At 52.0% G+C, this 277,934-nt stretch overlaps 11 protein-coding genes and 1 long non-coding RNA gene across 19 annotated transcripts in view; 6 read left to right on the top strand and 6 right to left on the bottom strand.

Annotated features, from left to right (window-relative positions):
* LOC306800060 (NAD(P)(+)--arginine ADP-ribosyltransferase 2-like) overlaps positions 1 to 7,604 on the bottom strand; it is a 14,432-nt gene extending 6,828 nt beyond the window's left edge. Inside the window, exon 1 of the mRNA XM_079301858.1 lies at positions 7,547 to 7,604. The gene's annotated coding sequence lies outside the window, so the exon portion shown is untranslated. The remainder of the gene's footprint in view (positions 1 to 7,546) is intronic.
* On the bottom strand, positions 5,125 to 20,110 carry LOC306800055 (erythroblast NAD(P)(+)--arginine ADP-ribosyltransferase-like). Of its 3 annotated transcripts, none has more exons than XM_079301850.1 (4): positions 11,673 to 11,824; positions 6,083 to 6,869; positions 5,425 to 5,535; positions 5,125 to 5,389 (listed from the first exon to the last, which is right to left on the bottom strand). In XM_079301850.1, the coding sequence occupies exons 2-3, from the start codon at positions 6,834 to 6,836 to the stop codon at positions 5,426 to 5,428; spliced, it is 864 nt and encodes a 287-aa protein (XP_079157976.1). In that variant the 5' UTR covers positions 6,837 to 6,869; positions 11,673 to 11,824; the 3' UTR covers positions 5,125 to 5,389; position 5,425. The 3 variants fall into 3 exon arrangements, with proteins under 3 accessions (XP_079157976.1, XP_079157975.1, XP_079157974.1); XM_079301849.1 differs by lacking the exon at positions 11,673 to 11,824 and adding an exon at positions 20,003 to 20,110 and having other exon boundaries at positions 5,138 to 5,389; XM_079301848.1 differs by lacking the exon at positions 11,673 to 11,824 and adding an exon at positions 7,515 to 7,636 and having other exon boundaries at positions 5,148 to 5,389.
* On the bottom strand, positions 9,456 to 20,086 carry LOC306800056 (erythroblast NAD(P)(+)--arginine ADP-ribosyltransferase-like). Its single transcript, XM_079301851.1, has 4 exons — positions 20,035 to 20,086; positions 10,268 to 11,051; positions 9,617 to 9,736; positions 9,456 to 9,581 (listed from the first exon to the last, which is right to left on the bottom strand). The coding sequence occupies exons 2-3, from the start codon at positions 11,016 to 11,018 to the stop codon at positions 9,627 to 9,629; spliced, it is 861 nt and encodes a 286-aa protein (XP_079157977.1). The 5' UTR covers positions 11,019 to 11,051; positions 20,035 to 20,086; the 3' UTR covers positions 9,456 to 9,581; positions 9,617 to 9,626.
* A 10,914-nt stretch (positions 20,111 to 31,024) lies between the features above and the next one.
* LOC306800062 (NAD(P)(+)--arginine ADP-ribosyltransferase 2-like) lies at positions 31,025 to 32,472 on the top strand. The gene is given in 3 exon segments (XM_079301860.1): positions 31,025 to 31,518; positions 31,521 to 31,802; positions 32,213 to 32,472. Coding segments are annotated over 3 exon segments (822 nt in total). The 5' UTR covers positions 31,025 to 31,064; the 3' UTR covers positions 32,299 to 32,472.
* Positions 32,473 to 49,920: 17,448 nt separating this feature from the next.
* On the top strand, positions 49,921 to 51,815 carry LOC306800061 (NAD(P)(+)--arginine ADP-ribosyltransferase 2-like). Its single transcript, XM_079301859.1, has 2 exons — positions 49,921 to 50,689; positions 51,394 to 51,815. Exons 1-2 carry the CDS (start codon positions 49,948 to 49,950, stop codon positions 51,477 to 51,479), a joined length of 828 nt encoding a protein of 275 aa, XP_079157985.1. The 5' UTR covers positions 49,921 to 49,947; the 3' UTR covers positions 51,480 to 51,815.
* A 10,706-nt stretch (positions 51,816 to 62,521) lies between these two features.
* Positions 62,522 to 64,376, bottom strand: CCDC166 (coiled-coil domain containing 166). Of its 2 annotated transcripts, none has more exons than XM_079301846.1 (2): positions 64,301 to 64,376; positions 62,522 to 63,532 (listed from the first exon to the last, which is right to left on the bottom strand). In XM_079301846.1, the coding sequence occupies exon 2, from the start codon at positions 63,508 to 63,510 to the stop codon at positions 62,614 to 62,616; it is 897 nt and encodes a 298-aa protein (XP_079157972.1). In that variant the 5' UTR covers positions 63,511 to 63,532; positions 64,301 to 64,376; the 3' UTR covers positions 62,522 to 62,613. The 2 variants fall into 2 exon arrangements, with proteins under 2 accessions (XP_079157972.1, XP_079157973.1); XM_079301847.1 differs by lacking the exon at positions 64,301 to 64,376 and adding an exon at positions 63,946 to 64,192.
* A 9,074-nt stretch (positions 64,377 to 73,450) lies between these two features.
* SCRIB (scribble planar cell polarity protein) lies at positions 73,451 to 194,271 on the top strand. Its single transcript, XM_079301834.1, has 43 exons — positions 73,451 to 73,851; positions 112,764 to 112,881; positions 112,976 to 113,054; positions 113,595 to 113,684; positions 114,201 to 114,257; positions 116,166 to 116,229; positions 119,026 to 119,100; positions 120,653 to 120,797; positions 121,810 to 121,928; positions 122,894 to 123,093; positions 124,036 to 124,202; positions 125,559 to 125,683; positions 127,520 to 127,645; positions 128,131 to 128,346; positions 128,831 to 129,157; positions 135,344 to 135,406; positions 146,496 to 146,585; positions 147,773 to 147,850; positions 148,149 to 148,454; positions 149,950 to 150,030; positions 153,799 to 154,062; positions 154,644 to 154,754; positions 155,911 to 156,087; positions 156,494 to 156,610; positions 160,730 to 160,918; positions 162,350 to 162,469; positions 164,013 to 164,069; positions 166,675 to 166,758; positions 171,482 to 171,550; positions 174,705 to 174,746; positions 175,489 to 175,761; positions 176,440 to 176,553; positions 177,839 to 177,886; positions 178,554 to 178,716; positions 179,652 to 179,823; positions 181,115 to 181,204; positions 181,957 to 182,142; positions 186,300 to 186,452; positions 187,701 to 187,840; positions 188,325 to 188,362; positions 189,262 to 189,336; positions 191,146 to 191,197; positions 192,209 to 194,271. Exons 1-43 carry the CDS (start codon positions 73,690 to 73,692, stop codon positions 192,385 to 192,387), a joined length of 5,601 nt encoding a protein of 1,866 aa, XP_079157960.1. The 5' UTR covers positions 73,451 to 73,689; the 3' UTR covers positions 192,388 to 194,271.
* Positions 194,272 to 196,115: 1,844 nt separating this feature from the next.
* Positions 196,116 to 221,663, top strand: FAM83H (family with sequence similarity 83 member H). Of its 2 annotated transcripts, none has more exons than XM_079301836.1 (5): positions 196,116 to 197,652; positions 214,379 to 214,835; positions 216,117 to 216,281; positions 216,596 to 216,720; positions 218,792 to 221,663. In XM_079301836.1, exons 2-5 carry the CDS (start codon positions 214,392 to 214,394, stop codon positions 221,439 to 221,441), a joined length of 3,384 nt encoding a protein of 1,127 aa, XP_079157962.1. In that variant the 5' UTR covers positions 196,116 to 197,652; positions 214,379 to 214,391; the 3' UTR covers positions 221,442 to 221,663. The 2 variants fall into 2 exon arrangements, with proteins under 2 accessions (XP_079157962.1, XP_079157961.1); XM_079301835.1 differs by lacking the exon at positions 196,116 to 197,652 and adding an exon at positions 202,459 to 202,870.
* A 177-nt stretch (positions 221,664 to 221,840) lies between these two features.
* MAPK15 (mitogen-activated protein kinase 15) lies at positions 221,841 to 237,107 on the bottom strand. 4 transcript variants are annotated; one of them, XM_079301838.1, is made up of 14 exons: positions 236,968 to 237,075; positions 233,968 to 234,066; positions 233,688 to 233,717; positions 231,240 to 231,330; positions 230,962 to 231,092; positions 230,257 to 230,420; positions 228,015 to 228,154; positions 227,543 to 227,600; positions 226,643 to 226,780; positions 226,318 to 226,423; positions 225,599 to 225,902; positions 225,215 to 225,357; positions 223,581 to 223,808; positions 221,841 to 222,452 (listed from the first exon to the last, which is right to left on the bottom strand). In XM_079301838.1, the coding sequence occupies exons 1-13, from the start codon at positions 237,034 to 237,036 to the stop codon at positions 223,602 to 223,604; spliced, it is 1,680 nt and encodes a 559-aa protein (XP_079157964.1). In that variant the 5' UTR covers positions 237,037 to 237,075; the 3' UTR covers positions 221,841 to 222,452; positions 223,581 to 223,601. The 4 variants fall into 4 exon arrangements, with proteins under 4 accessions (XP_079157964.1, XP_079157965.1, XP_079157963.1 ...); XM_079301839.1 differs by lacking the exon at positions 221,841 to 222,452 and adding an exon at positions 222,473 to 222,704; XM_079301837.1 differs by lacking the exon at positions 221,841 to 222,452 and having other exon boundaries at positions 222,977 to 223,808; positions 236,968 to 237,107.
* Positions 237,108 to 240,233: 3,126 nt separating this feature from the next.
* On the top strand, positions 240,234 to 248,268 carry LOC306800221 (THUMP domain-containing protein 2-like; the record flags this gene model as incomplete). The annotated part of the gene is given in 11 exon segments (XM_079302157.1): positions 240,234 to 240,329; positions 240,514 to 240,646; positions 241,793 to 242,202; positions 242,206 to 242,208; positions 243,107 to 243,134; positions 243,137 to 243,168; positions 244,576 to 244,628; positions 244,938 to 245,025; positions 245,606 to 245,677; positions 246,248 to 246,362; positions 248,072 to 248,268. Coding segments are annotated over 11 exon segments (1,212 nt in total). The 3' UTR covers positions 248,254 to 248,268.
* Positions 248,269 to 249,885: 1,617 nt separating this feature from the next.
* LOC306800641 lies at positions 249,886 to 258,401 on the bottom strand. The gene is made up of 3 exons (XR_013773891.1): positions 257,450 to 258,401; positions 253,661 to 253,760; positions 249,886 to 250,146 (listed from the first exon to the last, which is right to left on the bottom strand). It is a non-coding gene; the product is annotated as an uncharacterized lncRNA (long non-coding RNA).
* Positions 258,402 to 258,739: 338 nt separating this feature from the next.
* On the top strand, positions 258,740 to 263,488 carry LOC306800431 (protein Mis18-alpha-like). Its single transcript, XM_079302534.1, has 6 exons — positions 258,740 to 259,115; positions 259,217 to 259,283; positions 259,931 to 260,053; positions 261,066 to 261,159; positions 261,875 to 261,992; positions 263,369 to 263,488. Exons 1-5 carry the CDS (start codon positions 258,857 to 258,859, stop codon positions 261,953 to 261,955), a joined length of 624 nt encoding a protein of 207 aa, XP_079158660.1. The 5' UTR covers positions 258,740 to 258,856; the 3' UTR covers positions 261,956 to 261,992; positions 263,369 to 263,488.
* Positions 263,489 to 277,934: the final 14,446 nt, after the last annotated feature.

Here is a 277,934-nt window from a genome sequence, read left to right as displayed (position 1 = left end):
TTTTCTGTCATTTCATGTTTGCTCAGCTTGGCTCACAGTGGGACCCTGTACAAAAGGACCCACTTTGAATCATTGAATGAGTATTTACAAACAAACAACCCACAGACACGATCATTATGGCACAAGAAATAATTGCACACCTTGTAAATAAAGCCAGAGCTCACCTCAGCTCTCTTGAGAGGTTTGATTTCACAGGGATCTATCTCCCCTTAGTGACTACTGGAGATCTGGAGAACTTAGTCCAAACTAATGAGAGCCTCCAGTTCTCTTTCCATAGTTACACTGGCCAAAACTCAATTCATCCACCCAGCCATAAACACTTTAAATTAGAATTTAATCTGATTCCTAAATTTCTACAAAGCAAAATGCATCTCAAATACTTGACCATTTTTCTTGATAGCTCAGGATATTCCCACAAGTCAGGAATGACTTGGAGGGAGCCCAGGACAGTGGGAGTCTGATGTGCAGGTGGTGGAAGGATCCCACAGATTGCTGAGCCAGCAGCCATCATCAGGGCCTTTGAGAGATGCCAAGAGCCATTCAGTTTGATAACTGATTCAGCTTACATAGCAGCTCTAACTATGAGAGCTGGACATTCTTTTCTCAAGGAGGTCTCAAATCCAAATTTGTATAAGTTGCTTTCAAGGTCTGTGTGCCTCATCTCCCACAGGAATCAATGTGATGTGTGTGAAATCACACACTGACCTTCCAGGAGCCACCATGGAAGGTAACAGGAGGGTGGAAGCCCTGGCAATGCCAGTGGGAAATGCCAACATCCCTGACATTTTTGCACAGGCCAAACTTTCACATTCCTTCTGCCATCAGAATGTGCCTGCCATAATGTGTGTCTTAAATTTATCTAAAGACCAAGCCAAGGCAAGGGTGGCAACATGCCCAAATTGCCAGGCTTATCAAGATCCATCAGTGGGTCCTGGGGTTAACCCCAGGGGTCTCAATAGCTGCCAGCTCTGGCAATCAGATGTTACTCACATGCCATGGTTCAGAAAGCCCAAATATGTGCATGTGGCAGGGGACACTTTCTCTGGAGCAGTGTTTGTGTCAGCCCATGCAGGAGAAAATACCCCCCATACCATACAGCATTTTCTCCTTGCCTTTGCCACCCTGGGAGTCCCTGAGCAAGTGAAAACTGACAGTGGCCCTGCTCACACCTCACATAAACTCAAGGACATTTCAGTCTGTGGTGGTAAAGCACAGGAGGGGCAAACCTATCAATCCCAGGCCAATTGATAGTTCAAAGGAGCCATCAGAGCATCCAGAGGGTCCTTGATCAGCAGCGGGGAGGAACAGAGATCTTATCTCCCATGGAGAGACTCTGTAAAGCGTTCTGTGTCATTACCTTCCTAAAATATTCTGCCTCAGAGCCTCACCCCCTCTACTCCAGCACTTCTCAAATTTGGATAGAGCTAAGCTTGAGGAGAAGCTGCCCGTGTTCCTGAAGGACCCTGAAACACATCAAATATCTCGGCCTTTCCCTCTAATCACCTGGGGGAGGGGTGTGCCTGTGTCTTGTTACCATCTGGCCCCAAATGGCTCTCAGGGAAAAACATTAAGCCCTACCTGAGCCCAACAAACACTGCTCCCAAAAATAACAATCACAGCATCTCCAGGTCTTAAACAACCAAAAGATCAAACCAGCTCTGCCTGGAGATGAAGATGCTGCTGCATTGGAGTGCAGCACACCATCCACTGGCCCCTTACAGAATCCTGACCTGTTACCACGCTCCTGACAGATAGACACAACCTGAAACAGAAACAAAACTTACAGCCAGACTCAATCCCAACAATTGCTATTCAGTCTCCCCCCATTCTGATGAAATCCTTAAATTCTATTTACCCCTTTTACACTTACCTTCACACCCCCCTCCTCCCCAACCCTTACTTACCTTTTATCAAACCTGCTGTCTTTTACCTTCTTCAAGACACCCACCTCTTGCCACATTTTTTTCATTTTCATTTAATAAGAAGGGGGTGTTGTGGAGCGAGGTGGCCCCTCAGACCCAGAGATGTCTGTGCTGCCATGGAGAGATGAGACCAGAAGGCCAAAAGGGGTAAGGTGCAACTCTAGGGAAATGTGGCCATTACAGGCCCAGTGAGAATCTTAAAGGATTTTTCCTGTCTAACTAACTTTCTCAGAATCAGCTAGGGTTTTTCTCAAGCTAGAGGTCTTTCTCTACTGTAAACATAACAGAAGGAATTATAACCAAAGATAAACACCAGCTGGATCTGTGAGAAAGCCTGGAGCAAGAAGTGTCTCCTGTGACCAATGAACCATCTGTACTTTGTTTTGCACAAAGTGTCTTATTTAAGCCATGGCTCCTTGCAATAAGGTGTTCTTTCCTGCACCATGCAGGAGAGTGCCAATCTCACTGTGTCCTCTGGCCACTCCCTAACCCTTGTACAGTAACCAAGAAAGGCCCTTAGATAACCAAAACCCTCAATGTGATGGAGACACAAAAACCACCCCAGCATGCATTGTAACTTATGCAGATTCTTTGTATCCTATTTGCCCTCTCCTCTTGCTCCACCCCTGCACCCTCAGAGGATTTGCTGGTTCTGTACCCCACCCCCTGCCTTTCCCATATAACCCCAGCTCCCTCTGAATTCCCAGCTTCTTTCATCCTTGGCACCTTCATGGCAAGACCCAATAAAGGCTCTTTGGGGAACCCACACAAAAACAACCGGCTCAGTTCTGTGTCACCCCAAAGTGCCTCTCACAAAGGAGCTGATAATCACAGAGGGGAGGTGACTCTGCCTGTGCACTCCAGAGCACGTCTTTATAAAAACATTTCTGTCTTTATAAAAATATTTATGTCTTTATAGAAACATTTCTGTCTTTACAAAAACATTTCTGTCTTTATAAAAACACTTCTCGAGGGAGTTGAGACACCTTAGTCACCTGAACAGGGATCTCTGCTCAGGGATCCCTGGAGAAGTGTCTCCTGACACATCAGCTGCAGGACACAAATCACTTTTGGGTTGCTGCTTCCTCAAAAACCCCTCACATTTAGTGAGAATTATCCAAAAGGTGACCAGGACCCTCCCCTCAATACCTTGGGGAAGAATCCCAAGGACCAGTCAACAGGTTGAGCACCTGCCCAGAAGTTTTGAGTTGACCAATGGGCCTCTCCTGCCCGAATGAAAATTGTGAGTTGGAATCAATACTGGGGATTGCGCTCTGACTTAATTATATATTTGTGTCATTTCCTTTTGTTTTCCCATTTACTTCTGGTCACTGCAACAAAGCTCCAGGAAGGGTAACAGGCTTAGTCACCCTAAGTCACCCCTCCTGAGAGAGGCATCTCTTAACAAGTTTTGGGTACTGTTGAATTGGGGGAATTTAAGTTTTCTGAGAGGAATCTTAAAAATTTTGTTCATTGGATTTTTATATACTTTCCTAACGCTACACAGGAGTCTAGTTTTTTCAATTCTTTTTGGGACAGTGTTGGGAAGAAGTTGTTTCATGTTCAGGCTGAGGGAGACTTACCAGTTACTTTATTTATTCCTCTCTTTCACGTTATTGTTAAAGCTAATTTAAAAATTGCAGAAAGTTTTGGGTTCAGGTCCCCAGTTAAAACACCTTCCCCTCCTTCCTCTGCCCATGCTCCCAGCCTTCAATCCCGCGTGAGGGGGCATGAGCAGGTGGGCAGTTCCAGAGCGCACAGGGTTGCCACTGATCCCCTGACACCTCCTGAAAGAAGTTCAGACTGTCTGGGTTATGGAATTGACTTTGTGGGGACCCACTTCTCCTATTACCCCAAAGTTTGGGAGTTCAAACACTCTGGTGCAGCAACCTAGGTGCTGTGACAAACTTCTGTCTTCTCATGTGGAGATATCAAGGCCTATTTTGACAAGAATTTTCCCTAAAGACCCCGACCCCCTGAGTGGTTTTTCAAGGACATCACTGCCCATCTTCCTATAAACTCCTGCCCTGTGAGGGTGGTGATGGCCTGGCACAGGCTGCCCATGGAAGCTGCGGCTGCCCCGCCCTGGAAGGGTTCAAGGCCAGGGCTGGACGGGCTCTGGAGCAGCCTGGCCCGGGGGAAGATGTCCCTGGCCGGGCAGGGCTGGCCCCGGGCACGCTTTAAGGTCGCTCCATCCCGAGCCATTCCCGAGCCTGGGGCGGGCGCTCGGCAGCGCCAGCAGCTCGTGCTGCCGCCTGCTGGTGGCACCCGGAACTGCCGCTGATTTCTCACACTTGCTGCTGCCCTCTAGTGGGCAATTCCGGAACTGCAACTCTCAGAATCCCAAAATCCCAGAATGGGTCGGGATGGAAGGACTCAGAGTGGGCACCTGTTCCGACTTCCCAGCTGAGAAAGAGTCATCCTGAGACCAGGACTGGGTCTAGAACAGCACAGAATTGGAAACAGCACAGGGCAGAACTGAACGTGGCACTGGAGAGAACTGGAAACAGCACTGGGCAGAACTGGACCCTGCACTGGGAAGAACTGGGAACCTTGCCCATGGTGCCCCCTGCAGCCATGGGGGAATCACTGTACCCACCCTGTCCACAGCGCCCCCTGCAGCCATGGGGGAATCATTGCACCCACCCTGCCCACAGCGCCCCCTGCAGCCGTGGGGGAATCATTGCACCCACCCTGCTCACAGCGCCCCCTTCAGCCATGGGGGAATTATTGCACCCCCTCTGTCCACAGCTTCCCCTGCACTCATGGGGGAATCATCACACCAGCCTGGGCCACCTGGAGCCACCAGCGCTCCCTGCTGGCTGTGATGGGAACTGAACCAAGGAGAAAGTGCCCACGGCCGAGAGGACTGGAACTGGATTCCTGTTCTGTTTGTTGTTAATTCCACAGCTGTTGGTGTTTTGTTTGCCTTGTTGTACATACAAATAAAGAACAGTTATTCTTATCCCCATGTCTTTGCCTGAGAGCCCCTTAATTTCACCATTATAGTAATTAAAAGGGTGGGGGGTTTACTTTCTCCATTCTAAAGGAGGACCCTGCTTTGATTGAATGATTTAATAAAATTGCTATGATACATTTATTTGATACATTTATTTAACAGAATTCTTTTTATAGGACAATTTAATAGAATTTTTTTATACAACTGATTTGATAGAATTAATCTATATAATTGTTATGCATAATGGTCTTGTGGCACTGTGGCCACAGTGGCTGTGGTAACCTTGTGGCTCAGAGAGTCTCAGAGACTTTGGTGCTTATAGTGACCATGGTGACAGAGTGGTGGCTGCAGTGACCACAGTGCCAGTGATGGCCACAGTGACCTCACCGAAGCCATGGAGCCAAGGTGGCCACAGTGGCTGTGGTGGCCTTGGTAGCCTTGGTGGCCACATTGCTCTGGGGGTTCTGGTTGTCTTGGTGATCATGGTGACCATAGTGACATCGGTGGTCTCAGTGACATGGTTGCCATAGAAACCTTGCTGACCTCAGTGACCTTGGTGGCGTCGTGGCTCAGAGGATCCCAGTGGCCATTGCCAGGGCTGTTGTGGCCAGGAGGAATCCTCTGAGGTGGCAGGGGCCCTGGGGACGCTCCCACCTGGGGAACAAAAAGGAGAGTCAGGGGGACCATGGGGGAGTGAGAGGGTCAGGGACAGCCAAAATGGGGGCTGGGGGTGGCAGGAGAGATGGGGGCCACAAGGTGACAGTGACACAGTGTGGAGGGACATGGAAGGGTGCAGGGGCCACAGAGGTCAGGGGGGTCATGGTGGGCTTAGGGGTGACAGGGGTCAGGGTGACAGGGAGTGACAGGGGCTTAGGAGTTGCCATGTGGTGTCCTGGCCCACCCACATCCAGCACACAGGGTCTGTCCCCACAGCACTGTCTGTGGAGAGGGGGTCCCTGTCCCTGTCCCAGATGTGCAGGTCCTTATCCCTGTGCCCTGTCATGGACATTCCTGTCTCCAGACTTGGTGCTGGCAGCACAGGCTGTCCTTGTCCCCACACACACCGTGGGTGCTCCTGTCCCTCTCCCCCATCCCCAGAGAGTGCCATTGTCCCCTGTGCCTCATCAGGGGTGTTTCCATGGCCCCAGTGAGTGTCCCCATGTCCCCAGTGGGTGTCCCCACAGCCCCAGGCTGTCCTCACCTTTCAGCCACTCGCAGTTGTATGTGCTGTAGGTCTGGGAGGAGTTGAGGTGGATTTCCACCTTCTCGTTTCCCTCAATGACATCAGTGACATTGAACTCCTCGAAGGGCGGGATCAGCACTTCCTTCTCAGTGGGGGTGCTGGAGAAGTTCATGATGTCAGCACCGTGACACGTCCTCACCTTGAATACCGTGGTTTCCCCAAAACTGTCGGCGACATTTTTGCAGAGCGATGATGACGTGAATTGACCAAACCGGACGATATCGCCAACCTTTGCCTTGAACAGTTTATCCTTCACCCCCCGATACACACAGTGACATTTCTGCTCTTGCTGAGCAGCCCTCAGCGTGGCCAGGGCGTCGGTCAGCAGGAAATGCAGCGTTTTGAAGTGGAACATGTTCCGGTATGTCTGGCCGGAGCGCCCGGACACTCTCACTTCATCGTTGAACTTCTTGTAGAGACCGTTCATGGTGTAGGCCATGATGGCGATGGCCTGGTCTGGGGATGACAGAGGGGACACAGGGGACCCCCGAAATTTCCACATTGCCACACCATCACGCCAGATCTGGTGGAACAGATGATTCTTCTGGAGCTCAGAGCAGTTCAGTGCTGGCAGTTCCTCCATCATGGCAAGGCGACAGCCCTGGTACCGGTCATCGAAGGAGTCCAGGGCCAGGTCAAGGGGTATTTCCTTAATGACTGTGGTGGCCATGGTCATGGCAGGCAGAGCCAGGGTGAGAGCCAGGAGGGCCATGGAGGGGAGAGGCCACAGGAACCAGTGTGGACACTGGGGGACAAAAAAGGGACACAGAAGTGGCGCTGAGGGACACTGAGGGGACAAAGAGGTGACATGAGGAGGGTTCCTCATGGAAGAACTGAGGAGGGCAGTGGGGTCAGCCCAGGGGGAAGGGAGCCACTCCTGGCCAGGAGACCCCTGCACATGTCTGGCGTCCCTGATCCAAAATCCTGGAGTTACTTTTGCCTACCTAATGTCCTCCAGCTCCCAGGGATCCCAGATCCCAATCCCACAGTACCATGGCCACTCAGAAGCCCAATCCTACTCCCATGATTACAATTCACCTCAGCTCCTCCTTAAGACCCCAGACCAAATCCTAGGGTCACTCCCTCAGCCCCTGACTGTTCCCCTCGGTCTGTCTCCAGACCCCAATCCCACTCCCAGTTCCCAATTTATTTGGTGTCATCCCAGAACCTCAAACCAAATCTGGGCATCACCCCCTACCCCCACAGTGTGTCCCAGCCCCCCATGACCCCAATCCCACTCCCACCATCCTGTGTTGCCTCTCACTTTCCTCCAGAGCACCCCATGACTGCAATATCAGTCCTGTGACTCCCCCAGTGCCACCTCCAGACCCCAGTCCCACAGTTCCCTGTCCCCCCCAAGTGTCCCCAGTGTCCCCCCAGCCCCTGATACCCAAATCAGCCACAGTGAACTCCCTGACACACCTGGAGGTACCAGAGAGCCGGAATTCTTTATCAGCTCGGACTCACAGCAGATCTCTCCTGCTCCTGCAGCTCAAGGGGACTCTGCACAGGGTATTTATCCACCCTAATTATAAATATTCATTAAAGTGGGCTGCTTAGCTGACACAGAACCAGCATCTTCCAGTAAATAATTTGCTTAGCTCTGCCTCATTTGGTATAGAATGTAACACCTACAAGGGAGGCACAAAAGGGGCTTCAGGATGTGGTTTTCACTGAGTGGTGCAATATCCTGCATCACCTTGCCTTGACTGCCGCTTCTGTGTTAGAGAACGTGCAAAAATCCCCCCATGGGCTGAAGCCACCTTCGCCCTGCGGTGTCCCCACTATTACATCCTTTAATATTTTTCTGCATGTTCATCTTTCAGCCTTATCCAGCATCTTCAGGGGAACATTGTCTTTTCTCTGTTCTGTTTCTTATTTCTGATCCCCCAGGACCCCTGTCCCACAGTCCCACATCTCCCCCAGTGTCCCCAGTCCCACTCCCCACTGCTCACTGGGTTGCTGCCACACCCCAGACACCAAATGGGGTCCCCTGCCTGATGACATCCCTGTAGGCACCCCAAGCCTGGGGATGATCTCTTGGGGCACTGCCTGGCTGGCTTCCCTGGCTGTGTTGGTGAGACAGGAGGAGTTCTGGGCCCCCAAAAAAGGACTCCACCAACACCAGGAGATCCCATAACCATTCTTGGCATGGTAGCTCAGAAAAACCATTTGCCTGCAGTCTCCAGGAGTGTTTCCTTTTTCAGCAATCACTGGGGGAGATGGGTTGGAGCTCAAAGGGTTAATTTAAAACAGACCTGGCATTGTTCTGGAACTGACCTGACAGTTCTGTCCTGGGGACACTGAGTGTCTGAGGTTGCACAGCATTCCCCATCCCATGGACTCCCCCGAGGTTTGCTGCTGCTTCTCTCCTTCACCAACTGCAGCATCACTCGAGCCTGGACTGGCTATTGGGGCAGAACTGGACACAAAACTGGAAAAAACTGGACACAGCACTGGACAGAATTGGACACAGCACTGGACAATCTGGACAAAGCAATGGACACAGCACTGGGCAGAACTGGACACAGACCTGTACTGAATTGGACACAGCACTGGACAATCTGGACACAGCACTGGACACAACACTGGGCAGAGCTGGACACAGCACTCTCGATGTTCCTCACAGGATTTCTGCCTGGAATGTGGCCAAGGAACAAAGTCCCATGAGTGGCCATCAGGGCTGGATTGAGAGGAATCTTGTGAATATTTTGGTGCTGAATTGGGCTGAAACCATCCCAAATCAGCAATCTCAAATTGACAACCAAGGGTGAAGTACCAGAGTGGGGTCTGGCCCTTTGCCACCTAACCCTGGGAACATCCAGACCCTTCTCAGAGATTCCTGTCTGTGCTCCAGCTTGGAATGAAATGGGTGTGAGGTTCCTCCCCCAGGAAGGGTGTGCTCTCCAAGGATCTTTCACGAGCCTGAGAGGAAGAGACATTCCCAGATGTGTAGGTGTGGGGAATGACATCCAGCCCTTCTTGAGAATTGTCTCTTTTTGTTGCTTTGACAAAATTATTTAATGGATCTGATTTGATTGAATGATTTAATACAATTGCTATGATACAATTTATTTGATACAATTATTTAACAGAATTGTTTTGATAGAACAATTTCAAATAATTTTTATACAATTGGTTTGGTAGAATTATTTAGCAGAATTGTTTTGATAGAATTATTCTATATAATTGTTATGCATAATGGTCTTGTGGCACTGTGGCCACAGTGGCTGTGGTAACCTTGTGGCTCAGAGAGTCTCAGAGACTTCGGTGCTTATAGTGACCATGGTGACAGAGTGGTGGCTGCAGTGGCCACAGTGCCAGTGGTGGCCACAGTGACCTCACCGAAGCCATGGAGCCAAGGTGGCCACAGTGGCCGTGGTGGCCTTGGTAGCCTTGGTGGCCACATTGCTCTGGGGGTTCTGGTTGTCTTGGTGATCATGGTGACCATAGTGACCTCGGTGGTCTCGGTGACATGGTTGCCATAGCAACCTTGCTGACCTCAGTGACCTTGGTGGCATCGTGACTCAGAGGATCCCAGTGGCCATTGCCAGGGCTGTTGTGGCCAGGAGGAGTCCTCTGAGGTGGCAGGGGCCCTGGGGACGCTCCCACCTGGGGAACAAAAAGGAGAGTCAGGGGGACCATGGGGGAGTGAGAGGGTCAGGGACAGCCAAAATGGGGGCTGGGGGTGGCAGGAGAGATGGGGGCCACAAGGTGACAGTGACACGGTGTGGAGGGGCATGGAGGGGTGCAGGGGCCACAGAGGTCAGGGGGGTCATGGTGGGCTTAGGAGTAACAGGGGTCAGGGTGACAGGGAGTGACAGGGGCTTAGGAGTTGCCATGTGGTGTCCTGGCCCACCCACATCCAGCACACAGGGTCTGTCCCCACAGCACTGTCTGTGGAGAGGGGGTCCCTGTCCCTGTCCCCTCCCAGATGTGCAGGTCCTTATCCCTGTGCCCTGTCATGGGCATTCCTGTCTCCAGACTTGGTGTCTGCAGCACAGGCTGTCCTTGTCCCCACACACACCGTGGGTGCCCCTGTCCCTCTCCCCCATCCCCAGAGAGTGTCATTGTCCCCTGTGCCTCATCAGGGCTGTCCCCACGGCCCCAGGGAGTGTCCCCATGGCCCCAGGCTGTCCCCACCTTTCACCCACAAGCAGTTGTATTTGCTGTAGATCCCGATGGAGTCCAGGTGGATTTGCACGTTCTCCTTTCCCTCGATGACTTTGGTGACCTTGAACTCCTCGAAGGGTGGGATCAGCACCTCTTCCTCTTTGGGAAATTCGGAGAACGCTTTGATGTCAGCGCCGTGACACGTCTGCACCTTGAACACCGTGGTATTCCCGAATCTTCTGGCGACGTCTTCGCTAAGAGATGTTGACGCAAATTGACCAAACCGGACGGTTTTGCCTTGTTTTGCGTCGAACAGGTATTTGTTTGTTCCCCGGAACACAGAGTGACATTTCTGTCCCTGCTTGACCCTCAGTGTGGCCAAGGCGTCGGTCAGAAGGAAATGCAGCGTTTTGAAGTGGAACCTCCTCCGATATACCCAGCGATAGCGCCCGGCCACTCTCACTTTCTCGTTGAACTGCTTGTACAGGCCATTCATGGTGTAGGCCATGATGGCAATGGCCTGGTCTGAGGATAACAGACGGGGCACATGGGACCGCCGACTCTGCCACTTTTTCTCAGCTTCACGCCAGACCTTGGCGAACAGAGGATTCTTCAGGAAGTCAGAGCATTTCAGGACCGGCAGCTCCTCCTTCATGGCAGGGACACAGCCCCGGTACTGGTCATCGAAGGAGTTCTGGGCCATATCCAGGGTCTTCTTCTTGTAGGCCGTGGTGGCCGCAGTCATTGCCAGCAGAGCCAGGGTGAGAGTCAGGAAGGCCATGGAGGGGAGAAACTGCAGGTTCCAGTGTGGACACTGGGGGACACGGCGGTGACATGGGGGACACAGAGGGGACACAGGGAGGGTTCCTCCCTGAAGGACTGGGGATGGCAGTGGGGTCAGCCCAGGGGGAAGGGAGGAACTCCTGGCCAGGAGACCCCTTGATAAATCTGGGGTCCCTGACTCCAAATCCTGTGGTTACTTTTGCCTACTTAACATCCCCCAACCCCCAGGGACCCCAATTCCACAGTACGATGCCATACCCACCCCCCTTCCCCACAGCCCAATTCTACTATCATGTTCACAAATCACCTCAGCCCCACCAGAACCCTGGACCAAATCCTGGGGTCACTCCCTGAGGCCCTCAGTGTTCCCCTCAGCCTGTCCCGAGACCTAATCCCACTCCCAGTACCCAATTTCTTAGGTGTCATTCCAGAAGTTCAATGCAAATCCAGACATCATCCCCTACCCCATAGTGAGTCTCAGCCAACCCGTGACACCAATCCCACTCCCACCATCCCGTGTCGCCTCTCACTGTCCCCCAGAGCGCCCCATGACTGCAATATCAGTCCTGTGACTCCCCCAATGGCCCCCAGACCCCAGTCCCACAGTCCCCTATCCCCCAAGTGTCCCCAGTGTCCCCCCAGCCCCTGATACCAAAATCAGCTGCAGTGAACTCCCTGGCACACCTGGAGGTACAAAAGAGCCGGAATTCTTTATCAGCTCGGGCTCACAGGGGATCTCTCCTGCTCCTGCAGCTCAGGGGGGCTTTGCACAGGGTATTTATCCACCCTACTTATAAATATTCATAAAAAGTGGGCTGCTTAGCTAATGCAGAACCAGCATTTTCTCATAAATAATTTGCATAGCTCTGCCTCTTTTGGTATAGAGTTTAACACAACAAGAGAGGCACAAAAGGGGCTTCAGGATGTGGTTTTCACTGAGTGGCCCAATATCCTGCATCACCTTGCCTTGACCTTTTGCTTTTGGTCTGTGATGCCGCTTCTGTTTTAGAGAACGTGCCAGAATCCCCCCATGGGCTGAAGCCACCTTCACTCTGCGGTGTCCCCACTATTACATCCTTTAGTATTTTTCTGATATTTCATGTTTCAGTCCTATCCACCATCTTCAGGGGAACAGAAATTTTCTATTTTCTCTCTTATTTCTGCCTCCCCAGGAGGACTCTCCCACAGCCCCACATCCCCCAGTGCCCCCAGTACCACTCTCCACTGCTCACTGGGTTGCAATCTGTCTTGGTTTGAAGGACAAGTGTCTGCTGATAAAGGCAGAAGTTGTCATTTGAAATAGAGACTTTAATTCCACTCCCCCCAAGTATTATAATTGTTTGAATCAAGGACTCTGAGGCAGAGATAAGGGGGTAGGAATAACAGCTCTTTTACTATTATATCTAACCGTACAATCAGAAACAACAGCAGTTGTCAGAATCACCAACAAAACAGAACAGATAACTCGGTTCCAGTCCCTTCTTTAGCCGCAGGCACACTCTCTGCACTCGGTCCCAGTTCTGCAGCTGGAACAAAGCCTGGCAGCTGCCGAGGGCAGGCAGGAACGGAGGCAGAAGGTGGGGCAGCAGCCACGCCGGTCCCGGGTGGGAACGGGCTGGAGCGGCGGCTCCTCGCTCACCGTGTGTGTCCGGGGGATCAGCTGTGTCCGCAGAGGCAGGAGGCTGGAACGGGGCAGATGCAGGGCAGGTGATGGCAAAGGGTCTGGCTCTGCTGTGCTCCACAGCGGGGTCTGCAAACGGGCGTCCTGCTCTGAACTCCCTGGAAACACGAGTCCCCTCCGGAAGCCCAAGAGGCCCCTCCAGGAGCCGCTGCCACCGACCCCTTTTGTCTGGAGTCATCAGAGACCCTGGGTGTAGCCCGGCCAGCTCCATTGGCATGATAATGGGAAAAATTCTTACAATTGACACAGTAATAGAAAAACACTCAACCCCCAACACTGTCACACCCCAGACACCAAATGAGGCCCCTGCCTGATGACATCCCTGTAGGCACCCCAAGCCTGGGGATGATCTCTTGGGGCACTGCCTGGCTGGCTTCCCTGGCTGTGTTGGTGGGGCAGGAGGAGTTCTGGGCCCCCAAAAAAGGACTCCACCAACACCAGGAGATACCTGAACCGTTCTTGGCATCGTGACTCAGAGAAACCATTTGCCTGCAATCCCCAGGAGTGTTTCCTCTTTCAGCAATCCCTGGGTATGATGGGTTGGAGCTCAAAGGGTTAATTTAAAACAGACCTGGCATTGTTCTGGAACACACCTGACAGTTCTGTCCTAGGTACACTGAGTGTCTGAGTTGCACAGCATTCCCCATCCCATGGACTCCCCTGAGGTTTGCTGCTGCTTCTCTCCTTCACCAACTGCAGCATCACTCGGGGTGGGCCTGGACTGGCTATTGGGGCAGGTTCCTCCCTCAAGAAGGGGATGCTCCCCAAACAAGATACTTATTCAGGGATCCCCAAGCAGAGGTCTCTGTTCAGGTGCCTCTTGCTGCCGAGGGTGGTGCCAAGATGCAGTGACCTCCCTAGAGAATTGTTTTTATAAAGACAGAATTGTTTTTATAAAGGCATATTCTAGGGTGCACACTTTCCTCACCACTGTCATTATCAACTCATTTGTGAGAGGCGCTTTGGGGTGACACAGAACAGACTGGTCTTTTGTGTGGAGTTCTGCTAAGAGCCTTTATGGATCTTGCCACAAAAGGGTGCCAGGGATGAAAGAAGCCTGGGAATTCAGAGGGAGCTGGGGTTATATGGGAAAGGCAGGGGGTGGGGTACAGAACCAGCAAATCCTCTGAGGGTGCAGGGGTGGAGCAAAAGGAGAGGGCAAATAGGATAAAGAGAATCTGCAGAAGTTGCAAGGCAAACTGGGGTGGTTTTTATGTCTCCATTACATTGAGGGTTTTGCCCACCATAGGTAGCCAAATCTCTTGGTGATACTTTAAACCTTTAGGCCTCCAGGTCTCATCCCTCCACGGGTCTCCACCAGCCTTCATTACTCCCCCTTCTTATTTAATGAAAATGAAAAAACTGTAGAAGAGGTGAGTGTCTTGTTGAGGAAGGTAAAAGACGCATCAGTTTGATAAAAGGTAAATAAGGGTTTGGGAGGAGGGGCTGTGAAGGTAGGAGGGGTTGTGAAGGTAAGTGTAGGGGTAAATGGAATGTAAGGAGTTACTCAGAAGGGGCTCGACTGAATAGCAGCAGTTGGGCTGGCAAGTTTTGTTTCTGTTTCAGGTTGTGTCTATCTGTCAGGAGCGTGGTAACAGGTCAGGATTCTGTAAGGGGCCAGTGGATGGTGTGCTGCACTCCAATGCAGCAGCATCTTCATCTCCAGGCAGAGCTGGTTTGATCTTTTGGTTGTTTAAGACCTGGAGATGCTGTGATTGTTATTTTTGGGAGCAGTGTTTGTTGGGCTCAGGTAGGGCTTAATGTTTTTTCCCTGAGAGCCATTTGGGGCCAGATGGTAACAAGACACAGGCACACCCCTCCCCCAGGTGATTAGAGGGAAAGGCTGAGATATTTGATGTGTTTCAGGGTCCTTCAGGAACACGGGCAGCTTCTCCTCAAGCTTAGCTCTGGCTGAGTTTGAGAAGTGCTGGAGGATTGGGGGGTGAGGCTCTGAGGCAGAATATTTTAGGAAGTTAAAGCACAGAACGCTTTACAGAGTCTCTCCATGGGAGATAAGATCTCTGTTCCTCCCCGCTGCTGATCAAGGACCCTCTGGATGCTCTGATGGCTCCTTTGAACTATCAATTGGCCTGGGATTGATGGGTTTGCCCCTCCTGTGCTTTACCACCACAGACTGAAATGTCCTTGAGTTTATGTGAGGTGTGAGCAGGGCCACTGTCAGTTTTCACTTGCTCAGGGACTCCCAGGGTGGCAAAGGCAAGGGAGAAAATGCTGTATGGTATGGGGGGTATTTTCTCCTGCATGGGCTGACACAAACACTGCTCCAGAGAAAGTGTCCCTGCCACATGCACATATTTGGGCTTTCTGAACCATGGCATGTGAGTAACATCTGATTGCCAGAGCTGGCAGCTATTGAGGCCCCTGGGGTTAACCCCAGGACCCACTGATGGATCTTGATAAGCCTGGCAATTTGGGCATGTTGCCACCCTTGCCTTGGCTTGGTCTTTAGATAAATTTAAGACACACATTATGGCAGGCACATTCTGATGGCAGAAGGAATGTGAAAGTTTGGCCTGTGCAAAAATGTCAGGGATGTTGGCATTTCCCACTGGCATTGCCAGGGCTTCCACCCTCCTGTTACCTTCCATGGTGGCTCCTGGAAGGTCAGTGTGTGATTTCACACACATCACATTGATTCCTGTGGGAGATGAGGCACACAGACCTTGAAAGCAACGTATACAAATTTGGATTTGAGACCTCCTTGAGAAAAGAATGTCCAGCTCTCATAGTTAGAGCTGCTATGTAAGCTGAATCAGTTATCAAACTGAATGGCTCTTGGCATCTCTCAAAGGCCCTGATGATGGCTGCTGGCTCAGCAATCTGTGGGATCCTTCCACCACCTGCACATCAGACTCCCACTGTCCTGGGCTCCCTCCAAGTCATTCCTGACTTGTGGGAATATCCTGAGCTATCAAGAAAAATGGTCAAGTATTTGAGATGCATTTGCTTTGTAGAAATTTAGGAATCAGATTAAATTCTAATTTAAAGTGTTTATGGCTGGGTGGATGAATTGAGTTTTGGCCAGTGTAACTATGGAAAGAGAACTGGAGGCTCTCATTAGTTTGGACTAAGTTCTCCAGATCTCCAATAGTCACTAAGGGGAGATAGATCCCTGTGAAATCAAACCTCTCAAGAGAGCTGAGGTGAGCTCTGGCTTTATTTACAAGGTGTGCAATTATTTCTTGTGCCATAATGATCGTCTTTGTGGGTTGTTTGTTTTAAATACTCATTCAATGATACAAAGTGGGTCCTTTTGTACGGGGTCCCACTGGTGGATGAGGCCATGAAAGAGCTGCCTTAGCTGAGATGATGAGGTGGAGAGGCAGGCTGGGCTCCATACTGTGGGTTCAGTATGAAGACAAGGCCTTTTGCACTTTGATGATGGAATTTTGGGGTTCCAGTGTGAGGGTTCGTGGCGAATCCAGGTTCTCACTCTGAGAAATGAGGTTGAACATGGGGCTGAGGTCCTGTGTCATGATCCCCAGCAGAGGCTGCACCAAATTGATGGATCCACATGATTGTTGCAAGTCTCTTGGGGTGCTTGAGGTCGTCCCTCATGGTGCTGGGGCATGATGCTCTGCTCTTGGATTCAGAGTCTGAGGTAAGCCCAAGGGCAGGTGTATTGAATTTTATCTTCCTAAAATCTCAAACCCAGCCTCGTTGATGGTCTTTGCTGTTTTATTAACAGTCCTGCCCAGGTAAGTCTTTTCTGATGCACAGACCAAGTATCATCCATGCAGTGATGAATGATTGCCCCCAGGAATGGGTTCCAGAGGGGTGACAGGCTGTGGGACCGGTGGGTTTCTGGACGGTTGCGGGACAGACTCAGGAGTTTATTATTTGCTTTTCTTCAGGGTTGTATTTTATTATAGGGTGTGGGTAGAAGAGAGATTAGAGGAAAGTTAGAGATTAGAGGTAGTAAGAGTGGAGAGGAGGAGCGGGGAGGGAAGAGAGGAGAAGCAGAAGCAGGAGAGGAGAGAAGAGAGAGAGAGATTTTCCATTTGCAGTACAATAAGTATTATTCCATAATGAATGTTCTAAATTCCAATAACCAATCTAATACAATATACTAATTTCCTAATATTTCCATGCAACCTATAGGAACAACTAAATTACCATGTTTTATGGCTTTACCCTTATCTTGAATCTTTCCTGCCAGGCTTGGGACAGGATGCCTGCAGCTTCTTTGGCATGTATTGTATTTGGTTTTATCTAAACAAGGAAGAGGCCTCAAACCTTAACATAACTATTTTCAGCATCTATGTCAATACTGCTAACATCTCTATTTCATCTATTGTTTCAGAACTGCTTGCTAGGCATTCATAAGTCTTTGGTATTCCTTCACCAACAACAGGATGTGGGTAATTTATCATTGGCAAATGGAGGGGGAATTTTGAATTTCCTGGGGAAGGAGAAGCCAATGGTGACCTCTGAGAGGACCCTGTCTGTTGGGGGAGGGAACAGAGAGGACAAACCTGGGCACATTGTTTGGATGGTGGGGGATTGAAAGAAACAATCCTTTATATCTATTGTGGCAAGCTTCCAGTACTGGGGCAGCATTGATGGTGAGGGCAAGCCAGGCTGGAGGTGACCCATGTCTTCAATGGCCTTGTTGATCTTTCTGAAATCGTGGAGGAGCCTCCAGGTCATTTCCCAGTTTTTTGAGGACAAAGACAGGGGAGTTCCAAGGGCTGCTAGGCTCGGTGATGTGGGCCTTGGCAAGCTGCTCCTCCAACGAGGGATTCCAGTGTGCACAGTTTCACCTTGGAGAGGGGCCACTGAACAACCCACACTGGATGTTGCCAGGTGAGCCGAGGGATGGAAAGTGGCTTTGACAGAATTATACAATGAAACTATTTTGATAGAACAATTTAGTAGAATTGTCTTGATAGAATAATTTAATTGAATTGTTCTGATACAATTGTTTGATCCAATTATTTAGTAGAATTGCTTTGCACAATGGCCTTGATGGCCACAGTGGCCACCATGGCTGTGGTAGCCTTGTGGATCAGAGAGTCTTGGTGACCATGGTGGTCACAGTGACCTTGGTGCTTATAGGTAGCCATAGTGGCTGTGGTGGTGGCAGTGACTGCAGTGCCAGTGGTGGCAACAGTGACCTCATGGAGGCTATGGAGCCACCTTGGCCATTGTGGCCGTGGTGGCCTTGGTAGCTTTGGCACCATGTTTCTTTGGATGTTCTGGTTGTCTTGGTGATGATGGTGACCACAGTGGCCACAGTGACCTTGGTGGTCCTGGTGCCATGGTTTCCACAGCAACCTTGCTGACCTCAGTGACCTTTGTGACTTCATAGTTCAGAGGATCTCAGTGGCCATTGCCAGGGCTCTGGTGGCCAGGAGGAGCCCTCCAAGGTGCCAGGGAGCTGTGGGGACGCTCCCACCTGGGGAACAAAGAGGACAGTCAGGGGGACCATGGGGGAGTGAGGGGACTGGGGACAGCCTTAATGGGGGCTGGGGGTGGCAGGAGAGATAGGGGCCACAAGGTGACAGTGACAGGATGTGGATGGGGCATGGGCGGGTGACAGGGTCCAGGGAGGTCAAAGGGGTCATGGTGGGCTTAGGGGTGACAGGGGGTAACAGGAGAGGGACATGGGGGGTGACAGGGAGTGACAGGAGGTGACAAGGTGTGACAGGGAGTGACAGGGCTTGAGGGGGTGCCATGGGGGTCCCAGCCCATCCACATCCAGCACACAGGGCCTGTCCCCACAGTACTGTTTGTGGAGAGGAGGGACAGGGTTGGAATGGGGGGTTCCCTGTTCCCCCCCCAAGATGTGGGGGTCCCCATGCTTGTGCCCTCATCCTCAGAGGGTGTCATTGTCCCCTGTGCCTCATCAGGGGTGTCCCCATGGCCCCAGGCTGTCCTCACCTGTCAGCCACTCGCAGTTGTATTTGCTGTAGGTCCCGATGGAGTCCAGGTGGATTTACACGTTCTCCTTTCCCTCGATGACTTTGGTGACCTTGAACTTCTCAAACGGTGGGATCAGCACCTCCTTCTCTTTGGGAGCTCTGGAGAAGTTCTCGATGTACGCACCATGACACGTCCAAACCTTGAACACTGTGGTTTCCCCAAAATTGGTCGGAGACATTTGGAAAAGTGACGACGACGCAAATTGACCAAATCGGACAATGTCACCAACATTTGCCTTGAACTTGTACTTGTGCATGCCCCTGTACACACAGAGACATTTCTGCTCCTTCTGAGCATCCTTCAGCGTGGCCAGGGCATCGGTCAGCAGGAAAATGCAGCGTGTTGAAGTGGAAATTCAAAAGCGCCGAGTGGGAGCGCGCCCGGCCACTCTCACTTTCTTGTTGAACTCCCTGTACAGACCATCCATGGTGTAGGCCATGATGGCGATGGCCTGTCTGAGGATGACAGAGGGGACACAGGGGACCCCAACTTCTGCCACTGAGCCACAGCCTTTTGCCAGACCTTGGCAAACAGAGGATTCTTCTGGAACTCAGAATGGTTCAGGGGCAGGCAGTGCCACCTTCATGGCAGGGACACAGCCCTGGTACTGGTCATCAAAGGAGTCCAGGGCCATGTCCAGTTGCTTCACCTCATAGGTTGTAGTGGCCACGGTCATTGCCAGCAGGGCCAGGGTGAGAGTCAGGAAGGCCATGGAGGGGAGAGGCCACAAGGACCAATGTGGACACTGGGGGACACAAAAAGGGACACAGAGGTGACACAGGGAGGGTTCCTCAGTGAAGAACCGCGGAGGGCAAAGGGGTCAACCCAGGGGGAAGAGAGGCACCTTCTTGGCCAGGAGACACCTGGACTTGTCCAGGGTCCCTGATCCCAAATGCTGGGGTTATTTTCCCTCTCCAATATCCCCCATCCTCCCAGGGACTTCAATCCAAATCCCACAGTACCATGGCCCCCTAGAAGCCCAATCCTACTCCCATGATTATAATTCGCCTCAGCTCCTCCAGAACCCTGGCCCAAATCCTGGGGTCACTCCCTGAGCCCCTCAGGTGTTCCCCTCAGCCCGTCCCCAGACCCCAATCCCACTCCCAGTCCCCCATTTCTTTGGTGTCACCCCAGAACCTCAACCAAATCCGGGCATCACCCCACCACCCCACGGTGTGTCCCAGCCCCCCCATGACCCCAATCCCACTCCCACCATCCCGTGTCACCTCTCACTTTCCCCCAGAGCCTCCATGACCCCAATCCAGTCCCATGATTCCCCAGTGCTCTCCCAGACCCCAATCCCACAGTTCCCTGTCGTCCCCAAGTGTCCCCAGTGTCCCCTCAGCCCCTGAAACCGAAATCAGCTGCAGTGAACTCCCTGACACACCTGGAGGTACCAGAGAGCCGGAATTCTTTATCAGCTCAGACTCACAGCAGATGTTTCCTGCTCCTGCAGCTCAGGGGGACTTTGCACAGGGTATTTATCCACCCTAATTATAATTATTCATTAAAATGGGGTGCTTAGCTAAGGCAGAACCAGGTCTCTTCCCATAAACAATTTGGCTCTTCCTCTTACAAGAAATAATGCTATTGTCCTGGAAAGTCATAAAAATGGGGTTTCAGGGCATGGTTTTCATTGAGTGCCCCAATTGCCCAGATCACCTCTCTTTCAACTTTCCACCTTTGGCCGGCACTGCCCCTTATGTGTTACAGAACTTGCCAAAAGTCCTCACTGGAGTTCCCTTTATCTGTTTCTCTACATGCTCCAGGCACTTTTGCCTTGCTGTGTACACACCTTTACATACTTTTATGTTTCCTGCCAGTCCATCTTTCAGCCTTATCCAGCACCATTCAGGGGAACCGAAACTTTCTATTCTCTCTGTTATTTCTGACCCCTCAGGATCCCAATCCCCCCACATCCCCCAGTGCCCCCAGTCCCACTCCCCCACTGCTCACTGGGTTGCTGTCACACCCCAGACACAAATGGGGTCCCCTACCAGATGACATCCCTGTAGGCAACCTGAGCCTTGGGTGACCTGTTCCTATCCCCTCGACTCACCTGTTTGCTGCTGCTATCCCTCCTTTGCCAACTGCAGCATCAATTGGGGTGGGCCTGGCCTGGTTATGAGAGCTACCACCCACCCACCCTCTTTATTGGGGCCTTTTCCATAAGCAGCCAATTTTCAATCTGCCCAACTCTATCCAGGCCTCCCCTCTGGTTTTGAAATTCCTTTATCAGGAATTAACATCAGGTGCTTTATTGCAGGGTAATTTCCCCCACAGATTTGGCAATCTCCATGCTGCTGAGCCCTGCACTGTGGCAGAGCCCCTTCTTTGGGCAGCTGGCTGCTATCAAGGAAGGACAATATTTCCTGTTCATATTTAATCAGAGATCCCTGTGCTGAGAATAGATTTCTTTATCTCCATGAGTCTCCACGGGCATGAGCAATGCCCAAAGCAGATCTCATGTGAGTTCCTCTGTTTGCTCTTTTTCCTGCTGCCACCTCCAGAGCTCTTTGTGACACTGCGAGCTCCACCCGTGGTTCCACATCTTCGAGTTACAGTGACCAGAGTATAAAATGCATAACAAAACCATAATCTTCTGTCCCAAATTGGATTTCCTGGCCCCTGGGATGAGCAGAACAGTCTGTGCTATGGCTCACAGTTGTTCTGTGGTTGAGTTGTTCTGAACAGCACCCCACAGGTCTCCTGAGTCTCCCCCACAAAGGAGACCCCAGAATGAGCTTTGATTTGGACTCCTAAGGAAGGACACGTGTTCTGTAACTCAAAGATGACCCCAATTTCAGCATCTCCCATGGGATCTCCAGGCTTCAACAAACCCCTTTGATCTTTTGTGTACCAGTGACAGCACTGGGCTCTGGGAGTCCTGAGGTTTTATTTTCTTGCCCAGTTTTGAGATTCAGTTTGGTGAGCCAGGTAGGAGAGAATTCTCTGCCCGGCTGCAAGGTCAGCTGGAGATGGGCAGGCCCTTGATGTGCCCTGAGAATTTCCCAGAGGGACTCCATGCTTCACCAGCTCTCTGTGGGGGGAGACAAGGATGGACTGCAGGAAATTCAAGGTATTTGTTGATTGCTTTGGATTTTCTTTCTGGTCCTGGTTCAGTAACTCCTGTAAGACGCGTGTGACAACTCACGCTGGGCGCTGGATCACGGGTGAAATTTCCAATGTTGATACCAAACAGGCTGGAGTCCTACAGGGGTTAGAATGCCCTAAAAGAAATCTGATGATTTTAGGTACTGGCCCAGGTCTTGGAATTTGGGGTTTGATTGTTGTGCATGTCATTTTGTGCCTCCTGTACATGATTGGTGTTTCTTGTCCATCTATTAATAAGATTTTATTTCTTGCCTGTGTGTCTGTCAAAATGATTTTGGCTTGAGCCACCTCGTCCTATGTTCCCCTAGAGGATCAGGACGGGGTGGATTGTGCAGGGCTGGACTGTGTGATCCTTTCCTGTTAATTGCTCATCAGAGCTGCAAATGCCAGCACTGGTGCAGGACAAAGCTCCAATTCCCAACCCCAGTGTCAATGCAATGAGAGTCAAGAGAGGAACACAATAATGATAATTATAGTGATAATTTTGGCTGTAAAGTGAGGGTGTGTGGATAGAGTCAGGAGTGGGCAGCCCCAGCAGGTAGGAGAATGTAAAAGAGATTCCCTGGGGTGAGATCTGGCTGATTAAAAGATTTGGGAGGGGTCTCTGGGGGAAATTTAAAGAAAAGTGATTTAATGAAATCTTGTAATCAATGGTGTCCACTATATAAATTACAAAATGAGGAAAGGTGGCCTGTAATGGGACCTTACAATATAATACTCTATTGTAGTTAAGGTTGTTCTTAGGAAGAAAAAGCAAATGGAACAAAGTCATTTACCTGGACTTGTTTTTCACTCTGAGAAACAAGCCTGAATGGCGGAGAGGGTGTGGTATTAGTTTACCTCAAAAAGATCCCTTAGTTTTGGCCCTAGAGAAAAGATGGAGGTAAAAGAAAAATGAGAAGGTGTTGTTGTGCAGGTAGCACAGGTCAGAAATGTGTTGAGATACAGAGGAGAAGACAGCGCGGTTGATCTTTTAGAATTACAATCTAATCTCCTCAGGAGAGTTCTCTTCTACTTAGCCAAAGTATTGGGCCTGAGCAATTCTTTTGCAAGGGTAATAAAGCCTTTATTTTATAGGGCTTTACCTATATGCCAAATCTCTCCTGGTCCTGCAGCTCAGGGGGGCTTTGCCACACAGAATCTCTCCACCCTAATTTTACATATTCATTAAAATGGGCTCTTTAGCTGTTGGGGGTTGAGTGTTTTTCTATTACTGTGTCAATTGAAAGAATTTTTCCCTTATCATGCCAATAGAGCTGGCCGGGTTACACCCAGGGTCCCTGATGGGTCCAGACAAAGGGGGTGGGGATGGCCCCGGAGGGGCCTCTGAGGTTTCCGGGAGGGCACTCGCGTTTCCGAGCTGCGAGGAGGACGCCTGGGATCGTTCAGCCACGCAGCCGAGCACAGCAGAGCCAGACCCTCTGCGACCACCTGCCCTGCATCTGCCCTGTTCCAGCCTCCTGCCTCTGCGGACACAGCTGATCCCCCGGACACACACGGTGAGCGAGGAGCCGCCGCCCTCGGTGAGGGTGAGCCCGTTCCCGCCTGAGACCGGCGTGGCCGCTGCTGCCCCTCCCCCCTCCCTCCTGCCTCTGTTCCCGTCTGCCCTCAGCAGCTCCGGGCTGTGGACTAAGCACAGAAACAGCGTGCTTGCATCTAAAGGGACTGACACCGAGTTATCTATTCTGTTCTGTTAGCAATTTTAACAACTGCTATTGTTTTCTGCTTGTACAGTTAGATATATTAGTAAAAGAGCTGTTATTCCCCCCCTTATCTCTGCCTCAGAGTCCTTGATTCAAACAATTATAATACTTGGGGGAAGTGGAACCAAAGTCTCTGTTTCAAAGGGAAACTTCTGCCCTTACTGGCAGACACCTGTCCTTTCAAACCAAGACAGATTTGGCACCCAGACATGGGCAGAGGGCACTGAGTTGAGAGTTAAGACAGGAATAACAGCTCTCTTAACTGGCAATATGTTGTCTGGTTTAATCTGATTTGTGTTCCATGTGGTCACAGCCATCTCCCTCCCATTTGCAAGCCCTTATTTGAATTTGGGCCCCCTCACCAAAGTTACTGTAGCTATTATCCGATTTGTTTGGTGGATTGATTATGTCAGGAATTCATGGGGTTTTAATTTTTTCAGAGAAGCGGTTGCATGGATCCGGAGCTATCGTACTCTAACTGCGTGTTTCTGGGGCTATTTCAGTAATGGTACTTACTGTGAGGTAACGAGTGCAAGGGAAATTTTCTCCCAACCCATCACTCAGTTTTTTGAGGCTACCCCACTGGTTCTCAAGGATTTCAGATCTCTTTTAATTGCCAGTGCTATTATACAGTGGCTGGTGTTGCTGATAGGCCTGTTTTACTTAGCATTCAGAAACAAGGGAATATTGGCTTGGACAACAACTCTGATACCTGCCCCAGGGACTAGGGATGTTGCCCCAGAACCTGCCTCTGCCGCAGGGACTAGGGATGTTGCCCCAGAACCTGCCTCTGCCCCAGGAACTAGAGATGCTGCCCCAGAGCCTAACCCTGCCCCACAGCCCACCGCAGAAATGAGCCACCCAGAGTGGGTGGGGGTTCTAGTGAAGGACATAAGTCAGATGTTGAAGGAGCATAGCCAGATGATGAAGGAGTATTTTCCTCCAGCTGGTGAGAAACCCTCCCCCTGCCCTAAAGAGGGAGAGTCAGATGGTGCTGCAGTGGAACCCGTATGTTGTATCTGTCCAGGTTCCAGCTGGATCACAGGAACAGCCACAGCCAGCAGCAGTTGCTCCTGTGGAAACTAGGAAATCTAAGATTAAAACGAGGCACTTAGATAATGGGGATCAGCAAGGAAGGTCCTCACAACCAGCAAGGGAGCCAGAGGTTGAGATTGTCACAGAGTCTCTCTCATACGATAGTCTCCGTAACCTGTGTAAAGACTGCTCGGTGGGGCCATGAGCCCTTTACAACTTGGTTACTCCGGGCTGTGGACTAAGCACAGAAACAGCATGCTTGCATCTAAAGGGACTGACACCGAGTTATCTATCTGTTCTGTTAGCAATTTTAACAACTGCTGTGTTTTCTGCTTGTACAGTTAGATATATTAGTAAAAGAGCTGTTATTCCCACCCCCTTATCTCTGCCTCAGAGTCCTTGATTCAAACAATTATAATACTTGGGGGGGAGTGGAACCAAAGTCTCTGTTTCAAAGGGAAACTTCTGCCCTTACTGGCAGACACCTGTCCTTTCAAACCAGGACATTAGCTAATACAGAACCAGCACTTCTCCTGTAAACAATTTGCGTGGCTGTGCCTCTTTCAGGAAATAATTTTTAATATCTTGGGAAGTCATAAAAGTGGGGTCCCTGGGGGTCATTTTCACTGAGTGCCCCAATAGCCCAGTTGACCTCACCTCAAATTTTGGCTGTGGGCGGGCGTTGCCCCTTTTGTGTTGCAGAACATATCAAACTTTATCTTATTTTCCACTGTTTCCAGCCATGTTTATTGTGCTGTGTAAATACTTTTACATCCTTGTCCTGGGTTGATGTGATCCCCAAATCGTGTAGAAAGTTTGTTTTGGCTAGTGGCTCGCCGGCACTCTCCCCCATTGGCCGCTGCTGCTGGTTGGGGCTGCTGCGTTCCTCCCTACTGGTTTCCCCCCTACCACTGGCTTTCGCTGCTTTTGCTGTTGCTGTTCGCTGGGCTGCTCTCCCCTTTCCCCTCCCCTTTCCTCCCCAATTTTGCTTGGCTTATTTTGCTGGCTTTTTGCATTTTTCTTTCCTTAGTAGCCAGGAAACATCCATCACCCGAGCCGAAAACATCAAGAAGATCGCAGACTCGGTCGTGAAAAGACACACGCATTCCTGCCCTCCCCGACATCGGAGCCGCTCTGAAAGTTACACCTACTCAGATGGGTGACAAATTCCTCTGCCATCCATGGCTGTTTTTTTTCCCTTGTTGTTGGGGAGTGTTTCTTTTTGTGTGTTTTATAAAATAAACAAGTTTTTTCCACTTTTCCCTCTGAGGAAGTTCTTTCCCGAACCCGGTAGGGGGAGGGGGAGGAGTTCTGGGGGTTTGTTTCTGGGGGCTCTCCTTTGTGAGAGTTTTTCCCCAAATTTTGTCCCAAACCAGGACAATCCTTTTATTGTTTCCACTTTTGTCAGTCTTTAAGCTCTGCCCAACATCTTCACCTGGGGAAAGGCCACACTGTGAAAGGCCAAGTGTCCACAGAGAAGTCTTGAAACTGTATCCAGCAATTTTTTTGTGTCCTCACTCTTGTCCTGTTCCCTAGTGGACTGTGCTAGGGAACCCTCAGCTCCCTTTTTTCTTTGTACCCTGGTTCTTATTTGAACCCTTGATACCTGAGTCTCCAGGTTTCTTACAAACCTGACCAATTCCTGACTGGTCTCTCAGCGCCTCCAGCCCCTGACCTTTTAAATAAAATTCTTTCAACAAACGTCCCCTGCTTTATTGTAAGCCCTTATGACAAAACCCTGCCAGCTCCCAATTTTATTTAAAATCCCCTCTTCACTCGCTTTGTTCCTTCTCGTGAGAAGGCAGAACTTAGGCTAGAAGAACCCCACACTCACTCTGTAATAATGTTACATCTCAATTATACACCAGTCACGCACCGCCCCACCAAGCTGTTCCTACAGTTCGCTGTTCTCATCTGGATCTTCGCGCAAAAGAAATTACGGGTAATTTACTGCAGTTTTCCTCTGGGAGCTCAAATTCCTTGCCTGTGCCTTATCTGTTTTATGAATTTCATATCCCAACAGTCACCCAAGGCCACCAAAGGTGGGGACGCTCTGTCAGGATCAGTTTTCCCCTGAAAAATGGAAATTCATCTCATTGCAGTCGCCAAATTTGTTATAAATTACTCATCACAACTGGGTAGGTCAATCAGTAAGGGAATTTATTAGTTCATTGATAATGAACAGGCAACACAGCACTGAGGACGTGGGGAGTCTGTGCTCTGACAACACATTCATCCTTCCCCTGGTCACTGCCCCTTTTATAGGCAGATTCTTGGTGGGCTGTGACATGCCCACTGTGCTGGGTTACAAGTCCAAGGAAGCCTGAACATGTTGGCTAGGACTCCAGCAGCAGTAGCTACAAGCCCCCACCAGGTCTGGACAAGGCTCAAACATGTTTTCAGGATACACTCTTAGCAAACAGGTAATAGCAGGGACAAGCCTGCTCATGTTCAAACAAGCCAACATTTTTCTTATACATAAGAGTGGATCTAATTCATGATTATAGTGACGAAATAATAAAAATACATAAAAACTAAGAAAATCAACAATTTAGAACAAAGTGATTTAAACAAATATAATGAAATTAGATTTTCTTGTGTCTCATGTCTATGCTTTACTTTGGATTCAGTGTTCTTGTTTATATTGATTATAATGACACAAATCACTATGTAACGTTTCACAGCCCAGATGATCTCACCTCAAGATTTGGCTTTGGGCAGGTGCTGTCCCTTCTGTGTTAGAGAACTTATCAAACTTTATCACTTTCTTTACTGGCTCCAGTCAAGTTTATTGCACTGTGAAAATACTTTCACATCCTTCTATCATTTTCACTTTTGTAGTCTTTGAGCTCTGCCCAGCATCTTCACCTGGGGAAAAGTCACTCTATGAAAGGCCAAGTGTCCACATAGAAGTCTTGAAACTTAAATAACTTAAAATTTAAATAAAGGGACAGAGTTCCCACAGCCATGCCCCCATGGGGTTTCTCTCTCGGGGTTCTTTGGGCACAGTCTCTGTTTATCCCCAGCTCCCAGCTGCACTGTCCCTCTTCCTTTCCCCAATGCTGAGGCACATTCGAGGTGCAGCCTTCCCAAACCACCTGCCCCACATCCCCCTCGGACCTGGCATTTCCCCCCAGCGTTCAGAAGTTCAGGCTGCCTGGGTTATGCAATAGACTTTGTGGGGGTCCCACTTCTCCTATTACCACAAAGTTTGGAAGCTCAAACTCTCTGCTGAAACCACCTGCTGTGACAAACTTCTTGTTTCTCATGTGGACACATCAAGACCCGTTTTGAAGACACTGACAACCATTTCTCCTTGTCACAATCCGCTCAACCTGAACGGGAGTCGTGATGGTTCATTCGACCCCAGGGTGCAAAAGCAAGAGACTCAGGTTTGTTTCGCAGAAAGCAATAATGCAGTTTATTCAGTGCCAGAGAGAGAGAGAGAGAGAATGAGAGAGAGAAGGATGGGATATGGCTACCAACAGACGGGACGCATCCTCGTTGCCGTCCGACGAGACGAAATGCATCTTCAATCCATTGGGGAGAAAGAGATCTCAAAGTCAGTTTGGGGAAAATCACTTTTTATAGTCCTTTTCCAATAAGAGTGTCCTCTGGCCAAAAGGTGGGAAGATTTATGGACTGTTGTGTGTTGAGATTGTACCCCATGACGCAGGCACAGGGACAGGGTGCAATAACCATCACCCTGCAGCACCATGACAAGCACCAGGCACAGCTACAAACAGCCCTTGGCCCACAAGCATCCACCTCGGCCAGGCTGAGCTCTGGTTCAGAGCAAGTGGTGCAATCTCAGGTCCCAGACTCTGATGATGGTCGTGAGGCAGATCAGAGAAACTTCAGACCGACTCTTACATAGGGAAATAGTGGCACTATGGCCACTGCCCTCTGCAGCAAGTGGCACTGGACAGGGACCTCTGCTCAGGGCTCTCTGGAGAAGCATCTTCTTTGGGGAGCATCCCCTTCCCAAGGCAGGAACCTCACACTTATTTCATTCCAAGCAGGAATACGGGAAAGGAATCCCTGTCTGAGAGGGGACTGAATGTTCCCAGGGTTAGGTGGTGAAGGACCAGGCCCCACTCTGCTTCTTCACCACTGGTTGTCAATACAGGGTTAGTGATTTGGGCTTGTTTCAGCCCAATTCAGGACCAAAATCTGCACAAGATCCTCTCAATCCAGCCCTGATGGCCATGAACGGGGATTTGTCCTTGGCCACATTCCAGGCAGAACATCCTGCTCTCCCATGCACTCCAGGAAGACCTTAACACCTGGAAATTGAGACGCTGGAGAGAGCAAGGACAAGTCCCTCTCCTAGGGAGGGACAGTCCCCATTGCCACCGTTGGATGGGGGCAGCTGCTGGAGCAGCTCTGGAGAAGGACATGGGGGTGTTGCTGGGTGACCAGTGGAGCTGGCCCTGTGGCCAGGGGCCAGGAGGGACCTGGGAGGCATCAAGAGGAGCAGGGCCAGGAGGCCAGGGAGTGACTGTGCCCCTCTGCCCTGCCCAGTCAGGCACATTGAGAGTGTTGTGTCCAGTTCTGTGTCCAGTGCTGTGTCCAGTTCTGTGTGCAGTGCTGTATCCAGTTCTGTCCAGTGCTGTGTCCAGTTCTGTCCAGTACTGTGTCCAGTTCTGTCCAGTACTGTGTCCAGTTCTGTGTCCAGTGCTGTGTCCAGTTTTGTCCAGTGCTGTGTCCAGTTCTGCCCAGTGTTGTATCCAGTTCTGGCCCAATAACCGGGCCAGGCCCACCCCGACTGATGCTGCAGTTGGTGAAACCTCGGGGGAGTCCATGAGATGGAGACTGGTGTGCAACCTCAGACACTCAGTGTACCTAGGACAGAACTGTCAGGTCAGTTCCAGAACTGAATGCCAGGTCTGTTTTAAATTAACTCTTTGAGCTCAAACCCATCACCTCCAGGGATCTCTGGAAGAGGAAACACTTCTAGGGATTGCAGGCAAATGGATTTTCTGAGCTACCATGCAAAGAAGGGTTCAGGTATCTCCTGGTGTTGGTGGAGTCCTTTTTTGGGGGCCCAGAGCTTCTCCTGCAACACCAACACAGCCAGGGAAGCCAGCCAGGCAGTGCCCCAAGAGATCATCCCCAGGCTTGGGGTGCCTACAGGGATGTCATCTGGCAGGGGGCCCCATTTGGTGTCTGGGGTGTGGCAGCAACCCAGTGAGCAGTGGGGAGTGGGACTGGGGACACTGGGGGAGATGTGGGACTGTGGGACGGGGGTCCTGGTGGATCAGAAATAAGAAAGAGAATAGAAAGTTTCTGTTCTCCTGAAGATGGTGGATAGGACTGAAAGATGAAATACCAGAAAATTATTAAAGGATGTAGTAGTGGGGACACCGCAGGGTGAGGGTGGCTGGAGCCCATGAGGGGCTTTGCCACGTTCTCTAACACAGAAGCAGCAGCGCCGAACAAAAGCAAAAGGTCAAGGCCAGGTGATGCAGGATATTGCACCACTGAGTGATAACCACATCCTGAAGCCCCCTTTATGGCTCCCTTGTTGTGTAAAATTCTATACCAAAAGAGGCAGAGCCATGCAAATTATTTACAGGAAAAGTCCTGGTTTTCTGTTAGCTACCAGCCCATTTTAATGAATATTTAAAATTAGGGTGGATAAATACCCTGTGCAAAGCTCCCCTGAGCTGCAGGAGCAGGAGAGATCTGCTGTGAGTCTGAGCTGATAAAGAATTCCGGCTCTCTGGTACCCCCAGGTGTGTCAGGGAGTTCACTGCGGCTGATTTCGGTATCAGGGGCTGGGGGGACACTGGGGACACTTGGGGGGATAGGGGACAGGGGATTGTGGGACTGGGGTCTGGGGGGAACTGGGGGGGCACTGGTAGGCACATGGGACTGGATTGATTTCCTGAGGGCCCACTGGGGGACTCTTGGGAATGGGACTGGGATTGGGGAATGGGGGAGAACAAGAGGGACACTGGGGGACCCCAGGCCTTGGGTCAGGCTCCTGGGGGGCAGGGTGTGTAAGCAGGGGAGATACAAGAGACTGGGTACAGGGATTGGGTCACAAGAGGCACTGGGAAACACTGGGAGGGGGGACACATAAAAATGGGAGAGGGATAGGGGTGGTGAGTGGAAATGGGGCTGCTGGAGGGGAGTCAGGAAGTGACCCCAGGATTTGGGATCAGGGTCCTGCAGGCGAGATGAGAAGACACCGTGAAGGGGGATATAGGACTGTGGGAGTGGGATTGGGGTTCTGGAGGACACTGGGGACACTGGGGAGGCTCCCAAAATGACCCCAGGATTTGGAATTGGGTTCCCAGTACATGTCCAGAGTTCTCCTGTCTGGGGGTGCCGCTCCTCCCCAGGCTGACCCCACTGTCCCTCCTCGGCCCCTCACCAAGGAATCCTCCCCATGTCCCCTCATGTCCCTCAGCGTCTCCTGCATCCCATCAGTGTCCCCTGGGCCCCTCAGTGCCCCCTCAGCATCCCCTATTTCCCCTCAGTTCCACTCTGTGTCTCCTCTGTGTCCACTCTGTGCCCACTTTGTGTCTCCTAGTGGCCACCGTGGACTCTCCTCTCCATGGCCCCCCTGACTCAGACCCTGGCACTGCTGGCAATGGCCGTGGCCACTGTGGCCATTGAAGTGGTGCCCCTGGACATGGCCCAGAAGTCCTTTGATGACCAGTACCTGACCTGTGCCGATGACATGGTCACGAAGCTGCCAGAACTCAAGAGCACTGAATTTCTCCAGAATCCTGAGTTTGCCAAGGTCTGGAATGAATTCAAGACCACCTTGCAGGCGCAGACTAGCTTCATGACCAGCCTGAGCCAGGACGAGCTCATTGCCCTCAGGGTCTACACCGGATCGAGTCTGTACAGCGATTTCAACAAAGCTGTGCGCGAGGCCGGCAGCTCCCGCCAGCAATACCACAAGAAATTCCACTTCAAAACGTTGCATTTCCTGCTGACCCAGGCTGTGCAGCGCCTGAGGGTGCCCAACAACTGCCAGAGCACGTACAGGGGGCTGTATGATGTGCATTCAAGGTGAAAGTCGGTGACAAGGTTCGCTTTGGGCAGTTCGCGTCAACGTCGCAGAGCCGCGAGGTGGCGGCGGGGTACGGCACGGACACGCTGTTCCACCTGCACACCTGCCACGGCGCCGACATCCAGAAATTCTCCTCCAAGCCCATGATAAGGAGTGTGGTGCCGCCCTTCGAGACCTTCGATGTCACCGATGTCCGTTCAGAAGGGGGCACGATGACCATTGAGCTGCGCTCCAGCGGGAATGTCAGCAACTACAACTGCGAGTGGCTGAGAGGTGATGTCACAGGGGGTTATTCCCTGGGGGGCCGGGACGGGGATGCTCCATGAGGGTTGGGGACAAGGACACCCAATGCTGGGGACACCATGGCCCAGAGGGGACCCCACTGACCTCCTTACCCATTTCTTCCCACCCCATGGCCTCCTGAACCCCTGACGCCATGACCTCCTCAGTCCATGGTCACCCCACATGGGGCCCTGACCCACCTGACCCTCAATCCATGATCACCCCGTCGCCATTGTCCCTCCCCCACATGGCCTTCTGACTCCCTTGATCCCCCTGATCCCCACACCCCATGGTCCCCATTCTTACCCCCATGGTCCTCCTGACCCCCATGACCCCCACACCCCATTGTCCCCCTGTCCTTCTCCCCCATGGCACTCTGACCCCTCTCTTTGTCCTCCCAGGTGGGACTCTCCCCAGGACCTCCCCCCACCTCTGGGGGCTTCTCCTGGCCACTGTGGCCACGACAGTGTTCACTGCAAGCCTCTGAGCCACAAGGCCACCAAGACCACAGTGACCTTGGAGACACTTCCCCATGCAGGGGTTTGGGAGCAGCAATGGCACTGCCACCTCCTAAAACTCCTTGCCTACATCGCCTGATGGATCCAAAAAAATGCTGTTTGCTCACCTGGTGTATCAAAAGTTGATCAAAAATTTGATCCTTGCTCACCTGGCCTGTAAAGGTTTATCAAGACTTTGATTTTTACTCACCTGATGAATCCACTACAGCTCCTTTAGCACCTTTTCTTCAGGGTGCCTCTTCTGCAAAAATAAAGCGGTTTTTCCAAAAGGCAACTGAAAGTTTTGTTTTCCAATCCTTGACCCTCAATGAGGAGATGGAGAAATGTTCCTCCCTTTTGTTCATTTACTGCAGCCCCTCAGGAAGGACCCAGAGGGGCTGGAATGTGTCCAGGACAGGGACAGAGCTGGGGAGGCATCTGGAGCAGCAGGAGCTGCAAGGGGCTGCTTGGGGTAATTAAAACAGGATGAACAATCAGTTCAAAAAGTTCCAAAATTCCTGATTCGAGGCAACAAAATAAAAGAACATTAGGAGGAAAAAACAAAACCAAACAAAAAGGATGAAAAAGAAAACAGAGATAAGGGGAGAGAGGCAGAACCAGCCATTTATTTCTAAAAGACATGGTGTTAAACGCAGGAAAACTCTTTTGCCACCCAGACGGGGATTTTCCCTCATTAGCCCGCCCGGCTCCCGAGCTCGCCCTGCAGCTGCAGTTCCGGAATTGGCCACCGGAGGCAGCAGCGAGCGCGGGCAGCAGCGGCAGTTCCGGGTGCCACCAGCAGGCGGCAGCACGAGCTGCTGGCGCTGCCGAGCGCCCGCCCCGGGCTCGGGAATGGCTCGGGATGGAGCGACCTTAAAGCGCGCCCGGGGCCAGCCCTGCCCGGCCAGGGACATCTTCCCCCGGGCCAGGCTGCTCCAAACCCCGTCCAGCCCTGGCCTTGAACCCTTCCAGGGCGGGGCAGCCGCAGCTTCCATGGGCAGCCTGTGCCAGGCCATCACCACCCTCACAGGGCGGGAGTTTATAGGAAGATGGGCAGTGATGTCCTTGAAAAATGACTCGGTCGGTCGGGGTCTTTAGGAGAAATGGTTGTCAGTGGCTTCAAAATGGGTCTTGATGTGTCCACATGAGAAGACACGAAGTTTGTCACAGGTGGTTTCATCAGAGTGTTTGAACTCCCACACTTTAGTGTAATAGAAGAACAGACACAAAGGCTATTGCATAACCCAGGTAGCCTGAATTTCTGAACAATGGGGGGAAATGCCAGGTCCGAGGGGGATGTGGGGCAGGTGGGTTTGGAAGGCTGCACCTCGAATGTGCCTCAGCATTGGGGAAAGGAAGAGAGCACCCTGAAGTTGGGAGCTGGGGATAAACAGAGACTGTGCCCAAAGAACCCCAAGAGAGAAACCCCACGGGGGCATGGCTGTGGGAACTCTGTCCCTTTATTCAAATACAGTTTCAAGACTTCTCTGTGGACACTTGGCCTTTCATAGAGTGACTTTTCCCCAGGTGAAGATGCTGGGCAGAACTTAAAGACTGGCAAATGCAAAAGCTTTAGAAGGATGTAGAAGGATTTACAGAGGACAATAAATGTGGCTGGAACCAGTGGAGAAAGAGATAAAGGGAGCTCCAGTGGGGTTTTTGATAAGTTCTGTAACACAGAAGCAGCAACGCTTGCCCAAACAGAAAGTTTGAGGTGAGTGATCCATGATATTGGGACGTTCAGTGAAAAAGACTGCCAGGGACCCCATTTTGATGCCTCCCCAAGATAATAAAAATTATTTCCTGAAAGAGGCAAAGCCATGCAAATCATTTTCATGAAAAATGCTGTTTCTGTATTAGCTAAGAAGCCCATTTTAATGAACATTTAAGAACTGGATGGAGAGGTTCCATGTGGCAAATTCCCCCCGACCTGCAGAACCGGGAGAAATGTAGCATATAAGTAAAGCCCTGTAAAAATGAGGGCCTTATTACTCTTGTAAAATCATAGCTCAGGCCTGCTACTTTGGCTAAGTAGAAAACTCTCCTGAGGAGATATCCTAGGTTACATTGTAAGATGTGACCAAAAGTTTATATTCTGTCACCATCTGCTGAAACCAATTGGGGCAGTGATTCTTATCTGTGTGGGAGATGTCTTCTGTTAATGGGCCAGCTGTTGAAAACCAGGTAGGGCAATGTTGTTTATCTTTGCTGATGCCTTTAGGAGCTGCAACAGAGATCACACAGAGTTAGGGCAAATACAACCAGTGTTTATGGAAAGGCCCAGAAAGGCCACACCCTGGCAGTACCTGTGCCACAGTGTGGCCCCTGCCCTGCCTGAGGTGGCTCCAAGGTGAAAGTAAAAGAGGGCTTGTTCACATCATTTCACATTTTTATAAATTTCAATCCATTTGCATACAGGAGTCAACCATCCAATTAATAGTCTCAAGCTGAAAGGTGTCATCCTCCTTGCCTCCTGGCTGGCCTGCCCTCCTCTTCTCACATTCTTTGTACTTAGGGCCTGGATTCTGAGGAGACTGTCCTTGAATCCATAGATGGTATCGGACTATTTTGTCGTTACCACCCTAAAGCACAACAGAAAAGCATACCCAAGCAGAACAGAAAACTTGGAATTTAAGGCATCATTACCATAATCCATCCTTCCTCCAGGGAGATATCTCCTGTTAATGGGCCAGTGAGTCTCACTGTATGACTGATAAAATTACATCATGCCACGGAGAGACGCACCACTCAGGAGGAGGAGCCAAGCATTTCATACCTGGATTAAAAACTGAGATTTGCAACACCAAGGCAGCCTTTACCCGCTGGTTTCCAGAGAACAAGAGCTACCAGACCTTTCTACAGGATCACTACTTCAACAAGACCACTTCATCTGGACTGCTGCCACCACCCAAACTAGCGGGGTGTCAGGTTGTATCCAAGCTCTGGCAGTAGATTTTCTTCGGTACTATTGTGTGTATTTTGTTTGTCTCTTTTTTTTTTTTTCCTATTAAATTGTATTTCTGACTTGAAGTCTCTCACTGGTTTTGCTTTCAGACCATTACAGGAGATTAGATTGTAATTCTAAAAGATTAATCTCACTGTCTTCTTCTCCTCTCTCATCTTAAGACAACTCTGACCTTTACTACCTGCACAACAACACCTTCTCATTTTTCTTTTACCTCCATCCTTCTCTTGGGCCAAAACTAAGGGATCTTTTTGGGGTAAACTAATACCACACTCTCTCTGCCATTCAGGCTTGTTTCTGTGAGAAACGTGTCCAGGAAAATGACTTTGTTCCATTTGCTTTTTCTTCTTAAGAATAACCTTAACTGCAATAGGGTATTATATTGTAAGGTCCCATTTACAGGCCACCTTTCCTCAATTTCTAATTCATATAGGGGCCACCACTGATTATAATGTTGAATTAATTCGCTTTAACTTGCTCCCAGGGACCCCTCCCAAATCTTTCCAATGAGCCAAAACTCACCCCAGGGGAGTCTTTTTGATATTCTCCATCCTGCTGGGGCTGCCCACTCCTGACTCTATCCAGACACCCTCACTTTGCGGTGAAAATTATCACTATAATTATCATTATTGTGTTCCTGTCTTGACTCTCATTGCATTGACACTGGGATTGGGAATTGGAGTTTTGTCCTGCACCAGTGCTGGCATTTGCAAAGCTGACAAGCAATTAACACAAAAGGATCATGTAACAGCAGTGGGAGTTTTGCACTACTTAATCAGTAGCTTGTCTTAGTCTTTTCTGTTTTCACTCAGAACCAGGATTAACAAATACATGAAGGAAACAGGTTTTCTTGTGATCGGGCTTGGTTGTTTATTAAATCTTATCCAAAAGTATAGAGTGTTCAGCAGCAATTCCAGCTACCTGCTAGAAGCAAGGAAAATGGAGACAGATCCAGCTGCTTTAAGTTCTCTGAAAGCCAAATAGTCCAATAGAGAACTACCATCTCTATTGTTTATACTTTTAATTCAATAACCAAATTCCCATGACCCTCGGTGTGACTCTAACCGTTCAACCAGAAACTGCTACTTGAAATTTTTAAGAAAAAGGAAGCAGAAGGAAGACGAACATTGAAAAAGGTAACACTCAAAATGTTCCATCTTGTCTCATATTTATTACTATTCTTTAGAAACCTGAAATTTAAAACCCTTTACCATGTGAAATAACACACTTTTAATTATTTATACCCCTGATTTTAACTCCATCACTCAAATATAGGAGCGTTCTCCAAGTCTTCAGGTCAAAAGCAGTGTTCTCCAAGGTGTCAGTGCCTGACAGCACAAAAACCTCAAAACCCCCAGGTTTGTGGGATCCAACAGAATCACACGGTAGAGCCCCACACAATCCTGATCCACCAAGAGAAGGCAGAATGAGGTAGCACAAGCCAAAATCCTTTTGACAGACACACAGGCAACAAATGAATTCTTACTAATAGACACACAGACAGGAAACACCAGTCATGCACAGAAGGCACAAAATGACACGCACAACAATCAACCCCCAAATTCCAAGACCTAGGCCAATACTTAAAATCATCAGAATCATCAGATTTCTTTTAGGGGACTCTAACCCCTGTAGGACTCCAGCCTGTTTGGTATCAACATTGGGAATTTCACCCGTGATCCAGTGCCCTGTGTGAGTCGTCACACTCGTCTTACAGGAGTTACTGAACCAGGACCAGAAAGAAAATCCAAAGCAATCAAAAAATACCTTGAATTTCCTGTAGTCTGTCCTTGTCTCCCCCCACAGAGAGCTGGTGAAGCGTGGAGTCCCTCTGGGAAATTCTCAGGGCATGTCAAGGGCCTGCCCATCTCCAGCTGACCTTGCAGCCAGGCAGAGAATTCTCTCCTACCTGGCTCGCCAAACTGAGTCTCAAAACTGGGCGAGAAAATAAAACCTCAGAGCCAGGACTCCCAGAGCCCAGTGCTGTTGTTGGTACAATGTCAAGGGTTTTGTTAAAGTCTGGAGATCCCATGGGAGATGCAGAAATCAGGGCCATCGTTGAGTTACAGAATGCGTATCCTTCCTTAGGAGTCCAAATCAAAGCTCATTCTGGGGTCTCCTTTGTTGGGGAGACTCAGGAGACCTGTGGGGTGCTGTTCAGAATAACGTGATCACAGAACAACTGTGAGCTGCAGCAGCGACTCTTCTACTCATCCAAGGGGTCAGAAAATCCAGTTTGGGACAGAAGTTTATGGTTTTGCTGTACAGTTTATACTCTGCTAGCTGTAGCCATAAGGAGATGTGGAACAAAGAGTGGAACTCACAGTGTCACGAAGAGCTCTGGAAGTGGCATGTAGATCACCTGTAGGCACCCCTTGTAGTGGCTTTATTTGCACCACTTAATTAGTGGCTTTTCTTCATTTTCTTCTGCCTTCACTCTGAGTTAGGATTAGAAATACAAAGGAGCCAATTTTCTCATTTAGACTTGGTTGTTTATTAAATCTTTTCTAAAGTACAGAGAGTTCTGCAACACTTCTTGCTACCAGCTAAAATGGAGGCAAATCTAGCTAGTTACAAAGTCTCTTAAAGCTGAACAGTTTAACAAAGAGCTAACACCTATATTATTTATACTTTCAACCCTGTAACCAAACACCTGTGACCCATAGTGCAGCACTAACTGTCCAACCAGAAACTACTACCGGAAATAATGAAGAAGAAGAAAGAAAGAGAAAGACCTAAGAACCTCCCCCTTGTCCCATTGTGCTGGTTTCACATGGAGGAGGTGGTGGGAGCAGCTGGAGGGAAGAGTACAGGGCCTGAAAAAAGGAGAGCCCGGTTTCTCCACATTCTGGATGCAATTTTAACTCTTTTAATGCCTGGATAAGATTCTTGATCTCCCGAGCTCCCCTGAATGAGAAGAATAAAGCTAGAAGTCTACTGAAGTCAGTGAAATGAAGATTAAGTTTCGAGATGGGAAGAGATTGAAAAGATGCCATGGATAAGTAGCTGAAAACCGTTTTTTGTGGGCTATGAGGGCACTGTAACTCTACTGAAATTTCTTTAAACTGTGAAATACATTTGGGGAGGTTAAAGTGCTTGAGAAGAGGAATTTTTCCTCAAGGGAATGGGGTTTTTTTCTGTTTTGGGACTGGAAATATGGACAGAGACATTTAATAGAAAAAGAAATGAAGAGAATTTTGTTTTTCCGCAGCTTGCCTTTAAAAGGAATACCCCAAGTGTGCAGCATAACCCATAACACAGCTCTGGAGGGACTGTGGGGATGGGAGGGAATCATGGTTTGCAGATCCAGGCGAATGCAGATTGTGAAAGTGAAGACATCCCCTAAGCCTAAATCAAAAAAAGGAACTTTTCTCTCTAGACTGAAATGAAATGTTTATTGAAGTAGATAACTGACTGAAGTGTTCTGCTGTATGTTGCTGGAAGATGACGGAAGGGGGTGTGTCCCAATCTGGGGTTTCTCCTTTGCCCCGAGACCATCCCAGAGGGACACGAAGGTGGTTCAAACCCTGGTTTTCTCTGAAGCAGCCGAAGAGAGATTGCTGGAGACGGTTTTCTCTTATTCCAAGGATTGTTTATTGTTTCTTATCTCAGGCACCTTTAGCCTGGCCAACAGGGTCTGCTCAGCCTGGCATCCATGGTGGGATCTGCCTGGTGAAGGCAGGGCTTATCTTAGATAGTTTGTACTACATATTACATGTTTACAAAATGTTTCCAATACAATACAATTTTATTAAATGGTCCAGCCCTGACCTCATCCAATCCAAGAGTGCCAATGTGTCACTCAACATGGATGACATGGAGAAGAAGGAGGAAAAGGTGTCCACCCCTCAAATTCTCCATCTTGGCCAGGTGTCCCTTATCATAAACATTCAAAAAGACATATTTATCTACGTTCTGAAGGTCTAATTTACACTTTACTAATTTTGGTAGCTTGTTTCCATTTCCTCTGGGTTTGTAATTTTCCCCAGGGGTTAGAATTCAGTGTCTGAGACACCAGGGTCTCACTCAGGAGTCTTTGAGACCCTCGCCAGGGGGTTTTGAGACCCCCCAAGGAGGCCAGGGTTATGCCCTGGGCTTCCACATTGTTATGGGTTATGTTTTGACTAGCTCCTCTCCCTACCCCCCACCATGGAGCTGCCGGCCCCTCCCCCGGGCTGTTTATCTAGCCGGGTGTTTTTTGGCTTTTGGGGGCTTTTTGCCGCTGCTTTCGCTGCTGCTGCTGCTTTGGCTGCTGCTTGCCGCTGCTTCTGCTGCCCCCCTGCCCCCCTCCCCTCAGCTGCTCAGCTGCTTTTCCCCCCCCGGCTGCCTAAACTGCCCCTCTCCCTTCCCCCCCCCCCATCCCTAAGATTTGCACCGGCTCCAGAGGACACGGATCTGAACTTCGGAGACCACCTCTGGAAGTCTGCCAAAGAAGCTCTGCTGCCCTTCCCGGCGAAGATCTGCCGAGTTCATCTCAATTTGGGTCTGTGCTGGGAAGTGTTTCTTTTGTATTTTGTTAATAAAAAGTTTTTTCCACTTTCCCCTGAAGAAAATTCTTTCCGAGCTTAGTGAAGGAAGGAATTGTAAGGGGGGAGGGGACCCTTTGGAGGTCTTTTTTTTCCTAAAATTTGTCCCAAACTTGGACACACATCTTCCCCCACTGTTTGCACCAAAAAAACCCTTTTCACAACTTTGTTCAAGGCGCACTGAGTGCATGGGATGATGCACGGCAAAGCAGTGGGAATAGCAATAAGATCCACTAATATATATAAACCTACTTTCAAAATTTCTTTTTACAGAGGCAAAAGATGAAAAAAGTCAAACAGACCACCCAGCCACGATAACTGTGCTAGAACTCAGAAGGATGGTTTGTTTGAGATTACAGTATAATTGTTATTTACATTCTGATTTGGAGTAACATCCATTGTTTGGTTCTTTGTCGCTCCTAAAACCTTAATTGCAATTCAAAAGTCCATTGTCAAACCAAAAATTTCTAATTCTTTTGCTTTGAAAAAGGCCACAGGGAGAAATTGAACCCACACATGCCATCCGTCCACAGGAGTTGTCACAACTCACATCACCCATGAAGGGATGCCCTCCGGAATGGACCATTCTTTCACTGATAATCCCACCAGACGTTGAAAATGGCTTTTTTGCCTGGAATGCCTCAAACAAATTGTGTCCAACCCCACTGTCCATGCTAAATTTTCCCAAACATTCTCTCTTGGCTGTATCACTGGTAAATCCTCTTTGTTACCTAACATAGTTGACAAAAGATAAAATACAACAGCATATAAACAATATGTTTCACTGTCAGTCCTTAAGTCTTTTATATCTTGTTTAAAGATAAGTTCACATCCTTTTTCCTTGATGTCTGCCAACACTCCCCTTGGAATCCTGGTGGCTTGTTGTTCTGGCTCATTGAGAGGAGGGTCTCTTGCTAATTCTGCCATGGTGAGGTTAGCATGAGCACCACCTTGGTATTTCTTTCGCAGCTCATCCAAAGCTCTTCTCCATCTGCTCTCCCATAAGTCCTTGTGTGTCAGTAAGTATCAATGACACAAGAGATATCATGTCATATGGAGTCAAGTCATATTCATTGAGAATACCTTTTAAAAGCTGTTTAAAATGAAGATCCTAGTCCATAATCTCTAATTGCCATAATTAAATCGTTAACTAAATCATGATTTAATTTTTGCCATCTTGGGTTTTGTCCTTGTGGGTCATAATTCACTGACATGGCTATTTCACCAGTCCCAATTGCAGGACATCCTCTGCTTCTTGTCAAGTCCATTCTAATATTTGCCCAATCAACTAAAGTATCTTGAGCTGCTGTTGCAGGTCTGTGTGTCTCTATAGGAATTTGTCTGCTCAAAGGTGTTACTTGTTGAGATTGAGGCCAAGCTGCTGCCTCATTCATTTTTTGATTCATTGGTATTGTAGAAATCTGTGGTCCTTGCTGCATTGTTCATTGAAAAGACCCTGCCCGTCATTGTCATCAACCTTGTTCTTCCCTTTATTATCACTTGTGCTGTCATTTCTAAGTCTGTAAGAATTGTCCTTGGAGATCTGTAAGATAGGAAAACCCATTCTATAATTAAAAGAGGGTCTTTTTTGTGTTCGTCCCATCGAAAAATTAAACCATATAGCTGGGTTTCTTCTCCCAACACTGCTAAATGGAATGGTAAAGAGTCCACATGTCGGTGTGCTTGTCTGTCTTGTATAATTTCTGCAACTTTTTGCAAGCTTGCTTGTGCTTCTGGTGTAAGAGTCCTGGGGGATTTGATGTTGTCGTCTCCTTTCAGAAGATCGAACAAAGATGAAAGATTTTCATTTGTGATTCCCAAAATCGATTTCATCCAGTTGATCTCTCCAAGGAGTTGCTGCAGGTCTTGGAGATTGTTGACTTTTGAGCTGATCTCTAATTTTTGAGGTTTGATTGTTTGTTCAGTGATTTTCCATCCAAGGTATTTCCAGGGTGCGATTTCTTGAATCTTTAAAGTGCTGACTTCAAGTCCTGCTTTTTGTATTGCTTCGATCACACAAGCACAGACTTCTTGCAGTTCTCGGTTTGTTGGCGCAGCAATGAGCAAATCATCTATTTAGTGCATAATTCTTGCTTTGGGATATTTGTGTCTTGCTGGAGCCAAAGTTTGCGCCACATACCATTGACAAGTCGTTGGCGAGTTCTTGAGGCCTTGGGGTAAAACAACCCAATGGTACCTCTTCATTGGCTCTTCTCTGTTCAAACTTGGAACAGAAAATACCATCCGGTAGGCATCGTCTTCATGAAGTGGAATGCTGAAAAAGCAGTCTTTGAGGTCAATAATAACAAGAGGCCAGTCTCTGGGAATCATTGTGAGTGATGGAAGTCCTTGCTGAAGAGGTCCCATCTCCTCCACTATTTCATTCAATTTTCTGAGGTCGTGAAGCAATGTCCACGATTCAGAAGACTTTTTTTGGATGACAAGCACTGGAAAATTCCAAGGGCTGTTTGTTGGTTTTATGTGTCCTTTTTCTAATTGTTCTTTCACCAAAGTTTTCAATGCACTCAACTTCTTCTTCTCCAAGGCCCACTGATCCACCCAATGAGGCATATCATTTTTCCATGTCAATTTTGGAGTGGCGAGTGCCACAGTGAGCCCTACTAAAAATCCATTGTCAGATACAATGTGAAAGGAGAACTCTTCCCCATACAGTGAATGGCTTTTGCACTGTAAATGGATGAGTGATAGCTGTCTTCTGTCCGGGTCCTGTGTATGTCATTGAATTTTCACTTTGGAGGCATACAGAACTTCCTCCAATGCCTGTGATTTAGCCCAAAGGTACAATCAAGTTCCATTCTCGAGGCTAGAAAATATATGAAATCAGTGTCACGTCCAGTGTTCACCATCCCTGTGATGGTTGTTTTCTTGTTATGGTATATCAAGTCCCAAGTAATAGTTGGCTGTTCACGGGTTATGTACTTTAATCATAACGCGTGTACTTCGACATGGTCATTGTAGTGTGGATGCCCTTCGCCCATCGCCGGCGTTACTTAACGCTCCAAGGAATGCAATAGCAGAGCTATTGCTTTGCCAGTTGAGTACTTTGTGGAATTGTCAATGGGGGTCGAAGAGCCCTTGCTAAAATTGTCAGCTCTTCGAAGCAGTCTGCTGAAACAACAGTAGGATATATTATCAGTCCAAAAATGCTGCACCAGTCTCTGCCTATTATCAAAAAATCTTGTCTCTTTCAGCACAGTGCTTGGAATCCTGTAGGTATAGATGCAGATTCTTCATTCAAAAAACAAGTCACTTTTGAAGCTGACAGGATGTACTGCGTTCCTGGTGGCAGCAAATCCCTGTCACAGGGGATGTCCCCTAACGCCCTGCTGAGGGAGTCAGATTGATGTTCCCCAACTGTATTGTCTGTGCCGGTGTTGTTGCTGTTCCTTGTTGCACTGCCATCATTTCTGTCGTAGCACAAAATGGTCCTGCACTTTTCTTCGTGTTTTTTGGCAGTGGCAATGGTTTTCTGTCCACATCCGTCAGAGAATAACATTCACTTGCCAGATGTCTTCCTCTGCGACATCTAGGGCAAAGTTCTGGTAGCTTGGAGGTCTTTGTGGATTGAGGACAATTTTTCCTAAAATGTCCAAAACCCCCACAGTTGTAGCATTGTATTTCAGAAAGATTCCTTTTCTTCTTGAAATTTGCAAAAATCTTTTCATGTTGTTCTTGAAGAACTGTCATTTGCTCCTTGACAATTGAAGCTGTATGTTGTGGTGTTCCAATCTTGCTGCAGGCTTCAACCATCTCCGTCAAGGGTGGCTCACCTGGCAAAGCGCTGATGACTCTTTTGCATTCTGGATTTGCATTGGAAAATGCAAGGATCTTCAGCAGATATGGTCTGGCTGTTTCTTCTGTAATTTGTCTGTCGATAGCTTGTGTAAGTTTGTCAACAAATGAGGAAAAAGATTCTGTTGGTCCTTGTTTGATTTCTGTGTAAATAATATCATGTATCCCTGCTGGAAACAAAGAATTGCCTTGCGAGCTGCTTCCTTCTCTTCCAGGACTGGCTTCTGCTTGCATTTTGTCCAGACATTGTCTCATGTATCTCACTGCCTTCCATTTCCGTCCTCTCTCTGTGGAGACACAAACAGAACCCTTCCCCCAAATGCTTACTTTGAAAGCTTTCCAACTTTCTCTGTCTATAAATTTTTGATCAAAACTGGAGAATTTTCCCTTCTACTATTATTTCAACTATTATCTAATAAAAAAAACAAACCCAAAGTCTTCTGCAAGTAAACACGATACAATAATTAACAATAATTTAAACAACAGACATACATTTACAAGATTAGATAATCATCAATTTTAAAAAAACTGTGTCATCACCTCAGGGTCTGCAGACAGCTGACAAACCTTGATTCAATGAGGAATTAGATGGTCATCTCTGGAAAATGAACACCAAATTCACTTCAAAGTCAGATTCAGCTGTTATATTGATATGTCAAATTGCCAATCCAAATGACTGGAATATTATTTGATGCAGAAAACACCTGGGTTTACACAATTTCTCTTTCAGTTAGAATCAAGGCTTGGCCAGAGCCTAAACTCTAATTGGAAGATAACTCCTGACATCTTCTTATTAAAAAAAAACCACAACTCTTAATAACAAAGCTACAATGAAACATTTCAAAAAGAAATCAAACTCCTCTAGCAACTCATTTTCTCTAAAATTCATCTTTAGGGTAAGATCCTTTGAACATGGCAAGACACTGCAGTGCTTCTGGGATAGCAACTCAGGAAAACCGTAACACTAGGAATTTGTTCTGAGAATGAAGCTCAAATAATTTTCTGGAATTCTGCAAATATTCAAAACCATAAATAGCACAGTGCCAGGTCACAAAAGACCTGCCAAAATAAAAGAGAATTAACAAAAAGAAAACAAAGAAACATTAAGTTCACAACTTAGCTGATTATCTTCATACATTTGATTCAAGGACATGTCTGGAGGCTTTCCAAAATTTACTTAAAATGTTGAAAGATTTCAGATTAAACAATGAAACAGAAAACAAAATTGTTCTGTGATATAGAATCCATACAATCTTATTACAGTGTTTTTAAAATTAAATACAGAAATTAAATTTAAATTTTAAAATCCAACTCAAAATCTATTGATTTATATGACAGTATTGCAAATACTTATAAACTGGCTTCTCTAAAACAATTTACTATAGAAAAATTAAAACTCGATGTTGACATTTAGATAAATGTCCACTCATATTTGAGCAATAACAAATCACTAAATATAGATGATATATATTCAAATAAAATACAAAATACCTTATTATACCTTCAATTATTAAAATAACTAATACTATTAAAATACCTTCACCATTCTTAAAGTTTTCTGCATCTTTTTTTTTTAATTTTTTTAACAACAATGCAAAACAAACACCTTTCGTTTAACATTCAAGAACTGAAAATGAAACTGAGTCTCTTATCCTGTTCCCTTGTTCTGTTTGTTCTCCACAGTATAGATAAAAAGCAGCTCTTGGCCTCTCTCCACCCCCCATTCCCCCTCCCGTCTGCAGCACTGCGCCCGTGCAGGCACAGGGGGAGCAGTGGGGGTGCTGCCAGAGCCTCTGGGAGCAGGATGGCTGTTGCCTCCCCTCTCGGTGAGCCTGGGCTGGTGACCTCACGCTGCTGTGCCTGGGTTTGTTCTGTCCGACTCTGTCCGGGCAGCTCCCTGCAATTGCTTAAAAGTTGTTAATTTTTTCTGCTTTGACTTTACAAAGCATAAATTTCTCTCCCCATTAGAATATGCCAGTTCTAATGTGGATATCTCAGGATTCCCTGAAACAGGGCATTCATCTCCTCCCCCAGCATTTCTGACAGCTGGAGACAGGTCTGTCTGTGTCTTTTCACAATTCTCACTTTTCTGCGTCCCGGCCATTGCCGCAGGTTGCCCCTCCCTGGACATCCCTTGCAGCTAAATGCACCGAATCCCCGCTTTTTTCCTGTTTTTGTCCCGGTCAGTGTGAAGGCTGCCGCTCCCTCCCCCTTTGGGCTGAGAGCCCCCACATGGTCCTGTCCTTCTGCGTCCCAGTCCCCGCAGGTTGCCTCTCCCTGGACATCCCTGCGGCACCGAGCCCGCATTTTTTCGCGGTCCCGTCCCCCTCCCCTCTGTCCCCCACGGCCCGGGTCGCCTGCAGTGCCCTCCCACCCTCTGGGGTCAGGGTTTCTGAAGGGGTGAAATAGCAAAAATGTATGTCCTGCAACTCACTTGGAAATATTTCTAACTTAATTTTTCCCTGACCTTGCTGCTGGCAAGGCCCTTGCTGAACCACCTGCTGCTGGCAAGGCAGTCATAAACTTCCCTCCCCAGCTCATGGCTAGGTGAGAATCCTTCCCCAGTCTCTGAGGGACTTTAATTGCTTTCTCCGCCTGCTGATAGCAAGGCAGCCGTAAACTTCCCTCCCCCAGCTCAAGGCTAGGTGGGAATCCTATGATATCTGATTCTGAACCATCTTACCCAAAAGCAATTAATCCAAAATCGATTCGGAGGTTCCTGATACCGACCAGCAGTGCACAGGAGTGAGGCTTCCCAGGACATCTTCTCTCCTACTCGCGTCTGGAACTCGGCTTTTCTTGGCAGAGGGCCATAAATCTTCTCTGCAATCATCCTCAACAGCATGCCTCTTCTGAAGCTCGGTCTTCTGGGGGTCTGTACCTGCCTTTGCAGGCTACAAGGATCCACCAGGGTCCGTGCCAAATGTCTCTGCCTGGGGGGGTCTCCTCCATCTCTGTGCATCTTCTTGAGCTTGCCCTTCTGGGGGTCTGCACCCACCTTTGTGGGCTGCAGTGCATCCAGAGACGTCAGATGTCACTGCCCACCCAGGGAGATGCCAGATGCCACTGCCCACCCAGGGACGCCAGGTGTCCCAGTCTGGGGTTTCTCCTTTCCCCTGTGATCATCCCAGAGGGACACGAAGGTGGTTCAAACCCTGGTTTTCTCTGAAGCAGCCGAAGAGAGATTGCTGGAGACGGTTTTCTCTTGTTCCAAGGATTGTTTATTGTTTCTTATCTCAGGCACCTTTAGCCTGGCCAACAGGGTCTGCTCAGCCTGGCATCCATGGTGGAATCTGGTGAAGGCAGGGCTTATCTTATATAGTTTGTACTACATATTACGTGTTTACGAGATTTTCCCCAATACAACACAATTTTATTAAATGGTCCAGCCCTGACCCATCCAATCCAAGAGTGCCAATGTGTCACCCAACCTGGATGACATGGAGAAGAAGGAGGAAAAGGTGTCCCACCCCCCAAATTCTCCATCTTGACCACGTGTCCCTTATCATAACATTCAAAAAAAAACTATTTATCTATGTTCTGAAGGTCTAATTTACACTTTGCTAATTTTGATAGCTTGTTTCCATTTCCTCTGGGTTTGGTAATTTCCCCAGGGGTTAGAATTCAGTGTCTGAGACACCAGGGTCTCACTCAGGAGTCTTTGAGACGCTCGCCAGGGGGTTTGAGACCCCCAAGGAGGCCAGGGGTATGCCTTGGGCTTCCACAGGGGTGGAGGAAATATATAGAAATCTTATTCTGAATTTCTTTTTCTTTTGTGTTAATAAATTTATTCTTATACCCTTTTAAGTTTTAAGCCTGCCTTGCCTCTGCTCCTGAATCCTATCTCTAAAAGAAATTGAATATATTAAAATTTGCAAACCCAAGGCAAGCCCTGACACCCATACCTATTACTATATTCTGAAAATCCTAAATCCAAAACCTTTCACCGTGTGAAATCACACACTTCTTTTCCAACTATACAACGACGACTTTATAACTCAAATTTGGAAGCCTTTTCCAAGGCCTCAAGTCAAAAGCAGTGCTCTCCTGGGGATCAGTGTCAGAAAGCACAGAAAGTTCAAAACTGCCAGGTTTCTGGGTTCCAACATGGCAGCTCCAACATGGCAGCAGAAAAAAGAGCAAACATAGGAACTTGCTTGAGAGCTGCTTTGGGCATTGCTCATGCCCATAGGAGCCACATTGAAAGAAAGAAATCCATTACAGCACAGGGATCTCTGATTAATATGAACAGGAAATGGTGTCCCCACCTTAACAGCACCCATCTGCCCAAAGAAAGGGCTCTGCCACATTCCAGGGCACAGCACCTTGGGGATTGCCAATCCATGGGAAATTGCCTTGCAAAAAAAGCACCCCAGTGTTAATTCCTGATAAAGGGAATTTCAACACCAGAGGGGAGGCCTGGATAGAGTTGGGCAGATTGAAAATTAGCTGTTTATCAAAAGGCACCAGTAAAGAGGGTGGGTGGACGATAACTCCCAATAATGAGGCCAGGCCCACCCTGACAGATGCTGCAGTTTGGTGAAGGACAAAAGCAGCAGCAAACCTCAGGGGAGTCGATGGGATGGGGATTGGTGTGCAACCTCAGACACTCAGTGTACCTAGGACAGAACTGTCAGTCTGTTCCAGAACAGTGTTTTAAATTAACCCTTTGAGCTCCACCCATCACCTCCAGGGATCGCTGAAAGAGGGAAATGCTCCCAGGAATTGCAGAAAATTGATTTTGGAGCTACCACACCAAGAAGTGTTCAGGTGTCTCCTGGTGTTGATGGAGCCCTTTCTTGGGGGTCCAGAACTTCTTCAGCAACACCAACACAGCCAGGAAAGCCAGACAGGCAGTGCCCCAAGAGATCATCCCCAGGCTTGGGGTGCCTACAGGGATGTCATCACACTTTGGTGTATGGGATATGACAGCAACCCAGTGAGCAGTGGGGATTGGGACTAGGAACACTGGGGGGATGTGGGAGCTTGGGATTGGGGGTCCTGGGGATCAGAAATAAGAGAGAGAATAGAAAGTTTCTGTTCCCCTGAAGATGGTGGATAGGACTGAAAGATGAAATATCAGAAAAATACTAAAGGATGTAATAGTGGAGACACTGCAGAGTGAAGGTGCTGGAGCCCATGAGGGGCTTTGCCACGTTCTCTACACAGAAGCAGCAGCGCCGAACAAAAGCAAAAGGTCAAGGCCAGGTGATGCAGATATTGCACCACTGAGTGATAACCACATCCTGAAGCCCCTTTTATGGCTCCCTTGTTGTGTAAAATTCTATACCAAAAGAGGCAGAGCTATGCAAATTATTTACGGGAAAATGCTGGTGCTGTGTCAGCTAAGCGCCCCATTTCAATGAATAGTTATAAGTAGGGTGGATAAATACCCTGTGCAAAGCTCCCCTGAGCTGCAGGAGCAGGAGAGATCTGCTGTGAGTCTGAGCTGATAAAGAATTCCAGCTCTCTGGTACCTCCAGGTGTGTCAGGGAGTTCACTGCGGCTGATTTCGGTATCAGGGGCTGGGGGGACACTGGGGACAGTTGAGGCAGACAGGGGACTGTGAGATTGGGGTCTGGGGGGGCACTGGGGGGCACAGGGGGGTACATGGGACTGGATTGATTTCCTGAGGGGCCACTGGGGACTCTTGGGACTGTGATTGGGGAATGGGGGAGAACAAGGGGCACACTGGGGGACCCCAGGCCTTGGGTCATGCTCCTGGGGGGCAGGGTGTGTAAGCAGGGGGAATACAAGAGACTGCGACAGGGATTGGGTCACAAGAGGCACTGGGAAACACTGGGAGGGGGGACACATAAAATGGGAGAGGGATAGGGGTGCTGTGAGCCACTGGGCTACCTGGAGAGGGGTCAGGAAGTGATCCCAGGATTTGGAATCAGGGTCCTGCAGGCGAGATGAGAAGACACCGTGAGGGGGATATAGGACTGTGGGAGTGGGATTTGGTTTCTGGAGGACACTGGGGACACTGGGGAGGCTCCCAAAATGACCCCAGGATTTGAATTGGGTTCCCAGGACATGTCCAGAGTTCTCCTGGCCAGGGCTGCTTCCCCTTCCTGGGCTGACCCCACTGTCCCTCCTCGGCCCCTTACCAAGGAAGCCTCCCCTTGTCCCCCCATGTCCCTCAGCATCCCCTGTGTCCCATCAGTGTCCCCTGGGACCCTCAGTGTTCCCTCAGCATCCTCTGTGTCTCATCAGTGTCCACTCCGTATCTCCTCTGTGTCCACTCTGTGCCCACTCTCTGACCACTCTGCGTCTCCTCTGTGACCCCAGTGTCCTCCAGTGTCCCCCAGTGGCCACCATGGACTCTCCTCTCCATGTCCCCCCTGACTCAGACCCTGGCCCTGCAGGCAATGGCCATGGCCACTGTGGCCATTGAAGTGGTGCCCCTGGACATGGCCCAGAAGTCCTTTGATGACCAGTACCTGACCTGTGCCCATGACATGGCCAAGAAGCTGCCAGAACTCAGGAGCACCGAGTTTCTCCAGAATCCCGAGTTTGCCCAGGTCTGGCCTAAGGCCAGAGCTGAGTGGCAGGAACGGGGGAGTCCCTTGACCTCTCTGAGCCAGGACCAGGCCATCGCCCTCATGATCTACACCATGAAGGACGTGCACAGGCAGTTTAATGCGGCCGTGCGCGAGGCCGGCAGCTCCCGCCAGCAATACCGCAACAAATTCCACTTCAAAACGCTGCATTTCCTGCTGACCCAGGCCCTGCAGCGCCTGAGGGTGCCCAACAAGTGCCAGGACGTGTTCAGGGGGGTGAGCGGGGTGCAGTTCCAGGTGAAGCCTGGTGACAAGGTTCGCTTTGGGCAGTTCGCGTCGACATCGCTGAACCTGAAGGTCGCGGAGAAGTATGGCACGGACACGCTGTTCCACGTGCACACCTGCCACGGCGCCGACATCCAGAAATTCGCCTTCAAACCCAGCGAGAAGGAAGTGCTGGTGCCACCCTTCGAGACCTTCGAGGTCACCAACGTCACTCGGAAAGAGGGCAAAATGAAAATCCACTTGCACTCTACTGGGACCTTCAGCAAATACAACTGCGAGTGGCTGCGAGGTGACACGGGGGGACATTCTCTGGGAGGACGGGATCACTGCAATGTCATGTCACAGGGGGACATTCCCTGGGGACACTTTGAGGTGACATCACAGGAGATATTCCCTGGGGGGACAGGGATGCTCAGTGAGGGTTGGAGACTAGGACACACAGTGCTGGGGACACCATGGCCCAGCAGGAACAGGGACACTCACTGTGGGTGCCCAGTGCTGGGGACAACGACAGGGACTGCCATTGGTGGGCACAGGGTATGGAGACACCAGTGCCAGGTGAGGGGACAGGGACATCCTGTGCTGGAGACACCCCCTGGGGTTGTGGGGGAAAAGGCTGGGCACAAGGATCCTTTAATGGCCCCTCTGGCTCTCACAGCCTCAGGGCCCCCTGTGCCCCCATCCCACCCCCTATGATTTCCCCCATCATTCCTGTTCCTTGCCCAAATCTTCCCTGACCCCTCTGACTGCCTCACCCCATTGTCCCCCCATCCCCCATGGCCCTCTGCCCCACCTGATCCCCTCACACATGGTCACTCGTGTCATCCCTATCCCTCCCCTCACGGTCCCCTGAACCCCTCACCCACCTGACCCTCTTACTCCATGGTTACCTCTGCCCTTCACCCATTGCCACTTTCACCCCTGATCTTCTCACCCCATTGTCCCCCTGTCCTTCTCCCCATGGCCCCCTGACCCCTCTCTTTGTCCTCCCAGGTGGGACTCTCCCCAGGACCTCCCCCCACCTCTGGGGGCTTCTCCTGGCCACTATGGCCACAAGAGTGGTCACTGGAAGCCCCTGAGCCACAAGGCCACCAAGACCACAGTGACCTTGGAGACACTTCCCCATGCAGGGGTTTGGGAGCGGCAATGGCACTGCCCACCTCCTGAAGCTCCTTGCCTACATCGCCTGATGGATCCAAAAATCTGCTGCTTGCTCACCTGGTATATCAAATGTTTATTAAAAATTTGATCCTTGTTCGCCTGGCATATCAAAAGTTGATAAAAAATTTGATCTTTGCTCACCTTTTAGCTCAACTTTGATATTTACTGGCCTGATGAATCCACTGCAGCTCCTTTAGCGCCTTTCCTGCAGGGTGCCTCTTTTGCCAAAATAAAGCAGTTTTTCCTAAAGGCAACTGAAAACTTTGTTTTCCATTTTTGGGGGGTTAGGTTTTCTGTTCCAGTTTAAAAAATTTTTCCCATTATCATGCTAACGGAGCTTGCTGGGTTACACCCAGGATCTTTTTGATGACTCTGGACAAAGGGGTAAGTGGGAGCTGGCTTCCAGGAGGGACTACTGGTGTTTCCAGCAAGCTCAGAGGAAGAGGACCCCAGTCTACAGCACATGTGGCAAGAACGCAGGGGAGCCAGACCCTCTGCAATCAACTGCCCTGCATCTGCCCCGCTGCAGCCTCCTGCCTCTGAGGACACAGCTGATCACCTGGATGCAAATGGTAAGCGAGGCCCCTACTCCCAGCCTGCTCTCACCTGAGACACAGCACAGCTGCCTCCCGCCTCCACTCCCGCCTGCTCTTCGCAGCTGTGCGGGCTCTGTCCCGTCTTCACCACCAGGACCAAGTGCAGAGAGAGTGTGCCTGCAGCTGAAGAAAAGACTGGAACTGAGTTATCTGTTCTGTTTTGTTGGTAATTTTAATAACTGCTGTTGTCTCTGCTTGTACGGTTAGATGTATTAGTAAAAGAACTGTTACTCCTACCCCCTTATCTCTGCCTCAGAGTCCTTGATTCATACAATTATAATACTTGGAGGGAGTGGAATTGAATTCTCTATTTTCAAACAGAAGCTTCTGCCTTTACTGGCAGACACCTGTCCTTCAAACCAGGATAGATTTTGGTGCCCATCACCGGGCTCAAGGGCATTGAGTGAAGAGTTAAGACAGGAGTAACAGCTCTCTTAAATGGCAACATGTTGTCTGGTTTAATCTGGTTTGGGCTCCATGTGATCACAGATACCTCTCTCCCATTTGCAATCCCTTATTTGAATATGGGCGCCCTCACCAAAGTTACTGTAACTATTATCCGATTTTTTGGATGGATTGATTATGTCAGGAATTCATGGGTTTTAAATTTTTTCTGGCAAGTGGCCACATGGATCTGGAGCTATCGTACTCTAACTGCGTGTTTCTGGGGTTATTTCACTAATAGTACTTACTGTGAGGTAATGAATGTGCGGGGGTGCGGAGCCGCTTGCGGAGGAATAGCGAGGGGATCAGCCAGACAAGCAATGTGATTGATAAAGCATAATCCAACTTTATTGAGAGCATCAGACAGTTTTATAGCCCAAAATAGCATAAATCAGCATTATTCATGTTAGTACAATCTTATTGGTTTTTACTATGTATGCCTTCTCTTACTATTGGTTATTGCAAGTGTGAGATAATCACACCTACTGAATTTCTAGCCAAAAAGCATACGTGCTATCCTGCTGCTCCTACTTCCCTTTTTCTTATACTTATTGCTATATAGTATCCGTCCCAGGGTTATACCTCGCTTGCTACGTGCTTCCCTGGAAGTTAAGGCCTTGATTGAACAATTGACGTATGTATTACTTATCGACTAACTCTGCAAATTATGCTAGCTCTATTGCTTTTGCCAAAGTCTCTTTAAAGCAAACACTGTTGCTCAGCAAAATCTGCTTAAGAGCAAGGCCTAGCTACTACTTAGCAGGAGCTGCTTTCCTGCAACAAGGCCCCAGCCGAGCCATATCCACAGTTGTGTCCATGGCTTTCTAACCAATTCTCTACATGAATGCAAGGGAAATTTTCTCCCAACCCATCACCCGGTTTTTTTGAGGCTACCCCATCAGTTTTCAAGGATTTCAGATCTGCTTTAGTTGCTAATGTTATTATACAGTGGCTGGTGCTGCTGATAGGCCTGTTCTACTTAGCCTTCAGAAACAAGGGGATATTGGCTTGGATAACAACCCTGATACCTACCCTAGGAAATAGAGGTGCTGCTCCAGAGCCTAACACTGCCCCAGGGACTAGGGATGTTGCCCCAAAGCCTGATGCTGCCCTACAGCACACCATATAAATGAACCACCCAGAGTGGATGAGGGCTCTAGTGAAGGAGACAGGTCAGATGTTGAAGGAGCATAGCCAGATGATGAAGGAGCATTTTTCTCCAGCTGGTGAGAAATCCTCCCCCTGCCCTAAAGAGGGAGAGTCAGATGGTGCTGCAGTGGAACCCGTAGATGTTGTATCTGTCCAGGTTCCAGCTGGATCACAGGAGCAGCCACAGCCAGCAGCAGTTGCTCCTGTGGAAACTAGGAAATCTAAGATTAAAATGAGGCACTTAGATAATGGGGATCAGCAAGGAAGGTCCTCATAACCAGCAAGGGAGCCAGAGGTTGAGATCGTCACCGAGTCCCTCTCATACGATAGTCTCCGTAACCTGCATAAAGACATTGCTCAGCGGGGCCGTGAGCCTTTTACAACTTGGTTACTCTGGGTCTGGGACCTTACGGGAACAGGTGTACAACTGGATGGGATCCTTGGCCCAGGATTCAGGTGTGGACCAGATATTCGTAAGGGAGCAAGGCCTCCTTTCTCTCTGGGACCGGCTTTTAATGAGTGTGAGAGAGAAGTTTGTACACAGAGAGAGAATGCAGGAGCACCACCGTAGGATGCGCTGGAAGACCCTTGAGGAAGGGATCCAGCAGCTGAGAGAAGTGGCAGTATTAGAGGTACTCTTTGGGAGGGATGGACAGCATGACAATGACCCTGACAAGGTCAAGTGCACAGGGCAGATGTTATGGAATCTGGCAACCTTGGGTCCATCTCAATATACCACCTACATAGCAATGATTAATGCCGGTAACAGTCCAGAGACAGTGTGTTCTGTTGCCAACAAACTCAGAAATTTCGAGAGGATGATGAATGGCCCAATGCAGGTTAATGTCTCTGCTGTGGTCAAGAGCCTCCAAGAGGAGATGAGGGAGGTGAGGGAGGAGATGAGGAAGTTCAATGCAGCACCAGTACGAGCCACAGGCCCCCAAGTCAGAGCTTCACGTCCCCCAGCTAGGGAGAGAGGGTACACCTCACGAGCTGACCTGTGGTTTTTCCTGCGAGACCATGGGGAACACATGGGAAAATGGGATGGGAAACCCACTTCTGTCCTGGCAGCATGGGTGCATCAGCTCAGGGAAGGAAGCACTAACCAAAGAAGTTCTACTAAAGTGAAGGTAGTCTCGACTTCCCATAACTAAGGTGCAGGATATTACAGAAGGGAAGATAATCTGTCAGATCCCCTGGAAGGACCTCCACTATGTATGCCCAGGAAAGAAATAATAACCAGGGCTAGAGGGGCCCTGCCTCTAGCCAGGGAGAGGCATGGGATGACAGGATCTATTGGATAGTGTGGGTGCAATGGCCTGGCACTCAAAGCCACAGAAACAAAAAGTGTTAGTTGATACTGGTTCACAATGCACCCTGATACCATCAGAACATGTGGGGAAGGTACCTGTTTCCATTGTTGGGGGTGACGGGGGGATCACAGGAATTCACTTTACTGGAAGCTGAGATTAGCCTGACAGGGAAGGGGTGGCAGAAACATCCAATTGTAACTGGCCCAGGGGCACCGTGCATTCTAGGCATAGACTTCCTCAGGAACGGCTACTACAAAGACCCAAAGGGGTTCAGGTGGGCTTTGGAATAGCTACTGTAGAGACAGAGAGCATTAAGCAGTTGAACACCTTGCCTGGACTGTCAGAAAACCCCTCTGCAGTAAGACTCCTGAAAGTGACTGAGCAACAGGTGCCAATTGCCACCATGACCGTGCACCGCCGGCAGTACCGGACAAATCGAGATGCTGTGATCCCCATCCACAAGATGATCCGTGATCTAGAGAGCCAAGGGGTGGTCAGCAAGAGCCACTCACCCTTTAACAGCCCCATTTGGCCTGTGCAGAAATCTGATGGAGAATGGAGACTGACTGTGGACTATCGGGCATTGAATGAAGTGACTCCACCGCTGAGCGCTGCCGTGCCGGACATGCTGGAACTCCAGTACGAGCTGGAGTCCAAGGCAGCAAGGTGGTATGCCACCATTGACATTGCAAATGCATTCTTCTCCATTCCTTTGGCATCAGAGTGCAGGCCTCAGTTTGCTTTCACCTGGAGGGGCGTGCAATACACCTGGAACCGACTGCCCCAGGGGTGGAAGCACAGCCCCACCATCTGCCACGGGCTGATCCAGGCTGCACTGGAGAAGGGTGAGGCTCCAGAACATTTGCAGTACATCGATGACATCATTGTGTGGGGGAACACAGCAATGGAGGTGTTTGAGAAAGGAGAGAAGATCATCCAGATTTTACTGGGAGCCGGTTTCGCCATTAAAAAGAGCAAAGTCAAAGGACCTGCCCGAGAGATCCAGTTCCTGGGAGTGAAGTGGCAGGATGGACGGCCCCAGATCCCCACTGAGGTCATCAATAAGATCACTGCAATGTCCCCACCAACAAGCAAGAAGGAGACACAAGCTTTTCTAGGTGCTATCGGCTTTTGGAGAATGCACGTCCCTGAGTACAGCCAGATTGTGAGCCCTCTCTACCAGGTCACTCGCAAGAAGAACGATTTCCATTGGGGCCCTGAACAACAACAAGCTTTTGCCCAGATCAAACAGGAAATCGCTCATGCAGTGGCCCTCGGCCCAGTCAGGACAGGACCAGAGGTAAAGAATGTGCTCTACTCTGCAGCTGGGAACCATGGTCTGTCCTGGAGCCTTTGGCAGAAGGTGCCTGGTGAGACCCGAGGCCGACCCCTGGGATTCTGGAGCAGAAGCTACAAAGGATCTGAAGCCAACTACACTCCCACAGAGAAGGAAATCTTGGCTGCCTATGAGGGAGTTCAACCTGCCTCAGAGGTGATTGGCACAGAAGCACAACTTCTGGCACCCCGACTGCCAGTGCTGGGGTGGATGTTCAAAGGAAAGGTTCCCTCTACTCACCATGCCACCGACGCCACATGGAGCAAGTGGATTGCCCTCATCACACAGCGCGCCCGTATTGGTAACCCAAATCGCCCTGGGATTTTGGAGATAATTACAAACTGGCCGGAATGTGAAGATTTTGGTCTCACTGATGAAGAGGAGCAGAAGCAAGTGACCCGGGCTGAAGAAGCTCCACCGTACAACCAGCTGCCAGGAGATGAAACACGCTACGCCCTTTTCACCGACGGTTCCTGCCGCATTGTGGGGATGAACCGGAAGTGGAAAGCTGCTGTATGGAGCCCCACACGACAGGTTGCACAAGCTACCGAAGGAGAAGGTGGATCGAGTCAACTTGCTGAACTCAAAGCTGTTCAGCTGGCCTTGGACATTGCTGAGAGAGAGAAATGGCCAAAGCTCTACCTTTACACTGATTCGTGGATGGTAGCCAATGCTCTGTGGGGTTGGCTGGAAAGGTGGAAAAAGGCTGACTGGCAACGTAGAGGAAAACCAATCTGGGCTGCTGATGAGTGGAAAGACATTGCCACTCGGGTAGAGAAGCTCCCCATGAAAGTCCGTCATGTGGATGCCCATGTTCCCAAGAGTCGGGCTAATGAAGAACACAGGCACAACAAGCAGGTAGATCAGGCTGCACAGATAGAGGTCTCAAAGATAGACTTAGATTGGGAACACAAGGGAGAACTGTTCCTGGCTCGATGGGCCCACGATGCCTCAGGCCATCAGGGCAGAGACGCCACCTATAAGTGGGCACGAGACCGAGGGGTGGATCTAACCATGGACAGCATCTCTCAGGTTATTCATGACTGTAACACGTGCGCTGCCATCAAACAGGCCAAGCGGGTGAAGCCCCTCTGGTATGGGGGCGATGGTCCAAATATAAGTATAGAGTGGCCTGGCAGATTGACTACATCACACTGCCTCAGACCCGCCAGGGAAAACGTTATGTGCTGACCATGGTAGAAGCCACCACCGGATGGTTGGAGACCTACGCTGTGCCCCACGCCACTGCTCGGAGCACCATCCTGGGCCTGGAAAAACAAGTCCTCTGGAGGCATGGTACCCCAGAGAGAATTGAGTCAGACAACAGGACTCATTTCAAAAATAACCCTATAAGCACCTCGGCCAGAAAACATGGATATATCATATCTCTTACCATGCACCAGCTGCCGAGAAAGTTGAATGGTGCAATGGCCTACTCAAGATTACCCTGAAGGCACTTGGTGGGGGGACCTTCAAGAACTGGAAAACAAACTTAGCAAAGGCCACCTGGGTGGTCAACACCTGAGAGTCCATCAATCAAGCTGGTCCTGCCCAATCTGAACCCTTGCACACAGTGGATGAAGATAAAGTCCCTGTAGTACACATGAAAGGCATTTTAGGGAAGACTGTTTGGATTAGTCCCACCTTGGGCAAGGACAAACCCATCCATGGGATTTTCTTTGCTCGAGGGCCTGGTTACACTTGGTGGGTAATGCAGAAATACGGGGAAAGCCATTGTGTACTGCAAGAAAACCTAATTTTAAGTGAGAACTGTGTGTAAGGTTTCATTATGCAGATGGTAATAGAATAAGGGGTGGATAATGTGTTGGGTTGATGTGGCCAGAAATGTGTATTCTATCACCATCTGTAGAAAGCCGGGTGGGGCAGTGATTCCTTATCTTCGTGGCACTATTGTCTGCTAATGGGCCATCTTTAAAATAAGATGGGACAATCATATTTATAATTTCCACCACCCATCTTCCCTCCAGGAAGACATCATCTGCTAATGGCCCATTGAGTTCCACTGTATGACTGATAAAATTACATCATCCCATTGGGAGATGCTCCAGCCAGAGGGAGGAATCAAGCCTTTCCTACCTAGATAAAAGCTGAGCTTTTGGACAGAAAATTATCCATTTTTCCACAGGATTCCAGAGAAGAAGCTGGACCTGTCCACATCATCCCTGGACTTCTGGAGGAAGGCTACACCCTTCTACAGAAGCACTGCTTCAGCTGAACCACACCTGCCATGCAGGAGGACTGTAGCCACTATTTGATCGGACTGCTACCCACACCCTGACTGACAGGGTGTCAGGTTGTATTCTGACTTTTTAATACTGTACTTCTATTTTCTCAATAAAGAACTGTTATTCCTAATTCCCATATTTTTGCCTGAGAGCCCCTTAATTTCAAATTTATAATAATTTGGAGGGAAGGGATTTATATTCACCATTTCAAAGAGAAGCTTCTGCCTTTATTGGCAGATACCTCTCCTTAAAACTAGGACAACAGCCAAGCCCGAACACAAGAAAAACTGTTTCCTTCATGTATTTGTTAATCCTGGTTCTGAGTGAAAACAGAAAAGACTAAGACAAGCTACTGATTAAGTAGTGCAAAACTCCCACTGCTGTTACATGATCCTTTCGTGTTAATTGCTTGTCAGCTTTGCAAATGCCAGCACTGGTGCAGGACAAAACTCCAATTCCCAATCCCAGTGTCAATGCAATGAGAGTCAACACAGGAACACAATAATGATAATTATAGTGATAATTTTCACCGCAAAGTGAGGGTGTCTGGATAGAGTCAGGAGTGGGCAGCCCCAGCAGGATGGAGAATATCAAAAAGACTCCCCTGGGGTGAGTTTTGGCTCATTGGAAAGATTTGGGAGGGGTCCCTGGGAGCAAGTTAAAGCGAATTAATTCAACATTGTAATCAGTGGTGGCCCCTATATGAATTAGAAATTGAGGAAAGGTGGCCTGTAAATGGGACCTTACAATATAATACCCTATTGCAGTTAAGGTTATTCTTAAGAAGAAAAAGCAAATGGAACAAAGTCATTTTCCTGGACACGTTTCTCACAGAAACAAGCCTGAATGGCAGAGAGAGTGTGGTATTAGTTTACCCCAAAAAGATCCCTTAGTTTTGGCCCAAGAGAAGGATGGAGGTAAAAGAAAAATGAGAAGGTGTTGTTGTGCAGGTAGTAAAGGTCAGAGTTGTCTTAAGATGAGAGAGGAGAAGAAGACAGTGAGATTAATCTTTTAGAATTACAATCTAATCTCCTGTAATGGTCTGAAAGCAAAACCAGTGAGAGACTTCAAGTCAGAAATACAATTTAATAGGAAAAAAAAAAAAAAAGAGACAAACAAAATACACACAAAAGTACCGAAGAAAAACTACTGCCAGAGCTTGGATACAACCTGACACCCTGCTAGTTTGGGTGGTGGCAGCAGTCCAGATGAAGTGGTCTTGTTGAAGTAGTGATCCTGTAGAAAGTTCTGGTAGCTGTTGTTCTCTGGAAACCAGCGGGTAAAGGCTGCCTTGGTGTTGCAAATCTCAGTTTTTAATCTAGGTATGAAATGCTTGGCTCCTCCTCCTGAGTGGTGTGTCTCTCCGTGGCATGATGTAATTTTATCAGTCATACAGTGAGACTCACTGGCCCATTAACAGGAGATATCTCCCTGGAGGAAGGATGGATTATGGTAATGATGCCTTAAATTCCAAGTTTTCTGATCTGCTTGGGTATGCTTTTCTGTTGTGCTTTAGGGTGGTAACGACAAAATAGTCCGATACCATCTATGGATTCAAGGACAGTCTCCTCAGAATCCAGGCCCTAAGTACAAAGAATGTGAGAAGAGGAGGGCAGGCCAGCCAGGAGGCAAGGAGGATGACACCTTTCAGCTTGAGACTATTAATTGGATGGTTGACTCCTGTATGCAAATGGATTGAAATTTATAAAAATGTGAAATGATGTGAACAAGCCCTCTTTTACTTTCACCTTGGAGCCACCTCAGGCAGGGCAGGGGCCACACTGTGGCACAGGTACTGCCAGGGTGTGGCCTTTCTGGGCCTTTCCATAAACACTGGTTGTATTTGCCCTAACTCTGTGTGATCTCTGTTGCAGCTCCTAAAGGCATCAGCAAAGATAAACAACATTGCCCTACCTGGTTTTCAACAGCTGGCCCATTAACAGAAGACATCTCCCACACAGATAAGAATCACTGCCCCAATTGGTTTCAGCAGATGGTGACAGAATATAAACTTTTGGTCACATCTTTACAATGTAACCTAGGATATCTCCTCAGGAGAGTTTTCTACTTAGCCAAAGTAGCAGGCCTGAGCTATGATTTTACAAGAGTAATAAGGCCCTCATTTTTACAGGGCTTTACTTATATGCTACATTTCTCCTGGTTCTGCAGGTCGGGGGGAATTTGCCACATGGAACCTCTCCACCCAGTTCTTAAATGTTCATTAAAATGGGCTTCTTAGCTAATACAGAAACAGCATTTTTCATGAAAATGATTTGCATGGCTTTGCCTCTTTCAGGAAATAATTTTTATTATCTTGGGGAGGCATCAAAATGGGGTCCCTGGCAGTCTTTTTCACTGAACGTCCCAATATCATGGATCACTCACCTCAAACTTTCTGTTTGGGCAAGCGCTGCTGCTTCTGTGTTACAGAACTTATCAAAAACCCCACTGGAGCTCCCTTTATCTCTTTCTCCACTGGTTCCAGCCATATTTATTGTCCTGTGTAAATCCTTCTACATTCTTCTATAGCTTTTGCATTTGTCAGTCTTTAAGCTCTGCCCAGCACCTGCAGTGTGTGGTAAAAAGCCACTCTATGAAAGGCCAAGTGTCCACAGAGAAGTCTTGAAACTGTATTTGAATAAAGGGACAGAATTCCCACAGCCATGCCCCCGTGGGGTTTCTCTCTTGGGGTTCTTTGGGCACAGTCTCTGTTTATCCCCAGCTCCCAACTTCAGGGTGCTCTCTTCCTTTCCCCAATGCTGAGGCACATTCGAGGTGCAGCCTTCCAAACCCACCTGCCCCACATCCCTCGGACCTGGCATTTCCCCCCAGCGTTCAGAAGTTCAGGCTGCCTGGGTTATGCAGTTGACTTTATGGGTACCCACTTTCCCTGTTACACTAAAGTTTGAGAGTTCAAACACTCTGGTGAAATCACCTGTGACAAACTTCATGTCTTCTCATGTGGACACATCAAGACCCATTTTGAAGACACTGACAACCATTTCTCCTAAATACCCCTGCTCACCAAGTCATTTTCAAGGACATCACTGCCCATCTTCCTATAAACTCCTGCCCTGTGAGGGTGGTGATGGCCTGGCACAGGCTGCCCATGGAAGCTGCGGCTGCCCCGCCCTGGAAGGGTTCAAGGCCAGGGCTGGACGGGGTTTGGAGCAGCCTGGCCCGGGGGAAGATGTCCCTGGCCGGGCAGGGCTGGCCCCGGGCACGCTTTAAGGTCGCTCCATCCCGAGCCATTCCCGAGCCCGGGGCGGGCGCTCGGCAGCGCCAGCAGCTCGTGCTGCCGCCTGCTGGTGGCACCCGGAACTGCCGCTGCTGCCCGCGCTCGCTGCTGCCTCCGGTGGCCAATTCCGGAACTGCAGCTGCAGGGCGAGCTCGGGAGCCGGGCGGGCTAACGAGGGAAAATCCCCGTCTGGGAGGAAAAAGAGTTTCCTGAGGGAAACAGCAGTGTTTTAGAAATAAATGGGTAGCTCTGCCTCTGTCCCCAAGCCTCAGGCTGCTCTTTGAACTCAGAAATTCCATCAGACCCCAAAGAGCAGCACCTGTGCCGAGCTCCTCTCGAGCTTATCAGGAACAATCTGCCCCCAGGAATTCCTGCTGGATAACGAGCTCCTCCTGTAACAAACAGCCTTGAGAACTCATTCTTCTGCCCCGAAGAACATCCCAAGTGGAACATTTCCTCTATCGAACTTTCAGAGAGTTCCTGACCCGGACTGCAGCTGGGATGGCAAATGAGGATGGCACTTAAAAGCCCACGCCACTGCCAGGGCAGGGACACCTTCCACTAGACCAGGCTGCTCCAAACGCCGTCCAGCCCTGGCCGTGCACCCTCCCAGGGACAGAAGGAGAACACTGACATGGTCTAGTCCATAAATGCATTTCAGGGATCCTTGTGAGCAGAGCCGCAAGCCCTCAGCGCTTCCCCGGCCCCGAGGGCTGGGTCGCTGCCGTGTTTAGTTCCTCCAGGGCACGGCCAGGCGGTCGGGGGCCAGCGGGCGCCCCTGGCGGGCGAGCAGGGCCGGGGGTCCGTGGGGCCGCGGGCCCCGAGCCGCGGCCGGCAGCGCTGCCCGCTGCGCGCACCGGGTCTCCCGCAGCAGCTGCTCCTGCTGGTCCTGCAGCTGCGTCCTGCTGTCCCGCAGCAGCTGGCAGTGCTGCAGCAGCCCCTGCAGCTCCCGGCGCAGCAGCCTGTTCTCCGCTTTCACCTGCTCCACGTGCCGGATCAGCGCCTGCAGCGCCACCTCCTCGGCGCCCCAGGTGAGCTCCTGCATCCTCTGCTGGAACTGCTGCTCGCACTGCGCCTTGTCCTGCAGGAACCTGCTCCTGACGCCGTGCGTTTCCTCGGCGCAGTGGATCCTGGTGACCCGCAGCTCCCTCTCCAGCGCCTTCACCTTCTGCTCCGCCTGCACCTTCTGCTGCTTGTAGGGCTGCAGCTCGCCCAGCTCCGTGCCCAGCAGCGAGGCCTCGTTCTCCGTGTCCTGCAGGGCGCCGCGCACCTCCCGCTCCTTGCCGGCGTACTGCGGGACCAGCTCCTCCCGCTGCGCCTGGACCCGGGACAGCTCCTGGCGGTTCTGGTGGTTCAGGGTGATCACCATCCCCGGCGGGTCCTGGCTGAGCTTTGCTCGGCACCGCAGGTAGGACTGGCTCTGCTCCCGGGTGTCCTGGGCTTCCTTTTCCAGGCGCTTGTTGGCCTGCAGGAGCTGCTGGGCTCTGCCCAGGTACGTGTCCAGGTGCTGTGTCAGGGTCCTGCATTCCTCCTGCAGCTGCAATTTCCTCTCCCTGACAGGATCTTCCGTCTCACTTGTCTCTTCGGGTGGCTCTGCATCTTTGCTCGTCTTTGTTTTGGATGCCATGTCCCAATCAAACTGTTAAAAACTGAAACAGAAGGAAAAAAAAAAACAACTCAGGGAACATTTTTTCTTCAGTGTTTCCAGCTGGTTCTTCCAGCTGCTCAAATGTTTGACCCAAAACTGTTTGGGGTGAGAGCACAAGTGCCATGCCTGGATTTGCATTTCCCGTCCTGAATTGCCTCAGGAGAAAACCAAAAATGCATATTTTAAAATATTCCTCTTTTTTGCCGTATAATGTTTGGATATTCCTGCAGTTTGGAGGAAAAAGTGGAAGTCTGTCCCATTCCTCCCTCACTGATTCCAGTGTTGGAAGAGGCAGCTGCATCCCAAAACGGTTTCTGCTGTCCAAACCAGTATCTGACATCCCAATTTCAGGAGATTCTCTTTTAAAATAAAATTTATCAGCATTAATTTAATGAGATTCAGGTTTTTAAGCACCTTTGAAGCATTAATTTCAGGACTGGCTGAATTTCTGAGCTGTTTATTCCACTGTAGAATGCTGGAATTCAGGATTTAGAGCTGACCAGTCCGATGCTTTTAGTGAATATTTGTAATTAAAAATTCTCATTTCCTAATAAAACTCCTGTCAATTCTTAAGGAAAAAAATTATGCAAAACTCCAGGGGGTGGTTGAAAAACAGAATAAATCCACAAAAATCCCAGCACAGGCTGCACTGATGCTGGAATTCTGGGGGGTTGTTGCGGGGGATGTGTGAGGGTCAGAGAATTCCCACGTCCCCTGGGAAAAAGACAAAGCTGGGATTGTATAAAATGGGGTATTTGAAGGCACTGACCTCCCCTGCTGTCGGGTTCTGCCTGCTCCCAGCGCCTCCGGCTCGCCGCTGGTCAGTCCTGGAGTGTTTGGAGCTGTGTCCATGGAGATGGGGAGGTGAGGCCACAAAGGGAGGCTGCGGGAGGCACCCGCGGGGAGGGGATCCCGGACCTGGGGGGATCCCAGAACCTGCGGGGGATCCTGGACCTGGGGGGGATCCCAGAACCTGCGGGGGATCCCAGAACCTGCGGGGGATCCCGGACCTGGGGGGATCCCGGACCTGGGGGGGATCCCAGAACCTGCGGGGGATCCCAGAACCTGCGGGGGATCCCGGACCTGGGGGGATCCCAGACCTGGGGGGATCTCAGAACCTGCGGGGGATCCTGGACCTGGGGGGGATCCCAGAACCTGCGGGGGATCCCAGAACCTGCGGGGGATCCCGGACCTGGGGGGATCCCGGACCTGGGGGGGGGGATCCCAGACCTGGGGGGGATCCCAGACCTGGGGGGGATCCTGGACCTGGGGGGGATCCCAGACCTGCAGGGCATCCCAGACCTGGGGGAGAAACCGTGCAGGGAATCCCAGACCTGGGGGGGATCCCAGACCTGCAGGGGATCCCAGACCTGGGGGAGAAACCTTGCGGGGGATCCCAGCCCGGGCTGCTCCCCCACGGGTCTGATCTGACCCTCACACCACTGCCCCTCACACCACTGCCCCTCACACCACTGACCCTCACCACCACTGCCCCTCACACCACTGACCCTCACCACCACTGCCCCATGGACCCAGCCCAGTGTCCAGCCTGTCCAGAGCCCTCTGCAGTGGGATCAGTGTCCAGTCTGGAATGGACACGTGGCTGATGGAAGGAGCAGGAGCTGTGCAGCTCCTCAAGGTCACTCAGCTGTGACCTCGAGCTCTTCCTGGGATGCCAGGGCAGAGTGCTGGACTGAATTAACAGGCTTTATAGAATTTATGTATCTGGAACTGTGAATGATTATTTTAGTGCTTCTTGAAAACCTTGGGAACTGGATATGTGAAAAAAAAAAGTGATTTGCACTTTCATAAAGATGGTGGCAAAAATCTGCAGGAATCGAGAGTTTTGTTGTAACATGAGGTGGATAACTGGGAAATAGAGCTAAGAGAAGTAGGGGGGGGAAAGGATGGAAGAAACAGGTAAAATATGGCAAAAAGCTGAAATGGATTTCTTATTCCCATTCAATATTTTCATGGGATCCTGGGATGGTGGTGGCCTGGAGGGGCTTTAAAGTTCTTCTCATTTTACTCCGTGCCATGGCAGGGACACCTTCCTCTAGCCCAGGGTGCTCCAAGCCCTGTCCAGCCTGGCCTGGGACAGTTCCAGGGATCCTGGGCATCTGTGCTAGGGCCTGCCCATCCTCCCAGGGAATGATTCCTGCCCAAAATCCCCTCTGACCCTGCTCTGTGGCACTGGGAGCCATTCCCTGTGTCCTGGCCCTCCAGGCCTGATCCTCCAGAGCAGGATCAGGTGGAGAAAAATTGAAAGGAAATTCGTGTATTGACTAAGAACCAGTTTAATAATTTGAAAGAAAATTATGGGAAAGGAGAAAAAAATCCAAAAGGAGAAGAAAATCCCCGCTGTGCCACTTGCCCCAATACCACAGAGCTGCACCCTAGCCATGGCTCAGGGAGGGTGGCCACAGGGCTGCTCCAGTGTCCACCCTGCAGGGGCCTCTCTGCGTCCACAGCCAGTTCTGCCTTCCTGGTGACACCAGAGGTTCCATCCCTGGCTCCTTGTCTTCACCAGGCATGGCAGCCTCAGGGCTCAGGGGGGGCCAGTGACAACTGCCAGTGCTGCCAGGAGGAGCCCAGTGAGGCCTGGGGGAGCTCTGGGGGAGCTTCTGCCTGGGGAGGCCAGAGAAGGGGTCAGGGGAAGCTCCCTACTTTGTGCAGAGGAGAAGAATAAATAGAAATCCTTCACCTTGGGTTGCGAAATAGAGGCATCTCCAGGAAACAAACCCACCATTGGGACAAAACCATCCCATCCCACTGATCCCACCCCATTGATCCCATCCCGTCCCATGGATCCCATCAATCCCATCCCATGGATCCCATTCATACCATCCCATTGATCCCATCCCATCCCATCCCATTGATCCCATCCCACTGATCCCATCCCATCAATCCCATCCCATCCCATCAAACCCATCGATCCCATCCCATTCATACCATCCCATTGATCCCATCCCACTTATCCCATCTCATCCCATCCCATCCCATCCCATCCCATCCCATCCCATCCCATCCCATCCCATCCCATCCCACCCCATCCCATCCATCCAGTGAGTCCATCCATCCATCCCATAATGATCCCATCCCATCCCATAATCCCATCCATATAGATCCCATCCATCCCATCCATCCCATCCCATACCATCCCATCCCATCCCATCCCATCCCATCCCATCCCATCCCATCCCATCCCATCCCATCCCATCCCATTGATCCCATATAATCCCATCCCATCCCATCCCATCCCATCCCATCCCATCCCATCCCATCCCATCCCATCCCATCCCATCCCATCATCCCATCCCATCCGTCCCATCCCATCAATCCCATCCCATTAGTCCCATCCCATCCCATCCCATCCTATCCCATTGATCCCATCCCATCCCCTCCCATCCCATCCCATTAGTCCCATCCTATCCCATTGATCCCATCCCATGGATCCCATCCCATCCCATCCCCTCCCATTCCATCCCATTAGTCCCATCCTATCCCATTGATCCCATCCCATGGATCCCATTCATACCATCCCACTTATCCCATCCCATCCCATCCCATCCCATCTCAGCCATCCCATCCCATCCCATCCATCCCATCCCTCCCATCCCATCCCATCCCATCCCATCCCATCCCATCCCATCCCATCCCATCCCATCCCATCCCATCCCATCCCATCCCATCCCATCCCATCCCATCGATCCCATCCCACTAATCCCATCCCGTCACCTCGGAACCATGCGCAGTTGTATCTGCTGTGCACGCCGTGGGAGCGCAGCTGGATGAGGACCTCATCCCCGTGCCGGGTGACTCCGGTGACCTTGAAGGTCTCGTAGGGCGGGATGAGCACCTCCTCCTCCTCGGGGTAGGTGGAGTAGCGGCTGATGTGGGCGCCGTGGCAGGTGTGCACCTCGAAGGTGGTGGTGGTGCCGTAGAAGTCGCTGACGTTCCTCAGCATGGAGGTGGAGGCGAACTGGCCAAAGCGCACGGTCTGCCCGGGCCGGGCGCTGAAGCGGATCCTGTTGACACCGCGGAACACGCGCAGGCACCGCGGGTGGCTCTGGGCGCCCCGCAGGGCCCTCAGCGCCTCAGTCAGCAGGAAATGCAGCACCTTGAAGTGGAAATTGTGCAGGTAGTCCCGGCGGGAGCGCCCCACCGTGCGCACGGCCCTGTTGAACTCCAGGTACAGGGTCTCCTCCATGGTGTAGGCCACCAGGGCAATGGCCTGCTCTGGTGGCAGCAAGCCTGGCTTGGCTGGGCTAGAACCCGGGCTGGAACCCGGGCTGGAACCCAGGCTGGAACCCAGGCTGGAACCCGGGCTGGAACCCGGGCTGGAACCCAGGCTGGAACCCGGGCTGGAACCCGGCCCAGAACCCAGCCCAGAAGCCAGCCCAATTTGGCTGGAACCTGTGCTGGAACCCAGGCTAGAACCCGGCCCAGAACCCAGCCCAGTTTGGCTGGAACCCCTGCTGGAACCCAGGCTAGAACCCGGCCCAGAACCCAGCCCAGTTCGGCTGGAATCCCTGCTGGAACCCAGCCAGGCCTGGCTGGAGCTCAGCCCAGCCTGGCTGGAGTCTGGCTTGTCCCAGCTGGAGTCTGGCTTAGCCCGGCTGGAACTTAACCAGGCCCAGCTGGAACCCGGCCTAATCTGGCTGAAATCCAGCCCAGTTTGGCTGGAGCCCACCCAGGCCTGGCTGGAACCCGGTTTGGCCCGTCTGGAGCCCAGTTCATCCCGTTTGGAGCCCGATTCATCCTGTCTGGAGCCCGGCCCATCCCGTTTGGAGCCCGGCCCATCCCGGTTGGAACCCAGCCCATCCCGTTTGGAACCCAGCCCATCCCATTTGGATCCCAGCCCATCCCGTCTGGTGCCCAGCCCATCCCGTTTGGAATCCAGCCCATCCCAGTTGGAACCCAGCCCATCCCGGTTGGAACCCAGCCCATCCCGTTTGGATCCCAGCCCATCCCGTTTGGAACCCAGCCCATCCCGTTTGGAACCCAGCCCATCCCGTTTGGAGCCCGGCCCATCCAGTTTGGATCCTAGCCCATCCCGTTTGGAGCCCAGCCCATCCCGTTTGGAACCCAGCCCATCCCGTTTGGAACCCAGCCCATCCCGTTTGGAGCCCGGCCCATCCAGTTTGGATCCCAGCCCATCCAGTTTGGATCCCAGCCCATCCCGTTTGGATCCCAGCCCATCCCGTTTGGATCCCAGCCCATCCCGTCTGTCCCACAGGGCCGCGGCCTTGGCCCAGGCCTCGGCGTAGGAACGGGACAGGAGGAACTCGGAGCGGTTGAGCGCCGGCAGCGCCCGCAGCATTGGGAGGCGGCAGCGCTGGTACTGGTCGTCGAAGGAGTTGGGGGCCATGCCCAGAGCAATCTCCCTGATGTCGCTGCCGCGCTCCCGGCGGGCGCTGGGGGCCGGGGGCACGGACAGCAGCAGCAGCAGGGACAGGAGATCCATGGCGGGCAGAGACAGGCCAGGGACAGCACAGGGACAGCACAGGGACAGCACAGGGAGAGGGGACAGGCCAGGGACAGGCCAGGGACAGGCCAGGGACAGCACAGGGACAGCACAGGGAGAGGGGACAGGCCAGGGACAGGCCAGGGACAGGCCAGGGACAGGCCAGGGACAGCACAGGGACAGCACAGGGACAGCACAGGGAGAGGGGACAGGCCAGGGACAGGCCAGGGACAGGCCAGGGACAGCACAGGGACAGCACAGGGAGAGGGGACAGGCCAGGGACAGGCCAGGGACAGGCCAGGGACAGCACAGGGACAGGCCAAGGACAGGCCAGGGACAGCACAGGGACAGGCCAGGGACAGGCCAGGGACAGGCCAAGGACAGGGGACAGGCCAGGGACAGCACAGGGACAGGCCAAGGACAGCACAGGGACAGGCCAGGGACAGCACAGGGACAGCACAGGGACAGCACAGGGACAGGCCAGGGACAGGCCAGGGACAGGGGACAGGCCAGGGACAGCACAGGGAGAGGGGACAGCACAGAGTCAAGCCAGGGACAGCACAGGGACAGGTGACAGGGAGAGGGAACAGGCCAGGGACAGGCCAGGGACAGCCAGCACCGCAGAGACTCGGGGGGGATGTGGATGGGCCTGCTCGGAGGAGGGGGCAACGGGGACAAGGGACAGGCCAGAGACAGGCCAGGGACAGGGGACAGGTCAAGGACAGAGGACAGGCCAGGGACAGGGGACAGGACAGAGAGAGGGGACAACTCAGGGAGCAGGGACAGGCCTGGGACAGGCCAGGGAGAGAGGGGACAGACAGGAAGAGGGGACAGGCCAGGGACACCCAGGAAGAGGGGACAGCTCAGGGAGAGGGGACAGGACAGGGAGAGGGGACAGGCCAGGGACAGGCAGGGAGAGGGGACAGGCCAGAGACACCCAGGAAGAGGGGACAGGCCAGCCAGCAGCCCCCTGGCCGTGTCCCAGCCATGTCCCCTGCCCTGAGCCCAGCCCTGTCCCATGGACCACTGTCCCCCCACATCCAGCAGCCCAGCCTGGTCCCTGCAGCCGCAGGGCATCACTCCCAGGACCCCAGCCCAAAACCCCATTCTGGCTGTGGGCTCTGGTGCTGCTCTCTGTCCCTCCCCCCTCCTGGGCAGGGGCATGTGGCTCCTCCAGCTTCTTCTAGCTGGGATGGCTGGGCTTGAATTTGGACACTCTTCCTGCTCCTGGGCAATTTCACTGTCCCCCCACAGGACTCAGAGAAGCCTCCAGTCCCAGGGATGGGCAGGAACCCTCTGATAAATCCTCTCAGCACCCACCCAGGTGTGGGGGGTTTGAAATAATTCAGCAAAAACACATGGAAAACCAAAAGGTTGCATAAGAAAAGAGGAAAACAAAAAGATTTTATTCTCTACTTCCCATGAGCAGGCGAAGTCTGGCCAGTTCAGGGCTCCAGCACTTGGAACCATTTCTTCAGAAGGAAAACATTGTAAATGAAACTTTTTTCTCCCTCTTCCTCCTCCATTTCTGAGCTTTTATATCTGAGCCAAGGTTATGAGGTCTGGGATATGCCTGTGGTCAGCTGGGGTCAGCTGTCCTGGCTGTGTCCCCTCCACCAGCCAGTGCTGGTGCAGTGCCAGCCCTGCCCAGCAGCACCAAAGCTCCGGGGTGTCACCAGCACCTGCCCAGGTCCCACTGTGACCCCGGTGCTGGGAGGGTGTGTGGGGTTGATGTGGCCAGAAATGTGGATTCTGTGTATTCCAGCAATGTGTGTTCTGTCCATCCCAGCAATGTGTATTCTGTCCCATCTGCTGACCCAGCTGGGGCAGTGCCCCTGATCTCCTGGCACATATTCCCTGCTAATGGGCCATCTTTATAAACCAGCTGGGCAATCATCTTTATCTTCCCACAGCCCATCCTCCCCCCAGCAGATATCTCCTGTTCATGGCCACTGAGTCCCAGGGCATGGCTGATAAAATTCCATCATCCCACTGGGAGATGCTCCAGCCAGGGCAGGAGCCAAGCCTTTCCTACCCAGAGAAAAACTGACATTTGGAACACCAGAGCAGCCTTTCCACTGGATCCCAGAGGAAAACCAGACCCTTCCACATCATCCCTGGAGCTTCAGAGGAAACTGCCTCTTCTCCAGGAGCACTGCTCCAGCTGAGCCACATCTGCCCCTGCAGGAGGATGCAGCACCATGGAATGGGACTGTGCCACCACCCTGACTGACTGACTGTGCCAGCTTGGATTCTGACTCTGGCAGGGCTGGGATTGTTCTGTGTAATGCTGCATTTCTATTTTAATTGTCCTAGTAAAGAACTGTTATTCCTATTCCCATCTCTTTGCCTGAGAGCCCCTTCATTTCAAAATTATAATAATTTGGAGGAAGGGGGTTTACATTCTCCATTTCAAAGAGAAGCTCCTGCCTTTATTGGCAGACACCTGTCCTGCAAACCAGGACAGAGGGCTCCAGGGGAACAGGGGATGCAGCTCAGTCACACCCAACACACCAGGGAGAGCAAAGGTCCCACTTTGAGCAGGGTCCAGGAGGGAGAGATGGAGGGGACAGAGCCCAGGAGGGGCTGGGGCAGCACCTGGGGATCCCCTGGGATCCACCTTGTCCCCAGGCTCAGCTTCAGAACCCCTTGAGGCTCTCAACAGTTATTAACTCGAGTTTAGACTCTGCACAGCCAAGGGCAGAGGGCAGGGATGGGATATTGAGAAGAAATCCTCCTGTGTGAGGGTGCCCAGAGAAGCTGTGGCTGCCCCTGGATCCCTGGAAGTGTTCAAGGGTAGGACAGGGCTTGGAGCAACCTGGGCTAGAGGAAGGTGTCCCTGCCCACGACAAGGACATGAAACTGGATGTGCTTTAAGGTCCCTTCCCACCCAAACCCTTCTGTGATTCAATGACTTCATTAATTCCTTCTTTGCTTCCTTCCCAGCTTCACAGCCTCTGCCTGCTGTGGATGCTGAAGCTGAAAAGGTGAACATTCACCTCCTCCTGCTGGCACAAGGACAAGACCAATCTTACCAGTGCCTCACCAGTGCCTCACCAGTGCCCTGAGCTCTGGTGTCACTCAGTTGTTGGTCACTTTCTGTTCATTGCAGGATTATTTCTGACTGCCCAGTCTGAGGAATGCAGAATTCCTGGCCTGGGTTGGTGTCCCAGGTGTCCCAGGCTGCTCCTGGGGCACTGGGCTCAGCTCAGTGTCACACAAGTGTGGGTGTGAAGAATTGTCACAGTCAGACTGTGAGGAAGGAGAATCTGATCTCTGCAAGAAAAATGAGAGAAATGGGATAAACAACCAGGGCAGGAGCTGGTGGAGAGTTGTGTGCAAGGTGAAAGGAGCTGGAACAGAGAATTCGAGAGAAGATGCGTCTAAGGGCTATGTGACAAACATGTGAACTGCTGGCAGAGCCAGGCTTGAGAAACCCCACAGAGAACTGTCACCAACACCCACTGCAGCTCAGAGCCCCCTCCTGCCCCCAGGTCACCAACACCCACTGCTGCTCAGAGCCCCCTGCTCCCCCCAGGTCACTCCCTATGGAGGGCAGAAGGTGCCACAGCTGTTTGCTCCAGCAGATCTGCAGTGACTGGATCTGGAACAATGCAAGCCTGCAATTCCCCTACAGTTCCTTTTCCCAACCTTAACTCACACTCACTGCACAGCTTCTTTCAATTTTGCTTCCCATGTATTGCCTTTCTAACCCTGAGGAGATAGAGCAGGGATAAAGTTCAGTGAGGAGAAACCAGCCAGGAAAGAAAGAGAGTGCCAAAGCAACCAGGAAACTGTGAAAGCAGGAGGGGATAGAACAGGGAGGGCTACAGCGTCCTGGGACAGCTCAGAGGCGATGATCCCCTTTGCGTTTTGGCTTTTGTCACGAAGACAGAGCGGGCACATGTGGGCTTTACCCCAGCGCACGGAGAAGGGATGGAGGCGGCTGGGGTCCCGCAGAGCCGATTCCTGCAGCCGGGGATGGAGGCGGCTGGGGTCCCGCAGAGCCGATTCCTGCAGCCGGGGATGGAGGCGGCCGCTCGCTGTGTGTGCCCAGGGCAGAGCCGATTCCTCCAGCCGGGGATGGAGGCGGCTGCTCGCTGTGTGTGCCCCGGGCAGAGCCGATTCCTGCAGCCGGGGATGGAGGCGGCTGCTCGCTGTGTGCGCTCCTCAGAGCCGATTCCTGCAGCCGGGGATGGAGGCGGCTGCTCGCTGTGTGTGCTCCTCAGAGCCGATTCCTGCAGCCGGGGATGGAGGCGGCTGCTCGCTGTGTGCGCTCGGCAGGGCGGATCGCTCCAGCCGCGGGTCCCGCCCAGGCGCTGCCGCCGCGGGCGGAGCTGGTGCCGCGCCGGGCGGAGCCGTGCAGGTCCCGGGCGGAGTCGAGCCTGCCGGGCGGAGCTGGTGCCGTGCCGGGCGGAGCCGTACCGTGCCGGGCGGGGCGGACTCCATTTCCCAGCGGCTCCGTTTCCCAGGCGCACCCGCGGAGGGCGGCGCGGCCCCGGGCGCAGGCCGGGAGCGGCCCCGGGCGCGGCGGCAGGCCCGGGCGGAGGCAGCGGAGCGGGGGCGCTGCCGCAGCGGGAGCGCGGCCGCCGCTCGGCTCGGCTCGGCTCGGCCCGGCCCGGCCCGATCCCGGCGCTGCCGAGGCGCGGCCCGAGCGCTGCCGGCGCGGCCCGGCCCGGCCCGGCCCAGCGATGCTGCGCTGCATGCCGCCGCTCTGGCGCTGCAACCGGCACGTGGAGGCGCTGGACCGGCGGCACTGCTCGCTGCAGGCCGTGCCCGAGGAGATCTACCGCTACAGCCGCTCGCTGGAGGAGCTGCTGCTGGACGCCAACCAGCTCCGCGAGCTGCCCAAGGTGAGTCCCGGTACCGGCACCGGAACCGGCACCGCCGCCCCGCGGCTCGGCCCGCGGAGACCGACACCGGGAGCGAGCGCTGCCCGGCCCGCTCCGAGCACCGGTACCGGCACCGAGCACTGCCCGGCCCTTCCGGGACACCGGCACCGGGCACTGCCCGGCCCTTCCCGGGGCACCGGCACCGGGCACTGCCCGGCCCTTCCCGGGGCACCGGCACCGGTACCGAGCCGTGCCCGGCCTGCTCCGAGCAACCGGCACCGGCACTGCCCGGCCCTTCCCGGGGCACCGGCATCGGGACCAGCACCGAACGCTGCCCCGGGCACCGGGACCGGGACCCAGCCTGTGTCATCAGTCCCGTGACGGTCGCAGTCACTGCCAAGCCAAGCACGGCATAAATTAAAAAACTCGTGTTTATTCAGTAAACTGCAAAAAGCGTTGAGTAAGTTAATTAAAGCGATGGAGCTGGTTGATTCTTAGGATCGCAGGGCTGCAGAGGTGCTCCCAGAGCTGGAGCATCTCTGCCGTGGAGATGGGCTGGGGGTGTCTGGCCTCAAGAAAAGAAGCTCTTCCAGTGCTTAGAGGGACTCCTGGAGAGATGGAGAGGGATTGGGACAAGGGGGAATGGCTTCCTGCTGCCAGCGGGCAGGCTTAGATGGGATATTGGGGAAAAATGCTTTCCTGAAGGGTGGAGAGGCCCTGGCACAGGTTGCCCAGAGCAGCTGCCCCATCCCAGGCAGTGGCAAAGGCCAGGTTGGATGGGGCTTGGAGCAGCTTGAGATAGTGGAAGGTGCCCCTGCCTATTGCAGGGGGGGGGATGTCTTTTAGATCCTTTCCATCCCAAATAATCCCATGGTCTGGGGCTGCAGCCTGCTCTTGCAGCCTCTGTTGCTGTTCTGTGCAGCTGCACGCAGAGAACACCAGGATAAACCCTCCATGTGCTGCTCCATGCCATGTTCTCTGCAGACTGGGGATCTGCTCCAGCCTGGCCCAGCATCTCAGAGCTCCCAGGGGATTGCTCGTGCAGGGCAGGGCGTTGGGACAGGGTCAGCTCTCGTGTTTGGGACCTCATGCAGTACCCAGACAGGAACCCAAGCTGGGATGTTCCCATTCTGCATGGTGATCTGGTACACAGCATGCTGCAGGTGGGAATTTCAACCTGCCTCTAGACGGGACTGGGCTGTGGGATACTCCAGAGGAAGTTTTATTGTGTATCCCCGTTGGAAACAGGATAGTTTTTTAAAAGTTATTGAACTTCTCCCTGTGCCAGAGAGAGAAGGTGTTTGTCTGCTGTGTGTTTGGAGAGATGGTCTTCAGGGAATATTGACTAAGTGCGTGTTTATTGAGAAAATTGAGAAGTAGGTCATTAGCTTTCAAGGTTTTTATTGAATACTGACACGTTACGGAATTTCTCATCAAATCTAGATTTTAAAAATCCCTTGCAAACCAGAAACTCTGTTGTGGTTCAGGCCAGAGTAGTTTGGTTCAGTTTGGTTAAAACATCTGCACCTGAACAGATTCCCTTGTCTGGAAGCAGCAGTTGCTGCTCTGGTGTTTTTGGGTTCTGTTTGTCCCTTCCTGAGCCCGTGGGCTCAGCTTTCAGGCTGTTCAGGGATGGAGACACCAGTGTGATACTCTCAGCTCTTGTCTCAGGTAGCTCAGCATCTTGCTGTACTTTAGGCATGGAGATTCCCCAAACTGCTGGAGAATGTGTGTTGTGGGCAGGCTGGGGCGTGGGAACGGGTGTAAGTCCTCAGAGGAGGGTGATTGTGACACACCTGCAGAGAACCTGCAGGTCCCTGAGCTCCCAGCTGCTGCTGAGCACTCACAGCACCAGGACACACCGGGGTGCTGGGCTTGGAGGAGAAAGTTTGGGGCTGAAAGTGCAAATTTTATACTGACTTGACTTAGCATGGAATGGTGTGGATGGGATCCCGTGATGGTCCTGCCTGCACTGGTGTTGTTGCAGTCCTGCCTGCAGTGGTGCAGATGCAATCCTGCCCCTGATTGCAGGTGCTGTGTGCATTCCCTCAGTGCCCTCCTGCCTCCCCCAGAGAGCTCCAGTTTCCCAGATCTGTGGCATTGCTCAGCTCAGGGTGTCAGAGTTCTTGCCATTCCCTGTCTCCTCTAGTGTGAATTTCCCTTTTGGAGTCCTGTGGGAAAGAGTTTTTGGAAGAGCAGGTTGGACAGAGGAGGGTGAAATGCTGGTCTCAGGAGATGGCCAGAGCCAGGGCAGCAGCAGAGGGTGTGACAGGGCTGTGTCAGTCTTGCACAAGGTGTTCAGGGTGTCCCCATCACTCTGGGAGAAGCACTGAGCCATTCCCCATCCCCTGCAGAGGCTGGAGTGTGAATGGTGGCCTGGGAGACTGGACAGGGAGCAATGACCACTGCTTCAGGAGGGCATGCAGTGAGGCAAAAAAGGGCTCACTTCAGAGCAAATGAAATCATTCTTTATGTAAAATGTGGTTTAACTGAGCTGCACATGACATAGCAGTGCTGTGAGTTAAGATGAGCTCAGAGAGAAGTGGAGAAAACAACCAAAAACGAGATCTGCAGAGACATTTGTGTGTTTGTTTGCACTGTGTGCAGAGACATTTGTGTGAGAGCCTTGGAGGGAGTTTGCCTTTGGACTGGCTGTCCTCACATTTTTCCCTCTCAGCTCCTGTCTGGGGGTGCCATGTCCAGCAGGAGGAGGAGGAGGAAATCTGCAGTTGGTGGAACAAGGAAGAGGTTTGACCCAGCTCAGGTTTGTGCTCACAGCTTCCCTGGGCTGTGCCAGGGTGTGTTTGGTCCCAGGCACAAAGGTCACTGCAGGAAGGGCATTTTTTGAGGATATTCCTGTTTGGTAGGGACACATACCTAAGGCAGAAGTAGGAATCTGTGTGTAGTGTGAGGTGAATATGGGGATGAAAACTGAGAATAAACTGCCCTTCCACCAGGAAAGGGAAGGTGGGAACATTGGTTTAGGCAGACACTGTCCCTGAAGGATGATGGTGGGTTCAGGGGGATGTTTTCCAGGTGCCCCTCATGGGAACAGGGCTTTTTTTGGGAAGGAGACCCTGGGAGGAGGTGGAGAAAGAGCAAATGGGGCTGTGCCTGTTCCCTGGGAGAAGGTCTGAGGACACAGATGTGCCTGTGAAGATGTGTCAGACAAGTGGGAATGAGAGAATGTGCACAGCACAGTTCGTGTTTGAGGGCTCAAGCAGGGATTTGAGTGGAGGTGATTTTGGGAGGGGTGGCTTTTGGAAAGTCACCTTTCCAAACAGGAAAGACCTTTGTGGAAAGGTGTGTTTTGGAAAGCAGCTCTCTTGAAAATGCCTGATTTTATATGGCTCCTCCTCTGAGAGATTTCTTACCAGCAGCAGCTGGGTGTTCCAGACAGGCTTTTCTGTGTCCTTACCTCACCTGTTCCAGAAACATGGCATCTCTTGCTCTTCCCGTGGCACCATTTTGCTCTGAAGGGTTTCCAGTGCCCTTTGTGCTCCAGATCCTGGGATTGCTGAGTGACTCTCTATGCTTTCCTGGCTTCTCCCTTCCCAGCTGCTGAGGTCAGGCTGTGTTTCTCTCCATCCTGCAGTGCCAGCTCCTCTGCTATCTGCTCTTGCTTCTTTGTCACCTGTCCCTTTTGTTGAAACTTGCCTGTTTTGTGCCTGAATTTCCCCTCAGGATGGCCCTGCTGGGGCAGTTTGGAGGGATAGATTAAATCTGTGGGAGCATCTGCTGCCCCTTTGCAGGGATTTGCAATTAAATGTGATTTAATAGAAAAGGATGAATTCCCTTTGATAAGTTGCCTGTGTCTGAATTCCAGAGGTGGAAATGGCTTGCTCCATGCTGATTCTGCTGTGCCTGTTTACAGAGTGTTAGGAGCAGGTGGAGAGCAGGTCCTGCCCTGGCAGTGTGGGTTTTGGAAGCACAGCTGGCTAAATCACTGTGTCACACCTAAGTCATGTATTCCACTCCAGGAGCACTTGAGAAGCACAGGTGTCACCAGGAAGGAATGCACACAGCCTGGAATTTGGAGCTGGTCACAGCCCAGAAGGCTCCAGAGGCTCTGGGTGTGCTTTTGGGAGTGCTCCAGTTTGGATTTGGGCAGGCTGGAGGAAACCTGGGTGGAGCAGAGCTGGTGGGACCTGGTGTAGGAGGATGAGAGGGTGGAGCTGAAATCCTGAGCAAGTCTGTGCAGAGGGAGGAGAGCTGAGAGCTGTGTAGTGTCAGCAGGACACAGCTGGACAGGCTGCTGGGGGCTGGAGAGGAGCCCAGGGCTGCATGTGGTCCCAGGGGATTAGTGCAGGTGCTGAGGAGGGAACCCCCAGGCATTTCCAGTGCAGGGGCTGCAGTTCTCTGCTTTGCTGTTCCTCTCTGCAGCTCCCATGGTGGACTGAGCCCAGTGCAGAAACCACTCCTCTCACTGCCCAGGGAGCTGATTTCCATTGCACTGGAGATGGTGGCACACACACACAGGGAGAGGAGCCTGTTTCTGTCCAGGGCAGGCCCTTCCCTGTCTGGGCTTGCTGCCTTTTGCATCATGGCAAAGCCCTTTGGAGCTGGCTGGGTTTCAGCAGCTCCTCCTGTGGCTCCATGGGCTGGGGCAGGAGTGTCCCAGTGACCCCACTGGATCCCTGTGCATCCCCAGGACCCCACTGGATCCCTGTGCATCCCCAGGACCCCACTGGATCCCTGTGCAGCTCCATGGGCAGCTCCAGGACCCCACTGCACCCCACTGCAGCTCCAGGATGGAGCCAGGACCCCACTGCAGCTCCAGAATGGAGCCAGGACCCCACTGCAGCCCCCATGCAGCCCCCCTGCAGCCCCAGGCTGTAGCTGTCACTTTCCCAAAGCAAAATGGGGCCTCCCAAAGCTAATTAAGAGCAGCTTTTAATTTCCTGGCATCCCAGTGCTGTAAGGAGGATCGTGGGGGTTTATTTACTTCCATGAGGACTAAAGCTTCTCCTGGTAATCTGTGTGCATTACCAGTCCTGCCTGAGAAAGTCAGGGAGCTGGGAATCCTGCTTGGCTCTGTGTGCAGCCTGCCAAGGTTTGGTGTGCTCTGGATGGGGCTCTTTCCCTCCCAGCAGCTGCATTTGTTTAACAAAACCAGGCAGCAAACTGGTTTCACTTGCTGCTGGTGAGGCTGGCGTGGCTCAGCAGCCCTGTGGGTTCATGGATGTGTCTGTCTCCCCAAAATCCAAATATTCTGGGTGGCTGCTGCCCAGCCATCTCCCCTGGTGGCAGTGGGATCTGTGCTGGGGGGCAGCAGCCAAACACAAGATCAGTCATGGAGAAAAGAGCTGATAAAATTCTTGGGTGTACAATTCTTGGGAATACAGAGAGTAGGGAAGAGGTGCACAGGTGGATTTTGCACTTGAGGTCCATGGAAGGAAATATATGTGTAATAAATATATAATAATTACATAATATTATATATGTACCCAGTGTCTCTCTGTGTTCCCAAGTGTCCCAGTGTGTGTTCCCAGCTCAGTCTCAGTGTCCCTGTGTGTGTTCCCAGTGTCCCAGTGTCCCTGTGTGTGTTCCCAGCTCAGTCCCAGTGTCCCTGTGTGTGTTCCCAGTGTCCCTGTGTGTGTTCCCAGTGTCCCTGTGTGTGTTCCCAGCTCTGTCCCAGTGTATGTTCCCAATTCAGTCCCAGTGTCCCTGTGTGTGTTCCCAGTGTCCCTGTGTGTATTCCCAGTGTCCCTGTGTGTGTTCCCAGCTCAGTCCCAGTATCCCAGTGTGTGTTCCCAGCTCAGTCCCAGTGTGTGTTCCCAGTGTCCCAGTGTGTGTTCCCAGCTCAGTCCCAGTGTCCCAGTGTTTGTTCCCAGTGTCCCAGTGTGTGTTCCCAGTGTCCCAGTGTGTGTTCCCAGCTCAATCCCAGTGTCCCTGTGTGTGTTCCCAGTTCAGTCCCAGTGTCCCAGTGTGTTCCCAGCTCAGTCCCAGTGTCCCTGTGTGTGTTCCCAGCTCAGTCCCAGTGTCCCAGTGTGTGTTCCCAGTGTCCCTGTGTGTGTTCCCAGCTCAGTCCCAGTGTCCCTGTGTGTGTTCCCAGCTCAATCCCAGTGTCCCTGTGTGTGTTCCCAGTGTCCCAGTGTGTGTTCCCAGCTCAGTCCCAGTGTCCCTGTGTGTGTTCCCAGCTCAGTCCCAGTGTACCTGTGTGTGTTCCCAGCTCAATCCCAGTGTCCCTGTGTGTGTTCCCAGTGTCCCTGTGTGTGTTCCCAGTGTCCCTGTGTGTGTTCCCAGTGTCCCAGTGTGTGTTCCCAGTTCAGTCCCAGTGTCCCTGTGTGTGTTCCCAGTTCAGTCCCAGTGTCCCTGTGTGTGTTCCCAGTGTCCCTGTGTGTGTTCCCAGCTCAGTCCCAGTGTTCCTGTGTGGGTTCCCAGCTCAATTCCCAGTGTCCCTGTGTGTGTTCCCAGCTCAGTCCCAGTGTTCCTGTGTGTGTTCCCAGCTCAGTCCCAGTGTTTTTGTGTGGGTTCCCAGCTCAATTCTCAGTCCCTGTGTGGGTTCCCAGCTCAATTCTCAGTCCCTGTGTGTGTTCCCAGCTCAGTCCCAGTGTCCCTGTGTGTGTTCCCAGCTCAGTCCCAGTGTTCCTGTGTGGGTTCCCAGCTCAATTCCCAGTGTCCCTGTGTGAGTTCCCCACCCTCCCTGCTGTTCCCAGTGCTCTCTGGAGCCCTGCTGCAGCACTGCCTGCTCCTCTCACTAGTCTCCAGTTCCCTTTGGCTGAGCATCTGCCAGCAGGGACTGCTTCACTGGTGGCTGGAGGTAGAGGCAGGGCTGGGTTATCCTCTCCAGGTCTCCTCTCACCTGCTCTGTGTGTTTCCTGCATTTTGGAGCCCTGTTTTGCCATCTCCCTGGTGGTTGTGGTGTGGGAGGGATGCTGTGTGCTGAGCAGGGGGATGATGTGGCATCCCAGCATCTCTGATCTTTGTTCCATTCCTGCCTCAGGCCATTTGCTGGTGTGTCTGAGCTGTTCCCTGGCAGCTCCAGCACCTTTCTCATCCTCTTCCTGCTCAGAGGGGATGTTTGGGTCTGTGTCCTTCCACACAGGAACACTTAACTCTTCTCCAAGACTTCTCCAGATGTGTTTTCCTGCCCCCCAAGGGTGCAGGCTGCCATTGAGCCCCCACTTTACACCAATTATTTGGCTTGGTCTCATTACCTTGTTTTGGATTCTCAGGGTTAGATCTGGTTTGTTGGGTTTTTTTGGTTGTTTTATGGTGCTTCACTGTTCTGGAGATGTGTCTGTTTGATAAACCTATTAATGATTTCTACATCAGGAAGACACAATCTGATTGGAAACAATTGCAACAGGTTATTGTGGAACACAACTTCTGGCAATTTTCCCTTTGCTAATAGCTGTGACATTACAGATCAGTCAATTACTTTCTGTAATTGCAAATTGACCCTTCTGTAGTGAGAGGATGGTTCAGAAGAAGATGTTGTCCCTTGTTTGAATGGGAGGAGGTGATTCCTGAGGTGCTGGTGTGCAGGGAGGGCTCTGGATGGGATTCCTGACTGTGGGGCAGATCAGAGAGATTAATGCCTTTGCTGCAGGGTCACAGAATCATTGGGGTTGGAAAACACCTGCCTGTGACTGAACACCATTTTCTCAACTAAACCACAGCACTAATTCCAGTGATTATTTCATATACTCCAGTGATTATTTCATATACTCCAGTGATTATTTAATATACTCCAGTGATTATTCCATACATCCCAGTATTTCAGTGGGAATTGCCCTGTGCCTGTCACAGGGAGTTCTGTTCCTTCCAGCCTGCCCCATCCCAGTGCTCAGAGTGGGGTGGGGGCTCTGAGTGCTGGGCTGGGGTCAGAGCCCCTCTGTTCACACAGAGCCATTGCTGCTGTCCAGGAGCAGCATCCATCACTTCCCAGGCCTCCCCAGCAGTGGAATGCTCATTGTGGTGTCTTGGTTTAATTCTGGCTCAGGATTGCCTTTCTGGGGCTGGGCTTGGTTTGTTGTTGCCCCTGGGTGTGGAGGTTCTTTCTGACCTCCAGGTGCTCTGAGGCACCAAACTCCAGAGCTCTTGGCTCCTGCTTCGTCAGGTTATCTTAAATAAGCAAAGCAGCTGATAGTTAAACAGGTTATTTATTGCAAAGCGCATCAGTCTCAACAGGCAATAGGAAAAGCAATGGCAAGAGCAGTAGCAATAAGCCAAAGCCTGAAAGCAGCAACTCTTCCCCAATACAAACTCTTATACAGGATTTTCCAACAATCTCAGACACAAACTCAGACCAGCACTCCTTAACCTGTTACAATTCCAGTTTCTTAGCACACCAGGTTACCTATAGAACTACTCATATAATCTATCTTGTTCTTCTGAAAAATGTCAGCAATATTCTTACAAAGCTCTATTATGTCTCAGTCCTGTCTACAACTGTGGGCCTGGAGCCTCCACTGAAGATATCAGTGTGTTTCAACCTTCACTAGAACTCACTCTGCTGCTCTGGCATTTCAAACCTTTCACTCACTAAAACCATTAGAGCTCACCCTAAAACTACTGACTGACTTCTACTTAAACATAACTTTATATGTGAGTGGCTCAATATCCTTCAATCCATGCAAAGGCTTTGATTCCATCCCTGCTCTCTGATTTCTCTCTGTAGAACTCAGAGACCCCTGACTCACTGGCTGCATCACCTGGGCAGGGGTCCCTCTGTGCTGGTGGCTCTGTGGGCTGTGCCAGCTGTCCCCCCTCTGCAGGGGACACATTCCCTGCCCTGCCCCGGCAGCTGGGAGCCCTTGGCTCTCTTTGTCTGGGCTGGAATGCATTCCCAGCACTTGAGTGTTCTGTGTGCTGGCAGTGCATTCCTCAGGGCTCCATCGGGGTTAAATAGTCGGAAATCCGCCGGGCTGCGGGAGGGCACTGCTGCAGTGCAATGCAATGCTCTGAAATGCAATGCTCTGCAATGCAATGCAATGCTCTGCAATGCAATGCAATGCTCTGCAATGCAATGCAATGCTCTGCAATGCAATGCTCTGCAATGCAATGCAATGCTCTGCAATGCAATGCTCTGCAGTGCAATGCAATGCTCTGCAATGCAATGCTCTGCAATGCAATGCTCTGCAGTGCAATGCAATGCTCTGCAATGCAATGCTCTGCAGTGCAATGCAATGCTCTGAAATGCTCTGCTCTGCAATGCAGTGCTCTGAAATGCAGTGCAATGCTCTGCAATGCAATGCTCTGCAATGCAATGCTCTGCAGTGCAATGCTCTGAAATGCAGTGCAATGCAATGCTCTGAAATGCAGTGCAATGCAATGCTCTGAAATGCAGTGCAATGCAATGCTCTGAAATGCAGTGCAATGCAATGCTCTGAAATGCAGTGCAATGCAGTGCAATGCTCTGAAATGCAGTGCAATGCTCTGAAATGCAATGCAATGCTCTGAAATGCAATGCAGTGCTCTGAAATGCAATGCAATGCTCTGAAATGCAGTGCAATGCTCTGAAATGCTCTGCAATGCTCTGAAATGCTCTGAAATGCTCTGCAATGCAATGCTCTGAAATGCTCTGCAATGCAATGCTCTGAAATGCAATGCAATGCTCTGAAATGCTCTGCAGTGCAATGCTCTGAAATGCTCTGCAATGCTCTGAAATGCAATGCAATGCTCTGAAATGCTCTGCTATGCTCTGAAATGCAGTGCTCTGCAATGCTCTACAATGCAATGCAATGCTCTCCTCTGCAATGCTCTGCTCTGCTCCGGGTTGTGTGGGGTGTGGGGCACTGCTCCTGCCCTCTGTGCCCCTGGCTCACCTGCCTGGGCCCCTCTGTCCCCCTTGTGGGGCCATATGTCCTGTGTGTCCCTTCTCATGGCCTGTGTCCCCCTCTCATGGCATGTGGCCCATGTGTCCCCCCGTGCCATGTGTCCCCTATTGTGCCATGTCCCCTGTGTCCCCTTGTTGCCTGTGTCCCCTCATCCCCTGTGTCCCTTGGTGCCATGTGTTCTGTGTGTCTCCTTGTGCCATGTGTCCTGTGTATCCCCCTCTCATGCCATGTGTGTCCTGTGTGTGTCCTGGTTCCATGTGTCCCCATGCTGTGTGTCCACTCTTGTGCCATGTGTCCCCCATTGTGGTGTCCTGTGTGTCCCCTGGTGCCGTGTGTCCCCCCACCATAGTGTCCTGTGTCCCTCACTCTGGTGCTGTGTGTCCCCTGGTGCCATGTGTCCTCAATCATGACTGTCCCCTGTGTCCCCTCATGCTGTATGTCCTGTGTGTCCCCTGGATCTGGCAGAAGGAAACCCCTGTGGGGTGGGACACAGCTGGCAGGATCTGCTCTTGGGGGCAGGTGTTCTGAACCCATTCCTGGGGTGTTGTCCCACCCCTGCCCAGGTGTGTCCCACCCAGGTAGCTGCACCTGGGTGGTGGCTGTGGTGGCACCAGGGTGGCCCCTGGGGCTGGGCAGTTCCCAGTGAGATTTTCCCACCTCTCAGAGTGTCAGAGCTTTCACCTCTCTGAGTGTTGACTCAGTTATCCTCAGCAGGTATCAGTGTTTCCTCTTGAATTGGGAATAACCACTGCCCTCTGGCTTCTCCCTGTAGGGATGGTGTCTGTTGGTTTTGCTGCACTGGTGCTGCCTGCAGTGGCTGCAGTGCTGTCTGGTTTTGCTGCACTGGTGCTGCCTGCAGTGGCTGCAGTGCTGTCTGTTGGTTTTGCTGCACTGGTGCTTCCTGCAGTGGCTGCAGTGCTGTCCCTGGGGTTTGCTGCACTGGTGCTGCCTGCAGTGGCTGCAGTGCTGTCTGTTGGTTTTGCTGCACTGGTGCTTCCTGCAGTGGCTGCAGTGCTGTCCCTGGGGTTTGCTGCACTGGTGCTGCCTGCACTGGCTGCAGTGCTGTCTGTTGGTTTTGCTGCACTGGTGCTGCCTGCAGTGGCTGCAGTGCTGTCTGTTGGTTTGCTGCACTGGTGCTGCCTGCACTGGCTGCAGTGCTGTTGGTTTTGCTGCACTGGTGCTGCCTGCACTGGCTGCAGTGCTGTCTGTTGGTTTTGCTGCACTGGTGCTTCCTGCAGTGACTGCAGTGCTGTCCCTGGGGTTTGCTGCACTGGTGCTGCCTGCAGTGGCTGCAGTGCTGTCTGTTGGTTTTGCTGCACTGGTGCTGCCTGCACTGGCTGCAGTGCTGTCTGTTGGTTTTGCTGCACTGGTGCTGCCTGCAGTGGCTGCAGTGCTGTCTGTTGGTTTGCTGCACTGGTGCTGCCTGCACTGGCTGCAGTGCTGTTGGTTTTGCTGCACTGGTGCTGCCTGCAGTGGCTGCAGTGCTGTCTGTTGGTTTGCTGCACTGGTGCTGCCTGCAGTGGCTGCAGTGCTGTTGGCACTGCTGCACTGGTGCTGCCTGCAGTGGCTGCAGTGCTCTCTCTCAGCTTTGCTGCACAAACACAGCTCCTCCAGGAGCCCAGCCCACGCTGGCATGGCAAGCAGCCCCTCTTGCTCATGAGTTACAAGCAGAATTGTGATTTTTTTCCTGCTGCAGTCGGGTCCTGCCTCTCATTAAACATGTGCTGTCCTGCTGGGGGCAGGGGCTGTTCCTGCAGGGCTGGGCAGGTGGACCTGAAATTCTGTGGAGGGAAATGAGAGGTGGGGAGGAATTTAGCATGGACACTTCCAGGGTTGGGAGAGCTAAACCTCTGCCTTGGAGCCCTTCAGCTGGTGTTGCAGGAGTCATCACACAGTCCCTGGAAAATCACCTGCTGGCTCAGGCTGGTGTCTCAGGGCTGCCTGGGTTGTCACAGGTGGTTTTTGAGGAAGAGGAGGTGCCTGAGCCCTGTTTGGGTGGTTTTGGCTGCAGCAGCAGAGTGTCTGTCCCATTCCAGAGCCAAGACCGTGTTTGTTCCTGATCTCAGAGGATTTTCACTGCCTGGTTTCAGAGCCACTGGCCTGAGTGTCAGATTGTTGTGGCTCTGTATTTATGCTGATGCCTGGCTCCTCCTGGCACATCCTGCTCCCCTCCAGAAGTGCTGCTGTTTGTCACCTGCAGAGATTCTGAGGTGTTGCACTGGAACCTGCTTGGCAATGTCCCTGCAGCTGTGGGGGCACTGGGCAGGGGGTGGCACTGGGCAGCCACCCCTTGTGTCTGTGTTGGCAGGAGTGGTCCTGGGGCCAGGGCAGCCCCATGAGGGCAGTGTGGCTCCTTCTCCAGGAAAATTGGAGCCCAGGGGTCTGTCCTCTTCTCTCCTCCAGGTGCAAGTGCCTGGGGTTGGTACCTGCAAGGACAGCACGAGGTGGTGCTGGGGGACAAAGACCCCCATGTCCCAGTTCCCTTCCCATGGACAATGAGATCAGGCGCCAGGTGAAGGGGAGAGATGGAGCTGAGCCTTGGGCAGGCCACAAAAACTTTTTTAATGCTTCAGGAAAACAAAGGTTTGGAAAAGTGCAGTGATTCTGACCTGGGAGGGGTTCGGTGCACATGCAGACACAGTTGGTGTTTTCCAGACCCCCAAACACTTTCCCTCCCTCCTTGGCAGTTGTCCTGGTTTGCAGGACAGGTGTTTGCCAATAAAGGCAGGAGCTTCTCTTTGGAATGGAGAATGTAAATCCCCTCCCTCCAAATTATTATAATTTTGAAGTTAAGGGGCTCTCAGGCAAAGAGATGGGAATTAGGAATAACAGTTCTTTACTAGGACTATTAAAATAGCAATGCAGTATTACACAGAACAATCCCAGCCCTGCCAGAGTCAGAATCCAAGCTGGCACAGTCAGTCAGTCAGGGTGGTGGCACAGTCCCATTCCATGGTGCTGCATCCTCCTGCAGGGGCAGATGTGGCTCAGCTGGAGCAGTGCTCCTGGAGAAGGTGCAGTTTCCTCTGAAGCTCCAGGGATGATGTGGAAGGGTCTGGTTTTCCTCTGGGATCCAGTGGAAAGGCTGCTCTGGTGTTCCAAATGTCAGTTTTTCTCTGGGTAGGAAAGGCTTGGCTCCTGCCCTGGTTGGAGCATCTCCCAGTGGGATGATGGAATTTTATCAGCCATGCCCTGGGACTCAGTGGCCATGAACAGGAGATATCTCCTGGAGGGAGGATGGGCTGTGGGAAGATAAAGATGATTGCCCAGCTGGTTTAAAGATGGCCCATTAGCAGGAGATATCTCCCATGGGGATAAGGAATCACTGCCCCACCTGGTTTAACAGGTGGGGACAGAGTACACATGTCTGGGATACACATAATACACATTTGTGGAGTACACAGAATGCACATTTTTTGGCCACAGCAACCCCACACAGTGACCCAGACTGTCAGACAGGAGCCTGGCTGCTTCCCTGTCCCTAATCCTGCCTTTGCTTTCCAGGCCTGCCCTTGGGATTTTGCTGTTTCTGGGAAATGGCATAGCTGAGGATTTTTCCTGAGCCTTTTATCCATTGTCCTTTCTCCTTATTTTCATTTTCCACCTCTTGGTCTGGCTGAATAAGTGAGCAGGGGGTGGATCAGGGCTCTGCCAAGCAGCAGGGAGACACGGGGGTGGTGTCTGAATTCCAGCATCACTGGACACTGGAGTTCTCTCAGATCACCTGACAGCTCCAGCAACCCTTTGCTGTGTCCTGGGGCTCTGCTTCAGCCTCAGCACCACTGCTGGGAGTTTGACAGAAACAGCTTGCAGGCTTGGTCAGGGCACACAGGGGATGCAATCTGCTCCAGATGGTTCCAGATGGACAGAGGATGGGCTTAGAAGGCCCTTTGAGGTTCTGCTGTGTGTGTCCATGTGCCCGTGCTGTGTGTGTCCATGTCACAGTGCCTGTGCTGTGTGTGTCCATGTGCCTGTGCTGTGTGTCCATGTGCCTGTGCTGTGTGTGTCCATGTCACACTGCCTGTGCTGTGTGCCCATGTGCCTGTGCTGTGTGTGCCCATGTCACACTGCCTGTGCTGTGTGTCCATGTCACACTGCCTGTGCTGTGTGTGTCCATGTCACACTGCCTGTGCTGTGTGTGTCCATGTGCCTGTGCTGTGTGTGTCCATGTCACTGTGCCTGTGCTGTGTGTGTCCATGTCACAGTGCCTGTGCTGTGTGTGTCCATGTGCCTGTGCTGTGTGTGTCCATGTCACAGTGCCTGTGCTGTGTGTGTCCCTGTGCCTGTGCTGTGTGTGTCCATGTCACACTGCCTGTGCTGTGTGTGTCCATGTGCCTGTGCTGTGTGTGTCCATGTGCCTGTGCTGTGTGTGTCCATGTCACAGTGCCTGTGCTGTGTGTGTCCATGTGCCTGTGCTGTGTGTCCATGTCACACTGCCTGTGCTGTGTGTGTCCATGTCACAGTGCCTGTGCTGTGTGTGTCCATGTGTCACTGCTGTGTGTGTCCATGTCACAGTGCCTGTGCTGTGTGTGTCCCTGTGCCTGTGCTGTGTGTGTCCATGTCACACTGCCTGTGCTGTGTGTGTCCATGTCCCTGTGCTGTGTGTGTCCATGTCACACTGCCTGTGCTGTGTGTGTCCATGTGCCTGTGCTGTGTGTGTCCATGTCACACTGCCTGTGCTGTGTGTGTCCATGTGCCTGTGCTGTGTGTGTCCATGTGCCTGTGCTGTGTGTCCATGTCACAGTGCCTGTGCTGTGTGTGTCCATGTGTCACTGCTGTGTGTGTCCATGTCACACTGCCTGTGCTGTGTGTGTCCATGTGCCTGTGCTGTGTGTGTCCATGTCACACTGCCTGTGCTGTGTGTGTCCATGTGTCACTGCCTGTGCTGTGTGTGTCCATGTGTCACTGCTGTGTGTGTCCATGTCACAGTGCCTGTGCTGTGTGTGTCCCTGTGCCTGTGCTGTGTGTGTCCATGTCACACTGCCTGTGCTGTGTGTGTCCATGTGCCTGTGCTGTGTGTGTCCATGTCACACTGCCTGTGCTGTGTGTCCATGTCACACTGCCTGTGCTGTGTGTGTCCATGTGTCACTGCTGTGTGTGTCCATGTCACAGTGCCTGTGCTGTGTGTGTCCATGTGCCTGTGCTGTGTGTGTCCATGTCACACTGCCTGTGCTGTGTGTGTCCATGTGTCACTGCTGTGTGTGTCCATGTCACACTGCCTGTGCTGTGTGTCCATGTCACAGTGCCTGTGCTGTGTGTGTCCATGTGCCTGTGCTGTGTGTGTCCATGTGTCACGGCTGTGTGTGTCCATGTCACAGTGCCTGTGCTGTGTGTGTCCATGTGCCTGTGCTGTGTGTGTCCATGTCACACTGTCTGTGCTGTGTGTGTCCATGTCACACTGCCTGTGCTGTGTGTGTACATCACAAGATATTTTTGTCCATGCACACATTGCCCTGTAGCTCACCTTTGAGCACAGCTTGCTTTACCTGGTCTTAACAGGTCCTTTTAGCCTCAGCCCCTCCCAAAATCTGCTGGACCTGTCCCTGTGTCCCTCCCTGGATCTGCAGGATCTGCTCCTGTGTCCCTCCCTGGATCTGCAGGATCTCTGTGCTGCACATTTCCCTCTGGAGCTGCTGTAGCTGACCCTGTGCCCTGCTCCTGGTGCAGCTCTGCAGTTTTGGGGCTCTCGCTCTCCAGACCCTGCCCTGCTTAGTGGACTTGGCTGCCAGCTCAGCTCCGGATCCCCAAACCTGCTGAGACACTTCCTGTTTCTCTGGGTACCCTGGGCACCCAGCACGGTGTGGGAATGCTCTAGGATCAGGGAATGGCTGCTGTTCCATTTGGGAATGCTCCTGGATCAGGGAATGGCTGCTGTTCAATTTGGGAAGGTTCCTGGATCAGGAAAGGGCTGCTGTTTAGTGTAGGAATGTTCCTGTATCAGGGAATGGCTGCTGTTCAATTTGGGAATTTTTCCTGGATCAGGGAATGGCTGGTGTTCAGTGTGGGAATGTTCCTGGATCAGGGAATGGCTGCTGTTCCATTTGGGAATGTTCCTGGATCTGAGAATTGTTGGTGTTCCTCTCGGGAATATTCTTGGATCCGGGAATGGCTGCTGTTCCATTTGGGAATGTTCCTGGATCAGGGAATGGCTGGTTTTCAGTGTGAGAATGTTCCTGGATCAGGAAATGGCTGCTGTTCCATTTGGGAATGTTCCTGGATCAGGGAATGGCTGTTGTTCCATTTGGGAATGTTTCTAGATCAGGGAATGGCTGCTGTTCCATTTGGGAATGTTCCTGGATCAGGGAAGGGCTGCTGTTCCATTTGGGAATGTTCCTGGATCAGGGAATGGCTGCTGTTCCATTTGGGAATGTTCCTGGATAAGGGAATATCTGCTGTTCATTTTGGGAATGTTCCTGGATCAGGGAATGGCTGCTGTTTCATTTGGGAATGTTCCTGGATCAGGGAAGGGCTTCTGTTCCATTTGGGAATGTTCCTGGATCAGGGAATGGCTGCTGTTCCATTTGGGAATGTTCCTGGATCAGGGAATGGCTGGTGTTCCATTTGGGAATGTTCCTGGGTCAGGGAATGGCTGGTATTCCATTTGGGAATGTTCCTGGATCAGGGAATGGCTGGTGTTCAATGTGGGAATGTTCCTGGATCAGGGAATGGCTGCTGTTCCATTTGGGAATGTTCCTGGATCAGGGAATGGCTGCTGTTCAGTGTGGGAATGTTCCTGGATCAGGGAATGGCTGCTGTTCCATTTGGGAATGTTCCTGGATCAGGGAATGGCTGCTGTTCCATTTGGGAATGTTCCTGGATCAGGGAATGGCTGCTGTTTCATTTGGGAATGTTCCTGGATCAGGGAATGGCTGGTGTTCAGTTTGGGAATGTTCCTGGATCAGGGAATGGCTGCTGTTCCATTTGGTAATGTTCCTGGATCAGGGAATGGCTGGTGTTCCATTGGGGAATGTTCCTGGATCAGGGAATGGCTGCTGTTCAGTGTGGGAATGTTCCTGGATCAGGGTATGGCTGCTGTTCCATTTGGGAATGTTCCTGGAGCAGAGAATGGCTGGTGTTCATTCTGGGAATGTTCTTGGATCAGGGAATGGCTGGTGTTCAGTCTGGGGATGTTATTGGATCAGGGAATGGCTTGTGTTCCATTTGGGAATGTTCCTGGATCACGGAATGGTTGGTGTTCCATTTGGGAATGTTCCTGGATCAGGGAATGGCTGCTGTTCAGTGTGGGAATATTCCTGGATCAAGGTATGGCTGCTGTTCCATTTGGGAATGTTTCTGCATCAAGGAATGGCTGGCGTTCCATTTGGGAATGTTCCTGGATCAGGGAACGGCTGCTGTTCAGTGTGGGAATGTTCCTGGATCAGGGAACGGATGCTGTTCCATTTGGGAATGTTTCTGCATCAGGGAATGGCTGGTGTTCCATTTGAGAATGTTCCTGGATCGGGGAATGTCTGGTGTTCCATTTGGGACTGCTGCTGGATCTGGGAGTGGTTGGTTTTTAGTGTGGGAATGTTCCTGGATCAGGGAATGGCTGGTGTTCCATTTGGGAATGTTCCTGGATCAGGGAATGGCTGGTGTTCCATTTGGGAATGTTTCCTGGATCAGGGAATGGCTGCTGTTCCATTTGGGAATGTTCCTGGATCAGGGCATGTCTGCTGGTCCATTTGGGAATGTTGCTGGATCTGGGAATGGCTAGTGTTCAGTGTGGGAATGTTCCTGGTCAGGGAATGGCTGGTGTTCCATTTGGGAATGTTCCTGGATCAGGGAATGGCTGCTGTTCCATTTGGGAATGTTCCTGGATCAGGGAATGGCTGCTGTTCAGTGTGGGAATGTTCCTGGATCAGGGTATGGCTGCTGTTCCATTTGGGAATGTTCCTGGATCAGAGAATGGCTGGTGTTCAGTGTGGGAATGTTCCTGGATCAGGGAATGGCTGCTGTTCAGTGTGGGAATGTTCTTGGATCCGGGAATGGCTGCTGTTCCATTTGGGAATGTTCCTCGATCAGGGAATGGCTGCTGTTCCATTTGGGAATGATCCTGGATCAGGGAATGGCTGGTGTTCCATTTGGGAATGTTCCTGGGTCATGGAATGGCTGGTGTTTCATTTGGGAATGCTCCTGGATCCGGGGATGCCTGGTGATCCATTTAAGAATGTTCTTGGATCAGGGAATGGCTGCTGTTCCATTTGGGAATGTTCCTGGATCAGGGAATGGCTGCTGTTCAGTGTGGGAATATTCCTGGATCAAGGTATGGCTGCTGTTCCATTTGGGAATGTTCCTGGATCAGGGAATGGCTGCTGTTCCCTCTTGGAATGTTCCTGGATCAGGGAACGGCTGCTGTTCCATTTGGGAATGTTTCTGCATCAGGGAATGGCTGGCGTTCCATTTGGGAATGTTCCTGGATCAGGGAACGGCTGCTGTTCAGTGTGGGAATGTTCCTGGATCAGGGAATGGCTGCTGTTCCATTTGGGAATGTTCCTGGATCTGGGAATGGCTGCTGTTCCATTTGGGAATGTTCCTGGATCAGGGAATGACTGCTGTTCCATTTGGGAATGTTCCTGGATCAGGGAATGGCTGGTGTTCTATTTGGGAATGTTCCTGGATCAGGGACTGGCTGGTGTTCAGTTTGGGAATTTTCCTGGATAAGGGCATGTCTGCTGTTGCATTTGGGAATGTTCCTGGATCAGGGAATGGCTGGTGTTCCATTTGGGAATGTTGCTGGATCAGGGAATGGCTGGTGTTCCATTTGGGAATGTTCCTGGATCAGGGAATGGCTGGTGTTCCATTTGGCAATGTTCCTGGATCAGGGTATGGCTGCTGTTCCATTTGGGAATGTTCCTGGATCAGGGAATGGCTGCTGTTCCATTTGGGAATGTTCCTGGATCAGGGAATGGCTGCTGTTCAGTGTGGGGATGTTCCTGGATCAGGGAATGGCTGCTGTTCCATTTGGCAATGTTGCTGGATCTGGGAATGGCTGCTGTTCCATTTGGGAATGTTCCTGGATCAGGGAATGGCTGCTGTTCCATTTGGGAATGTTCCTGGATCAGGGAATGTCTGGTGTTCTCTTTGGGAATGTTCCTGGATCAGGGACTGGCTGGTGTTCAGTTTGGGAATTTTCCTGGAAAAGGGCATGTCTGCTGTTCCATTTGGGAATGTTCCTGGATCAGGGAATGGCTCGTGTTCCATTTGGGAATGTTGCTGGATCAGGGAATGGCTGCCATTCCATTTGGGAATGTTCCTGGATCAGGGAATGGCTGCTGTTCAGTGTGGGAATGTTCCTGTATCAGGGAATGGCTGTTGTTCCATTTGGGAATGTTGCTGGATCAGGGAATGGCTTCTGTTCAGTGTGGGAATGTTCCTGGATCAGGGAATGGCTGCTGTTCCATTTGGGAATGTTCCTGGATCAGGGAATATCTGCTGTTCAGTTTGGGAATGTTCCTGGATCAGGGAATGGCTGCTGTTCAGTGTGGGAATGTTCCTGGATCAGGGACTGGCTGCTGTTCCATTTGGGAATGTTCCTGGATCTGGGAATGGCTGGTGTTCCATTTGGGAATGTTCCTGGATCAGGGAATGGCTGCTGTTCCATTTGGGATTGTTCCTGGAGCAGGGAATGGCTGGTGTTCCATTTGGGAATGTTTCTGGATCAGGGACTGGCTGCTGTTTAGTGTGGGAATGTTCCTGGATCAGGGAATGGCTGGTGTTCAGTGTGGGAATGTTCCTGGATCAGGGAATGGCTGCTGTTCCATTTGGGAATGTTCCTGGAGCAGGGAATTGTTGGTGTTTCACTTGGGAATGTTCTTGGATCAGGGAATGGCTGGTGTTCCATTTGGGAATGTTCCTGGATCAGGGAATGGCTGCTGTTCCATTTGGGAATGTTCCTGGATCAGGGAATGGCTGCTGTTCCATTTGGGAATGTTCCTGGATCAGGGAATGGCTGGTGTTCAGAGTGGGAATGTTCCTGGATCAGGGAATGGCTGGTGTTCCATTTGGGATTGTTCCTGGATCAGGGAATGGCTGCTGTTTAGTGTGGGAATGTTGCTGGATCAGGGAATGGCTGGTGTTCCATTTGGGAATGTCCTGATCAGGAAGGATGCTGTTACCATTTTGGGAAGTTCCTGGTCAGGGAAAGTTGGCTGCTGTGTTCGCATTGAGGAATGTTCAATGGATAAGGTGAATATCTCCTGTTTCAATTTGGGAAAGTTCCTGGATTGGAATGGCTGCTGTTTCATTTGGGAATGTTCCTGGATCAGGGAATGGCTGCTGTTCCATTTGGGAATGTTCCTGGATCAGGGAATGGCTGGTGTTCAGAGTGGGAATGTTCCTGGATCAGGGAATGGCTGCTGTTCCATTTGGGAATTTTCCTGGATCTGAGGATTGTTGGTGTTCCATTTGGCAATGTTCCTGGATCATGGAATGACTGGTGTTCCATTTGGGAATGTTCCTGGGTCAGGGAATGGCTGCTGTTCCATTTGGGAATGTTCCTGGATCAGGGAATGGCTGGTGTTCAGTGTGGGAATGTTCCTGGATCAGGGAATGGCTGCTGTTCCATTTGGGAATGTTCCTGGATCAGGGAATGGCTGCTGTTCCATTTGGGAATGTTCCTGGAACAGGGAATGACTGGTGTTCCATTTGGGAAAGTTCCTGGATCAGGGACTGGCTGCTGTTCCATTTGGGAATGTTTCTGGATCTGGGAATGGCTGGTGTTCCATTTGGGACTGTTCCTGGATCAGGGAATGGCTGCTGTTCCATTTGGGATTGTTCCTGGAGCAGGGAATGGCTGCTGTTCCATTTTGGAATGTTCCTGGATCAGGGAAAGGCTGCTGTTCCATTTGGGAATGTTCCTGGATCAGGGAATGGCTGCTGCTCTGTGTGGGAATGTTCCTGTATCAGGGAATGGCTGCTGTTCCATTTGAGAATGTTCCTGGATCACGGAATGGCTGTTGTTCCATTTGGGAATGTTCCTGGATCAGGGAATATCTGCTGTTCAGTGTGGGAATGTTCCTGGATCAGGGAATGGCTGCTGTTCCATTTGGGAATGTTCCTGGATCTGAGAATTGTTGGTGTTCCATTTGGCAATGTTCTTGGATCAGGGAATGGCTGCTGTTCCATTTGGGAATGTTCCTGGATCAGGGAATGGCTGCTGTTCCATTTGGGAATGTTCCTGCGTCAGGGAATGGCTGCTGTTCCATTTGGGAATGTTCCTGGATCAGGGAATGGCTGTTGTTCCATTTGGGAATGTTCCTGGATCAGGGACTTTCTGCTGTTCAGTGTGGGAATGTTCCTGGATCAGGGAATGGCTGGTGTTCCATTTGGGAATGTTCCTGGATCAGGGAATGGCTGCTGTTCCATTTGGGAATGTTCCTGGATCAGGGAATGGCTGCTGTTCCATTTGGGAATGTTCCTGGATCAGGGAATGGCTGCTGTTCCATTTGGGAATGTTGCTGGATCAGGGAATGGCTGGTGTTGACTTTGGGAATGTTCCTGGATCAGGGAATGGCTGCTGTTTAGTGTGGGAATGTTCCTGGATCAGGGAATGGCTGCTGTTCCATCTGGGAATGTTCCTGGATCAGGGAATGGCTGGTGTTCCATTTGGGAATGTTGTTGGATCTGGGAATGGCTGGTGTTCAGTGTGGGAATGTTCCTGGATCAGGGAATGGCTTCTGTTCCATTTGGGAATGTTCCTGGGTCAGGGAATGGCTGGTGTTCAGTGTGGGAATGTTCTTGGATCAGGGAATGGCTGGTGTTCAGTGTGGGAATGTTCCTGGGTCAGGGAATGGCTGCTGTTCCATTTGGGAATGTTCCTGGATCAGGGAAGGGCTGCTGATCAGTGTGGGAATGTCCCTGTATCAGGGAATGGCTGCTGTTCAGTTTGGGAATTTTCCTGGATCAGGGAATGGCTGGTGTTCCATTTGGGAATGTTCCTGCGTCAGGGTTTGGCTGCTGTTCCATTTGGGAATGTTCCTGGATCAGGGAATGGCTGTTGTTCCATTTGGGAATGTTCCTGGATCAGGGACTTTCTGCTGTTCAGTGTGGGAATGTTCCTGGATCAGGGAATGGCTGCTGTTCCATTTGGGAATTTTCCTGGATCTGAGAATTGTTGGTGTTCCATTTGGCAATGTTCTTGGATCAGGGAATGGCTGCTGTTCCATTTGGCAATGTTCCTGGATCAGGGAATGGCTGTTGTTCCATTTGGGAATGTTCCTGGATCAGGGACTTTCTGCTGTTCAGTGTGGGAATGTTCCTGGATAAGGGAATGGCTGGTGTTCCATTTGGGAATGTTCCTGGATCAGGGAAGGGCTACTGTTCCATTTGGGAATGTTCCTGGAGCAGGGAATGGCTACTGTTCCATTTGGGAATGTTCCTGGATCAGGGAATGGCTGCTGTTCCATTTGGGAATGTTGCTGGATCAGGGAATGGCTGGTGTTGACTTTGGGAATGTTCCTGGATCAGGGAATGGCTGCTGTTTAGTGTGGGGAATGTTCCTGGATCAGGGAATGGCTGCTGTTCCATCTGGGAATGTTCCTGGATCAGGGAATGGCTGGTGTTCCATTTGGGAATGTTGTTGGATCTGGGAGTGGCTGGTGTTCAGTGTGGGAATGTTCCTGGATCAGGGAATGGCTTCTGTTCCATTTGGGAATGTTCCTGGATCAGGGAAGGGCTGCTGTTCCATTTGGGAATGTTCTAGGATCAGGGAATGGCTGCTGTTCGATTTGGGAATGTTCCTGGATAAGGGAATATCTCCTGTTCAATTTGGGAAAGTTCCTGGATCAGGGAATGGCTGCTGTTTCATTTGGGAATGTTCCTGGATCAGGGAAGGGCTGCTGTTCCATTTGGGAATGTTCCTGGATCAGGGAATGGCTGGTGTTCAGAGTGGGAATGTTCCTGGATCAGGGAATGGCTGCTGTTCCATTTGGGAATTTTCCTGGATCTGAGGATTGTTGGTGTTCCATTTGGCAATGTTCCTGGATCAGGGAATGGCTGGTGTTCAGAGTGGGAATGTTCCTGGATCATGGAATGACTGGTGTTCCATTTGGGAATGTTCCTGGGTCAGGGAATGGCTGCTGTTCCATTTGGGAATGTTCCTGAATCAGGGAATGGCTGGTGTTCAGTGTGGGAATGTTCCTGGATCAGGGAATGGCTGCTGTTCCATTTGGGAATGTTCCTGGATCAGGGATTGGCTGCTGTTCAATTTGGGAATGTTCCTGGAACAGGGAATGACTGGTGTTCCATTTGGGAAAGTTCCTGGATCAGGGACTGGCTGCTGTTCCATTTGGGAATGTTTCTGGATCTGGGAATGGCTGGTGTTCCATTTGGGACTGTTCCTGGATCAGGGAATGGCTGCTGTTCCATTTGGGATTGTTCCTGGAGCAGGGAATGGCTGCTCTTCCATTTGGGAATGTTCCTGGATCAGGGAATGGCTGCTGTTCCATTTGGGAATGTTCCTGGATCAGGGAATGGCTGCTGCTCTGTGTGGGAATGTTCCTGTATCAGGGAATGGCTGCTGTTCCATTTGAGAATGTTCCTGGATCACGGAATGGCTGTTGTTCCATTTGGGAATGTTCCTGGATCAGGGAATATCTGCTGTTCAGTGTGGGAATGTTCCTGGATCAGGGAATGGCTGCTGTTCCATTTGGGAATTTTCCTGCATCTGAGAATTGTTGGTGTTCCATTTGGGAATGTTCTTGGATCAGGGAATGGCTGCTGTTCCATTTGGGAATGTTCCTGGATCAGGGAATTGCTGCTGTTCCATTTGGGAATGTTCCTGGATCAGGGAATGGCTGCTGTTCCATTTGGGAATGTTCCTGGATCAGGGAATGGCTGTTGTTCCATTTGGGAATGTTCCTGGATCAGGGACTTTCTGCTGTTCAGTGTGGGAATGTTCCTGGATCAGGGAATGGCTGGTGTTCCATTTGGGAATGTTCCTGGATCAGGGAATGGCTGCTGTTCCATTTGGGAATGTTCCTGGATCAGGGAATGGCTGCTGTTCCATTTGGGAATGTTCCTGGATCAGGGAATGGCTGCTGTTCCATTTGGGAATGTTGCTGGATCTGGGAATGGCTGGTGTTGACTTTGGGAATGTTCCTGGATCAGGGAATGGCTGCTGTTTAGTGTGGGAATGTTCCTGGATCAGGGAATGGCTGCTGTTCCATTTGGGAATGTTCCTGGATCAGGGAATGGCTGGTGTTCCATTTGGGAATGTTGTTGGATCTGGGAATGGCTGGTGTTCAGTGTGGGAATGTTCCTGGATCAGGGAATGGCTTCTGTTCCATTTGGGAATGTTCCTGGGTCAGGGAATGGCTGGTGTTCAGTCTGGCAGTGTTCTTGGATCAGGGAATGGCTGGTGTTCAGTGTGGGAATGTTCCTGGGTCAGGGAATGGCTGCTGTTCCATTTGGGAATATTCCTGGATCAGGGAAGGGCTGCTGATCAGTGTGGGAATTTCCCTGTATCAGGGAATGGCTGCTGTTCAGTTTGGGAATTTTCCTGGATCAGGGAATGGCTGGTGTTCCATTTGGGAATGTTCCTGCGTCAGGGTTTGGCTGCTGTTCCATTTGGGAATGTTCCTGGATCAGGGAATGGCTGTTGTTCCATTTGGGAATGTTCCTGGATCAGGGACTTTCTGCTGTTCAGTGTGGGAATGTTCCTGGATCAGGGAATGGCTGCTGTTCCATTTGGGAATTTTCCTGGATCTGAGAATTGTTGGTGTTCCATTTGGCAATGTTCTTGGATCAGGGAATGGCTGCTGTTCCATTTGGCAATGTTCCTGGATCAGGGAATGGCTGTTGTTCCATTTGGGAATGTTCCTGGATCAGGGACTTTCTGCTGTTCAGTGTGGGAATGTTCCTGGATCAGGGAATGGCTGGTGTTCCATTTGGGAATGTTCCTGGATCAGGGAAGGGCTGGTGTTCCATTTGGGAATGTTCCTGGATCAGGGAATGGCTGCTGTTCCATTTGGGAATGTTCCTGGATCAGGGAATGGCTGCTGTTCCATTTGGGAATGTTGCTGGATCAGGGAATGGCTGGTGTTGACTTTGGGAATGTTCCTGGATCAGGGAATGGCTGCTGTTTAGTGTGGGGAATGTTCCTGGATCAGGGAATGGCTGCTGTTCCATCTGGGAATGTTCCTGGATCAGGGAATGGCTGGTGTTCCATTTGGGAATGTTGTTGGATCTGGGAATGGCTGGTGTTCAGTGTGGGAATGTTCCTGGATCAGGGAATGGCTTCTGTTCCATTTGGGAATGTTCCTGGGTCAGGGAATGGCTGGTGTTCAGTCTGGCGGTGTTCTTGGATCAGGGAATGGCTGGTGTTCAGTGTGGGAATGTTCCTGGGTCAGGGAATGGCTGCTGTTCCATTTGGGAATATTCCTGGATCAGGGAAGGGCTGCTGATCAGTGTGGGAATTTCCCTGTATCAGGGAATGGCTGCTGTTCAGTTTGGGAATTTTCCTGGATCAGGGAATGGCTGGTGTTCCATTTGGGAATGTTCCTGCGTCAGGGTTTGGCTGCTGTTCCATTTGGGAATGTTCCTGGATCAGGGAATGGCTGTTGTTCCATTTGGGAATGTTCCTGGATCAGGGACTTTCTGCTGTTCAGTGTGGGAATGTTCCTGGATCAGGGAATGGCTGCTGTTCCATTTGGGAATTTTCCTGCATCTGAGAATTGTTGGTGTTCCATTTGGCAATGTTCTTGGATCAGGGAATGGCTGCTGTTCATTTTGGCAATGTTCCTGGATCAGGGAATGGCTGGTGTTCAGAGTGGGAATGTTCCTGGATCATTGAATGACTGATGTTCCATTTGGGAATGTTCCTGGGTCAGGGAATGGCTGGTATTCCATTTGGGAATGTTCCTGGATCAGGGAATGGCTGGTGTTCAGTGTGGGAATGTTCCTGGATCAGGGAATGGCTGCTGTTTCATTTGGGAATGTTCCTGGATCAGGGCATGGCTGGTGTTCAGTGTGAGAATGTTTCTGGATCAGGGAATGGCTGCTGTTTCCTTTGAGAATGTTCCTGGATCAGGGAATGGCTGCTGTTCCATTTGGGAATGTTCCTGGATCAGGGATTGGCTGCTGTTCCATTTGGGAATGTTCCTGGAACAGAGAATGACTGGTGTTCATTGTGGGAATGTTCCTGGATCAGGGAAGGGCTGCTGTTCCATTTGGGAATGTTCCTGGATCAGGGAATGGCTGCTGTTCCTTTTGGGAATTTTCCTGGATCAGGGAATGGCTGCTGTTCCATTTGGGAATGTTCCTGGATCAGGGAATATCTGCTGTTCGATTTGGGAATGTTCCAGGGGCAGGGAATGGCTGCTGTTCAGTGTGGGAATGTTCCTGGATCAGGGCATGGCTGGTGTTCCATTTGGGAATGTTCCTGGATCAGGGAAGATCTGCTGTTCAATTTGGGAATGTTCCTGGATCAGGGAATGGGTGTTGTTCCATTTGGGAATGTTCCTGGATCAGGGAATGGCTGCTGTTCAGTTTGGTAGTTTTCCTGGATCAGGGAATGGCTGGTGTTTCATTTGGGAATGTTCCTGGATCAGGGACTCGCTGCTGTTCCATTTGGGAATGTTTCTAGATCAGGGAATGGCTGCTGTTCCATTTGGGAATGTTCCTGGATCAGGGAAGGGCTGCTGTTCCATTTGGGAATGTTCCTGGATCAGGGAATGGCTGCTGTTCCATTTGGGAATGTTCCTGGATAAGGGAATATCTGCTGTTCAATTTGGGAAAGTTCCTGGATCAGGGAATGGCTGCTGTTTCATTTGGGAATGTTCCTGGATCAGGGAAGGGCTGCTGTTCCATTTGGGAATGTTCCTGGATCAGGGAATGGCTGGTGTTCAGAGTGGGAATGTTCCTGGATCAGGGAATGGCTGCTGTTCCATTTGGGAATTTTCCTGGATCTGAGGATTGTTGGTGTTCCATTTGGCAATGTTCCTGGATCAGGGAATGGCTGGTGTTCAGAGTGGGAATATTCCTGGATCATGGAATGACTGGTGTTCCATTTGGGAATGTTCCTGGGTCAGGGAATGGCTGCTGTTCCATTTGGGAATGTTCCTGAATCAGGGAATGGCTGGTGTTCAGTGTGGGAATGTTCCTGGATCAGGGAATGGCTGCTGTTCCATTTGGGAATGTTCCTGGATCAGGGAATGGCTGCTGTTCAATTTGGGAATGTTCCTGGAACAGGGAATGACTGGTGTTCCATTTGGGAAAGTTCCTGGATCAGGGACTGGCTGCTGTTCCATTTGGGAATGTTTCTGGATCTGCGAATGGCTGGTGTTCCATTTGGGACTGTTCCTGGATCAGGGAATGGCTGCTGTTCCATTTGGGATTGTTCCTGGAGCAGGGAATGGCTGCTGTTCCATTTGGGAATGTTCCTGGATCAGGGAATGGCTGCTGTTCCATTTGGGAATGTTCCTGGATCAGGGAATGGCTGCTGCTCTGTGTGGGAATGTTCCTGTATCAGGGAATGGCTGCTGTTCCATTTGAGAATGTTCCTGGATCACGGAATGGCTGTTGTTCCATTTGGGAATGTTCCTGGATCAGGGAATGTGTGCTGTTCAGTGTGGGAATGTTCCTGGATCAGGGAATGGCTGCTGTTCCATTTGGGAATTTTCCTGGATCTGAGAATTGTTGGTGTTCCATTTGGGAATGTTCTTGGATCAGGGAATGGCTGCTGTTCCATTTGGGAATGTTCCTGGATCAGGGAATGTCTGCTGTTCCATTTGGGAATGTTCCTGGATCAGGGAATGGCTGCTGTTCCATTTGGGAATGTTCCTGGATCAGGGAATGGCTGTTGTTCCATTTGGGAATGTTCCTGGATCAGGGACTTTCTGCTGTTCAGTGTGGGAATGTTCCTGGATCAGGGAATGGCTGCTGTTCCATTTGGGAATGTTCCTGGATCAGGGAATGGCTGCTGTTCCATTTGGGAATGTTCCTGGATCAGGGAATGGCTGCTGTTCCATTTGGGAATGTTCCTGGATCAGGGAATGGCTGCTGTTCCATTTGGGAATGTTGCTGGATCTGGGAATGGCTGGTGTTGACTTTGGGAATGTTCCTGGATCAGGGAATGGCTGCTGTTTAGTGTGGGAATGTTCCTGGATCAGGGAATGGCTGCTGTTCCATTTGGGAATGTTCCTGGATCAGGGAATGGCTGGTGTTCCATTTGGGAATGTTCCTGGATCTGGGAATGGCTGGTGTTCAGTGTGGGAATGTTCCTGGATCAGGGAATGGCTTCTGTTCCATTTGGGAATGTTCCTGGGTCAGGGAATGGCTGGTGTTCAGTGTGGGAATGTTCCTGGGTCAGGGAATGGCTGGTGTTCAGTGTGGGAATGTTCCTGGGTCAGGGAATGGCTGCTGTTCCATTTGGGAATATTCCTGGATCAGGGAAGGGCTGCTGATCAGTGTGGGAATTTCCCTGTATCAGGGAATGGCTGCTGTTCAGTTTGGGAATTTTCCTGGATCAGGGAATGGCTGGTGTTCCATTTGGGAATGTTCCTGCGTCAGGGTTTGGCTGCTGTTCCATTTGGGAATGTTCCTGGATCAGGGAATGGCTGTTGTTCCATTTGGGAATGTTCCTGGATCAGGGACTTTCTGCTGTTCAGTGTGGGAATGTTCCTGGATCAGGGAATGGCTGCTGTTCCATTTGGGAATTTTCCTGGATCTGAGAATTGTTGGTGTTCCATTTGGCAATGTTCTTGGATCAGGGAATGGCTGCTGTTCCATTTGGGAATGTTCCTGGATCAGGGAATGGCTGTTGTTCCATTTGGGAATGTTCCTGGATCAGGGACTTTCTGCTGTTCAGTGTGGGAATGTTCCTGGATAAGGGAATGGCTGGTGTTCCATTTGGGAATGTTCCTGAATCTGGGAAGGGCTGCTATTCCATTTGGGAATGTTCCTGGAGCAGGGAATGGCTACTGTTCCATTTGGGAATGTTCCTGGATCAGGGAATGGCTGCTGTTCCATTTGGGAATTTTCCTGGATCTGGGAATGGCTGGTGTTGACTTTGGGAATGTTCCTGGATCAGGGAATGGCTGCTGTTTAGTGTGGGGAATGTTCCTGGATCAGGGAATGGCTGCTGTTCCATCTGGGAATGTTCCTGGATCAGGGAATGGCTGGTGTTCCATTTGGGAATGTTGTTGGATCTGGGAGTGGCTGGTGTTCAGTGTGGGAATGTTCCTGGATCAGGGAATGGCTTCTGTTCCATTTGGGAATGTTCCTGGTTCAGGGAATGGCTGGTGTTCAGTCTGGCAGTGTTCTTGGATCAGGGAATGGCTGGTGTTCAGTGTGGGAATGTTCCTGGGTCAGGGAATGGCTGCTGTTCCATTTGGGAATATTCCTGGATCAATGAAGGGCTGCTGATCAGTGTGGGAATTTCCCTGTATCAGGGAATGGCTGCTGTTCAGTTTGGGAATTTTCCTGGATCAGGGAATGGCTGGTGTTCCATTTGGGAATGTTCCTGCGTCAGGGTTTGGCTGCTGTTCCATTTGGGAATGTTCCTGGATCAGGGAATGGCTGTTGTTCCATTTGGGAATGTTCCTGGATCAGGGACTTTCTGCTGTTCAGTGTGGGAATGTTCCTGGATCAGGGAATGGCTGCTGTTCCATTTGGGAATGTTCCTGGATCTGAGAATTGTTGGTGTTCCATTTGGCAATGTTCTTGGATCAGGGAATGGCTGCTATTCCATTTGGCAATGTTCCTGGATCAGGGAATGGCTGGTGTTCAGAGTGGGAATGTTCCTGGATCAGGGAATGACTGGTGTTCCATTTGGGAATGTTCCTGGGTCAGGGAATGGCTGGTATTCCATTTGGGAATGTTCCTGGATCAGGGAATGGCTGGTGTTCAGTGTGGGAATGTTCCTGGATCAGGGAATGGCTGCTTTTCCATTTGGGAACGTTCCTGGATTAGGGAATGGCTGGTGTTCAGTGTGGGAATGTTCCTGTATCAGGGAATGGCTGCTGTTTCATTTGGGAATGTTCCTGGATCAGGGCATGGCTGGTGTTCAGTGTGAGAATGTTTCTGGATCAGGGAATGGCTGCTGTTTCCTTTGAGAATGTTCCTGGATCAGGGAATGGCTGCAGTTCCATTTGGGAATGTTCCTGGATCAGGGATTGTCTGCTGTTCCATTTGGGAATGTTCCTGGATCAGGGAAGGGCTGCTGTTCCATTTGGGAAAGTTCCTGGATCAGGGACTGGCTGCTGTTCCATTTGGGAATGTTCCTGGATCAGGGAATGGCTGGTGTTCCATTTGGGAATGTTCCTGGATCAGGGAATGGCTGCTGTTCCATTTGGGAATGTTCCTGGATCAGGGAATGGCTGCTGTTCCATTTGGGAATGTTCCTGGATCAGGGAATGGCTGCTGTTCAGTGTGGGAATGTTCCTGTATCAGGGAATGGCTGCTGTTCCATTTGGGAATGTTCCTGGATCACGGAATGGCTGTTGTTCCATTTGGGAATGTTCCTGGTTCAGGGACTTTTTGCTGTTCCATTTGGGAATGTTCTTGGATCAGGAAATGGCTGCTGTTCCATTTGGGAATGTTCCTGGGTCCGGAAATGGCTGCTGTTCCATTTGGGAATGTTCCTGGATCAGGGAATTGCTGCTGTTCCATTTGGGAATGTTCCTGCGTTAGGGAATGGCTGCTGTTCCATTTGGGAATGTTCCTGGATCAGTGAATGGCTGTTGTTCTATTTGGGAATGTTCCTGGATCAGGAACTTTCTGCTGTTCAGTGTGGGAATGTTTCTGGATCAGGGAATGGCTGCTGCTCCATTTGGGAATGTTGCTGGATCTGGGAATGGCGGCTGTTCCATTTGGGAATGTTCCTGGGTCAGGGAATGGCTGGTATTCCATTTGGGAATGTTCCTAAATCAGGGAATGGCTGGTGTTCAGTGTGGGAATGTTCCTGGATCAGGGAATGGCTGCTTTTCCATTTGGGAACGTTCCTGGATCAGGGAATGGCTTCTGTTCAGTGTGGGAATGTTCCTGGATCAGGGAATGGCTGCTGTTCCATTTGGGAATGTTCCTGGATCAGGGAATATCTGCTGTTCAGTTTGGGAATGATCCTGGATCAGGGAATGGCTGCTGTTCAGTGTGGGAATGTTCCTGGATCCTGGAAGGGCTGCTGTTCCATTTGGGAATGTTCCTGGATCAGGGAATGGCTGCTGTTCCATTTGGGAATGTTCCTGGATCAGGGAATGGCTGCTGTTCCATTTGGGAATGTTCCTGGATCAGGGAATGGCTGCTGTTCCATTTGGGAATGTTCCTGGATGAGGGAATGGCTGCTGTTCCATTTGGGAATGTTCCTGGATCAGGGATTGGCTGCTGTTCCATTTGGGAATGTTCCTGGAACAGGGAATGACTGGTGTTCCATTTGGGAATGTTCCTGGATCAGGGACTGGCTGCTGTTCCATTTGGGAATGTTCCTGGATCTGGGAATGGCTGGTGTTCCATTTGGGAATGTTCCTGGATCAGGGAATGGCTGCTGTTCCATTTGGGATTGTTCCTGGAGCAGGGAATGGCTGCTGTTCCATTTGGGAATGTTCCTGGATCAGGGATTTGCTGCTGTTCCATGTGGGAATGTTCCTGGAATAGGGAATGACTGGTGTTCCATTTGGGAATGTTTCTGGATCAGGGACTGGCTGCTGTTCAGTGTGGGAATGTTCCTGTATCAGGGAATGGCTGGTGTTCCACTTGGGAATGTTCCTGGATCAGGGAATGGCTGTTGTTCCATTTGGGAATGTTCCTGGATCAGGGACTTTCTGCTGTTCAGTGTGGGAATGTTCCTGGATCAGGGAATGGCTGCTGTTCCATTTGGGAATGTTCCTGGATCAGGGAATGGCTGCGGTTCCATTTGTTAATTTTCCTGGATCTGAGAATTTTTGGTGTTCCATTTGGCAATGTTCTTGGATCAGGGAATGGCTGGTGTTCCATTTGGGAATGTTCCTGGATCAGGAAATGGCTGTTGTTCCATTTGGGAATGTTCCTGGATCAGGGAATGGCTGCTCTTCCATTTGGGAATGTTCCTGCGTCAGGGAATGGCTGCTGTTCCATTTGGGAATGTTCCTGGATCAGGGAATGGCTGTTGTTCCATTTGGGAATGTTCCTGGGTCAGGAAATGGCTGGTGTTCCATTTGGGAATGTTCCTGGATCAGGAAATGGCAGTTGTTCCATTTGGGAAAGTTCCTGGATCAGGGAATGGCTGCAGTTCCATTTGGGAATGTTCCTGCGTCAGGGAATGGCTGCTGTTCCATTTGGGAATGTTCCTGGATCAGGGAATGGCTGTTGTTCCATTTGGGAATGTTCCTGGATCAGGGAATGGCTACTGTTCCATTTGGGAATGTTGCTGGATCTGGGAATGGCTGCTGTTCCATTTGGGAATTTTCCTGGATCTGAGAATTGTTGGTGTTCCATTTGGCAATGTTCCTGGAACCGGGCATGGCTGGTGTTCAGAGTGGGAATGTTCCTGGATCATGGAATGGCTGGTGTTCCATTTGGGAATATACCTGGGTCAGGGAATGGCTGGTATTCCATTTGGGAATGTTCCTGAATCAGGAAATGGCTGGTGTTCAGTGTGGGAAAGTTCCTGGATCAGGGAATGGCTGCTTTTCCATTTGGGAACGTTCCTGGATCAGGGAATGGCTGCTGTTCAGTGTGGGAATGTTTCTGGATCAGGGAATGGCTGCTGTTCCATTTGGGAATGTTCCTGGATCAGGGAAGGGCTGCTGTTCCATTTGGGAATGTTCCTGGATCAGGGAATATCTGCTGTTCAGTTTGGGAATGTTCCTGGATCAGGGAATGGCTGGTGTTCCATTTGGGAATGTTCCTGGATCAGGGAATGGCTGCTGTTCCATTTGGGAATTTTCCTGGATCTGGGAATGGCTGGTGTTGACTTTGGGAATGTTCCTGGATCAGGGAATGGCTGCTGTTCCATTTGGGAATGTTCCTGGATCAGGGAATGGCTGCTGTTCCATTTGGGAATGTTCTTGGATCAGGGAGTGGCTGGTGTTCCATTTGGGAATGTTCCTGGATCAGGGAATGGCTGCTGTTCCATTTGGGAATGTTCCTAGATCAGGGAATGGCTGCTGTTCAGTGTGGAAATGTTCCTGGATCAGGGAATGGCTGCTGTTCCATTTAGGAATGTTCCTGGATCAGGGAATGGCTGCTGTTCCATTTGGGAATGTTCCTGGATCAGGGAATGGCTGCTGTTCCATTTGGGAATGTTCCTGGATCAGGGAATGGCTGCTGTTCCATTTGGGAATGTTCCTGGATCAGGGAATGGCTGGTGTTCCATTTGGGAATGTTCCTGGGTCAGGGAATGGCTGCTGTTCAGTGTGGGAATGTTGCTGGATCAGGGAATGGCTGCTGTTCCATTTGGGAATGTTCCTGGATCAGGGAATGGCTGCTGTTCAGTTTGGGAATGTTCCTGGATCAGGGAATGGCTGCTGTTTAGTGTGGGAATGTTCCTGGTTCAGGGAATGGCTGGTGTTCCATTTGGGAATGTTGCTGGATCTGGGAATGGCTGGTGTTCAGTTTGGGAATGTTCCTGGATCAGGGTATGGCTGCTGTTCCATTTGGGAATGTTGCTGCATCAGGGAATGGCTGCTGTTCCATTTGGGAATGTTCCTGGATCAGGGAATGGCTGGTGTTCCATTTGGGAATGTTGCTGGATCTTGGAATGGCTGGTGTTGACTTTGGGAATGTTCCTGGATCAGGGAATGGCTGCTGTTTAGTGTGGGAATGTTCCTGGATCAGGGAATGGCTGGTGTTCCATTTGGGAATGTTGCTGGATCTGGGAATGGCTGGTGTTCAGTGTGGGAATGTTCCTGGATCAGGGAATGGCTGCTGTTCCATTTGGGAATGTTCCTGGATCAGGGAATGGCTGCTGTTCCATTTGGGAATGTTCCTGGATCAGGGAATGGCTGCTGTTCCATTTGGGAATGTTCCTGGATCAGGGAATGGCTGGTGTTCCATTTGGGAATGTTCCTGGGTCAGGGAATGGCTGCTGTTCAGTGTGGGAATGTTCCTGTATCAGGGAATGGCTGCTGTTCCATTTGGTAATGTTCCTGGATCAGGGAATGGCTGCTGTTCAGTTTGGGAATGTTCCTGGATCAGGGAATGGCTGGTGTTCCATTTGGGAATGTTGCTGGATCTGGGAATGGCTGGTGTTCAGTGTGGGAATGTTCCTGGATCAGGGAATGGCTGCTGTTCAGTGTGGGAATGTTCCTGGATCAGGGAATGGCTGCTGTTCAGTGTGGGAATGTTGCTGGATCTGGGAATGGCTGGTGTTCAGTGTGGGAATGTTCCAGGATCAGGGAATGGCTGCTGTTTAGTGTGGGAATGTTCCTGCATCTGAGAATTGTTGGTGTTCCTCTTGGGAATGTTCTTGGATCAGGGAATGGCTGCTGTTCCATTTGGGAATGTTCCTGGATCAGGGAATGGCTGCTGTTCCATTTGGGAATGTTCCTGGTTCAGGGAATGGTTGGTGTTTCATTTGGGAATGTTCTTGTATCAGGGAATGGCTGGTGTTCCATTTGGGAATGTTCCTGGATCAGGGAATGGCTGCTGTTCCATTTGGGAATGTTCCTGGATCAGGGAATGGTTGGTGTTTCATTTGGGAATGTTCTTGTATCAGGGAATGGATGCTCTTCCATTTGGGAATGTTCCTGGATCAGGGAATGGCTGCTGTTCCATTTGGGTTGTTCCTGGATCACGATGGCCAGGCTGTCTCTGCTTGGCTGCTCCAGTGTCCCTGTTGGGCTGTGTCATTTTGTCCCACTGTCACTCTGCTGTCACCACTGGCCCTATTTACTGACATTAACTGGTGCCAAATTCAATTTTCTGAATTTAATGCTTTGTGATAATTGCATTGGGCTTCCATTCTTTTTCCCTCCTGCACGGATCAGGTATTTGGAGCGAGTCCAGAGGGGGCCAGAGGGGTGATGAGGGGCTGGTAGGTTTTGGGGTGCTCACCTGGGAGAGGTGGAGGTGTCCCTGCCATGGCTGTGGTGGCACTGGGTGGTCCCCAGGGTCCCTTTCTGTTGGAGTCAGTGAGTCAGGGGTCTCTGAGTTCTACAGAGAGAAATCAGAGAGCAGGGATGGAATCAAAGCCTTTGCATGGATTGAAGGATATTGAGCCACTCACATATAAAGTGATGTTTAAGTAGAAGTCAGTCAGTAGTTTTAGGGTGAGCTCTAATGGTTTTAGTGAGTGAAAGGTTTGAAATGCCAGAGCAGCAGAGTGAGTTCTAGTGAATGTTGAAACACACTGATATCTTCAGTGGAGGCTCCAGGCACACAGTTGTAGACAGGACTGAGACATAATAGAGCTGTAGTTAAAATATTGTTTACATTTCTCACATAGAACAAGACAGATTGTATGTGTAGTTATATACGTAACCTGGTGTGCTAAGAAACTGGAATTGTAACAGGTTAAGGAGTGCTGGTCTAAGTTTGTGTCTGAGCTTGTTGGAAAAATCCTGTGTAAGCCTTTGTATTGAGAGAGTTGGTGCTTTGAGCTTTTGTTTTTTGCCACTGCATTTGCCATTGTTTTTTGCTATTGTCTGTTGAGACTGATGTGCTTTGTAATAAATGTGCTTTGTAATAAATAACCATTTTAACTATTTCCTTATTTGGTGATTTAGAAGACACCCCGGTGAAGCAGGAGCCAAGAGCTCTGGAGTTTGGTGCCTTAGAGCACCTGGAGGTCAGAGAGATCCTCCACACCTTTGTACCCAACCCCTTCAGTGGTTTGACACCCCAAAAGTGCCATCGTGCCATCCCAGTGAGAGCTCAGCCCTGCAACCCCAGTGCCAGCTGTCTGCAGTGCCCAGTTCAGGGGCACAAAGCCCCTCTGTGCCACGGGCTGGGTGCAGGGACAGGTTTGGGGACTGTCACTTCTCATGGTGTCACTGGTGGCTGTTCTGGTGTCACTGGGCAGGGCGTGGCTCTCCAGGGGCTCCCCAAATTCTGCAGCTCCTGTCTCCTGCTGATAGTGGCCACACTCAGTGTTTGATGGGTTTAATGGTTTCTGCAGAGCCTGTGAACCACTGGCTAATATACCATTATTCCAGAGGATTTTTTGGGCCATGGCTGGAGCTTTCACCAGACAAAGGTCTGCACAACCTGCTGTGGCCTCATCTGACCCTGTCCTGGCCAGGGCTTGGACTGCAGCTCCCCCAAGCACCTTTAAATGGCAGTTATGGGTCTGTGGAATGGAAAGGGTTAGAAGGATGTGCCTGATTGTTTCTGTCCCTTTTGACTGCAAACCCCATGGGTCTGGCTTGCTTTTTGTCTTTTTAAAAGGTTGAAGTATCTGAATTTTGTTTCAGAACTTTGCAAAACCCCTTGAATGTGTTCCCCTCTCAAGGGGCTGCTGAGGGAGGATGTTATATCTGAAAACCTGCTGCAGAGCCTCATTTTCACAGTTTTCTGCCTTTTTTTGCAATGTTGTCACTTTGTGGAGCATTTCTTACCTCTTGGGATCTGGCTCTTTGCAAACTCTCTGTACCTGTCCCTAATTAATGACTATTTAATGTATTTCCAGTTGGTTGCACTGTGCTCTGGGCACTGTGAGAGTTTCTGTCCCTGAATTTTAATTGCAGGGCACTTTTGTAGCTGTTTTCTGCCTTATCTGCCCTGTGAATACTCCCATGCTCCAACAGAGAATATCTTTGTGATGCACCCTGCTTTGCAAAGCTTTTACCCCCAGTTACACCAGCTGCTCTTACATTGGTACCCCCTGATCTTTATTTATTTTTTGGGGGTTTTTTTTGTTAGTGATAACTTCCATGACTCTGAGCTGCTGAATTCCCATGTGCTGGAATCTCCCTGTGCTCATTCTGGATTCCTGTGTGCTGGAATATTTCTGTTCTGTGCTGAGAGAGACTGGGCTTATCCTTCTTTTCATTTTCAAACTTGTATTTTAAATCTGCTCTTTTGGACACTGAGAGCACACGTGGTGCAGTTTTATTTTATAAATCAGAAAACGTGGAAGTTGGGGGAGTTTCTTTTTATTGGAGATGTTCAGTGTGGTGCCAAATTTGCTTAACCAGCTCTGGGAATTGGGGTAAACTTTGACTAGCAAAAGGGATAATTGCCAGTCTCCAGAGATGTGCAATCAAGGTTTCACTCCTAGTTCTTGACAATTTTTAAATCAATTTGTGCTCGTTTCTGAGTGTCACAAGTGAATCTCCTGTGCTTTGGGTTGTTGGGCTGAGCTGGAGTCCTCAGCCAGCTGGAAATCCATGTCACAGTCAGTGTTTGCAGCTCTTGGTCACATCTTGCCATCTTTTTTTGGCAGAAATAAAACCTGAACTGGGGCATGAAAACACTGCAATTCTCACGTTTATTTTTTCTGGCTGCCACTGATGGGCTGTTGGCTGGTTTGACTTTTTGTCACATCCAAGTATTTTATTCAGTATTTTATTAATACTGATTCTGCCAAGTGTAGCTGCTGTGTCCTTGTGTCTGTGCCCAGCCCTGGCAGAGCTGGGGGGGCTTAGAAACCTTTTTATTATCTTTAATTGGAAAAAGGGAGAAGCACACAGCCTGGGTTTATTCCCTTTATTGTCAGAATTCTTGTATGTAGAGTTAAAGGTGTTTGTTTTATGCACTGTTGTCAGAAAGCTGCTGAAATTTGCTGTAAATGTCATTTAGGAGTGTGGCCCTGTGTCCTGGGCTGGGGGTGTTCAGTCCCTCTGGTGATTTTCCAGCCTGGAATTTCCTTGCATTCTAAAATTAGGAGGAGTCTCTGGGAAACAATAGCAAATCAAGTCTCCAAACCCCCCCTGCTCCCTGAACCTTTGTTGTCATTTGGACTTTCACCCACTTCCTTTTCTCTGAGCTGATAAACAGAGTTAAACAGAGCTGCTGCTGGCCGGGCTGAGAGGGGTTATTTCTACATTATTTATTAATTACAGGATTGTTATGGTGCTTTAGGATGGGACAAGTGGGAATTTCCTGTCAGTGCTGTCCTTCCCTGAGCCCTGCAGGGTCCTGGGGAGCTCTGCCCCTCACCTGGGGAGCTCTGTCCCACACCTGGGGGTACCTGGGGAGCTCTGCCCCACACCTGGGGAGCTCTGCCCCTCACCTGGGGGTACCTGGGGAGCTCTGCCCCACACCTGGGGAGCTCTGCCCCACACCTGGGGGTGCCTGGAGAGCTCTGCCCCTCACCTGGGGGTCCCTGCAGGGTCCTGGGAGCTCTGTGCCAGCAGCTCCTGTGCAGTGGGAGCCCTGTGGAGGCAGAGGAGGGAGGCTCAGGCTCACTCTGCTTTTTTTGGCTGTGTTTGTGCCCCCAGAGCAGTGCCAGGCTGCCTCTGCTGTGCTGCTGGGACCCCTCCTGCCTCTGCCCAGGGTGCTGTGATTTGGGATGTTGTGTGCACGTCTGAGTGTGTTCCTGGCCAGCTCTCAGTGTTTCCTGCAGTGTCCCAGCACTGCTGTTTGTGTTCCCAGTGCTCTGGAGCAGTGCAGGAAATGCAGCAATCAGCCCAGGCCAGGTTCCCATCCTGAGCAGGGTCTGACCTCTGGCAGTCTCAGCATCAGCTGCTCTGTGGTCAGTTTATAATTGCAGTGCATTGTTCAGTGAGCTGCCTGGGGCTGGAATTTGCCATCTGAGCTCCAGCAAGGGCAGTGTGACAAAGTCCAGTGCTGGCAGGGCACTGTGGTGTTTCTGGAAAGGGGTTTTTGTGCCTTTGGTGTCACCTGGGGCCGTGCTGGCAGCCCAGCTGTGCCTGTCCCAGCTGGCACAGGGCACAGATGCTGTCCCTGCTGTGTCCCCAGCAGCAGGGGCAGCTCTTTGGAGCTCAGCTCCCTGTGTTCCTCTGTTGGAGCAGCCTGACCAGCTCAGGTGTGTGCTGCAAGCTGCTCTAGAGTCAATTCCCCTGCACTTCAAAGCCTGGGCTGAGCTGTTGCTGTGGAGAACAGGGAGTGTGAGCTTTGTGTGCTGTGCAGGAGGGAGCAGAGCAGAGGGGCAAGGAGGGATCACCCCAAACTCATGTAAAAAAATCCATTTTTCTTTTTCCCTGATCCCCTTCACGGGGATCCTGACTGATGCAGCGGGGTGGGGGTGGTGGGAGCAGCCACAATCAGAGTTTTTCCTGGAATGAGGAGGGGATTTCCCCCCAGACTGACCCAGCTGTGTCATTTCTGTGCCAGCCCTTCTTCAGGCTGCTGAACCTGCGCAAGCTGGGCCTGAGTGACAATGAGATCCAGAGGCTTCCCCCCGAGGTGGCCAACTTCATGCAGCTGGTGGAGCTGGACATCTCCCGCAATGGTGAGCCCAGCAGAGCCCTCCTGAGCCCCTCAGCCCTCCCCGGGCTCACCCCCTGCCCCAAACCCTCTTCCCTTCCCTCACCTGTTCTTTACAGACATTCCAGAAATTCCTGAGAGCATCAAATTCTGCAAGTCCCTGGAAATCGCAGACTTCAGTGGGAATCCTCTCTCCAGGTAAGAAGGCACATGAAACCCACATGGAGGGAGGACTGAAACTGCACATTCTGCCAGGGTTTCTCTGATCTTCATCTTGGAATTCTTTCCATGTGAAGACAAGACCTGTCTCTGCCAAAGCTGGAGGTGTCTGCTCTGCTGGCAGGGGGAAATTTGGGTTTTGGGAGGAGCAGGTTTGTGCTCCATCTCCTGCTGCAGGTGGAAATTTGGGGTTTTGGGGGAGCTGCTGTGTGCTCCATGCTCTGCTGGAAATTTGGGTTTTTTGGGGAGCTGGTGTGTGCTCCATCCCCTGCTGGGAATTTGGGTGTTTGGGGAGCTGTTTCTGCTCCATCCCCTGCTAGAAATTTGGGTTTTTAGGGGAGCTGGTGTGTGCTCCATCTCCTGCTGGAAATTTGGGTTTTTGAAGGAGCTGGTTCAGCTCCATCCCCTGCTGGAAATTTGGGTTTTTGGGAGGAGCAGGTTTGTGCTCCATCCCCTGCTGGAAATTTGGGTTTTGTAGGAGCTGTGTGGATGAATGGAGCTCTGTTCTTGTCCCCACAGGCTCCCTGAGGGCTTCACCCAGCTGAGAAGCCTGGGGCACCTGGCCCTGAACGATGTGTCCCTGCAGAGCCTCCCCACAGACATTGGGAAGTGAGTAAGGGGCTGTGGGAGCAGGGAGGGGTGTGTGGGACAGTGACCTGCAGGGACAGGCAGCTGTGCCAGCTGCTCTGTGCTGGTCCCAGCTGCTGATCCAGCCTTTCCCCACATTCTGAGTGTCCCTCTGCCCCTTCCCCAGCAGCTGGGGCTCCCTGCTGCTGTCTGACTCTGCTGCTGCTGCATAAATTCAGATTTATGCTGGCAGGTGCCTTCAGTGCCTCTCCCCTGGGGTTTGCTTCCCCCATGTGAAGGATTTGACTTTTTGGGGTCCAGCCCTGTTGTGCCAGCGTGTTCCTTGTCCTGAGTGTGGGCAGAGCCCGTTCCTTTGGCTGCACAGTGTCCCCAGAGCCATTGCCATGCTGCTGTGTCTGTGCCCATCTCCATCTCGTGTGCCCACCCTGCATTGCACAGGACCAGAGGGGAGGCCCAGGGAAGGGACACGAGCAGCTGCTGCTGCCCCTGAAGCCCTGTCCAGTGAACCTGGCTCTCTTGCTCCCTTTTCTCTTGCAGTTTGGCAAACCTGGTGACTTTGGAGCTGCGTGAGAACCTGCTAAAGACTCTCCCCACGTGAGTGTCAGTCTGGGGGCTGCAGGAGGCTCCTGCCTCAACCCTCTTGCTGCTTCCTCAGGGACCAGTGCAGGCACCAGCACCTGGCTGGGGGGCTCAGGCTAGGCACTGGAAGGTGCATCATGCTGCATTTCCAGGAATTGGGGCCAGGAGGGAGAGGATGGTGCAGGGCTGGGGAGCAGCAGAGGATGCTCAGAGCCTGTTCAGAATGGATTGAGAACAGACAGTGTTCCCAGGAAAAGCTGCTGGAAACAGTGAGAACCATTTGTCCAGAGGAGGTGGAGCAGGAATGGATTCTTTTGGAAAGAAGGAAAACTGTGGATGGGGTTGTAGAAGGTTTCACTGGTTCATCCACTCTTGGTACTCATTCTGTTATGCAAATTCAGCTTCTTTTCATCTTTTCCCCAATTCCCCAAATTCTATTTTGGGATGATTTCCAAAGCAGACCAGGGGTGTTGAAGGCCAGGGTAGTTCTGATCAGGTCCATCAGTGGAGCAGAGGGTGGCAGTGGGTGCCAGCACCATTCCAGGGCTGCTGGGGGGCTCTCTGGGCTCACTCTGGCTGCACATGGGGCATGAGAGCAGCTCCCAGTGACACCAGCTCCCCTTGCTGAGAGGAGAATGACTCCAGTGAAAAGTGGCCGGTGCTTTCTTCTGAGCTCAAGGGGTGGGTGGGCTCCAGCACTGAGAATTTGGGGCACCAGGATCATAGGTGCATTGTGTTTTGGGGTTTTTTTGGGGTTTCTTTTTGGTTGGTTTTTTGGGTTTTGTCTGTTGTAGAGCTTTTTGAAAGATCCAGCTTCCAGTGACCTTTGTTTGTCAGAATTCCCTGTTTCTGGTCAGTTCTGATGCTGGCTGGGTTGTGAGATCCTGCACAGCTGGGCTCACCCCTCATTTGTGGAGCAGTGCAGGGTGATCTGTACCCAAACCTTGTTCCAGATCCTTCAGTGGGGATTGCACAGCTCACCTGTTCCTGTTTGGGGATTCAGGCTGTGGGGTGCAGAGGGACAGTCAAGGCTGCCTCCCCTTCAGGGGTCACAGCTGGTGGTGAGGGACACTCAAGCTGCTGGATCCTCTGGATGAATAAATCCAGATAAACCTCTGCTGGGGTTTATCTCAAACTCCACCACTGCATGCAGGAGGAAATGGATTTTCCTGCCTAACCCAGCTGTTTTTGCAGCCTGGCCCAGGCAGGACAGGTCCCTTTTGTTCAGGGTTTGAGAGGGGACCTGTTTCCAGAGGAATGTGGGGGTTTCTCTGCTGGATGGTTCCTCGAGAGGAGGATGGAGCTGCTGGGGGAGTGGGGCTGGGCCAGGCTCAGCTGTGAGCACAGTGAGCCCCTGGCCATGCTGTGGGAGCCCAGCCCTGGGTCTGTGGGGCTTGTCCACCCTGGCTGTGGGGTCTGGGGGCTCAGGGCCAGGCTGGGGGTCCTGTGCAGTGTCTCCATCGTGCCCTGTGTGTGTGCACTGTCACCTCACTGACACCTCAGGCCACTGTTGTGCTCAGCACCCTGCCTGGGGCAGCTGAGGCTGCTGAGTTTGTCATTGCTGCTGTGCTCCCCTGCCCCCCAGACGTGTCCTGTCCTCTGCCCAGTGCCTCCTGTCCCCTGTCAGTCCCTGCCCAGCTCCCTGTCCCTGCTGCAGAGCTGGCAGTGCTGTGGAGGTGTGGCTGGTCACCCCTTGTGGCTTTAATCAGAGGCTGTGATTGATTTAATGAAAGGCTGTGATTTAACCAAGGCTGGTTCTGGTGGGAGGGGGGAAGGAGCAGCTCCTGGGCTCAGAGGGACCTGAGAGGAGTCAGGAGTGCCCCACCTGCCTGAGGAGCTGCTGGGGACCCTGAGTGTGTGCACTGAGTGTCCCAGATGCTGACCTGCCACTCTTTATTTCCTGTTTAACCCCTGTCCCTGCAGCTCCCTCTCCTTCCTTGTCAAGCTGGAGCAGCTGGATCTCGGTGGCAATGACCTGGAGGTGCTGGTAGGTGGGGGCTGCTGGGGAGGGGCAGATCCAGCACCTGGGGTGGGGGAGCTTCTGACCTCAGGTGCTCTAAGGCACCAGCTCTGAGCTCTGGGCTCCTGCTCATTTTATTACAAAGCACATCAGTCTCAACAGGCAATGGCAAAGCAATGGCAATAAGCAAATGGCTGAAAGCACCAACTCTCCCCAATACAAACTCTTATACAGGATTTTTCCAACAAACTCAGACCAGCACTCCTTAACCTGTTACAATTCCAGTTTCTTAGCACACCAGGTTACCTATAGAACTACTCAATACAATCTATATTGTTCTATGTGAGAAATGTCAGCAATATGCTCACTACAGCTCTATTATGTCTCAGTCCTGTCTACAACTGTGTGCCTGGAGCCCCCACTGAAGATATCAGTGTGTTTCAACCTTCACTAGAACTCACTCTGCTGCTCTGGCATTTCAAACCTTTCACTCACTAAAACCATTAGAGCTCACCCTAAAACTACTGACTGACTTCTACTTAAACATAACTTTATGTGTGAGAGTCTCAATATCCTTCAATCCTTGCAAAGGCTTTGATTCCATCCCTGCTCTCTGATTTCTCTCTGAAGAATTCAGAGATTCCCTGACACTCTGACTCCAGTATGGGTTCAAGCCAGTGGGTTTCCACCTGAAATGCAAAGGAGACCCTCAGGTTAGCTGGGGAGATGCTGACCTGGCCCAGTCATCATTTCCAGATGAATTTTCTCTTCATGTGTCAGCCCCTGTGTCCTGCTGGCCTCACACTCTGCTGCTCTGTCCTTTCCAGCCTCTGGCATGGTCATTCTTCTGTCTGCCTGACAAGAGTCTTTCCAGCAGGACTCTGCTGCTTCCCTTCTCTGCCCTGCACTGCCCTCAGCTGTTTCTGTTCCCACCCCTCTTCCAGCCTTTCTCCTTCCTGATGTGATTTCTGCCCTAATGCTGGGGCTCTGTGCATGGAGGGCTCAGGGTGTGGAGAGCAGGGCACAGCCTCAGAATTTGGGTTATCTGGGCATTTCTGTGCTATTCTGTAGCTTTGCAGCTGTGGGTTCACCTGTTACTGCGTCTTGCTCTGTGTTCTGGAGTGGGTTTTGGCAGCAGCCTATCAAAGCAGGGAGGCAGAGGGGATTATGCAGCTGAGCTGGGCACAGGCTGAGCTCACCTGTGGGAGCAGTGTGAGTTTCTCTGACCCTCCAGTGCTCTAAGGCACCAACTCCAGAGCTCTGGGCTCCTACTTTGTTGAGTTATCTTAAATAAGTAAAGCAGCTAGTAGTTAAAAGGCTATTTATTACAAAGCACATCTTATTGCAAAGCACATCAGTCTCAAAAAGCAGCGGCAAAGAGTAGGAGCAAAGCAAAAGCGTGGCAAAGAGCAGATGGCTGAAAGCACCAACTCTCCCCAGTACAAACTCTGACACAGGATTTTTCCAACAAGCTCAGACACAAACTCAGACCAGCACTCCTTAACCTGTTACAATTCCAGTTTCTTAGCACACCAGGTTACCTATAGAACTACTCAATACAATCTATATTGTTCTATGTGAGAAATGTCAGCAATATGCTCACTACAGCTCTATTATGTCTCAGTCCTGTCTACAACTGTGTGCCTGGAGCCTCCACTGAAGATATCAGTGTGTTTCAACCTTCACTAGAACTCACTCTGCTGCTCTGGCATTTCAAACCTTTCACTCACTAAAACCATTAGAGCTCACCCTAGAACTACTGACTGACTTCTACTTAAACATAACTTTATGTGTGAGAGTCTCAATATCCTTCAACCCATGCAAAGGCTTTGATTCAATCCCTGCACTCTAATTTCTCTCTGAAGAACTCAGATTCCCTGACTCCACCAGGCAGGTGTGTGACACCTGAGCCTTGCTCCAGTGGAGCCAGCTCCAGCCCCAGAGCTGACTGCCTGGGCTGTGGGATGTGAATGTGTCTGTGCTGGCTCATGGGGCCACTGGGTCACTCTGAGCTGGCCACTGCACCCAAATGTTCATTGGCATGTCTGAGAGGAGGAAGATCCATTTCTTCTGTAAGGACAGAATTTCCCAGGCACTCCCAGACACTCCCAGGGAGCTCCTGCCTGTCCCTGATGCCATCCCTGTCCTGTCCCTGTCCCTGGTGCCATCCCTGTCCCTCTCCTGTCCCTTTCCTGTCCCTGATGCCATCCCTGTCCTGTCCTGTCCCTCTCTGTCCCACTGCCGGACACTCTGGGGCTGATGCCATCCCTGTCCTGTCCTTTTCCTGTCCCTCTCCTGTCCCTGGTGCCATCCCTGTCCTGTCCCTGATGCCGTCCCTGTCCCTGATGCTGTCCCTGTCCTGTCCCTGTCCTTCTCTATCCCTGACCTGACCCTGTCCCTGTCCCTGACCTGTCCCTGGTGCCATCCCTGACCCTGTCCCTCTCTGTCCCTGAACTGTCCCTGATGCCATCCCTGTCCTGTCCCTGTCCCTGGTGCCACCCCTGTCCCTCTCCAGTCCCTCTCCTGTCCCTGATGCCGTCCCTGTCCTGTCCCTCTCTGTCCCACAGCCGGACACTCTGGGGCTGATGTCATCCCTGTCCCTCTCTTGTCCCTGTCCTGTCCCTGATGCCATCCCTGTCCCTCTCCTGTCCCTCTCCTGTCCTGTCCCTGACCTTCCCTCTCTGTCCCACAGCCGGACACTCTGGGGCTGATGCCATCCCTTTCCTGTCCCTGTCCTTCTCTATCCCTGTTCCTGTCCTGTCCCTGTCCCTGGTGCCACCCCTGTCCCTCTCAGTCCCTGAGCTGTCCCTCTCTGTCCCACAGCCGGACACTCTGGGTGCTCTCCCCAACCTGCGCGAGCTGTGGCTGGACCGGAACCAGCTCTCGGCGCTGCCGCCGGTGAGTGCCCGTCTGTCTGTCTGTCTGTGTGTCTGTCCAGTGTCTGTGTCTCTGTGTCTGTGTGTCAGTCTGTCTGTCCAGTGTCTGTCTGTGTGCCTGTGTGTGTGTGTGTCTGTATCTGTCTGTCTGTCCAGTGCCCATCTGTGTGTCTGTCCAGAGGCTGTGTGTCTGTCTGTCTGTGTATGTCTGTGTCTCTGTGTGTCTGTCTGTCTTTGCAGTGTCCGTTCGTCCTGTGCAGTGTCTGTCTGTGCTGTGCAGTGTCTGTCTGTGCTGTGCAGTGTCTGTCTGTGCAGTGTCTGTCCTGTGCAGTGTCTGTCTGTGCAGTGCAGTGTCTGTCTGTCCTGTGCAGTGACTGTTTGTGCAGTGCAGTGTCTGTCTGTGCAGTGTCTGTCTGTGCTGTGCAGTGTCTGTCTGTGCAGTGCAGTGTCTGTCTGTCCTGTGCAGTGTCTGTCTGTGCAGTGCAGTGTCTGTCTGTGCTGTGCAGTGTCTGTGCAGTGCAGTGTCTGTGCAGTGTCTGTCTGTGCAGTGCAGTGTCTGTCTGTCCTGTGCAGTGTCTGTCTGTGCAGTGCAGTGTCTGTGCAGTGTCTGTCTGTGCAGTGCATTGTCTGTTTGTGCAGTGCAGTGTCTGTCTGTCCTGTGCAGTGTCTGTCCTGTGCAGTGTCTGTCTGTGCAGTGCAGTGTCTGTCTGTGCAGTGTCTGTCTGTGCTGTGCAGTGTCTGTCCGTGCAGTGTCTGTGCAGTGTCTGTCTGTCCTGTGCAGTGTCTGTCCGTGCAGTGTCTGTGCAGTGCAGTGTCTGTCTGTTCTGTGCAGTGTCTGTGCAGTGTCTGTCTGCGCTGTGCAGTGTCTGTCCTGTGCAGTGTCTGTTCGTGCAGTGTCTGTGCAGCGTCTGTGCAGTGTCTGTCTGCGCTGTGCAGTGTCTGTCTGTGCAGTGCAGTGTCTGTCTGTGCAGTGTCTGTCTGTCCTGTGCAGTGTCTGTCTGTGCTGTGCAGTGTCTGTCTGTGCAGTGCAGTGTCTGTCTGTCCTGTGCAGTGTCTGTCCGTGCAGTGTCTGTGCAGTGTCTGTCTGTGCAGTGTCTGTCTGTGCAGTGTCTGTCTGTGCTGTGCAGTGTCTGTCTGTGCTGTGCAGTGTCTGTCTGTCCTGTGCAGTGTCTGTTCGTGCAGTGTCTGTGCAGCGTCTGTGCAGTGTCTGTCTGTGCTGTGCAGTGTCTGTCTGTGCTGTGCAGTGTCTGTGCTGTGCAGTGTCTGTCTGTGCTGTGCAGTGTCTGTCTGTCCTGTGCAGTGTCTGTCTGTCCTGTGCAGTGTCTGTCTGTGCAGTGCAGTGTCTGTCTGTCCTGTGCAGTGTCTGTCCGTGCAGTGTCTGTCTGTGCTGTGCCTGTCTGTGCTGTGCAGTGTCTGTCTGTCCTGTGCAGTGTCTGTCCGTGCAGTGTCTGTGCAGTGTCTGTGCAGTGTCTGTCTGTGCTGTGCAGTGTCTGTCCGTGCTGTGCAGTGTCTGTCTGTCCTGTGCAGTGTCTGTCTGTCCATCCCTGTCCCTCACCCCTGTCCCCTGTCCCCAGGAGCTGGGGAACCTGCGCCGCCTGGTGTGCCTGGACGTGTCAGAGAACAGGCTGGAGCAGCTGCCCGAGGAGCTCAGCGGGCTGGTGGCCCTGACAGACCTGCTGCTGTCCCAGAACCTGCTGGAGACCATCCCAGATGGCATTGGTGAGTGATGTCACATCCCAGATGGCATTGGTGAGTGCTGTCACATTCCTGATGGCACTGGAGAATGGTCTCACATTCCTGATGGCACTGGTGAGTGGTGTCACATTCCTGATGGCACTGGTGAGTGCTGTCACCTGGGGAGTCCCCTGCCATTGCTCCTGGAGGATCTGCAGCAGTGTCTGTGCAGGGCTCAGGGGTTCATGGAGAGCAGGAGCAGTGAGGGTCTGGGGGTTCTTTGGACCTCCAGGTGCTCTAAGGCACCAAACTCCAGAGCTCTTGGCTTCTGCTTCATCAGGTTAGCTTAAATAAAGCAACTAATAGTTTAAAAAGTTATTTATTGCAAAGCACATCAGTCTCAACAGGCAAACAGACAAGCAATGGCAAAGCAAGTGGCAATAAGCAAATGGCTAGAAGCCAGAATGGCTAAAAAGCAACAATGACTAAAAGCACCAACTCTCCCAATGCAAACTCTTACACAGGATTTTTCCAACAAACTCAGACCAGCACTCCTTAACTTGTTACAATTCCAGTTTCTTAGCACACCAGGTTACCTATAGAGCTACACATACAATCTGTCTTGTTCTATGTGAGAAATGTCAGCAATATTCTTACTACAGCTCTATTATGTCTCAGTCCTGTGGGCCTGGAGCCTCCACTGAAGATATCAGTGTGTTTCAACCTTCACTAGAACTCACTCTGCTCTCTGGCATTTGAAACCTTTCACTCACTAAAACCATTAGAGCTCACCCTAAAACTTATTCAGTCCCTGCACTCTGATTTCTGTCTGAAGAATTCAGAGATTCCCTGAGGCACTGAGCCCAGCATGAGGGTACAGGTGAGCAGAGCTCACAGGGGAGCTCAGGTGTGTGTGAGGCTGTGAAAGCCCTGCTGCAGGAAGGGCAGAGCCTCCTGCTGGGGCTCTGTGCTCCTTGGTGTGGGATCACAGCCAGGTGGGTGTAGACCAGCATCCCTGTCTGTGGCACAGCTCACACCACCTTGTCACCCTGGCCAGGTCAGCTGAAGCAGCTCTCCATCCTCAAGGTGGACCAGAACCGGCTGACAGACGTGACAGAGTCCATTGGGGACTGTGAGAACCTGTCTGAGCTCATCCTGACTGAGAACATGCTGACAGTGAGTAACAGCAGCCCCCTGCAAGGACCCCTGCCCCCTCTGCCCTCCCACCTGAACCCTGAGTGAGATCCAGCTGCTGCTGCTTCATTTCACCAAGTCCACTATGTTTGGCAGCTGCTTTCTCTCCCTGATTTATTTTTTCCCCCTAAAACATTCTGTGGGGTAGCAGGGGTGTTGGGATTGCTCATCCCAGGCTGAATGGGTGAGGGGTTTGGGATAGTGAGATTGAAAATGGCCCTGCTCCAAGCTGTGATTTGGCTGGTGAAGGGTAAGGATGGGGAATGGGCACTGAACAGAAGGGAAGTTTTGAGCAGTGGTTTTTAGAGTGTGCTGTGTTGAGGGGAAGAGCTGGCACAGATCAATCTGTGAGCCTAAGGGAAAGCCTGTCCCAAAGATGTCTGTCCTGGTTTGCAGGACAGGTGTCTGCCAATAAAGGCAGGAGCTTCTCTTTTAAAATGGAGAATGTAAACCCCCTCCCTCCAAATTTATTATTGTAATTCCAAAGTTAAGGGGCTCTCAGGCAAAGAGATGGGAATTAGGAATAACAGTTCTGCACTAGGACAATTAAAACAGAAATGCAGTATTACAGAGAACAATCCCAACCCTGCCAGAGTCAGAATCCAAGCTGGCACAGTCAGTCAGTCAGGGTGGTGGCACAGTCCCATTCCATGGTGCTGCATCCTCCTGCAGGGGCAGATGTGGCTCAGCTGGAGCAGTGCTCCTGGAGAAGGTGCAGTTTCCTCTGAAGCTCCAGGGATGATGTGGAAGGGTCTGGTTTTCCTCTGGGATCCAGTGGAAAGGCTGCTCTGGTGTTCCAAATGTCAGTTTTTCTCTGGGTAGGAATGGCTTGTCTCCTGCCCTGGCTGGAGCATCTCCCAGTGGGATGATGGAATTTTATCAGCCATGCCCTGGGACTCACTGGCCCATTAACAGGAGCTACCCTGTGTGTTTCCCTGTGTCCCCAGGCCCTGCCCAGGTCCCTGGGCAGGCTGGCCAAGCTGACCAACCTGAACGTGGACCGGAACCGTCTGTGGGCGCTGCCGGCCGAGATCGGGGGCTGCGGCAGCCTCAGCGTCCTGTCCCTGCGCGACAACCGGCTGCGCCTGCTGCCCGCCGAGCTGGCCAACAGCAGCCAGCTGCACGTGCTGGACGTGGCTGGCAACAGGTAACAGCAGGGACGGGGCTCACGGGGGAGAGCCCGGGATGGGCTGGAATGGGTTGGGTCATTGTTGTGGTGTGCAGGACAGGGGTCTGCCAGTAAGGGCAGGAGCTTCACATTGCAATGGAGAATGTAAACCCCCTCCCTCCAAATTGTTATAATTGTGAAATGAAGGGGCTCTCAGGCAAAGAGATGGGAATAGGAATAACAGTTCTGCACTAGGACAATTAAACTAGCAATGCAGCATTACACAGAACAATCCCAACCCTGCCAGAGTCAGAATCCAAGCTGGCACAGTCAGTCAGTCAGGGTGGTGTCACAGTCCCATTCCATGGTGCTGCATCCTCCTGCAGGGGCAGATGTGGCTCAGCTGGAGCAGTGCTCCTGGAGAAGGTGCAGTTTCCTCTGAAGCTCCAGGGATGATGTGGAAGGGTCTGGTTTTCCTCTGGGATCCAGTGTGCCAAGCCTTCAGATCCACAGGAACATAAAGTGTCAATTGATGCTGGTTCACAGTCTGCTGAGCCTGGGATCCATTGGGGAAAAGCCCAGGCTGGTTTGCTGAGGGCTTGGGCTTTGCTGTGAGCCCTCTCTCTGTGTCACTGAACCCAGAGGAAAGGATTTTATTATCAGTGCCAGGGCATTTTATCATCTGTGGAATAGATCAGGGGAAATCCCTGGCACTGGCTGCCTTCCCTTCCTGCAGATTTTGTGGGTTTGTGTCAGTAGTGCTCAGGTGCTTAGAGCCAGAGCCCTGTTCATGGTGCCTGGGAGCTGCTCTGGAAGGTTTGGGGTTCTGTTCTCTGGGGTTGGAGCTGCTCTGGAAGGTTCTGTGGTTCTGTTTTTGGGGTTGGAGCTGTTCTGGAAGGTTCTGTGGTTCTGCCTGGAGCTGAGGTGAAGCTCCCTCCTGACCAGGTGAGTTTTACCAGCATCTGCTCTTCTCTTTTTCAGGCTGCAGAACCTGCCCTTTGCTCTGACAAACCTGAACCTGAAAGCACTGTGGCTGGCAGAAAACCAGTCCCAGCCCATGCTGAAGTTCCAGACTGAGGATGATGAGAAGACAGGAGAGAAGGTTCTCACCTGCTACCTGCTGCCCCAGCAGCCCTCTCCCAGCCTGGGTAAGAGCTGCTGCTCTGCTGGGCTGTCCCTCACTGGGGTTTCTGGGGATGGGACACTTTCCTAGGCATGTCTGAGGTTATGGCCCCTGGTGCTCTAGGCACCAATTCCATCAGGTAATCTGAAAAAGCCAGCAGCTAGTAGTTGTTAAGAAGGTTATTCATTCCAGGAGCACATCAGTCTCCAAGGCACTGTCACAGGCACCAAAGTCCTTACTAAGGTTAGTTTAGAGGCCCATGTTAAAGCAGAGGCTGTTCCTGAGGGTCTTGGTGGGCTGATGCTGCTGCAGCAGCTCTGATCTTCTGTTGGCAGCTGAGAAACAATGGCAGCAAAGCAGAAAGGCAAAAAAGGCAAAAGCACCAACTCTCCCATCTCCAACTCTTATACAGGATTTTTCCAACAAGCTCAGACACAAACTCAGACCAGCACTCCTTAACCTGTTACAATTCCAGTTTCTTAGCACACCAGGTTACCTATAGAGCTACACATACAATCTGTCTTGTTTTATGTGAGAAATGTCAGCAATATTCTCACTACAGCTCTGTTATGTCTCAGTCCTGTCTACAACTGTGTGCCTGGAGCCCCCACTGAAGATATCAGTGTGTTTCAGCCTTCACTAGAACTCACTCTGCTGCTCTGGCATTTGAAACCTTTCACTCACTAAAAGCATTAGAGCTCACCCTAAAACTTACTCACTTACTTCTACTTTAACATCTACTTGATGTGTGAGAGGCTCAATATCCTTCAATCCATGCAAAGGCTTTGATTCAATCCCTGCACTCTGTTTTCTCTCTGAAGAACTCAGAGACACCCCTGGACTCACTGTAAGAGTAAGTGTAAGAATATTGCTGACATTTTTCAAACAGAACAAGACAGATTGTATGTGTAGCTCTGTAGGTAACCTGGTGTGCTAAGAAACTGGAATTGTAACAGGTTAAGGAGTGCTGGTCTGAGTTTGTGTTTTAGTTTGCTGGGAAAATCCTGTATAAGAGTTTGTATTGGGAGAGTTGGTGCTTTTGATGAGGCCCTGCAGCCTCACCCTTGAGTGTTCTGCTTGGTTCTACTGAGCAAGCAGTTTGTTTTCATGGTCCTGTCAGCATGGTGTTGTAGCTGTTTCTGCACTTGCTGGGTTTCAGGCAGAGCTGAAGCATCAGACACTGCTATGGAGGTGCTGGAGGCTGCTGGCACAGGTACAGGGGGGGCAGGATGTTGAGGCCACAGCCTTCATTCTCAAAGCCTCTGATGGCCACGGGCAGATACAACAGAAATGCCCTGATGGGATGAGAACTGACTTTTATTGAAGTGTGCTGCCCTGCTCTTCCCTAAAGCAGCTCCCCCTGTGTTGTCTCCCTCCCCAGAGAACCTGCTGCAGAACAGTGTGGATGAGAGCTGGACAGACACCAACCTGAACAGAGTCAGCGTGATCCAGTTCCTGGATGAGCCCAAGGGAGATGATGACGAGGAGTCTGGAGCTGAGAGAAGAGTAAGGGACTCCTGGAGGCTCCCTGGGGCAGCTCAGGGACAGGCTGAGCTTCCCAGAGATGGGGAAAAAGATGGGAGCCACTGTGGTGTCCATGCTCCACTGCTGCAGGCAGCTTGCCCCACTCTGAAGCCATGAGGGAGTTAAAGGGAATTAATTCCCTGGGAGCTGTGCTCAGTTCTGAGGCTCTTCTATGGCAGTGGAGCTCTGGAAATGTGCAGAGCTCCCAGCAGAGCCCTGTCAGGACAGGGATTTAGCTCACCCCCAGCAGGGGAAAGGCTGCCCAGCCAATCCCCAGTGCAGCCCCTGCTCTGGAGGCTCCTGTCAGTGCCAGCAGCCTCAGATCCTGCAAGAGATTGCTGTGCTTCCAGGGCAGATCCAAAGCTCAGGACAGAAGTTTGCAGCAAGTGCTCCGAGGGTTTCAGTCTCTTGCAGGACTTTATTCCTTTTTAGTTTATGGAAAAGGTTCCTTGAGATCTGAATCCTTGTCATGAGTGGTGTTTGCAGCTGCCCTGGCAGTGTGTATGCTGGTGGCATTGGGAGGTTTGGGGGTTTTTAAATTATTTTTAACATTGTTATTAGTTTTAGAATGCTGGTTTTCTTGACTCTCTACCTGGGATGGAGCTCACTAAGCAGCACCAGTTTTGGTGCATTTGGGCTTGGCAGACCTGTTAAGTACAGAGGAATTAGGGAGATATCCCAAGATTTCTCACCAGTGTTCTGGGAGAGTTCCTGTGTTGATAGTTTTTAATTTGCTAAGCCTGAAACACCACTTGGAACTTGCCAACTCTATCATTCTTCTCAAACCCCTATCAGCTGCAGAGCAGGATGATGCCCAGAGGGCTGCCAGGGTTTCCTCTCTGTTTTTCCCCTGCCAGGATTATGTCCAGAGGGCTGCCAGGGTTTCCTCTCTGTTTTTCCCCTGCCAGGATTATGTCCAGAGGGCTGCCAGGGTTCCCTCTCTCTGTTTTTCCCCTGCCAGGATGGTGTCCAGGGAGCTGCCAGGGTTCCCTGTCTCTGTTTTTCCCTTGCCAGGATGATGCCCAGAGGGCTGCCAGGGTTCCCTCTGTTTTTCCCCTCCCAGCTGCAGATCAGGATGATGTCCAGAGGGCTGCCAGGGTTCCCTGTCTCTGTTTTTCCCCTGCCAGGATGGTGTCCAGGGAGCTGCCAGGGTTCCCTGTCTCTGTTTTTCCCCTGCCAGGATCGTGTCCAGAGAGCTGCCAGGGTTCCCTGTCTGTTTATCCCCTCCCAGGATGGTGTACAGGGAGCTGCCAGGGTTCCCTGTCTCTGTTTTTCCCCTTCCAGGATGATGCCTAGAGGGCTGCCAGGGTTCCCTGTCTCTGTTTTTACCCTTCCAGGATGATGCCCAGAGGGCTGCCAGGGTTCCCTGTCTCTTTTTCCTCTCCCAGGATGGTGTCCAGAGGGCTGCCAGGGTTCCCTGTCTCTGTTTTTTCCTCTTCCAGGATGATGTCCAGAGGGCTGCCAGGGTTCCCTGTCTCTGTTTTTTCCCCTTCCAGGATGATGTCCAGAGGGCTGCCAGGGTTCCCTGTCTCTGTTTTTTCCTCTTCCAGGATGATGTCCAGAGGGCTGCCAGGGTTCCCTGTCTCTGTTTTTTCCCCTTCCAGGATGGTGTCCAGAGGGCTGCCAGGGTTCCCTGTCTCTGTTTTTCCCCTCTCCACCCCAGCTGTGTAAGGCCTGGAGCAGATCCTGCAGCAGGATGTGCGGGCTGTGCCCTGGGGGCTCTGGCTGTGTGCTGGAGGTGTTGGCTGCCTGCAGGGGCTCCTTGCCCAGGCTGGCATGGTGCAGGCTGGACTCCCCTGGCTGAGGGCTCCTTTGCAGGGCCTGCAGCGCCGGGCCACCCCTCACCCCAGCGAGCTGAAGGTGATGAAGAAGGTGATGGAGGGGCGGCGCAGCGAGGGCAGCGCTGCCAGGGCTGATGGCAACCCCGGCTCTCCCAGCTCAGATGTGAGTGCTGCTCTCTGGGGAGGCCACAAACACAGAGCTGGGCAGCAGGGCATGGTTTGGGGTGGGAGGAATCCCACACAGCATCGAGCTGCAGCTCTGTGCCACGGGCAGGGACATCTTCCACTAGGAACATGTGGAGGTGGAGAGGATTGGGAATGGATTGCCTGGGAAGGTTGGGAATCCTGAGATGTCCTGGGGAGCCTGTGGTATGGAGCAGGAGATAGAACCAGGAGCCAGAGAACAGTGTAAGGGGAATTGTGTGCCAGTTCTGTCACTGTCTCTGCTATTCCCAGTAAGGTGATGGGAATAGAGCCCTTGGAGGGGGAACCTTGCTGCCTTGTGGGAAGTGGGAAGAAATGCCTGCACAGGAGGTGGAGCAGGACAGAGGGAGCTCGGGAGGGGAGGCTGTGGGCAGGTTGTGCTGTGCTGGATCGTTCCCCCCTCTCTGCTGGCGTTCCCTGCTGACCATCCCCCCCATTCCCCAGGAGAAGAGGCTGAGTGCCACGTCCAACCGCAGTGAGGACTCGCACGTGTCCAGCAGCACGGCCTCTGCCGAGCCCAGGCCAGAGGACAGCCAGAGGGGCTGGCACAACGGGCAGGGCTCCCAGCTGGGCACCGGGATGAAGGCCAGGGAGGAGCAGGAGGAGCACAGGGAGGCTGCTGAGCAGGAGGAGGAAGATGTGGAGGTGGAATACAATGAGGTAAGAGCCTGGGACTGCAGCGGGGTCCTGAGAAAAGGAGAGGAGCTGGAGGTTTCAGAGGAAATGGGAAATGGGTGCATGGGTGTGGGATCTGGGCAGTGCTGGGGCAGAGCAGGCAGAGACTGAGGCAGCTGGTGGGAGTTGCACACGTGGGGGACTGGGCTGGACAGTGTGGAAAAGTGGGGTGACTGAGGGGTGTGAATGCCCTTGGATCCCTGGAGCTGACAGAAGCATGGCTGGGGAGTGTGGCTATGGAAAAAGGCAAGGATGGGGAAATGGGAAAGCGTTGCTGCATTTTGGTGATCCATTGCTACATTTGGGTGATGCATTGCTGCATTTGGGTGATGCATTGCTGCATTTGGGTGATGCATTGCTGCTGCATTTCCCGAGCCCACGAGCCTGGCCCTGGCTCCGTGAGCCTGCCCAGGGCTCCCAGGGCAGCAGCTCTGTCCCCCCAGGCTCACAGCCTGGCTTTGTGCCCCAGCCCACTGTGCACTTTGCCGAGGACACGCTGATCCGCAGCGAGGATGAGGAGGAGGAGGAGGAGCGCCCCTTCCCCGTGGAGAAGCAGAGGCTGATCCGCAAGGACACGCCCCACTACAAGAAACACTTCAAGATCACCAAGCTGCCCAAGCCAGAGGCAGTGGTGGCCCTTCTGCAGGGGCTGAGCAGTGATGGGGTCCCCAAAGAGGAAGAGGAGCTGGGAGGCTGCAATAACAACCCCGAGCCCAGGGAGCAGGAGGAGCAGTGGGAGGAGGAGGAGGAGGAGGAGAGGAAGAACGGAGCTCTGTCTGCTCAGCCATCCGTGAAGGTAAGGACTTGTGGGGAGGGACAGCCTCTGCTCCTGGGCTCAGCAGGTTGAGTGGTGCTGATGGAACCACTGGCAGCCCTGGCATGGTCTGTGGGGGACAGCTGCAGGTTTTTGGGGCTGCTGGGGTGGCCAGAGCTGTGCTGTGCTGCTGTGTCTGACACCTCCACTGTGCAGCTCCTTGCACCATCCCCATCCCCTGTGCTGTGCCCTGTGCTGCAGGCACAGCCCTGGCTCATCCCTGGTGCCTTCTGCTGCTCCTTCCAGCCTCCTCCTCCTCACCTGCTGGTTGCTGCTGCTGGTTCACAGGAGGATGAGCTTGTCCCTGTGTGGAGTCAGTCCTAGACTGACATTTTGGCACTGACATTTGGGCACTGTGACTTGTTGGCTCAGTGCTCCTGGGGCATGTCAGTGCAGCCAGGAGTGTGCCCTTCCACCCAGACCCCTGATGGAGGGGCACTGGGATTTAGGGCAGCTTTTCTCTGAAGTTTTGGCCTTACTGGTTATACTGGGGCTTAAGAGGTCCTTGGCTCTCTTCAGCTGAACCCCCACATTTGTGTAGGGACACACAGGGATTCCTGCTTGAGGAAACTCATCACAGTGGAATGAGGGACACTTCATGGGGGCAGAGTTCTCACCCCAGCTGGTTTGAGGATTTTGGGTTGTGTTTGCTGGGCAGGGGTCAGGATGTGGCTGAGTCTCCATCACAGTCTGACATCAGCCAGTCTCACGGGTGAGGTGTGGAAGGTGCTGGAGTAAAACCTGTTTCTGCTGCAGCTGCACAGGCTGCAGGTGCCAGGATCCTTCCCCTCCCTGCTGGAGCTGGGGCTGCCCAGGGAAGGTCCTTCCCCTCAGTGGGTGCTTGCCTTGCTCTCTTTGAGCCAGTGCAGCTCAAACTGTGCTCCCTAGGGAGGGGCAGCTCTCCCACTGCTGGTGAGGTTCCTCAGAGGGAATGGTTGGAGCTGTCGTGAGTCCCCTTCATTTGGAAATGCCCTCCCCTGGGAAGGCTGTTGCAGCTGGGGAGGCACTGAGTGTGTGGTGCCTGGCAGAAATCACCCTGGCTGTCAGCTCAGCCTTCTGCCTGGGACTCAGTTCTCCTTCCTGGGGCTGGCTTGAATGCTGTCCTGGTTTGCAGGACAGGTGTTTGCCAATAAAGGCAGGAGCCTCTCTTTGAAATGGAGAATGTAAACTCTCTCCTTCCAAATTATTATAATTCTGAAATTAAGGGGCTCTCAGGCAAAGATATGGGAATAGGAATAACAGTTCTTTACTAGGAAAATTACAATAGCAATGCAGTATTACACAGAACAATCCCAACCCTGCCAGAGTCAGAATCCAAGCTGGCACAGTCAGTCAGTCAGGGTGATGGCACAGTCCCATTCCATGGTGCTGCATCCTCCTGCAGGGGCAGATGTGGCTCAGCTGGAGCAGTGCTCCTGGAGAAGGTGCAGTTTCCTCTGAAGCTCCAGGGATGATGTGGGAAGGTCCAGTTTTCCTCTGGAATCCAGTGGAAAGGTTGCTCTGGTGTTCCAAATCTCAGTTTTTCTCTGGGTAGGAAAGGCTTGGCTCCTGCCCTGGCTGGAGCATCTCCCAGTGGGATGATGGAATTTTATCAGCCATGCCCTGGGACTGACTGGCCATGAACAGGAGATATCTCCTGGAGGGAGGATGGGCTGTGGGAAGATAAAGATGATTGCCCAGCTGGTTTAAAGATGGCCCATTAGCAGAGGATATGTGCCAGGAGATCAGGGGCACTGCCCCAGCCGGGTCAGAAGATGGGGACAGAATGCACATGTCTGGGATACACAGAACACACATTTCTGGTCACATCACCCCACACAGATGCCTGCTCATTAGGGCATTCATCAGCTGAGCTGTGTACCAGCAGTGGGGATGTGCAGGGAGCCTTGTGCATTGCAGGAAAAGGCAGCACAGGTTGTGCAGGAGGCTGAATCCTCACAGCACAGGGTTTTGTTGGTTTTTAGAACAAATCCTGAGGTATGAGCCCAGGTGCCTGTCAGGATGTGCTTTTTCACCAGAGAAAGGGACTGGTGCATTTGTGTTGGGGGCTGCTGGTTCCTGCAGCAGCTTGTGGCACCACAGGCTCCTCTCCTGTGTTTAACCCTTCCTTTTTCCCAGGATGGAGGGGATGAGGTCAGCTCAGGGGATGGACTAAGCTGGCCTTGGGGGACTGCTTGACAGGAGTGCCCTGACACCTGGCACTGCTGAGGTGCTGAGCAGGAGTGGGGGCTGCAGCTGGGGGCTCAGCATTGACTCTGGGGGCTGTGAGGGGCTCAGCCCAGAGCTGGGCTGTGCTGTGAGGGGCTCAGGGCTGTGCTGGGCTCAGCTCAGAGCTGTGCTGGGCTCAGCCCAAAGCTGTGGAGCTCAGCAGTGACCCCAGGAGCTCTGCAGTTCAGCAGTGACCCCACCAGTAGGCTCAGCTGTAGATCTCTGGAGCATAGCAGTGACTTGGGAGGGGGACAAGACCTGGCAATCTGGAGTTCAGCAGTGACTCCTGAAGTTGGCTTAGCTCTAGATCCCGGGAGCTCAGCAGTGCTGCTGGGAGCCAGAGCAGCTGTGGAACTCTGGAGCTGAGCTGTGCAGTGACTCTGGAGCTGAGCTCACAGTGACTCTGGAGCTGAGCTCACAGTGACTCTGGAGCTGTGCAGTGACTCTGGAGCTGAGCTCACAGTGACTCTGGAGCTGAACTGTGCAGTGACTCTGGAGCTGTGCAGTGACTGGAGCTGAGCTCACAGTGACTCTGGAGCTGCGCAGTGACTCTGGAGCTGAGCTGTGCAGTGACTCTGGAGCTGTGCAGTGACTCTGGAGCTGTGCAGTGACTCTGGAGCTGAGCTGTGCAGTGACTCTGGAGCTGTGCAGTGACTATGGAGCTGAGCTCACAGTCACTCTGGAGCTGTGCAGGGACTCTGGAGCTGAGCTCACAGTGACTCTGGAGCTGAGCTGTGCAGTGACTATGGAGCTGAGCTCACAGTGACTCTGGAGCTGGCAGTGACTCTGGAGCTGAGCTCACAGTGACTCTGGAGCTGAGCTGTGCAGTGACTCTGGAGCTGAGCTCAGCAGTGACTCTGGAGCTGAGCTGTGCAGTGACTCTGGAGCTGAACTGTGCAGTGACTCTGGAGCTGAACTGTGCAGTGACTCTGGAGCTGAGCTCACAGTGACTCTGGAGCTGAGCTGTGCAGTGACTATGGAGCTGAGCTCACAGTGACTCTGGAGCTGAGCTCACAGTGACTCTGGAGCTGTGCAGTGACTCTGGAGCTGAGCTCACAGTGACTCTGGAGCTGAGCTGTGCAGTGACTCTGGAGCTGAGCTCACAGTGACTCTGGAGCTGAGCTGTGCAGTGACTCTGGAGCTGAACTGTGCAGTGCTCTGGAGCTGAACTGTGCAGTGACATCTGGAGCTGAACTGGCAGTGACTCTGGAGCTGATGCACAGTGACTCTGGAGCTGCGCATGACTCGGAGCTGAGCTGCAGTGACTCTGGAGCTGTGCAGTGCTCTGGAGCTGAGCTTCAGTGACTCTGGAGCTGTGCATGACCTGAGCTGAGCTGTGCAGACTCTGGAGCTGATCTGTGCAGTGACCTGGAGCTGAGCTCTGCAGTGACTCTGGAGCTGAGCTCACAGTGAGTCTGGGCTGTTCAGTGACTCTGGAGCTGAGCTCACAGTGACTCTGGAGCTGAGCTCACAGTGACTCTGGAGCTGTTCAGTGACTCTGGAGCTGAGCTCACAGTGACTCTGGAGCTGAGCTGTGCAGTGACTATGGAGCTGTGCAGTGACTCTGGAGCTGAGCTCACAGTGACTCTGGAGCTGAGCTGTGCAGTGACTCTGGAGCTGAGCTCACAGTGACTCTGGAGCTGTGCAGTGACTCTGGAGCTGAGCTCACAGTGACTCTGGAGCTGAGCTGTGCAGTGACTCTGGAGCTGTGCAGTGACTCTGGAGCTGAGCTCACAGTGACCTGGATCGAGCTGTGCAGTGACTCTGGAGCTGAGCTCACAGTGACTCTGGAGCTGTGCAGTGACTCTGGAGCTGAGCTCACAGTGCTCTGGAGCTGTGCAGTGACTCTGGCGCTAGCTGTGCAGTGACTCTGGAGCTGAGCTCACAGTCACTCTGGAGATGTGGTCATTGACTCTGGAGCTGAGCTCACAGTGCTTGAGCTGTGAGTGATCTGGAGTGGAGCTGTGCAGTGACTCTGGATCTGATCTGTGCAGTGAGCTCTGGAGCTCTGTGCAGTGACACTGGAGCTGAGGGCTGTGGCATTGACTCTGGAGCTTGATCTGTGCAGTGACTCTGGAGCTGAGCTCTGCAGTGACTCTGGAGCTGAGCTCACAGTGAGTCTGGGGCTGTTCAGTGACTCTGGAGCTGAGCTCACAGTGACTCTGGAGCTGAGCTGTGCAGTGACTCTGGAGCTGAGCTCACAGTGAATCTGGGGCTGTTCAGTGACTCTGGAGCTGAGCTCACAGTGACTCTGGAGCTGTTCAGTGACTCTGGAGCTGAGCTCACAGTGACTCTGGAGCTGAACTGTGCAGTGACTATGGAGCTGTGCAGTGACTCTGGAGCTGAGCTGTGCAGTGACTCTGGAGCTGTGCAGTGACTCTGGAGCTGAGCTCACAGTGACTCTGGAGCTGTGCAGTGACTCTGGAGCTGAGCTGTGCAGTGACTCTGGAGCTGATCTGTGCAGTGACTCTGGAGCTGTGCAGTGACACTGGAGCTGAGCTGTGCAGTGACTCTGGAGCTGATCTGTGCAGTGACTCTGGAGCTGAGCTCTGCAGTGACTCTGGAGCTGAGCTCACAGTGAGTCTGGGGCTGTTCAGTGACTCTGGAGCTGAGCTCACAGTGACTCTGGAGCTGAGCTCACAGTGAATCTGGGGCTGTTCAGTGACTCTGGAGCTGAGCTCACAGTGACTCTGGAGCTGTTCAGTGACTCTGGAGCTGAGCTCACAGTGACTCTGGAGCTGAGCTGTGCAGTGACTATGGAGCTGTGCAGTGACTCTGGAGCTGAGCTCACAGTGACTCTGGAGCTGAGCTGTGCAGTGACTCTGGAGCTGAGCTCACAGTGACTCTGGAGCTGTGCAGTGACTCTGGAGCTGAGCTCACAGTGACTCTGGAGCTGTGCAGTGACTCTGGAGCTGAGCTCACAGTGACTCTGGAGCTGAGCTGTGCAGTGACTCTGGAGCTGTGCAGTGACTCTGGAGCTGAGCTCACAGTGACACTGGAGCTGAGCTGTGCAGTGACTCTGGAGCTGAGCTCACAGTGACTCTGGAGCTGTGCAGTGACTCTGGAGCTGAGCTCACAGTGACTCTGGAGCTGTGCAGTGACTCTGGAGCTGAGCTGTGCAGTGACTCTGGAGCTGAGCTCACAGTCACTCTGGAGCTGAGCTCACAGTGACTCTGGAGCTGTGCAGTGACTCTGGAGCTGAGCTCACAGTCACTCTGGAGCTGTGCAGTGACTCTGGAGCTGAGCTGTGCAGTGACTCTGGAGCTGTGCAGTGACTGGAGCTGAACTGTGCAGTGACTCTGGAGCTGTGCAGTGACTCTGGAGCTGAGCTCACAGTGACTCTGGAGCTGTGCAGTGACTGGAGCTGTGCAGTGACTCTGGAGCTGTGCAGTGACTCTGGAGCTGAGCTGTGCAGTGACTCTGGAGCTGAGCTCACAGTCACTCTGGAGCTGAGCTCACAGTGACTCTGGAGCTGAGCTGTGCAGTGACTCTGGAGCTGTGCAGTGACTCTGGAGCTGAGCTGTGCAGTGACTCTGGAGCTGAGCTCACAGTGACTCTGGAGCTGTGCAGTGACTCTGGAGCTGAGCTGTGCAGTGACTCTGGAGCTGAGCTCACAGTGACTCTGGAGCTGTGCAGTGACTCTGGAGCTGAGCTGTACAGTGACTCTGGAGCTGTGCAGTGACTCTGGAGCTGAGCTCACAGTGACTCTGGAGCTGAGCTGTGTAGTGACTCTGGAGCTGAGCTCACAAGTGACTCTGGAGCTGTGCAGTGACTCTGGAGCTGAGCTCAGCAGTGTCCCCAGGGCAGATCTCAGAAGTGTCCCAGGGCTCAGCTCAGCTGTGCCTGGCCCAGGGCAGCCCTTGCCCTGCTGGTGTGTGTTGGGTGGTGGTGGTGGTGGTGGTGGGTTTGGTTGATGCTCCACTAATCCGCATGCCTCTTTGCTGGTTCCTGTCCTAACAGGGGGTGTCGTTTGATCAAGCCAATAATCTGCTGATTGAGCCTGCTCGCATTGAGGAGGAAGAGGTCTGTACCACTCCTGCTGTTCTCTCTCTGCCAAAAATCACCTGCTGCTTGATTTGCTTCCCAGCCTCCCCCATCGTCACAGGGGGAGCTCTGATCTCTCTGGGTCAAGTGGCTTCTGGACCTGGCTGATCACAAACACCATGATTGTTTCCTCCTTGCTTTCCCCTTTTCCTCCTTTCCCACCCTTGAGGTGAGAGTGGCTGCTGCAGAGCAGGGCTGGTGTGGAGCCCCAGGGCTGGGCTGGTTCCTCTCTGCTGTGTGCTGATGGAGTGCCATGGTGCAGGCAGGTGTCCCAGGAGCTGCACCTGGGCTGGCAGCTTGTCTGGAGGCTTCTCCCATGGACACACCCCTGTGCTGACCCAGGGGTGGCCTGGCTGTCTCTGAGGTGTAAAACACATTTTTCTTGGTTTTGGAGTGAAGTTTTCCAGAAGGGAGGTGACAAATCATTTACCACCCAGGCAGAACATGAGCTGGCTCAGGTGTGGTCTCCTGTTGTGGATCCTGGAGATTTCTCCATTTCTAGGTCCCTGAATACCACATTGGTATTTCTTGTGTTTCTCTTTTACCTGATGCTCTGGTACTGGAGGTCTTTTCCACCCTGGATGGTTCTGTGGTGGCTGGATGTGGCTGCTGGAGGCCCTAGGCTGGGTCTGATGTCCCTCAGCACTGTCCCCTTGGCACAGATCTGTTCTGTACCCCAAGGAGCAGCAGATCCCCCACACTGGGTGTGGTGGCTGAGGTCACCCAGGGGCAGACCAGCTTTGGGAAGTTGATTTGGAGTTTTTGATTATCCTACAGTTCTGGGGAGTGCTCAGCAAGGAGCCTTGATGAGCCCAAGCCCTGACCAGTGTGTCCTTGGGCACTTCCAAAGGGTTCTGCTGCTTCCAGGGCTGGTTCCTTGAGAAGAACCTGTGGGCTGAGGGACCTGGGCAGGGCAGAGAGCCTGGAGCCCTTGAGCAGCACAGTCTGAATTTGTGATACTGTCATCTCTGACCCCCAGAGCTCTTAGGCTCCTACTCTCAGCTCTTGGCTCCAACTTGTTGGGTTATCTTAAATAAGCAAAGCAGCTGATAGTTAAAAGGGTTATTTATTACAAAGCACATCAATCTCAACAGGCAATGCCAAAACAATGGCAAAAGCAGAGGGCTAAAGCACCAACTCTCTCCAATACAAACTCTTATACAGGATTTTTCCAACAAGCTCAGACACAAGCTCAGGCCAGCACTCCTTAACCTGTTACAATTCCAGTTTCTTAGCACACCAGGTTACCTATAGAACTACATATACAATCTGTCTTGTTCTATGTGAGAAATGTCAGCAATATTCTTACTACAGCTCTGTTATGTCTCAGTCCTGTCTACAACTGTGTGCCTGGAGCCCCCACTGAAGATATCAGTGTGTTTCAACCTTCACTAGAACTCACTCTGCTGCTCTGGCATTTCAAACCTTTTACTCACTAAAACCATTAGAGCTCACCCTAAAACTACTGACTGACTTCTACTTAAACATCTACTTGATGTGTGAGTGGCTCAATATCCTTCAATCCATGCAAAGGCTTTGATTCAATCCCTGCTCTCTGATTTCTCTCTGAAGAATTCAGAGACACCCCTGGCCTCACTGACTCCAAGATGATACTGCTGTCACATTTCTTTTATAATTAATTACAGCCCCCAGGGCAAAGGGGCTGATTGCTGATAGTGTGATATGATTTCTTTAATCCTAAACCATAACTGAGCTGGAGGCTGCTCCTGGAGCAGGACTGGAGGGACCTGCCCAGCTTCTGCCAGCACCCAGCTACACCCTGAGCTGCTGCTGAGGGTGCCAGGGGGGCTCTGCTGCAGCAGAATAACTGGTAAATAATTTAATATTTTGTTGATGTGTGTGCCTGTGGTGGATTCCTGCATTCCAGGGCTGCCTCTGTCCAGTGCTCTGCCTCCATCCCATCTGCCTTGCAGAGGTGGCTGTGCTGGGCTGTGGGGAGGCTTTGAGAGGAGCAGAGCAGCTGCTGGAGCTCACACCTGAGCTCTGTTTGCTGGTTCTGCTGGAATGGCTGGGAAGCTGCTGGGCAGGGGCAGGGCAGTGGGAGAGGGTCCCAAACTGTGTGCCCAGGTCACACCCTGCTGCTGCTGCTCAGCTTTGGAAAGGCTGCACAGGCACTGGGGAGCACTGGGATGTACTGGGATGTACTGGGAGCCATCCTAGGGCACACTGAGCTCAAAGGGATCAGTTTTGGAAAGGCTGCACAGGCAGTGGGGAGCACTGGGATGCACTGGGATGTACTGGGAGCCATCCTGGAGCATCGTGAGCTCAAAAGGGTCAGTTTTGGAAAGGCTGCACAGGCAGTGGGGAGCACTGGGATGCACTGGGATGTACTGGGAGCCATCCTGGAGCATCCCATCCTGCTCTGTGTCTTGCAGGAAGGATCATGTAACCTGGTTTGACTGGCACATGTCAGAGTGGAGTCTTTTTGATGGTCAAAATGGATAAAACACTCCATTTTTTCTTGTTTAATTTTTAAGATGATCAAAGTTCCTACTGAACAAAGAAAAATGTGCCAGATTTTCAGTTTTAATTTGTCTGGATTTTAATTTATTCCCATAAAAATGTTTTAATGACATTTTTTCTACTGGATTGGAGGGATCTCAGTGTTTATGATTGGTGGGATTAGGATTAATGGGATTAGGATTGATGGAATTGATTGATGAGATTATGATTGATGGGATTGATTGATGGGATTATGATTGATGGGATTGATTGGTGGGATTATGATTGATGGGATTGATTGGTGGGATTATGGTTGAGGGGACTATGAGGGGATTATGAGGGGATTATGATAGATGGGATTGATTGATTAATGGGATTATGATTGGTGGGATTAGGATTTGTGAGATTATGATTAATTGATGGGATTAGGATTGATTTGATTGATTTGTGGGATTATAATTGAGGGGATTATGATGGGATTATGATTGACATGATTGATTTACTGGTATTAGGATTGATGGTATTAAGGTTGATGGGATTAGGATTGATTGATTAATGGGATTATGATTGGTGGAATTATGATTGGTGAGATTATGATTGATTGATTGGCGGGATTAGCATTGGTTGATTGGTGGGATTAGGATTGGTGGGATTATGTCTGAGGGGATTATGAGAGGATTATGATGACATTGATTTGTGGGGATTATGATTGATGTGATTAAGGTTTATGGGATTATGATTGTGGGATTATGATTGGTGGGATTAGGATTGGTTAATTGGTGGGATTATGTCTGAGGGGATTATGATGGGATTAGGATTGATGGCATTGATTGGTGGGATTATGGTTGAAGGGATTATGATGAGATTAGGATTGATGTGATTAATTGGTGAGATTGTGATTGATGGGGTTATGATTGGTGGGATTATGATTGATGTGATTTGTGGGATTATGATTGTGATTGATTAATTGGGGGGATTAGGATTGATGGGATTGATTGGTGGAAGTATGATAGAGGGGATTATGATGGGATTAAGATTTATGTGAATGATTTTTTGTTATTAGGATTGATGGGATTAAGGTTGATAGGATTAGGATTGATTAATGGGATTATGATTGGAGAGATTATGATTGGTGAGATTGGGATTGATTTGGATTAGGATTTGTGATATTAAGGTTTATGGGATTAGAATTGGTGGGATTATGATTGATGTGATTTATTTGTGGGATTGTGATTGATGTGATGGATTGGATTGATTGGTTGGTTGGATTAGGATTGATGGGATTATGATTCATGGGATTATGACTGAGGGGATTACGTTGAGAATATGATTGATGGCATTGATTTGTGGGGATTATGATTGATGTGATTAAGGTTTATGGGATTATGATTGGGAGATTATGATTGAAGGGATTATGATGGGATTATGATTGATATGATTGATTGAATTGATTGATTGGTTGGATTAGGATTTGTGGGATTAAGGTTGATGGGATTAGGATTGGTGGGATTATGATTCATGGGATTATGACTGAGGGGATTATGATTCATGGGATTATGACTGAGGGGATTATGATGGGATTATGATTGAAGGGATTGGTGGGATTATGTTTTGAGGGATTATGATTTATGGAATTGGTTGATGAGATTATGGTTGAAGGGATTATGAAGAGATTAGGATTGATGTGATTGGTGAGATTATGATTGATTGGTGGGATTATGATTGGTGGGATTAGGATTGATGGGATTATGATTGATGGAATTTATTGGTGAGATTAGGATTGGTGGGATTAGGATTGATGGAATTGATTGATGGTATTATGATTGAGGGGATTATGATGGGATTAAGGTTGATGTGATTGATTAATGGGATTATGATTGGTGAGATTATGATTGATTGATTAATGGGATTATGATTGATGTGATTGAGTAATTGTCAAGATTTTGATTGATTGATGGGATTATGATTGATGTGATTTATTTGTGGGATTATGATTGATGTGATTGATTGAATTGATTGATTAATGGGATTAGGATTTGTGGGATTAAGGTTTATAGGATTAGGATTGGTGGGATTATGATTCATGGGATTATGATTGAGGGGATTATGATGGGATTATGATTGAAGTGATTGATTGATTGATTGATTGGTGGGATTATGTTTTGTTGGACTATGATTGATGGAATTGATTGGGATTATGGTTGAAGGGATTATGATGAGATTAGGATTGATGTGATTGATTAATTGGTGAGATTATGCTTGGTGGGATCAGGATTGATGTGGTTTTTTGTGGGATAATGATTGATGTGATTGATTTATTGGTGGGATTAGGATTGATGGGATTAAGGTTGATGGGAATAGGATTGATTAATGGGATTATAATTGGTGTGATTATAATTGGTGGGATTAGGATTGATGGGATTGATTGATGGGATTATGATTGAGGGGATTATGATGGGATTATGATTGATGTGATTGATTAATGGGATTATGACTGGTGGGATTAGGATTAATTGGTGGGATTATGACTGAGAGGATTATGATAGGATTAGGATTGCTGGCATTGATTGATGGGATTATGTTAGAAGGGATTATGGTGAGATTAGGATTGATGGGATTGATGGGATTATGATTGATGGAATTGATTGGTGGGATTAGGATTGGTGGGATTAGGATTGATGGAATTGATTTATGGGATTATGATTTATGTGATTGATTAATGGGATTATGATTGGTGAGATTATGATTGATTGATTGATGGGATTAAGGTTGATGGGATTAGGATTGGTGGGATTATGATTGAGGGGATTAGTATTGATGGGATTATGATTGATGGAATTTATTTATGGGATTATGATTGATGTGATTGACTAATGGGATTAGGATTGGTGGGATTATGATTCATGGGATTATGACTGAGGGGATTATGGTAGGATTATGATTGATGTCATTGATTGATTAAATGATTGGTGGGATTATGTTTGGTGGGATTATGATGGAATGGATTGATGGGATTATGGTTGAAGGGATTATGATGAAATTAGGATTTACGTGATTGATTAATTGGTGGGATTAAGACAGGGGATTATTATTGATGTGATTGATTTATTGATTGGATTATGATTGGTGAGATTATGATTGATGGCATTGATTTGTGGGAATTATGATTGAGGGGATTATGATGGGATTATGACTGATGGCATTGATTGATTGGTGGGATTAGGATTGATGGGATTATTTATGGGATTTATTTATGGGATTATGATTGATGTGATTGATTAATTGGTGGGATTAGGATTGATGGGATTGATTGGTGGAATTATGATTGATGTGAATGATTTATTGTTATTAGGATTGATGGGATTAAAGTTGATAAGATTAGGATTGATTAATGGGATTATGATTGGTGAGATTATGATTGACTGGTGGGATTAGGATTGGTGAGACTATGATTGATTGATGGGATTGATTGATTGGTGGGACTAGGATTGATGGGATTAGAACTGGTGGAATTGATTGATGTGATTGATTGGTGGGATTATGATTGCTGGGATGATTGATTTGATTGATTGATTGATGGGAATGTGATTCATGGGATTATGATTGGTGGGATCAGGATTCATTGGTATCTGGGTGTAGGTTTTTATCCTGTTTCTGGTTTGAGGATTGGAGTCTTTGGACGATGCTTTTTGCTGCTCTTGAAGCATTTCAAGCATTTCATAGTTTGGCCAGGCAGGATTCCCTTCTTTTCTTTTTCTGTTTCTGCTCCCCTGCCAAAGCTGCAGGATTCCTCTCTTTTTCTATTTCTGTACCCCTGCCCAAACTTCAGGATTCCCTTCTTTTCCTGTTTCTGTGCCCCTGCCAAAGCTGCAGAATTTCCTTCTATTTCTATTTCCATTTCCATTTCCATTTCTATTTCTATTTCTATTTCTATTTCTATTTCTATTTCTATTTCTATTTCTATTTCTATTTCTATTTCTAATCTATTTCTATTTCTATTTCTATTTCTAATCTATTTCTATTTCTATTTCTATTTCTATTTCTATTTCTATTTCTATTTCTATTTCTATTTCTATTTCTATTTCTATTATTTCTGTGCCCCTGGCAGAGCTGGCTCCCAGTTGTGGTAAGAGGGGAGTACCAGGTTCCTCAGTGCCAGTTTGTGGGGTTCATGGATTCAGAGCCTGATCCTGGAATCCTAAAGCAGCCCAGGCTGCAGGGGCCCCAAAAGGCCCCAGGTTTTGGGGGAATGAGCCTGGCTGAAGAGAGCCCAAGGTGTGACTCAGCACCCCCAGGGTTGTGACTCAGCACCCCCAGGGTGTGACTCAGCATCCCCAGAATGTGACTCAGCACGCCCAGGGTGTGACTCAGCACCCCCAGGATGTGACTCAGCACCCCCAGGGTGTGACTCAGCATCCCCAGGATGTGACTCAGCATCCCCAGGGTATGACTCAGCACCCCCAGGGTGTGACTCAGCATCCCCAGGATGTGACTCAGCATCCCCAGGGTGTGACTCAGCACCCCCAGGGTTGTGACTCAGCACCCCCAGGGTGTGACTCAGCACCCCCAGGGTGTGACTCAGCATCCCCAGGATGTGACTCAGCATCCCCAGGGTGTGACTCAGCATCCCCAGAATGTGACTCAGCATCCCCAGAGTGTGACTCAGTACTCCCAGGGTGTGACTCAGCACTCCCAGGGTGTGACTCAGCACCCTCTGTGCAGTCAGTGCCAGGGAAGGATTGTTTCAGTGCACACATTCCTGCCGTGCCAGGATGAAATCACCCCTTTCTATGGACACACAGCAGGGCTTGGTGTGAATCCCTGCAGCCATTTCTGAATTTTTGAAAAGGTCTCCTTGCTTCCCTCTCCCTTTAGGAAACGAGCTCACCGTCCTTGAGTCTCCTGGGGAGGGAAGGGCAGGAGCAGAGCTGCACCAAGGGTGTGGCAGGTCCCTGTCCCTGTCCCCTCTGTCCCTGTCCTGTCACCTGTGGGGCTGTGGCAGTTCCTGTCCCTATTCCTATTCCTGTCCCTGTCCCTGTCCTGTCTGTCCCTGTCCCTGTCCTGTCTGTCCCTGTCCCAGTCCCTGTCCCTGTCTGTCCCAGTCCTGCTGTCAAAGGTGTCTCTCAGGGTTCTCTGCTTTGGTTTTGTGGGGGTGTTTTGGGGTTCTCTGTGCTGTGCCCCCATCTCTGCCCCAGTCCCCTTTCCTTTGAGAACTGAGCCCATGGAGCAGTGCAAGGAATAATCAGAGCCAGGGAACCCCCAGCCCATGTCCAGGGGCTGCTCTCCTGCTTCCTTCACGTTCCTTTCCTGGGGTTAATTACCTGGGGTTAATTACCTGGGTTAATTCAGCTCTCAGCAGTCCCACAGCCATCTCCCATCTCCCTTTTGCTCACTGGTATTTTCAGCCTTGTCCCCATGAGCTGTCAGTGACCAGAGCCAGACAGATTTAGCTCTTCTCATCTTTCCTGCTGAGTCAGTGCCTGCAGCTCCTGCTCTTCCATGCCCCAGCTGTGTGCACCCGGGGTGAGCAGAATCCCACAATTATTTAGGGTGGAAAACACCTCCAGGACCATCGAGTTCAGCCTGTGACTGATCCACACCCTGTCACCAGCCAGAGCAGAGAGTGCCACAGCCAGGGATGGTGACTGTGCCACCCCCCTGAGCAGCCCCTGCCACTGCCTGCTGCCCCTTTCTGGGAAGAAATTCTTCCTGATACCATTGGGATTGTGGGGTTATGGCCTGGGGTGCTCTAAGGCACCAGCTCTGAGCTCTTGGCTCCTACTTTGTCAGGTTATCTTAAATGAGCAAAGCAGCTGATAGTTAAAAAGGTTATTTATTGCAAAGCACATCAGTCTCAACAGGCAATGGCAAAGCAATGGCAAAGAGCAGAGGGCTGAAAGCACCAACTCTCCCCAATATAAACCCTTATACAGGATTTTCCAACAATCTCAGACACAAACTCAGACCAGCGCTCCTTAACCTGTTACAATTCCAGTTTCTTAGCACACCAGGTTACCTATAGAGCTACACATACAATCTATATTGTTCTGTTTGAAAAATGTCAGCAATATTCTTACTACAGCTCTATTATGTCTCAGTCCTGTCTACAACTGTGTGCCTGGAGCCCCCACTGAAGATATCAGTGTGTTTCAGCCTTCACTAGAACTCACTCTGCTCTCTGGCATTTCAAACCTTTCACTCACTAAAACCATTAGAGCTCACCCTAAAACTACTGATTGACTTCTACTTAAACATAGCTTTATGTGTGAGTGGTTTAATATCCTTCAATCCATGCAAAGGCTTTGATTCAATCCCTGCACTCTGATTTCCCAACTCACTGATTCCACCAGATTCTTCCCCCTCAGGCCAGTTGGCTTTTCTGGAATTCCAGAACTTGGGATTTTTCTGGCTCATGCAGCACAGACAGTGACTGATGTAGGTCTGGAATTCCACTACTTGGGATTTTTCTGGCTCTTGCAGCACAGCCAGTGACTGATGCAGGTCTGGAATTCCAGAATTTGTGATTTTTCTGGCTCTTGCAGCACAGCCAGTGACTGATGCAGGTCTGGACTCAGGGATTTCCCTGGGAAGATTCTGCCTTGCTGTTAGCTGGGTGTCAGAGGAGCTGGCAGAGCTCCTCAGCCTGTTGCTCATTTCCTGCAGTGGATTTTTGGTTTGGTTTTTGTTTTACCCTTAGCAGAATAAGGAGCCCCAGCAGAAGTTGGTTCTGTGATTGCAGGGGGGTGCAAGGGAAGTGTTGAAGGTGAGCTCCTGCTTCTTGTGCTGCCAGTGACACTTTGGCATCTCTGCAGCAGCCTCTCTCCACCTGGGTTTGTTCAAAGAGGAGATCCCAGTGGAGGACAGCAGATTTGGTTCTCTGGAGCAGCCTGTGCCCGTTTCTGTCTCACCCCAGCAGCTGCTTGGCCCCGAGAGCCCTGCCTGTCCTGTCCCTGTCCTGCTCCTCGTGTTGTGCCACTGGGAATGGCTGTGCTGGTGTCCTGGGCCAGCTCAGCTCAGCTGCTGGCACTGGGCAGGGCTGGGCACAGGAGGGAAGGAGAGGAGAAGGTGGGTGGCTCAGCTGTGATCCTCAGAGGGGGATTTGGGGAGCTCTGTGGGCATTTCCAGCAGAGCCAAGTGTCCCTGCAGGGTGTCCTGGTGTCCTGCTGGTCACTGCCCAGGGGCTGGGGGCACCTGGGACCCCAGTGCTGATGGATTTAACCCCTGCAGAGCCAGACTGGGCTCTGAGCACTGTCCCTGATTCACTGGGATCCCCAGTGCTGATGGATTTAACCCCTGCAGAACCAGGCTGGGCTCTGAGCACTGTCCCTGATTCACTGGGACCCCAGTGCTGATGGATTTAACCCCTGCAGAGCCAGGCTGGGCTCTGAGCACTGTCCCTGATTCACTGGGATCCCCAGTGCTGATGGATTTAACCCCTGCAGAACCAGGCTGGGCTCTGAGCACTGTCCCTGATTCACTGGGACCCCAGTGCTGATGGATTTAACCCCTGCAGAGCCAGGCTGGGCTCTGAGCACTGTCCCTGATTCACTGGGATCCCCAGTGCTGATGGATTTCACCCCAAGGCAGGAATGTCACCCAGGGCTCTGAGCACTGTCCCTGCCCTGCTGTAGTCCCTCGTGCACATCTGGCTGTGCAGAATCCCCTCCTGTGCCCAGGGAGGGACTGTGGGGCCAGGACTGAGCCTGGGGAGGGATTGGGGTGCCTGGGGCTGGGCTGGGGCTGGTGAGTGCCACGGGTCACCACAGGTGCCCCAGGTCGGTGGTTTTGGGGTGGTTTTATTGGGTTTTGGTGAAAAGAGCCCTCCCTTGGGGTGTGGTTTTGGTGAAAGGAGCCATCCCTTGGGGCTCTGGTTTTGGTCTGTTTGTGGTGTAATTTTGCTGTATTTTTGCTCTGTTTTTGGTCTCATTTTGCTGTGGTTTTGCTCTGGTTTTGCCCTGTTTTTGCCCTGTTCTTGGTCTGTTTTTGCTGTGTTTTTACTCTGTTTTTGGTGTGGTTTTGCTCTGTTCCCAGTCTGGTTTTGCTCTGTTCTTGCTCTGGTTTTGGTCTGTTTTTGCTCTGTTTTTGCTCTGTTCTCAGTGTGTTTTTGCTCAGCTTTTGCTCTGTTTTTGCTCTGTTCTTGCTCTTTTTTTGCTCAGTTTTTGCCCTGTCCTTGATCTGTCCTTACTCTGGTTTTGCCCTGTTCTTGCCCCGTTTTTGTCCTGTTCTTGCTCTGTTTTTACCCTGCTCTTGCCCTGTTTTTGCCCTGTTCTCAGTGTGGTTTTGCTCTGTTCTTGCTCTTTTTTTGCTCAGTTTTCGCCCTGTGTTTGCTCTGTTTTTCCTCTGTTTTCGCCCTGTTCTTGCCCTGTTTTTGCCCTCTTCTTGCCCTGTTCTTTCTCTGGCTTTGCCCTGTTCCTGCTCTGTTTTCAGTGTGTTTTTGCCCTGTGTTTGCCCTGTTCTTGCTCTGTTTTTCCCCTGTTCTTGATCTGTTTTCCCCCTGTTTTTGCCCTGTTCTTGCTCTGGCTTTGCCCTGTTTTCGCCCCGTTTTCCCCCAGTTTTCCCCGTTTTGTGTGTGCAGCCCCGCCCTGACACTGTCCCTCTGTTGCAGCTGACGCTGACCATTGTCCGGCAGACGGGGGGGCTGGGCATCAGCATCGCGGGGGGCAGGGGCTCCACGCCCTATAAGGGGGACGACGAGGTAAGAGCCAGGGGCAGCCCTGAATCCCCTGAATGCCCCAAATCCAGGGGAGGAGCAGCCCTGAATGCCCCAAATCCAGGGGAGGGGCAGCCCTGAATCCCCCTGAATCCCCCAAATCCAGGGGAGGAGCAGCCCTGAATCCCCTGAATGCCCCAAATCCAGGGGCTGGCAAGTGTCCCATTGTCACTTTGGAGCAGCCATGCTTTGGGGTTTCTGTCCCCCTGTCACTTTGGGATACCCTACAATGGGGTTGCTGTCCCTTTAGGATGCCCTTGAGTGGGGTTCCTGTCCCCCTGCCCCTTTGGGATGCTCTGCAGTGGGGTTCCTGTCCCTCTCTCCCCTTTGGGATGCCCTGCAGTGGGGTTCCTGTCCCTATGGGATGCTCTGCAGTGGGGTTTCTGTCCCTCTCTCCCCTTTGGGATGCCCTGCAGTGGGGTTCCTGTCCCCCTGTCCCTTTGGGATGCTCTGCAGTGGGGTTGCTGTCCCTTTAGGATGCCCTGCAGTGGGGTTCCTGTCCCTTTGGGATGCTCTGCAGTGGGGTTTCTGTCCCTCTCTCCCCTTTGGGATGCCCTGCAGTGGGATTCCTGTCCCCCTGTCCCTTTGGGATGCCCTGCAGTGGGGTTTCTGTCCCTCTCTCCCCTTTGGGATGCCCTGCAGTGGGATTCCTGTCCCCCTGTCCCTTTGGGATGCCCTGCAGTGGAGTTCCTGTCCCCCTGCCCCTTTGGGATGCCCTGCAGTGGGGTTCCTGTCCCCCTGCCCCTTTGGGATGCCCTGCAGTGGGGTTCCTGTCCCCCTGCCCCTTTGGGATGCCCTGCAGTGGGGTTCCTGTCCCCCTGTCCCTTTGGGATGCTCTGCAGTGGGGTTGCTGTCCCTTTGGGATGCCCTGCAGTGGGGTTCCTGTCCCTCTATCCCTTTGGGATGCCCTGCAGTGGGGTTTCTGTCCCTCTGTCCCTTTGGGGTGCCCTGCAGTGGGGTTCCTATCCCTTTGGGATGCCCTGCAGTGGGGTTTCTGTCCCCCTCTCCCTTTGGGATGCCCTGCAGTGGGGTTCCAGCCCCTGAGCAGGATGGTGTGTTTGCCCCGTTCCCCTGTCCCTGGCTGGGCAGGCTCTGCCCCTCTCCTGGGTCTGGGGGTGCTGGGGGTCCCTGCACTGCAGGGGGGCACTGATCTCACTGGGATTCTGTTTTAGGGTATCTTCATCTCCCGGGTGTCCGAGGAGGGACCCGCAGCCCGGGCAGGGGTCAGGGTGGGGGACAAACTGCTGGAGGTGAGACAGAGGGGGGGACACTGGGGAGGGGGAGGGGAGTGGGGTGAGTGGGTTTGGGGTGTGAATGAGTGGGAGGGGGTTTGGGGTGTGAACAGGGGTGCACCTGCACTGCACTGAGCACCATGTGTGGGGTCAGGGCTGTGTGTATGGGGTCAGGGCTGTGTCTATGGGGTCAGGGCTGTGTCTATGGGGTCAGGGCTGTGTCTATGGGGTCAGGCTGTGTGTATGGGGTCAGGCTGTGTGTATGGGGTGTCTCTGTGTGGTTTTCGGGCTCTCTCTGATTTTGGGCTCTCCCCAGGTGAACGGGGTGCCCCTGCTCCGCGCCGAGCACCAGGTGGCGGTGGAGGCCCTGCGGGGCTCGGGCAGCTCGGTGGCCATGCGGGTGCTGCGGGAGCGCATGGTGGAGCCCGAGAACGCCGTCACGGTGACCCCGCTGCGGCCCGGGGACGACTGGAGCCCGCGGGAGCGGCGCGGGGGGCTGCGCGCCCCCAGCCCCAGCCCCGCCCCGGGCCGCCTCTCCACCTGCCTGCTGCGCAACGACAAGGGGCTGGGCTTCAGCATCGCCGGCGGCAAGGGCTCCACGCCCTACAGGGCTGGGGACACGGTGAGTGCTGGGCTGGGGGCTGGGGACACTGTCAGTGCTGATCCCATCCCTCCCTGGGGCTGGGGACACAGTCAGTGCTGGTCACTGGGACACGGTCAGTGCTGATCACTGGGACATGGTCAGTGCTGGTCACTGGGGACACGGTCAGTGCTGGGGATATGGTCAGTGCTGGTCACTGGGGACATGGTCAGTGCTGGTCACTGGGACATGGTCAGTGCTGGTCACTGGGGATATGGTCAGTGCTGGGGACATGGTCAGTGCTGGTCACTGAGACATGGTCAGTGCTGGTCACTGGGACATGGTCAGTGCTGGTCACTGGGGACATGGTCAGTGCTGGTCACTGGGACATGGTCAGTGCTGGTCACTGGGACATGGTCAGTGTTGGTCACTGGGACATGGTCAGTGTTGGTCACTGGGACATGGTCAGTGCTGGTCACTGGGGACACGGTCAGTGCTGGTCACTGGGACACGGTCAGTGCTGGTCACTGGAGACATGGTCAGTCCTGGGGACATGGTCAGTGCTGGTCACTGGGACATGGTCAGTACTGGGGACATGGTCAGTGCTGGTCACTGAGACATGGTCAGTGCTGGTCACTGGGACATGGTCAGTGCTGGTCACTGGGGACATGGTCAGTGCTGGTCACTGGGACATGGTCAGTGCTGGTCACTGGGACACGGTCAGTGCTGGTCACTGGGACATGGTCAGTGTTGGTCACTGGGACATGGTCAGTGCTGGTCACTGGGGACACGGTCAGTGCTGGTCACTGGGACACGGTCAGTGCTGGTCACTGGAGACATGGTCAGTCCTGGGGACATGGTCAGTGCTGGTCACTGGGACATGGTCAGTGCTGGTCACTGGGACATGGTCAGTGCTGGTCACTGGGACACGGTCAGTGCTGGTCACCAGGATTCCCAACATTCCCCATCCCTGGCCATGCAGTGCTGGCCCTGAGAGCCATCAGGGCATCCCAGTGTGGTTTGGGTTTGGGTTTAACCCTCACCCTTTCCATGCCCTTGTCACAGCCAGGGGATCCTTTTCCCAGCCATGTTCCCCTGTCCCAGGCTGTTCCCAGCCCTGCCCACTGTGCCCATGAACACTTCCAGGGATGGGGCAGCCACAGCTCCTCTGGCACCCTGTGCCAGGGCCAGAGCCCCCTCAGAGGGGACAGCTCTTCCCAAAATCCCATCTAACCCTGCCATCCCCCCTTGTGCCCTTGTCCTTAGTCCCTGTCCCTCTCTTTATAGCAGGACAGTGGCTGGGGCTCCAGTGACATCCAATCCTGCTGCTGCCCTCGTGGCACAGATTCCAGGCTTTGCTGCCAGGGGCTCTGGGAGCAGAGGGTTTGTGTGGAGAGGGGAACACACTGCAGGGGAAGGGTCTGTGGAGGGGAGAGCACTGGCACCTGCCTGGAGTCTGGGACAGGTTTGGAGAGCCAGGCTCAGGTGAGGAGCTGGGGGGTTCCTGGGCTGCTGTGACCTCTCTGGCTCTGTGCAGGGGATCTTCATCTCCAGGATTGCAGAGGGAGGTGCTGCCCACCGGGACGGGATCCTGCGCGTTGGGGACAGAGTCATCTCGGTGAGTGTGGGCAGGGGCTGCCTGGGGGCTGCACCCTGCTGTGGCACTGAGCTGGGGACTGCACCCTGCTCTGGCACTGAGCTGGGGACTGCACCCTCCTCTGGCACTGAGCTGGGGACTGCACCCTCCTCTGGCACTGAGCTGGGGGCTGCACCCTGCTCTGGCACTGAGCTGGGTTTGGGGCCCCTCCTCTGGCACTGAGCTGGGTTTGGGGCTCCCTTCTCCAGCTCCTGAGCCTCCTGGGAGAGCATCTCATTCTGTCTGATGGTGGGTGCAGTTACACCTCACCTTTCCCCAGATGCTTTGTGGAAATGCTGTCCCCAGGAATGGCATGGAAGGAGGGGACACAGCAGCCCTGCCCCAGCCTGGTGTCCCTCTGGAGCCTGGGTGGCAGCTGGGGACACAGCCAGGGGACAGGGGAGCCCCTGGGGACACAGCCAGGGGACAGGGGAGCCCCTGGGGACACAGCCAGGGGATGGGGAAGCCCTTGGGGACACAGACTCCCCTGTGCTGTGCTGTGCACCCTGCAGGTGCTGTGCTCTCTCTGTGCCCTCTGCAGGTGCTGTGCTCTCTCTGTGCACTCTGCAGGTGCTGTGCTCTCTCTGTGCACCCTGCAGGTGCTGTGCTGTGCACCCTGCAGGTGCTGTGCTCTCTCTGTGCACTCTGCAGGTGCTGTGCTCTCTCTGTGCACCCTGCAGGTGCTGTGCTGTGCACTCTGCAGGTGCTGTGCTCTCTCTGTGCACTCTGCAGGTGCTGTGCTCTCTCTTTGCACCCTGCAGGTGCTGTGCTCTCTCTGTGCACTCTGCAGGTGCTGTGCTCTCTCTTTGCACCCTGCAGGTGCTGTGCTGTGCACTCTGCAGGTGCTGTGCTGTGCACTCTGCAGGTGCTGTGCTGTGCACCCTGCAGGTGCTGTGCTGTGCACTCTGCAGGTGCTGTGCTCTCTCTGTGCACTCTGCAGGTGCTGTGCTCTCTCTTTGCACCCTGCAGGTGCTGTGCTCTCTCTGTGCACTCTGCAGGTGCTGTGCTCTCTCTTTGCACCCTGCAGGTGCTATGCTGTGCACTCTGCAGGTGCTGTGCTGTGCACTCTGCAGGTGCTGTGCTGTGCACTCTGCAGGTGCTGTGCTGTGCACCCTGCAGGTGCTATGCTGTGCACCCTGCAGGTGCTGTGCTGTGCACTCTGCAGGTGCTGTGCTGTGCACCCTGCAGGTGCTATGCTGTGCACTCTGCAGGTGCTGTGCTGTGCACCCTGCAGGTGCTGTGCTGTGCACTCTGCAGGTGCTGTGCTGTGCACCCTGCAGGTGCTGTGCTGTGCACTCTGCAGGTGCTGTGCTGTGCACCCTGCAGGTGCTGTGCTGTGCACCCTGCAGGTGCTGTGCTGTGCACTCTGCAGGTGCTGTGCTCTCTCTGTGCCCTCTGCAGGGTCTGAGCTGTGCTGGTGGTGGGTCTGGCCCAGCTGCTGTGCTCAGGGCACAGTGCTGCTGTGGGTAAACACTGATACAGCCTGGTCAGTGCTGGCTTCTGTCTGCTCTATCCCGGCCTGGGGCTGCCTTGCCTTTGCTCAGGCACAGCTTAGTGGGGCTTGGGCCCAGCTCTGAAACTGGGAGGCAGGAGGTTTGGACTGGGATAGCATCTCTCCCTCCCTTCTAGTGCTCCCCACTCCCAAAATCAGCAACCCTGATCAGTGCCAGCCACTCTGAGTTGTTTGGGATTTGCTGCATGGCACAGAGGCAGTGCTGGGGCTGGTTTGCTCCAGCTGTGGAAGAAGGAGACACAAAACCTTAGAAGGGATTCAAAGGGGAAACCTGTGCCCACCCTGCTTCAGCAGCTCTATTAATATCCATGGGCAGCAGGAAAGGCAGATCTGATTCCCCAGTAACAGCCTGCAGTGCATTCCTGGGGGATGTGTGAGCTCAGGCTCTGCATTTGGAGTGCCTGAGGCATTGCTGTTGTTATTCCTGTCACCCTGAGCCAGGTAACCCTTGCTCACCTGGCTGAGGTGTGTGTGGCCACCCAGGCTTGGTGCTGAGCTGCAGTCACATCCCCTGCACCCTTTGGTGTGAGGGCAGGAACAGAACACTCACTAGAAATGCTCACCACACTCTTCCAAAGCAGCAATTCCATTTTCCTGGGAGAAATGAATCCCTGCCATGATTTCTGGGGTGTGGGGCAGGTCACCTGTCCTTGCATGGCTCCCACAGGCAGCACCCATCTCCAAAGCCATTGGTCACACTCAGCTCTGTCTGCCAAAGAATCCTGTTTTCCATGGAGAATAACTGCAGCACAACTCCTGCTCCTCCCCTGTGCTCTGAATCCTCCTGAGTTCTGCTCCCTCCCAGTGCCTGTGTCACCCTCCCAGTGCCTGTGTCACCCTCCCAGTGCCTGTGTCACCCTCCCAGTGCCTGTGTCACCCTCCCAGTGCCTGTGTCATCCTCCCAGTGCCTGTCACTGCATCCCAGTGCCTGTCACTGCTTCCCAGTGCCTGTCACTGCATCCCAGTGCCTGTCACTGCATCCCAGTGCCTGTCACACCCTCCCAGTGCCTGTCACTCCCTCCCAGTGCCTGTCACTGCATCCCAGTGCCTGTCACTCCCTCCCAGTGCCTGTGTCACCCTCCCAGTGCCTGTCACTGCATCCCAGTGCCTGTCACTGCATCCCAGTGGCTGTCACACCCTCCCAGTGGCTGTCACTCCCTCCCAGTGCCTGTCACTCCCTCCCAGTGCCTGTCACTCCCTCCCAGTGCCTGTCACACCCTCCCCAGTGTTCTCTGTCTCTTGGGAGTCGTTTTGGGGTCAGTGCTGGAGTTGGTGGTGGGGTTGTAGCAGGCAGAGTGCAGAATTGGGAGGAGATCCTAAGGGCAGCTGACTCTTTTGGGGTGGGGCTGGGAAGGAAACTGATTGTGGGGAGGTTTAGGATAGAGGTGGGTGACAGGTGAAGTCCTGATGAGAAATGGGAATGGGTCATTGTCCTGGTTTGCAGGACAGGTGTCTGCCCATAAAGGCAGAAGCTTCTCTTTGAAATGGAGAATGTAAACCCCCTTCCTCCAAATTATTGTTATAATTTTGAAATTAAGGGGCTCTCAGGCAATGATATGGGAATAGGGATAACAGTTCTTTACTAGGAACATTAAAATAGCAATGCAGTATTACACAGAACAATCCCAACCCTGCCAGAGTCAGAATCCAAGCTGACACAGTCAGTCAGGGTGGTGGCAGCAGTCCCAAAGCCCAAACCTTTCCTCTGGCTCCTGGGACACCTCTTGAGTCTTCCCACCTTTTGGGTTCCTGCTTGCTGAATTTTACCTGCAGCTCTCAGACATGTGCAGACCATGAACATGAGCAGAGTGAGCTGGCACAATAAATTCAGGATGAGTGCAGGAGGCAGAGCAGGGTGGGCTCAGGGCTTGGCCAGAGCAGCAGTGACCAGCAGCCTCTTGTTCCCCCTTAGTGCACAGAAGGATCTCTGGGAGGGAGCTGGGGAGTGGCAGGAATATTTCTGGGAATCAGGCAGTGAGGAATTGGGTGCAGCTCCCAGTGTCCCCAATGTCCCCAGTGTCCCCAGTTCCCCAGTCCCAGTGCCTGACTGTGGCCCCGCGGTCCTTGCAGATCAATGGGGTAGACATGACAGAAGCCAGGCATGACCAGTGCCCCCAGTGCCCCAGTTCCCCAGTCCCCCCAGTTCCCCCAGTCCCAGTGCCCCCAGTTCCCCCAGTGCCCCCAGTTCCCCAGTTCCCCAGCCCCAGTGCCTGACTGTGGCCCCGCGGTCCTTGCAGATCAATGGGGTAGACATGACAGAAGCCAGGCATGACCAGGCGGTAGCGCTGCTTACCGCGGCCTCGCCCAGCATGGTGCTGCTGGTGGAGCGGGAGGGACCCCGCCCCGGGCCGGGGGAGCCGCCCCCCGCCCGCCTGCACTCGCCCCCGCCCGGGGACAGGACCGGGCACGGGGACAGGGACGGCCAGAGCCCGGCCCAGGAGGCAGCAGCACCGCCCAGGAGCCCCCCGGGCACGGGGCTGCAGGAGCAGTACCCCATCGAGGTGAGACCCTGCCTGGGGACCTGGCGTCTTGTGGGGACATGGCACTGTGTGGGGACATGCACCTGGGGACGTGCCACCTGCATGGGGACACTGCACCAGGGTGGGGACACTGCACCTGGCTGGGATGGGGACACTGCACCTGGGGACATGGCACCTGCCTGGGATGGGGACATGCACCTGCCTGGTTCAGTTTGAAGGGTCAGGGGGTGGGGACTGGAGGTGGGATCATGCAAAGCCTGGGGGTGGAGGGGACCTGGAAGCCCCTCCAGATCCACCCTGGCGTGGGCAGGGACCTTCCCCCACCCAGGGACATCCCACTGCCACAGGGACACCTTGCACTACCCCAGGGATCCCAGCTGACCCTACCCACTCTCAGGGGCTCTCCCTTGTCCAAAATCCCTCTCCAGTTCTCTGGGAACCCCACACCAGCTCTTCTCCAGGGTGCAGAATCCCACATGGGAACCCTTGTGCAGGAGTGTTCACCTTGTGCTCACCCATGCAGTACACCCTGACTCCCTGTTTGCCAGTGTCTGTGGTCCTTATGGGATGTCCTTCATTGGCACTGCTTCTGTTCCCCTCAGGAAATTCACCTGGTGAAAGCAGGTGGGCCCCTGGGGCTGAGCATCGTGGGAGGCAGTGACCATTCCAGTCACCCCTTTGGCATCCACGAGCCAGGAGTCTTCATCTCCAAGGTAGAGCAGAGCTGCTTCTGTTCCTCTCTTCTTCTTGGGGTGGAGGGGAAGGATTTTGGTGAGAGTCCAGATGTAGAGGATGGACTTGTGAGATATGAGCACAGGACAGGGGTGTGTGCTGGGTGGTGTGTGCAGGGTGTGCTGCTGCTGGAGCCACCTGAGGCATGGAAAAGCCTCACACCTGTCCAGTCAATCCCTGCTGAGCCCTTTAGAAGGATCCCTGTTAGCTCAGCCATTGCTGAGCTCACCTTGGCCTCAATGGGTCCTGGAAGGTGCTGGCACTGCAGCCAGTCACTGCTGGGGGCTGAGTGTGTGGGGTTGGGGCACCTAGAGCTGCTGTGCTGCACTCAGCCCAGTGTCCTCTGGTCCCACTGTCCCAATCCAGTGGTGACATCATCTCCTGGTTTGCAGGACAGGTGTCTGCCAATAAAGGCAGGAGCTTCTCTTTTAAAATGGAGAATGTAAACCCCCTCCCTCCAAATTATTATAATTTTGAAATGAAGGGGCTCTCAGGCAAAGAGATGGGAATAGGAATAACAGTTCTGCACTAGGACAATTAAAATAGCAATGCAGCATTACACAGAACAATGCCAACCCTGCCAGAGTCAGAATCCAAGCTGGCACAGTCAGTCAGTCAGGGTGGTGGCACAGTCCCATTCCATGGTGCTGCATCCTCCTGCAGGGGCAGATGTGCCTCAGCTGGAGCAGTGCTCCTGGAGAAGAGGCAGTTTCCTCTGAAGCTCCAGGGATGATGTGGAAAGGTCTGGCTTTCCTCTGGGATCCAGTGGAAAGGCTGCTCTGGTGTTCCAAATCTCAGTTTTTCTCTGGGTAGGAAAGGCTTGTCTCCTGCCCTGGTTGGAGCATCTCCCAGTGGGATGATGGAATTTTATCAGCCATGCACTGGGACTGACTGGCCATGAACAGGAGATATCTCCTGGAGGGAGGATGGGCTGTGGGAAGATAAAGATGATTGCCCAGCTGGTTTAAAGATGGCCCATTAGCAGGAGATATCTCCCATGGGGATAAGGAATCACTGCCACACCTGGCTTCAACAGATGGGGACAGAACACACATTTCTGGCCACACCAACCCCACACTCTGCCTCACCCTGTGTGTCCCTGCCCCCCGTGTGCCCCTGCTGTCTCTGTGTCCCCAGGTGATCCCCAGGGGGCTGGCTGCCCGCAGTGGGCTCCGTGTTGGGGACAGGATCCTGGAGGTGAACGGCACCGACCTGCGCCAGGCCACGCACCAGGAGGCTGTGAGTGCCCTGCTGAGCCAGGGCCAGGAGCTGAGCGTGCTGGTCAGGAGGGACCCTGCCCCTCCTGGCATGCAGGTGAGTGTTGGGTGAGGGTTTTGGGGGCAATCCAGCAGCCAGGACCCCACCAAGGTGGTCTGTAAGGACCCTCCTGGGGTGCAGGTGGGTGCTCTCAGGGCTGGGGCAATCACAGGCTGGTTCCTGGGGCAGTTCCTGAGCAGGCTGGAGCTCAGGGACTGGGAACAGCCACACTCCTGGCTGGAATTTGCTTCTCCTGTGGCAGAGCCCAGTCTGTCTGAGCTCATCTCCAGCTGGGGTGTGGTGAGGATCTGCTGCCATGGCCAGGGTGACTCTGCCATCAGGGAACAGAAAGGGGCAGCTCCTCACCTGCAGGAATGAACTGCCAAAGCAGGGCTGGGGCTGATTGAGGCCCTCTAGAACTGGCCTCACCCCCAGGAAACAGGAGACTCTGGTGTGTTTGCAGGAAATCTGCATTGAAAAGGCTCCAGGAGAGAAGCTGGGCATCAGCATCAGGGGTGGAGCCAAGGGCCATGCTGGCAACCCCTTTGATCCCACTGATGAGGGCATCTTCATCTCCAAGGTACTGGGGCAGCACTGCAGGGAGGGGGGTCCCTGGGGGGGGTGAAATGAGCTCCAGATTCACTGGGGAGTGTCAAGTGTGCTCCAGCTTTCACTGGGGAGTGTAAAATGTGCTCCAGCTTTCACTGGGCAGTGTCAAATGTGCTCCAGCTTTCACTGGGGAGTGTAAAATGTGTTACAGCTTTCACTGGGGAGTGTAAAATGTGTTACAGCTGTCACTGGGGAGTGTCAAATGTGCTCCAGCTTTCACTGGGGAGTGTCAAATGTGCTCCAGCTTTCACTGGGCAGTGTCAAATGTGCTCCAGCTTTCACTGGGGAGTGTCAAATGTGTTACAGCTTTCACTGGGCAGTGTCAAATGTGCTCCAGCTTTCACTAGGGAGTGTAAAATGTGCTCCAGCTTTCACTGGGCAGTGTCAAATGTGCTCCAGCTTTCACTGGGCAATGTCAAATGTGCTCCAGCTTTCACTGGGGAGTGTAAAATGTGTTACAGCTGTCACTGGGGAGGGTGAAATATGCTCCAGCTTTCACTGGGGAGTGTCAAATGTGCTCCAGCTTTCACTGGGGAGTGTAAAATGTGTTATAGCTTTCACTAGGGAGGGTGAAATATGCTCCAGCTTTCACTGGAGAGTGTAAAATGTGCTCCAGCTTTCACTGGGCAGTGTGAAATGTGCTCTCAGGGTCCCTGGGTGTGTAAAATGTGCTCTCAGCATCCCTAGGTGTGTAAAATGTGCTCTCAGGGTCCCTGGGTGTGTAAAATGTTCTCAGCTGTCACTGGGACACCACTTCTGGAGATTCTTACAGATACTTCTCAGATCACTTTTCCTCCAGAAATTGCACATTTTCTTGTTCCATTTAGGCTGATGAATTTATGCTCCTCCCAGCCTTTCCCAAATTTATTCCTCTTTGCTGGAGCAGAGCAGGGCTCTGGTGTCATTTTGCTCTTGCTGCTGCAGAGGGCTCTGGGTGTTCACCTGTTCACCTTCAGCTGCTTTTTGGGGTGGGATCTGATCTGAGTTGTCTGATGGCTGAACACACCCCTAATTGCCAATCAGCCCTGATTATTGATAATTGGTTGCTGTTCAGGCACAGGAACATTCAGAATTTGTCATTACCTGGCTGTAAGTGCTTTACCTGAGCTCTGAAGTTAAAAGAATGAATTCCCTCTCTCAGAGTGATGATTGCACATTCACCTGGGGCATTTGTAACAGCAGGAAGAGAAAAGCTGGGTTTTTCTAATTTTGAGTGATTGGGGTTTTTTTCCTGCAGCATTCCAGCATTTGGGGGTTGGAGGGTCGCAGTTTGACTGTGACACTGAATTTTTTATTATTTATCCCATCTCCCTCCCTGGTTTTCCCAATTCTTGTTTTAGCCTTCAGAGAACCAAAATCCTGTTTATACAAACCCAGTATTTCTATGATGGACACGAATTTTTATCAATTATCACACCTGCTCTCCCTTGAGCTGTGTTTCTCCCCTCAACCTCTCTTACCTGCCCTGTCCAGAGGGGTTTTCCTGCCTCTGATTTTCTCTGGATATTTGTGGTAACCAAGAGACAGAGTGGTGTTTTCCTCTTCTTCCTCTTCCATGTCTGATCCCTGCCTCCTCCCTCCTTAGTTTGTGTTTTTCTGCATTTTCCTCCCCCCAGGATGTGAGATACATTTCTGAGGGATGCACCATGATGTGGCAGCTTTTCCTTCTCACCTGCTTCTTTCCTTGGGGCAGCACATTTCCTATTCCCATTCTTTTATCTCACACACAAAATTCTCTCACACCTGCTCCCTCCAGCACCTCTGCAGGTTCTGCCCTCTCTGTGTGCAAAACAAAATGCACAAGATTCACTGGTTAGAGAAGGAAACACCTTTTGTCCCAGGCTTTCTCATGGATCCAGCAGGTTTTTAATTTTTGTTATAATTATTTTGTGTTTACATTGGAGAAAGGTTTGTAGCTTGGGAAAATCTCTAAGCTGAGCTTGAGAAAGTTGGACTGGAAAAATCCTTTAGGATTTTCCCTGGGCCTCTGTCCTGGTTTGCAGGACAGGTGTCTGCCAGTAAAGGCAGAAACTTCTCTTTGAAATGGAGAATGTAAACCCCCTCCCTCCAAATTATTATAATTTTGAAATGAAGGGGCTCTCAGGCAAAGAGATGGGAATAGGAATAATAGTTCTTTACTAGGACTATTAAAATAGCAATGCAGCATTACACAGAACAATCCCAGCCCTGCCAGAGTCAGAATCCAAGCTGGCACAGTCAGTCAGTCAGGGTGGTGGCACAGTCCCATTCCATGGTGCTGCATCCTCCTGCAGGGGCAGATGTAGCTCAGCTGGAGCAGTGCTCCTGGAGAAGGTGCAGTTTCCTCTGAAGCTCCAGGGATGATGTGGAAGGGTCTGGCTTTCCTCTGGGATCCAGTGGAAAGGCTGCTCTGGTGTTCCAAATGTCAGTTTTTCTCTGGGTAGGAGTGGCTTGTCTCCTGCCCTGGTTGGAGCATCTCCCAGTGGGATGATGGAATTTTATCAGCCATGCCCTGGGACTCAGTGGCCATGAACAGGAGATATCTCCTGGAGGGAGGATGGGCTGTGGGAAGATAAAGATGATTGCCCAGCTGGTTTAAAGATGGCCCATTAGCAGAGAATATGTGCCAGGAGATCAGGGGCACTGCCCCAGCCGGGTCAGCAGATGGGACAGAATCCATATTGCTGGGATGGACAGAACACACATTTCTGGGCACATCCTGCATTGCAACCCAAGACAGCCCCACCAAGCTGCCCCTGTGGCAGCCCAGGTGACTCCCAGGTGTGTTCAGGTGATTCCAGGTGCCCCCAGGTGACTTCATGTGTGTTCCATGTGAGCTCTTCAGGGGCTGCCAGGTGACCCCAGGTGTATTCCAGGTGAGCCCCAGGTGACCGTAGGTGTGTTCCAGGTGACTCCAGGTGTGTTGCAGGTACCCCCAGGTGATTCCAGGTGATCCCAGGTGTGTCCAGGTGTCCCGCTGAGCCCAGGTGTGTTGCAGGTGCCCCCAGGTGTATCCAGGTGCCCTCAGGTGTGTTCCAGGTCTGTTCTAGGTGCCCCCAGGTGTGTCCAGGTGCTCTCAAGTGTGTTCAGGTGTGTTGCAGGTGCCCCCAGGTGTGTCCAGGTGCCCCTGCTGAGCCCAGGTGTGTTGCAGGTGACCCCAGGTGCCCCACGTGCCCTGTTGACCCCAGGTGTGTTTCAGGTGCCCCAGGTGTGTTGCAGGTGACCCCAGGTGTGTCCAGTTGACCCCAGGTGTGTTTAAGGTGACCCCAGGTGTGTTTCAGGTGCCCCAGGTGTGCCCAGGTGCCCCCAGGTGACCCCAGGTGTATTTCAGGTGCCCCAGGTGTGCCCAGGTGCCCCCAGGTGACCCCAGGTGTATTTCAGGTGCCCCAGGTGTGCCCAGGTGACCCCAGGTGACCCCAGGTGTGTTGCAGGTGCCCCAGGTGTGCCCAGGTGCCCCCAGGTGACCCCAGGTGTGTTTCAGGTGCCCCAGGTGTGTTTCAGGTGCCCCAGGTGTGCCCAGGTGCCCCCAGGTGACCCCAGGTGTGTTCCAGGTGACCCCAGGTGTGCCCAGGTGTGCCCAGGTGACCCCAGGTGTGCTCCAGATGCCCCCAGGTGTGCCCAGGTGCCCCCAGGTGACCCCAGGTGTGTTTCAGGTGCCCCAGGTGTGCCCAGGTGCCCCCAGGTGACCCCAGGTGTGTTTTAGGTGCCCCAGGTGTGCCCAGGTGCCCCCAGGTGACCCCAGGTGTGTTTCAGGTGCCCCAGGTGCCCCAGGTGTGTTTCACGTGCCCCAGGTGTGCCCAGGTGCCCCCAGGTGACCCCAGGTGTGTTGCAGGTGACCCCAGGTGTGTTGCAGGTGACCCCAGGTGTGCCCAGGTGCCCCAGGTGTGTTTCAGGTGCCCCAGGTGTGCCCAGGTGCCCCAGGTGTGTTCAGGTGCCCCCAGGTGTGTTTCAGGTGCCCCAGGTGAGCCCAGGTGTGTTCAGGTGCCCCCAGGTGTGTTTCAGGTGCCCCAGGTGTGTCCAGGTGCCCCCAGGTGTGCCCAGGTGTGTTCAGGTGCCCCCAGGTGTGTCCAGGTGCCCCCAGGTGCCTCAGGTGAGCCCAGGTGTGTTTCAGGTGAGCTCGGTGGGCGCGGCGGCGCGGGACGGGCGGCTGCAGGTGGGGATGCGGATCCTGGAGGTGAATCACCAGAGCCTGCTGGGGCTGACGCACAGCGAGGCCGTGCAGGTGCTGCGGGGCGTGGGCGACGCGCTGCTGGTGCAGGTGTGCGACGGCTTCGACCCCAGGGCGGCGGCTGCCATCGAGGTGAGGGGTGCCCTGAGCCCCCCAAACCAACCCCGGCTCCTTATCCACCTGCCCAGGTCACCTGAGCCCCCAAACCAACCCCGGCTCCTTATTCACCTGTCCTGACTCACCTGAGCCCCCAAACCAACCCCGGCTCCTTATCCACCTGCCCAGGGTCACCTGAGCCCCCAAACCAACCCCGGCTCCTTATTCACCTGTCCTGACTCACCTGAGCCCCCCAAACCAACCCCGGCTCCTTATCCACCTGCCCAGGGTCACCTGAGCCCCCAGACTGACCCCGGCTCCTTATTCACCTGCCCTGACTCACCTGAGCCCCCAGACTGACCCCGGCTCCTTATTCACCTGCCCTGACTCACCTGAGCCCCCAAACTGACCCCAGCTCCTTATTCACCTGCCCTGACTCACCTGAGCCCCCCAAACTGACCCCAGCTCTTCCTGCACCTGCCCTGACTCACCTGAGCCCCCCAAACTGACCCCAGCTCCTTATTCACCTGCCCTGACTCACCTGAGCCCCCCAAATTGACCCCAGCTCCTTATTCACCTGCCCTGACTCACCTGAGCCTGAGATTCCCCTCTAATGCACACCCTCCCTTTTAATTTTTAAGTTTTATACAATTCATGGGTTTCCCCCGTTGCTTTCCCCTTTTCCTATGGTAATTAGCTTGAATGGCTATTAAGCATTGATTGACTTCTTAAATTAAGTCTGGGGTCGTTTTTGTGGGGAGGGGTCTGAAAAGGAGGAAGGTGAGTCTTCCTCACCCTGAACTCTTGACCTTTTCTATCACTGACAATACAAATGGTTTCTGAGTCCAGTTTTCCAAAGAATGGGTTCTGGTTGCATTGTCTGTGTTTTTTGGGTCTGCTCACTGATTTTGTCCTTTCCCATAGTAAGCACAGCTGAGCAAACATAAAATGACAGACAATTAATTATTTACGTTTCAGATAACTACTCCCTTCTAACTTTTAATTATTTTCAGCAAGGTAACTAAAATCCTGATTTTCTAAGATGAGTGTTTGAAGGCACTGATTAAAATAAGTTTTCCAGCTCATTTTCACCAGGCTATTTCTGCCCATTTCTCCCTGGGCAGGGTTGCATGGACAGCAGATGCTCTGGCTCTCTGTTGGTGTTCACCCTTCCCTGCAGCAGCCCTGTGCCTCTCAGATTCCTGTTTCCAGGGCTGAGCCAGTCCTGCTCACCTCATCCCCTCCTTGTACCTGCAGGAATTTACATTCAGCTCACCTGGAGCTTGGGTTCCTCCCTCCCAGCTGGCAGGAGGGAGCTGGCTGCTCCTCCAGCCCAGCCCAGCCTGGGGTTCTGGGCAGTTCTGAGCTCTCAGCTGTTGGAGAGGTCTGGCTCTGGCTGGCTGGTGCTCAGGGCTGGAGGGGCAGTTTCTGGAGGGGCACTCAGGTGTGGTCTGTGTTTGCTGGCAGGTGTCCCCAGGGGTCATTGCCAACCCTTTTGCTGCTGGCATGGGGCGCAAGAACAGCCTGGAGAGCATCTCCTCCATCGACAGGGAGCTGAGCCCCGAGGAGGTGGACATGCTGCAGAGGGTGGGTGTGGGGTGGGGTGGGTGGGACTGATGGGATGGGATCAGGGAATGGGATGATGGGATGGGATGGGATCAGGGAAGGGGATGATGGGATGGGATCAGGGGATGGCATCAGGGGATGGGATAATGGGATGGGATGGGATCAGGGAATGGGATAATGGGATGGGATGATGGAATGGGATGATGGGATGGGATGGGATGGGATGGGATGGGATGGGATGGGATGGGATGGGATCAGGGAATGGGATGATGGGATGGGATCAGGGGATGGGATAATGGGATAATGGGATGGGATGGGATGGGATGGGCTGGCTGGGCTGGGCTGGGCTGAGCTGGGAGCAGGAGCTGGGGTGGCAGCAGGTTCTGGAAAGCTCCAGAGCTCCCTGGGAGTGTGCACTGGGCAGGGCAATGGGATCAGCAGGTTCTGGGAATCCCAGAGCCCCCCTTGGGGTGTGCAGTGGGATCAGCAGGTTCAGGGGATCCCAGAGCCCCCCTTGGGGTGTGCAGTGGGATCCGCAGGTTCTGGGGATCCCAGAGCCCCCCTTGGGGTGTGCAGTGGGATCAGCAGGTTCAGGGGATCCCAGAGCCCCCCTTGGGGTGTGCAGTGTGCTGTGCATTGTTCCTGCCATGGCTCAACCTGAGCTGGAGTTGTGATGGATCCTTTGACCCCAGGGTGCAAAAGACAAAAGCAGTGACTCAGGTTTTATTCAGCAGAAAGCAGCAATGCAGTTTATTGTGTGTAACAATTCAGTTTTGTGGTAGAGAGAGAGAGAGGATGGGGTGTAGCTGCCAACAGATGGGCACATCCTCATGCTCATCTGAGGAGAGGTGTCCTCAATCCCCTGGGGAGAAAGAGATCTCAGATCTCTTTAGGAAAGTCACTTTTTACAGTCCTTTTCCAAAGAGAGTTGCCTCTGGCCAAAAGGTGGGGAGATTTATGGACTGTTTTATGTGGAGATCATTGCTCCAAGGAACAGGAGCAGGGACAGGGGGCTGTGAGCAGAACCTGCTGAGAGCAGCACCATGGCAGCACCAGGTACAGCTACAGACAGCCCTGGGCAGCACCAGGCACAGCCACAGCCCTGGGCAAGCACCAGGCACAGCTACAGCCCTGGGCAAGCACCAGGCACAGCCTCAAACAGCCCTGGGCAGCACCAGGCACAGGCACAGCCCTGGGCAGCACCAGGCACAGCTACAGCCCTGGGCAGCACCAGGCACAGGCACAGCCCTGGGCAGCACCAGGCACAGCCACAGCCCTGGGCAGCACCAGGCACAGGCACAGCCCTGGGCAGCACCAGGCACAGCCACAGACAATCCTTGGCCACCATCCAGCTCAGCAGGGCAGAGCTCAGCCCAGAGCAGTGCTGGGTCAGGTCTCAGTGTCTGGTGATGGTTCTGAGCAGATCAGGGAACCTTCAGAGCAGCTCTTACACAGGGGGCAGCAGGAGCTGGCTGGGATGGGACTGTGACACCTTCACAGGTTCTAGGTGCTGCAGGGTGGAGAGAGCACTGCCTGAGCTGGCTCTAACTCTGCTCTCTCCTAGGAGATGGAAATGGTGAGAGAAGCCACTCAGTGGGAGAGAGAAGAAATGGAGAAAGTGGTGAGAGATTATTTGTGTGGCAGAATGTGTTTGTGGCAGTGGCTCTGGCGAGCCTGGGAGGCCCAAGGAAGGTGTCACAGGTTATCTGTGCTGCACTGTAGTGTCATGGAGCTCTGAGCTCTGCCCCATTGGCACTGCCATGGAGCTCTGAGCTCTGCCCCATTGGCACTGCCATGGGGTGAGGTTTTTTGGACCTCTAGTGCTCAAGGCAACAACTGCAGAGCTCTTAGGCTCTTACTCTGTTGGGTAATTTTAAATAAGCAAAGCAGCTGGTAGTTAAAAAGGCTATTTATTACAAAGCACATCAGTCTCAAGAGTACACAGACAGGCAATGGCAAATGAAATAGCAATAAGTGAATGGCTAGAAGCCAAAATGGCTGAAAGCACCAACTCTCCCCAGTACAAACTCTTATACAGGATTTTCCCAACAAGCTCAGACACAAACAGCCTGTGCTGCCTGTGCCCCAGCAGGGCTGTGCTCTGCAGGTTTGTGTCCATTCCCATCCTGTGCTCTGCAGGTTTGTGTCCAATCCCAGCCTGTGCTCTGCAGGTTTGTGTCCATTCCCAGCCTGTGCCCTGCAGGTTTGTGTCCATTCCCAGCAGGGCTGTGCTCTGCAGGTCTGTGTCCATTCCCATCCTGTGCTCTGCAGGTTTGTGTCCATTCCCAGCCTGTGCTTTGCAGGTTTGTGTCCATTCCCAGCCTGTGCTCTGCAGGTGTGTGTCCATTCCCAGCCTGTGCTCTGCAGGTTTGTGTCCATTCCCAGCAGGGCTGTGCTCTGCAGGTTTGTGTCCATTCCCAGCCTGTGCTCTGCAGGTTTGTGTCCATTCCCATCCTGTGCTCTGCAGGTCTGTGTCCATTCCCAGCCTGTGCCCCAGCAGGGCTGTGCTCTGCAGGTTTGTGTCCATTCCCAGCCTGTGCCCTGCAGGTTTGTGTCCATTCCCAGCAGGGCTGTGCTCTGCAGGTCTGTGTCCATTCCCATCCTGTGCTCTGCAGGTTTGTGTCCATTCCCATCCTGTGCCCCAGCAGGGTGTCTGTCTCTCCCAGCAGTGACCAAACTCCTCTCCTCCTGTGCCTTTTGCCTGGGGAAACTGCAGCTCTGCTGGCTGTCCCCAGGGTTGTCCCTGCTGAGGATCTGGGGGACACCTGCTCTGCCTGTCCATGGGGCACCCAAGTGATCTTGTTCTGTCCCTGTTTCTGTCCCCACCCCAGTCCTTTCTGCTGGCAGTAACAGTGTGAGTGCCAAGTTCCAGCTGCTCCTTCCCCAGTCCCAGTGTGTGTACTGGGGCTCTGCTCCCCCTGTGCTGCTGCTGGCCCTGCCCTGTGTCCCCTCTACAGCCCTGTGTCCCCTCTACAGCCCTGTGTCCCCTCTACAGCCCTGTGTCACCTCTCTCCTCTCCCCTCTCTCACCTCTCTCTGTCCTCTCTCACTCATCTCTAACTCTCTCCTCTCTCACTCTCTCTCCTCTCTCACTCTCTCCTCTCTCTCTCCTCACTCACTCACTCTCTCCTCTCTTTCCCCCCTCTCTCTCCTCTCTCTTCTCTCTCTCCTTCACTCTCCTCTCTCCTCTCTCTTTTTCCCCTCTCCCCCCTTTCTCTCCTCCCTCTCTCTTTCTCCCCTCTCCCCTCACTCTCTCTCTCACTCTCCTCTCTCTGTCCCAAGGAGAGGCTGCACAGGGAGCAGGCAGCAGCCACGCAGCAGCTTGAGGAGGAGGCAGAGGTGAGCAGCACAGGGCAAGGGCTGCAGGAGGCCCCAAAAGGAGTTTGTTCCCCAAAGCTGGTGTTCTCCACTCCTTCCCCTGAGGGGATGTGGCTCTGGGGACAAGAGAATAGATCAGAACTGAGGAATGTGTGAGGGATTGAGGGGAATGGGCTGGGCCAGAAACCTTGGCTTCTCCTCAGGGTTAGAAAGGCAATACATGGGGAGCAAAATTGAAAGAAGCTGTGCAGTGAGTGTGAGTTAAGGTTGGGAAAAGGAACTGTAGGGGAATTGCAGGCTTGCATTGTTCCAGATCCAGTCACTGCAGATCTGCTGGAGCAAACAGCTGTGGCACCTTCTGCCCTCCATAGGGAGTGACCTGGGGGGAGCAGGGGGCTCTGAGCAGCAGTGGGTGTTGGTGACCTGGGGGGAGCAGGGGGCTCTGAGCAGCAGTGGGTGTTGGTGACCTGGGGGCAGGGGGAGCAGGGGGCTCTGAGCTGCAGTGGGTGTTGGTGACCTGGGGGGAGCAGGGGGCTCTGAGCAGCAGTGGGTGTTGGTGACCTGGGGGCAGGAGGGGGCTCTGAGCTGCAGTGGGTGTTGGTGACCTGGGGGGAGCAGGGGGCTCTGAGCAGCAGTGGGTGTTGGTGACCTGGGGGCAGGAGGGGGCTCTGAGCTGCAGTGGGTGCTGGTGACAGTTCTCTGTGGGGTTTCTCAAGCCTGGCTCTGCCAGCAGTTCACAGGGTTGCTCTGAACAATTCCAGCTCTTTTCCCAGGCAGTGGGAGCTCCGAGTTTGCAGATAATTTTGTTTATTTCTGGGGTGGTTCCAGTCCCTCTCATTGCTGTTCCTCACTGGTTTAGCTGACTGTGGCCTGAGCTGCTCCTGTTTTTCTGTGTTTTCCCCTCTGCAGAGTGTCCCCAGTGAGCCCCTGCGCCTGGATTACAGGACCCTGGCAGCACTGCCCAGCAGTGGGCTGCAGAGAGGCAACCGAGCTGTGAGTGGGGCTGGGGGTCCTGGGGGGTCCTGGGGGGCTGTGATTCTCCCTGGGAAGCCTGTGGTCCTCCCTGACCTGCCCTGCACATTGTTCTGTGCCCAGGTATCCTGCAGGTGTCTGATCCTGCCCTGCACATTCCTGTCCCTGTGTCACAGTCCCTCTTCTGTAGTGGCCAGGAGGAATTCCAGATTTCACAACTTCACAGATTACACACTTCCCTCTCTCCTGTGTTTGAAATCTCACCTCTCCTTCTTTCTTTTCTCTTTCCTCCATGCCCCCCATTCTGCTGGGTTTCTGCCTGCCCCTTCACACACTCATTCTTCCTTTCCTGCTGTTGCAGCAAGGTCTCCCTGTGCTGTCATCATCCCATTCTGGTGTTCCAGGATCATCTCTTTGCCTTTCCTGTCTCCACCTTATTCCAGCAGAGTTCTGCTCTCCTGTCCTCTGTTCCTCCAGGCCTTTCTCCAGTAACAGCTCTGCCTTGGCTCCAGCTCTGCCTCCTTTTGTTCCCACACTTCCCAGACTCTGGTTTTCCCCTCTTGCTGGTCACACAACCAAGCAATATCAGGAAAAGGTGTATTTTTAGCACCTCTGAGTGTAGCTCAGGAGCTGGAAGAGGGGCAGAGTGAGCCCCAGGCAGCAGCTGCCTCTGTGCAGGACAGCTGGAGTGTGAGCAGGGCAGATTTGGGTGTTCCTTGGAGGGCAGAGCCTTTTTGGGTGTTCCTTGCAGCTCAGAGCAGTTTTGGGTGTTCTTGCAGGCTGTGTGCTCTGGGAATGCCAGGCATGGGAATGTGGGGCTGGCCCCTGCTATAAATGTCCCTGTTGAGGGAAGGTCTGTGGGTACCTGTGCCTGTCCAGCTGTCACCAGCCCTGTTTGGGAGGTGCCTGTGCCTGGATTCTGGGGCCAGGGGGTTCTGCTGCTCCTCCAGGAGCAGGAGGGGTGCAGGTCCTTCTGTGCACTGTGGAACTGGAGCTGTGGCTCCCTGAGCACTCTAACTGTGGCTGGGATTCTGTTCTGAATCTATTTCTCTTCTGTTTCTTGCTGATGATCCTTTTTTTTCCACTTGTTCATCAGCTTTAAATTGGATTTCTTTGGGTGCCAGGGAGGATGCAGGGTAGCACATGTCTGTTCAGTCTGCAGGCTGGGAAAGCTGGCTGCATTGCCCACATTTTTGCTCACCCAGAATAGAAATTGTGGCTTGTGTGACAGGAATAGCCCTGGGCACAAGGAATGCTCAGAGGGATGTGTGAGAGCAGGAGCTGGGTGGGACAGACCCAGCCCAGCTGCAGGCACAGAGCAGGGCTGGGGCTCCCACTGCCTGCCAGGCACTGGGGCACTCGGGGGAAAAGGGGAAAATCAGGTTTGACACTGGAAATCACAGCAGCAGAACATCTCAGGGCAGCAGAGGCTCCACTGGTGAGGAAACAGGACAAAAGCCAAGCACAGAGCTGGGGCTGGGGGTTAGGAGGGCCTCAGAAATTCCTGAGCCTCCCAGCTGCCACTGTAGGCAGCAGCCCACCCCTGAGAGCTATTTTGGTGTCCACTGCCATGACAGAGAGCTGAAGAATTTGCTCTGAGCAGGAGAGGTCTCTGTGCTGCAGGAGGCACTTGGATGGAAGCTCTGGTCTGTGCTCTGTGGCTGTGCCTGCTGCCCTGAGGAAGGCTCTGCCTGGGGTAACAGACTGGTCTGTGCTTGCAGGGAGGGCCAGGGATGGGTCTGGGAATGGGCAGAGCTGGGTCTGTATGAATGAGCCAGAGACACCCAGAGCTGTGTGCTCTGAGCTCTGAGCTCTGGCTGGGGTAACAGACTGGTCTGTGTTTGCAGGGAGGGCCAGGGCTGGGTTTGGGCTGTGTGCATTGGGAATGAGCAGAGCTGGGGCTGTATGAATGAGCCAGAGACACCCACAGGGTGTGAGCTCTGAGCTCTGGTGTTTGGGTGTGCTGATGCACTGGGGCTGTTAAATGCTCACCTGTGCAGGTGTTGTGTTAAAGCATGCTCACCTGTGCAGCTGTGCTGGAGGGATGGGTGTTGTGTTAAAGCCAGGTGCTCTCCTGGGAGTGGCTCAGGTGTGTGTGCACAGCCAGGTGTGATCTCTCTCTGCTCTTCACTCTGTTGTCTCTGCTCTCATCTCTCTGTTCTCATCTCTGCTCTTTCCTATTCTCATCTCTCTGCTCTCACCTCTCTCTTTTCTCATCTCTCCTCTCTGGTCTCATTTCTTCTCTCATCTCTCCTCCCTGCTCTCACCTCTCCCTGCTCTCACCTCTCTTTTCTCATCTCTCTGCTCTCACCTCTCTCTTTTCTCATCTCTGTTCTCACCTCTCTTTTCCCATCTCTTTTCTCTCTGCTCTCACCTCTCCCTGCTCTCATCTCTCTTTTCTCACCTCCTCTCTGCTCTAACCTCTCTCTTTTTTCATCTCCTCTCTTTTCTCACCTCTCTTTTCTCTTCTCTCTGCTCTCACCTCTCCCTGCACTCATCTCTCTTTTCTCACCTCTTTTCTCATCTCCTCTGTGCTCTCACCTCTCTCCTTCCCCAGCCCCGCGGCTCCATGGAGGGTTCCAGCCCCCGGCCGCTGCCCCGGGCGGTGTCCCCCGCGCCCCCCGCGGGGTGTCCCCCGCTGCCGGAGGAGCCGCCCGAGCCCACCATCGACTCTCAGCCCATCCCCTTCGGGCAGAACCCGTTCGTGCTGGCCGACCGGCGGGGCCGGGCGGGGCTGGGGGCGACCCGGGGCCACGGCCGGGGGGGCGCGCTGCGGAGCGGCCAGCGCTGCAAGGCAAGAGGGAGTGCCCGGGTACTGACCCACTAACCCGGGCCATCAGCCCCGTGTGCCATTAATAGCCCCGTGTGCCATTAGCCCCGTGTGCCCAGCCCCGTTTGCCATTAGCCCCGTGTGCCATGAGCCCCGTGTGCCATTAGCCCCGTGTGCCATTAGCCCCGTGTGCCATTAGCCCCTGTGTGCCATTAGCACTGTGTGCCATGAGCCCCATGTGCCATTACCCTGTGTGCCATTAGCCCCGTGTGCCATTAGCCCCGTGTGCCATTACCCTGTGTGCCATGAGCCCCTGTGTGCCATGAGCCCCTGTGTGCCATTAGCCCTGTGTGCCATTACCCTGTGTGCCATTAGCCCCGTGTGCCATTAGCCCCGTGTGCCATTACCCTGTGTGCCATTAGCCCCGTGTGCCATTAGCCCCGTGTGCCATTAGCCCCGTGTGCCATTAGCCCTGTGTGCCATTAGCACTGTGTGCCATGAGCCCCATGTGCCATTACCCTGTGTGCCATTAGCCCCGTGTGCCATTAGCCCCGTGTGCCATTAGCCCCGTGTGCCATTACCCTGTGTGCCATTAGCACTGTGTGCCATTAGCCCTGTGTGCCATGAGCCCCTGTGTGCCATTAGCACTGTGTGCCATTAGCCCTGTGTGCCATTAGCCCCATGTGCCATTAGCAGCCCTGTGTGCCATTAGCCCCGTGTGCCATTACCCTGTGTGCCATTAGCACTGTGTGCCATGAGCCCTGTGTGCCATTACCCTTTGTGCCATTAGCCCTGTGTGCCATTAGCCCTGTGTGCCCAGCCCTGTGTGCCATTACCCTGTGTGCCATTACCCTGTGTGCCATTAGCCCCGTGTGCCATTAGCAGCCCTGTGTGCCCAGCCCTGTGTGCCATTACCCTGTGTGCCATTACCCTGTGTGCCATTAGCCCTGTGTGCCATTACCCTGTGTGCCATTACCCTGTGTGCCATTAGCCCTGTGTGCCATTACCCTGTGTGCCATTAGCCCTGTGTGCCATTAGCCCCATGTGCCATTAGCAGCCTTGTGTGCCCTTACCCTGTGTGCCATTAGCCCTGTGTGCCATTAATAGCCCTGTGTGCCATTAATAGCCCTGTGTGTCATTAGCACTGTGTGCCATTACCCTGTGTGCCATTAGCCCCATGTGCCATTAGCAGCCTTGTGTGCCCTTACCCTGTGTGCCATTAGCCCTGTGTGCCATTAACCCTGTGTGCCATTAATAGCCCTGTGTGTCATTAGCACTGTGTGCCATTACCCTGTGTGCCATTAGCCCCGTGTGCCATTACCCTGTGTGCCATTAATAGCCCTGTGTGCCATTAGCCCCATGTGCCACCAGCTCTGTGTGTCACTAGCCCTGTGCCACCAGCCCTGTGTCCCCAAGTGATTCCCTTTGGGATTTGAGCTTTTCTCTCTGCTCTGGATCAGTGTTTGCCATCCCTGCTGTGCAGGAGCAGGGACAGAGCCTGGCTCACATCATTCAGATGGGCAGCATGCTGCTCTGCCCTCCTTCCTTTCTGAGGCTTTGTGGGATCTGACAATCAGCACAGCCCCACATGAGCTGATAAACAGCACTCAGCAAAGCCTGCCTCATTTGTAGGGACCTGCAGATCCCCTGGCAGGGATCTCTCAGGTGTGTGGGCAGCTGAGCTCAGAGCAGGAGTCTGCATTCTGTGCTGCAGTGTGAGCTTCAGGTGCTTGGTGTGTGAAAATGCTGATTTAATGAACTGACCCTGTGCATGCCTGTGCTGCCAGTGACTGGGCACTGTGGGGTTGCCTGGATAGTTCCCTAAATCCCAAAAACCTGCTCCTGCCCTGGGGCACCTGAGGAGCTGTGGAACACCTGAGCAGTTCCCTGAATCCCAAAACCCTGCTCCTGCCCTGGGGCACCTGTGGCACACCTGAACAGTCCCCTGACCCCTCCCTGTCTGGTCTCTTGCAGGCTCCCCTGGGCGAGTGTGGGGCAGGGAATGCCCGCCGTGACTCCCCCTATTCTCCCAGTGCCCCACAGGTGAGGCTGTCCCAGGACAGGTGAGGTGGGGCAGGCAGGGGCAGCTCAGGGGAGGACAGGGGGCTGAGGGCAGTTCTCATCCCTGGGTGATCCTGTCAGGGTGGAGGGATCCATCCAGGCAGCAGCAGAGAGCAGGAGAGCAGCTCTTGAGGTGTGCCAGAGAGCCAGGAGGGGAACAGCTGCTGAGGAGTGAGATCTGGGGTCAGAAATGAGCTCTGGGGGTCAGGAATCAGCTCTGGGGTCAGGAATGAGCTCTGGGGTCAGGAATGAGCTCTGGGGGTCAGGAATCAGCTCTGGGGTCAGGAATGAGCTCTGGGGGTCAGGAATGAGCTCTGGGGTCAGGAATGAGCTCTGGGGGTCAGGAATGAGCTCTGGGGTCAGGAATGAGCTCTGGGGGTCAGGAATCAGCTCTGGGGGTCAGGAATCAGCTCTGGGGGTCAGGAATCAGCTCTGGGGTCAGGAATGAGCTCTGAGGATGAATTAATTGCAGGGAGGTGAGGAGGGGCTGCAGCAGGGGGCTATGAGGGAATGGTGTTTTTGGAGCAGTGCCCTGTACAGAAATTCTTCAATCCTGGCAGCTCAGACATGGAAGAGTCAGGCTGTGGAAAGGATCTTGGGTGTGTGAACCAGAGTGTGCTGCAGAGCATCCCTGGCCCTCTGTGACCCCAGGGCTGTCAGGGGTGCAGGATCCTGCTGCTGCCCTCAGGGAGGGATTTCCTGCAGCTCCTTGCTGGAGGCTTTCCCTCTGAAATGGAAAGTGCCTTTGTTTCTTGGAATGTCTGATTATTTTTTTCTTTATAAACATTACCCCTTATCCATTGACATTTCTTATTCCTTATAATATTCCTTATTTTTCTGAACCTTCCTTTTCAACATCTGATTTTTGATCTCCCTGTCCCTCCCATGGCAGGAGGTGTCACAGCTCAGCTGAGCCTTCTGAAGTTAAATGAACTTGAATAGATTTTTTTAATGTTCCCTTTACAGTCATTGCCTCTCACTGGGTTTTATATTGGCCAGAGTGAACTGCCAGTTATACTTTGTTCTCTGTCCTTGGTCATTTTGGTCTGTTGTGTTCCCTTTGGAGCCCAGCTGCTCTCCAGCTGCTCTGGCACTGCCCTGGTCCCTGGTGACCCATTCCAGCTCTCAGGGCTGACAGGAGCTCTCAGGTGAGCAGAGTCACCTGGGCTGAGGTGAGCCATGGGGGATGGAGCAGCACTCCAGCCCCTCTCCTGTTTCTGCTCAGCCTGTCTCACATCCCCTGCAGTTCCTGGATCATTTAGAATGGAGTGTTCAGCAAGATTAGGAGATGCTGTTACAGCTGAGCCATTCCAGTGCCCTTTGCTCCAGCTGTTTCCCTGTTTACATTTCTGACAGCAGTTGTGTCATTCTAGGTTTCCATTTTCCCCCAAGTGCCAGTTTTCTCTGAGATCTGTTTTCTCATAATCCCAGGATGGTTTGGATGGGAAGAACCTTCAAGACAATCCCACTCCAGCCCCTGCCATGTCACAGGGACACTTTCCACAGTCCCAGGCTGCTCCCAGCCCTGCCCAGCCTGGCCTTGGACACTGCCAGGGATGGGGCAGCCCAGCTGCTCTGGGCCACCCTTGAAGGAAACAATTCCTTCCCAAAATGCCACCTGACCCACCTGTGTCAGTGGGCAGCCATTCCCCTGGTCCAGGTCCCTCTGCAGCTCTCTGGGAGCCCCTTGGGGCAGTGCAAGGGGCTCTGAGGTCTCGCTGACCCTTCTCCTCCCCAGGCTGAACACTCCCAGAGCTCTCCCCCCTTCCTGGCCATTCAGGACTCTTGACCTTCAAGCTGTTACTCCAGAGCAGAAGTTCAGAGGAATTTTGTCTCTTATTCTCTGGCTCCATCTATTTTTAATGTTAATTCTTTGGTTTCAACATCCTGCAGTCCAGCCAGGATTTATTGGCTCATTTCAGAGGGTTCCTTGGGGGACGGAACCCTCTGTCCTGAGCTGGGATTGTGCTGGTGCCTGGCCCCAGGTGCTGCAGGAGTGGGGAAGGCAGGAGGGGCTTGTGCTGGGCTGGGGGTGCCAGGCAGGGCAGGGCAGGGCAGGGGGCTCCCCTGGGCTGGGGGTGCCAGGCAGGGCAGGGCAGGGCAGGGGGCTCCCCTGGGCTGGGGGTGCCAGGCAGGGCAGGGCAGGGGGCTCCCCCATGGTGCTGGGAGCTGCTGGGGGTCTCTGCTCCTCTCCCCTGTGCAAACCCAGCTCTGGTTTTCTCTCCCTGGTGCTGCCCCCCACTGCAGGTGCCCGCAGCCCCCCGGGCCCCTCACCTGGCCGGCAGGGAGACTCGCTTTGTAAGTGCTGGGAGTGTGCTGGGGGTGTGCTGCTGCTGCTGCTGCTGCTGCTGCTGCTCCTGCCCTGCCTGCCACGGCCCTGGGGGCTGCCATCACCTGGGGGGCTCCCTGGAGCATCCCCTGGGCCATCCCTGCCATCCCTGGACATCCCCTGGACATCCCTGTCATCCCTGAGCATCCCCTGTGGCATCCCTGGGGCTGATCTGGAATCTCCTGGGCATCCCTGCCATCCCTGGGGCTCCCTGGGCCCAGCCCCCCTGGCACCCCGGGCACAGGGGCTGCTCCCTGCAGCTGCTGCTGGGGTGGCACTGCTGGGGAGGAGCTGCAGGGGGAAAGCTTTGCTGGGGCTGGGGGCGAGTGTGGAGGGTGGGCATGAGCCCAGGGGGTGTCCAGGGGCAGGGGATGGAACAGGGGATGGAGCAGGGGCAGGGGATGGAACAGGAGATGGATCAGGTGCAGGGGATGGATCGGGGGATGGAGCAGGAGCAGGGACTGTGCCCAGGGACCAGGAGCAGGGGATGGAACAGGAGATGGATCAGGATCAGGGGATGGATCAGGTGCAGGGGGTGGATCAGGGGATGGAGCAGGAGCAGGGGCTGTGCCCAGGGACCAGCACTGTCCCAGAGCTGGGTCAGGGTCTGGGGATGTGCAGAGCTCTCAGGGGCTCCTCACCTGCCCAGGTGCTGCCTCAGGCTCCTGGGGCTGGGCTCTGGCCTGTCCTCTCTGCAAGAAGCAGGTTTTGGGGATGGGGTCTGTGGGCTCCCCACACAGGGTGGGCAGTGGGGTACACTGAAGGCTTTGGGTACACTCCAGATTCCCCCTGTGTTTCTGTTTGCAGGCTGCCATTAACTTCATCTCCTCTCAGGATGACAGTAAATCAGTGAGTGTGAGCCCTGTGCTGCCCCTGTGCATCCCCAGCACGTGCAGCTTGTTTCCTCCTGCTGTTCTCTTCTTTCTCCTCAGTCCTCCTCTCTGCCTCCAGTCTGTACAAATGCCTCAGGTCTTTAGTGTGCTGCACCTGGACCCCCAGCAGAACTGTTCCTGCAGCTTTTGCTCCTGTTCCCATGCAGCTGCCCCTCCTGCAGGCTGTGCTGTGCAGCCCCTCTCTCTGCAGATGCTCTGTTCACTAACATCAGCAGTGATGGTGGCACCTGGCAGGACTTTCAGACTCTTGCCTCTGCTTCAGTAACTGCAGAGCTCTGCCTCAGTCTGCTTCACTCCCAATCCCAGCTGCTGCCAGTTCCCATTCCTGACTGATTTCCCTGCTCCCATCCCTGGTGCTCACGTTTGCTCAGCACTCAGCATGCCCTGCAAACCCCTGCAGCTGCTGCTGGTGCTTCCTTTAGTCCTTCCCTGTGACCCCTGGTGCTGTGAGACCCTTCCCTGTGACCCCTGGTGCTGTGTGACCCTTCCTGGCTGGGTCTCTGTTGGTGTTGGCTCTGAGAGCTCTCCCTGCCAGAGAAGCAGTGGGGGTTTGCATGGGTTTGCATGGATTTGCATGGGTTTATTCACCTGCATGGCAGACACTCATTGCCCTAACTGCTCATTTCTCTCTCTCTCTCCTCCCCTCCTGTTCTCTCCTCCCCTCCTGTTCTCTCCCCTGCTGTCCTGGCTCTGAGCAGACCAAGCCTGGTGTGATCCAGCCCCTGTCCCGCCTGCGAGCGAGCGCAGCGACCCTCGGGGCAGAGCAGGGGGACAGCCCCAACCCCTTCCAGCAGGGGAACAACAGCCCCAACCCCTTCCAGCAGGGGAACAGCCCCAACCCCTTCCAGCAGGGGAACAACAGCCCCAACCCCTTCCAGCAGGGGAACAACAGTCCCAACCCCTTCCAGCAGGGGAACAACAGCCCCAACCCCTTCCAGCAGCACGAGCCTGGCCTCGGGATCCACAGCTCTGTAAGTGGGGGGTGTGTGCTGGGTGTGGGGCAGGACACCCTCCAAAGGGTGACTGTGTGCCTGACACTCTCCAAAGGGTGACTGTGACACCCTCCCAGGGGTGACTCTGACACCCTCTGTCCTGCCAGTCAGTCAGGGTGATGGCACAGTCCCATTCCATGGTGCTGCATCCTCCTGCAGGGGCAGATGTGGCTCAGCTGGAGCAGTGCTCCTGGAGAAGGGGCAGTTTCCTCTGAAGCTCCAGGGATGATGTGGAAGGGTCTGGTTTTCCTCTGGGATCCAGTGGAAAGGCTGCTCTGGTGTTCCAAATGTCAGTTTTTCTCTGGGTAGGAAAGGCTTGTCTCCTGCCCTGGCTGGAGCATCTCCCAGTGGGATGATGGAATTTTATCAGCCATGCCCTGGGACTCAGTGGCCATGAACAGGAGATATCTGCTGGAGGGAGGATGGGCTGTGGGAAGATAAAGATGATTGCCCAGCTGGTTTAAAGATGGCCCATTAGCAGAGAATATGTGCCAGGAGATCAGGGGCACTGCCCCACCCAGGTCAGCAGATGGGACAGAACACACATTGCTGGCCACATAACCCCACACAACATTCCCTGACACATTCCTTTCCGTCCCCCAGCAGTTTGGCTGTTTCCCCACCTGTGCTCACCTTTCCCTGTGTGTGTCCCTGCAGCCCAAGCCTCGGCCACCATCACCACCCTCCCCTGACGAGGTGCCCGTCAACGTCAAACAGGCCTACAAGACCTTTGCAGCAGTGCCCCAGTGCCAGCCCCTGCTGGGCACACAGGTAACTCCTGCACAGGTGTGCCCCAGTGCCAGCCCCTGCTGGGCACACAGGTAACTCCTGCACAGGTGTGCCCCAGTGCCAGCCCCTGCTGAGCACACAGGGACGTGCTGAGGTCCTGTGGAAGCTGCAGATGCTCCATCTGGCAGGGTCCTGGCTGTTCCAGGTCCTGGCAGAGCCCTGGCTGTTTCAGGTCCTGGCAGGGTCCTGGCTGTTTCACGTCCTGGCATAGCCCTGGCTGTTTCAGGTCCTGGCAGGGTCCTGGCTGTTTCAGGTCCTGGCATGGTCTTTGCTGTTTCAGGTCCTGGCAGGGTCCTGGCTGTTTCAGGTCCTGGCATGGTCTTTGCTGTTTCAGGTCCTGGCAGAGCCCTGGCTGTTTCAGGTCCTGGCAGGGTCCTGGCTGTTTCAGGTCCTGGCAGCTCACAGGATCTCACAGCATTGTTGTTCCCCCTAGTCACTGGGATGCTGATGTACAGCCATGCTGTTCTCATGCAAAGGAACTGAAATTCCAGACTCCAGGGCCAGGCTAAACCTGTGCTGAGATATTTTTAATAGATTTTGTTGTTCCTTGGAGCTCTCTCCCCTGCATCCATCTGAATCCTGGAGCAGTCCAGGCTGGGTGAGGCTCTGGGGGTCATTGCCTCAGTCCCCCATACAAAACAGGGCCCCTGGGGTGTCAGAATGCCAGAATCCTGGAAAGTTGGAAGGGACCCACGAGGATCATGGAGTCCAGCTCAGGACACCCCCAGGAATCCCACAGTGAGCCTCAGAGCATTGTTCAAATGCCCCCAGAGCTGTGGGAGGCTGCTCAGGCAGACCCACTCCAGTTCTGAATTCTGAATGGGTTCCTGGTTCACAGATGGATTTTGGGGATCAGTTTCCTCCCCCTGTAGTTCTGTTCATCCCATATTCTGTTATTCATCCCAGTAAATACAGATTTCATTCTTTCTCGTGGCATCTCTGCCTCTTTAAAGTAAATTTGGGGTGGTTTTGTCTTTGATGTAAGCAGAGTGTGAGTGAGCTCCCAGCAGCTCCTGTGACCCCCAGCTCCAGCTCAGCCCCTGCTCCTGTTCTGTGCCTGCTCCCCACGTTTTGCAGTTTGTGCCCTTTCAGAAGTTGTCACACCTGTTTGACACAAATCCTCATTCCTGACCATTGCTAATCCTTGTTAAATCCGTGAGTTCTGGGACAGTTTCAGAGCCTGTGTCAGCTCATCTGGCCCTGGGGACACGTGGCTGGGGAGTGGCTGGAAACTTTGCTTTTGGGACATGTTTGTTTCTGTTCCTAGGAACTGTCTGGGCAGAGCAGCACAGAAAACACCAGAACGGCCTCGGAGGTGAGAGCTGGGGCTGGGGAGGAGGAGGGTGTGGGGCAGAGCAAGGCTTGGGGGCATGGGGAGTGGGCCCATGGCCCGTGGGCAGTGCTGTGGGCATTGGGCACTGGGCAGTGAGGAGTGGTGTGGCTGGGTGGTCAGTGCTGTATCAGGGTGGTCAGTGCTGTGTCTGGGTGGGCAGTGGTCAGTGCTGTATCTGGGTGGGCAGTGCTGTGTCTGGGTGGGCAGTGGTCAGTGCTGTATCTGGGTGGTCAGTGCTGTGTCTGGGTGGCCAGTGGTCAGGGCTGTGTCTGGGTGGGCAGTGGTCAGTGCTGTGTCTGGGTGGCCAGTGCTGTGTCTGGGTGGGCAGTGGTCAGGGCTGTGTCTGGGTGGGCAGTGGGCACTGGGCAGTGGTCAGTGCTGTGTCTGGGTGGTCAGTGCTGTATCTGGGTGGTCAGTGCTGTGTCTGGGTGGGCAGTGGGCAGTGCTGTGTCTGGGTGGCCAGTGCTGTGTCTGGGTGGTCAGTGGTCAGTGCTGTGTCTGGGTGAGCAGTGGTCAGTGCTGTGTCTGGGTGGCCAGTGCTGTGTCTGGGTGGTCAGTGGTCAGTGCTGTGTCTGGGTGGGCAGTGGACACTGGGCAGTGGTCAGTGCTGTGTCTGGGTGGTCAGTGGTCAGTGCTGTGGCTCTTGCAGGTCGCCCTCAGCCCCAGCACCCAGCACAGCCCTGAGCAGAGGTCCTTCCGTGAGAGGCAGAAGTATTTTGAGGTGGAGGTGAAGCAGCAGCACCTGGACAAACCTCCCAAGCGCGTGTCCCTGGTGGGGGAGGATGACCTGAAGAAGATGAAGGAGGAGGAAGGTACAGGAATGCAGGCACTGAAGTTTGTCCTGCTCAGTGATTCCTTTCTCATTGAAATGCACTTCCAGAAGCCCTTGGGTGGTTTTTGTGATGCCTGGCAATAATCTGAAGTGAATGTTGAAGGATTCTGTGGATGCTCCACTGGTACTGTGGGTCGTGGAAGTGCTGCAGGTTCAGGGTGTCCTGTGTCATGCAATCACAGAATTTGGGGTTGGAGGGATTCCTAAGCACACTCAGGTGTCCTGCCACAGGTAAGGACACCTTGCACTGGAGCAGGGGCTCCAGGCCCTGGCCAGCCTGGCCTGGGACATGTCCAGGGGCAGCCAGAGCTGCTCTGTGTCCCCTGTGCCACCCTCTTTGGGTGCTAAGTGCCCCACCTCACCCTGCCCTCTGGCATTCCCCTGTGCTGCACTCCAGGCTGTCCCAAGCCCCTCTCTGGGTCTCCTGGACACCCTCTGGGCACTGAGAGCTGCAGGAAATTCACTTCGCTGCTCCAGGCTGGACAGTCCCAGCTCTCACAGCTGTTTTAGGAGGTGATCAGGGACAATGTGAAGTGGAAAAAGCATTTTTACTGAACTCTGCAGCCACTCCTCCCCAAATCATCCCTGTACCTGGCACTGTGCTGTCCCAGCTGTGGCACCTGGTATTTGCTCTGGTGAAATTTCTTGCCATTAGTGGTTGCCCAGTGTTCCAGCCTGTCTGGATCCTGCTGTAACCCTTGGAGAGTGACCAGCACCTCCCAGTTCGGCAGCATCAGCAGAGTGTTAGTGTTGCACTCAGCTCCTGCAGCCAGATAAAATTATTTATTAATAAAAACTTGCCCAGAGCTGGCCCCAGGCCTGAGCCTGAGTGTGAAATCCTGCCCAGAAGTGCCATCCTGGGGGGGTCGGGTCAGTGGCTGCCCTGGGGTGTAAGTGGCTCCTGTTCCCCTGCAGCCCGAAAGCTGCAGCAGCAGCGAGCCCTCCTGCTGGAGGAGGAGGCTGAGGAGGAGGAGGAGGAGGACCTGAGGAAGGTGCCCGAGGCTCTGCAGTCCAGCATCATCATCGAGGGCGTGGAGTACAAGGTGGAGAGGCTGAATGGAAGGAGCATCCAGGCTGCAGCAGCTCGGTAAGGCAGGAGCACAGGCAGCCCTGCACATCCCAGGGAAGGGTTAATCCCCATCACCTCCCAGGGAAGGGTTAATCCCCATCACCTCCCAGGGAAGGGTTAATCCCCATCACCTCCCAGGGAAGGGTTAATCTTCAGCACAGGAAAGACCAAAGTTTTCCAGCTCACTCTCATATGTAGAGAGGGTGATTTTTAGGAAAGGCCAAGGTTTCCATCTCACTCTCATATGTAGAGATGTTGATTTTTAGGAAAGGCCAAGGTTTCCAGCTCACTCTCATACATAGAGATGCTGATTTTTAGAGGCAGATGCTTCAAGGTGAGCTGAATGATAAAGTGATGCTAAAATAGGTTTGAGTTTTTTAGGTTTGTTTCCCAGTTCTCTGGATCTCGGCCTCCAGGTTACCTGGATGGTTTTTTTCCTAGTTTTTGGGCATAGAGGTGAGGAATGAGAGGAGGGCTCCCAAAGGCTGCAGATAAACCAGGAGGGCAAAGCTGAAGTTCTTCCCTGCCTTTGGGGTCTTTGGCACAGACACTCCCCTGTGCACAGGCACTTTCACAGTGCAGAACACGCCTGGAATTTCATCTCTCTCTCGTTTCTGCCCAGGAAACTTCTCCCATAATGATGCCCTGAGAGTTTCCCTGCCCCTCCTGGGCTGGGGCAGCTCCAGGGAGGAAAGCAGTCCCACACAGCTCCCTGGATCTCTGGGAAATTCCAGTTACCCCTCCTGCTTTCACCCTGAGACATGGGATGCTGAGGAGCAGGACCCAGCAGATGGCTTTCAGTTGCTTGTTATTCATGCTTGAGTGCAGGGGAGGCAGTGCAAGAGACTGAAGTTGTGTTTCTTGAAATAATCTTTCTCATGCTGGAAGAAAAACTGAAATTAAACTAATTTCTGTTAATTTTATTTATTTATTTATTTTATATAATTAATTAATTTCAGTTAATTAAACTAATTAATTAAAATAAACTTGAGCAGTAAAAACCAGGGCTGGGTGTCACTATAAACTGAGCAGCCCCAGCTCTCCCAGCCAGGTTCCAGCCCTCAGAGCAGCTCCATAGCCCATCGTGTGGAAGAACTGGTAATAATCAAATTAATCTGTTAATGCAAGTGTAAAATCAGGACCAGGTGACTGGTGTTTCCAAGGTGAGTCTTTGTTGGGCCCCTCTGTTTGGAATTTGTGCCACATCTAACAAAGCCAAGTGTGAGGACTGAAGGGTGAGATCCAGAGGATCTCTGCTGGGTGTGCATTTTGTGCTGCAGCTCTCAGGGTTGTTTCCTTTCTCTGCCAGGCCCTTGGAGCTCAGTGAGAACAGCAGCTCACAGAGGAATTCCCTGGAGGAGGGGATCAAGTCTGAGCACAGAACCAACTCGGTGCCAGGGTGAGCAGCTGGGGCAGGGGCTGGAGGATGCTGTTCTTCAGCTGCAGAGGATGGGTTTGGGCAGGAGGGGAGGCTGATCAGAGCCACATTCACACAGTCCCAGAGGGGCTGGGCTGCAGTCACTGATTTCAGCCCCTGCCCTGGGGGTTGCTCAGCACAGTCCCAGCCCCTTCCAGCCAGAAACTCCTCACAAGAAACTTCCCAGTGATCTGTGATGTGTGATCTGTGTTCTCTGATCTGTGATGGGTGTTCTGTGGTTTGTGTTCTGTGACCTGTGATCTCTGTTCTGTGTTCTGTGATCTGTGTTCTCTGATCTTTGATGTGTGATCTGTGTTCTCTGATCTGTGATGGGTGTTCTGTGGTCTGTGTTCTGTGATCTGCGCTCTGTTCTGTGTTCTCTGAACTGTGTTCTGTGTCCTCCCCGTGCCACAGCAGCTGTGGGGGTGGCACTGGGCAGTGATGAGAGCTGGCACTGAGCTGGCCCTGCTGGCCCCACAGGCTCAGTGCTGTCTCCTCAGGCTCAGTGCTGTCCCCACAGGCTCGGTGCTGTCCCCTCAGGCTCGGTGCTGTCCCCACAGGCTCGGTGCTGTCCCCACAGGCAGTATAATGAGCCCCGTGTCCCTCTCTCCCCTCAGGCTCTGTGCTGTCCCCTCAGGCTCGGTGCTGTCCCCTCAGGCTCTGTGCTGTCCCCTCAGGCTCAGTGCTGTCCCCACAGGCAGTATGATGAGCCCCGTGTCTCTCTCTCCCCTCAGGCTCACCCCGCCCGAGCCCGGCCCGGCCCCGGTGCGCACGGCCAAGGCCGAGCGGCGGCAGCAGGAGCGGCTGCGCGTGCAGAGCCCCGAGCTGCTGCCCCAGGACAGGGACAGGGACAAGGAGCTGTCCCCAGCCGAGCGCCGCGCCCTGGAGGCCGAGAAACGCGCCATGTGGAGGGCGGCACGGTGAGCCAGAGCTGCGGGGGGTGAGGGGATAAACCCGGGGATAAGGGACAGGCAGGGAGCTGGGGGGTGTGTGAGGGGATAAACCCGGGGATAAGGGACCTTTAACGGGGCAGCACAGTGAGCCAGAGCCCCTGTGAGTGTGGGGTGTGAGGGGTTGAATCAGGGGACATGGGAGGGTAAAACCAGGGAATGGGGGCAGTAAAATCAGGGGATAAGGGCCCTTTAACAGACCACATCAGCTCCTGCATGTGTAGGGCATAAGGGGTTAAACCAGGGGATGGGGTGGTAAAATCAGGGGATAGGGGACCCTTTTACAGAGCAGGGGAACTCTTGGGTGTGTGGGGTATAAAGAGAATAAAAGCAGGGACAGGGGACCCTTTAACAGAGCAGGGCAGCTCCTGTGTGCCTGGGGTATAAAGAGAATAAAAGCAGGAGCAGGGGATCCTTTCACAGAGCAGGGGTGCTCCTGTGTGTAGGGCATAAAGAGAATAAAAGCAGGGAGCAGGGACCCTTTGAAGGGCAGGTGTTGAGGGAGCTGTGTGGATCTGTTGGAGCAGAGCACTGCTGGCCTGGCTGAGCCTGGCAGCCCAGGGCAGGGGAGGCTCCCAGTGCCTGCACAGCCATGGACACAAGGAGAGCTCACAGTGAACAGCACAGCTGGCTGCTGTGTTCTTCCCTCAGCACACCATTCCCACCTCATTCCTAGCCCATGTGGGATGGAGTCACTGGAGCTGCAAGGTTGCACATCCAACATGAGAAATGGAATTTTGTATTTCCACTGTTGCTGGGCTGGAAATGGTGCTGCAGGCAGGACACTGGCAGGATCAGCCCATTCCCATTCTTACCCACATGAGCTGTTCCATCAGCTGTGAAAGAGTGACTAAAAATTTTTCTGGAAGAAAGAGAACTTCACAATTCATAATTAAGACTTGAAGCTAGTCCAGACGTTTAGTGCATCACAGAATTCCTTCTAAAAATCGGTCAGGCTGCTCCCATTGATGGTTTCTCTTCTCTTGATGTTCCTGTAGAAGACATTCAAAGGACAGTCTGAGCTGTCTCTTGTGGGGTTTGGGTGAGGCTTAGAGAGGAATAGGGTTTCAGATAAGACTGGAGGGATCCCTGTGAGCAATTCCAGTGTTTGTGCTTGACATGGATGATTGTGGGACTCCTGCTGCTGGGGAGGCTCTGGGAATGGAGAACTGCAGAGTTCTCCTCAGTGAGAGCTGCACTGATCTTCTGGGGCTCTGAGCAAATTTTCTCTGAGCTGCTTTTCACAGAATCAGGATGAGAGGGACCATCAAGACCACCCAGTGCCACCCCCTGCCATGGCAGGGACACCTCCCACTGTCCCAGGCTGGTCCCAGCCCTGCCTAGCCTGGCCTGGGCCACATCCAGGGATGGGGCAGCCACAGCATCTCTGTGCCAGGGCCTGCCCCAAATCCCCTCTAACCCTTTGTGTGCAGTGGGAGCCAGAGCCCCTCACCTCAGGTCTTTGTCCACAGTCTCCCTCCAGCTGTCTTGAGCCCCTTTAGGGACACCTTGCTCTGCCATGTCCTCCCTTAGGAGTTTGGAGAGCCCCCCAAGTTCCTTGAGCTGCAGAGGAGAGGGCTGGAACCACATCTCAGTCTCAGGAGAAGCTGTCTGTGTGCAGTAGTGCCCAAAGCAGCCAGTGTGACACTGTGCAAGCACCAGGGTGCCAGAATCCTGAATAGACTTAGCCAGGCTCTCCTGGAAATGCACACTCTGTGCCCCATGTGCCATCCCTTCCCAGTGCAACCTGCAGGGCTTCAGTCCCTGTGCTTCCACCTCCCAGGTTCCTCAGGAGTGGGGAGGGTCCTGGCACTGCCAGCTCTGATCCCTGCAGGTTCCTCAGGAGTGGGGAGGGTCCTGGCACTGCCAGCTCTGATCCCTGCAGGTTCCTCAGGAGTAGGGAGGGTCCTGGCACTGCCAGCTCTGATCCCTGCAGGTTCCTCAGGAGTGGGGAGGGTCCTGACATCTTTCAGCTCTGATCCCTGCAGGTTCCTCAGCTGTGGGGAGGGTCCTGGCATCTCTCAGCTCTGATCCCTGCAGGTTCCTCAGGAGTGGGGAGGGTCCTGGCACTGCCAGCTCTGATCCCTGCAGGTTCCTCAGGAGTGGGGAGGGTCCTGACATCTCTCAGCTCTGATCCCTGCAGGTTCCTCAGCTGGGGGAGGGTCCTGACATCTCTCAGCTCTGATCCCTGCAGGTTCCTCAGGAGTGGGGAGGGTCCTGACATCTCTCAGCTCTGATCCCTGCAGGTTCCTCAGGAGTGGGGAGGGTCCTGACATCTTTCAGCTCTGATCCCTGCAGGTTCCTCAGGAGTGGGGAGGGTCCTGGCACTGCCAGCTCTGATCCCTGCAGGTTCCTCAGGAGTGGGGAGGGTCCTGGCATCTCTCAGCTTTATCCCTGCCCCAGCTGGGTGTCCCCAGGGCTGCTGTGACAGAAGCTCTGTTGGAGATGGTGTCAGAGCAGGAACAGGGTGTTGCCCCTTTCAGAGTCTGAGCAGGGGTCCTGCTGCTGTCCCAGTGTGCAGCTCCAGTCTCAGGACTCTGCTCTTTCTAAAGAGTCCTTCCAGCAGATATATCTGGAAGAAGCTGGGAGGGACACTTCTAGGTGATGTGATGATTTGCTCCTCTAGTGTTCCTCATGGTCTTGGGCCAGCTGGGACTTGGCTGGAGCTGCTCAGGGCACAGTTGAAGTTTCACATGAGACTTGAGGAGGGTTGGTGAGTGTGGAGCAGCACTGTGTGCATGGTGTTCAGGAGAGAGCTCTCTCATCCCAGACCTTCACTCTCTTTTAAGCTGTTTTGTCCATGGAAAATGAGGCTGGCAGAAGAGCACTCCTGAGGAGGGGGTGCCTGAGCTGTCAGATCCACCCTTCTGGGTTGAAGTTTGGCACACCAGGGCTTCAGCTCCCCTTGCAGCTCCACTTTGCTTCCCCAGAGCTTTTGTGCAGCTGCTGGCAAGGGCCTGGCTGCTGCTTTGGGCAGGGGTCACTGCACTGTGCTCCCTCCTGCAGGACAGGGAGGGACTGCTCCTGTGCCACAGGTGTCCCTGAGCACCCAGTGCTCTCAGGGTCCCTCTTCAGCCCTGGAGGGGGCTCAGTGCTGTGGCAGGGCCTGTCTCAGGCCCCTGTGCTGCAGGGACATTCTGCACTGCCCCACACACAGGGCTCAGCCATGTTCTCTGCAGTACCTGGGCTGGTTCCTCCCTTTCTAATCTCCTGTCTTCTGCTTCTTTGCAGTTCTCTGCTCTGTGCTGTCACTGTGACCCCATCAGTTTGCACCTCCTTGGGCTTTCCTTGTTCTCCCTGTGTCACCAGTGCTCTGCCAGGACCTGTGGTGCCCTCCTTCCCCCAGCACCCCTGTGCTCTGTGGGGACACACACAGACCCACATTCCACGGTGTTCTGGCCATACACAGCCCAGAATGGAATAGTTTGGGGTGGAGGGGCCTTAGAGCTCATCTGCTGCCACCCTGCCATGGCAGGGACACCTTCCATGGGACCAGGGTACTCCAACCCTGGAGGAACATCTCCAGGGATGCAGGGGCAGCCCCAGCTGCTCTGGGCCCCAGTGCCAGCCAGCCCACCCTCAGAGGGAGGGGCTCCTGCCCCAAATCCCCTCTGACCCTGCCCTGAGGCACTGGGAGCCATCCCCTGTGTGCTGGCACTCCGTGTCCCTTGGGCAGGGGAGGTTCAGGGGCTCTGGTGCCCCTCAGCATTTGGGCAGTTCCCCCCTCACACACGCTGCTTTAGGGACACACTGACCCTCAGTCACAGTCCCAGGACACACGCTGGCTGTCCTGTGCTTGGCCAGTTTGTTCCCCTCCCCACAGCCTCAGCCTGGCTCACACTAACCCTTCCCCTGGGCTGCAGTTCTCCCTGCTCCTCCCAGCCCTGCCTGTGGAGGCTCTGCTGTTCCCGGGCCCCATTTTGCCCCAGGGGTTCCTGCAGTGCCCGGGGTTGGGCAGGGTCACATCTGGGACCAGTGTAGCCCCCGTGTCAGAGCCATCCTCCCCTCTCCAGGGTGTGTTCCTGTATCTGTTTCTTTTCCTGTTCTTGTCTGCTGCAATGTTCATCACCATCATCTCTTCCTCCTCCTCCTCCTCTCCTGTCCCCTCTGCTGCTGCTCCTCCTCAGCTCCTCAGCTCTTGAAGACAGTGTTAAGCAGTACGAGCAGGATCTGGCCAGGAAGCTGTACCAGTCCCGGCAGCGGGCTGCTGCTCCCGGGGCCAGGGCTAGCCCGGTGCAGAGCCACGCCTCCGGAGGGCGCGGCCCGGGAGGCCAATCCAGGTGTGCACCGCCCCTCCCGCAGCTGCATGCGCCTGTCGGGTCCCGGGCCGGCCTGCTGGGCAGGGGCTGCCATGGCTGAGAGCAGGGGGAGATGGGCTGAGAGCAGGGGAGCTGGGCTGAGAGCAGGGGGAGCTGGGCTGAGAGCAGGGGAGCTGGGCTAAGAGTAGGGGGAGCTGGGCTGAGAGCAGGGGGAGCTGGGCTGGGATGGGCTGAGAGCAGGGGGAGCTGGGCTGAGAGCAGGGGAGCTGGGCTGAGAGCAGGGGGAGATGGGCTGAGAGCAGGGGGAGCTGGGCTAAGAGTAGGGGGAGCTGGGCTGGGATGGGCTGAGAGCAGGGGAGCTGGGCTGAGAGCAGGGGGAGCTGGGCTGAGAGTAGGGGGAGCTGGGCTGGGATGGGCTGAGAGCAGGGGGAGCTGGGCTGGGATGGGCTGAGAGCAGAGGGAGCTGGGTGTGAGTGATGGGCTGAGAGCAGGGGAGCTGGGCTTAGAGCAGGGGGAGCTGGGCTGGGATGGGCTGAGAGCAGGGGGAGATGGGCTGGGATGGGCTGAGAGCAGGGGGAACTGACAGCTCTGAGCGCAGGAGCCCCTCCACAGCTGTGCCACAGTCCCACAGTGGGGTTGGGAGATGACTTTGTTTCACCCCCTGCCACAGGCAGGGACACCTTCAGCAGGGTCCCACCCAGCCTGGGCTCTCCTGGTGCCTGAGGAGGGTCAAGGTGCAGCACAGGGAGCTCAGAGCAGAGCAAACCCCCCCAGGACTGGAGCAAAGCCCCCAGGGCTGGAGCAAATCCCCCCAGGGCTGGAGCAAACCTACCCAGGGCTGCAACAAACCCCCCCAGGGCTGGAGCACAACCCCAGGACTGGTCCTGCTCGTGTGATCCTGCAGTTCTGTCCCAGCCCTGTTCCCTGTGCTGTTGTGTGACACTCTGGGACTGTCCCCAGCCCTGTCCCTGTGCTGTTTGTGACACTCTGGGACTGTCCCCAGCCTGGGTCCCTGTGCTGTTTGTGACACTCTGGGACTGTCCATCCTTGTCCCTGTGCTGTTTGTGGCTCTGGGACTGCAGGCCAGGCTCTGAGTGTGTGACACACATGATCACAGGTGTGTCTGTGTGTCTGGGGGTGGCAGCCAGCCCAGCTGTCCCCCTGTGCAGCCCCCTGTGCTCAGCCCTGGCCCTGCCCCGCACACACGGTGGCACTGTCCCCACCGGGGCAGGCACTGACAGCCTCCTGTCCTCTCCCTGTTGGTGGCAGGATGAAGTCACTGGAGCAGGATGCCCTCAAGGCCCAGATGGTCATTGCCAAGTCCAAGGAGGGGAAGAAGCGCAGCACCCTGGAGCAGCTGGCAGAGTCACCCTCACCTGCACCCACGCCGTCCCCCACGCCACTGGAAGGTACCAGAGAGACACTGCAGCTGGGGAGAGGGGGGTCACTGAGGGAGCAGAGCCAGGAGAGCTCCTGCAGAGAGCAGAGCAGGCAGGGTCACTGCAGAGAGCGGAGCCAGGAGAGCTCCTGCAGAGAGCAGAGCAGGCAGGGGCACTGCAGAGAGCAGAGCCAGGAGAGCTCCTGCAGAGAGCAGAGCAGGCAGGGGCACTGCAGAGAGCAGAGCCAGGAGAGCTGCAGAGAGCAGAGCCAGGCAGGGTCCTTCAGCCTCACCTGTGGCAGCACCTGAGGTGGAGTTGAGGCTGCAGGGAGCCAGGGTGGGGACACAGCCAACATCCTGACTGTGTGAGAAAGCAGTAGAGGGGTTTGTTGGGAGGGCAGGAGGCAGGCTGTGCCCCCAGTGGTGTCCCCACACTGAAATGCTGCTGAGGGAGGAGCTGGCTCAGGGTGTGTCACACAGTGTCACTAACTGTGCTCTTCTGTCACCTCCTGCAGATTGCAGCCCCAGGAACGTCACTTCCCCAGGAAGGCTGGTATGATACTCTGCTGCTTGCTTTTCTCACCTTTCCTCAGTCCTGGGGTTCCCTGGTTCCTCCTCCTGGGAGCTGTGGGTCCCCTCTTAGTCCTTGAGCCAGGCCTGGCTGCAGGGTGCAGGGAGTGGTGGGGGCCCAGTGCATGGAGCTTGGCCAAATTCCTGCCAGAGGCACCTCCTTTTACTGCAGCTCCCCTTTGGCACCTGCTTTGCTTCCCTGTTTTGTCATCCTTGCCATGGCTCTGCACCTCCTTGTTCAGAAGGGTTTCCACTGTGCTCAGAAAGCCTCTCCCAGGTTCAGAAACCCTTTCACCAGGTTCAGAAAGCCTTTCCCCATGCTCAGAGGGCTTTTCCTGAGGTTCAGAAAGCCTGGATTCTGAAAGCCTTTCACTCCACTTCAGGGATCTTGGCCCTGTATTTCCTCAACAGCACAAAACCTTCAGCTGCCATCAGCATTTTCCTTTTCCTAAGCCTGGGCAATGCCATGGGACATTGCTGCTGGTGAGACAGACCAGGGGCAGCAGCTGTGTGAAGGGAACCTTTTCCTGCCAGGTCACACCCTAATGCAGCTCTGGACTGAAATTCTGGCTCTGCTCCAGCTGTCAGAAACCTGGGGTGGCCCAGGGATGTCCCTGTATGTCCCCCTGTTCCAGCCTCTGTCCAGCCTCTGCCCTGGCTCTGTCCAGCCTCTCCTGCCTCTCCCTGAGGATGTCCCAGGGGTGTCCCAGGGATTCCCCAGGGATGTCCCCTGTTCCAGCCTCTGTCCAGCCTCTCCTGCCTCCCCTGGCCACGTCCCTCTGCTGCTGCTGTGATCTCTGCTCAGCTGCCTGCTGCCTCTCCACCCCTTTCTCTCCCCTCACTCTCTCTTTTCTGTTTCTTCCCTTCTGCTGTCCCTTCTAGTCCCTGTCTGAAAAGAAGTTTGACTACCGGGAATTTGCTGCTATTCCTTCCTCCAAACCTGTTTACGAAATCCAGGTACAAACTGCATGCTGAGCCCCCTCTGGAGAGCCCAGGGCTTGGTCTGTGGAAGAGCTGAGGGGTTTGGGGAGCCCCTCTGCAGAGGCCTTGCATGTGCAGGGCAGTGACACCACTCTTGCTCAACACTGAGGGCTTCTGCCAATGGAATTAGGAAAAAGTTGGTCCAGATGGTTTTAAAATGAATGACAAAAGCTTTGCAGATGTAAAACATCTGCATCTTCAGCAGAATGGCTCCTGAAATATTTTTAAGTGAAAGATGAGAACTAAAAGGGAAGAAGGAGTTAGAGAAATGATGGACAGAAGTGCCAGCTTGGAGCAGATATGAATTTCCAGACCTGAATTTTCACATCTGTGTCTGGTGTCCTGCCCCAGGAGCAGCTGGGTGCTGTTCTCAAGTTCTCAGGGTGTAGTTCTGCTGCCAGTGAACACCTGGTTCTGAGAGTGAATGCCATATGAGGTGCTTCTCCTTCCTGAAATGGCTTGGTTTAACCTGCTTTGTCATGGAATGCTCTGAGCCCTGGGCCCTGCTCTGGGGGCCACTGGAGCCAATCCCTGGGGCTGGGACACCCCTGGGACATCCCTGGGACATCCCTGGGACATCAATCACTCACTGGTGCCATTTGTGCCAGCTGAACTGAGACTTACCCTGTGTCTGAATGGGTTTAGGTTTTAGTTTTATACAGACCATGGAGCAGGTACCTGTGTCTGAATGGGTTTAGGTTTTAGTTTTATACAGACCATGGAGCAGATACCCTGTGTCTGAATGGGTTTAGGTTTCAGTTTTACATCCAGACCATGGAGTAGGTACCCCAGCAGGCAGTGCCACGCTGGGCTCACCTCAGTGTAGGGCACAGAGCTCCCAGCCCAGGGTGTGTCCCTCCAAAGACTCTGGCTGTGGCAGAGCTGCAGTCTGGGGATTCTCAGGCAGTTTTACTTTACTTGGTGTCTGTTCTCCACTGACACCTGTCCCCTGTGGCATTGGATGTGCCCTCTCAGGTTCTGTTCCAGGAGAGCTGGGGGTGGCTGCTGGAGCCCCGTGGCAGCTCCAGACCACCCAAAATTCCCCAGGTGCAGCACTGGGTCTTCACAGAGCTGAGAAGGTGCCTCCAGAGGAGGCTGCACCTCCAGATGCTCAGGCTGTGCCTGTGGCCTCTCTGAGCAGTGCAGTAGTTCACAGAATCCTGGATGGTTTGGGTCTGGAGGGCCCTTCAAGCTCATCCCTGCCATGGCAGGGACACCTCCCACTGTCCCAGCTGCTCCCAGCCCTGTCCAGCCTGGCCTGGGGCACTGCCAGGGGTGCAGGGGCAGCCACAGCTGCTCTGGGCACCTGTGCCAGGGCCTCACCACTCACAGGGAAATATTCTCTCTCACATCCACCATAAATCTCCCCTCTTTCTGCTTGCAGCCTTTTTCTTCACCCTTCACACTTGGTGCCTGTTGTGTTACTGCCTCTCCTCCTCCACACAGGCCAGGCAGGGCTTTGACTCAGGCACAAGGGATTTGTGCTGGAGCCTCTGGCCATGGCCCCACTGTGGCAGTGCCTGTGCATTCTGTGCATTCTGTGAATTTGGTGGATTCTGTGCACTCTGTGCATTTGGTGCATTCTGTGAATTCTTTCAATTCTATGTATTCTGTGAATTCTGTGCACTCTGTGCATTCTGTGAATTCTCTGAATTCTTTCAATTCTGTGCATTCTGTGCACTCTGTGCACTCTGTGAGGGCACAGGCTGTGGGGAGGTGGAGGTGGGGAGTTGCTGGGCACAGCTGTCACGGGGGTCAGTGATCACACCTGCTCTTCTCTTGCAGTCCCCTGATGCAGCTGATGAGCTCAGATTGGCTGATGACAGGAGCAGCTCAGGTAAGCCCAGGCAGCCCTGGCTGTGCCACACTCCCTGTGTGCTTCTGGAGGGTCCCCTGGGCTGGTGGCACCACCCTGACCCCTCCCCATGGAGCAATGCCATGTTTGTCTGTTCTAGAATGAAAACCCCATGATCACCACCTTCACTTGGGGTAGGATGTTTGCAGTGTGCTGCAGTGACTGATGACTGGTTTTTCCAGTGTGCTGTGTTAAAGCATGCCTGGATTTTTCCAGCTGTGTGTCCTGGGGCAGAGGGGCAGGAGGATGTGGCAGGGGAGGTTTGCCCTGTGTCACCTGCTGCAGGTGATGCTTCCATCATTCAGGGCTGTGCTGTGCCCCTGCTGCTGGAACAGGGATGCAGTGAATCCCTCCTGGAGCAGCCCTGCAGCACCCAGATGTGACACTCGTGGGGCAGTGGGCATGGCCACCTCAGGAAAAAGGGCTGGAGCTCCAGGCTGGATCTGCAGGCTGCCAGCAGGGCTGTGACTCCCAGCTGTGACACACAGCTGAGCTGTGACAGTGTCTGTCTGTCCCAGCTGTGACACAGCTGAGCTGTCCCAGCTGTGACAGCTCAGCTGTGACAGTGTCTGTCTGTCCCAGCTGTGACACACAGATGAGCTGTGACAGTGTCTGTCTGTCCCAGCTGTGACACAGCTGAGCTGTGATAGTGTCTGTCTGTCCCATCTGTGACAGATGAGCTGTGACAGTGTCTGTCTGTCCCAGCTGTGACACAGATGAGCTGTGACAGTGTCTGTCTGTCCCAGCTGTGACACACAGCTGAGCTGTGACAGTGTCTGTCTGTCCCATCTGTGACAGATGAGCTGTGACAGTGTCTGTCTGTCCCAGCTGTGACACAGCTGAGCTGTGACAGTGTCTGTCTGTCCCATCTGTGACAGATGAGCTGTGACAGTGTCTGTCTGTCCCAGCTGTGACACAGCTGAGCTGTGCCCAGCTCAGTGCCCATCTCTGTGCCCAGTTCTGTGCCCAGCCCCGTGTCTCCTGTCGTTGCAGTTCCCCGGGAGCAGGACGGGCAGCCAGAGCAGGAGGAGGAGGCCATGGGAGGCCGTGGCTCAGCAGCAGCAGCAGCAGCAGCAGCAGCTGCCCCAGCCCTGGAGGACGTGGCCCTGTTCAGCAGCAAGCGCAAGCTGCGGCCCGGCCGGCGCAGCCTGGAGACCGCTGTGCCCACATAGGTGACACCTGGCACGGCTGGCACAGCCCCGCTGTGCCCAGGGACTGCCCCGGGCTGCCCTGCCTGCACTCTGCCTGGCCCCGGGCTGCCCTGCCTGCACTCTGCCTGGCCCTGGGCTGCCCTGTGGCCACTGACTCCTGCAGGCTGTGAGCCGCCCGGCAGGGCGCCGGGCACATCCCAAACCGGGACTACACTGGACTGACTGCTGGCAGATGGAGAGGGAGGGGGGCCAGGACAGTGGGCAGCTTGTTAGCCTGTAAATATTGTGTGTGGGGAAGGGTAGGACAGGGAGAATGTAGGAGTGTGAGAGTGTGTTGGGCTCCAGCTGTTACTGCCTCAGCTTGGGTTTTGTAGTGGTTAAAAGGAGCTTCTCCTCTGGTGGGATCAGGAGAAAGGCCCAGCCTGCCTTGACTCCTATTTAGTTTCCAGTCTTTTGCCAAAAAGCATCTCCTCCCACCTCCTGCACTGTGTCACCTCACTTCCCTTTGGGAGTGTTTGGGAATGGGAAGCTTGGAGGCAAAAAGAAGGAAAACTAAAAAAAGAAAAAAAAAAAACCCACCAGAATTTCAGCGAAGTGCCTCCCTCTGCCACTGGCACTCTGTGCTCCAGGAACCCCGAGGCAGCTGTGCCGCCTGTCCTGGGGACAGGTCCCTCCCTGGGTGGGGCCATCCCCCTGTCACACGGTGTGAGCACTCCAGGAGCAGGCAGAGGGGGAGTCTGACCCTGTAGCCTGGGGCAGCAATGGGGTGGAGCCCAGAGCCGTAGCAGGGTGTAGGGGGTGTGGCAGCAGTGGGGAGCAGGACACGGTGGCAGAGGTGTGGAGCAGGTACCTTAGTGGGTAGAGTTCAGGAACCGGGGGTGGGTAGAATGTGGCGTTGGGGTCAGGTGGGGTGGGAGACACTGCTGGGGAGTGCTCAGTGCCACGCTGGCTGGAGGTGGAGAGGGAAGCAGGGGTGCTGCTGTGGCTGGCACAGCTGGAGCACCAGAGCAGGATGGGGCTGGCCTGTGCCTTGCAATAACTACACAGTTCCACTTTGCCAGCTGGTTGGCTTCAGGCCCTTTCCACGGAGGACACACGGAGGAAAATGCACGTTTGCCCATGCAAGAGGGAAAAGGGAAAATGAGAAATGAGTGGGGTGTGAGTCCTGGTTTCCACACGTGGAACAAGGGCTGTGAGCAGGTTCTGCATCCTGTGGGCTCTGCAGGTGTGGAGGTCACAGCTGCTGCTCCCAGCTCTGCCACCAGCCTCTGCTGCCACTCGTGGGGGGAAACACCCCTTTGGTTTTTGTCACTGCCTCTAACCGTGAGGAAGGTCCGAGCTCGGCACAATCCATTCCCTGTCCATTGGTGCTCTCTGACTCCCCAGCAAGACCAGGGTTGGACCTTGAGCCTCACAGTGGCTGGGCACTGACAGGCACATCTGCTTGTACATTTGCTGAAGGAAAGAGCTGGATGCAGATTTTTGGGTGCAGTTTTTAGTTGAGCCTCTCCTTTCATGCCAAAATCCAGCGGATCATTTTAACTGACTCTGTATGTTTTGATTTTACAGACTTGTGAAGGGGGAACTCTGATAATCTCACAGCAGCAGCTGCAGCTGCTTCCATCATCAGCAATTTGAGCTTTTCCTTTTTAAATCTAATTTTAGCATTTGCTTTTTAACAACAGCAGTTTTGGAAACAATCCTGGCTGGGTTTTGGTGACTAACTTGTGATTCTTCTCTCCTTTCCCTGTGCGGTACCTGGTGCCAGGCTCTGGATTCTCTCCTGTTCTCTCCCAAGAGACTCCAAGGGAAAATTAGCGCATCAAGACTGTAACTAGTGAAATTTGTACAACCAAAGAAATCTATTTTGTGGTTCAAGGATAATAAAGTTTACTTTACATTTTAGAGCCTTTAGTCACAGTGTTTTTCCTGTGTGAAGTCTGCAGTTCCAGTATCAGCACTTGGGTGATGGTTTGTTACCACATAACCCAGCAGAGATGCTCCTGCTGCTCCTGGGAGCAGGGACTGATGCAGCCCAAACCACTGCCAGCTCTGAGAGTATCACTGTTCAGGGATGGGAAAAAACAGTATGAAACACAGCAAGATCTTCAGTGTCTCGGCTTTCCTTACTTGACTGTGTTTAAAAGAAACTCCAAAACCCCCAACACTATTTTGTTTGCATTATTAAAGTTTTTTAAATAGTTTGACTACTAAAAAAAGCCATTTCCTGTAGCTCAGTCAGGTTTTCCTGAGTCTGGTTGAATGGATGGGCACCATGCTGTGCCCCCCAGGGCAGGAGCAGCCTCAGGAGGGTGGATTTCCTTCTCCTAGAGCCAGGGTAGTGCCAGACCTCAGCCTCCTCCTTCCACCTGTGTGGCAGGTAGAGCTGGAAAGGGGCTTGGCCCCTCAGGAACAGCCTTGTCCTGCTCAGGTTCAGGAGTCTGAGCTGCAGGCCTCACACAGGCTCTGTGCATGGTCCTCTGCTGCATTTCATGTCTCTGTTCTCTCCCCACTTGGTTTCCAGGGCCAGGCTTGCTACCAGGTTTCTCTCAGTGTGCATAATTTGCCCACCACAACAACCCTGATTAGCTAATGGGAAGTAGTTATCCCTTCAGACAAAAGTAAACACAGAAACATCATCAATGGAAATTGTTTATTTAGGGATTATTCATGTGGGGTTGAACTAGATAGTCTTTAGGAGCGCTTCCAAGCCCAACTATGATTCCACGATTTGTGTATCCACAGGAACAGAAATGACCCAGTTCATTATACAGGGAGAATGCAAAGATCTCCGAGGCTGCACAGGCACAGAGCAGAGCACAGCTGGCTGGGCTGGAAGGCTGCAGGAAACACTGGCAGCAGCCTGGGCTCTGGGAGGTGCAGGGGTAGGGACTGTCACAGCCGGGCACAGCTGCAGCTGTGAACCTGCACACCTGCCCGTGACCCTGCTGAATGCAGCTCTCCTGCCCTCAGCAGTCAGTCCTGCCAGGTGCTGGGAGCTGAGGGATGGTGGGGTTCCTTCCCTGCGTTTCCCTCTGCATATAACTAACAGCAGGCCTGGGATAACTCTGGGATTCTGTGCTCAGCAGAGAGGAGGGGCTGTCATGGAAGCTGCAAAGCAGAACAGATTTGCCTGTTTTCCAGCTCTGAGAGACCTGGCCCTGGAACACCTGGGATAACCTGAGGCTGGAGAATGTTGGGTTCCAGTCCTGCCCACCAGCTGCTGCTGGAGACAAGCAGCTGGAGGAGACGAGCCTGTGGCCGCAGCTCAGAGCCGCTTTAGCTCTGTTGCAGTGTTTGTTTGCAGTTTCCTGTGTTGACAGTCCCCGTTAGTGACACGCGTGGAGCACTGCAGGACCTCCCGTGCCGCGGCTCCCGCTGCCCCAGCACCGAGCTGCGCCCGTCCCTGGGCCTTGGGCAGAGCCGCCGCCCGGCCTCAGGTGCCTGCTGCTGCTGCACCGCAGCCCCCCGTGCGCCCACCGTGCTGGCGATGGGCAGCGGGACCCGGAGCGGGACCCAGAGCGGGAGCGGGACCCACAGCGGGACCGGAGCGGGACCCAGAGCGGGAGCGGGACACGGAGCGGGAGCGGAGCGGCGGGAGCAGCGCGGCCGGGCCGGAACCGGAAGTAGCGGGGGCGCGGCTCTGTCAGGTGACGCCGCACGTGGCGCTGCCCGCTGACGCTCACCGGTGACGTGCCCGTGACGTCACAGTGACGCGGCAGTGACGCCATGCGTGCCCGGCCCAGGCCGAGCGGCTGCGGGCGCGGCTCGGGGCCCGTGCTGCGCCCCCACAGTGAAATCTGCAGTTCGCTGCCCGCAGAACCATTTACCTGCAGCTGTGAGCAGTTATTGAATAACTTTAAACCAGCGGGGAGCCGCTGCGCAGTGAGGCTGTTTCTCTTCAGGGAGGACAGAGGAGACACCCTGACTGCAATACCTTGTTTGCCTTCTCCACACGCTGCAGAACTAGTTGGTGTGGATCGCGGAATCCCGGAGTAAGCGGGGCTGGAAGGGGCCGCGGGGTCACCGAGCCCGGCTCGTGTATCCGGGACCCACTCCAGAGCCCAAACACCCTCTGGGTGAAGAACCTTTTGCTGATTTCCAAGCTAACCTTGCCCTGACACAACCTGAGGCCATTCCTTTGGATCCTGTCACTTTGAGGCCATTCCTTTGGATCCTGTCACTGGTGACTGCAGACATCAGTGTCTGCACCTTGTCCCCTCACAAGGGAGTTTCAGACAGCGACGAGTCTGGACTAGAAATTGCGTTTGCTACGAGTGCTGGAGACAGGGGCTCTAGCAGTGTGGGGATGAGCTCTGGCTCTGGGTGTCCTCGTTCCTGTGGGGGAGCATTAATGGCCCAGCCAAGCAGGTCTGGATTTTTCTCTCCATCAGGTGAGACTGGATGCTCCGAATCCCCGCTGGCTGCACAGGGAACCCTCCATGTGGTCAGAGGTTAAGGCCAGCTGACCTGATCCCAGGGATCCTTCCTTAGGTCAAGGACCCTTCCTGGGTTTTTTCCCCAGAGGGAGAGGATGGCTGTCAGGTAAACAAAAAAGCAAGCCCTCACAACAACTTGGTACCCAACCAATGCTGCTGGATAAATATAACATTGATTCTTTGCAGATTATTCCCCATTAGCCCCATTAATGGAAAGCAGTTTTCTTTAAAAAAGCAAACAACTTCTAAGAGTGAAACTGTGCAAGGCCACATTCCTGCTCCCCCTCCCAGAGTTCCTCTCAGATGTTGATTCTGCTTGTTAGAATAATGCAGGATTTCTCCACAGTTCTTTACAATAAAAAGTCAGTGTGAAGAACTAGAGGGGATGACTCGTGCAGCCACTGAAGAGACTTTTCCAATTGTGTCAGCACAGCAGGGGGTGGGAATTGGATCAGGCACCAATGCAGAGTTGAGCGACCGAACCTGTGGTCACTGCAGAAAAAATCATCTCAGTGCTCAGTGCCACTCAGTGCCTGGGATTCCTTGGTACTCAGCTAGCATCAAAACAGGCAGATCACGTTAAACAGCCTCAGAGCAGACAGACAAAGGGTGACAGCAAAGCTGCACTTAACCCAGATAATCTGATATGTACCAATGCAGAGCCTGGACAGATCAAACCCAGAGTGGCAGCTGGGATGAGTCACCAGTGTGGAGTCAAGGGGAAGATTCACCCCCTTCTCCTCCATTATCAGAGAGCCTGTGGATCTGCACTGCTGAAGAAGTGACTCTGGAATGAGTTCCTGTTCTCCAGATGACCTTGTCTCTGCTCGTGGTGCCTGTGGGGCAGGTAATGTGTCTGTTCTTGCATTCTGTCAGCGATTACATGGCCACGGGTTCCCTGGTGCATGGAGCCAGGCGCCAACTGTGGTATTCACAGAATCATGGAATGGTTTGGGTAGGAAGGGACCTCAAAGCCCATCCAGTCCCACTCCCTGCCACAGGCAGGGACACCTCCCACTATTCCAGGCTGCTCCCAGCCCTGTCCAACCTGGCCTTGGACACTTCCAGGGATGGGGCAGCCACAGCTTCTCTGGACAGCCTCTGCCAGGGCCTTACCAGCATCACAGAGGAGAACTTCCTGCCAGTATCCCATCTAAACCTGCCAGAAGCCAAGCTCCTATCAGGTTAGATTTCCATGATTTCAGTTTTAAAATCATGGAATCACAGAATCATTACGGTCACAATAGACCTGTAAGAGCATCAAGACCAACCACCAGCCCAGCACCATCACCAGGTTCACCACTAAACCATGTGCTTGAGGGCCATATCCCATGTGTTTTGAATTCTGTGGCACTTCAGGAAACAAATGTGTTCAATCTTGATCAGTGCTGAGACCCTTCTCAGTGTTCCTGTTCAGGCTGCTGCCAAAACTGGGCTATAGCAGTACCCCAGGGTGACCTGTGAGACACACATGGGCTGTGCTGGTTCCTGTGGAGAACAGTGCAACAGAGCTCTCCTTCCTGCTGCCCAGCTGCTGTGACTGTTCACTCTCTGCTGCTGCTCAGGCTGTTCACTCCCTGCTGCTGCTCAGGCTGTTCACTCCCTGCTGCTGCTCAGGCTGTTCACTCCCTGCTGCTGCTGCTCAGGCTGTTCACTCTCTGCTGCTGCTGCTCAGGCTGTTCACTCCCCTGCTGCTGCTGCTCAGGCTGTTCACTCCCTGCTGCTGCTGCTCAGGCTGTTCACTCCTGCTGCCTGCTGCTCAGGCTGTTCACTCCCCTGCTGCTGCTCAGGGCTGTTCACTCCCTGCTGCTGCTCAGGGCTGTTCACTCCCTGCTGCTAGCTCAGGCTGTTCACTCCCTGCTGCTGGCTCAGGCTGTTCACTCCCTTGCTGCTGCTGCTCAGGCTGTTCACTCCCTGCTGCTGCTGCTCAGGCTGTTCACTCCCTGCTGCTGCTGCTCAGGCTGTTCACTCCCTGCTGCTGCTCAGGCTGTTCACTCCCTGCTGCTGCTCAGGCTGTTCACTCTCTGCTGCTGCTGTTCAGGCTGTTCACTCCCTGCTGCTGCTCAGGCTGTTCACTCCCTGCTGCTGCTGCTCAGGCTGTTCACTCCCTGCTGCTGCTCAGGCTGTTCACTCCCTGCTGCTGCTGTTCAGGCTGTTCACTCCCTGCTGCTGCTGCTCAGGCTGTTCACTCCCTGCTGCTGCTCAGGCTGTTCACTCCCTCCTGCTGCTGCTCAGGCTGTTCACTCTCTGCTGCTGCCCAGGCTGTTCACTCTCTGCTGCTGCTCAGGCTGTTCACTCCCTGCTGCTGCTGCTCAGGCTGTTCACTCCTTGCTGCTGCTGCTCAGGCTGTTCACTCCCTGCTGCTGCTCAGGCTGTTCACTCCCTGCTGCTGCTCAGGCTGTTCACTCCTTGCTGCTGCTGCTCAGGCTGTTCACTCCCTCCTGCTGCTGCTCAGGCTGTTCACTCTCTGCTGCTGCCCAGGCTGTTCACTCTCTGCTGCTGCTGCTCAGGCTGTTCACTCTCTGCTGCTGCTGTTCAGGCTGTTCACTCCCTGCTGCTGCTGCTCAGGCTGTTCACTCCCTGCTGCTGCTGCTCAGGCTGTTCACTCTCTGCTGCTGCTCAGGCTGTTCACTCTCTGCTGCTGCTGCTCAGGCTGTTAACTCCCTGCTGCTGCTGCTCAGGCTGTTCACTCCCTGCTGCTGCTCAGGCTGTTCACTCCCTGCTGCTGCTCGGGCTGTTCACTCCTTGCTGCTGCTCAGGCTGTTCACTCTCTGCTGCTGCTGCTCAGGCTGTTCACTCCCTGCTGCTGCTGCTCAGGCTGTTCACTCCCTGCTGCTGCTGCTCAGGCTGTTCACTCCTTGCTGCTGCTCAGGCTGTTCACTCCCTGCTGCTGCTGCTCAGGCTGTTCACTCTCTGCAGTCCCAGCAGAAGCAGCTACCAAAGTCTGATATTAGGTGTCTCTCATTGCACAAGCTTTGCTTTAATCCAGACATCATCAATCTGGGGCACGAGTGTCCCTTGTTTGCAGGCCGTTGGCACAGGGAGCCTAGTAAGTGACAAACAGTAATTACCCAGATTACTGCACTAATCCAGTGTAACAATGCAAACACATTGTAATTCATGAAAACCAAACACCACTTACACATGTACATTGCATTTACAGTCAAAGAAGAGTCTCTAAAATAACTAGTATATCTTGGAAATAATACAGGAAAGTAAACACAACCAACATTCAGAATAAAAAAAGCCACAAAGCTTTATTACTAATTCTCAAGTGGAAGGATGCAGGCGTTTTTCATTCCATTAGGAATAGTTTTAAAATCAGTAATTCCAGGTAATATTCACTCTGGAGTGCAAAAGAAATTAGGTCAGGAGAAGTGAAACCTACTATAATAAAGTGTTGGTGATGCATTTTTCTGTACAGCAATAGTGAAACTGAAAGTAAAAGCTTCCTGTTTGATATTATTTTTGAAAAGGTGGAACAGAAAAGGTCCACAAATACCTGGGGAAAATAGAAAATGAGAGGTTTAAATTGTGTAGTATTTAATAGTGAGAAGGTGATGATTGTATTTCCGTTACTGAGAAGTACTTTAGTCAAAAACAAGTTCTGTGACCCAATGAAGCAGATTAAAGTGGTGTGAGATAAAGGCTGAAACAGTAGTGTAGGGGGTAGCTCTGGCCTCAAACTGTGAAGGCCAATGTGTTTTCACTGGGATTTTCTTCACATAATAACATCTCAGAATAACTCACACAGGTCCTTGCTGGTGAATCTGGAAGCCAAAATTCAAAGATTTTAAGCTCCTTTACAGTTCATTCCAGACTCTTACTACAAGTCATCAGAATTTAAGGATAAAAGGTTTGTAAAGCCCCACAATGAAACCTTGTAGAAAAACTAATCTGATTTCCTGAGGGATTTCACCAATTTGTATTTCAGTGGGGTACAGGAAAAGCTCCAAACTCATATTGAAACTGGCTTTCCTTACAGGCAGGATTGGTTCAGCTCATTCTGAAGCACAGCTTCAGACCTTTGGCACTGTTTATCCCACCTAAATTTCTATCTGAGCTATCAGATAGATGGCGTAGCTCCCACTGAACCCAGGGGGGTCCAGCTACAATTCATCTTTTTGGTCTGGAAGATCTGATTTGCCCCCATGTACATAGACACCATTCCAAGACCTTTGGGATGAGCTGGTGCTGATGCAGCCACTCTGCAGGAGTCACCAGTGTCCAGCCTGAGAGATCCTGCCTTAAACAGCCATATCATAACCATGACACTCCCACCAACATCATCATTTCTGGAGCCTCAACACAGATCCTTTGCAGCCTCTTGATGGCAGAAAAGATATTATATCAAAGATGTAAACAAAGAGAACTCTACATTCCATTGGAGAGCAGAAGTGTTCCACCAGCAGGAAAAGAAGCCAAGCAGCTGATGAATTGTTACCTCGACTGCAGTGCCTGAAGGGGCTCCAAGAGGTCTGGACTTTAGACAAGGGCCTGGAGTGACAGGACAGAAGGGAATGGCTTCCACTGCCAGAGGGGAGTTCAGCAGGGATGTTGGGCAGGAATCCCTCCCTGTGAGCGCGGAGGGGCCCAGAGAAGCCGTGGCTGCCCCATCCCTGGCAGTGTTCAAGGCCAGGCTGGATGGGGCTGGGAGTAATCTGGGACAGTGGAAGGTGTCCGGGGTGGGACTGGATGAGTTGTAAGGTCCCTTCTGACCCAAACTGATGTGTGATTCAACGATCACTGAGTCCCACTGCTCCCCCAACACTCCCAGCACCAACACAAACCCAGGTCCCCAGGTGCCACATTCGCACCACTGTTAAATCTCCTCAGGAACAGGGACTCCACCACTGCCCTGGGCACTGTGCCAGGGCTGCAGAGCCCTTTCCTGGAGGAATCTTCCGAATATCCCACCTAAACCTCTTCTGGTGCAGCTTGAGGCGTGACCTCTCATCTTGTCGTTCCCTGGGAGCAGAGCCTGGCCCCCACCTGGCTCTACCCTACTGTGGTACAGAGCTGTAGGGAGCATGAAGGGCCCTATTGAAGCCCCTCTTCTCCAGGCTGAGCCCCCAGCTCCCTCAGCCGCTCGTGGTGCTCCAGACTCTTCCACAGCTCTGTCCCTTCTTCGGGCACTCTGCGGTCCCTGAGCCGTGAGGAGCCGTGAGGAGCCCGGCTGTGCAGCACACGCCGCCGCCCCTCGGCCGTGAGGAGCCCGGCAGAGCCGCACAGGCCGCGGCCCCTCCCGCTCGCCCCCCCACCCCGCTGAGTCAGCGCGGGCCCGGCCTCGCGGCGGCGGCGGCTGCCGGGCGGGACGAGCTGGGACATGAAAGGTGCAGCAGGCGCTGCCACGCCCGGGGCTGCGGGGAATCTCGCTTAACCCTTCCCTGCCCGCGGGCCCCGGCTCGGAGCGGGGGCGGCCATGGGGGCAGGCAGGAGGCCGCGGCCGTCGGGCTCGGAGCCCCTCGCGGCACCGCAGGGATGCGGCGGCACGGTCGCCATCCCGCTGCCCCCGACCCTCCTGCTGCCCCTGCCCCGGAGCGCCGCTCGTCTGTCCCCAACACAGCCAGAGCACACGTGCCCGAGGAGCCCAGCGCCCCTTCCCGGGAGCGGGCCGAGCGGCCCTGGCGGGGCCGGGGCCAAGGTCTGCCCCGGGCCCGGGCCGAGGCCCGGCACGGCGCAGGGGCTGCGGCCCGGCCCTGCCCCAGTGCCGAGCTGGTCTGACAGGCTCGGGGCAGACGGGAAGGGAGAGGCCTCCGGCGGCTCAGGAATGCGCAGCCCTTATCTCTGGCTCCCTGCGCGCCTGGGGAGGGAACAGCTCTCCAGAGTTTGCCTTTCTCTCGCTCTTACTCACCCCCGCTCTGCCTTGGGTGGAGCCTCGCCCGCCTGGCTCCCAGGTGAATCAGGGTGCAGGCACGTCCAAGTGAGCAGAGAGTGACCCACCACCTGCCCCGGCTCACCTAGGAAGGTAGAGAAGGGTGGAGACCTCGTGGGTACCTGCATGGCCGCCTGAGCCAGAGAGTGCCCCACGACCTGCCCGCCAGCTGCCCGGCCTCCTTGGCAAGGTAGGAGAGCGGCAGGTACCTCCTGGGGTGCCTGTGTGGCTGCTGAGGTGGAGGGCAAGGGCTGGGGAGGGTCTGTCCTGCTCCTCGGCGGGGCTGAGTACCCGGCGTGCTGGACAGGGAATTCCACAGGCACTCCATGGGCAGCAGACGGCTGCTTCTGTGCTGCGGCAGCAGCTCCAGCCACGCCATGATGGCGAGAAGGGAGAGGCACAGGAGGTGACAGTGAGGCAAGGGAGGGTGAGAGAATGTCCCAGTGCAGGCAGCAGGGGATGGGGAAGGAATGGACCCAGAATGTCCCAGTACAGGCAGCAGGGGATGGGGAAGGAATGGACCCAGAATGTCCCAGTGCAGGTAGCAGGGGATGGGGAAGGAATGGACCCAGAATGTCCCAGTGCAGGTAGCAGGGGATGGGGAAGGAATGGACCCAGAATGTCCCAGTGCTGGCAGAAGGGGATGAGGATGGTAAGGGAAGGGACCCAGAATATCCCAGTGCTGGTAGCAGGGGATGGGGATGGGGAAGGAATGGACCCAGAATGTCCCAGTGCTGGTAGCAGGGGATGGGGAAGGAATAGACCCAGAATGTCCCAGTGCTGGCAGCAGGGATTAGAGATGGTGAGGGAAGCGACCTGGAATGTCCCAGTTGTGTCAGGGATGGCAAGGGAAGGGACCCTTCTGTCCTCAGATCAAAAGTGCTTATCAAACACTTGTCAGAGTTGTGTCCCTTCCCCTTTGAGAACTCGCTAGGGAGCAGATAGTGCCAAAGGCAGCCTCGTTCTTTGGGAGGATTGCGGGCTGGCGGAGCTGCCCATGGCAGAGGCAGGCTGGCCTGCCCCCGGAGCAGGAGCGCCGCGGGTGCGCGGGAGAGGCGGGCGAGGGGCTGTGCTGGGTGAGCGCGGTGCTCCCTGCGCTGCCCGCACGGCCGCGTGTGCTGCAGTGCTGCAGTGCTGCAGTGCTGCAGTGCCAGCCTGGCACGCCACGGACAGGTGAGCGTGGACAGGTGTGCACACGCACACACACTGGCACTCGCTGGGCTTTCATAGGTGTGAGCCTGAGCACAGAGCAAGAGGATGGTTCCTTGTTGCTCACTCTAAATTGGCCAAGGTCAATAGGGGTCAATTATGGATCTTGCCTGGCCTGAGGATTGGCTTCTCCTTGAACAGTTAGAAAGGGAAGAGGCACCTGTGAAGGAACAGAAGTACTGATCACATCCTTCTGCTGCTGAAAACATCTAATCTGTGGAAGCTGCAATAAGCTCAGCTGCACGACCGGTCAGAAATAGGTCAGTAACAGCAAACTACCCCAAACCAGAGCAGTGACAGCAGTGCTAAACAGCAGTTCCCAGTTCCCTGTGTGTATGCTGTCCCTGGATCAGGAGGCAGGAAAGCACAGTGTGTCCCAGCCCCATTGGATGGAACATGGGAACTGCATTTTAGGGAGAGAAAGTTGTTTTCATTTTGGTCTCATTCCCATTTACCAGAGGGACTTTATAGTTACATTTGAGGGGTAAAAAGAGAATTGGTTTTGCTGTGACCTGGTAATGGGAGCATTCTAAGGGGGAAAAAAAGTTTTGCTCTTCACTCATGCCAAAAGAAAAGTTGTTCCCCCATGCCTGGAAGGCCAGGCTGGTTGGGGCTGGGAGCAATCTGGTCGTATTGGAAGGTGTCCCTGCCCATAGCAAGGGGGTGAAACAAGATGTGTTGGAAGGTCCTTTCCACCTCTAACCAGTCTCTGATTCAGAGATTCTGCAAATGTGGAAATGTCTGGATGCTTGTGTCAGAGCAGGGTCATAGCTCAGGACAGATTCACCCATGTTCTAGATGTAATTTTTCTGGCAAGCACAACTTTCCAGGCAATGGAAACTCACCTTCAAACCCTGCAGGACTGGAATTCTTTGCATTTTACATGGGACACGTCTGGACTGCCTATCAGGCCCCACATGCAGGATTTTTATAGTCTTAGTGAGGAAGAGGAGATCAATGAGTGCATTTCTAAAATCAGTGTGCATGGGAAGAAAAAGTCAAGGGCATCATGGTTCTCCAAATTAGGCCTTACACTGTTTGTCCCCTTTTTTTAAGTTCTCTGCTTTAGGCTTCCTTATACTTGTTGTCTTTTGGATGAAAACCCAGGGGAGGGGATTGGCTGAAGGGTAGTGAATGTGGTGTGAGTGCTGGTGTCATAGATTTGGTGCTGGTGGCCTTTGGGGCTCAGGGCACTTTCCCAGCCCAAAGGGTTCTGTGATTATTCAGATAATCTGCTAAGAGATACCTTTTGCACACAGGATGATATTTCATTTCCAGCTGCTGTAAACATCAGGCTTTGTGCTGGTGACTCCCCACAGCTCAGATTTCCCTGTCCACTGTGTGCCCCTGCTGCATGGGACAGTTAAGGCTGACAGGTTCACATGCTGCCACTGTGGGACATGTTGACAGGTGTCTCAGTAACCACAAAGAAAATTACAACGTGTAATTCTTCTGCCACTTTTCCCTTCCTCTGGCCTGCAGAAAGCTCTCCTGGATATTCTGAATGTCTAGCCACTTTTCTGATTCTCCTGCAAAGAATGTTCTCTGGGATCCCTGGCCCTAGTAAGCATAGATGAGTGAGAGTGCAGTGGGTGTTGGAGGTGCAGACTGGCTCCCAGTTCCACTCTGACACATCCTGTAGCATTCAGGGCATTTGCTGCTCACCAGGGACACAGAAAGAGTCCCTGGAGCCATTTAGCAGGGTCAGCTGCCACAGGCATGAACACAGAAAGTGCTGCTGTGATCTTTGGGAGCTCAGTGAAAAACTGATCAATTGAAGCAACTTCTCATCTGAGGGCCAAAACACCTGAAGTGAAACTCCCAGCAGCAGGCAGAGGTACTGTCTTTTTTTAAATGATGACTGAGATCCACATAAGACCATCCAGAGTGAAGAATGAGGTGGCATTCTCTCAGATGATTAGCATGGAGTGATCAGCTGTTCAGATGACCAAAGGAGAAGGTCTGAGAGCATTGTACAACATTTTAACAGAAATAACAAATTCTGACCAGAAATTTTGGCAGTAACCCAGGCTTTGAGCCTACTGCCTGAAGAGGACATTGAGAAGGAGACCATGGTGAGACTCAGCAGGAAATGCAGACAAAATAATGGAAAGAGAAAAAATAAGAATTAGGACTTGTCAGAGGCAGCTGTAGTTAAAAAAGTGTCTAGTCCAGGTTATTGCCCATATTTCAGTGTCCTGTTCTGAGGAATGTGCCTGAGCCCTGCTTGGTGAGAAGAGCAGTTGGTGGGAAGGTGCCCAGCATCTATTTTCATGCGGCTGTGGAATGGTTTGTGTTGGAAGGGCCCTTCAAACATCACCTGCAACCCCCTGCCAGGGCCACCTTCCACTGTGCCAGGCTGCTCCAGGCTCTGTCCAGTGTGCCCTTGGACACTTCCAGGGATGGGACAGCCACAGCTGCTCAGGGCAGCTTCCTCTTCAGCCCAGCTCTTGTGCCATTCCCTGGCCAAGTAGGAAATTCTGGGCTACACTTCACAACTACAAATGCTGCACCCCTCTGAGACTGGCAAGGTCCTTTTCAGGAGAAGTCCAACCCTTAGGACAGAAGATGAGCACACACAAAGCAGCTTCTGGGGAGAACAAGCATGTCCTGCTGTTCATACAGGTTCTTTTTCTGCAGCAAGATCAGAAGGCACTGGCTTGTCCTTCCATCACACAGTGCGGAATTAAAAACCCCACACCTTAAACCGTATTCGAGGAGACAGGTCCCTTCCCAGATCATTTACCAAATGCAACGTTTTCCTGAGAGCAAGCTAACACTTTCCATGTCTCATTGTCACCATGTCTGCTCCAGTCATTTTCCCTCAGGCACTGCTGTCCTCTCCTAAACCCAACCCTCCTAGAACGTCAGCAGTCTGTTTGCATAGGATCTTTCCTTTTTTGTTTTTTTTTTTTTTTTTTTTTTAGGCCAAGTATTTTCTTTTAAATAATTAATTTGTGAACTTTGTGTATTGAGACATTTTGGAAATACGATTTTTTTCACAGCCCACCCTAAGAGATGCCATTGAATGTGGTGCACAGGCCAGACGAGACCCATCGCAGGGATCAAAGTGCCTGGATTCATTTCTTGTGCGTGGTTTGGAAGTCCTTCAAGTGCTGATAGCACAGAGGGGTTTGTGGCTGGCTGTGCAGGGTGTGAGCTGAAGAACAGTCTGTCTGTGCTGCCTTTCTTTTGGTGCTGTCTGGGGAGGGGAAGGAGCAGGTGGTTAAGCCCAGGAACTTGTGTCTGTACACACGTAAGGGGTCTGGGGAGCAGATCCCAGCCCTTCCAGAGTGTGGGATCCAGCCCTGCTTCCTGGCAGGCAGCTCCTTCTGGGTGCTGCAGGCCCTGGGCAGGCTGAGCTCTGGGAGTGTCCCAAAGCAGCGGAGCAGGTCCAGCCAGCGCCGGGATCACCTGAGCCAGGCAGCCTGGGAACTGGCTGTGCAGGCACAACACGCAACAACAAGCACTGCAGTCAGCAGCAGGGAGATGGGGCAGCCCCGGGTGCTGAGCCAGCAGCAGGGCTGGCACCAGGCACAGCACAGGAGAGGCAAAGGGAGCACTGAGCTGCTTCCCTGTGCTTAGACTGGCCAAACACGGTGCTGCACACCCTCACAGAGGCTCTGCGGAAAGGCAGCTCCTTGCATTCACTTAGTTATTTAATTTAATCTCTAGGGCTTTGTGGGGATCACAGCGTGTCTGAATCTGTGATTCCCTGCTGCTCTGTTAGGAAAAAAACAGTCAAAGTCTATTGAAATGGAGCATAATATGGACAGGCACCAAATGCTGCCTAAGTCAACAGCTTTGTGCTTTTCCCAGTTTCTGCTCCTATAATGAATCCAGAGGTAAAGGGACAGTTTTTACCCCCAGCTTCCTCTGTCAGCCACTTTTCCTTACATTAAATATTCCACGTGGTTGAGTGCTTTTCTGTGTGGAGTAACCTACGGGCTGTGATCACATCTGACTCTTTCCTTTATTAAGGGGCTCTGACAGCTCTTGGGCATCTCCAAACTGAATGCATGTGGCTGGTATCACAGCCAGTAAAGTCACTCCCATTTATACCAGTGGGAACAGAGGCAGATCTCAGGCCAAGCCAAAGGGAAATTTCCTTGGACACACCCTCCTCACCCCCACCTTGATCATCATAGCACAGGGATGGCTGAGACCTGCATGCTCCTTCCTTTCCACCTATTCCTCTCCTGATGGTGTTTTGGGCACAGAGAGGAGTGACTGCACTGCACCAGCACAGCAGCATCAGGAGCAGCAGTAGGAGTAGCAGGAGCAGCAGCCAGCACTGTCTTTGGCACAGTCCAGGCAGACAGGCAGAGGAGAACTGAATCCTGCTTCTCCTCAGCCCATTCTATCAGCCTTCATCTCCCACTTGTTAAGTTTCCAACAAGCTGCTTCGTGCTCTCCTTTATCCACTGCCCCCAAGCATGGGAGGAGTTGCTGCAAACAGCCACAGAGCTGCTTTCTCTTCTCCTGCAGCTTCCTCCTGCAGCAGCCAAGCACCAGCCCAGACCAGTGTGTGAAGGAGAGTGCCAGCAGTACTCACACCACCTTCTTTCTCTGGGGTTCTTGGGGCTTCTGTGCACGGCCAGGAGTTTGACTTGGTAGCTCCTGTGTGTCCCTCCCAACTTGGGAGATTCTGTGATTTTTTCCAGACCATTCTGGGTACCTGTCTGTGCTCATGCTTGTCCCAACCATTGTACTAGGAGAAGGATTTCTTGGGGAGGAACTAGATTTTGCAGATCTGGTTCTAAAGGTTCTGGTCATGAGTGGTGATACTTCTAAATTTATGGACATAATTTCATGGAATGATCACTTAGGATAGCAGAGAAGTGCATGAAATGCCAAATAATGGTAACAGACTTTTAGAATGTGTGAAGAAGTGACACTGTGACACATAGGAGTGGGCTGTAACCCTGCTGCTCTGCAAACAGGCTGGGACTGCTGGGGGTCTTCAGCCTGGAGTGGAGGGAGCTCCAGGGACACCTGAGAGCCCCTTCCAGGGCCTGAAGGGGCTCCAGGAGAGCTGGAGGGGGACTTTGGACAAGGGCCTGGAGTGACAGGAAAAGAGGGAATGGCTTCCCCACTAAGGGGAGGGTTTAGATGGGATATTGGGAAGGAATCGTGGAATATTTTGGGTTGGAATACCTAAATCTCATCCCTGCCAGGGGCAGGGACACCTTCCACTAGCCCAGGTTGCTCCAAGCCCCATCCAGCCTGGCTTTGAACATGGCCAGGGATCCAGGGGCAGCCACAGCTCTGGGCACTCTGTGCCAGGGCCTCCCACCCTCACAGGGAAAAGTGTGTCCCCAATATCTGACTCATCCTCTGCCAAAGTTGCCTCCCAGCCTCTAGGTAAATTCTGGTGTAAAGCACAGACAGTTCCAAGCAGGATGGATTGTGTGACAGGGTTAGGGGGAATCTGAGTTAAAACAGTTGAGGTCTGAGCACTGAGGCTTTAGCAGGCTGATTGTTAGTATCTGGGAGAAGAACTAAGAGAATATTTGACTAAGCATGAGCATATCTGTTAGAAGATGAATCCTGTCCCAGATTTCTTGGATATTATCATTTTCCATCACCTGCAAGGTGGTGCAGGTAGCACATTATACATATGCATTTGGTCACTGATCCTGAAGGAGTCATGCTGGTTCTGAAACTGGTGGCTTTTGGGGCATTCCAGGTGCCTTTGGGCATGCCAGGCTCAGCAGGTGTGGCTGCAGTCTCACAGAGACTCCTGTGACAGCTGGAGGCCAGGCCAGGTGTCCTCGGGCAGGAGCTGCTCTGTGTGAGCTCCTCATTTGTGTTCTGGCCATGCCTTGTTCATTTATAGTGACTTGCCCAGGGCGTGAGGGCTTGGTGGTGGGAGAAGTAGGTTTCCCCCCTCCTGCCTAGTTTGCTTTCTGGAATTTTTCTTTCCTTGAAGCACCAGGGGCTTGCTTGCCTGCAGGATCAGCAGGGATGTTGCCAGTGTGCTCAGTGGTCTGAAGAATGCCTCAGGTCCTGTATCAATGCTTTCTGATCAAAATTCCAGCTTAAAGCAATTGTTGGGATTTTTTCCCAGGTCATCTTGGCAGGATGTAGCAGGATTCCTTTCCTTTCCTGTCTAATGCTGGGACAGTTCTCTCCCACTCTTCCTGGGAAGCTTTTCCTGGTAAAATTGAGGCTGTTGAAGGCATGGAGGATTTTGGTGATGTGCTTGAGCTTTCCTCTTCCCTTCTGGAGGCACACTGCAGGGTTTTGGGACTAAGGGACTTCAGGGCCTTAATTTGCCAGTAGTGTCATGGAAATGGATGTTCAGGGGTTGAACACATGGCACAGCTGCTCTCCCCCTGTACCCACAGGCAGTTTGCTGCCTGAGCTGTAACTGCACACACAATATCTTGTTACCCTTTATAAAGAATATTTTGTTACCCATTATAAAGACTCCCAAGCAAATTGCTACACCTTATTCTTTTTAACATCCTCCTTTCTACCCCAAGTCCTCATTACTCCTGTCAGAAGATTTTTGCAAATAAAATAAACAAGCGTGTCAGTAAGTAAAACTTTCTATTAATCAGTAGTTACAGGCTGAAAATGTACATTTGAGATTTTTAAGTTTGTGAGTTAGTTTCTTTGAGAGTTGTGATGGTTCAGAATTCCAGAAGTGCAGCATTTGTCTTTTCCTGGAGTGAGGGAAGGTGCAGGAGATGGATTTGGAGGTGCAGTTCAAAGAGGGAGCCAGCCCCTGCCTGGGTCAGACTCACAGATAAGCTAGGTTGGAAGGGCCATGGGGATCATTGGGGCAGCCCCTGGCCCCACACAGGCCCATCCCAGGGGTCCCCACATGTGTCCAAACGCTTTTTGAACTCTGCCAGGAGCCCCTCCAGTGCCCAGCCACCCCCTGGGTGAGGAACCTTTTTCTGATTTCCAGCCACCCCTCCCCTGATCCAGCTCCAGCTGCTCCCTCCAGTCCTGTCACTGTCACTCAGAGAAGGGATCAGAGTCTGCTCCTCTCTTCCCCTGGTGAGGAAACTCTGCAGGTTGTTGTGGGTGCCCCTGGTCAAGGGGAATCCAGCCATCAGGGAAGAGTGCTGATAACTGATGTGTGCCCAGTCTCCTGATGTGTTCTGAGCTCCTGTTAGGAGAAACCAGGGCTCAAAGCATGGAATGCAACATACATGGAACACACAGTGCTGGAGTAAAAAATAACAAGGCAGTGTGGCACAATAAGCAATCCATCTCCTATTTCCTGAGGTGTGTGAACTGCTCCTCCAAATCCAGCCTTGCACTGGGATAATGAAATAACACTTGGAATGGATCAAGACTAGTTAAGAGAGCAGTGAAAAGATAGGAGTTTAAAAGCCAGTTTTGTCTTAGAAACCTCCCTCTGGCACACAAATGTCAGCCAGAAGTGTCTGTGATTGCTCCCATCTGATGTGGAGAGGAATTGCTTTCCCAACAGTGGATGATTTGATGCAGAACTGGAGAACCAGCCTGGCAGCAGCCTCAGGACACCAAATCTGACCCAGGGCCTCAGAGCTCTGCCAGCTGCAGACAGCTGATCCCAGGAGCTGGAACAGAGCAAAATGAAATCTAAAAAAATCCATTAACTAAGTGCAGAATCCATCTGAATTCAGCAAGATGGTCTGTAACAGAAGAAATTGTATTTATTCCTTGAGCTGAACTCATCTCACACCCACCAAAGTGACAAAAGATGATAAATATCCTTTGGGGCTCCAGGTGATTTCTTCCCTTCTGCTTCACCTGACAGGGAAGGATTTTGGAAGATTAATGAAATATCCAGAATTTTGTGTGTGTGTGTATAGCAATTTATTTTTTATTTACTTATATCTATAAACCAGCATTTTTCACACAAAATGAGAATTCCTCAACATGGTATTGTTCTTGTTGCAACCCAGGGAATTAAAGGATGCCAGCAATTAATGGAATCATGGTTTGGGTTGGAAGGGACCTTTAGAACCCACCTTGTTCCACCCCATGCCCTGGGCAAGGACACCTTCCCTCAGACCAGGTGGCCCCAAGCCATGGAACACGTGCAGAGCTGGGCCAGACACTTGGGGCACAGACACAGCTTCTGGTTTTTAGTTCACAGTTCTGAGTGTGGGTCTGTTTTGGAGGAAATCCCCCCTAGTGCAGGGTTCCAGGATCCCCTGCAGGCCAGCAGCCCACCCCCAGCCAGTGTCCAGTGGGACCAGGACCCCACAGCCCCACATCCCTGCTCCCCAGGGCTCAGGGAAAGCCATGAGGATCACTTTGCTTCCACACCAGTTTTCCTCCTTTGCTGGTTCCATTTTCCCTGCTCATTCACAGCTGGGGCCTGGAGAGGCTCCTCACTGCAGCAGAGCCTGGCCCCATCTGCTGCACCCTCCTGTCAGGAGCTGCAGAGCAGTGAGAGTTCTCCCACACCAGCCCAGGGGTTTCCTCCTGTCCCTCTGAACCTTCCACCTGCAAGGTGAATTTTCTGCCCATTTAGTCCTTGTGCTGGCAGCCAGGATGCTCTGGGCAGGTTTGTGGATGTGTTCTCTAGCCTGAGGAATCAGAGTTCAGGCATAAAGCACCATTTCTTGGGCTGTGAGGAGTGAAACATCCATATCCCCAGCCCACTCTGGCCATGTAGTGCTGCTGTTTCCCACCAAGTAACAGTATTACCTGATGCTTGTGTAAAGCTGTCTTCTCCCTCTTCATTTATAACTTAGCAAAATAATTATATTAATGTACAATTGCTTTGCACTTTACCAGCATGACATTCCCCCTGCTGTTCTGATTGTCCAGCAGTACCACAGGGTTCTTCTGATGCTTCTTCCTTTCCATGTTGCAGTTGGTCCTTTGTCTCTCACACTCATCTCTGAGCACTGTGAGCAGTTGGCTGTGGGACCATTGTCCCCTTCGTGGGTTTCATCTGGATGAGCTGGATATGTTATTCTTCTCTCCAAGATTAATGGAACGTGGTTTCAAGTCCTTGAAATGACATGACACTGCTGAAATAGTTAAAAGCAGGAACATTGGTAACTTGAGCATCCTAAAATCACAGAATCCCGGGATGGTCTGAGTGGGAGGGGACCTTAAATACCATTTTGTTCCACACCCCTGCATGGGCAGGGGCACCTTCCACCACAGACACATACTGGAGTGCTCTGTACTTTCTTTCTCTTACACAGGGAAAAAAAGATGTGGAGTGGGAAGATAGATGCAGACACTTTGGACTGTAAAGGCAGCTGCACGGGCGGACTATGAAGATGATTATCTGTTGCAGTACCTCACATGTGGGCCTGTTGCATTTTCCTATCCTTATATTAAGACCATATTTTTTCCTGCAGCTTTACCAGGAGATGCAGTTTGAGCAGGAGTAACTTGTGGGAGGCTGAGGCTGGAGTAGCACAGCACTGCTGTGTGCCAGGCAGGTCAGATAAGAACCTGAAACTAGTTTATCCTTGCAGCTCCTAATGAGTGATAGCCTGAGCCTGAAGTCTTTATCTTTCTCTCAGTCCATGGCAACCCCTCCCATTTTAGAAGCAGAAATGTTGGATGGCAACGACAACAGCAGCAACCCTCACCTTCTGTACTTCACTCTCAGTAAAAAACTTAGCAGAGTCACTCACTCTTTTGGGGATCAGGAGGAAGTCAGTCTCTGCTGGCACCTCAGAGCTGGGGTGCAGAGAGCACTGCAGCATTGACATTAGCTCAGAGTCTAAAGACAGAGTGCTTTGAGCAGTTTGTGAATCAGTCAGATATTATTGTTGTGGCACAACAAGCTTTTCTTTCAAAAATGGTTTAAAATCAGATTTGTCTATAGTCTCAAATAATTGTCCCCTATAGACAATTATCAGATATTGCATGTCAGCCTCTTTGGCTCTGGCTTTTCTCAGCGTGAGGAGACTGAAGAATTGATCACATCCCTTGTTTTTTATTTCTTCATTCACCTCAGGAAGACTCCTGTGCCTTGTGACTGTTATACCAGCAGGACACCCCTATACTCACCTGTCCCCACACACCACCTGCTCCTGATCACTGAGGTGTTTTGAACTCCCAATTGATGAGGGTCCAGAGGGTGCCCTTGTGTTCAGGCTTTTGGTTTAGGGCCACATTACACAGAATAGATAACTTCTGTAGCATTTGGAAATTTATTTTAATGGAGTGTAGATGATAACCACCTACAACTTTGTTCTTGACTTTAAAACAAACGATAAATTGAAGCTTAGCAAGCAGCAGCCTAAAAGAGAAAGTTGACATTCTGTTGGATGCATTGCCCTTGCTTATCCCAGGGCTGCCTGGTTGGTTTGTTCCTTATTTTGGCCCAAACCAGTTACCTGTGTGAGGGTAATGGTTAAGTGACCCAACCCTTTGCCTGACGTTAGGTTCCCATGCCTTTGGATTGAAGTTTCTCCAGCATTGCTCCATGTTCTTTTCACCTCTGCCTTTGCCCTGCGAGGAAGCTGCGTTGCTGTCACAGTGCTCTCATGGATGTTTGCTCTCCCTCCAGCCCTCCCGCCGCGATGGCTCGTCGGTCCCAGAGCTCCTCCCAGGGGGACAACCCCCTGGACCCCAACTACCTTCCCCCGCACTACAAGGAGTACTACCGGCTGGCCCTGGACGTGCTGACCGAGGAGGGCAGGGAGAGCTACCAGCGCTTCCTGGCCGAGGAGGGCGCCCCCGATTTCCTGTGCGCCTCGGAGGTGGAGCACATCAGCCAGCACCTGCAGAAGCCGCAGTACGGCGGCCAGGAGGGCGAGGACGCCGCGGGGGACAACGACATGGACGGCTCCTCTGGCACCTACTGGCCCATGAACTCGGATCTGGCCGTTCCTGAGCTCGACCTGGGCTGGCCCATGGTCTTTGGCTTCAGGGGAACAGAGGTGACAACGCTGGTGCAGCCACCCCCGCCAGACAACCCCAGCATTAAGGAGGAGGCTCGCAGGATGATCCGAGCAGCTCAGCAGGTGAGACAGGAGAGCCCAGCTGGAGCAGAGCTGAAACCACACGTGTGCCAGAGAAGCATCAGAATACAGAATCATAGTGCAGTGCTTTGGGTCAGAGGGACCTTAAAGCTCATCCAGTGCCACCCCCTGCCAGGGCAGGGACACCTTCCACTAGCCCAGGTTGCTCCAAGCCCTGTCCAACCTGGCTTGGACACTGCCAGGGATGGGGCAGCCACAGCTTCTCAGGGCAGCCTGTACCAGGGCGTTATCCCCCTCACAGGGAACAATTTCTTCCCAATATCTCACCTAACTCTGCCCTCTGGCAGTGTAAAGCCACTCCCCTTGTTTTGTCACTCCAGGCCCTTGTCCACATTCCCTCCTGAGCTCTCTTGGTACCACTTTAGGCACTGGAAAGAGCACTCCAGGCTGAGCAACATCAGGTCTTCTGCCAACTCCCTTAACTTTGTTTCCAGAACCTGACAAAGGAGCAGAATGATACAAATCCACCACTGACTGCACCACAGCTCGTCTCTGCTCTGCTGTCAAGGCACGGGGTCCAAGGCCATGCTAAAATACACCAAGAGTTCACAGAATCCCAAAACATTAGAGAGAGAAGAGGCCTCTGGAGCTGGTCCTGTCTACTCCCCTGCTCAGAGGAGGGTCACTCAGGATGTGTCTTTGAGCATCCCCAAGGCTGGAGACTAAACCTTTCTGGTCAGCCTGTTCCCATGCTGATGGTCTCCCTACAGTCCCAGAGGCTTTTCTGTGACTGAACTGTAATTTCCTGTGTTTCATTTGTGTGTGTCCTCTCCCTGGGCACCAGTGAGAAGGGTTTGGCTCCTTCTTCCTTCCACCCTTTCCATCATGTGTTTATACTGGGGAGCTGGGAAGGACAGGAAGGTAAACCTGTGAAGCTGCTTCCATGTGATCAGCACAGGGATGCAGCTGAGCAGTGGCTGCCTGAATGCTGGCAGGAACTTAACTAAAAATGGCACATGGATGTTGGAGTGGGGGGACCAGCTCCATACGCCATCCAGTGTGATTACATGGCCAAAAACTTCATGGAACCACTGGATTGATGAGTTGGGAAACACCCAGGGGCATACACAGAACATGCACCTTCCTGGGCAGAAATTCTCTTCCCGTTTGGGGCCCACAGTGCTTTACAGGAGCTTGAATTGGGATGTTTCCTGTTCCAAGAGGAAGCTGAGATGGGGACGGTGCACCTTGGGAGTGTGAGGAGCTGGGAACGTGGTTGGTGAGGACATGAGGCCCAGGTGGCTGACTGCATCCCTTCCCCAGGTGGTGGCCATTGTGATGGACGTTTTCACGGATGTGGATCTGCTCTTTGAGGTGCTGGATGCCGCCTCCCGCCGAGTGCCTGTCTACATCCTGCTGGATGAAATGAACTCCCAGCTTTTCCTCGACACAGCTGCCAAGTGCAGAGTCAACCTGAACTATGTGGAGGTGAGCAAAGACCTGCCCTGCCTGATTTGTGTCCTAGGGGGGTGTCCTGTGGCACAGAGGGCCAGTATGGCAGGAAACACCTGAGAGAGGGGAGAAGGGGCTGTAGCCTGGTGAAAGATGAGTGAGAAGAAAGTGAGGAGAGCTGGGGTGACGTGGGGTGAAGGCTGAAGACGTGCTGAGAAAGGGTTTGTATATCAGTGTGTCTGCAGGCAGAAGCACTGGAGTGCAGGATAAGCCAGTGGCAAGGTGCAGGCTCAGAGGAGTCAGGGGAGGCAGTGGGGTCCCACCTGAGCCAGTGCCTTTCTGCTTTGCAGTTCCTGAGGGTGAGGACAGTGTCTGGCCCAACCTACTACTGCCGCACAGGGATGTCCTTCAAGGGGCACCTGAAGGAGAAGTTCCTGCTGGTGGACTGCATGGTGGTGCTGAGTGGCAACTACAGGTGAGGAGCCCTGTCCAGTTCAGACACACTCAGCTGCTTTGTGAAGGGGCTGGCTGCAGAGGAGCTCAGCTCCCATCTGGTCCATTCCCAGCAGAATCTGCCATAGCCTAAGGAGTGTAAGATTCGCATCTTAGTATGGACCAAATGGACTTTGACCTCCACTCACAGAATCATCAAATCACAGCATGGTTTGTGTGGGAAGGGACTTTAAAGCTCATCTTGTTCCACCCCCACAGCCCCACATGGGCAGGGACACTTTCCACTATCCCAGGTTGCTCCAGGCCCTGTCCAGCCTGCCTCACTTCCAGGGATGGGGCAGCCACAGCTGCTCTGGGCGAGAGAGGTAGGTGGTTTTAGTGCTGGCTGGTTTTAGTTAGGACTGGGATCAGCCATTAATACATTACCACCCTTTAGGGAATAACAGCCTTACCAGCTAAGGTGTTCATTTTTGGCAGAATAAATGTTTTCAGTGATAATTGCAGTAGAAGAATTTCTCCTTCACATCCGAAAAGGGTGATGGGGTGAACATGCTCTAAGAATGTAGCCATAGAATCACAGAATGGTTTGGGTTGCACAGACCCCAAAGCTCATATGGCTTCTCCCCCTGCTGTTGCCAGGGAGACCTTTCCGGGCCAGATTGCTCAAAGCCTACCATGAGTTGCTTATCGTGGTGGAAGATAAGCAAATAGAATTAAGTGTATTTTAAAACTCAGTATATGAACAAAAAATTGTAAGAACCTGATTAAAGTCCACATTCTTAATAATAAGATTCCACTTTGGTTTTTTTCCCTGATGTTTGAACAGAATTGCATTTGATGCTGTACCAAACAACTAACTGCTCCAATTGGATCATTTTTTGTTTACAAGAGTATCCAGTTACTTCTGCCACACTCCCATGTGCTTTGGGCTATCAAATACTGCATCATTTCTGAGCTGTGGAAGGGCTCAAGGTGAGGCTCAACCAGGCTTGGAGCAACCTGGGCTGGTGGAAGGTGTGTCTGCACATGGCAGAGGCTGAAACAAGGTGTTTCAAAACCCAAACCAGCCTGGGATTCTGAGAGACAGGCTGGTGAATTGGTAAAGCAGCATCTGGCACTTCCACGTGGGGATTAGGGACAAAAGTTTTACTCACTGAAGGATACTGAGCAGCAATTCTTTTGGGAAAAGTACTCCATTTTGCAGTGGAGAGAGTAACACCAGCTAAAGAAGTCCTTGAGCCCAGACAACCCCAAACCAAGCTTCCTTCCTTCCTTTTAATTCCTTTAAGAATTAAAACATAAGTGGGAAGGAAAAAAAAAAGACAGTAATTTTAAGGGTTTTGGTTAAACTCAGCAGGCAGCCAAGCCTCACAAAAGGGTCCCTCAGGATTCCCAGCAGGATGTGGTAGAGAACTGTAAAGGTGGGAACACTCCTGGATTGTGGTACAGTCTTGACAGCTACAGCAAACCTGCAGGCACAGGCAAGGCCAAGTAAGGGATCCCTTCCCCCATCCCATCAGCCAGCAGATGGGAAAACAAAAGCAGAGCTTGACTTGGGAAGATGAACACCATAACACTGAACATCTCCCTCCTCATTTCCAGCCCAGCTCCTTCTGGCCAGCCCCCCCAGACTGTGTGGCTGGAAGGGTTGTGCCACCCCAGGAGTAAAATCTTGGGTTTGTTTATTTTGGAGGTTCCTCCCCAGCCTTTGGGGTTCCTCTGGCTGGTGTCACCTGCCAGGTGCTGAGTGCACACACTGAGTGGTGTCCAGGTCTGACGGGGTTAAAGACAGGAACATCTCCCTCACCTGATTATCATCAGCTCACGCTCTGGGTGACACGACTGACTGGCTTTTTAGAACAGAAATCATTTATTGCTGTAAAGATGTGATCCCAAACCAACCAAGCTGTTAGCTTTGGGAACAGTCATGTGTAACAAGTAGCTGCAGGGGGATTTTCTGCTGTTATTTTGCCCTATTTCTGCCCAACCGGAAAATTTAGAATTTGCTTCAGGTGAGCAAATGTTTTAATGCAAACAGGTACAGCTGAGTTACTTGATGGTAACGCCTTCCATCACTTGTGTTCTCTCTGCAGCTTCATGTGGTCCTTTGAGAAGATTCACAGGAGCATTGCACACATTTTCCAGGGCGAGCTGGTGGCCAGCTTTGATGAAGAATTCCGCATTTTGTTTGCACAGTCGGAACCCCTCGTTCCCCCAGCCAACGTCTTGGCAAAGGCAGAGAACACGTTTGCCATGGCTCCCTTTGGCAATAACATGCCTTTCTTCCCCAAGAAAGGCCCCCTGATGTTCCAGAGGGATGAGAGTCTCTTCCCCTCCTTCATGGACAGGGTGGATCCGGACAGGTACTTCCTGTCCAACTTCCGCCGGGACGACATGCTGCGGCACACGGTGGAGGGCTCTGCCCTGCGCATGTACAAGAAGGTGGAAATGGAGAACTCCCAGATGGATCCCGTCAGGGGCTTCCTCCGCTCCAAGCAGCTGGAGCTGGACGCTTTTAAGAGACACAGCTTTGCAGAAGGAACGTTTGAAAATTTCGCTTCTGCCAAGCAGTACACCCGGCAGATGTTCATGAACAACATGGACGAGTTCAAAATCCAATCCAGTCATTTCCAGAAGGACCAGTTCTACCAGTACCAGTTTGAACACCCCCATCTTTCTGGCAGACCTCAGGGATTCTTTGACAGGATTCGAGGGGGGAGGCCGGGATTCAATGAACTGGAAGACTATGGAGAGGGACCCCGATACCCTGAACTGGAGCCCAGTTTCCCTCAAGAGGGCTTCCCCCTGCGGCTGGATTACGTGCCCTCCAACTCCTCCAGGGAGGTGAGACACGGCTCTGACCAGCTGAACCCTGCGGGCAACGGCCCCATGGGAATGATGCTGCGGAGGCAGAATATAGGACAGAAGTTCATCTGCCAGACTTCTCCCACGCAGAAGCAGAGCCTGGAGCAGCGCCTGTTCCTACAGGACAAGGATGAAGACCAGGACGACGACAAGAACACGCAGGAGAACAGAACAGGGTTGCGGAACTGGAGGATCTCTTCGTACCTCAGCGCGTACCAGTCTGAGCCGGACGAAGGGCTCCCCATGCCCATGGAGTCCGAGGCCTACAACGATGCTCTTGGGGATCCCCTCACAAAGCATCCCACTGACCTCGTCCCAGCCTTCAAACCCCCCACACCCTTCAACAGCAAGCCACTGGGAATTGACAGTGCCAAGGAATCTGCAGACCCTGACAGAGCAGGTGAAGAAACCTCAATCATGAAACCAGATGCCTTCAGGTCCAGGATAAATCCCTTGATCCAGAGGAGCTCCAGGCTCAGGTCCTCTCTGATTTTCAGCGCTGCCAAATTAGATCAGCCCAACACCACAATAGAAAAGGTGCAGATGATCCAAAAAGAGCAAATGTCCAGTGAGGTAACCAAGGACAATGAAACCGTCAAGACAGCTGCCTCCTCCAAAGTGGCCGAGCTGCTGGAGAAGTACAAAGCTGTGGGCAAGGACATGGAGCGGGGCACAGTCACCCACACCAAAGCTGTCTCGGGTTACCTGCAGGAGGAATCGCAGAACACGGAGAAGAAATGTACCAAATCTGTGCAGTATAAGATTCTGGAGAGCAGGGTGCTGGACTCCAAAGACTCCTGCAGTACTTACAAAATGCACGGAGAGTTGGACAGAGCATTTGGAATAGCCTCATCCAGCCCCCAGCTTGGGGATGCCTTGAGTAAAGATCCCCTGGCACATTTTGGCACTAAGGTGGACAAGCTGTCATCCCGATTTTACCCCATCGAGAACAAACCTCCTCTTCCAGAGAAGGAGAGCCTGATATTTGTAGGAGACACTCAGAAATTGGCTCTTCCAGAGAAGAAGGACAGAGTGACCTTCAGAGAAGACTCTCCAAAATTAGTCAATACAGAAATGAAGAAACCTCAGGTTAGGACAAGTACTACGTCCTCAGTTCTAGAAAGCCTGTCTAGAAGTCAAGGGTCTGACAGCTCTCTCAACAAATCTGAGGAAGACTGTTCAAAACAAGAGCAAAATCCCATGGAGTTTTTAAGAAAAGGGTCACTACGCCTGAAGCAGTTTTTGAACCCAAAAGGTGAAAAGAAAATGGAAGAGGAACCTGCTTCTGAGAGCGGGAAATGCGACAAGCAGGCAGTGGTGCTCAAACGATCATCCACAGGGGACTGCCAGGAAGCCATGGAGGAAGAAAAAGCCCCCAAATTCACAGCACCAGCCCCCCCCAAGAGCAGCCAGACAACACAAGGGAGGTTCCCTTCCTCCACAGCCAACATCCTGTACAGCAGCAACCTGCGTGACGACACCAAGGTGATCCTGGAGCAGATCTCTGCCAACAGCCAGAAGAACAGAGCCGAGCTGGCCAAGCAGCTGCCATCCACCAGCAACCCTGACCTCTCCAGGTCCACCACAAGCCTGGAAAGAAAAGGGGAAAAGGAAAAAAGCTGCAACATCCACAGGTCTGAGAGCTTTGGGAGCCAGAAGAGGAACCTCCAGCGGCAGCCGTCAGAGGACAGAGACACCCTCCTGAAAAAAATGGAGAACATGCGGAAGGAGAAGCGAGTCTACAGCAGGTTTGAGGTGTTCTGCAAGAAGGACGAGCACACAACTCCCAGTGAAGAGGAGTATGACACAGATGCCAAAGACAAGAAAATGGGGAAATTCATGCCCAAAATCCTGGGGACCTTCAAGACCAAAAAATGATCCTAGAAATCCTATTTAATTCCATTTAATCACTGACTGTCACAGGGAAACGAGGAAAAAACTCATCCATGATGGCTACAAACCCCAATGGCAATGCTCCTCTTGGTTAGTGAGCAGAAATGTGTCCAGCATGAGCCTCCCACGGCAGTTTGCTCAATAAAGTCAGGTGGTACCAAACAACCTTATCACAGTATGTTCCAAATAAAACAATTAAAATGCCAACATGCTTCAAAAACAAGTCTCTGTTACTGTACAAAACTAAGTGATAGTCTCTGTTAAACCCAAAGAATAATTTCAGCAGACAAAACCATTCAAATTTCAGGAAAAAAATGAGATATACAAAATTCAGTATTTGAGTTTGGGCCAGAAAAGATAAATACATACAGACACACACAGGTATTAACTAGGAAAAGTATTTAAAGCTCAGTGGTTTCTCAGGTGAAGTTACTCTTTTTCTGTATCTCTGAATCAGACATAGGAGGCACCTTTTTGAAGGTTACATACCAAAAAAAAAAGAAAAGTTGTAATCAATGTTTTGGCCTCATCTGTGGTTCAGATCTCCAGCAGCACAGACCCAGCTTTTGTATTTAGCAGTTCCTGAGCCTGTGGGTTTGCTTGTGCTTTGTCCTTTGTGTGCAGGGAATTACTTGCTTTAGGGGCTCAGCTGAAGGAAACTGCTGAGGTGCTGTTGATGGAGAAGGGCTGGATTTTAGGAGGCCTTTTCAGGTGAGTCTGAGTTGAAACAAGCTTCTAAATCAAAATCCTGCCTTGGCCAAGTAGTGACTTCCTGGACAGTGCAACTGCAGCTCATGAGGTGACAGATCTGGAGCAGCATGAACAGCTGAGGGCTATTCATCACAGGCAGAGTAAAACCTCAGGGACAGAGGTTAATGAGAAAAATGTATCCAAAATCATCACTGAAACAGGAATATAAAGTTTCCTGTAGTCCCACTGTAGACTGGCAACACCTTCAGGATGTCTCAGCAATAGTATCTCATGAAACTTTGCTTTCTGAAAGCAAAAACAATAAAAATGACCAATTATTCATTGAAGAAGACAGTTCTAGCAATAGGCAGTTTCCCTCTCAACACAGAAAATGCTGCTTGAAAGAAAAAAAATTTCTGCAGTGCAATATAAAGAATTTATTACAATATTACACACTAGGGAAGCTGTAAAATATTGAAGAAGAACCCACCTGTATTTCAAATGCTTCTCTACTTGATTTTAACAAAACCAGACCATAATGAATTCTGTTCATCTAGCCTAGAACAGTCATAGAAATGAGTAAGATTGTAAGATATCTGTGAAGAGTTAGGTCTTCATGGTCTTCAGAGAACAGTTACCTGTTCTACTTAAAAAAAACATCCACCATTTAGGCAGACTGCTGAAGAATCCTCCAATGGGTTGGAAAGGACCTTTTAAAGATCATCCATTCCAAGCCCTGCCTGCCATGGCAGGGACACCTTCCACTGTCCCAGCTGCTCCAAGCCCTGTCCAGCCTGGCCTGGGACACTTCAGGGATCCAGGGGCAGCCAGAGCTGCTCTGGGCACCCTGCACCAGGGCCTCACCCCCTCCCAGGGAAGAATTTCTTCCCAAAACCTGATCTAACCCTGCCCTCTGTCAGGAGGAAGCCTGTAACCCCAGACCCGTGTCCACAGTGCCTCTCCAGCTCTCCTACAGCCTCTTTAGGCACTAGAAGGGGCTCAAAGGTCTTCCCAAGAGCATTCTTTCCTCCTGGCTGGACACCTCCAATCCTCCCAGCCTATCTCCAGAACAGAGGGGCTCAAGCCCTCAGAACATTTGCTTGGCCTTGCACTTGGCCTTATTGAACTTCACAAGGTTTCCTGGACCCTGAATATGCCTAAAAACCACTCAAATATCAGAATAATGCAGTTTTCTGTGATTTTTTGCAGTAATTCTAACAAGGAGTATGAACTGACAGCTTTCACAGCTCTCAGGGTGTGCTGTGCTCTTGGCTGCTGAGACTGGAAGGCAGAGGAGTTGGATTCCCTTTCCTATTGGCTTGTCCAGAGGGAAGGAGGACATTGGCCTAAGTAGTGAATAAAGCATTTCCTCATACTGTGCTGTCCCCTGCTGCCCTTGCTTGGCCAGGGGCTGAGGGATGAGGTGTACTTCACCTGCCTGGAACCTCTCCACAGTCACTGCTCAGGGCTTTTGGAGGCCTTTGCTATTGGAAGACTCTGCAGTGCAGATTTACTGATGGTTCCATAGGCCTGGGAGTAGCTGCCCATGGATGCCCTTGGATCACCTGCAGCTTCCACGTTTGCAGTGATCTGGAACATCTTTTTACTGGGCTTCAGAAGGGGACGAACATCTTTGCTGTGACACTGGGAGCTTCTGGGATTCTGTGTGAGAAAGAAAAGCCAATAAAAGTTCACTTGGAATCAGCTTTCTGGAAGGCAAACAGGACACGAGTTTGGCTTTGGTCAGCACTATCCTCTCAGGAAACAAGCTCAGGGCACATGTAGGCTGATCTTCTCCCTCTTCTTGTCACAGAAAATTGGTCACAATTCCCTAAAATGCATTGGTCATCTGTAGATCTTCATGTGCACAATCCCATCTTGGGGAATAAATGGCTTCTCTTTCTCTCAAAACATTTTGGAATGGATTCCAAATCAGAGAGGCAGAAAAGTGGGTTGCAAATGTGCTAGTGGACATGCTTGAAAGTTCCTGACAACCTGGGCTAGTGGAATGGCAGAGGGTTGGAATGAGATGAGTTTTTAGGTCCCTTCCAACCCAAGCAGACTGTGATTCTGTGAATCTGTGGTGCCTCCTTCCATACTCTTCCTCTGTCATAAGCTTCCTCTGACCACCTCTGCAGGTGCCAGCAGTCACCAGGCAGCAGACAGCCAGCTCAGGAAGAGAAAAACCAGGAGCAAGAGGTCATTAAAGAACCCAGTGAGGGTGAGAACTTTTGCAAGGAAGCATGGCCAAGACTAGGGGAGAGGGAGGGGCAGAGAGGACAGGACTGACACCCTCACAACTCAGCAGCAGCAATCCATTAGAACCACAGAATCACTGAGACTGGAAAAGCCCTCTGAGACCACTGAGTCCACCTGCTCCCCCAGCACCACCAAAGCCACCACTACTCCATGTCCCCTAGTGCCACACCTGTGTGGCTGTTAAATCCCCCAGGGATGGATGGATGGATGGATGGATGGATAGACAGACAGACAGACAGACAGACACTGCCCTGGGGCAGTGTGTGCCAGGGCTGCACAGCCCTTTGCAGGTGGTTTTTTCCAATATCCAGCCTGAACCTCTCCTGGAACCACTTGAGGCCATTTGCTCTCATCCTGTCACTTGTTTCCTGAGACCAGATCCCCCGCTGGCTGCACACTCCTGTCAGGGAGTGACAAGATCCTCCCTGAGCCTCCTTTTCTCCACAGCTACTGCTGCTGCTCCAGACCCTCCCCCAGCTCTGCTCCCTTCTCTGGACACTGTCCAGCTCCTCAATGGGGCCCCTCCTTTCTTCCTGTGAAGAGCCCACACTTGCCCCCAGGACTGGAGGTGCCTCAACAGGGTCCAGCTTAGGGGACAGGTACTGCCCTGGACATCTGGCCATACCTGGGCTGGTACAAGCCAGGTGCCACTGGCCTCCTGCCCACCTGGGCACACCTGGGCTTGTGTTCAGCTGCTTTCATACAGCAGGTGACCTTTTCCAGCTTTTCAGCCACGCTCCCTGGAGTACTACATGGAATTGCTGTGACCCAGATTACCACAAGTAAGGACTAGAAGTTAAGCTACTCACATTGTAAAGATTCTGCACAGTCGTAGGAGAGAGTCGAGTGTCTGGCCTTGTGATTTGTCTCCCTAGTTTCTCACTGTTGGAGATTCTGAACTGTTGAGGTGGTGCAGAACAGTTCCTGATCCCAGCACCAGGATTTGCATTTCCTGCAGAAGGAAAAACACGAGATAAAGTAGGAAAATCAGAAGAACACATTGTCTGAGGCAGCGACAGTCCCATACTCAACACTCATTCAACAACTGTTTTGTTCTTATGTAATTTCCCTCCCACACTTTCAGCCCCTCATTTTACCATGCAAATTCCCTCCATTTATTTTACAGCACTCATTGTCTCTTGCCCACAATGCCCCAGGTGTGTTTCACCCCAGTGTAGGAGGGTGGTACCTACTCTGCACAGTGGTGTGTGTGATAGGGTTGTACATCATGACACTGATCTGTGGTCTCTGACACACAGCTCTGGCCAAATCCTTGCTCTGGCTGGCTCCTGCTGGCTGCAGCCCAGCTGTGGCTCCAGCATGCACCTGTGAAGGGTTTACAAGAGGGGGTGCTGATTCCTGCTGGTCTTTCCTGGTGGCTACAGTCACTGAGCTGAAACCTGGGAGAAGTGTGCTGGATTCAGACTGGCTCAGCTGAATGTTTTCTCTCTGCCCTTGCTCCTTTGGAAGGCTCTTTGACTTCTTTTCAAGGATCATCTGCAGAACAGAAAAGCTCATTAGACTTAATACTGCAATACAGCAGGAAAATGCAACATCCAAACAAAGAGGAATACTTATACATATCTGCAATTTATTTTACAGGGTAAGTAACAAGTATAATTTTGGAACTAGATGATCTTTAAGGGACCTTTCAACCCAAACCATTCTGTGAATCTTTCTCAGACATCATGCTTCAGAGATTTTTCTTTGCCCTGTGGGAATTTGACATGTAAAGGTCTCTCAAAGATTACAACAGTGTGGAACTGGCTGATCAAACACCAAGGTGTAACTGTGCCAGCAGGCATGGGAAGCCCAGGGGAACACAAAGACAAGACAATAACAGAGTTTAAGTGTGTGCATGAATGGCAGGTAACCTGAAGGATTAGGATTTGAGAAAATAGGATGAAAGTACCTCATATAATTTATTTCTATATTCTGCCACAGACAGCAGGACATCATCACCCAAAGGAAGGATCACATCAAAATCCAAGGAAGGCTCCCTGGAAGGACAGTGGAATCTGAGGAAATGAGAACACGTCATGTAACTCACTGACTGGAAACAGATGATTAAAATTTAAACAGGACTGTTAAACAGTCTCATGTAAATAGGGTTGGAGAAAAAAAAAGAATTAGCTTTGCCATTTTTTCTGTAATGCATTTAAAGAAAATCTGTGCTACGAGCAGGTCTGTAATGTCTCAGAAGACACCAGGGGAAGCTGCATACTGGTGTCACTCACCTGCTCACATAAGGATGCTGCAGAGCCTCCTCTGCTGTGAGCCTCTTGTCAGGGTTAAATACCAGAAGTTTCTTCAGCAGATCCAAGGCAGGCAGTGGAGTAGAGGATGGGAAAATCTCCTCAAATGCCACTCGCTGCCTAGAAGCCAGAAAAAATGATACAAGGCTCAGTGTCTAATTCCCAGTGAAGGCAGGAGTGACACTTCCAGAATCACATCAAGGTGACACCAGATACAAGTTCACTCACAAAGTCATAATCACTGAATCCTAGAATGGTCTGCCTGGGAAGGGACTTTAAAGCTCATCACCTTCCAGCCCCATGATCCCACAAATCTAGACCTAAGATTAAAGAAACATACTTCTCTGTAATTTACAGAGAAGATAAAATTTAAAATCTGGTTTTGAATTTTGAAATCCTAACTATAATTGTGAACATAATGAAGAAGAAAGTACCTTGAAAAAAATCAGTTTTAAGCACCAAATCTTACATTTAAAATCATTTTTATTTAAGGAGACAACTTAGAGCCCTCTCCAGTGCCTTAGGAGGCTCAAGGACAGCTGGAAAGGGACTCTGGACAAGGGTCTGGAGTGACAGCACAAGTGGGGAGGATTCCCACTGCCAGAAAGCAGGAAGAGATGGGGTATTCTGAAGAAATTCCAGCTTGTGAGGATACTGAGGGACTGGAATGGATTCCTGGAGAAGCTGTGGCTGCCCCATCCCTGGAAGGCCAGGTTGGATGGGGCTTGGAGCAACCTGGTCTGGTGAAAGAGGTCCCTGTCCATGTCAGGGGGTGGAATGAGATGATCTTTAAAATCCCTTCCCACTCAAACTATTCTGTGGTTCCATGACTCCATGGTCCTACATTAGATGATCTGAGACACACAAACACCTCAAGCTTACCTGGAACTCATGTGGTTAATAACTGAGGCCTTGTACTCTGACTGCAGAGCCAAAATATCTGCAATAATCAAAAAGATACTGTTACTGCCAAGAGGAGGATTAGCAGAGCTACACACTTTAGGAAGGAAATATTTAATACTAACATAGGAAATTGTCCTCATAGAACTCAGTTGGAGATCTATGGAAGGGAGATGGAATATTTACTGATTAATTTTCTAAGCTGATTTTTGAGTTCCTACTTATTAATCACACACTTCATAAACTTGCATTCTCATAGTAACAGATGCAGAAGCACCACGATATCTGAATTTCTTATTTTCCTCTAACACTACCACTGAGGATGAAGATTTCAATTTCTCTGGAAAGGTACCAGAATGAATGAGAGATACCTTCTTCCCTGACCCAGCCAGGCTGATTTCTTCCACTCCTGGCCCCTCCTCTAGACACCTTTCCCTAGGCAGCAGAGTCCTACCTTCTGGGGATGGAGCAGGGATGACCCTCAGGATCTGCTCTATCTGATTCATTGTTGATGTTCCAGGAAAAAGGGGCTTTCCAAGCAGCATCTCTCCAAGAATACAGCCAATGCTCCACATGTCTACACCTTTAGTGTAACTACAGACAGGCACAGAACACAGGCAGGATTAAATCAAGCAAATATTTTTCTTTTGTACCTGGTATTCACATCACCTACATTGATTTATTTGCTACAAAGCATGCTTGGTGACTTCTCAAATATAAATGCTCACAGGTATAAATTGAATAACATTTGCCAATCATCAGATTGGCAAGCATGAAACAGAAAGGAGATTTATCCTACTTGAAGTCAAGTCTAAGAAACCATACAAGAAAGTATATTACAGGGAAATGCCATAAAAAAGTAATATATTAAAGGAAATGCCAGAACAAGGTATTATATCCTTTTCATATCATCAACAATGAAGATACACATTGTTCTTTGGAAACAACTGACTTTGGTCATAATGCACATGCAAAGCAGTTACAATTACTTAAGAATTACATTTTTAAGCAAAGTAAATGCCAAATAGTGGGAATAGGACAGTCTGCAAAACATCCACATTTAAAATTCGGGATACTAGCCAGCATCAATTTATTTACTTTTCTGGCTTTTAATATTTATTTTATTAATTAAAAAACCACAAAAAAAACTGCTAAGCTTGACTAACAGGCAGCTGGTTTAGCATTTGATTAGGGAGTATTTTGCGAAGGTCTATAAAAAACACTGCTTCAATTTGGAAAAGAGGACTTATGTTCTCAAGCAGATTTTGTAAAGTTGTGGGCTTAAGGGGGAAGAAATAAGTCTAGTGGGAGAAAGGGTGACAAACATGCTGATGCATGTGCATTGATACCATGAGAACACAGGAAGGACATGTACATGTTCACAGGAGGCTTTTATTCCACAGAAATGTAACTGTGCATTAAAAAAACAGAGTGATGCCACCACTCTGTGTGTGACACCAGTGCACAGGCTGCAGGGAGCAGGGAGCAGGCAGCAGGGAGCAGGGCAGGCTGGCTCTCAGCAGTGCCCAGGCAGCAGGGAGCAGTGCCCAGGCAGCAGGCTGCAGGCAGCAGGCAGCAGGGAGCAGGGCAGGCTGGCTCTCAGCAGTGCACAGGCTGCAGGGAGCAGGGAGCAGGCAGCAGGGAGCAGGCTGCAGGGAGCAGGGAGCAGTGCCCAGGCAGCAGGCAGCAGGGCGGGCTGGCTGCTCACCAGTGCACAGGCTGCAGGGAGCAGGGAGCAGGCTGCAGGGAGCAGGGCAGGCTGGCTGCTCACCAGTGCACAGGCTGCAGGGAGCAGGGAGCAGGCTGCAGGGAGCAGGGCAGGCTGGCTGCTCACCAGTGCACAGGCTGCAGGGAGCAGGGAGCAGGCAGCAGGCTGCAGGGAGCAGGCTGCAGGGAGCAGGGAGCAGTGCCCAGGCAGCAGGTAGCAGGCAGCAGGGCAGGCTGGCTGCTCACCAGTGCACAGGCAGCAGGCAGCAGGGAGCAGGCTGCAGGGAGCAGGGCAGGCTGGCTGCTCAGCAGTGCACAGGCTGCAGGGAGCAGGGAGCAGGCTGCAGGGAGCAGGGCAGGCTGGCTGCTCAGCAGTGCACAGGCTGCAGGCAGCAGGGAGCAGGCTGCAGGGAGCAGGGCAGGCTGGCTGCTCAGCAGTGCACAGGCTGCAGGGAGCAGGGAGCAGGCTGCAGGGAGCAGGGCAGGCTGGCTGCTCAGCAGTGCACAGGCTGCAGGCAGCAGGGAGCAGGCTGCAGGGAGCAGGGCAGGCTGGCTGCTCAGCAGTGCACAGGCAGCAGGCAGCAGGGAGCAGGCTGCAGGGAGCAGGGCAGGCTGGCTGCTCAGCAGTGCACAGGCAGCAGGCAGCAGGGAGCAGGCTGCAGGGAGCAGGGCAGGCTGGCTCTCAGCAGTGCACAGGCAGCAGGCAGCAGGGAGCAGGCTGCAGGGAGCAGGGCAGGCTGGCTGCTCAGCAGTGCACAGGCAGCAGGCAGCAGGGAGCAGGCTGCAGGGAGCAGGGCAGGCTGGCTCTCAGCAGTGCACAGGCAGCAGGCAGCAGGGAGCAGGCTGCAGGGAGCAGGGCAGGCTGGCTGCTCAGCAGTGCACAGGCAGCAGGCAGCAGGGAGCAGGCTGCAGGGAGCAGGGCAGGCTGGCTCTCAGCAGTGCACAGGCAGCAGGCAGCAGGGAGCAGGGCGGGCTGGCTGCTCACCCACCTGCGCGAGGCCAGCAGCAGCTCGGGCGCGCGGTACCAGCGCGTGGCCACGTACTCGGTCAGCGCGGGGCTGGGCTGCTCCTGGCCCGGCTGGCACAGGGAACGGGCCAGCCCAAAGTCACACAGCTTCACACAGCACTGCCCATCCAGCAGCACGTTGGAAGGCTGCAGGGAACAGCAGGGTTCGTTAGCTTTGTACTCTCAACAGCAGAACGCTTAGCGAGGTTCTTTTACTAGTCTCCCACTTCTATCCTTCTTCATGCTTCTCCTGTGGAGACAGGCTGGGACAGGCGGGGTATTCACCCTGGAGAAAAGGCTGCAGGGGAGATCTTACAGCCCTTTCCAGTGCCTGAAGAGTGGTCAAGGGAGCTTGAGAGGGACTTTGAACCAAGGCCTGGACAGCACAAGTGGGAATGGTTTCCCACTGCCAGAGGGCAGGGTTAGATGGGATATTGGGAAGGAATTCTTCCCTGGGAGGGTGCTTTGGACTTGGCACAGGGTGGCCAGAGAAGCCCTGGCTGCCTCATCCCTGGAAATTTTTCAGGCCAGACTGGACAGGGCTTGAAGCAACTTGGGATAGTGGAAGGTGTCCCTGTCAATGGCAGGGGGTGAGAATGGATGAAGGTCCCTTCCATCCCAAATCAATCTGATTTTAGTGTTCAACAGAAAACTGGAGTGAAGGATACAGACCAGGACCAAAATGTACCTTTTGATCTCTGTGAATAACATTCCCTGAGTGGATGAACTTAGTTGCCTTCAAGAGTTGGTAAAGAATGTAACACTTGTGGATGTCTTTCAGCAAATTCCCCTTCTTAATCACAGCATGTAAATCTGTCTCTGTAAGGTACCAGTAAAATAGAGACATCAGAAAATCCCAGCAGTATCATGAACACTCATGCATATCACCACCACAGCACTCTCCAAGTGATTAAGGGTAGCTCCTCAGAGAGGCTGGGCTTGAATTGCTGCAATGCTCAGTCTCACCCATGGACTCGAAGATGAGGTAGATGTCCTTGTCATTCTCTGCTTGGATAACATCAAGCAGTTTGATGATATTTGGATGTTCCCCAAATTCCTGCACAGGGAAGAGACCCAGCTGTCAAAATCATGTGTTTTGCTTGTGCATCATAAAAAAGGACAATAACCTTTTTCAGTTTGTATTACTGTCTAGAACAAGCATTAACATGCTATTTCCTCCACTACACTTCTTCTGAAATAAAATTTTAAAAAGAATTTAAGTTTGTTCCATACCAGGAAACCAGTCTGTTAATTAAAAAAAAAAAAAATCTCTGTTAAATGAGATATTAGTTCTAACACTCCCTCTATATCATTTATAATAAAATCCAGTCCCCTTTATGCACCTCACATTTCCTACTGAACCAAAGAATATTGTGGCATGAAAACAGATCATAGCTGCCCTCAACATCCAAAAGTAAAAACCCAAACAATCAGAACATATCCATCTGAGGGCTGGCTCAGACACTCACAGGCTGCTTTGAGGAGCAGATACCTGAGCACAGGATCACTGCAGGGGGAGTCCATCCTCACATTTCTCCACACTGACAATCCTCATGGCATCATTAAGTTCATCCCTAGCTTTAACATCCCTAGCTTTTATTTCCCACTTCTGTGCAGCCAGGGACACCCTAAACACTTCACAATACTCCAACATTCTATAATGGAAAACTAGGAAAACTCACAAAACAACACATTCACCTACAGCAACCTGTGAAAACACACAAAGCAGTAATACCCAGTCAGGCCACCAGACACTTTGTTTTTGTCCTGAGAATAGTCACAAATACCCATCCAAATGATTTAAAGAAATCTTTTACCCAAAAGGGGCTATTGTTCTAGAGATGCAGCTAAATCTTGACAGTGTTAACTTGAGTCCTGTTTAGGAAGAAAAATTCCACTGTGTCACACTGCCTTGCCCTGAAACTGATAACAGAAAGTAATGACAAAATTTCAATCTGTACTAAAAAAACAACATGTTATCTTGAAAAAAAAACCTTGTCAGGGCCAGTTCTATTATTCTTTGCTCAAAGAATAATAATGCTACTAACATACTTACCAAAATGACATTCTAAAACTGGCCTCAAATGTCCCCATAGATCTACAACTACACTGAGCAGCAAACACAAAACCTGACTAGAGCAGCAGAGAATCATTCACATCCCACAGTCTAAAGCAATTTCTCAATTAGAGTAATTGAGATACATAACATAAAATCCATACAATAACAATAACCTAATCCACCAAATGACCTTGTGATAAACATCAAGATTGAACAAAGCAATCATTATTCATAGACAAACTAAGACAAACATGCAGTTATGAATAACAGTATTTTTGATATCTTTTCCTTTCTCAGCCCTCAGTCTTAAACCTCAAGGAAGAGGTTTAAAATAGGAGGGAAACTAAAATTCTTAAAGTCTATTGAGCACCAAAAGTTATGGTACAGTACAGGCTGAACAGCACATTAACTTCCCCCTCCCTGCCCTCTGCTGCCAAGTGACTCCTTCCTTCAGAAGAAGAAATATCCTTTTTTTCCCCTGCTGCTCCTCCATCCATCCATCCATCCATCCATCCATCCATCCATCCATCCATCCATCCATCCATCCATCCATCCATCCATCCATTCATCCATCCATCCATTCCAGGAGCACTGCACTTTCAGAGATTAACTAACTTAGAGGCAATTCACTTCTAAAGAATTGTTTCTATTTTTTGCTTTAAAGTTTGCAGCTTCTATTTCAGCCTTCAAGAATGACTAAAAAGTAAAACAACAAAAAAAAATCTCTTTCCTAAACTTGGCAGTCTTAGGAAATACCTCTGCCTCACTTGTGTCCTTAGAAAATCACAAGTTATACCAACATTATTCCAAAATATTGATGTTTCTACATGGTAAGTCTGAGGAGGAGTGGACAGATAAAGGGAATGCTACTGATAAGGTAAATTATATCAAAACAAGAGTAGTCTTGAGTTATTCCTTGCTGAACTTCCCTTTTTCTTTTGATTATTTTAAGTGATTAAATTGCTTACAGCATGATGGAGGAAACCAGTTTTGGAGCATAAATCCCTCTCCCACACCAGATCCTCTTCCAATCATGGCAATTTAAAATGTAAAATAAACAGTTTCAATCCACAAAGAATCAAGAAGTGACAGAAGGTGCTGATGTGCTGATGCTGCAGCAGACATTGCAAAAACTGGGGAAAGAGTAGGAAAGAGTGAAAAACAACCCCAAATGGAGAGTGTTTCATTCAGGTGGGTTCACCCTGAAAGGCTCTTTGCCAAGATAGAGCAGAAGAGAAATTAAAGATTTATCAACACTAATCAATGACTGCTACATCTTGAAACACAGTGGGTAGAAAATACTTAGACATGAGGGATAAAGCAAAATCAGAGAAGAGGGGGAACATGGACATTACCTGCAGGAACATAACCTCTCGAAATGTTCTCTAGAAATAAAGAAAAAACAGTTTACTATCACTGCAAGGGAAAGGCAGAACAGAGATGCAGCTCAATGACAAGGTTAAATCCACTCCTCTTTTGTACATGCCATAATGGACAAAGCTTGATATTTATTGCTTGCTTTTATCCAAGAATAGCTGCAGACTGTTACTGTTATCAGTTTCAGAGACAAAAATCCTGAAAATACCTATGGAAACCCACCATGTCTCAGAACACATCAGGATAATAATTTCTCACCTGAGCATCAGTTCTGTTCCTGAAAGCATCAAAAATCTTTTTAACAGCAACAGTTTCTCCTGTCTTGCGGTCAACTGCCTTCCAGACGATGCCATAGGCCTGAGGAGAAACACAGACAGGTGAGCAGTGTGCTGACACCTGCACACACCTCAGGCCTGAGGAGAAACACAGACAGGTGAGCAGTGTGCTGACACCTGCACACACCTCAGGCCTGAGGAGAAACACAGACAGGTGAGCAGTGTGCTGACACCTGCACACACCTCAGGCCTGAGGAGAACACAGACAGGTGAGCAGTGTGCTGACACCTGCACACACCTCAGGCCTGCACAGCAGCACAGACAGGTGAGCAGTGTGCTGACACCTGCACACACCTCAGGCCTGGGGAGAGCACAGACAGGTGAGCAGTGTGCTGACACCTGCACACACCTCAGGCCTGGGGAGAGCACAGACAGGTGAGCAGTGTGCTGACACCTGCACACACCTCAGGCCTGCACAGCAGCACAGACAGGTGAGCAGTGTGCTGACACCTGCACACACCTCAGGCCTGAGGAGAACACAGACAGGTGAGCAGTGTGCTGACACCTGCACACACCTCAGGCCTGCACAGCAGCACAGACAGGTGAGCAGTGTGCTGACACCTGCACACACCTCAGGCCTGAGGAGAACACAGACAGGTGAGCAGTGTGCTGACACCTGCACACACCTCAGGCATGCAGTGTATCCAGAATGTGTTCCACGATAGACTGGAAGTAGAGTGATCGAAGCTGATAGAAGAGAGAGAGATTAGGCCAGGGAGCCAGCCCACCCAGGAGACAGGCTGAGCTGGGGTTGTTCAGCCTGAAGTAGAGAATGATGCAGGGAGACTCTAGAGCTCCTTGCAGTGCCTGAAAGGGCTGCAAGAGAGCTCCAGAGGGACTTGGGACATGGGCCTGGAATGACAACATACTGGCTGGGCTTCCCACTGCCAGAGGTCAGGGTTTAGCTGGGATTTGAGAATAAATCCTTCCCTGGAGGGTGGTGAGGCCCTGGCACCGGGTGCCCCAAGAAGCTGTGGCTGCCCCTTTGCTAGAAGTGTCCAAGGCCAGGTTGGATGGGGCCTGGAGCAATCTGAGTTAGTGTAAGGTGTGTAAGCCCATGGCAGGGGCTGGGAATGGGCAGGCTTTAAAGTTTCTTCCAAGCCAGACTGTTCTGTGGTTCCATGACTCTGTAGGGAGAGCAGCCCTGAGGAGAAGGATTTGGGAGTGCTGGTGGACAAAAGCCTGGAAATGAGCTGACAACATGCACTAGCAACCCAGCCAGCCACCCATGTCCTGGGATGCATCAAAAGAAGGGCAATCAGGGCATCAGGCCCAGCTAATTTGAGGCTGTGACAGGCAGGTCCTGCCTGACCAGCCTGATCTCCCTGGAAAGGCTTCATCCATGTTCCCTATTCTCACTTGTGGAACAGATGCAGTTTTTTTATTTTAGGCCATAGATTAGAATCTTGACTTTCCACAGTCTAGGAGTTGCTTTACCTTTGCACCAAGGAATCATTCCTGTGGGCAGCTATGCTGAAAGGATAGTGCAGGAAGGAATCTTTCCCAATCACTTGCAGCTGTACTGATTACCAAGGACTGGAAACATCTGTGTCTGGCCAATCAGTCTGGCGGATGGGGTTAGCTGGCCACTAGTTACAGGCACTTGCAGGCACCCGGAGGTGTAGCTTGAGACTCAGGGTCTGCTGGAGTAAGAGGAGACTGCTGGCTGTGCTGTGAGGAGTTAGGGGACATGTGGTCAAAGGGACAGATACGGTGAGAAGATGCTGTGTGAGGGACAGTCAGAGTTAGGGGGCTGGGAAAGGGACGGCTGGGGCCTAGCCAGTCATGCAGAGTGACAGGAGTCAGAGCTGTGTGGAACTGCTTGTTAGACAAGGAATCAGTACTGTGTGAAGCTGCCTATGAAAGAAAAGGAGTCAGAGTTACCCAGAGAGGCCTATGAAAGAAGGAGTCAGATTTGTGAGGACAGAAGCTCATTGAGAGAAGGTGTGTAAGTTTGCTACTAAAGGGCTGGTGGAGATAGCAGCCGTGTCTGTCTCGATATAACTGCAACAACACACAACATTCTACCCAGGGATGCCCATTTAACGTATATTTAATGCATAATACTTGTACTAAGCAAAAGAGCTGCAAAGTATGATTCTAGTGATTAAATACCTGTGTAAGGACATCAGGGCAGGCTTCCCAGTAACATGTGTGGTCCTGGAGAAGCAGGGAGCTTTGCCAGGCATCAGGCAGTACAGACAGCTGTACAAGTACCTCAGGTAAGTGCCACAGTACTACCCTGCTGGCAATTAGGAAACAGCCTCGAGTTGTGCCAGGGAGCTTCAGGTTGGATATTCTGAAAACACCCCTCTGCAAAGGACTGACACAGACTGCCCGGGGGGATTTAACAGCCACTGGATGTGGCACCTGCAGACTAGTGAGGGCTTTGCCATTGCTGGGGGACTGGTTGGACTGACAGGCTCGGGGGGCTTTTCCACCTCAGTGATTCTTGATTCCGTGAACACAATGAGGGAAATACTTAAATACGTGTACCAACGCAACTAAACGATAGCAAAGAGCTGCCAGAATAGAAAAGCAGATAACTTGGGAGGATTTCGAGACTGAGGAGACAGATTACTGGCTCACATATAAAAGTACATTTTATGGAGAAGATACGACCTGATGCAGCATGATCTGAAGTGATGGGGTTACAGTAAATGTAGAAGGGTATGGCAGGCACAGAGATAAGGTGCTGTGAGACTCAGATCCATTTTACTATTTCCTTTTGAGCTCTTGCAGTCCCCCGGAGTTCCTCTGGGTCACCTGGAGCCGCCACCGGGCCCTGAGCGACAAAGTTCCTAAGGGGGGCCTGAAGTCCCAAACTCCGCCTCAGGTTCCGCGGGCCGCCTAGAGCTCTCCCGGTGCCATGAACGACAAACGGCCCCCTGAGCTCGATCAGGCCACCCCGGCAGGCACTCACCCCCTTGCCCAGGCGCTTCTTGATCTCATATTTGCGGCACACGAGCGGCTCCACCTCGGGCGGGCTCATGGCGGCGCCTCCCTGTCGACATCCGCTGCCATGGAAACGGCCGCGCATGCGCACATCGCCGGGCGCTGAGGGAGGGGCGGGGCTGGGGGCGGAGCCCTGGGGCGGGGACAGGGGGGATGGCGGCAACAGAGACACGGCAGCGTTGGATGGACTGGGCAGCAATCCACAGGGACAATGGTGCCCCCGGACACACGGCAGCATTGGATGGACTGGGCAGCAATCCACAGGGACAATAGTGCCCACGGACACACAGCAGCGTTGGATGGACTGGGCAGCAATCCACAGGGACAATAGTGCCCACGGACACACAGCAGCGTTGGATGGACTGGGCATCAATCCACAGGGACAATAGTGCCCACGGACACACAGCAGCGTTGGATGGACTGCCAGGAAAACCCTTCCCTGCAGGGTTGGGCCTGTTCACACCTGTTGGTTCAGTCTCTCCTCGTGGAGAGGAGGTCGGTGCTAATTTACACTTCTGTTATCTTTTTCCTGTCACTACGTGATTTGAGTCTCATCCATTGAATAATACACACAACTGCACGAAAATATTAAGTAAGTAATTCTCAGACATTAACACTGAAAGCTTTTCCATGAGAATCTTGAGTGTTTGTCTTCTGCAAACACTTCAGTTGCTTATGGTTGCACATTGCTTTTACAGACTCCAGATAAAATTTCTGTTCTCCATTAGTATTAATAATTACCAAAACTCACACAGATTTAGCTGGCAATCAAGGTAAAAGCAGTCAAAACACTTCTCAAAAGTAGAAAACTGTTCAAGTCTGCACTGTCCTACTTGACTGAAAGAACACCTTACTTAAATAACAGCATGGATTTATGTAGAAAGTGAACTAGTACTAGTTCATTTTTAATTTAACATGCTGAGTGAGTTAGGACATTAGGATGCAGTGTCAAGCTAAGTCTATTCTGTGAACTGCAAAGTAAACTCAAGTTCACCTTGAGAAGAATGGAAAAATAAAAAGTCTTAATCAAAAGCTTCAGCAAATCTTAGGATGAAAACAGTATTGTAGTGCTGCTACTTGGTGTTGGACAAAGGGACAGCAGAGAAAACCAGCTGTGACTAAGATTTGTATGTGTTTTCAGAGGAGCCAAACACATCAGTTTTATGCCCACTGCATAACCCTGCCATGTTCTGTGTTTTGTAGAAAGTGCTAATTGCAAAAAGTAGTATTTAAAGGACTTCCTAGCCACCTGCAGGGCTTTTTGATAAAAAGAAGTCAAATGGAGGAACTTTGGAGCATAGTTACTTACAAATAATTGTTCTGTTGAAGAAGGAAATATAGGGAGATGGGAGTTCATGCCTTATTTTGAGGGTGATGTTGGCAATAATAAGAGAAGTCTCTTAAGCACAATGCTCTGTTTTTGAAAATGCGTACTTTGTGGACCTGAACAAAAAGTGGGGACAGAAAATTCTGAGGTACAAGTTTAGCTGTGTTTCAAATTGTTTTCTCTGTAAAGAAACACTATAAACACAGACTGGAGCAGACTGCTTTCTGTGCACTGTTTGAAAGGAGCTTGGAGGATTGGATTCAACCGAAAATCTCAACTGGAAAGAACTTAATATGAAGCAAGCATTACAGAGTTTGTGCTTGCTGTAGTACAGGACTAACCAAATACCTGCCAGAAGTCTTTGAGAAACGGCTTAGCCGTGTTCTAGGAACAAGGGGCTTAGGAAGATGGCTTTGCTCTTCTCCTGTCTAACTGGTGGGAGGGACTGAAGCTCTGAGGAGTTCTCAATGCTTTCTCTGGACTGCACAGAGAAGTCTGTAAGGTCAGCTCAGCTGAAGAAAGCACGGGTTTGCCCGCGGGCAGGCACCCAGACAGGAGCGCTTTCATTTTGCAAATGGCTTCAATTTGGATTGTAGGTGCAGTGCAAGTAATTGAACTGCTAAGTGTTCTATTTCAGTTTCGTAAGAACGAACGGCATTTACCCTCACTTCTAGGGATTTCTTCACAGAAACTGTTTTTGATCTAACTGTAGGGAACGTGATCCAAAGCTTTATTTCCTGCAGAAGTGTTTTCTCATTTGAATCCCACTACTATCCCACTCTCTGAGCTGCATGTTATTTTTGATGTCTTGGTGTTGGCAGCAGTTCCCACGTTGTCTCATCAGGGTAAAAAGGCACCTTGCACTCTACTGTGCACCATTCCAGAGGTCTGGTTGTGACATTGTGTTCCTTTTGGACATGCCTTGAACATGGATGAAAGGCAAAGGATGATGCAATAAAAACAAATTTCTTGAAGGAGTCTTAAGTGAAAGTATGAATATTCATAAAAGACTAGGAGAGAAGTCACAGTAGTTTCTTCCACAAGTTTTCATTTGAAGGTGATAAACTTGAAGACCAGCAATACCTGAAACTGTATCTGCAACAGCTGCAAGTGAGGGATGCAGGATTTAAATTTTGGATATAAATAACATGCTGATGTTAAAAATGAATGTTAGGAGATCAGAATGTATACATGCCACAGTAAGTGTTATACCAGAGTTAGATCACAGGAATACAATTGCTTTTGCTTTACAATGAATTATACAACATTACAATCATACAAATGCCTGCACCGTCAGACTTGAAATGTGTTTTGGGTTTGGACAGTCTGTTTTGATGCTGCCATTTCAAATCCTTAAGTTTTGTTCTCATGTGAAAACAAGAAAGTGAAAAGAGGATAGACTATTTAAAACAGCACAGATAGTCAAAACTGCATAAAGATGAAGTTTTTGGTTTTTCACTCTTCACTTAATATTGTTATGGTCCTGAACTGGGGAGTTGAAATAATTATTGAAACAGTATGTATAAACTCCATTCAGCATTACATACAAGCAGTGCATCAGTATGTTCAAATAATGTTAGGGCTCTGAAATTTCTTACACTTTATGAGTTTGAAGGCCGGAACACTGCTCTTACTTCACGGCTTAGTGTAATGTCACATTTCTTTTCGCCACGAGACAAAACGAAGGCGCTTCCACCGCCCGTTCCCCTTTGCCGTTGGCGTTACGGGCCCCGCCCGGGCCCGCCCCGCCGGCCCCGCCCCGCCCGGGCCCCGCCCCGCCCGGCCCCGCCCCCGCCGGGCCCCGCCCCCGCCCGGGCCCCGCCCCCGCCCGGGCCCCGCCCCCGCCCGGGCCCGCCCCGCCGGCCCCGCCCCCGCCCGGGCCCCGCCCCCGGGCACGCCCCGCCAAGATGGCGGCGGAGCGCGGGCGGTTCTTGTGCACGGCGGGCCGCGGGCTGGAGCCCTTCCTGGCGCGGGAGCTGCGGGCGCGACTGGGCGCCACCGAGGTGAGCGGGGAGCCGCAGCGGGTGGCTGCCCGGGCGCTCCGCTCCGCTCCGGGTGAGCCGGTGCCCCCCCAGGCGCTCCTGTCCGGGTGAGCGGGGAGCCTGGACCGGGGCTCACACGGGCGGTTCGGTCCGGCTCGGCTCGGCTCGGCTCAGTAGGGTCAGTCGCACGGGTCTCTCCCCGCAGGTGGACTGCGTCTCGGGAAAAGTGTTCTTCAGGGCGGCGGCGGGACTCGGCGAGCTGCGCAGGCTGCGCTCGGGGGAGCGCCCGTTCCTGCTGCTGAAGAAGCGCAGCCCGCTGCCGGTGTCCGGGAGCAGAGGTGCGCACCGGACACGGGAAGCCTTGCTTTCAGTCCTAGCTATAGAATTCCAGGTGTTTATATTTTGTACTAGTGGCTGTGGTTCTAGTTGTCAGTAATCGGTTCCGAAGTGTCTTTCACCCACGTGTCTTTTCAACATTTTTTTGACCTGAAAAGGGCTTTTGAATTGTTTACAATAGCTGCCTTCCAGCCTGTATTCTTCCGGTGCTGAATGTGTGTGTGTTTTTTTGAGACTCTCTCCCCCTGCCCCGTCCGAAAAAGGGAACACCCCACATTAAAACCAAAGTTTAGTTCTGTATCTCTTGTGTTTATTTTAACAAGAAGTCTTATGCTCTGTTAATCGGAGTGAATCCCGACCTATATCTTGTGTCAATTTACCGTTAAGTACACAGCTTCCTTCTGAGTCTCGGCTGCTTGGGTCATCCCTTCTGTCTGCGTTGGAATGAGAATTTCAAGTTAGATGGATTGATGTCTGTCTGCTGGCGGGTTTTTATTTGGGAGATTGCCTTCAGCCTCGAGAATGAAATTTGATCATGATTCTAAAATTTTAAGTGATAACTAGAAATTTTCTAGATAACTAGAGCTTTTTTTCCCTTGCTCAGCTTGGAGGTGTTTAAGTGAACTGGCCTCTCTGTTCCTCATGCCTCTCTTGTAGCTAGCTTAGGACTGCCCACACGTGTAAGTCTGTGTTGCAGGATTGAAGGCAGAGTGATGAATGGGAAACAGAAGTTTTCTTTCTGAAAGAATTCACTTGTTTTTGCTTGGGATGACTCGAAGCAAGTAATATTTGTATATGTCTTTCAATTCTGGAATCCTGGACCAAGTGCTTTCTGGGGAGGGTGGCATGGTGGGCTGGTCCCCTGTCCCTGGGAATGACTCTCACAGGTGGTCCAGCTTTCTACAGCTGCCGAATTCAACCCTTGCATGTTTTAATCTTGGTTCTGCAGAGCTTGTAATCAGAGGGATGCCTGTGGCTTCTGGTGGGTATGTGGATGCTGAGAGCTCAGCTGTGCCTGGTGTCAGCTGCTGGTTTCTGGATTGGCACATGAATGAAATCTGAACACAGTTGCTGCTCAGTTGCTGTTCTCAGTCTGTAGGGAAATGAAATGCTGAGGCTGGAGTGCCTAACTGCTTTTTTTCTTCCAGGGAAAATGCTTCTGGAGATTAAAAGCCTTGTCATTGAGGAACCAAAATACTGGCTGGATATTATCTCTGTTTGGAGAAAGCTTCATGGAGAGCAGGGGAGAACAGGTGATGTCTCTCAAGAAAATGCATGGGGTCTGAAGAGAAAGTCAGAAGAGGAGACAAATACTGCAAGTAAAAGGCAGAAGATGGAGCAAGTGAGAGCAGTTGTGTCTGAGGAATGTCAGGTGGAAGTTGGAGAGACCTGTGTGGCACCAGAGAGACTGAGCAGTCAGGAGGGCTGGATTGAGAGCAAGAGCTCCTCAGAATTCCCTTCCAAAGGCAGAGGAGAGAATCCTGCTGTGAATGAGAAGCTCGGCTTCAGTTTCAGAGTGTCTTGTCATTGTAGTGGAGCAATTGCCAAAATATTTACTTGACAGGTATGCTGAAGTATCCATGTTTTAAAAGAATTCAGCAAATGTGAACAGAGATATAGTTTGATTGTTATTTCAGTTGTGTTGTGCATTCTGGAATAATAAACTGAGGTAAGCTATTTCTGTATTTTCTTTAAAAGCCCTTAGCCTGCATTCACCTTATACAAGTGGAAGTACAAATGCTATTTTTAATTTCTGTGCACTATTGCACTTAACGTTTTTCAAATCAATACCTTTTATTAAGGATAAGCAAAGGTAAGAGTTGGAGGTTTCTGGGCCTGTGGAGGCTGAGGAGTGATCAGATAAGTTTACAGCTACTTAAAGGGCCATTGAAATGAGATTTTTTTTGCTACTAAAGCTTGTACCTTGGTGAGGTGAGACACAAGCCTCTCTACAAGGGTATTTGCCTAAATTTTGTGCTATATTTGAACTTATACTCTGAAGGTAATCAGAGATTTCTATATGTCATGAAAACATTAAAATTGTGAGTTGTAGTGCATTTGCAGATCTTTCTCTCGGGTAATCTGTCTTGGAGCCATTGGAAATATTTTGTGCATGTGATTAAGAATTCTGAAATGGTGGCAATTACAGAATACTCTGAGTTGGAAGGCCCCACAAGGATCAAGTCCAACTCGAGTGAGTGTTTTGTTGTGGCTTGGTCAGGACATGAGCTTGGCCTCTCTGGCTGCAGTTGAGCGCCGGTAGTTTGCCACGAGGTGTGTTTGCTCTGCCCCTCACTCACCTGCTCTGCCCTGCTGTGCCTCTTCTGGTGTGAACTGTGCGAGCTGTTCTCTTAGGCAGTTTTTCTGCTTCCAGGGGTTTCTGAGGCTGTGCACCCAAGGCTGTGGTCTGCAGTTTAGCGAGCTGTGTGTTTTCATTGCCTGTGCTGTTCCTTCCCGTGCAGGAGATGGGCAGAGCTGTTGGCACGGCACTCGTGAGGCTGATCTGCGGGACCCTGGCCTGGAGGTACTGCTCTTGTGTGCCTGGTGATGCTTCCAGAATCACCCTGGCACCTTCTGTTTGTTCTCTGCTCCCTTTGCACGTGGCACTGTGGCCTCTCCCTGCTGCTCTTCCTGCTGCTGAATTTACCTGGAAATCGGCTGGTGGCGCTGAGCAAAGCGCGTGCGTGGCCCTTGCCTTGCGCGTGTGTGCTTTCCAGAGCTCTGGAATAAACACCAGCCTGGGCCTGGATGCAGGGGAAGCATCTTGGAGGAGGTGTGTCAGGATCCAGCACCCTCACAGGCTGCTGGCCTGTGACTGTAAAAAAGGAAATCACCTGAGCCGTGGGTGTGTGGGCCTGGAGGGGAAGCGAGCACGCGCCCAGGGCGTGCTCTCAGGGAGCTGGAGTTGGGAATGCCAGTGCTGGAAGAGCCTCCCCGGGCCTTGGCTGTGACCAGCAGCTGGCTTAGTGCACCCTTGCTGCTGCAGCTGCCTGGAGACCTCCCAAAGGGCCCCTGCTCTTGGCAAGCTGTTCTCCAGCCCTGCGCCTGTGAAAAGCCCAGCTTGTGAAAGCTGCTCTCAGCACTGATGCTCAGACATCCCACACCTGTAGAAACTCTTGAGTTCATGTGCTGGCACTGGGTGGGTTTTCCCACACTGAGCATTATGTACAGCCTTGTTGGGGCTAATATGGACTTGCTGTTCTTGCCCAGGTTTTTGCTCTGAAACTGTTCAAGTGCTGAGAACTGGGATTTTTCAACAGCATCGTGTTCCCCTGTGTGCTTTCTTGGGGCAGGGATTGCAGTCATGCAAGACCTGCTTGGGAGCTCAGTCTTCTTTTGGCATAATCTCTATGGGACAGCAGTACAATTTCTTTTAGCTGCCTACATTTCTGGAAGGATTACTTACAAATAACTTCCATCTGAATTGCCCCTTAGTGGCACTAGTGGGGGCAGTGGTGGGGTTGTTTTTGTTGTTTGTTTGGTGGGTTTGTTTTCGTTTGATTGTTTGGTTTTTTGTTTAGGTTTTTGTTTGGTGTGTTTTTTCATATTTATTTATTTATTTATTTTGTTGCTAGTACACACTGAATAATATTCTCCCACTTGTAGTAAATGGGTTTATAACTAAAAATTCCCATGCTGTGTTAAGGAAAAATAGGCCCCCTTATAAATTCAAGTGCTTGCTCATGGGTTCCTGGCTGACAAAATCTCCTTCAGCTTGCTTAAGCATTAAATAATTTCTACAGTGGCATTCAGTTTATCTAGTGGGATTTCTTCCAGTTAATTGTTATTGTTTGTAGTATGCACGTTTGTTCTTAAAAACTGAGATGAGAAGTTTGTAGAAGCATCTGTGTCTGGTTTAAATGAGTTAAAGGTATTGTTGTGTCAGTTTGAGACTTTACAACGTTTGGATTGGTTTTTTTTCCTCTTTTAGATCTTCGTACATCTGAATGACATTCACTCTGTGGTGGGGATTCCTCTTTTCAGGTGAGCATTCTCCCCACCATATTTGTCATGGCAGAATCAGAACAGGCAAGATTTGTAAATCTTGCTGTCCACCATGAGTATTTATCTTTTGGTTTGATAGTCACTGATTGCCAAATTTGTCTTGTCATCTGCCTGGATTTTAAATGAACACACAGACCAGACTTTGCAGTGAGTTATGGTTAAAAGCAGATTTCTCTGTCTCTCCCTAGATCTGTCCAGTTCATTTGTTCTTTGACATTACGTGGGCTTTTCTGGGTGGTTCTGCTGTTGTTTTAATTAATTGTTTGTTTGTTTTGTTGCTGTCTGCAGGCTCCCATTGGCAAACAGAGAGTACATTAAAACAGCAGGACTGCGGTCAACGGTCGCATGGGCCATGGCATCTCTGGCTGAAATCAGTGTCAGTGAATGTTCCTTGCAAAGAAAAGGAGTCCTGAATGAAGGGGAGGGGGTGCTGCTCATCAGGGCTGCAGCTGGATGCTCTGTAGGAATGTAGTGATTTTAATGCCCCATTCTCTAGTGCATGTGGATAGGATCTGCCACGCTTGTGATGGGTGTGCTGTCACCTGCTGTTCAGCCAGCTGTAATTCCAACTGCTTCTCAACAGAGCTGTTAATCCTTGTACAGATATATGTCTAAGAGGTAAGATTGTTTTCACTGTCCAGTGAGAGTGAGAAAATGAAACCTTGTTTGGTGTTCTTTTCCAAGGAAATGTGATCTCTTTTCACAGGTTAATTTGGTGTCCATATCTGTCTGCAGTCAACTTCTAATTCCTCCTGATTGTCACCTCAGGACTGTCTGTAGTGAAGCTATTGGTGCTCGTCACTATATTCCCTTACAAACATGTTTGAGCTGGGATTAGCAGTTATTGTTATTAACCTGTGCTGGATTCAGTGGGATTGTAGACATCCCTCTGTAAGCTTTGTCCTGGATAAGGAGTCTGTCTTGCTTGGGATTCAGTCACTCCTGTGTTTTTGTAGGCTGGTGCCCTTGTGCTGGATCCCATGTGTGGGCTAGGAACGATTCTGCTGGAGGCTGCCCAAGAGTGGCCTGTAAGTATCCCAGTCACAGCTGCTTGGATCTTGGCAGGGAAACTGCTGGTTGTGGTGCAGGGTTTTCTCTCTATCAGCTAGGCCAAAGTCCATTGCTGGAAAGGGGCAGCAAAACTAATCTCTCTAGGCAGCTGCTAGAAGTGTTTCAGTACAAGCATTCCCCCAGTGAATGATTGACACTGCAGGGGTTGTATGAGCAACCAGGGACTTGTGGAGCTTTCCTGGGCTTATCCAGGGATCAGAGGAGTGGGTGTGATGGGACAGTGTCAGCATCAGAGGCAGTGGGGCTGGCTGTAGCTAACTGGGGTCTTGCTGTTAGGACATTCTCTTGATACTTGTGTCATTTCAAGTGTCTTGAGCACACCAGAACATTAAAGGAGTGAAGACAGCACGTACTTCTTCCATTCTTGCATCCTCTGGATTGTGAGTTGCTCTGTGTAACAATAGCAGGTGTCCCAGAAAAGGGGGTTGTCTTGTAAGAGCTGTGCAACAAGGCAATTCTGAGAAGGGTTTATAAAATAAATAACCCAATTGTTAACAAAACCTGCTTTTCTCTTTTTCTCTGAACAGGAAGCCTGTTACTGGGGTGCTGATATAAGTGATTCACAGTTGAAGGGTGCAGATGGGAATATTAGAAGTGCAGGCTTAATGGATAAGATTGAGTTGCTTAAAGCTTCTGTGAAAGGTATGTCTGTAGGCTTTCCAAGTGAATTTTTTTGTGTTTCTGGGATTGTACAGGAAATGTAGGTTCTCTTGAGGGATATGTTGTAGAGCTAACTCCCAGCAAATAGCTGGGTGATGACCTCTGTAGTGCTAGTGCTAGTGAAGGGATAATTATTTCTTCTTCCTCCCTGATGTCTGCACCTGGGAACTTTGGTAAGAGCCAAGTCAGCAGAAGGCAGTAAGAATTAAAATTGTTTGGCATGGACAGTAGTTGTCTCTTAATGGTGAATGTGTGAATACCACAAAGAGTGTGTACCACGTGAAAGTTCTTTGTATCTTAATGGGACACAGCCAGGACAAACCCAAATAAAATGCAGCTTGTAACTTAACATTTACCAGATGAGTAATGGTGAGGACTCATTAAGCTAAGCTGAATTGTTCATGTTTTGCAGTAGGAGTATTTTGAATGGTGATGCCTTTCTCCTATAAGAGGGAATCTGTTTGCTCTTAATTCACAGTCTAGTGTGTAGAGAAGGTAATCATTTCACGATCTTATTCTGGACCTCAAAGTTTGAGGCTAAATTATCCCTCCATGAAATTCATGACAGGCAAGCTGGCTGTTTTTTCCCTGTGCATGAGTGATGAAGCATGCATAATTTTTTACTTTGCAGTATTTATTTCTTACCATAATGGTAAGAAATATTATTTATTTTTTATAAAAATATAAGTTTATTTCTCACTTAAGCTGTGTTTGAGTTTGGTTTCTAGGATAATGGAAGGTACTAGGTTTTCTAAACTGAACAAGTAGTTGGTGTCTTCATCACTGGTCAAAAGCTTTTATTTCTGCATGTCTTGAGCAGGACCGTAGGTGACATGTCCTTTCATTGGCAGATGAAATTGGTACCCAGTTGTTGTGCTGCAAGTGTTGACCCAAGAATGTTCTGGGAAACATCTCCAGCTAGTTCTAGAAAAGTTGGCGTAGAATCTCAGCAGAGTTTAGGTGAGGAGGGACTGTTGGAGGTCTTTAGTCCTGTTGTCTGCTCAGGGCCGTGTCTGGTCAGTTTTGAGCACCCTGAGGGATGGGACACTCCCAGGGTCTCAGGGAGGATCTCAGCTTGGCCTGCACAGCCTGGCAGTGTGGCCAGCCTGCATCCTCCCAGGCACAGTGTTGCATCTTTGTCAGGGGAGCTGACCTTTGCTGGCATGCACAAACTTAAGGCAGCACTACAAAGACAATAGCTCTGACAGAATCCAAGTGATTCTGGCTGTAGCCAGATTCCTGGGGAGAGAAAAGGGGGTGGAATTTAGTATGGGTCCTTGCTATCCATACATGTGCACTTGAACATTTGCACTAAGTGCTCGCAAACTTAACTCTTCTTATGTGTTTTGCAAAATTATTTTTGTTTTTAAGATGTGCTGTGTGTTGAGACACAGCAGTTAATTTGGAGCCATGTAGTAGGCCTATGGGAGAGTCTTGCTGCAGGGGCAAACTTCATCAGGAGCAGGGAATGTGCAAACTAAACAGTGCTGTCATGCGTTTGTCTCTTCCCAGTCTGCAGAGGAGCGATTGGTGGCTCCAGCAGTGTTGTTTGTGAGGGCAGGTGCAGAAGGAGCTGTGAATCTGGGTGCATAACCCAGAAAGAGCTGCCAGACAGTGTTGGAAGGGGAACGGGGCCATAGCTGCTGTGCATTTTTCAGAGTCAGAGATAAAAACCTGCCTTTATTGTGCAGCATTGCCATTGCCTTCAGAAAGCTTCGACAGCGTCATTACGGATATTCCATTTGGGAAGAAGTTCAAGACCACGAATGATGCCCAGCTCCTACCAGATATTCTCCAGGAAATGGAGAGGTACGTGTGGCCTTTGACACGCTTTTGGGACTTGATGAAAGTGTCCCAACAGTTTGTGATCTGAGCATGCAGTCAGCTTCAGATGTGCTTTATTGCAAAGTCTGCAGCTCTGTGGTCTGACCCTGTGTAGGCTGTGGAAGTCTCAGCCCTTTACTTTTCCCTTAGAGGGAAAACACTGTTGTGTTATGTCTTCCCAGCTGATTCTTCTTGATTCTTCTGTTCCATCAAAATTGGGCTTTTCGAACTCTATCAGCTTTAAATAAAGGGCCCAAGGCAATACTGAAATGAGTCCATCCTATGGGTTTTAGCATCCTTTGTACAAAAGGCTGAGATAACAAAAACCAAAAATGATTGCATATTTTCTGTGAGAACTGAACAAAGACTTCTTGCCGCTTTCCTAAGCCATGTCAATCTGCAGGAGCACTGGAGGCCTTTTAAGAAGGGAAAAATTAGAATAAAATACTAAATACATTTCTGTATGCTTTTGTGTCAAGTTTCTGACTGAAAATCACTTTAACGAACAGAGTTGGATTTAATAATGTTTGACTTAAACAGACTTCCTTTCAAATGGTTTTACTGAGAAAGGCATAAAATGAATTTTGGGGGGGTTAAATAAAAGTGAGATGCAAATGAGGGAATTGCTTCTACATGTAAATATTCTTGTCCTAAAGGAGCCACCAACTCTGTACTGAGTTAAAAATTATATTTCTTTACAAAGCTGTAAGCCCTGCATTTTGTGTCATGAATTCCTAGGGGCTGACAGCAGGAAATCTGTGAGCCGACTGTAGCTGAGCTCAGCCGAGCCGAGTTCAGCCAAACCGAGCTGAGCAGCACTGAGTTCAGCCGAGCCGAGCTCTGCCAAGCGCAGCGAGTGGCATCGAGTTCAGCCAAACATGGATGAGTGTAGCCGAGAATAGCCGAATTTATCCGGAGAGCCGAATCTGGCCCATTTCATCCCAGCCGAGCTCTGCTGGAGAGCTGAATGTGGCCGAGCGTAGCCCATAATAGCCGAGCTCAGCCGAACACTGTGCACGGCACCGAGTTAAATCGAACCGGGCCAAGCTCCACCGCACTCCCAGAGCGGCACCGAGCTCAGCCGAACCCCGCCGCTGCTCCCGTGCCCTGGGTTGGCCGGAGTGCAGCCCCTGCCCAGCTCCTGCCTCACCCCGTGCGATGGCCGGGCCGCCCGCGGGGCTCGGCGGAGGAAACAGCGAGCGGGAAATGTGCTTAACGGCGCGGGGAACGGCGAGCTCCGCGTGTTTAACGCGAGGCAGCCCCGCTCTCCTTGCGCGGCGGCTCTTGCCGAGCTCAGACCAACGAGCAGGGGGCACCGAGTTTGGCCAAACCAGGTCTATCCGACTTCTGTCAAATCTAGGCAAGATAAGCCGAACTGAGGCGAATCCAGAAGTACCGAACCGAGCTCAGGTGAGCTGACTGAGCTCAGCCGAACCGAGCCGTCTTCAGCCCATCTGAACCTAGACGAGGTCGCCCTAACCGAATTCAGCTGAACCCAGCTGAACACAGACGAGCTTAGACAATATGAAATTCTGCTGAACTTGTATTTTCTGATGTGTAAAGTGACAAGGACTCTGCCGAATTCCAGCACACGAGCAAGAACAGCAGAAAAAGCTCCGCCTGAAGTTAATTTGCCCCCTTGGAGCCAGCCAACATCACAAAAGGCAAAGAGACTGACAGTAGGAAGGCAATACTATTTATTGTTTTCTTCCACTACACCTTGGTTGCTTTCGTTTAAAAAATATTACTGACACCTTGAACATGTCCCACAGCATTCCCAAACTTCAAACAGCTGGGATCACACTGTGATTCCAACACATTCCGGTGGCAAGTGCTCCGTCCCGGCAGCTTTCCTGGGTGCTCTGATGGCCATTAATTAGCGCGGATGCAGTCACTGCCTAATGAATTCCTGTCCGACCCTGCGCTCCCGTTCATAGCCGTGCTGAAAAGAATGAGACGGAGGTGTCTTTACAAACAAACGGTGGGTCTGCTCGTAGATAAACCCAGGTACTGACAAGTGAAAGAAGTAACGACTGGAACCATGAATTCCTGAGGAATCCCACTAATTGACACTTTTTGTTGCTCACCCAAGGGCGTGCTAAACTCCTGGACTTGGAGGCAAAAAACAAGAGACACAAAGAAAAAGAAGGTGTGGGGGAGGAAATGCACATTAGAACAGGGTCTGTATTAGGCGATTCGGGAAGTCTGTACTTCTCCAGTACCTCAGCCAATGGGGAAGAGAAGGAAATGCGGCTGGGAAATTAGGATAAGAAGGAGGCTGCGTACTCCAACAGCTTGAGAGACCGCATGGGAAATGCCCATGGCCTTTCCCTTTATTCGAATAAAGTTACAGGACTCCTCTGTCTCCTTTTTGGACACGAACCTCTGGCGTTTGTGGATTAATTTTCCTGACAGTGCGATGGCCGGGCCGCCCGCGGGACTCGGTGCCAGGAAAACAGCGAGCTCCGTGTGTTTAACGAGAGGCGGCCCCGCTTTCCCCGGCCGAACCGAACCGAGCCGAGCCGAGCCGAGGGGGGCTCTGGGGAGTGCAGCGAGCCCGGCCGAACCGAACTGAGCCGAGCTGGGCTCTGGGGAGTGCAGCGAGCGGCACCGAGCCCGGCCGAACCGAACCGAACCGAGCCGAGGGGGGCTCTGGGGAGTGCAGCGAGCGGCACTGAGCCCGGCCGAATGGTGCCGAGTTCAGCTGAACGGAGCCAAGCTCGGCGGAACCGAGCCGAGTAATTAAAAAAGGAGAAGCAAACCCTCAAAGTCTGAACAGCAGGCCCAGCACAAGTAGGCAGGCTTGGCATTTTCTTTGCTATGCTGCAGGTGTATTCAAGACATATTTCCTCTTTGTTTCACAGAAGCAAGACAAAAAAAAATTCTTACCAAAGCAGGATGTTTTCTCTCCAGTCTATCAAGTAGCTAAATATCACCAGCTAGCTATTCATACTTTAAAATCAGCTGGAGAACTTGCATCCCCGAGGTCTGGGGACTGTCTGAGGAGAACTGTGGCCAGATCTGTTAATTGTTGAGCTCCTCTAGAACAGCAGAGAGGCTGGAGGAGGCTGTAAGAGTTCCAGTGTCCCAGTACCCAAAGAGACTGAGCTGGTCAAGCTAGGTCACATTTAGGCAGTGCTGCGACTGACCCCGGCCCAGGCAAAATCACAGAACTAAAGCTGAGATAAGATACAAATGAAAAAGTCTTTCAAAGGACAGGGAAGCCAATTCCAGACTGTGTGGGTTTGGACAGACAAGTACAGTGACAATGTCTGATGTCATTTTTTGAGGGAAGTAGGATTTGAAGGACAAAGGCAGCTGCACATCTGTGATTTCCTATGAGGGTGGTCATACACCACCACATCCAAATACTGAATGGAGTTTCTTACTGCAAGAGATCTGTCTGGAGCCTGCAGGGAGCTTTGGGGCCCTGAATTGAGCAGCCTGAGAGCAAGAAACATAGATGAGGGATGAGATGCAGATCTTCCAACTCTCTAGGCATCCAGCTTGAGTTCCTCTCCAACACCATCTGGTAGGAAAGTGATAGCCAGAAGATTTGTGTTGTGCATGGCTATCAGGAATGCACAGCCTCCAGTGAAATGCATGGGACACCTGGAAGGAGCTCAACCTGTCCTCTTTGCATGGTGTGAAGTTCCAGCCTTGGCCAGGAACCATCTCCAGCCACAAACCCTTATTTTTCTGTATCGTTTTGGATATTAATACACATGATTGAAGCAAATGTTAATGCTCTGCATCCCAGCAGCGTGATCAACAGCTGCCTTAGCAGGTTTGAAATCATTGGTCCCATGCTCCAGATCTTTTGTCTTATTTCTGTGGGATAGTGCAGTGCTGACAAAAGGGACTGGGGCATGGATACCTCACTGCAGAGCTTGTACAGGCATCAGCCTCTCCCAAACTCATCCATCAAAATTGGCACCAAGTATTGCAGAGAAGTGTGTGGTGCACTCAGCTCATGGATTCAGGTGCAGGACCTCTCAGTGTCTAAGGATTCACCTGTGGCATAAGTGAACAGAGCTGTTGCATAGGCCTTTGGGAAGACACTGACAGTGACTTGTTTCTGTGCAGATAAGAACAAGGCACTCTGCTGTGGAGGGTGGTGTGCCTTGCCAAGAGAGTTAACCCTTGGTGTTACACAGTGGGGAAGAGATGGGTGTCCTGCATAGCCAAAATTGCATCCACATTGCATCAAAAGAGGTGATAGGGGGGAGGAATCTGCCAGGGCAGGGGGGATTCTGCTCCTCTCCCCCATTCTGGTGAGCCCCCACCTGCAGAGCTGCCCCAGCCCTGGCGTCCAGCACAAGAAATATCGGGAGCTGTTGGCAGAAGTGCAGAGGAAGCCATAGAGATGCTCTGAAGGGTAGAGCCCCTCAGCTCTGGAGCCAGGCTGGGAGAGCTGAAGGTGTTCACCTGCAGAAGGCTCCGGGGAGACCTCAGAGCGCCTTCCAGGGCCTAAAGAGGCTCCAGGAGAGCTGGAGAGAGACTTGGGATAAGGGATGAAGGGACAGGGCAGGGGGAATGGCTTAACACTGCCAGAGGGCAGGGTTGGATGGGATGTTGGGGAGGAAATCTTGGCTGGGAGGGTGGTGAGGCCCTGGCCCAGGGTGCCTGAGAAGCTGCATCCTCCCCCCAGGATGTGGGCGAGCTGGGAGAGCACACAGGGTCCTGCATGTCCTTGGCTGGACAGAGATGGATGAGCACAGAAATGATGAAGGTGAAAGTTCTCCAGCCTTGACCGGTGACGTGAGCGTGCATTTGTTGGGTGAGTGTATCAGAATTATCAGAGGAAAAGAGACACGAGGTTTCCATACAGATATTGGATGGTTGTCATGCCAAGGGCAGTGGGTGGGTGACACAGTAGAGGGGATGACAGGGTAGGGAGGTACAAGTTTACACTTGCGGCATCTTCCAAACACTCTGAGATTTTAATGTGCACAGATTTTTCTTACCAGTTTTTTAGGAACAGTAAACTTTTGGTAACATGCTTCTTTTAGCCTGCAATTTCATGTCCATTTCCATGTCTGTTGTGTTGTTAGTCTGCCTCCTGCTTTGTGGTTTATTTGGGTAAGCTGCCTTTTTTTGGTTGTTTCTGTTACCTTTTGTGAGCATGCCAGAGGCTCTGGGGTGCCAATAAATGAGAATATTAGTGCTCCTTTTGTTTCCCCTCTGCATGTTTGTGACCTAATCCTGAATCTCTGCCCAACCTGCTGAGCTGAATTTTCTGCGTCCTGATCTGATAAAGGAGGAGCAGTGGGCAAATGCATTAAGAGGAACAGTGGGTCAAGAGACACTCTAACCAAATACTGACAGAAAAAGTATCACCTCTGTGCAGTTATAAACATTGTGTGTCATTACTGGATCACTCGAGGCAGTGAATGTTTGCTTCAGGTTATTTTTTCCCACCAGTATCTACTTACTTTATCCCTGGTTATACTTACTTTGCTGGCGTTGATCCAGAGCAGGACATACACAGTAAAATAAGGAAAAGAAAGGTCACAAATGCAGCAAGGCCGACCCAAAAGGCAATGACGATGGAGTCTGTGGACACAGCGCAGTAATTCTGTCACGTGCATTTTTCATGGCAAAAATAAAACACAGCAAGATGATTTATCATCTCTATTAAAGGTGTGCCATTTGATTCATTCCGTTTCTCCTTTCAGAGAGAGGAATCTAAGTGCCAATTTGTTAAAGGCCTTGTGAGGCTCCTCACAGTGGATGATAACAGGGATGAGGGAGGGGTTGGGAAAAGCCTCCAGACTGTTGTGGTGACCAGAACTGTGCAGATATTTGAATATGGTTCCTTTTACACAACCACAGTGCAGGAAGCCTGAGTGGTTGCTGTCTAATCCTGCAGGATCTTTAAGGAGAGGCCCTCAGGAAGGGAATTCCAGCCTTGAAAGCATTTTATTCCAAGAGAAAGAGCAAGGGAAGTTTGTTGCCAAGTCCCTGTGACACTCCTAGCACACCAGTGCAGTGGGAAAGAATGTGCCCCTTGCCCTGTTCAGCTGCAGTGCCTCTGCAACCACATAAATAGTGCAAGATGTTGCCTGCTTTGCCAGGAGCAAATGCTTAACTGAAGGAAAAAGGATTCTCAGTGCCAAAGTGTGTTCTTGGTTTAGTGGAGTGCGAGGTGGCTGGGGGAGCAAAGGGAGCTGTTCTTTCATCAAGGCTACAGCACTGTGCCAATTATTGCCTGAGCCTCTGAGGGAGGGGACGAATCTGCTCCAGCCCCCACTGCACATTTGGCCACTGTTTCAAAAATTCCCCTTCCTGGGATCACTGTGGTGGTGGTGGTGGCCTTGGGAAGTTTGGGTGCTCTGCCCTGGATTCACAGCCGGTGACTCACTTTAGATGAGGTGGAAAAAGAAGGGTCACTGACTCCAGAGAGCAATATTGACCAAGATAAAATAAATCTTCCCTCTGAAAGTACAGAAAACATTGTGTTCTTTGAAACGAGTCCAGTATGTTTGATTGATTGTTTCTTTGTGAAAAAGTTCAGTATGTGTTGGCATCAAAGCCACAAAGAGATTAAGGGAATTAGTCCAGCTCCTTTGAAACCCAAAACTAGAGCTGGCCAGCTGTACCCTTACCCTGAGTTTTGGCTGGGCTACTGAGAAATATCAGTGGGGACGGGCAGCTTATTTTATTCTTCCTTTGCCCAGGGACATTTTGAAAAACCCAGTGTTTTGAAGTATTCCATGCCATTGGGACAGAAATTAAGAGTTTGGATTTATAGAATTCCCTATCAGAGCTATTTTTGCTATATCTTTTAAAAACAGTTTAAATACCTTTAATGGAATTTACTGAAGCTAAATAAATTGACTCTAGGGCTCAGGTGGACCTTGAACCCAAATTTCCTGGTTTTAAATTCTGCAACAGGTATTTTTTTAAAACTTGAATAACACATTTTAATATCTTACCAATCTATAAAAAGCTTTCCTATTGCTAAATTTCACCATCACCTTTTATGCATGTGTGTGTGCATGTTTTTAAATAGCCTACTAGTTCATGGACCAATTAAGATTTTTCATTATTTTTGTACAAAATTGAGAGACATGCTCAACATTACAAATAGAAAGCAAGACCATGGCTTTTTATCTGGGTTTAGATTCATTTTCATGAGACTAATTCAGTCTCACAAAGTTTCAGGGACCAGCCATACAACAGAGGAAAAGAAGTGCAGAGATTCAGGTCCCTGTTTGACATTGAAAAAAATATAAAAACCTTAGCAGGCACAACTGAAGCGGGGAACTGCAATCCCATCCTGGGTTTACAGGGACTGTGCAGTTCCCTTGGGCTGCCCCAGCGATGGCCCTGAGCACATGAAGCCAAGAATCCCAGCAGTGGCTTCTCGAGGTACAAAATGTAAATATTATGCCAGGACAGCAAAACCTGCAAGGTACATTCATTGCTTGACTGGTGCTTTTACTCAAAATGAGGAGAAAACCTAACCAGCTGTGGAATTGTTTCCCTTGGTGTTTTCACTAGAACTTGCAATCCACTGTTCTCCTACTGGTATTTGGAGAAGGAAGAATAATAGTACCAAAAGGGTGCAGCCTGTATTCCTCCTAGGCTGCTGACATGGAAAAATGTGTATTTTCATCTCTTTAGAGTATAAAAATGCCTGAAAGGTGGCAGACTTCTCTTCTTTAGGGGGAGAGAACAAGTGGGACAAAAATGTCAATACAAGATCAGCTTACCTTGCTTTTTAAGGGAAATAAGTGTGATGAAATAATTCATAAGCACATATGGGGTCATTTCCTCCTCAGAACTGGCAAGAAATTTAAATTAAATTTAATAGAGGGTGAAAATCTTGTCTCAGAAGGTCAGCTTCTACAAATTTCAAGAAAACAAGGAGCTGAAGAAAGAGAAATATCCTATCAATTGCCAGGGAGGGAAGTGCTATAAGAGAAATGTCACCTCTGTTATGCACCAGGTGATCCAAATGGTAGAAAAATGTTATTAAGGAGGAAGCGGGAAAGGTTTATTCCCGATTTTTGGGTTTTGCTATGCCAGCCACACGCCAGAGACCTACATCCAGCTTAGCTAAGCAGTTTGGGATTTCCCTGGTGGCATTTACCCTGGGGGTAATAATCTGGTCTGACTTTAAAATTAAGAGAATCAGAGGAGCTGCCCATAACTTGCCTGGTCCCAGCAGCACCAAATGTTGCTCTACAGCATTAAAGAGCGAGATTTTCTGTGTGGAAGGGTGTGGATACTCACACCACTTTCTTTAAGGTGTGGTGCTCTAAGTTTGGAGGCAATAAACCCTCAGCTGATCTGAATGCACAGAAAAAGCTTTTCTAGAGGTGGTGCAGGGTCAGTTTCTGCTCCTTTTTCCTACTGCTGTCCAAGAAAGAGAAGGACAAGCAGCTCCTAAGACAGGCTAATTCAACCTTTGGCATCAGAAAGGCAGTTTCTTGCATTGTTAGAGGGAGAGACATTAAGATGTTCTGAAAGGCCATCACCTTTTCCTGGAATATATAATGATTTCACTACCTGGATTTCAATAACCTTGGGAAAAACAATTTTAGTCTCTGAAACCACATCTGAACAGTTGCAGCCATCTTCAGTAAACTAAACTGAAATGAGTAGAGCCCATAGCTTTGGTAATTAACTGAAGGTAAGCCTCAGGCAGAGGCTTGACAGAAATCAAGGGAAAGCACTGCCTGCAGCATAAATGACCTTACCTGCTCTCCCTTGGTCTTTGTCAGTCCATCCACCACCCCCGGTTAATCCAGCCTGATGCAGCTTGCCATTTTACTTTAGCAACATCTAACAACTGCACTTATATTAGAAAAACCAAAATAATTTGCCACTCTAAGTAGCCATAAAAAGACATTGCTGTTTCACTGTGCAAAGCCAGGTGTGAAATGGAAGGAGCTATTGCAAGGTGAGTTGGGTGAATACTACTTCATATCCTTCGAAAATAAAATGCAAAGCCCAGCAGAGTCAGTTTCCACAGCAGCAAAGCATTAGCACACTAATAGATATTATTACTTTATTAGCTCAGCAGCACTAAATCAAAGGAACCAAGATAAAAGAACATGTTTGCAGCTTATTGTTCCTGGCTGGAGGAAACATACATTTCCTTTGCTGAAAGTCTGAATGTTTATCAGTGGCAATGTCAGCCTTGTCCCAAGATGAAAACAAAACCAGGTCAGTGAGATAAGCTATGCAACATTTTCTCTGTGCTGGATTAGCACCTACTATTCCCCAATACTTACATTTATTAACCTCCAACTTGCTTCCATCTACTGGAACTGGATCTATGTAATCCCAGTAATATTCGTAGGACCAGAAATACTCAGAGGAGTTTGTCCTGTTAGCCATGTCAGTGGCGCCTTTTAAACCAGCTCAGAACTCCGACCCACTGCTTTGCTTCATTGTACCTCAGCGCCCTCAGAAAGAGAATTGCACAACTGATGTCTGTGCCAATCACTGGGGTCCCGCAGCTCAAGGACAGCCTTGGGACTGAAAACATCCAGTGGCAATGAGGATTAATGCATGGCACAGATGTAAGAGCATTCCTGAAAGTGCAATCCTCGCTTCTTGCCGGACACTCATGTTATTCGTCAGCATGTTTTCAAGTGCGATGGGTGTCTCGGAACCTAGGGACAGGGTGGACAAGTGTCAGCTGGGTCACAAACCCTTCTCTCAGAGCAGCGCTCTGTTCCTGGGCGCTCCTGAGCACAGCTGCGCTGAAAAGCATTCCTGAATGTATGTGGGTGGGAAGGGCTGGGGTCTGGAGGGGCCACAGCGGGAGTGGGCGAGGGCACTTGGCCTGTTCAGCCCGGAGGAGGCTGAGGGCAGAGCTCGCTGGACTGCAGCTCCTCCCGAGAGGCAGCTCCGGTCTCCGCTCCGTGTGGGAGACAGGGACAGGACCCAGGGAGCGGCTGGAGCTGTGTCTGGAGGGGGTGATGTTGGATACCAGGGAAAGGTTCTTCCCCCAGAGGGTGCTGACACTGCCCAGGCTCCCCAGGGCACGGGCCCGGCTCCACAGAGCTCCAGGAGCGTCTGGACAGCGCTGCGAGGGTGGGATTGTCGGGGGGTCCGTGCAGGGCCGGGGCTTGCACTGGATGGCCCTTGTGGGACCCTGCCAGCTCAGGACGGTTTCTGAATGAGACGTGACTTGATAAAACGCTTCATATGTACGGGTGTACTGCAATAAGCACACCCTTCGCTTTGGTTCCGTGACCGCACGACGTCAAAACGCCCCACAGGCGATGCGGGGGCGACTCCGGGGCAGCCCTCGGCGGGCGGGCGGGCGGTCCCGGGCCGGGCCCCAGGAGCGGGCTGATTCCGGGCCGGCGCCAGCAGCGGTTCCGGGCCGGACCCCAGGAGCGCTTTTGGGACAGGGCTCAGGAGCGGGCTGTCCCGGGCCGGCTCCAGGAGCTGTTCCGGGGCAGGGCTCAGGAGCGGGCTGTCCCGGGCCGGCTCCAGGAGCTGTTCCGGGGCAGGGCTCAGTAGCGGACTGTCCCGGGCCGGGCCCAGGAGCGGGCTGATTCCGGGCCGGCTCCAGGAGCTGTTCCGGGCCGGGCTCAGGAGCGGTTCCGGGGCGGCCCTCGGCGGGCGGGCGCTCCGGGGCGCTGTTCGGCGTCACTGCCGCTTCCTCGGCGGGCGATTCGAAGGCGATGTCGGGAAGCGGGGCCGCTGCCGCTCCCTCGGCGGGCGGGCGGGACGCGATGGTGTTGTGCCCGGAGCTGCAGTCCTCGCCGTCGCCGCTGGAGCCGGGCGGCGGCCGGGCCGAGCAGCAGCAGGAGCAGCGAGAGCTGCAGGCGGGCGCAGCTCCCATGCCCATGGTGTTTATGTGCGGCGGCTGCAGGCGGCCCGTGGGGGACACCACGAGCTGGGAGTTCAATGACGAGGAGAGCGGCTGCATCGGGCTGCGCAGTGAGTGCCGGCCTTGCCATCCCGGCGCATCCCCGCGGTGACTGCCGCCATCCCTCCCTCCCTCCCTCCCTCCCTCCCTCCTTCCCTCTCTCCCGCTGCAGGTGCGGCCGCCAGCGTCACCGTGGACCCGGAGCGGAAGCTCTCGATGCTCCCCGGCGAGTACGGATGGTGAGCGCTGCTCCTGGCTGGGCACAGTGCCGGGGCACTCAGGGGTTCCCGGAGAAGGTGCTGAGGACAAGCCCGGTAAAGGGCCCGGAGCGCTCATGTGCCCCCGAGAGCCCCTGGAACACTTACTTGGGGTGGTCTGCACGTTCTGCTTATGGCCTAAGGAAGAGGGATTTCTCCCAAGGACGTGTTGTGATAGACAAGGGGAATGGCTTTAGGATGAAGGAAAGCAGATTAGATTAGATATCAGGAAGAAATTGTTTCCTGGGAGAGTGTGGAGGCCCTGTGCAGGGTGCACAGAGCAGCTCTGGCTGCCCCTGGATCCCTGGAAATGTCTAAGGCCAGGCTGGATGGAGCTTGGAGCAAATTGGGATAGTGGAAAGTGTCCCTGCCCATGGAGGGGGCAGAGCTTTAAGGTCCCTTCCACAGTTTAGTGATTCTGATGGTCTTGCTGAGGTCAGTCAGCCTAAGAAGCTGTTGCAACATCAGGCTGAAAGATGAGTGCTCATAATTTACACTGTGTAAAGCAAGAATGAATGCTTAAAAAAAATTCTAATGCGTGTTTTCATTTTTTTTTTTTTTTTTTGGGAAAGGGAGAAGAGGTGCTTCCTTTTATTTTCTTCTGAATAGATGCTATTTCTTATTTGCAGCATGGTAGAAACCTTACTCTGCTCTGGCTGCTCAAGGACACTTGGCAGCATCTACAGGTGCACCCCAAGGCATCTCGACTACAAGAGAGATTTGTTCTGTTTCAGCGTTGACTCTGTTGAAAGGTAAATGCTGAATGTTTATGGGTCAGCCTGCCAGCTCCACTTCACTCAGCAGGCATTGCACTGAGGGTGCTCCTGTTATACTCTGGCAAGTCTAGAGGCAGCTTTTTCTGCTGATCTGTCCCAGAGTGATTTTCTGTGTTGCTGCTGTTGGCATCATAGTGCTCAGCTGTGAGGAACCTGTGTAAGGCAAATCCTGGGAAAAACAACCAGGTCTGCCTTTTGTATGAGAAATTGCATTGCAGCCAAGAAAATATCACCAGGTCCAGGGCAGAGGACGGTTCCTTCTCATTGATTGGAAGAGTACACAAACCAAGCTCCAAACAGGCCTGGCTGCAGCCTGTGAGGGGTCAGCAATATCAGCAGCAAGTGTGGCTGGAGGGGCTCAGGCAGAACTTGGGGTGGGTCTGACCTGTACTGGCCACAACTGCTCTGTCCTTGCTAAGGTGGGCAAAGGCAAATCTGACAAGTGAGTGTGTGACTGAGACTCTCACTCAGCTGTCTTCAAATCTGTCTAGAGAATTAAAGTGTGCTTGGGTTTAGGTGTTTATGGTACTTAAAAGTGGTCTTAAAGTATTCTTCCATAATTATATCCTGAATTTAGGCTCCATGTTGCAATTCTTTTATGCAAGCATTGTTTTAATAGACATTGATTGTTCATCTGGACTAGTTTTAATGTCTCTGTCTTTTTCTGAAGTTCCCATTTATTTTGCTGTATTGCTGTGGATGTTCACCTTTGTACTCTGGGCAGTGTTTTTTTCCTTTATTCCAGAGATATGATACTTTGTTTTTTTTCCACGGCAGTCAAATTCTCTGAAGCACTAACCTGGCTGCAGAATGGCACTTTGTTGGAGAGTAATGCTGCTTCTCCTAGTCAATGCTGCCCTTGGTCCAATTTTTCACTGTGTGCTGTAGCCCCAGAATTCATGGCTGTCTCTCAGGGCTGTGAAGCAGTGCTGTGTTTGGGTTTTTGGCTTCAGAGTAGGAAGTGCATGACCTAATCTGTGCATCTCAGCTATATTCTAGGAACCACAGAAAAGCAAGCTGTTATTCATGAGGAGCCCCTTACTCTTGAAAGTCGAGCTGTCTTCCAAGAGGAGCTGCAAAGGGTGAGATTTAACGTTTTCTCATTCTTTGTTTAAATCACCTCTGTGAAACCTTAGTGTGCTTCATTAGTTTCTGAGAATAGCTTATTTCACCCAGAGCAATTCCATGCATTGTAACATGCGCTGGATGCCTTCATGTCATTGGTATCCTGTGTTATGCAAGATTTTCAGTAACTTTTCCTTCAATTTTCATGGTAATTAGCATTTTCTGTTTATCAAGCACAGCATTAGGTTCCTATTTATGTCTCAGTAATTTGGTATGTTGTTTCTAGTTAGTTCTGATTCACTTCTCCAGATCTTAACTTTTAGTCATGTTTCTTTTGCCTTTTGTGCAAATGGACTTAATGCTTTTGCTGTAATTTTGTATTGAAATATTACATCATAAATCAAGTTGATTTTTGCTCTACTAAAATCTTGTAACTACAGGTAGGAAGAGCTGGGAGCAAAGTGTAAGAAAGTGGACTGTGGAAGCTGAAGGTTGTCCAGCAAAAGCTGAGTGTGTGGCTCTGACAGTGACCAAGGCTGGAAAAAGTTACTGTGTGCACAGTGAATATTGGGGTGGGGCGAGGTGTCAAAGTATGAAAGTAGCAGGGAAAGAATCACATGAAAAGAATTGGTGATGTGAGATCAGATCTGAGCCCTCTCTGATGTCCACACGTGCTCTTTGTGTTGTCAATATCTGTTTGTAACCAAGTGCCTTTCCCTGGTTATTTTGCAGGTAGACATGGTAATCAGAGCTCTGGAGGCAAAACTGAGCACTATTGAGTCGCGTGTGGCTGCTCTGCACAGGCTGGTCTGAGAGGAAATGCAGGCTGAGCTGCAGGACAATGGCCAAGGTGAAACTTGGCCCTGGAATCCTCTGGGCTCTGTGGGGACATTGCAAAGATGGGAAAGGGCTGCAGGACACTGGTGGAGCAGTGCTGACCCAGGCTGTGTCCCAGCCAAGGAGTTCTAATGATGTCCCTTGAGAGGACACCTCAGGGTTTTTTTCTGAATAAGGACTTCTGATCAGGCAGTCTGTAGTCTCCTGATGTAATATAAATATTTATTTCAATTCTTGTCCCTGGAAGCAAAGCATTTATCCCCATTTATCCCTGCTATTCAGTATCCGTTCAACTGGGTGTGCGTTTTCCTAAGCTAATAGAAAACCTCCCTGTGACTCTGTAATTTCTAAAGGAACAGCATGAAGTCACTTTTCTTTTTCTTGTCTCTGTAGCTTTAGTTTGACTCGTGCTCAAAGACAGGAATGACTCCATAGCTATATGTGGTGATTTGTTAGTTTGGTAGGGGATTTGCAAGTTCAGGGCTAAAATATGGTGAAGAACAGGCTTTTTTGGTAGCAATAGATAAATGCTTTTCCCTGAGGTATTGAAGGTCAGTTGTTTTACAGCTTCAAAGGGAGGAAACCAAACCAGGCTGATGGTGCCGCTCCTTTCAGCAAGGCTTGGTATACATTTGAGCAATTAATTCCACAGGGTTTTTTTGTGTTAATGCTGCTGTTCTGCTTGTGTTTGGTTTTCTGTGCCTTTGACTAATTGCCAGTGTCTCTCATACAGCAGGAGTGTTCCACCTAGTGTTTTTCACTAAAAGCAAGCATTTGTGGTATAAAGCAAGAATAATCTCAGAAAGTGGTTGGGGTTTTGTTTTGGATTTTGCTTTGGATTTTGTTGTTTCAGGTTTTGTTTGTTGGGTTTTTTGTCTTTTTGGTTTGGTTTTTTTTTTTTTTTTTTTTTTGTTACCCAACACTATTTAACTTGACTACTTGAGTTTTAAACTTTTCTCCAAAAACTTGGAATGAATATCCCCATTCTGCCCCATTGGTAGGCACTGTTTATCTTAGAAAAGCTTCTATCCTCAACTGCCCTATTTTGAAGCAGTGCTCCAGTTTATCCTGCAGTGATGTGTCTTGCATCCTTTCTGTTCAGGTAACTAAAACATGTTGTGGTTGCCATACCTGCCACAGGAGCTCACATTACTTCAGTGTAATTTGTGAGGCAGCTGGGAGGAGAGGGAAGGACTGGGCCAGAGTACTAAGGAACTCAGAATTTCAGGTGTGACACAGAAGAAAGCTCAGGTTGCAAAAAGGGAAATGTGTGCCCGAATTGTCTTGAAGCGGTGTTGCTGTCTGTTCTCCTTCAGTTGTGTCTTCTGAAAATGAGACCGTTCTTTTCATTGTGCTGTGCTAAACACTTCTCACTTCTCCCAATGCCAGCAAACAGATGAAGCTTGAAGAAACTTGGAGGAATTTGTACGTGTGAAAACAAGCTGTTCTCTTCTCCAGAGCAAGGTGTTTGATGTTAGTTAACAATAAAGGTTCTGAATTTTCTCCTACTCCTCTTGCTCAAAGTCACTGTATGGTTTCCAAAGAGACTGCAACAGTGAAGCCTCTCCTCATGTTCATTCTGATCACGTGGAGATACTGGGAGGGAAAGGGAACGGATGGAGGTGAAATTTCTTTGAGAAAAGGTTGGGAGATCAGGGTGTTCACTGGCAGCATGGGCAGGCAATAAGGCTGAGCAAATGTTGCTCGATCCCCCTCCCTGTTCTGTCCTGCTTTTTATCTCCCTCCCTCCCTGCCTGCATCTTTATTTCTCCTTTTTTCCTCTCCTTTCCCTCTGTCCTGCACCGTGTTTCTTTGTCCCTGTCACTGTCCCTTTGCCTGTCCCTGTGTGTACCTGCTGGCCAGCTGCTCCTCCCTGAGTGTCCCCTCTCTTGGTGAGCCTCTGTCCTTCTGGCCGTGCCTCTCTGTCCATCCCTGTGCTGCTCCTTGGCCGTGTTTGCCCGTCCCCCCCCACGTGCTGTGGTGGTTTCCTCTGCAGACTCTTGTTTCCCTCTTTGTCTCTGTGTCCCTCAGTCCTTGCTGTGTGTTTGGCACTGTGTCTCTTCCTGCGTCCTTCTCCGTGCCTCACTCGTGTTCCTGTTTTATTCTCTGTGGCTCTGTGGAGCTCCCCGTGCCCATGGGTTTGTCCCGTTTGCTGTCCCTGTTTTTAATCCCTCTCTGTGTGCGGCCCATTCACCATCCCAGGTGGTTTTGGTTTTTTAATCTTTTTTCCATTTCATCCTGTGCCTTGATATTAATTTTCTTGCTGTGTCCTCTCTGCTGGCACTCCCTTTTTCTGCCTCTCCTCGCCTGTGTCTGCGTGGCTGAGGAGGAACTTCAGCCCTTCTGGGGGCTGTACCCCCTTCTTTGTGTGAGCACAGTCCCTTTTTGGGGGGATGGACCGTGGGAAGGGTTCGAATAAAGCCCCGTGCTCCTTCCCGGGGCAGCTGGAGTCGTTCTGTGCCTTCTTTGGGAGGTAAAAAGGCTGAGGGGGGACGGGGTGGAGACTCGGGGGCTCCGATGTCATTCGGGGCACCCCAAGGTCCTGGCAGAGGGAGCCACGTTGGCAAAGGAGCAGCTGAGTGGGGAATGGGGGGGTCGTGCCGGGTGCCCTCCCCCAGAGGGACCCGAGGGTGCAGGACACTCCCAGGGAGAGCTGGGTGGGGAAGACAGGAAAAATACAAATATAAAAAATACCCAACTAAAGCTTAAATAAATGTTTTATTGGTGTTATTTGGTTGGAGGCAGGATTTTTAATAAATAATATCAATGTAATTAATATAACTAAAAATATAAATATAGAAATGTACAATATATACAAACATAAAAGTAAAAATATATCTGCATTTATAAATATATGTCTGTGTAAATATATATAAATATAAAATATAAACAAATAGAAGTATATATGTAGGATATAATATAAATTATATCATATATATTTTAGTGTATAATATACTTAATATATAAATTACAGATATGAATATGACATATATAAATAAAAAATATATTTAAATATAGTTAAAAATGAAGGGGTTTTTTTTATTTGGCTAGAGGCAGAGCTTTTCAATAAATAACATTAAAAATATAAACATACAAATGTATGTAAAGATATATATACATAAAATAGAAATAAATTCTATTAATGTAAAGATTATGTACATAATAAAGAATAAAAGTATAGTATATGCTGTAAATTGCATAAAATTTATTGAATAATATATGTAATATATATAATATCAAATGTGAATATAAGCAGAAATTAAATATTAAAACAGGTATAAGTTTTCTGTATTTAAAGGGATTTTTTTGGTTGTTTTGGTTTTTATTTGGTTATGGGCAGGGAGTTTTTTAGTTGTGGTCGGGCTTTTTTTGGGGCATTCATTTAGGAGAATTTTTTCTAGGATCGGGGCTCTCCTTTTTGCCCCAGGAGCTCAGGTCTGGGGCCACTCCTCCATGTGACAGGGTAGGGAAGGAATCCAGGCTGTGTTCTGGGACTTAGAATCTACACAAATATTTTCCACCCGTGTTTGCAGAGATCCAGCTGTGGGGAAGCTGCAGAGAAGGCTGCCCAGCACAGCCCCCCAGAATGGGCCTCCCCCGACTGGGCTCCCGCAGAGGATGGGGCAGGTGCAGCCCCCTGCCATTGCTGTGAAATTCGCTGAGTCTGGGCAGGGGTTTCCTGACTGTCCCTGTCTCCAAGCAAGCTGTGCCTTGCTGTCCAGAAGCCCTGCCTGGGCACCCCGGCCCGGCACGGCTCCATTCCCTCTCCGGGCTCACCAGAGGGATGCAGAACCAGGAAAGTGTCAGGCTGGAAAGGGGCAGGTGGGGCCTGCAGCCACAGCAGGGGGAAGGACAGGAGGCAAAGCCTCTCCACCAGCCTGGGGCCAGCCTGCCAGGAGAAGCTTCTGAGAGGCACCGGGGGCTCTGGTTTGCCCGGAAAGCTGCAGCCTAAAACACTCACTACCAGTGTTAACACCAACAATTCTGACCTAAACATTAATACCAATAGCACTTACTGTGCATATTATTTCTACTAGTAGAGATCGGTAGCGTTCTTAACACTGAGGCTTGCATGAAGAACACGAGATTTATTGAAGTTGTTGATTATGCTATTGTAGTGTTGAAACACTACACGTCCACTGCAATACCCCACATTAGCCTCGATGGCCTCCCCAGCAGGTCCCGCGGCACCGGGGCGCAGATCAGCTTCGGTTTCACCGAGGACTGAGGAGGAGAAGGAGGGGGAGCAGTGGGCTCGCAGCGGGCGGGGAGCAGGCACTTCAGTATTTTGGCCAGAATGCTGATCTCGGCCAGCACCCAGCCGGGGCAGTCCAAGTCCCCGCAGAAGCGGAACGGCTGTGGACTCTGCACGCCCTCCCCGCCGCCTCTCCGCCGCCGACCCTCTCCCCACCGCGTCAGCGCCGCTCCCCGGGCCGCGCAGCGACCGCACAGCCCGCCTTTGCCACCCGGAACCACTCCCGGGCAGGCTGCCGGCTGCGCCCGTCCCCGCCCCCTGCGCCGAGTGCCGATGGAGCGCTCCGAAACGGCCTCTGCGGGGGCCTTTTGGCTGGGACCTGGGCACGAGAGACGGTGGGAGAAGGCGAGGGGGCTCTCGGGAGCGGGACCCAGCGGGACCCAGCGCGACCGTGGAGCCCTGGAGCAGCCCTTGCTCCGCCCGGCTGAGCGCCCCGCGCTCCCCTGGGCTGCAGCCTCGCAGCTTCCATGCCCCGCCAATCCCGGCCCGCCTTGTCCAATCACAGCTGCCCTTTCAGTCCGGGGGCGGCCCCGCCAAGCTCAGCCAGCTCGGTCGCGAACCCGCTCCCGTGTTTGCCTGAGGCGCTGCTCCCGCCGCCGCCGCTTTGAGAGATGGCGGAGCCGTGGCTCCGCTGCCACGGCCTCGTCAGGACCTGTTGGAGCTTGCGAAGGGCGGGCGGGAGTTCTGCCAGGGAAACGGGGACACAGCGGGCAGTGGGCGGAATCACGGGAGCGGGGCTTGAGGGGACAGCGAGGGGTCGCGGAGCCGAGCGCGGCGGGAAAGGACGGGCTGGGATTGGCCGGACTGGCGCTGCCTCGGTTTGTGATTGGCTGGGCTGGCCGGGCCTGGGCTATAAATAGGGTGCGCTGTGGCGAGGCTGCAGGCATTAGTTCGGCGGCGGCGGCGGCGGCGGGAGCAGCGGCGGCGCCGAAGCGGCAAGACGGGACCCGCGCGGATGCCGGACCGGGAAGCGCCGGTGAGCACGGACGCGGAGCCCGCGTCTGCCGGAGCTGGTGGTGTCCAGTGGCGGCGGTGCGCGGCTCGGGCGGCTGGTGGGGGGGCCTGGAGTGCGGCGCAGGGGGAGCGGCTGTTCCTACTGGGGGCCTGGGAGTAGTGTCGTGTGGTTTCTGGATTTAGAGGAACAATTAAAATACCGGGAATAAAGCTGGCTTTTTACACTTTTGTTATTTTGTTTTGCTTTTATTTTAAATGTTCTCATTTTTTTTTCTTTATTAATCTATGTCATTATTTTGCTCTTCGTATTATATTTTTAGTAAGTTTTTTTCACTGATCATCTGATGTTAATTCAATAAAGGTTGTAGGGCTGGGGCTGGAACACGGGCTGCCGGGGGGAGGTGAGGGGGCCTTTGGGCAAGTGCGGGGCTGAGCCCTGGTGGGGGGTCGGAAGGTGCCTGTTGGGCATCAGGCCTCAAATGCCCCCAGAGCGGGTATCCTGTTAGCACAGCAGGGACAACTCCTGGAGATACTGAAGTGATGAGAGTAACTGATTTCTGGCCTTATCAACAGCCCCAGGCTGCAGTGAGAAGCAGGAGCAGCTTTTAGCTGCTGGCAGTGAGAACCTGAGGAACTGGAGCTGAGGAAGCAGAGCTGGAGGAGACAGAGATATGGTAGGGTCTGAGGAGAAACCTCAACATTTGTGGTTGGGATAGGGAGCCGGGATGTGAAGTATGTGGCTGAAAGGGAAATCAAAAAAGGTTGAAATAGGGAGCCTAGAGGCCTAAGTGGAGTAAGGACTGTGGGACAGGAGCAAAAAACATGGGTTTGGGAAGTGACCTGAAACATTACGAAGAAAAAGATCATGCCCTGGGATGGAGAAACAAGGTTATGTGGCATAGCTCCAAGACGTGAATCAAGAAGTGAAAGCGAAGAACAGAGCTGGCAGTGCAATAAAGCTTGTGGGTTGGGAAAGAGCTGAAATCACTTAGGCCGGGGAAAAGGAGACTCTGAAATTACTGGGACTGGGATAGAAGCGGCAAATGGGGCAGACGCTGCAAGGGCTGACATCGAGACTGTGGGATTGATGTACTGATGTCACTGGAGGCCTGGTCTGTTGGTGTGGGGCTGGGTCTGGTGCCCGAGCATGGGACGGGACGGGTAGCGCTGCAAGGGGGTCTTTAGCATTGCTTGCGTCTGAACTCCCGGCCATGCTGGTGAATTGCTCGTGTGTGTGAGTGGTACTGTAGGGGCTGGAGGTGGAGGGCACTGTGTTGTGTGGATGGGAAATGGAAAGTGGGGCTTGGATTGTGAGTGGGAATGGGAAGGAAACTGTGGAGCTCAGGAAAGGACTGTGAGACCGAGGCTGAAGCCACGGTGGGGCTGGCCCGGTGTCTCTGCAGCTGGGATGGGGACCCGAGGGGTGGAGGTGAAACCACACTGGGACTGGGACACTAGCTGTGGGATGGGATGGGCTTCAGGAGTCTAGAATGGGAACTGAATTGCTGCTGAGCTGGAGCCAAGACAACGATGCTGTCCTTCAAGATTCCTCAAGATTGAGTCTACCGAGATGGAGAAAGGCTCGTCTGGAGCTGGAAGAGCAGAGCTGGCAGTGCAATAAAGCTTGTGGGTTGGGAAAGAGCTGAAATCACTTAGGCTAGGGCAAAGGAGACTCTGAAATCACTGGGACTGGAATAGAAGCGGCAAATGGGGCAGACACTGCAAGGGCTGACATCGAGACTGTGGGATTGATGTACTGATGTCACTGGAGGCCTGGTCTGTTGGTGTAGGGCTGGGTCTGGTGCCTGAGCATGGGACGGGATGGGTAGCATTCCAAAGGAGATTTTAGGATTGCTTGCGTCTGAACTCCCGGCCATGCTGGTGAATTGCCCGTGGAAACTGTGGAGCTCAGGAAAGGACTGTGAGACCGAGGCTGAAGCCACGGTGGGGCTGGCCCGGTGTCTCTGCAGCTGGGATGGGAAGTAGCTCCCAAACCCGGAAGTAAGACCCAAACCCGGAAGTAGCTCCCAAACCCGGAAGTAAGACCCAAACCCGGAAGTAGCTCCCAGTCCCGGAAGTAAGACCCAAACTCGGAAGTAACAGTCAAAACCAAAAGTACCTTCCAAACCCGGAAGTAACTCTCAAACCCGGAAGTAGCTCCCAGTCCTGGAAGTAAGACCCAAACCCGGAAGTTCCTCCCAAACCCGGAAGTAGCTCCCAAGCCCGGAAGTAAGACTCAAACCCGGAAGTACCTCCCAAACCCGGAAGGAGCTCTTAAACCCGGAAGACCCAAACCCGGAAGTAGCTCTCAAACCCGGAAGTAGGACCCAAACCCGGAAGTATCTCCCAAACCCGGAATTTCCACCCGGTCCTGGAAGTAAGATTCAAACCCGGAAGTAGCTCCCAAACCCGGAAGTAGCTGCCATACCCGGAAGTAAGACCCAAACCCGGAAGTAGCTCCCAAACCCGGAAGTAAGACCCAAACCCGGAAGTAGCTCCCAAAACCGGAAGTAAGACCCAAACCCGGAAGTAGCTCCCAAACACGGAAGTACCTCCCAAACCCGGAAGTAAGACCCAAACCGGGTAGTAGCTCCCAAACCCGGAAGTAGCTTCCAAACCCGGAAGTAGCTTCCAAACCCGGAAGTAAGAGCCAAACACGGAAGGAAGAAAAAAACCCGGAAGTAGCTCTTAAACCCAAAAGTAAGACCCAAACCCGGAAGTAGCTCTTAAACCCAAAAGTAAGACCCAAACCCGGAAGTAGCTCTTAAACCCGGAAGACGCAAACCCGGAAGTAGCTCTCAAACCCGGAAGTAAAACCCAAACCCGGAAGTACGTCTCGGTCCCGGAAGTAAGACCCAAACCCGGAAGTAGCTCCCAGACCCGGAAGTAGCTGTGAAACCCGGAAGTAAGACCCAAACCCGGTAGTAGCTCCCAAACCCGGAAGTAAGACACAAACCCAGAAGTAGCTGCCAAACCCGGAAGTAGCTGCCAAACCCGGAAGTAGCTCCCAAACCCGGAAGTACCTTCCAAAACCGGAAGTAAGACCCAAACCCGGAAGTAAGAGCCAAACTTGGAAGTAAGAGCCAAACCCGAAAGTTCCTCCCAAACCCGGAAGTAGCTCCCAAACCCGGAAGTAGCTCCCAATTCCGGAAGTACCTCCCCAAACCGGAAGTAAGACCCAAACCCGGAAGTAAGAGCCAAACCCGGAAATAAGACCTAAACCCGGAAGTAGCTCTTAAAACCGGAAGACCGAAACCCAGAAGTAGTTTTCAAACCCGGAAGTAAGACCCAAACTCGGAAGTATCTCCCAATAACGGAAGTACCTCTTAGTTCCGGAAGTAAGACCCAAACCCGGAAGTAGCTCCCAAACCCGAAAGTAGCTCCCAAACCCGGAAGTAAGACCCAAACCCGGAAGTAAGACCCAAACCCGGAAGTAGCTCCCAAACCCGGAAGTAGCTCCCAAACCCGGAAGTAAGACCCAAACCCGGAAGTAGCTCCCAAACCCGGAAGTAAGACCCAAACCCGGAAGTAAGTCCCAAACCCGGAAGTAGCTCCCAAACCCGGAATTAAGACCCAAACCCAGAAGTAGCTCCCAAACCCGGAAGTAGCTATCAGTCCCGGAAGTAAGACACAAACCCGGAAGTAAGACCCAAACCTGGAAGTAGCTCCCAGACCCGGAAGACCCAAACCCGGAAGTAAGACCCACACCCGGAAGTAAGACCCAAACCCGGAAGTAGCTCCCAAACCCAAAAGTAGCGCCCAAACCCGGAAGTAGCTCCCAAACCCGGAAGTAAGACCCAAACCCGGAAGTATCTCCCAAACCCGGAAGTACCTTCCAAACCCGGAAGTAGCTCCCAAACCCGGAAGTACCTTGCAAGCCCGGAAGTAAGACCCAAACCCGGAAGTTGCTCCCAAACCCGGAAGTTGTTCCCAAACCCGGAAGTACCTCCCAGTCGCGGAAGTAAGACCCAAACCCGGAAGTAGCTACCAAACCCGGAAGTAGCTCTTAAACCCGGAAGTAGCTCCCAAACCCGGAAGTAAGACCCAAACCCGGAAGTAGCTCCCAAACCCGGAAGGAAGACCTAAACCCGGAAGTAAGTCCCAAACCCGGAAGACCCAAACCCGGAAGTAGCTCCCAAACCCGGAAGTACATCCCAGTCCCGGAAGTAAGACCCAAACCCGGAAGTAGCTCCCAAACCCGGAATAGTGGCCATGGACACATGGCAGCATTTGATGGATTGGGGCAGTAATCCTCAAGGCCAATAGTGCCTATGGACACAGGGCAGCGCTGGATGGATTGGGCAACATTCCACTAACACAGTAGTGCCCACAGACACAAGCCAGCTTTGGCTGGATTGGGCAGCAATCCACAGGGACACTATTGCTCACAGGGACAGGGCAGCGTTGGATGGAGTGGGAAGCAATCCAAAAGCACAATACTGCCCTCGGACCCAAGGCAGCGTTGGATGGATTGGGGCAGCAATCCACAAGGATAATAGTGCCCACGGACACACGGCGGCGTGGATGGGTTGGGGCAGCAATCCACAAGGATAATAGTGCCCACGGACTCATGGCAGCGTTGGATGGACTGGGCAGGGAACCACAAGAATAATAGTGCCCACGGACACACAGCAGGTTTGGAAGGATTGGGGCAGAAATCCAGAAGAACATTGCTGCCCACGGAGAGAGGGTAGCGTTGGATGAATTGGGCAGTAATCCACAAAGAGAATAATGCCCACAGACATACGCAGCATTGGATGGGCTGGGCACCAAACCACAAGGATGAGAGTGTTTAAGAGCACAAGGCAGCGTTGGAAGAAGTGTGGAAACAAATCAGAATAACAATAGTGCCCACGGACACACGGTAGCATTGGATGGACTGGGCAGCAATCCACAAGGACAATAGTGCCCAAGGAAACTCGACAGCATTGGACGGATTGGGGCAATCCCAATCTGGAAATACGTCCGGGTTGGAGATTGCCCACCGAAAACCACGCAGATGTGGATGGACTGGGGCAGCAATCACAAGACAAATTGCCCAAAAAACAAGCAGCGTTGGATGGATTGGGGCAGGAAACACACAACGACAGTAGTGACCCACGCAGCATCAGAATTGATGGATGTGCAGAATCACAAGACAATAGGCTTCCGCCCACGGCAGCATTGGAGGATGGGTAGCAGTCCAAGGACATTAGTCCCCAGGGACACACGCTGAGAAGTAGCGAAGGGGACTGGGCAGCAATCCACAGGGACAATAGTGGCCCATGGACACAGGTAGAAATGGATGGTTGGGGCCGATAGCCTACAGGACCAATAGTGCCCACGGACACACGGCAGCGTTGGATGGATTGGGCAGCAATGCATAACAACAATAGTCCCCACGGATACACAGCAGTGTTGGAAGGATTGGGGCAGCAATCCAGGAGGGCATTAGTGCCCACGGACACATGGCAGCGTTGGATGGATTGGGCAGCAATCCACAAAGACAATAGTGCCTACGGAAACACGGCAGCAATGGATGGATTGGGCAGCAATCCTGAAGGACAGTAGTGGCCTCGGATACACGGCAGCTTTGGATGAACTGGGCATCAATCCACAAGGACAATAGTGCCCATGGACACCTGGCAGCGTTTGATGCATTTGGGCAGAAATCCTCAAGGACGATAGTGCCCACGGACACAGGGCAGCCTTGGATGGATTTGGCAACAATCCACAAGGATAGTAGTGCCTACGGACACACGGCAGCTTTGGATGGATTGGGCAGCAATCCACAAGGACAGTATTGCTCACAGGGACAGGGCAGCGTTGGATGGAGTGGGCAGCAAATCAAAACCACAATAATGCCCACGGACACAGGGCAGCGTTGGATGGATTGGGTCAGGAAACCAAAGGATAATAGTGCCCACAGGCATACGGCAGCGTTGGACAGGTTGGGGCAGCAATCCACAAGGACAATAGTGCCCACGGACACACAACAGCGTTGGATGGAGTGGGCAGCAAATCAAAACCACAATAATGCCCACGGACACAGATAGAATTGGATGGATTGGAGCAGATATCCTCAGGTACAATAATGCCCAGGGACACACGGCAGCGTTGGATGGATTGGGCAGCAATCCCCAAGGACAATAGTGCCCACAGACTTATGGCAGCGTTGGATGGACTGGGCAGCGCACCCCAAGGATAATAGTGCCCATGGACACACGGCAGGTTTGGAAGGATTGGGGCAGAAATCCAGAAGGACATTACTGCCCACGGATAGAGGGTAGCATTGGATGAATTGGGTAGCAATCCACAAAGAGAATAATGCCCACGGACAAATGCAGCATTGGATGGGCTGGGCAGCAAACCACAAGGATGATAGATTTTAAGGGCACACGACAGCATTGGAAGGATTGTGGAATCAATTCAGAAGGGCAATAGTGCCCATGGACACACAACAGCATTGGATGGATTGGGGCAGCAATCCTCAAGGACAACAGTGCCCACGGACACACGGCACAGTTGGATGGACTGGGCAGCAATCCACAATGACAATAGTGCTCCCGGTCACATGGCAGCATTGGATGGATTGGGCTGCAGTCCACAAGGGCAAAAATGCCCATGGACACACGGCGGCGTTGGATGGATTGGGGCAGCAATCCACAAGGTCAATAGTCCCCTAGGACACATGGCAGTGTTGGAAGAACTTGGTAGCAAACCACAAGGATGATAGTGCCCACGGGCACACGGCAGCGTTGCATGGATTGGGGCAGAAATCCTCAAGGACGATAGTGTCCATGGACACAGGGCAGCGTTGGATGGATTGGGCTACAATCCACAAGGACAGTAGTGCCCACAGACACACGGCAGCTTTGGATGGATTGGGCAGCAATCCACAAGGACACTATTGCCCACAGAGACAGGGTAGCATTGGATGAAGTGAGAAGCAATCCAAAAGCACAACAATGCCCTCGGACACAGGACAGCATTGGATGGATTGGGGCAGGAAACCACAAGGATAATAGTGCCCAAAGGCATAAGGCAGCGTTGGACGGGTTGGGGCAGAAATCCACAAGGACAATATTGCCCACGGACACGAGACAGCGTTGGACGGGTTAGGGCCGAAATCCACACGGACAATAGTGCCCACGGACACACGGCAGCGTTGGAAGGATTGGGACAGCAATCCAGGAGGGCGTTAGTGCCCACGGACAGAGAGCAGCGTTGGATGGATTGGGCAGCAATCCACAAAGACAATAGTGCCTACGGAAACACGGCAGCAATGGATGGATTGGGCAGCAATCCTGAAGGACAGTAGTGGCCTTGGGTACACGGCAGCTTTGGATGAACTGGGCATCAATCCACAAGGACAATAGTGCCCCTAGACACCTGGCAGCGTTTGATGCCTTTGGGCAGAAATCCTCAAGGACGATAGTGCCCACGGACACAGGGCAGCGTTGGATGGAGTGGGCAGCAATTCAAAAGCACAATAATGCCCACGGACACAGGGCAGCGTTGGATGGATTGGGTCAGGAAACCAAAGGATAATAGTGCCCACGGGCATACGGCAGTGTTGGACAGGTTGGGGCAGCAATCCACAAGGACAATAGTGCCCACGGACACACAACAGCGTTGGATGGTCTGGGCAGCAACCCACAGGGACAATAGTGCCCACGGACACAGATAGAATTGGATGGATTGGGGCAGATATCCTCAGGTACAATAATGCCCAGGGACACACGGCAGCGTTGGATGGATTGGGCAGCAATGCATAAGAACAAGAGTGCCCACGGACACATGATAACGTTGGATGGATTTGGGCAGCAATCCACAAGGACAATAGTGCCCACGGACACATGCAGCATTGGCTGGATTTGGGCAGCAATCCCCAAGGACAATAGTGCCCACAGACTTATGGCAGCGTTGGATGGACTGGGCAGCGCACCCCAAGGATAATAGTGCCCATGGACACACGGCAGGTTTGGAAGGATTGGGGCAGAAATCCAGAAGGACATTACTGCCTACAGATAGAGGTTAGCATTGGATGAATTGGGTAGCAATACACAAAGAGAATAATGCCCACGGACAAACGCAGCATTGGATGGGCTGGGCAGCAAACCACAAGGATGATAGATTTTAAGGGCACACGACAGCATTGGAAGGATTGTGGAATCAATTCAGAAGGGCAATAGTGCCCATGGACACACAACAGCATTGGATGGATTGGGGCAGCAATCCTCAAGGACAACAGTGCCCACGGACACACGGCAGCGTTGGATGGACTGGGCAGCAATCCACAATGACAATAGTGCTCCCAGTCACATGGCAGCATTGGATGGATTGGGCTGCAGTCCACAAGGACAATAGTGCCCATGGACACACGGTGGCTTTGGATGGATTGGGGCAGCAATCCACAGGGACAATAGTGCCCACGGACACACTGCAACGTTGGATGGATTGGGACAGAAATCCACAAGGGCAATAGTGCTTACAGAAACACGGAAGCGTTGGATGGATTGGGGATGCAATCCTCAAGGACGATTGTGCCCACAAACACAAGGCAGCGTTGGATTGTCTGGGGCAGCAATCCACAAGGGCTATATTGCCCACGAAAACACAACAGTGTTGGATGGTCTGGGCAGCAATCCACAAGGACAATAGTGCCCACAGACGCAGGGCAGCGTTGGATGGATTGGGCAGCAATCCACAAGGATAGCAGTGCCCACAGAGGCAGGGCTGCATTGGATGGACGGGGCGGAAATCGACAAGGACAATAGTGCTCCCGGTCACACGGCAGCATTGGATGGATTGGGCAGCAATCCACAAGGACAATAGTGCCAACAGACATACGGCCGCGTTGGATGGATTAGGGCACCAATCCTCAAGTAACATATAGCCCACCGAAACAGGCAGTATTGGATGGATTGGGGCAGCAATCCACACGACAATAGTGCCCACGGACACACAGCAACGTTGGATGGATTTGGGCAGGAAACCACAACGATATTAGTGCCCACGGACACACGCAGCATTGGATGGACTGTTCAGGAATCCTCAAGGACAATAGTGCCCACTGACACAGGTAGAATTGGATGGATTGGGGCAGAAATCCTCAGGTACTATATTGCCAACCGACACACGGCAGCGTTGGATGGATTGGGCAGCAATCCACAAGGACAATAATGCCCACGGACATACGCAGCATTAGATGGGCTGGGCACCAAACCACAAGGATGATAGTGTTTAAGAGCACAAGGCAGCGTTGGAAGGAGTGTGGAAACAAATCAGAATAACAATAGTGCCCACGGACACACGACAGCATTGGATGGACTGGGCAGCAATCCACAAGGACCATAGTGCTCACAGAGGCAGGGCTGCGTTGGATGGACTGGGCAGCAATCCACAAGGACAATAGTGCTCTCGGTCACACGGCAGCATTGGATGGATTGGGTAGCAGTCCACAAGGACATTAGTCCCCAGGGACACACGGCAGCGTTGGAAGGACTGGGCAGCAATCCACAGGGACAATAGTGCCCACGGACACAGGTAGAACTGGATGGATTGGGGCCGATATCCTCAGGTACAATTGTGCCCACGGACACACGGCAGCGTTGGATGGATTGGGCAGCAATGCATAACAACAATAGTCCCCACGGATACACGACAACGTTGGATGGATTTGGGCAGCAATCCTCCAGGACAATAGTGCCCATGGACACACACAGCATTGGATGGATTGTGGCAGCAATCCACAAGGACAACAGTGCCCACGGACAGAGGGCAGCTTTGGATGGATTGGGCAGCAATCCACAGAGACAATAGTGCCCATGGACACAGGGCGGCATTGGATGGACTGTGCCGGAATCCTCAAGGACAATAGTGCCCACGGAGACACAGCAGCGTTGGATGGATTTGGGCAGCAATCCAGAAGCACAACAGTGCCCACGGACACACGGAGCATTGGATGGATGGGGCAACAATCCACAAGGAAAATAGTGCCCACGGACACACTACAGCATGGGATGGATTGGGGCAGCAATCCACAGGGACAATAGTGCCCACGGACACACTGCAGCGTTGGACGGATTGGGACAGAAATCCACAAGGGCAATAGTGCTTACAGAAACACGGAAGCGTTGGATGGATTGGGGATGCAATCCTCAAGGACGATTGTGCCCACAAACACAAGGCAGCGTTGGATTGTCTGGGGCAGCAATCCACAAGGGCTATATTGCCCACAGACACACAACAGCGTTGGATGGTCTGGGCAGCAATCCACAAGGACAATAGTGCCCACAGACGCAGGGCAGCGTTGGATGGATTGGGCAGCAATCCACAAGGATAGCAGTGCCCACAGAGGCAGGGCTGCAATGGATGGACTGGGCGGCAATCGACAAGGACTATAGTGCTCCCGGTCACACGGCAGCATTGGATGGATTGGGCAGCAATCCACAAGGACAATAATGCCCTCGGACTCAGGACAGCGTTGGATGGATTGGGGCAGGAAACCACAAGGGTAATAGTGCCCAAAGGCATAAGGCAGCGTTGGACGGGTTGGGGCAGAAATCCACAAGGACAATATTGCCCACGGACACAAGACAGCGTTGGACGGGTTGGGGCCGCAATCCACACGGACAATAGTGCCCACGGACACACGGCAGGGTAGGATGGACTGGGGAGCAATCCTCAGGTTCAATATTGCCCACCGACACACGGCAGCGTTGGGTGGATTGGGCAGCAATCCACAAGGACAATAGTGCCCAC

This window comes from Erithacus rubecula, assembly GCF_903797595.1.
Source record: "Erithacus rubecula genome assembly, chromosome: 3".
Taxonomy (NCBI): domain Eukaryota; kingdom Metazoa; phylum Chordata; class Aves; order Passeriformes; family Muscicapidae; genus Erithacus; species Erithacus rubecula.
This window is presented reverse-complemented; position numbering and strand designations above follow the sequence as displayed.

Coding starts and splice junctions, on each gene's coding strand:
- SCRIB (XM_079301834.1), top strand. CDS start 73,690: ATGCTGCGCTGCATGCCGCCGCTCTGGCGCTGCAACCGGCACGTGGAG. Junction 119,101..120,652: donor AGCTCTCGGCGCTGCCGCCG/GTGAGTGCCCGT, acceptor CCCTGTCCCCAG/GAGCTGGGGAACCTGCGCCG. Junction 162,470..164,012: donor AGGTGGACATGCTGCAGAGG/GTGGGTGTGGGG, acceptor GCTCTCTCCTAG/GAGATGGAAATGGTGAGAGA.
- LOC306800061 (XM_079301859.1), top strand. CDS start 49,948: ATGTCCCCCCTGACTCAGACCCTGGCCCTGCAGGCAATGGCCATGGCC. Junction 50,690..51,393: donor CAACTGCGAGTGGCTGCGAG/GTGACACGGGGG, acceptor TTGTCCTCCCAG/GTGGGACTCTCCCCAGGACC.
- CCDC166 (XM_079301846.1), bottom strand. CDS start 63,510: ATGGCATCCAAAACAAAGACGAGCAAAGATGCAGAGCCACCCGAAGAG.
- LOC306800056 (XM_079301851.1), bottom strand. CDS start 11,018: ATGGCCTTCCTGACTCTCACCCTGGCTCTGCTGGCAATGACTGCGGCC. Junction 9,737..10,267: donor CAACTGCTTGTGGGTGAAAG/GTGGGGACAGCC, acceptor TTTGTTCCCCAG/GTGGGAGCGTCCCCAGGGCC.
- LOC306800055 (XM_079301849.1), bottom strand. CDS start 6,836: ATGGCCCTCCTGGCTCTCACCCTGGCTCTGCCTGCCATGACCATGGCC. Junction 5,536..6,082: donor CAACTGCGAGTGGCTGAAAG/GTGAGGACAGCC, acceptor TTTGTTCCCCAG/GTGGGAGCGTCCCCAGGGCC.
- LOC306800431 (XM_079302534.1), top strand. CDS start 258,857: ATGTCGGGAAGCGGGGCCGCTGCCGCTCCCTCGGCGGGCGGGCGGGAC. Junction 259,284..259,930: donor CTCCCCGGCGAGTACGGATG/GTGAGCGCTGCT, acceptor TCTTATTTGCAG/CATGGTAGAAACCTTACTCT. Junction 260,054..261,065: donor AGCGTTGACTCTGTTGAAAG/GTAAATGCTGAA, acceptor TGTGCATCTCAG/CTATATTCTAGGAACCACAG.
- FAM83H (XM_079301836.1), top strand. CDS start 214,392: ATGGCTCGTCGGTCCCAGAGCTCCTCCCAGGGGGACAACCCCCTGGAC. Junction 216,282..216,595: donor TCAACCTGAACTATGTGGAG/GTGAGCAAAGAC, acceptor TCTGCTTTGCAG/TTCCTGAGGGTGAGGACAGT. Junction 216,721..218,791: donor GTGCTGAGTGGCAACTACAG/GTGAGGAGCCCT, acceptor TTCTCTCTGCAG/CTTCATGTGGTCCTTTGAGA.
- MAPK15 (XM_079301837.1), bottom strand. CDS start 237,084: ATGCGCGGCCGTTTCCATGGCAGCGGATGTCGACAGGGAGGCGCCGCC. Junction 225,903..226,317: donor ATAGAAATAAATTATATGAG/GTACTTTCATCC, acceptor TCTGTTCTGCAG/ATGATCCTTGAAAAGAAGTC. Junction 225,358..225,598: donor CACACACACCACTGTGCAGA/GTAGGTACCACC, acceptor TTCCTTCTGCAG/GAAATGCAAATCCTGGTGCT.